At 45.8% G+C, this 283,347-nt stretch overlaps 8 protein-coding genes and 5 long non-coding RNA genes across 20 annotated transcripts; 8 read left to right on the top strand and 5 right to left on the bottom strand.

The window, feature by feature from the left end:
• The first annotated feature begins 21,240 nt into the window (after positions 1-21,240).
• LOC135383808 (uncharacterized) lies at positions 21,241-29,450 on the top strand. Of its 3 annotated transcripts, none has more exons than XR_010420080.1 (3): positions 21,246-24,071; positions 24,141-24,241; positions 29,378-29,450. It is a non-coding gene; the product is annotated as an uncharacterized LOC135383808 (long non-coding RNA). The 3 variants fall into 3 exon arrangements; XR_010420081.1 differs by lacking the exon at positions 29,378-29,450 and having other exon boundaries at positions 21,246-23,910; positions 23,975-24,071; positions 24,141-24,350; XR_010420079.1 differs by lacking the exon at positions 29,378-29,450 and having other exon boundaries at positions 21,241-24,071; positions 24,141-24,350.
• Positions 29,451-32,708: 3,258 nt separating this feature from the next.
• On the top strand, positions 32,709-48,734 carry LOC135385663 (BUD13 homolog). The gene is given in 9 exon segments (XM_064615117.1): positions 32,709-32,880; positions 33,781-33,947; positions 34,059-34,208; positions 34,274-34,378; positions 36,820-36,830; positions 36,832-37,188; positions 39,685-39,797; positions 42,161-42,339; positions 48,528-48,734. Coding segments are annotated over 9 exon segments (1,362 nt in total). The 5' UTR covers positions 32,709-32,776; the 3' UTR covers positions 48,704-48,734.
• Positions 48,735-49,410: 676 nt separating this feature from the next.
• On the top strand, positions 49,411-69,071 carry LOC135385662 (F-box/LRR-repeat protein 7-like). 2 transcript variants are annotated; one of them, XM_064615115.1, is made up of 4 exons: positions 49,411-49,583; positions 51,076-51,756; positions 54,365-54,657; positions 61,301-69,071. In XM_064615115.1, exons 2-4 carry the CDS (start codon positions 51,174-51,176, stop codon positions 61,769-61,771), a joined length of 1,347 nt encoding a protein of 448 aa, XP_064471185.1. In that variant the 5' UTR covers positions 49,411-49,583; positions 51,076-51,173; the 3' UTR covers positions 61,772-69,071. The 2 variants fall into 2 exon arrangements, with proteins under 2 accessions (XP_064471185.1, XP_064471186.1); XM_064615116.1 differs by lacking the exon at positions 49,411-49,583 and adding an exon at positions 49,666-49,957.
• An 8,774-nt stretch (positions 69,072-77,845) lies between these two features.
• LOC135384845 (uncharacterized) lies at positions 77,846-78,421 on the bottom strand. Its single transcript, XM_064614029.1, has one exon. It carries the CDS (start codon positions 78,419-78,421, stop codon positions 77,846-77,848), a length of 576 nt encoding a protein of 191 aa, XP_064470099.1.
• Positions 78,422-122,217: 43,796 nt separating this feature from the next.
• Positions 122,218-150,036, bottom strand: LOC135385659 (uncharacterized). The gene is made up of 4 exons (XM_064615114.1): positions 149,903-150,036; positions 138,692-139,017; positions 136,239-136,444; positions 122,218-123,398 (listed from the first exon to the last, which is right to left on the bottom strand). The coding sequence occupies exons 1-4, from the start codon at positions 149,972-149,974 to the stop codon at positions 122,680-122,682; spliced, it is 1,323 nt and encodes a 440-aa protein (XP_064471184.1). The 5' UTR covers positions 149,975-150,036; the 3' UTR covers positions 122,218-122,679.
• Positions 129,976-130,551, bottom strand: LOC135385661 (uncharacterized). The gene is made up of 2 exons (XR_010420465.1): positions 130,465-130,551; positions 129,976-130,043 (listed from the first exon to the last, which is right to left on the bottom strand). It is a non-coding gene; the product is annotated as an uncharacterized LOC135385661 (long non-coding RNA).
• On the top strand, positions 131,494-132,655 carry LOC135385660 (uncharacterized). The gene is made up of 3 exons (XR_010420464.1): positions 131,494-131,567; positions 131,869-131,984; positions 132,552-132,655. It is a non-coding gene; the product is annotated as an uncharacterized LOC135385660 (long non-coding RNA).
• Positions 150,037-168,347: 18,311 nt separating the features above from the next.
• Positions 168,348-169,543, top strand: LOC135383807 (uncharacterized). The gene is made up of 3 exons (XR_010420078.1): positions 168,348-168,434; positions 168,736-168,851; positions 169,419-169,543. It is a non-coding gene; the product is annotated as an uncharacterized LOC135383807 (long non-coding RNA).
• A 7,985-nt stretch (positions 169,544-177,528) lies between these two features.
• LOC135385658 (mediator of RNA polymerase II transcription subunit 16-like) lies at positions 177,529-214,121 on the top strand. 2 transcript variants are annotated; one of them, XM_064615113.1, is made up of 23 exons: positions 177,529-177,646; positions 177,746-177,843; positions 177,942-178,088; positions 178,232-178,337; positions 180,932-181,024; positions 181,201-181,335; positions 184,139-184,244; positions 184,355-184,438; positions 184,502-184,582; positions 187,843-187,914; positions 191,200-191,303; positions 191,375-191,517; positions 195,858-195,922; positions 197,947-198,075; positions 201,031-201,126; positions 201,388-201,499; positions 202,842-202,981; positions 203,064-203,254; positions 205,431-205,545; positions 207,268-207,354; positions 210,671-210,736; positions 213,513-213,702; positions 213,894-214,121. In XM_064615113.1, the coding sequence occupies exons 2-23, from the start codon at positions 177,782-177,784 to the stop codon at positions 214,006-214,008; spliced, it is 2,439 nt and encodes an 812-aa protein (XP_064471183.1). In that variant the 5' UTR covers positions 177,529-177,646; positions 177,746-177,781; the 3' UTR covers positions 214,009-214,121. The 2 variants fall into 2 exon arrangements, with proteins under 2 accessions (XP_064471183.1, XP_064471182.1); XM_064615112.1 differs by having other exon boundaries at positions 177,529-177,843.
• A 3,342-nt stretch (positions 214,122-217,463) lies between these two features.
• On the bottom strand, positions 217,464-218,528 carry LOC135385657 (mediator of RNA polymerase II transcription subunit 6-like). The gene has a single exon (XM_064615111.1). It carries the CDS (start codon positions 218,343-218,345, stop codon positions 217,632-217,634), a length of 714 nt encoding a protein of 237 aa, XP_064471181.1. The 5' UTR covers positions 218,346-218,528; the 3' UTR covers positions 217,464-217,631.
• A 291-nt stretch (positions 218,529-218,819) lies between these two features.
• On the top strand, positions 218,820-249,795 carry LOC135385656 (uncharacterized). 4 transcript variants are annotated; one of them, XM_064615108.1, is made up of 7 exons: positions 218,820-219,011; positions 224,122-224,307; positions 231,514-231,681; positions 236,205-236,280; positions 236,800-236,965; positions 243,862-245,710; positions 249,612-249,795. In XM_064615108.1, the coding sequence occupies exons 1-7, from the start codon at positions 218,997-218,999 to the stop codon at positions 249,639-249,641; spliced, it is 2,490 nt and encodes an 829-aa protein (XP_064471178.1). In that variant the 5' UTR covers positions 218,820-218,996; the 3' UTR covers positions 249,642-249,795. The 4 variants fall into 4 exon arrangements, with proteins under 4 accessions (XP_064471178.1, XP_064471179.1, XP_064471177.1 ...); XM_064615109.1 differs by having other exon boundaries at positions 218,821-218,990; positions 236,166-236,280; XM_064615107.1 differs by having other exon boundaries at positions 218,821-219,011; positions 236,166-236,280.
• A 4,993-nt stretch (positions 249,796-254,788) lies between these two features.
• Positions 254,789-255,464, top strand: LOC135385655 (uncharacterized). Its single transcript, XR_010420463.1, has 2 exons — positions 254,789-255,167; positions 255,227-255,464. It is a non-coding gene; the product is annotated as an uncharacterized LOC135385655 (long non-coding RNA).
• A 2,056-nt stretch (positions 255,465-257,520) lies between these two features.
• Positions 257,521-277,923, bottom strand: LOC135385654 (amyloid-beta-like protein). Its single transcript, XM_064615106.1, has 10 exons — positions 277,709-277,923; positions 273,792-273,971; positions 271,233-271,575; positions 270,659-270,909; positions 268,301-268,396; positions 268,073-268,231; positions 265,927-266,085; positions 264,244-264,418; positions 260,461-260,738; positions 257,521-259,493 (listed from the first exon to the last, which is right to left on the bottom strand). Exons 1-10 carry the CDS (start codon positions 277,781-277,783, stop codon positions 259,227-259,229), a joined length of 1,983 nt encoding a protein of 660 aa, XP_064471176.1. The 5' UTR covers positions 277,784-277,923; the 3' UTR covers positions 257,521-259,226.
• Between the last annotated feature and the right edge of the window lie 5,424 nt (positions 277,924-283,347).

Genomic DNA, 283,347 nt, shown 5'->3' with positions numbered 1-283,347 from the left:
AACTTGGTGGTCGGAAAATTAGATCCAGATCAACCCAGTCGCCCATTCCTGATAGCCTGCAAGCCACTGGAAAAGACGAACGGCGACACGGTGGCTTACTTTGTCAACGATGCAATGAAAGTGTTGTATCCATTAGGAATTAAGGATCAGAAAGTGTTGCTCCTATAGACTGACATTGCTGCAGCATACATGCATCGCGCCGCGACCTTGCTAAAAGTGTTCTACCCCAGGATGGTACACGTTACCTGTCTCGCGCACGCTTTGCATCGAGTTGCAGAAGAAATCAGCAACAATTTCGCAGAAGTAAACAAGCTCATCTCATCAGTGAAGAAGGTGTTTCTCAAAGCCCCTTCAAGAGTGAAGGTGTTCAAGGACAGGCTACCTGACGTCCCGCTTCCCCCCGAACCGATTTTGAGGCGATGGGGCACGTGGCTTAAACCTGTCCAGTACTTCCACGCCAACTTTGAGGGGCTTCAAGCCGTCATTCAGCAGTTCCCAAGGGAAGAAGCTGAGAGCGTGAAGTGTGCTCAAGATATCTTGCAGTTGACAGCGATCTCTGCTGAACTGACGCACATTTCTGCGAATTACACTTTCATCGCCGACAGCATCATGCGTCTGGAAACATCCGGCCAAGCTTTGTACGACGCGGTTGCTATAGTGTCAGCCCTAGGAGCGAGTCCACAACGTACCAGGAGGTCTCGTGAAGGACAGGGTTGTGCGAAAGCTTGAGTATGTCCTGCAGAGAAACCCGGGGTTCAAAATGATGGAGTCAGTGGCTGCGGCATTAGCTGGGACTGGCCCAGCTGTGCCAGAGGATATCCGGCATTCAGGCATTCCCACATTGAAATTCGCACCGCTGACTTCAGTAGATGTGGAGCGCACCTTTTCAGCCTACAAGCTCGTGCTTGGTGACAAGCGCCGGAGCTTTACGCCGGCAAATCTGGAAATGGTGATTGTTTCATATTGCTTCTACAACTACGGCTGATGAGTGCTTGTTTATGCTTTAGCTGTTCCGTGACTTTCCTACTTCAGCTAATCCGCTGTTTTCAAGTTCACTGCAGTATATTGAGATTCATGTTAAATAAAGTTGAATACAGACGAAAGAACCCGTAGCGGAAAAGGACCTAACGTTAACCTTCACTCAGCCGTTGCTACCATGGGCGCCGCGAAGGAGGTGAGGCAAAGGGGGCCGTTACCCTCCTGGCCGCGGAAATTATTTCATTTTGACGACATTTGAGGACAAAATCGATGCCTTGCCACACCCTGTACACGGCGTGCAGGATGCGGATTCGCCCCACTCAGAAACGTCCTGGCAGCGCCCCTGGTTGCTACCATGGGCGAAATGCTCAATTTTATTGAGCCTGCGCTTTTAGTCCCTAAATCGGCATGTTTTGTGCCTATTATAGGTGCCTAAAACCAGCTTTTTTAGTGCCTAAACATCCGAGATCTAGTTATAACCTACAACGCGAGATGCAAATCCTACAGCGACTTCGAAGCATTGTCTTTAAAAATTGTGCAATAGATGACGCTGATATATAGAGGCGCAGTTATTATAAATGAACATCTTCATCGAGCGACAAGACGGCGGACACAGAAAGAAAGCACGTAAGTGGCGCTGCAGATTCTTTTTCCTTTTCTTCGTTTGTGAGTGTAATTTATAAAGCAGGTAATCTCTCGATGCTTTGGCGCCGAGAGATGTCGGGGCGACGAGGTGGCCCGACGAGCAATCACTTTAACAAGGGATCGTAGCATTTACCTAATTGGAGCGAGAGCGGTCCTTGTTAGATACCGATTCCGGAAACGAAATCCCCAGTATTTTGCCAATTACAGAGGCTAACGCCGGCCTCGAGGATGCCCCGATAGCTGCCGACGACCGCTCGGTAATCCTCTCTGACAGGAGGATTACGCGGATGCTGCCGACCCTCTCATCTTTCGACGGCTGCCGCCAAGCAGATGCCACGCCCTCTGGCGGATGCCTCCCATCTATGAAATGCTCCATCCAATATAATTAATTTGTTTTCGGCTTTGTCGTCTTTCTAATGTATTACAGTATTTTGTTTAGAATATCGCTTCGAATGATTTCATGGTTCCTCTTTCATATTTAGATCACTACACCGGCAATGGCAGCGGCGCTAGGGTATAGCTCTCGGCTACGACGATTGCCGCAAGAAAACAAAACGTACCTCTGAATCGTAACTAGAAATCGGATTTCTACGAAGTGCCCGAAAAACACGCATTGGGAGGCTTTTCGCAAAATTTCTAACCATATTCTGAGCTGGGTAGTGCGTACAAGATTTTGCGTTACACTGCTTTTTGAAGAATTTTAACTGTTGCAGACTCAAAAGTGCGAATGGCATTTACCCCTGCAGGGTTAAAAAGCGGGGCTCTTCCTGCTGTGCAAGCTTGCGACAACTGCGTCAACTTTCTTTTTGTGGTTGACTCTTCTCTGTAGATGTGCATCTCAGGGGAGGTGTGCTGCCTCGCACTCTTAGAAAAAAGGGTGGAGTAGTTATACCTTTTAGGAGGTAATAGTTGTCGCATATGCTCTACCTGCTACCTCACTCTCAAAACAGAGCTTCACCGCATAGCATGTTGTCCGCAAACCATTGCCACGAATGAAAGGGTTACCGCTGCCGATTCGGTGAGAGAGAGGGGCGGGGTTTGTAGCAACTTGGATATATGACAATTGCTCTTGCCACCCTTTTACACCTTTTTAGACGCTATGTTGACCTAGGTGGTAACTATAGAAGTTACCACCTTTTCACACCATTTTTTCCTTCGAGTGTAGATTGACGAACTGTCATGCCGAGAATTGTCTTACGACACTCAGGTACATAGGTAAGGTTTGGGAAGAAAAATCGCTCCTGCAACCGAGGGGCCGGCTGCTCCATCCATATGTGTGAAAGTAAACTAGGTATGTGTACAGGGTATCTTTTACCCTTTACATTAAAAAAAAAGCTGTGAGAGCAGCACTGATGACATCCTGTAGGAAAGCGTATGCAACTACTACACCACTACTTACCTATAATACGCGGGGAGTCATGTGAGAACCATAAAACTGAGATCAAAATTCGCAACACCGCTCTATTGTCGTGTAAGTCGGCAATATCGTTAATCTTCATTTGAAGAGTTATCGAAAGGGCCGATGCGACGTAGAAACGCCGACGACGAAGAATGCACTATCGCCGGTCAATTCCAAAACTATAGTGCCGTTTTATTCCACGTTCATCACTGACAATAACGCCAAAAATCCGACGTGAATTGGTGGCGTCCTGTGCAGTTTGATATAACACTTGTCGAGAGCATATGACGCAGTGGAGTGGAGTGGAGTGGCGTATAGGAAGACGGGAGAGGTCTGCCTGTCAACACCGACGGCAAGTTTCTCCCGCTGGGAAAGGGGTGGGAGAGGAGGGAGGAAAAGAGAAAGAGAGAGGAGAGAAGGAATTAGTCAGGGGTGGTCGGGGTGGCAAGGGTCCAAGGTTGCTGGGGGGTCTTGGATGTCTGGGTGAGTCAGGGAGGCTCTCGGGGTCCTGGCTCTCCTGGGTCCAGGCAGGTCCTTGGGGGGTCCTACGCTGCCGTGGGTGACGTCAGACGGCGACGGCAGCTGGAGAGGTGGTCTGGATGGGTCACGGGTGGCCCTTGGTGTCCTGGCAGGTCCTGGGGTCCTATGCTGCCCGAAGCAGCGTCAGGCGGTGGACGTCCGGAGGGTGGCAGCTACAGGCGGGTGTCCAGGCCGGTAGAGCTCAGGAACTGCAGCAGCTCCCTCTAGATACGTCGGCGATGGTGTCGTGGGCCCATGGGGTAGACCAGGTTAACCAGGCTGTGGTCGGTGATGCCGGCGCTGGACAGGTTCTGAAAAAGAAGATCTCTCTGAGAAGCAGTATCTCTGCAGCGGGTGATTAGGTGAGCAACACTCTCCTGGACACCGCAGGTTCCGCAGCGTGGGTCGTCGATCAGACCGATCGTGAAGCCGTACGCCCGGGTGAAGGCACACGACGCACAGAGCCTGAGCAGCAGCGATGCCTCGTCCCTGGTTAGGCCGGCTGTGATGCAGGGTGGGGGTGCCGTCCCTTCCGCCGTGGGCTTGTCCGGGTGGAAGCTGCGCATGTGGAGGGCGATGCTCTTCTTAGCCTGGCTAGTGGTAGATGGTGCCTGGCGGACCAGGGTCTTGGTGGTGGCCTGCTTGCTCAGGGAGTCCGCCGTCTCGTTGCCGGGGATGCCTTTGTGGGATGGGATCCACTGCAGCGCGATGCGGTGACCGGATGCCAGGAGGAGCTGCAGCTTCTGGTGTGCAGCATATGACGCATATTGAGAGTATTCCGGAATTCCCTCTCTGGAAATGTCACCCGGTCAAGGCCAATCAGTGATCGCATTTTGGCAAGACCAATCAGGGAGCAGCTGGAGGGGCCCTGGTAGCCTTGGCATCCGACCGACCGACCGACATGCGCGCAGGCGAAGGCCTGCTGGTCGCTGAGCTGTGATCGGCTTGTGGAATGTTGTTTCTGGTTAGTGTCGGACGTGCTCGCACAGCTCACCCTCACCCTTCGTGTGCCTGGCTTACGTCATCATGGTGTTTGGTGCCGAGGGTGTGCGATTCTTTAAAACTCGTTTACTTAGAGACCATGAAATGCTTTTGCGAATTCCGAGTAGCCTGCCGGAAGCGGTTTTCATTATCCCTCACTATCGTACACACGTCGACTTTTAACCGTATTCAGTGCATCGAGCGCGCAGTTACCACGCAAAAATAGCGGGACGTGACCGCCGGATACACCCCTTCGAAATGGGCTTACGCCATCAACGTCGAGGCCTCCCAGCCAATAGACCTCTACCCGAGAAACGTACGCCGTCATGACGTTGGTAGACAGACTGAAACCGAAACAAATCGGAAGGGGAGGGCTGGGATCTACGAATAAGTACTTGTTCGCTGCCTCCTATTGAAAAAAAAAAGTAGGACCGAAGGTCGCGTCCCTTTCAGGGACCATCGTAATCACTTCAAGACCGTGGCTTTCGGGCGCGACCTTGTTCGCCCCTATATAGCTTCGAGCATTGTTCAACTCTACCAAATTGGTGGCGCTGCCGAACACTATGACGTCATTTGTTTACGAACAGGGAGAGGTCTATTGTAGACGACCGGTAGCACACACTCCACGGGACCACGTGGGTGCATGGTTTCGGTTTGGACAACAACGTCAGTGATGGAGAGAAAGATTGTGCGACGCGCACTGCGTCTAGGAATCGTTCCGTATTCAGCAGCTCCCAAAAGGCCATCGAGAGAGACATTTTCTCACGAAGAAGCAGCTGATTTTGATTATGTTGATAGTGAGAGAATAGACTGATGTTGAATTCCAATGGCAGATTCGGAGCGCGTCCGGAGCAAGTTTTGGTGCTCCGCCGGTAGCATGGACTTCCTACTTCCTCTTGTGAAGGAGGTCGGGAAAGATGTGAAAAGGATGCGCCACATTGGTGGTGGAGCATGCGACTTGATCGTGAAGTCCAGGTCTGGTGCTGAGAAGCTCAAGTGGCTGGTCTCGCTTACTGTGAAGGGCAATGTGATCTAGTTGGTCTCGCTGGAGTCCAACTTGGTCACAGTTTCAATCACCTCGGTGCCAGATGGCATCTCTGATGTGGCGTTGAACTCCGTTCTTACTGCATACGGTCCTTTCACCAAAGTAGCTCGCGAGACGTTCCCTCAGAAGGAGCTAGAGGGTATCGAAGACTGTAATCGGAACGGGCAACCGGCGCGCACTTATGGAAATGCGGACCCCAGTTCCGAACTTCATAAGCGTGCGTGGTAAGCGTTTGCCCGTAAACTATGACGGTATCAAATGAGTTCATATGCTGTGTGGCGCGGAGAGCCACTTCAAAAAAAGACTGCGCGGTCCCGGTGTGTGCTCGCTGTGGTTATTTTGGGCATGAAAAGTGCGATGCTTCGTGTAACCGCTGTGGTGGGGACCATTCTGTACCCGAATGTTCGGCTACGACATGGGCATCCCGTGTTTCTAGTGGCGCTGTGCTACCAACTGCTCCCATCAGGGCGCCAGTAGACGAGAGTGTCTGAGTGGTTGAGGTGGTATGTCCAGCCGGAGATGCTCGCGATACCGTTAGTGTGGCGGAAGAACATTCCGCAGTTAGTGGTGGCATGATAATATTAGTGGAGATGCTGTTATTGGTGACGGTGCGGATGCCGGTAACACCGTTATAGGTGTCGCTGCTGTTAGCGCCGTCATCAGTCCTGTTAGTGCTGCAGCTGTGGCAGTCAGTGGCGATGCTCTTAATGCAAGAGGTGCTGCTCCAGTTGCGCACGCGAGTCCTGTTGTTGGTGACAGTGTAGTAGGAGGGTGTAACTCCCAGATTACCGAAATTATCGGTGACAAGGACGACAGTGTTGCGCGCTCATGCTCCAAGCGCTTGGTGATTGATGAGGACCCTAAGATAGTGCATACGGGTGATAGGGATTTCCCCACTTCTGTAACAAAACGTATGCCCGTGTCTTCCGACGGCTCCCAGGTGCACGATCAGACTCAACCCAAACGGAACAAAACTTCCCGCGCTGTTCCTGGGGATATCCTTTCCCGGAGATTCGGATCTCCCTGGGAGGCAGACATTTTTCCGATGGACGTCCCGCACATCTCCGAGTGGCCACGGTATAAACTTCCCACAAATATCTGTCGTTTGTCCTCACAGGAAGTTACACGGAGATGCCCGGACGTTGTACGGACTTACTCGCTACGCGCTCATGGATTTCCTCATTGTTGTTGGCACTGTTTTATTGAGCTGCTGCATAAATGGACAGATTCTTACTAGGCTTGTAGGCGTTTTTCCTGCCATTTTGTTTCAGCTTCGGCCACTACATCGTTCTTTCTCTGTTCCTCCTCTTTGTCAGTGTCTCGTATTTTCGTTACGGACAACGAGCACAAGTTTCAGAAACCAAAAATAAAGGCATACATATATAACCTCTTAGAACCATGAAGATAACTTAGAAAGGCACTGACATACCTTTCCACAGAGAAAACTGATACTATCTATCGCTTGTTTCGGGAGCTTCCACAAATTCGAGAGTCCTGTTTGCCTGCGAGTCAAACTAAAGGGTGAGGTATCTAAGTTTAATGCGATTGCGTATACCATTAACACTGGAAGAACTGCTTGGCGTGTTAACTCACTATGACGATAACTCCAGTGTTTCTTACTGCTTTCGGTCTTAGGCATTCCGTTCGTTCATTGAAAGTCAAACTCACGCCGCGACACACTTTGCCATGTTTCTCTCTCTCCTGCGATAATGCTCCATGTACCATCCCGTCAGGGGCCCTATTCGGACAATTCTTCAAACGGTCGTCACCGTAAATCGTGCGGATGTGCAGCTAGGGACTTCCATCCATGTAGCTCCAAGAGATGTCCACTTGACATCCATTTAAGGACATGGACGTTGGGATCTATTTCGGACGTCCGCGAGAGATGGTGTTCTGCCTGAGAAATGGACGATGAGTCCTAGTGTTGAGTACGCTGTATCTCTCTTTTTTTTTTTTTTTTTTGTCAGTCTTGCTACCTTAAACGGGGGCTCATCGAGCACTGGCTGTGGATGGAAAGAAACAATTCGCGCTAGGTACTACGCCGCTCTGCCTCGTCAGGGCACGACGGCAAATCGTTTTGCGGCATCCAGCGAGGGTGCTGTCAGTCAGCATGAGCTACGCTGGTACGGCGGGCTCTGCGGGCTCGAGAGGTCCCCTTATATATACTAAAATAGGATGATTAGAGCTGTATAAGCACTCGAGCGTCATCGTCCTGTATTTTACCGTAAAATCGCTCTTGTACCCAACTCGCGCTCGATGTGCCCTCGGCCATTCGCCGGTAAAAGGACTTTCCCATTTTTCCGCCTTCGCATACTCCTGAAAATCGACGGCAAATCGTCCATCTACAGCCAGCGCTGGATGAGCCTTCGGCCATTCGCCGGTAATGGGACTTGCCATTTTTCCGTCTTCGTATACTCCTGAAAATCGACGGCAAATCGTTTCTTTCCGTCCACAGCCAGTGCTGGATGAGCCGTCGGCCATTCGCCGGTAACAGGTAACAATTCGTTTTCTCGCGCCCAGAGTGAGCACTAGTTGCCCCGCCGCTCCGCCTCCTCAGGTCCTGACGGCAAATCGTTTTCTGTATCCAGCGAGGGTACTGTCAGTCAGCATGAGCTACGCTGCTACGACTGGCTCTGCGGGCTCGAGAGGTCCTCTTACATATAGTAAAATAGGATGATTAGAGCTGTATAAGCACTCGAGCGTAATTGTACGGGATTTTACCATAAAATCGCTGTTGTACCCAGAACTCGCGCCGGATGAGCCCTGGGTCATTCGCCGGTAACGGGACTTTGCCATTTTGCCGTCTTCGTATACTCCTGAAAATCGACGGCAAATCGTTTCTTTCCGTCCACAGCCAGTGCTGGATGAGCCGTCGGCCATTCGCCGGTAACAGGTAACAATTCGTTTTCTCGCGCCCAGAGTGAGCGCTAGTTGCCCCGCCGCTCCGCCTCCTCAGGTCCTGACGGCAAATCGTTTTCTGTATCCAGCGAGGGTACTGTCAGTCAGCATGAGCTACGCTGCTACGACTGTCTCTGCGGGCTCGAGAGGTCCTCTTACATATAGTAAAATAGGATGATTAGAGCTGTATAAGCACTCGAGCGTAATCGTACGGGATTTTACCATAAAATCGCTGTTGTACCCAGAACTCGCGCCGGATGAGCCCTGGGTCATTCGCCGGTAACGGGACTTTGCCATTTTGCCGTCTTCGTATAATCCTGAAAATTGACGGCAAATCGTTTCTTTCCGTCCACAGCCAGTGCTGGATGAGCCGTCGGCCATTCGCCGGTAACAGGTAACAATTCGTTTCCTCGCGCCCAGAGTGAGCGCTAGTTGCCCCGCCGCTCCGCCTCCTCAGGTCCTGACGGCAAATCGTTTTCTGTATCCAGCGAGGGTACTGTCAGTCAGCATGAGCTACGCTGCTACGACTGGCTCTGCGGGCTCGAGAGGTCCTCTTACATATAGTAAAATAGGATGATTAGAGCTGTATAAGCACTCGAGCGTAATCGTACGGGATTTTACCATAAAATCGCTGTTGTACCCAGAACTCGCGCCGGATGAGCCCTGGGTCATTCGCCGGTAACGGGACTTTGCCATTTTGCCGTCTTCGTATAATCCTGAAAATTGACGGCAAATCGTTTCTTTCCGTCCACAGCCAGTGCTGGATGAGCCGTCGGCCATTCGCCGGTAACAGGTAACAATTCGTTTTCTCGCGCCCAGAGTGAGCGCTAGTTGCCCCGCCGCTCCGCCTCCTCAGGTCCTGACGGCAAATCGTTTTCTGTATCCAGCGAGGGTACTGTCAGTCAGCATGAGCTACGCTGCTACGACTGGCTCTGCGGGCTCGAGAGGTCCTCTTACATATAGTAAAATAGGATGATTAGAGCTGTATAAGCACTCGAGCGTAATCGTACGGAATTTTACCATAAAATCGCTGTTGTACCCAGAACTCGCGCCGGATGAGCCCTGGGTCATTCGCCGGTAACGGGACTTTTCCATTTTGCCGTCTTCGTATACTCCTGAAAATCGACGGCAAATCGTTTCTTTCCGTCCACAGCCAGTGCTGGTTGAGCCCTCCGCCATTCGCAGATAATAGGACTGTCCTATTTTTGCGCCTTCGCATACTCCTGAAAATCGACGGCTAACAATCCATCCACAGCCAGCACTGGATTAGCCTTCGGCCATTCGCCGGTTCCGGGACTTTGCCAAATCTTTCTGTCGCGCCCAAACCGAGCGCTAGATGCGCGGCCGCTCCGTCTCCTCGGGGTCCGACGGCAACTCGTTTTTCTGCATCCCGAGCGAGGGTGCTCTCAGTCAGCATGAGCTACGCTAGTACGGCGGGCTCTTCGGGATCGAGAGGTCCCCTTATATATAGTAAATAAGATTATTAGAGCTGTATAAGCACTCGAGCGTCATCGTACGGGATTTTACCGTAGAATCGCTCTTGTACCCAGAACTCGCGCTGGATGAGCCCTCAACCATTCGCTGGTAACGGGACTTTGCCATTTTATCCGCCTTCGTATACTCCTGAAAATTGACGGCAAATAGACGGACGCTTTCTCGTCTAGACGCAGATTTCGCGCGCGCTTCTCTGAGAAAATCAAGCAGGCAGGGCTAAAGCGTAATTTTTACTAATTTTTTCGACTATTTTTGTTGCGATACTGTGCATAGTTTTTGTTGGACCTGCGGTTATCCGTGGAGGACATTATATTTCTGCAAGAAAAGTGAGGTTCGCTTGGCAATTTTCAAAGTTCAATTGAAAAAGAAATTTCCCGCAATTAAAAATAGTCCAAACCCTTTCTCAATGGGGGCAAAAGTTTCCAGAAGGTAAATGCCGGAAGTCCGACAATCCTCCGTCGAGTATGTCGCCAGTTATAATTTTTTATCACCTTATGTGAAACACCCTGTATATAGTAAAAGAAGATCATTAGATTTGTATAAGCACTCGAGCGTCATCGTCCTGGATTTTACCGTAAAATCGCTCTTGTACCCGGAACCCGCGCCGGATGAGCTCTGGGCCATTCACTGGTAACGGGACTTCGCCATTTTTCCGCCTTTGTATATACTCCTGAAAATCAACAGCAAATCGTCCATCCACAGCCAGTGCTGGATGAGCCCTCGGCCATTCGCGGGTAACGGGACTTATAGCCAATTCGTTTTCTCGCGCCCAGAGCGACCGAAAATTACAGGAGCGCCGTTGTGAACAGCTGAGGAAGTGGATCACAGCCGATCAAGTGTTATCATTCGCCCACATTATTTGTTTAAATTGGGAGACAGGATTTTTTAAACTAACATTCATGTTAATGAACAGTCAAACCATTGAACAAGGAACATAAATGCGGTTGCACCTGTTGCACCGCTTGCATTGTGCGGATTGCATCTATTCTTTCTGTCCCTCTCTCTCTATTTTAGTTTGCTGAGTACAGACAACGGGGCAAAATTAGGAAGCGATTCTCCAACAATAAATAGATATTGACTATGACACGGGGTGATTCTCACTGGGTCCAAGACTGACTCCAAGGTCCTGCTACCTTCTACGTATTTCTGGCAGATATGTTGGGAAAATGGTAGCTGCGTTCTTTTATAAAAGGAAGAACTACAGAATACGGAGCAGAATGACACATTACCTTCTATGTTCATACCAATGGAATGAAATGCATATGTGCACTTTTCTGAGGCTCTGACTTCACGCTCGCTGAACGTGGATGTCGTCGGACGTAGTTCCCAACTCAACCGGGATACTAGTATTTTCCTATATAGTTTTTTGCTGTTGTTGGTCCCGTTAACGTGATAGCGGCTGTTTGGCTGTTGTTGCAGTTGTTCTCTAATACTTTCTATGTCGATGAACCGTATCTTCAGCAGAAGCGGAGTTATAAGCACAATGAAACAATTGAATAAGCTGGTGTACAGCTTTTGTTGCACATAAACATCGACACAGAAAAGATGCAGGGGACAACTGTAAAACCTATGTCTGACCAACAGTAGAGACATACTAGCATCCCATGAATGATATCGCTAGCGAACTAGTGCAGCGGATTATATCGATTTTATGTTGCTCATTGAATGGAATTTCAAATCAGGAGACCGAATGATAACACTTTGTCGGCTGTTATGTACTGCATCGGGTGTCTGCAACTTCGCCCCTACATTGTTGGCAGCGCAGGTGCTTGCGGGACCTTTTTTTTTTTTTTCGTCCAAACAACCAGGGACCATTTTTTCAGGGACCACTTTTTCCTGTACCCTGTGAATTTCGAGATCGGGGATTTCGCAACCGGGAATATCGAGGTCCTAACGAGAACTTCAGAAGTTCGGAACTGACTGAGGCGTGCACTTTTAGGGAAAAGAAAACGGCAAATTATTATTATGGGAGGCGACAGTAGAATTTCCAAGCATTGTTTCAGCATTATCGAACATTACAGGACAGTCCTGTTGAACGTTACTGGAATGGCTGTAAAGCCCGGCTTGCACTAACCGGAAATACGAGAGATTCTCGTTAGCCTTATGAGACAGTTCAAACAGTTGACTGAGTCCGCACAAACACGAACCGGCAAAATCAGGCAAACTGACGTTTCACGTGAAGCTAATAAACTCGTCTCACTTCTCTATACGCGCACCATGCGCGGAGAGAGAGACAGAGCGAGAGAGAAAAAAGAAGAGGGTTGTTGGTCTCACTGTGCTTTCTCTTTACATTACACGGCCCACTACTTTGCAGGCGCATAGGATAATCCCTTTACGAGCAGCTAAGCAACCTTTTGTACTGGCCTCCAAGGCCATGACCGAAGTCAGTGGGCCACGAAAGTAAAGAGGAGAGGGAGAGAAAGAGGATGCAGGAACCAGCATGATATTATCCGCACCCCCACACCGCCCATACGAGCCAGCACTACGCTGCGCATGTGCACCTCTTGCTCGGCGGATGGATGCGGTCAAAATGTTCCGCGCGTTTTTTCCCCTGCTACACCAGATGGCGACACAGAGTGACATGGTTGCCTGGGCTTTCAACCGGTGTGTATGTGTACTCATATTTCATTTCATGTTTTTTTTATGAGAACGAAAAGCGGTAGACATATAAATTTGGTGTCTATCGATTCCTGAAATATTTCAAGAAAAATTAAATGAGAAATTGTTGTCACAATGGCTTTAGAAGTTTAATAAAAACCTGTTCAAAAGGGACAAGAAAAATGTGTGTGTGTTTTTTATTTTTTATTTTTTTTTCACATTCGTGACGTCGCCGTAAAATACATACGACATGTTTCAGAACATCAGAACCTGTTCAGAACACAACGGCCCCTTTGCCTCCTCCCCATCGGTACGCCCATGACCAGGTGGCGCTTTCGAAAAGCTTTCTTTTCGGTGATCATCCCTCAAACAACGGCCAAGAACTGGGCGTGAGCGGCTTAACATGAGAGAACTGATGCTGATGTTCTGAGGCTGGAACAACGTGGAAGGGACAAATACACACAAAGCCTCAAATTGCCTAAGAAATTAACGATGAAAGATGAAAGTCACTGAAAAGGTTAGCTTAGCTCAATTGGTAGAGCCCTGGACCGGTAATCCAGAAGATGTGGGTTCGAGTCCTACAGCTGGCTAACGTTTTCAGTGACTTTCATCTTTCATCGTGAGCGGCTTATTTACATACGCTCATCAATAGACCTCAACCTGTTTGTAAACAAACGACGTCATAATGTTCGACAGAGCCACGAGTTTGGTAGAGTTGAACTACGTTCAAAGCTATTGGCGAAGGTCGCGTCCGAAAGCCACCGTCCTGAGGGGATTACGATGGTCTCTGAAAGGAACGCGACCTTCGGTCCTACTTTTCTTTCAGCGAACAATTGCCCATTCTTGGAACCCAGCTCTCCCCTTGCGATCTGTTTTGGTTTCGGTCTGTCTACCAGCGTCATGATGACGTTTGTCGGGTAGGGGTTTATTAAATAAAACCCCTAACTTTTAAATCTTATTTCGGACGCTTTCTGAACCTCTGTTTCACCGATCGTAACCTTCAAGCGAAAAATGTTCCAGAAAAAAAAAACCTATCGACTAGTGATTCTCTAGAGCAATTAATTGCTAACAGCGAAGACGACAAAAAAACATATCTATTTTTCCGTCGTCTTCGCTGTTGTCATGTGCCAACCGACCTTATTTGTCTCCTACTTAATTAATTGGTTTCGGTTTACATATTTCTTGAGCAGAGCGGCGTACCAATGCGCTCTTTCGCTTAGCTAAGGCCTGTTGCACGACGTTTGGGGGAGCTCTGAACCATGTCCTTCAGCGCCACATATGGCCGAAAGCGCACAACTCGGTCGCGCACCGGCGCAAACCGATCAGTTTCGGAATCATGCTGCGTCTGTACTGTCGGATCCTTGAAATAAAATCACTGAGTGAATTATTTAGGGACTCGAACTTGCTTAAGGGAGAGACGCTAATTAAGCATGTCTACGAATTAGAACAAATTGACGGCGACGTGACGCTAATCCAGGGGAAAGGTACCTCGTAAGCGTTAGACAGTGTCAGCTACAACGTGACTTTGAACGTAAGTAACATTACCTCAAATCATTTCCATCAAAGTGGGCGTGATCGGTAAACAAAACATTTAGTAAGTCGTATATCCGTATTACGTTAGAGCGCGGCGCTCTTCTCTACGTACTGCACGTTCATTCACGCGCACATGGCAAACGCCTCCGGCGCTTGTGATTTTCGACTCAGTCCACAGCATGGGCGTTCCCAGGATTTTTTCCAGGGGGGGAAGCGTGCGCCCCCTCTTTTCTTGGAAATGGGCGCTCCGGACTGTGCGGAATGAGTGCGGGTATGAAAATTCATACCCGCAACCGCACGGCAGCACGACCGGTATCCGCGTCTGCACCCGCAGCAATGTCATTGCTGTAACCCACATCCGCACCTGCACATCTCTACGCGTACCCGCATGCCCGCAGATGTACTCGCACCCAATGCGTGGCAGGTTTCAGTTATCCCACATGATCCTCCCAGCACGAAATGATTTATTGATGCGCCAGACGCTGTGGCGACTGCTGACTTGGTTGCTAGCATATACTAACGCGAAGTGTACCAGCCGTGTTGTCGAAAGATAGCTAAAATTAGCCCCATGCGGCAAACACTTGGAAAGTGTTTTGGGCCAAATGTTCGCAATGAATGGGGTCGTGCACCAAAAGCCGGCGGGCTGGTTTTGCGCCTGCGGGTATCACGGGTATACCCGCGTAATCCGCGGAGGCAATGCGGGTCTACCCGCAGCTTACCCGCAACCCGCGATGACACAGAAATGTGTACCCGCGAAGAACAATCTTGCGTGGGTACCCGCGGGTATACCCGCACCCGCTCTCATCTTTATTCAGGGGTTCATATTATATGACATCAGATAATAATCATGACGATACCTATGTCTAAAGAGCCACAGTTTTCACAAGTGACATTCCAGCTCCGGAGGAGGACACACCCCCTTGCCCCCCTGTCGGTACGCCCATGGTCCTTAGGGTCAAGCGTCACAGCTCAAGCTAAATTTAGCAAGTTCCTGCAACAGCATTCAGATAAGTGGCAGCGTGAGTGAATGAATCACACAACAACCTATAGGGTGGGTGCTCTAAAATGTCAGTCACATTTTCGCGTTTGACGCTATACATACTTCACAGACACACTTCTGCTGCCACACAGTGAATAATTGATGCAAGAGAAACCTACGAAAAAATCCTGGTTATCAGACACTGCGTAACAAAATAAATATACGACCACGCAAACTTTAGTCTTCATGTATTTCCTATCGATGGAAAGTTTGCGTGCGAAAGTTTGCGTGGTCGTATTTATTTTGTTACACAGTGCTTGGTAACCACAATTTATTCGTAGGTTTCGCTGGCATAAATTCTTTACTCTGAGGCAGAGATAATCTGTGCGTCAGGGAGGTATCGCGTCAAGGAGGTGTCACGTCTTGCACAAAAATGTGACTGACCTTTTAGAGCACCCACCCTATATATATATATATAAGTTGAAATAAACGAATGCGGTTGACCACGAAAAATAAAGGTATTCAATAAAGATCAGAAGTGGAGACGGTGCTTTTACAGGATAAGGAATAAAAGGGGGACTTTATTAAAAACTAAGAGGGGGTATTCGACGTTTCGACAGCAGCGCTGTCTTCAACAGGAATGGGATACTATGGTGACGCAAGACAATTGCAAAGAATGAGAGGGGAATATGTACAAGGAGAGAGGGCAGCACACGTGCTTTGTCAAACAAAGGTAAAGGGGTACAATGAATCATAGGCAGTCAAGTTCTTCGCCGGAGGGCAATGATTTCCTGGGGTGACCAACCGGGGAGTCTGAAAGAGATACAAAAGAGTGTATGTATTCTGAGAGAATTAGGAATTTAGGTTGCGAACTGTTGAGAGGACGCCGGGGTCCTCGTTGATCTGGCTTTTAAATTTGTAGATCAGGAACGATTCTCTTTGTTCTCTAAGGCGTTGGGATGGAAAACCCGATTGCAGAACGAAAATGGCTATGTCGTTAATTGAGTGGCCGGGTTTACTAAAATGTCGAGACACTGGCAGATTAGGTTTCTTTGATACGTCGGACCTGTGGTTGTTGAATCGAATTCGGAAGGATGTAGCTGTTTGACCGATATATTGGGCCTTGCACTCATTACATACATATATACATATATATACAGGGTGTCCCAGCTAAATGCGAACATTTTTTTTAAATATCACTTTTTCGAGATGAAGTCAGTTGCAATATAACATATGCTGAAGGGCACTCCTTAAGAGGGCACCAGCAAACTCCTAAGGCAATGTCCTAATTAACTTCCAATAACTAACTTTTAATTATAAAAGCTATGAAGTTGTCCCAATGAGAACATCTGGTCCCTTTGGTCACCTGATACCGTAGCCGTTTTCAGAAAAAAATCCGTTCGATAGATCGTCCGCAAAAAATTCGTGGGGGAACACATTTTTTTTCTTTATTTTGTTCACATCAGCTCACCACAGACGTGTCTGTGGTCCCCTCACAGCCCCTCGTACAGTGCGTTCCGCCAGTTGCAACTGTAAAGCTGGCACAACTGGAAAATGCAAGCGTGCTGCAGCTGTTTGCTGCTACGTGAATAAAACTGACGACAGTTCGTGCACCAACAAACCACAGCAACGGTAAAAATCAAATGGAAAAACCAAGCGGGATATGCTGCTCTCATCATCGCTTCTCGCTTGCCTTTCTCCTACGCTGTGCCTGGGAAACGGTAAAATTTTACTGCAGGGATCCGACCTCTCGTGTTCTTCGAGCTGTTAGAAGAGTTTACAATACAATGGTATTGCTACCCGGCTTTCTTATCTTTCGTAGGGATCATCGTGGTAGAGATGCCATCGCAGTACAGCGGAACTGTACAACAGGGCAGCTGTACAACAGGGGCCTAATCGGCGCTATGATGGTATTGGTGATGGTATTAGATTATGGCCGGTAATATGATGGTATTAGATTTATGCCGATTGGTGCCCTGGCTATATTTTGAGTAGATACGGGCTGCGTTCCAATACCTCGTGCCCGCGAAGCCGCCTGACTAGGCAGCTGAGTAGACCCCTTTGCTTGTCACTATTGGAACAGACTTGCCTAGCCGAGGCGCCTGTGGCGCCATCTCGTTGCTCACGCAAGAAATGCGTACGGCGCAAGCACGACCTACTAGATTATAACGACCATGTCAGGCGCACCCCTTCTATGCGCCGCATATTTGGAAGTAGAGGTGGCGCTTCTCATCGTCCCAGTTATTTGCTTCCTCAACTTCTACAATACTTTGTACTTCAGCTTACCTTAGTATTTCTGTACAAGCGGTGGACGTTCCACAGATGTTTCATTCTGAAGTTGATTATCATCATCATTCTACGCGTTTTCATAAGCGCTATCGCTGTCGTCTGCTACGGTAGTCGTACCACGGCCGCTCGATCCCGAGCGAGGATCGAGTGGCCGTGGTCGTACACACGCTTCTGCGTGTTCAGAATTCAAATTTCCATCGTCCAATCGTGTTTTGCCGATCAGTAGCGCCCCTGGCGGATCGTGCGGACAGGCTCCTCATAGGCTTTTCTGATTGTGACGTGGTCGTTATAATCTAGTAGGTCGTGGGCGCAAGCGCAGCAGGACTGTAATGCGCTAAGTTTGTAGGACATCGTGCATAAACTGTCACCCTCACAACTAAACATGTGTTGCAACTCTCTACGCAGTTTTAAAAAGATACCACTATGTGCAACTTTACATTTAAAGCCAGCAGAAACAGCGGGTACGCTGGTACCGTCAACGCGCGTCTCCATCCCGGCTGTGAGATGGTCAGGCGTATAACTAGACTGCATCGACGCGCACTACATAGAAGGTGCATTCTTTTCGCTTGTACCTCCTGCACCAGATCTGAACGGGGTTATTTGCGTGCTGCACTTTCCTTTTGAAAAGAAAGGCACTACTAATAAAGTTTGTTTCAGCTGGAAAGTGCAGCTCCCGAAAACCCGTCTTGCGTGGAGTCCAAAGTAGTGCAGTCCAGTGCAAGTGAAAAGAATGCGCTTAGAGTTAATATAGGAAGCACTAGGCGGTAGCCGACTGAATAGCGGACTTGGCGAGATTTGGAACGAGACTTAACATGGCGGCGCTTCCGGTTAGACCGCTAAAAGACATGGAGGAAGGAAACACAGGAGCGGCCCTTCCAACTTTTTGCCATTGAGACATTGAGACGGGCGTGCCAGCTTCGCACTGAATTCTGGGATGCTCCTGTCTACCATGTGACCGCTCACGTGACCCCAAGAGCATGCGCAGGCCAGCTGCCAAAGCAGACGACGGGAGTCGTGATTGTCTTGCGGTTCAGATATCTTCATTGTGATGAACGCCGCGCGTCCAGTTTTATTTGTGTGTGTTCGGAAGTTTGCTCGGTTTACCCTTCTACTGCAATACCGGTCACGGTCAGCAGGACAAGCACGTAGGACCAGAAACATCATTCGTGGCAGCGACCTTTGTGTGAAGATGGCCACGTTTAGTGTGTTTGTTGCTGAAGTGGTAAAGCATGCGAGTAATCAAACTGGTACAACAATGGAGGAAATCAAATGAATCTTAAGCTGTAGCACAGCGTCCGTTTGTAAGGGAACGATTCAAGATGACTCTCACAGACAAGAGTACGAAACAACCGATCCAGTACGTACTTACCAATGAAATGTTATTCCCGTGACAGAGCTGATTTCTGTTGAACGGCAGCCGCAACCGCGGTAAGAACACGTTAACAAAACGTTGTTTCCGCAATGGTGCTCACATTTTAAGAGTAAATGACTTTGGAAAGGCATAAAAGCACAGAAAGGAGCACGAGCAACAAAGCGTTGCTAAATCGAAACTTTAGAGAGGATCACGTGGTGGACAGGAAGTAATGGCGGTTTTGACAGGAGCGACCGCCAGAGGGGTCCCACGGAAATCTGTTCGAAACGGCCGCTCCTGCTCCTGTGTTTCCTTCCTCCATGCTAAAAGAGATAGCGCGCAGACTAGACTGCTAGGCAGCCGAGTAACCGGGGTATTGGAACCAATTGGAACGCAGCCTTGGACTCCACATCGCTGAAAGATGCAAGCGCCACCTGGCAAACTGGGAAAGGCGAACAAGGAGCGCCCTGCGCAATCGAATCGACCCCAGGTGCCCCAGGTACAGTGCCCTAGAAGATTGTAGTGGAAAATGCGACGCTCCCTCTGTGAGGCTCTTGAGGCGGATGCCGCTGTGGGGCGCTGGCGTAGTTACCCCGAGCAGAAACTGGCGCCGGCGTATTGGGTTATCGCACTTCCTATGATTGTTATTTGTGTGTGCGTGTCTCTCTGTGAATTATTCCTTGTTACCTCTTTCAAAAACTTTTACTACACGACACAGTTCTACCGGCATATGCCACATAAAACAGGAAGCACACGCAATGAGGGAGACAGGTTTAGGAGACAGCTTTCAGTTATGGAATGATCGCAGGCTATGACGATGTAAAGTTGGCTGATAAGTACAAGACACAAGATTATAACGACCACAGAGTACGAATATATAAAAAAACAATGAAACTGCAATTAAATGCAACATTGGATGCACATAATGTAAAGAACAAAATTAATTACTGGCAGGTAAAAATGACAAGTTTTGTGCAGCGACTGAGCTTCGGATATTTTGCACAGTCGCGTTTCTGTGCTTTGGCTCGATTCAGCGACTTAACAAAATGAAGCCTAGTGGTGACATAAAATACCATAACTTCAGCATTCAGTTGCTTGCTATGTTCAGTGCAACCAATGGCATCCTGTCGAGTTCTATGAAGAAGTGCAATGACGTCCATAATGCTTTCATGGTGAAGTTCCTGCGTACTGAAGCAGCTGATGGTAAACACGTTTTCCAAATTTTCCACGAACCTAAGCATAAAGCCTGATGGATACAACAGGCCCCCCTTATCTTGCAGCTGAGTCAGCTGAGCTGCCTGCAGGTACTGTACATCATTCTTGTCACTAAGCAACAACTTTCTACACATGTCACACTTTGATTTAGACAGGAATTTTCTGGCAACATAGCCAGAGCTCTATATAAAAAATTAGCCTCTGGTCGCTTCTTGAGGATACATATGCGACATGGTCTGTTGACTTTTCAATTACAAGTTCGGCGCTGCTGAGGTCACCATCTCCAATGAACTTGTCTATCAGAGTCTGCTTTGCGCATTTGTATTCCTCTATGCCGTTTGTACTGAGCAGAGCATCTAACACACCAGGCTCCGCATTTCCATTTGCAACAGATTTTGCCATACTATAAAAGCTAAGGCAAGAAACAGTTATCAAAAACTGTTGTGGTGTTGGATGGGACAGCCTGAGGATTGCCTCACGATGCCAAAAACGTTGTCAAGCGGACCTTGACTTCGTGATGTCACGATGAACTTATACCCGACGTGCCTTGTTATGTAGTCCATCAGGGATATCGTGCTGGCAATGGTGACCCTTAAGCCCACAGCTGTTTTAAGCTTGACAGAAAGCTACCCGGGTAGCCAGTCTTGCAACGGGGCGCGAAACAATGTGTCTCTAACTTATTTTTCTTCTTCTCCATCGAGGACTAGCACACTCAAATACCAGCAAAATTTACAGGAAGCTTCACTATTTTGATGCGTCACACATCGCCTTCTTTCGGAGTCACCAAAGCATCACGCAAAAATAGCAAAAACGCTGCAGCGGACATAGGCGCTTCACAGTTTCTCCTCGGGAATTCGACAGCAGCGCCAGGAGATCCAGCAGCGGCCGTCCGCTCGTCCTTCCTCAGCTATCGGGCTGAAACCGGTTCCGCTCTTAAGGGAACGATTCAAGATGACTCTCACAGACAAGAGTACGAAACAACCGATCCAGTACGTACTTACCAATGAAATGTTATTCCCGTGACAGAGCTGATTTCTGTTGAACGGCAGCCGCAACCGCGGTAAGAACACGTTAACAAAACGTTGTTTCCGCAATGGTGCTCACATTTTAAGAGTAAATGACTTTGGAAAGGCATAAAAGCACAGAAAGGAGCACGAGCAACAAAGCGTTGCTAAATCGAAACTTTAGAGAGGATCACGTGGTGGACAGGAAGTAATGGCGGTTTTGACAGGAGCGACCGCCAGAGGGGTCCCACGGAAATCTGTTCGAAACGGCCGCTCCTGCTCCTGTGTTTCCTTCCTCCATGCTAAAAGAGATAGCGCGCAGACTAGACTGCTAGGCAGCCGAGTAACCGGGGTATTGGAACCAATTGGAACGCAGCCTTGGACTCCACATCGCTGAAAGATGCAAGCGCCACCTGGCAAACTGGGAAAGGCGAACAAGGAGCGCCCTGCGCAATCGAATCGACCCCAGGTGCCCCAGGCAACAAGCGCAGCAAGCCTCCCCTTCGGATGGACGACCGGAAGCGGACCCTGACGGATCCCAAAACCCGGAGAGCCCCGAAATATCACAGAGGCAGCCCTGACTCCAGTCTGGACCGTTCCTGACGGCCCTGACCCAGCATGTGGTATCCTAAGATACCTGCCCTGACTCAAAAGGGAATAGGCAACCCTAAACCTAAACCTATCGAGACTTGAAAATCTGACCAATCTGACATACTTTACTTAGTTTTCGTGATATCGATAACACGATTGAAACATCGAGAGACAAAAACCACCGATAGTATCGCCAATTACCAAGTCGTGTGCGCACGCGTTTCTTTGCTTTGACACGGATCATACAGAAGTCTGTCATGGTAATAAAAAAATGGCCAGGAAGCAAGCGAGCTGGTGAAGATGTGAAAAAATGACTAGGAAGCAAGCGAGCTGGTGAAGATGTGAAAAAATGGCTTAGAAGCAAGCGAGCTGGTGAAGATGTGTTTGTGTTTGACTTCGTGTTTGTGTCTGTCCCTTCGTGTTCCTTAGTCTCGGGGGTTTTACATCATGTATCTATCATGGTGCCCACCTTGGTGCCCATTTCGCTTTGTGCCGTTTTGGCGTCATAGTGATGTAATGGCTCTGAGCAATAATCATGTAATTTAATTACAAAGCTTTCACGAGCGATCTATGAATCGCTAAATATAGACCAACTTTACATGTGTTAAAGAGCAACTGTACACTGCTGCATTAGAAAATTAGCGCAGAAAACTCTGGTTTCAGAAAAAAAGTTTTGCTTGATTTTCCTGATTTCCCCGAAGTACAGATTTTCAATTACATCATTATTGCAGAGAGCCATTCAACTAGAAATATGGCGGTGGACTAACGCGTATGCAATGTCGAACTTGCTCTATGTTTCGCCGTATAGCAATGCCCATTCACACTATGCTGCTGTGCCGTAGCTATAATGTTTGCCTTTTTTCCTGTTACTTCTTGTGTTTTATTGCCTTCAGTACGTGCGCAAATGAAAGAGCTCTTCCCCTGCATTTCAGAGGCGTCATGGACGTCACCGCTCAGTGCAAGCCAGTAGTCTACGCTGATGATTTTCATTTGTGCTTACTGCAACTGTACCTCCAATAGGAAACGTATGCCACGTGAAGAAACATGTACGAGTCGTCCATGCGTGGAATAGGCGCTGATGTGTTCGGATGGAGTGGTATACAGATAATCCCAACTGCTATGAGTGCAGGTTCATGGGTGTCCCCTTCCCTATTTTCACAGCTGTTCATTTTGAGGTGCACTATCCCGAGCCCCTGAAGGGTGTCACCAGGAACATAATACGGAGTCCTGCAGTTGGCTGCAGAATTGTCAGTCATTGCATCGGCTCACGAGTTTCTCCAATGTTGTGCTGGAAGCTCAACCAAACTCCAGTTGTCTTCAGTTTTCCTGAATTGGTTGGGCCCAAAGCAGAAGCCTGCATAGATGTTTTCAGATGCCATTAACCATAGATATAGCCATGGTTCAGATAGTAAACTATGTGTGTCAAGAAGGGAATGAGGCTCCATCATATTTTTATCTCTCAAATTTGAGTAAACAAATGACTGTGTCAGGTTTGGCTGTCAAAAGCTCCGCAAACGCAGCTGCTGTACTCTAGGCTGCTATGGAGTGTGTAAAAGTGACTCTAATACTTGTGAGGTATGCATATGTTACATCTACTATGAACTAGTAATGTTGTATCACTCCAGAGAAAGCAGCAGGTCATTCAGAAGCTTCCAGTAGCAACCTTTTCCTTTTTTTTTCAGTGTTTTGAGAAAAGATAGTAAGATTTGAACTGACCATTAAGGGGTGTGCATGGCCCTTTCAGCATGACCACCAGTGTGTCCAGATGGGCTCAAAATGTACTGTGATGTGTAATTGGAGCAGCTGATGCCTAATCTACAGGGGTGTGTCTTACCAGTCTTGCAACACTGCTGCAACAAAAGGGATGTGAACTTTAAGGGACATAACTGTTTTCGAGCTTAGCCTTATTAACCTGTAATAAATAATATGGGTTGCTTATTTTCGGATTTTATCATCTTCTGTGTGCCTTTCTTGGTAGTATATCAATCTTATCTAATGCTGTCGTATTACAGAGTGGGACACTTGATACGTGTGTGCCATTTATTCTATGTCTTGGTTCGTTGGTTGGTGTGATGAACATAGTATGTATGTCTATCTGGTTAAGTTGCTGCTGCTGTTTATGCTGAGCTTTGTGTGCACATACTTGTGAGATAGTAATATTATATTTATTGTAACAGTGAGCAATAAGAGTAGTAATGATGATGGAAGTGAGGGAAGTGGAAAGTCAGTGGTGAAGCCAGCAGACTTATGTACATTGCAGTTCAACATTTGGACCAGGGCCGGCGTTTACTGGGGGGCAAGGGGTGCAAAAAAGACACCTTTCAGGAAGCAAGAATGGGGGGGGGGTACAAATTTCCCACTTGTCCCCCTGGAGGCAAAAAGTAGATGCCGGTACTGTTTTGGACTAAAATCTTACCCACTGCTGGCTGGCAATAACTTGTAATTCCTGTTCCAGATCGACTCTTCAAGTGTGACTTCTGCAGCTACACCTCAAATCGAAGGCACAATTTGCGGAGGCATTCTATGAGACACACAAGGATAAGCCTGTTCCCGTATGTGTAGCTGAGGTCTGGTCTTTGAGAAGCATTCTTAGGGGGAAAAAAATGTTTCTGTTTTTCCAGATTCAACACCTGTGGCCAAGGTCCTGAGGTTCAGCCATCATCTATCAGTTTCGTGTAATGGTGGTAAAGAAGCACTGTATCAACGAGTCTTGCTACAGCAGGTCTGACATTTTCGTAACGTGCTCAGAGATTTGTTTTCTTTTTTCTGCTTTGCTGCTATTGTACGTGAACAACTTTGTATAGCTGGACATAAAGCAAAGATATCCACAAGTTGAATGTAATTCTCAATTGTTACAAGTGTCGAGACCAAGCTGACATCAAATTCCAGAGTTCATTGAAATTTGACCAGCAGTACCTTTTTTACTGCTGAAAGACACTTTAGTGAACTGCAATGATGGTTTTACTGTGACTGGATTATGCCGATCTAGCGACTATACCATCATGAAGTTGCCCATGAATTATTGCTGTTGAATGATTAAAATTGCAACACAGCATAATAAAACGCTATGTTAATGCTTGTGTAGCGCCATTCGAAAATGAAGTGGCTCCGTGGTAGTGCGAGTTCTCTGCACTGGCTGCTGTTGTTCCTCTTCCACAATGTATTCAGTTATTAGACGGCTGTCATTCGATCAGCTTGTGGGTCCTGTTCATTTCGCCCACACTTGTATTCCGTTGTCACAAACTGTAATGACATACATGCCCATGCGTGCATGGGAGCTCCAAATTTGTGGTCCAGGAAATAAAAGTGACACTTCTTATTTATTGTTCGGTGCACAGCCCACCACACCAACAAATGACTACTATGCCGTTATACTTCCTCCGAATACTAGCCGAACAGGGCTTCCTTTCTCTGAAATATGCACATACAAAGAAAAAGAGCAAAACCAGAAGGGCTTTATGTGAGGCAAAGTGGTCGCTGTCCCCACCCCGAAGAAGAAAAGCATTTTGATGGAACTAATGAACTTTTCCAACAATTGATGCACCTGTGGTTCAAGAACACAGGTGTGTGTGAATACATCGCATCAGTGAAATATGTGGGGAGAAGTGCAAGGGAAACATTGAGGCAGAAATTGCTGTGCAGATAAGCTCATCGCGGGCATCCTCCGACGATGGATAGTACAGTCCCGTAGAGATTGAAGTAGCTGCCGTGCTTGGCAACCACTAGCTTGCCTTATGCCCCTGACGAAGACACAATCTGCAACAGTTCCTGTACATGCTGTGAGAATTTTATTGTCACTGGCTAAATGTAAACCGTACGGCTTCCTTCATAAAGTCCATAAACAAGTTCTGGGGCTTCTTGATGTCCGTCTTGAAGTCTCCCATTAAAATCATGGGCACGTGCCTTCCTCCAAGCTTTATACGAAGGTGTTCTTGCAAAGTAATCAAAGAGCTAGAAGGAAACTCTTGATCTTGTCTTTAGAAGACCCCGGTGTAATGTATCCCAGCACGATGATGGTGGGGGCATCCTTATAGTCCACTTCTACGATGCATACATCACCAACTTCATCTGTAGTGGCTAGGGCATGTTTTACCTTGTTGATTTTGAGAGTGACTGTCTTGATCGCTAAGACAGTTTTGTCATTTCTCGAGTAGATTGTCACACCAGTACTTCGGTTGTCTTCTCTCTTGGCATAGGAAAGGCATCGGAAGCCTTCCATGTCTTGCGGTAGCACCAGCGTAGCAAGAATATTTCGGGAGGGGTTTTGCGCGGGCTTTACATGGGAGAGGAGGATTCCTCCTCATGTCCCTCTACCAAGTGCACTACCAAAGGTACCATTTCATGGGATGTTGAACACCCAGATCCCCCCTGCTACGTCAGTGCGCGGTAGGTTGGTCCACTTCTCCAAGAGGGCAAGGACATTGCTAGTAGCCTAGTACAGCTTGGGACAAAAGTTTACGGAACACCGCGGTATCAGATTTCTCTATTGGAGCGACACCCTAGCAGCAAGCAGTAGTGGACACACACACTGAGAGATGGATATAAGAGCCGGTCACAAGTTTCTTATTCGATCTGTAATTGTTAGTTAGCAAGGGGCCCTTCCGATAATGAAATACGCAAGTGCCGCGTTCCGTAAGCTTCTGTCCCAAGCTGTACCATGTCAGTCACTGTGTTGGTAACATGTGCATGGAGGCTCTGTACATTAGGGGCCCCTATGACCACATTGTCGTTCTCTTTATTTTTTATTTATTTTTTATTCCCCACACACAGTTGTCGCTGCACCTCGGCACGCTTACGCTTGAACTGGAGAAGTTCCTCCTCTAACAGCTGCTTGTGCCGGCGTGGCATGTTTGCGATCACGTCGGTTTTGTAGTCGCACTCGTACACGCGATCTCCCAACAGCCAATGAGTGCGGGGATTATGCTGCTACATACCCTGCCTCATAAAAACTCAAGAGAGTCTGCTCATAAATGCTATCACATTTAAAATGGAACTTGGATAAAACCTCACTTCGCTTCATTCAGAAGGCTGTAGCAACATTTCAAGGAACATTAGAGAAGTTTACGAAAGGAGATCACGAGCCTTGTTATTGAGATGCACAATTAAGAAAAGACCTGCAACACGGAAGTAGCATACAAATTGTTCTCTGTGCACCTGAAATGATGGAAAAAAATGTTTATCTCTGTTCCAGAAAACTGAATGCATCACGATGTGTGTGTTTTCTGTCTCTCTTTATTTCTCTCTCAGAGCTGATTGACGTAAGTCTGAAAGATCAGGATGTTATGGACGTATGCAAGATAAAAGGATGTGGAAACAATAAATATATCACAGACCGTTGGTGTAGCGAGAAATGGGGGGTTCCCCCCCCGACCCACCCACCCACCCCCTCAAATGGTACCTTTGGTAGTGCGTCTGGGAGAGGAAAATGAGGGAAATCCTTCTCTCTCATGTAAAATCTCCATAGCACCCCTTCCAAAATAATTTTCTGGCTACACCGCTGTCCCATTTATGTGCTGTATATTTTGCCCTGTGCCACGTTTGAAGGAATGAGTGAGAAAGGTATAAGAGAGAATGGGAAGAGAGCATGTATTGTTCACCGCCCCTTTGTAGTCGAGGCACTGCAACTCTGGGAGAGAGCCATGCTGGCATGGTGTAATTGGTAGCACCCCATTGTATCCCAACCAGCGTCCCATTGGTAGCATGCGTATAGCTATGGACAAGCTGTCTACGCAATTATCATGAAATATCAGTGGTGCATGGCGAGACTCAGTGGCAGATGCAATTTCAAATTACTTTCCCGAGACATCGAAGATATGCTTTCTGAAGCCTTTCAACAATGTCTGCAGGGACTCAAAAGAGTTTTTGACAGATATGAGCCACAGCTCCACCGTGTTTAAAATTAGGCAGCAGGAATGCAATGAGTCCCTACACTTCACAAGAGCAGATGGTCTGTAGATCATTGGTAAACCTTTTTAGCAAATGGTTAATAGTAGCCATCATCGTGAAGGCCATACTCTTCGTGACTACTAGTAAGGCTCTGGTGCTGCACCATCAGCAATACAGATAAACTTGTCCGTTTAGGGAACACCAAAGGGGAGGCTTGCTAAGAGATATTATTCTGGGTCTCTTTTCTTTGACTCCTGGAAAGCATACGGCACCTAATGGCAGGACTGAACCATATCGGGGCCCGGTTGCACAAATGTTGAGGAAATTTGAAACACAAATTGAGGAAGTACTGTATTCAGTAGCTTCGATAGTGCTTCAAGCATAGGCCACTGTGCTTTAAAGGAGTACTGAGGTGACCCCAAAATTTTTTTTCGTTTTCCGGTCCAGAGTGTTCTCCAACGAATAAAATGAGTTCCTGCGAAAGAACAATGAGCGTAGGTGCCCTACAGAGAGAGTGCGAGGGCTCTGTTCCGCACAACTTTGAAAAATTACTTTCCTCGTTAAAAGAGCGCATCGCAGAACGAGAGGACGTCATGACGTATGTGCTACTCCCCTCGCGTGACCAGTCACGTACAGCGGCACTGCTCAAACATGTATAAGTAGCGTGTGAGCTGGACGAAAAAAACAGAGAAACAAGGCACGGAGCCTTCACCACGTCACGAGAGCGTTGTGTCGGCCGTCTGCGGCTGCTTTCTCCGATCGCTTTTTGGAAATTCGATTGCACAGCTATAGCGAACGGCAGAGCGAAAATATTTTGCATGGTGACTCCAGGTGGACAGCTTGACAGACGAGGCAGGTTTCGAACGACGTTCTTTCTTCCAGAGGAATTGACTTCAGTGACCTTCGAGGGAGAGTGTAGATTTTCCTACTATGTAAAACAATAGCAATTTAACATCACCTCAAGCAGGGAGGTTCCATTGGCAGTGTGGATTGTTATGGTTAATCAGGGTGGCTCATGAAACTTGAACCTAGCTTTAAAAAAATGGTGTACTATTATATGAGGGTGAAGTAATGGTATTCTGTTATACTAGCCTGCTCAAGCACTGTTTAAACGGATTAAGATCATTTCTTCATTCTGCTTCTGAGCACGGTTATCAGCAATATGTTAGGTCTCTCAAGGCAGGATTTTCCTTCCCGTTGGGGTGTTGAAATTCAGGAGGGGGTATGTGACACACGCATCTGCTGGCTTTTCGGCCTTTTCTTGGGAGAGGGGGTGCAAGATCTTTGGGAGTGTAGGGGGCATAATGAGGAAACCCATGTCTCAAGGGCACGGTTCTTGAAAATGCAACCAGTACTGAGTCACATACCTGTTTGCTATTGGTACTACATAATGTGAAGCGGAAGTGCGGCACTACAGTTACAGGATGGGAGTGTCGCATCCGTTCCAGTCAATTTCGGAACTATAGTTTCATTTTATTCCTCATGGACCACTGACCACGGTATCGAAAATACCACACGAAACAGTGGCCTAGTTTGACTGTTATTTGATGGAATGCATGACAGTAACATACACTGGATGTTTAGAGTATGCCGGAGGTTCCTGTCCGGGAAAAAAGAGGAAACTTCACTTTTAAAGAACCAATGAGGGCGTGGCCTTAAGAAAAGGAATGCTGCGGCCGCGCGGGCACCTGAACGGCACCTTTCTCCTCTGCGCGCCGCCCTTTCATTTCTCCGGAGTCTCTGCATTTGCAGAAGCAGCTCTGACCTTTAAAATTCGTTTATTTAATAGCTAAGCACTTTTCGGACGAAAAAAGTAGCCAAATACACTGTCGGCCGTTTCCAAACACAGCGGTATCGGTCGGATGGGTTTCCGGATGCGACTGTAACTTACTCCAGTGTCGAGGTTGTCTCCGCTTGGTGGTTCAAAAATGCTACGACGCAGATGTCATGACTCCCATTCTAAAATTTGCAGGTTCAACCATAAGTGGGCATCCTCACAAGGGTGCAGATGAGGGCGAGGACGTCATAACCTCGCAGATGTTGAGGTGAGGAAATATTTCCAGAAAAAAATTTTGGGAGAGGAAAATTTCTACAGAAAAGGTTTTGACAAGGTGAGATGAATTCCCAGAAAAAAAGGTTGCGATAAAGTGACGGAAATTTGCGGAAAGAGAGATTGAGACAAGGAAATTTTTCATAAATTTCACAGGAAATTTCACAAAAAGTTTGAGGTAAGGAGAAATCTGTGGAGGTGGAGAATATAGATATGCCTATTAGTTAATGATAAATATTAACTTTTTAGTTAGAACAACAAAGCTTAGCAGGAAAAAAATTTAATAGACACAGGGTATTCAGAGTTACGGTTACAGGATATGGAGTAAGATTATCTTTGAAGGGACGGTCACATCCATTCAGTGGATTTCGAAACTGTGATGCCATGTCATTCCTCTTTGACCACTGACCACAGTATTGAAAATCCCACGCGAAATATTGTTGCAGTTTGACTGCTGTTCGATGGCATATGTGACAAGAGTAGACGCAGGATGCTGAGAGTATGCCGGAATTCCCTCTCTGGAAGAAGGCAAAAACGTCATTCCCTATACACCACCAATCACAGCACGTCCTTGAGAAAAGGGATGCTGAGGCAGTATGGCGGGCACGAGGGCATCTGGACGCCATCTTTCTCCTCTGAGCGAGGCGAGCGAAGCCCAAGGCACTTAGGTGAAAGTAAAACTGAAGTTCTGGTATACAACCAATATAACGTCCAATATAATAATATCGCCTCCTTGGCGAGGCCTTCTCACTCCCCCTGTTAAGAAGTGACGTCATGCTGATCTTGATGTACGGAGCCTTGACGGAGCCTCTGGAGCCTCCGCAGCTGCGGAAGCAGCGCTGATCTTTGAAATTCATTCTAATATGTAACCACTTTTCAGACGAAAAAAATAGCAAAGTAGATTGTCGACCAATGCCGAACATAGTGGTATCTGTTTCATAGTTTCATAGATGGGCTCCTGCAACTGTTCTTGTTTTTACAGGCTTTGCTTTGTTTCTGCAAGTGAGACCCAGTTTCTTTCTTTTGGTTGCAGAAGTTAATTCATGTATCTTTGTTGGTTAAGTAACGAGGAATTTGTAACGAGGAGCGCCCTATACACTCATCTTCAGCGCATGACACACTAGTGAGCCATATCCCGAACTAATTCACCCGGTTTGTTCAAAGCTGGAGACCTGCACCTTTTTGTGAAGCGCGACTCTGTTAGTTGTCACAAAAACGTGCGCCTTCAGCGCCTCAGAAGCTCCTTGTAAATGCTTGTGAAGTACAGACCCCATTTGCATGTTTTTGCTTGTAGGCGAAGAAAGCCACTAGGAAGAACATCGAGGTGAGGTGAAGAAATTTTTCATTAAAGAGATTGAGGTGTGGAAAATTTTCAGAGAGATATCAGGTGAGGAAATCCCTCTGCTGAAACATTTAAGGGTATTTGCTCCATTTGCCATGGCCACATGCATTTGCAAACCACTTGGTTCAACTGATGATCTTGTTGGCTGTGACAACGTGTGGTCACGGCGGTGTGCTCTGCGTGTCCCAGCCAGTTTAAAGTTCCTTATATGTGCTACTTGTACGTTTCTCTCCACCAGTATTCCAGCCTTCTTTTGGTTGTATTAATATATGCATATGTGCCAAAGCCCAGTGCCTCTTTTAAAGAAACTGTTTCTGCCTTTGGAGGGATACGTGGGCAATGCAACACAACGTGCTCGGTCGTCTCTATCGTTTCCTCACACATGGCGCATACCGCTTTCATCGTCTAAGGCAGGTGTTCGTCTCCTGTTTTATCCCGTATTTTCTTCCACGACTGCCTGGTCCTCAGCACTCCTGCCCGTGCCTTAAATAAAAGTGTGCTACCAACAGGTTGTCATAGCATCTTTCCAACGAGATCTCAGTTTTCCCTTCTGCATATGTCACTAGAGCTTTTCTCTTGTGCATATCGTTTTGCCATTTTCTTGTCTCCCATTCCCTGGTTAGGTCTCGAATTTCCTTTCTATTATATATTGTAGCATCGCCCAGTGTCTTATCCGTTACCCCAATTTCTCTCTTCTAGCTTGTCATCTTTCTTCTCCATCTGGTGTGTACGTCTTTGTATATCATGCTAAGGTACAATTTCTTCACTATCCACAATTCTGGTAGGGTTCTAATTCTCTGCTCATATGATATTTTTGCTTCACGAGCACTGAATTCCGACCAACCCATGTCCCCTTGTATAGCTGCACTTGTTGCCGTTCTGTGCCTTCAATGCCACTCTTCCTGCCTCTCTCTGTTTCCTATCAAGATGTTGCACTGTGGGTAATGTCATACACAGCACTGCGTTGCCATATGTAAGTGCTGGCACCACCACAGCCTTCTACAGCTGTTGTGTCACTTCGTAACGGTTAAAGGGCTACAGTGCTCTGAGCATTCCAACATACCTAGTAGCCTTGCTTCGTAATTGTTTCTCATGCTCAATCAAGTATTACTGGTCTGCTGACACCACCACTCCCAAATGCTTTGTTTGCCTCGTGTCCTCCACCGGTTTCTCTTCCATTTCATCATTTATGGGTGCCTGCCCATTTTTCCAGCTCCAGCTCATAACTTTGCTTTTCGTAGCACTAAATTTCAGCCTCATTTGTTGACCTTTGTCGCAGATATCCATAAGGTTCTGTAGTTCTTCTCTGGAGTTTGCAAGGAGGACAATATCGTTCGCGTAAATCGTGTCGGGTACATTTTGTTGTATTATCTGTCCTAATTTCTTGCACGATATATCAAATCCCAGTTGTAAATCCTCAAGGCTTGCTTCCAGACTTGAAATATATAGCATGAACAGGAGTGGGGAGAGAGGACACCCCTGGCGTAGCCCCTTGGTGACTCTAATTTCTTGGGTTTTTATCCCTTCCCAGAAGCCAATGGTCTTGTTTCCTGAGTAGATAGTTTGCAGAAGGTCCACTATGTAATTTTCTATCTTTAACTCTCTCAAAGTCTGCGACAGAACTTCCTGTACGACGTCATCATAGGCTTTTTCAATGTGAAAAAAAACATGTCCACATGTCCCTTCGCTCCCTCTCTGCCATTTCGATGCACTGAGTTAAATAGGTTATCTTCAATTTGCCGCAGTTGCTTCGCGGCGCTAACACGAAAAAAAAAAAAAACTTAAATTTCACGGCCACTTCTGAATCCGAATTGCAGGTCAGGTTCCTCCATTCTGCTCTTGATTATTGGCTCTGGCTCTGCTGGCTACGGCCATAGCCCAGCCATAGCCATAGCCCAGCCTACCTTGTTGTTGCTGTAGCAAGTGGTAGCAAGAGCCAAGAGCAAACTGTAGTGCTGTAGTGTTGAGGTTTTACAAACATGAGCGAAGGTAAAGGTGTGGATAAGCTAAAGTACTTAGAAAAATACTTGGCCCCGAAAGAAAAAAAGAAAGCGAAAAAGTCGAAACATTCTTCGGGACACAGGTAATTCGAATATCTTGATTAAATACGTCTGCGGCGCGGAACTACGAGACGAAGTTCATGCAATTTGACAGTAACGATAATGCGATACTTTGTCTTTTGCCAAGGTGAAAACATTTCTGATGAGCTAGGGTGTCCAAAGACGATGGCGTTAGGTAGCCTGTGGCATAGATGTTAGAGGGGCTTGGTGATTGACTATTCTATGACTATTCTTGAGCAGAAGCTTGTGGTGAGGTGAAGCCGACTTGCGGAATAGCGACGCCTTCAAAGGAATACCGGCAAGCGTCGTGTTATGTAATGGTTTGCGAACCACGATCTCCTACTTTGTTTTCGCGTTTTTAGTGACGGAAACATTATCGATGATCCGTTCTGCATCATCATTTGTGCCGCAGTATATCAGAACACAATACACATAAAGCTTCACCAAGTTGTACGCACTTAGGCTCACCTTTCCGCAATAAACGCATGTCCCCCCCTCTCCTTGTACGCACTTGCATGTTTGTTATGTATATATTTGTTCTGTAATAATTCGACGATTTCTTTAAATTTTCTTCTGTGATTATTTGACGCACAGGACATGTCACAAGCATTTTGTATCGTAAGGCATTTCTTGTATGTTTTTTATTGTATATTAATATGTTTGGGACTGTCTCACAGGCTAGTCCTTGCAGTCCAACTTAGAAACTGTGTGTCATGAGGAATAATAAACTAAACTAAACCATAACCTTCATCGCATTATGACGACCAAAATTCAATCATTCTAAATTTTAACTCCTAAGCAGTGTTGTTCATCACTGTTCTTATGTGCAAGTTCCCTTTAAGCATACTATTTGTTTTAATCAGTGTTTATGCAAGTCTCCTTTCTGTATATGTATGCAGTTGTTGAAACGTATCATGTTCCAGGTTGCGCATTCTGGATGATGATGTGGACCTTAAGCAACTGCCTTCTGTGCAGAAGAAGGCTGAGTCAGAGGACGAAGAAGCCCCTATTGTTGCTTCTATCGTAGATGATCGCCCTCTACATGTCAGAGTGGCGGAACAGTATACCCCTTCTCAGTGGAAAACCCTCGGTACTTCATTTTTTGAGCTTACGTGTTGCCTTCCTTGGGAATAGCACTTTCATCAGTGGCACACAGGCACGTTAGTATTTTGGAACATTGCCTTCTTTTGACCTTTCTAAGAACCAAAACAAGAAAACCAAGAAGAGTCCGTAAAATCATCGAAGCAGAGCCCATCTAAGCGGACAAAACCCTCCAAAACCAGGGAGTCAACACACAAGAGAAGACATGGATCTGACAGTGATTTGTCACCAGAAAGGCACACATCATTAGGTGAGACACATGAACATTCTCTCATCTTTCATCTTCTTTCTCAAACTCTTTGAAATACCATGCAGCACACAACAAAACCAGGAAAAGACATTCACACTCACCTGGAGCACCCCCATCAAAAAGGCACGACTCTGACAGTGACCTCTCACCCGATCGACAGCCATCTTCAGGTGCGTGGCTGAGATAGACAACGTGTTTATTGAATGTGGAACCACCCTGGGGCCAACTTCTGCCTGCCTCCTTTTATTTACTCACTTTACTACCCAATTTTATAAGCTTCTGGGACCCATGCCATCTGGCACCCCCCTTGAGGAGTGCGGCTGCCACTCTCACACCCCCTGGGAACGACTCTGATTTAAAGTATGCAGTGCAGAGATTTTAGATGTAATAAATATGGTTGATTCAGTGCAGAGAGGTAGTGAAGTTCAGGTTTAAGAGACTGTTGAATTTGTTTTGCATTCCACATTCATTCACATTTGTGTTCCACATTTTATTTTATTTTGTTGTCAGTTACGTCTTCTAATGCATGAAACTTCAATTTTCGTACGTCATTCTATCAGTTACGTGGAACATTTAACGTATTTTGATTATGCAAAGAAGTAGCTGCATTGCTGCTCACGCAACATTGACGCGGCGATGTTTTGCGGGGACTTATGAATTACAAATCTGCTTCATCATTCAGTCAAATGTGCTCGTAATTGCAATAGTTTTCACCTCTGCAAGATTGTGCTTACAGTGTTACTTTCCTTGAACTGTCAACCCTGTTCCTCTTAGATGTGTCAGTTAATTATGCGAGGCACAGATAAAACACAACAGTGAAGTCAAAGCTGAAACTCTCCTTGTGAAGCATGCCATTTCTGGCGTGTACCATAATTTCGCACCTATAAGCCACACCACAGATAACCCAAAGGGTCAGATTTTCGTCTGTTATGAAAAAATATCCGGCGCATAAACCGCACCGTCAGATAAGCTGCGGCTCTTCTATCAGATGTGCTCGTAAATGTGAACTGATCGATGTTGAAAGACCCACACAAAATTTTTCGTTCATATAATTTATTGCGCAGGCAACGATATTGAGAATTACACCATCAACTCAGCACCACTTCCTTCTGGAAACGACAGTTCCTCAATGTTGCTCTCGCAGACTGGATCACTCAAACACTTTCGGGAAGCAGCTTGAATCACATCAGTAGGAATCTTCTTCCTTGTCGATTCCACCCAATGGCAGACTTGAGCCTGTGGCCTATTGTAAGCGACCGGTGCATAGCAATGAGGTCATACCATGAAGAATGGCAAAGGCCCCGTATTATAACAACTTAGTCATCCTGGGGACCACCGACCCTTCCCAAGAAGCCATGTTGGGGAAAGGAGGCCAGTTGCCTAGACAAGCATGGGGATTACCATCAGTGGCTGCATTTCCGAGCAGCCACTGTCATGGATAATATTTAGTTAGATAAGCCGCACCCCACCTCTTGGAAGTTTTTTTTTTTCAACAGATAATCCGCGGCATATGAGTGTGAAATTACGGTACTTCTTGTCGGCAAGTTCTGCAGTGATGACAACAAAGAGAACACAATCTTCTGTTGCGCGCACATGGTCACAGCGCCTGTATTCACCTGATGTGACACTCATGGGCTGTTCACAGGGAAATTGTATTTCTTTTTAGATTGCTGAAAACTGTGCTTAATTCCCCAGGCAATCTGTCTAGAGCAGCAACACAAAATCTTTTAGGAGCATCACATGTTACCACAGCACCATTTAATTTCTGAGAGTGCTATAAATCCATGCCGCGGCAAAGGTGGTTCAAACTTGGAGGAGACAGGCCATCGTGATGGTGGAGTGGTAGTGCTCTCTCATTCGCTATGGCAAATACAACTGCTTTGGGCATTGCTTTGAATGTGCTTCCCGTCGCACTGATGCATGCACCGTGGGTGTCTGTGATGTGCCGTGCTTGTATATCTCGTATGAAAATGTCTTGGTAGTGTGCCCACCTACTCATCCCAGGATTGTGGGTTCGATGCCGACCAAGGATGCCAGCAATTTGGTGGCAGGGTACAATTTGCTCAGTCACATTGTCTTCCACGAGAGAAGTTAAATACTGTGTGCTATGTGCTGAGCTTTTGGCGCACGTTAAAGAACCCTCAGCTCTGCAAAACTAATCCGCAGACTGACCACTGTAGCGTTGCTCATGATTGTAGCTGTCTCTTGGTGTAAAGCCACAAATTATCATTGTCATTGCATGAAAATGTCGTGGAGTAGCCAACTAGTAACGGAGCCAGAAAAATATTGTGGGAGGGGCTCCACCACAATTGAACAGACATTCTATTTTTTTAGGTCTCGTAATTTTCCTTTAATGGAGCAATGAGGTAACACCCGTCTCATTCGAAAACCTGGCTCGAAGCACCCTCAAGACCTCACGGTCCTACTGCAGGTTACCTGCATGCGAAGTTGTTGTGCAGGAGCTCATTTTATTTGTTGTGTAACATGCCAAAACAAACAAATTTTAGTCATCTCAGTGCCAGGCACTTTTCGCGTGTGAAGTATGTATCAATAGCTTTGTGTGAAAGTAGAAAATCGGGAAAATTCCACTCAACTAAGGCACCTCATGCAGCACCAATTAAAACGGGGAAAACAGTCTGGGGCAGTATCACCAAGTGATGATGCATCACGGACGAAGAGGCACGACTCTGGCAGTGACTTGTCTCCACAAAGGAATAAAGGTTCAGACAGCGACCTGTCCCCACCAAGGAGAAGGGGCTCAGGCAGTGATGTCTCGCAGCCAAGAAGAAAGGGCTCCGACAGTGACCTTTCACCCGTGAGGAAAAAGGGTTCAGACAGCGACCTCTCTCCACCAAGAAAGACAAGTCGCAGAAGCATGCCTTCGCCTCAGCCTCAGAAGAGAGATTCGCACAAATCACGCAAGAAAGCAGATAGAACCTCATCCAAGGAAAAAGTGAAGGTGAAGAAAGAGAAGGAGGAGGTAATGTTTTACTCACTTCTCAAAAATTTTTCCAACTAGTTTTCAAGTTTTCCACTAAAGTAACTGGTGCAAGTGATGTGGGGTTGCGGGCCTCACACTAGTGAAGCCAAAATCTCAATTTTATTTTTTCTTAAAACCAAACCAAACCAAACCAAACCATCGCCCTTGACCGTGTGGCACCAAGACCGTTACATTCCAATTCCACTCCGCCTGCAAAAAAATGCCTAATTCCATTTCCATTCCATTCCATTCCCAGGACAGTTTCCGTCAGTTTCTCGGACATTCCGAGCTCTGATAAATCTGGAATGATTCTGGAATCATTCCAACCTCGGAGTGGCAACTCCGCAACCCTGATATGTACCCATTCTCGTTCTTTCCGGACGTCATGAGTGCAAGTGAATCAACCAAGAAATGTCGATACGCAAACGCGCAGGAGAAAGCAGTAGAGGTGTATGCAGTTGAATCTCTATATAACGAATTTGTAAACGCTGACTCTTAGTTTCGTTAAATAAAGATATTCGTTAAATAGAACACGCCAAGTGACACAAAGATGGCCGCCGCCACTACCTGCGCCGCGCGTACCGCAAAACGCCATTTGTCATAAAACAGGTATCAAGCTGAGAAGGGCATAAAATATCAAGCTTTATTCACCACATAACGCTAGGTATATTACCTAATTTGTGCACAATGTCGCTCTGAACGTTCATAACTCCGGATGACCTCCACTGCTTACTCCTGCGCGCTCGCGTATCGACGTCTGACGTCCGGAAAGAACGAGAGTACACCGCCGTTGAATACCGAAGAGAACGAGAAATGGGTCCATATCATGTAGACGTCTGCACCAATGAATGAAACTCTGAACGGCGGCGGCATCATGCCCATTTTACCATCGTCAGCGGCGCGAACAAAAACAAGAAAAGAAGCGGTAAAAACCACAACCTACTTTCATCGGCATCAACAAAAGCAAATTAGACTTCGCGAGAGGCCAGCAATGCGTGCTTTCTTGTCCGAAACCCGAAAACAGGTGCGAAGAAGCCCTCGCGCCGGTTTCGAAACGGCGTCGGCGCACCGAAAATTACCGGCGGCGGTAACGCACATGGCACATGTGTACACGCTCACGCTCGTGCCTACAGCACGTGACAACCGAAGTAACCAACGAAAACTCGCGTGAGGACAACGGAGAGGGGAAGGTTTCTCCGTTTCTCCTCCTGTTCTTCTTCTTGGTGAAGGAAAAAGACATGTGCGGAAGGCTTTTGTCGCCCAGAGGCTTTGTTAAATAGAGGTGACCAAACGAACGTATTTCGTTAAATCGAGCGCAAAAATACATTGGCGTCTATGGGGACGCGTACGTGCAACGGAAATTCTTCGTTAAACAGAGGATTTCGTTAAATCGACGTTCGTTATTGAGAAGTTCAACTGGTATTGTAAATTGTGCGAAGTCATCCTTTTTTATGTAGAAAAGAGATTAACTTCGGCTGGCACCTTCTAATTGACACTCGTTATTTATAAATAGAGCCTGAAGTTTTCAGGAAATATTTTTTCAAAAATTCGGGGGGTAAAAATCGGGTAAATAAACATGTGCACTAAATTCGTGTGAATTCAGGTACAAAAACTTCCAGAATGCTAAATTCGGGGAGAAATCGGGCTCAGTTACTCAAACTAACTGTACTGGTTTGGTGCAAACTGTGATATAACTGCGTTTGCTGCCAAACAAGTAAGTCAGTGCATTCCTACAGACATCCCAGTAAGGGCAATTTGCCGGGTAAAAATCGGGTTTCACCCTAAAGAGGCAACCTTCAATTCGGGGTGCAAATTCAGGGAAGAATCGGGTAAAACCCTAAAACTTCAGGCTCTATTTATTAATAGTAGCTGTACTACAGTAGAACCTCTCTCTGTAGTGAATCTGTATGTAGTGAAGATATATATAGATACAGTGAAGTAAATGTGCAGTTTCAGTGTGTTGAAACCCCAGTTTTTAACTACTGATGTAGTAAAGTTACTGATATAGTAAATTTTCTAGCGGTTTGTTTAACTTCACAATAGAGAGGTTCTATTACTATTTGACATTGTGAGACATAACACACACTTCCGTAATAAACGTCACTATCTGCCATCTCACTTGCTACCTAACAATATGCCTTCTAGAAGTAATTTTAAAGCATCGATATCCTGACAGCTCAGGAAAATGTGTTATGAACCAACTCAACTTGCTGAAGCAAACCTGGGAGCTGAAAATTTTACACACGCTTTTTACGCTCGATACATGGTGTACGAAAACTTTGGCATCTTTCGTCGTCGTGATATTTTTAATAGGGTGACGGAAAGTAGCTCCTGTGCAGAGGAGCTACTGCACTCTATCGTGGGGCAACCCTGTACTTGCAGTTGTGAAGGAGGACTGCATGGTGTCTTCCCGCCAGTGCTGGTGTATACTGATGTATGCTGCATACAGTGCATACTCTGTCAATGCTGTTATGTAATATTATTGCCATTTTTCAGGAAAAAGTTATGGAGGTAGTGAAACTGCGAGACGATTCAAAGGCACTTAAGGCTAAAGCTGATGCTGCCAAGGAAGAAGAAAAGAAGAAAATCTACAGCAGATGGGGGAAGGGGTAAGTTGTACGCAGCTTTTCCAAATCTAACAACAACAATAATTTGTCGGGCTTGTTGCACCTTCTTTCGGATTGCAACATTTTGGCAGATTTCAAGGTACAGTCCAACCTCGCCACAGCGAACATCGTTAGTGCGAATTATCGGTTATTGCAAGTTTTCTGTCTGATTTGGTTGGTCACGCTTTATTTCTATGGGGATCCTGCGTTTACAACGAAGTAGGCTTCCCCATTTCCTAGCCGCGTTCATTGGTTGCGTGCTTCTAGTGCTTCCACACGCGCTCCTCCTCTCCACCGCACTCTCATCCTCGCCACCGCCGAATTGACCGTGGATTGCATCGTTCCCGAAACTTCCCATCATCGAGTAGCTGGTATGCTGTGGAAACGTTATGCGCTGAGCATCGAAACGAAGGTGAATATTCTTCGTGACGGTGAGTGCGAGGTACGATAAGTGACGTGAGTTACGATGAGTGCGAAGATCCGGAAGACACGGACCGCTGTCTAACACACCTTGAGGCTTTCTCCATGGTACATGCACTGGAGGACTTCTTTCTGGAACACCCGACGGCGTCCGATGAAATCGTTCGTGATGCATTTCATTCGCTTGACAAGGTTGAAGTGAACAGCGCCGTTGCCACGAAGCAACAGAAGATTACAGATTTCTTCAAATAAAATGGTTGTGTTTGCCTTATTGTGTTTTGAGTTAATTTTGAAATATTGCGGACGCTACGCGTGTTCCGGCGGAAACTTGTCAGAATCATAAGTCACATTTAAATGCTGTACTTTTACAGCGAATATCGCGTATAACGAACCCAATTTGCGATTCCCATGCGACTTCGTTGTAACGAGGTTCGACTGTATTAAAGAGCACAGTCACCTTAAAGTTGTCTCAGCTTTATGCAGCAGCGCTGAGATATGACTACACCTGAAATAACAACCTCGAGGGGATGTTATATTTTATTTTATGTAGTTTGTTTTGTTAAAATATTTCGTACTTAATTCACGATGCATACAATACAGAAAGTAATAGCATTAGATCAGTATTACAGTGTGAAACTGATGGTATCATAAATCCTTTATTGCTAACATAGTCAAGTAGCAAGATGCATTATTCTTTGTGAGACAACTTCCCGGCATTGAAAGAGACAGGTTTTGTTTTAGCTTGCGCATTATTGGAACATACTGACGAAGGGTATTAATTGAAAAACCAGCCCCCGTGGCATAGTGGTTAGGGTGATCGCTGTCCACGCCGAGACTAGGAGTTGACACGGGTTCGAATCCTGTCACCGGCTGTGCTGTCCGAGGTTTTCCCTGGGTTTTCCGAAGACTTTCCAGACGAATGTCGGCACAGTTCCCCTGAAGTCGGCCCAGGACGCATACTAACCCCCTGTCCCCCACTCCCTCCTGCTGTCCTCTCTCCATCTGTCCACGTCTGTACGCCGCTCATAGCCACAGTTGCTCCGCGGCGCTAACGCGGAATTTAAAAAAAGAAGTATTAATTGAAACAAGTCTTACAACCAAGTTAGTTGAAAATTCTCGTTGATGAAAAACACTCCCACCGAAATGTCCATTGAGATGTTTGCACCGAAACCTCGCACACCGAGGTGCCCCATACCCAAGTATCTGTCGTACATAGTGGGCTGGTAACTTCATTCATCCCTTTTGCAATAATTCGATATGTAACATGTTCCCTTTGCCAGGCAACTTCCCTTTGTTTGTGCAGGACTACGCATTCGCTCAAATGTGACTTTTGGTTTTTTTTTTTTTTGCCTGATTCATTTGACATTTTTCAAAAGCAGGCACAAAAACAGTGACATTCGTATGAACGCGCACTCGTGTGCACTGCACTTTCAACCGTTTGTCAGCACGCATTTCGTTCAAAAACTGGTGAAGCACCGAGTGTCTCGAGGCCGACACACGGATGAGAGAAACCTCCATGCGAGCCTGGCCTAAAAGCAGCCGAGCAGCCGTCTTTGCAATCGTGCGGCAGGAGAAACAGAAGAAAGGATTTTTCTTGAACGTCGTTGAGATGGGAGCAGATGAGAGACGTTGATTATATCACGGCGCAGGAGGAAAGGAAAACAACGGAAAAAAGTGACGGTACCGCCATCCCTCACCGGAAGTGAACGCAACTAGATCACAGGAGTTCGCCTTAAGTACAAGGCATTATAGAAATTGCTTATGACCAGCACTGCCACTAGCATCCAGATTGGGATGCTGAGGAGTGGTGCAGATAACGTGGTTCATAATGATCATTTTAACGTGCAGTCACCTATCTGTCCGAGCTGTGAGCTATCATTGCTTTTCAGTGTTTACATTTTTTTTTTTTTTTTGTACCCATGTTACATGATATCTCCTTGGTCCAGGGTTGTGCAACAAGAACAACAAGAAAAACAATTGGAGGAGCACCTCTATGAAATGTCCAAGCCATTTAGTCGGTATGAAGGGGATGCTGACTTAGAAAAGCACCTCAAGGAACAAGACAGAGCAGGAGACCCAATGCTCAAGTATATTAAGAAAAAGAAGGCATCTGCTACAGAAAACAGTAAGTTCTATCCAGCTGTATAGTATAATTATAATCTACAGAATTCACTTGCGTTATGGTTTAATGTTGCCACACATACCAAATAAGTAGGATTCTACCTTTTTGCCACACTTTCTGAAAACTACAATGAAGTTCTGACAGGAACGTTAGCAGCTTTGGTTCTCTTGCAAAAAGCAAAGGACTTTCCTAGGCAGCAAGTAGTGTGTGTGTGTCATAATCATAACCTGCATAACCTGCATGTTGGACGTTACTAATTCATTGTTCTAGGTCAGCATAGTGACTTGCCAAAGGTTGCAGGTCATGTACTTATTTCAAATAATACAATGTTACAATAGGGGATGTGCGCTTCTCCAGGTGGCGCGTTGGACACTGTTGCTACAGCGTCAAGGTGGGAGAATTTTAACTCTCCGGTCACCCCCTGCATCGCCTTTTCATCACTACCGACTTCACTGCCACTAAGAAAAAACAGATAAGGGAAGTAAACGAAATGTGGACGATTCTTGCGAACAAAACATGGCTGCTGCACGTTTCTGAGCGTTCATTTGCGGAAGCTACACGACCGCTTAGGAACTTCTTTCTCCGCTCCGAAACTTTACGGTGCATGACTGCACGGTCCTTATGATTGTACAGTGCAATACCGTTACTCCGAACTTCCAGATAATTCGAACTGACAGTCGGGTCCTAGCAAAGCTAATATGTTTATGAGACAATTGATGTTCTGAGGCCTGAACACATATAGAAAGGACAAATACGTACAAAGCCTCAAATGCCTAAGAAATTAATGATGAAAGATGGAAGTTACTGAAAAGGTTAGCCAGCTGTAGGACTCGAACCCACATCTTCTGGATTACCGGACCGGTAATCCTGGACCGGTAATCCAGAAGATGTGGGTTTGAGTCCTACAGCTGGCTAACCTTTTCAGTGACTTCCATCTTTCATCATTAATTTCTTAGGCATTTGAGGCTTTGTATGTATTTGTCCTTTCTATATGCACATTTCTATTTGTATTGGCACAAAATTGGGCACAGTCGTAGAACAAGGATTTATCCCCAATTCTGCTACCAGTGTAGCTGACTTCAAATGAGGCCTGTTTATTGCTACTGCATTTGAGAATACAGGGTGCTTTGAAGGATGGGATTTTCGAGTCGGGGGGGAAAAACAGCGCTGGCATGGAAAATGTCAAAACTTTATCAGGACATGTATCGCTGTTAGAAAATCTTGTCTAGGACATTCACTATGCGGGTCTGAAAAGGACACGTATGGTGAATGTCCTAGACAAGAATTAGAGCCGCCTTGCAGGAGAACCGTGCACAGCTTCCAGGCTTTCAATGAGTTATTCTGAATTATGGAGTGATAAGGAGCCAACGAGATTCAAAGTACAGAGGCCACGTTGAAGAAAATTTGCTACAATTTTCTTGCCAAGAGCCAATTTCACTAACAACAATGCGAAGGGGAAGGTCAGGTTTATGATCCTTTAGGAGGAACTTCACAGAAAGAATGGAATGCTTGCAATCATCAACAACCTTCTTCAACTTGTGATCTGATTCAGAAAAAATGCTTAAAATAGAAGACTTGGCTTTTTTCAAAGAGCTTGTGTAGGGTTTGAACAACCCTGAGACAGCATTGTCAATTTTTTCTTTTACTCGTGGTGCAGGAAGAACACCAAACTTCCCAGATTTAGCACATTGCAATAAAGTTAACCCAGCGTTTCTGAGCTCAGCTTTCACAGAGCGGATCTTTTGCTCATGAGGAGAATGACTTTTAGCAATGGCACCGGGAGGGATACGGGAAACACAACGTTTAACAAAAGCAATCCTGTCTGAATTATCAACAATTCTGCTAGACACTTGATTCATAATAGATGCAACATCAAATTTGCTGGGCTTAACTGGCATATAGAACTTGGGGATGTTGGAAAGAATATCAAGAGCTTGAGAAGATAAGGGAACATTGCATGGGTTAACAACAGTGGAACACTCACCCAGAGGAATGTCTTGAGTTCATTTGAGTTCATTGAGTCCTTGAATTCATTTTAAAATCTGTCGCTGAACTTGCACCTGAGTTAACTTTCTTTCTCCTCAGAACAGCCTAGAGAGGGGGGTTTTAAAGTTTCTAGATCTAACACTTCTTCTGAATCCTGGATTATGCTAGTTTTATGGAAAGGATCGTCCAAAACCGGTGCTGCACGCTTCCAGTTCTCATTCTAAACTTGTTAAATTTGGTGTTGTATCATCTCTCCTCAAAGCAGCCACGAGAAAGAGCTGCATGCATTACGTTTCAGGGAGCATAAATTGTCAGTATGTTAGACTGCGTAACGCAGGGTATCATCACAATGCCATTTCTTCTCGTGCTTTAAAGGCTCTGTTACCAAGTCCAAAGAGTCATTTGCAACAGAATCTTGATAATCCCAGAAGGATTTCGGTCATCCCGTACTTTCACGGCATCTGGCACAGTATTTTTGCTGTAGCCAGGGGCTATGATATAAAGGTAGTCTTTTCAAACGCTCTCCGGTTAAGCAGATTAACACTCTTTTCTCATACTTTTGTCGACTGCCCAGTGAAGCACCGGAATCCTTTTGTGGATTGTAAGGCTAACGTTATCTATGCCATTCCCCTTTTGTGCGGATTTTCATATGTCGGTCAGAGTGGATGTTGCTTGAACGACCGTCTCCGAGAACACTCTTGTAATGTCAAAAAGAAGAATGTGTTTTCGGAGTTGGCCGTTCATCTCAAAGATTGCAGTTGGTGTGCCCTGTTGTTTCATGAGACCAGTGTACTTGCGGTTGAAAGGGAGAAAAGACGGAGGTTACTGCGAGAGTCTGTTGAGATGGCCACACGTGGCAATGTGATTAGTAGTCCGTCGTTTTGTCTTCTCCCTCTTCTACGTCGCCTCTTGGGTATATACTAGTTGGATCTCTGTAATAAACCTTTTGCTGAGTCTGAGAATTTGTCGTCCGTCCTTCTTGTTCCGTGTCTCTCGGTCCCCTACCATGAGTTTAGGCTAGCTTGCCTGCACCCTCTCCCTTCTTTCTATAATTAGTGCAGTTCTCAAATCCCCCAGCACAAACGTGTGTCAATCCAAATATATCAGCAAGAACCAGGGCTCGGAACCGTTATTTTTTGTGGTTCGGTTCAAGTTCCGGTTCGAGGTTATCGGTTCGGTTCGGGTTTGGGTTCAGAGCAACCAAAATAATGGTTTGAACCGATATTAATCGGTTCGAACCGGTTTACGTGTGCTGTGATAATCAGTGTACGACATGTGAGTGGTAATATCAGGTTCCGGCGATGGCTTGCTCCTCCTTCCATCCTCTTACTCCCTCACCTCTACACTTCATAGGTACGAAGAGCCATCATGCAGTTCACGACAGCAGATCATCCTTTACTGTACCGAAAAGTGCTGGGAAATGGCACACAGCGTACCACTAAACTCCATTGCAAAAGGCTATCACTAATTTCCAAAGGAAAACAGGGAAGAGAGCGGTCTCGTGGTAGATAGGAGTACCCCAGAGTCCCATGCGCAGGCCGGCACGTTGCTCCGCGTTGAAAAGAGGGAGAAAGGCCGCTCCTGTGTTTTCTTCCTCCATGCTCTGGGCCACACGCCAACCCCTTTCCCGTGGTCGCTAGAGATCTGCATTGCTTGTGGATATCACTGTGGACTATTAAAATTTACGTCGCCTTCACAATGCGACGCTGAATGAAAAGAAGCAGCCGAGGCAACAATGCAAAGTGTACTGTCGTGCAGCACATCTTTTTTTTTTTACACCTCGAATTGCAAAAATGTACAGGGATGTCGTGAAGCTTTAGGAGGTGAGGTTGTAGGAGGTGCATGGACTCACCACTTCTTAGTTTATCAATTTGTCCGCTCTAGAAATTCGGCAAGATTCCGAGCGATGCAGGGAGCTGGTGCGCGGCAGTCGACCGCAGGTATAGGCGTTTGTACCGTCTGGCGAACCGGTTACCGCATCATATTTTTTCGGTTCAGTTCCGGTTCGTTCAAGGGGAGACAAAAAATGTTTACGGTTCGGTTCGGGTTCGGTTCGGCGAAAACTAACGGTTTTTTGCGGTTTTCGGTTACGGTTCAGTTCCGGTTTCGACCCCTGGCAAGAACATGATTTAATTCAAATCCAAATCTTTGAGCAAAATCTGATTCAATCCAAGTCCAAATCTTCAAGCAAAACATGATTCGATCCAAATGCAAATCTTCAGGCAAAAACGTAATTCAGTCCAAAACCAAATCCTGCTCATAATGAAGCCGCCAATGATATCCATATCAAAGTTTCCAGCCTCTTGTGTCGATTTAAATGAAATGTGAGATTTGAAATCCCCAACACTGCTACGATATTTGTACAACATGATTTGTAGATATATAAGTGCGTTCGTTTTTGCCTTGACAGAAGGGGTGCGAGAGAGAAAGGAGAGGGTCGCCTGCTTGCATCAAAGCTTGCAGCCTCGCCAAGGCAGCTGCTTACTCTATTCCCTCTCTGTCTCGTTTGTGTGTGCAGAAAAAGTAGCCCCACATTTACGCACGTAACATGTTCCCTGCTTACTGTACGAACCTCCACTGGTGCACGATGTTGCATTTATGCGATGGGAATCAACAAAAAAATTGTGCTAACCAAACACTGTGTCACAAAAACGTTATCTACGCGAGCTTTGCTCTCTGTTGCATTTCAAATGAGACATGGCGGTGTCGGCACAGTTGCGTCGCATTGGGGTGCCACCTATGCAGAAACCAAAACAAAATCTGGCACCCCTTGGGGTACCTTCAAACAACAGTGCCGTGACGGCCATGTTGACATCTGTACAGCCAGTTCAGGATGGACGGGGAGCAAGGTTTGCGTGGCTAACCCTTTTGTTATGCAGAGTTTGGTTGCCATGATTTTTTTTTACCTTTTCTGCACACACCCTGTATATACAATATTTATATGCACAACATGTTTGTGGAGTCGCTGCTGAAAAAGTGAACACAAGCACATATAACAGAATACTTTCTGCTGCTGAGATGTTTTGATGCTTGCCTGTAAATGAATGTTCTGGAAAGAATGAGCCTCTTATATTTCAACCATTCTGCCGGAAACGTGCGGCAAGGCCTAGCTAGCCATGGTTAGAGCCCGAAGTTTTAGGGTTTTACCCGATTCCTCCCCGAATTTGCACCCCGAATTGAAGGTTGCCTCGTTAGGGTGAAACCCGATTTTTACCAGGCGAATTGCCCTCTCTGGGATGTCTGTAGGAATGCACCAACTTACTTGTTTGGCAGAAAAATGCAGTTACATCACCGTTTGTACCAAACCGCTACAGTTAGTTTGAATAACTGAGCCCGATTTCTCCCCAATTTTAGCGTAATGGAAGTTTTTTCACTCGAATTCGCATGAATTTAGTGCACATGTTTATTTACCCGATTTTTACCCCCCGAATTTAGAAAAAAATATTTCCCGAAAACTTCAGGCTCTAGGCCCATGGTGCATCTCCGACGTAGCTAGTATGCGCTGTCGACACATCAAGCCCTCATTCAGAGTGGCCCCCTTTGTTTAAACAAATCTTCTGTCCCTTCGAGTTCGCATTAACAGGTTTGCATGTACTATGTATGTAGGGCCTGGCTTTTTATTGTTATACCTGATTACGACCAATATGTAACCCCCACCCCTCTCCTCCAATTCCCGATTCAAATCAGTACAGGGTTTAACCTGATAGTTTCCTGAAAACTACTGAACTGAGGGTATCCAAAGTCATCACAGCTAACACAGAACTTTGAAAACTGTGTTGTAATTGTATAAATATGCTCATACAAAGTCTCAAAACAGAGACCCTGCTGCCTCTTAGATTCGTGGACTATTGATACTCTGTGTCTACTTGTGTTATATGTATTGTGCCAGGTAAATTGAAGATTTGCACCTGATTCACTCTGATTCAACAAGAATTGGGTTGAATCATGTTCAGTTCAACCTGATTACACCCGAAGCATTGTAGCAAAATATAACCCCATACCTCCTGATGTTGCTGAAAAATATAGCCCGAAAAAGTCAGGTCCTGTGTACATGTGCTGCCAAGAACACCATATCTAACTTGTTAAAAAAAATAGGAGAAAGTCTTTTTGTGTGTAAAGTTTAGAAATGTATGCAATGAAAACAAAATACTGTTTCTGTTACATTCTGTTAGAGCACACTACATTATTTTCACTTGGTTTTGCAGCCAGGCCACGGTATAATGGTCCAGAGCCTCCGCCTAACCGGTTTGGAATCTGGCCAGGCTATCGGTGGGATGGAGTAGACCGTTCCAATGGATTTGAGAAGAGGTTGGTGGAGCAGAAAAACAGTTCGAAAGCCAATGAAGAGGAAGCATACAAATGGAGTGTGGAAGACATGTGATTAATTGGAAATAAATGGAACTCTCGTTTCATGTTATGCCACTCTTAACATTCTTTAACATCTTGTTATGTACTGCTCAAATTGGTGCACATCTGTGCCTCTCCAACAGGTCTGCATGAAACTTATTTCATTCCCCACATCACCACAAGCGATAGGGTAGATAGGGCGATTAAACTCCCCATTCCTCATCTTCAAAATAAAGTAGTGGTTGTTTGTTCCGTTGCTCTGTATGCTGTCACTGTTCAACTACTTTTTTAAATCTTTCTTTTTTTTTCATATCAGAAGCTTTTGGGACAGCAGCTTGGAAGAACGGGTGCCGTGCACATGTGGACATAGTGCTCAAAAGAATACATCGAATAAATTTTTACTAAGTGTGGATTTTTTTTTTTTTTTTTTCTGCTGAAAAGGATTGGTTGATTGGCATTGGGGAAGGGGGCGTGAACCCCCCTCCCAGAGTTCCAACATCATCTATGAAAATTGTGCACTCTTTACTCATAGGTCGTCACGGTTTTTTCTCAAACATCTGTCTGTCTGTCAAACATCTCTGCAGTGGTCTGCAGCATTTGCATATAGTATATATGTCACGACTTCGTTTTCGCGGAAGCCTCCGGAGTGGTTGAAGAAGAGGGATAATGAAAGTGTTCCACTCCTTTTTCTTTGCTTCTTTTGTTTTGCAAAAAGTACGCGCGCATCATTAAACGGGTGGGCCACAGATGCCATACCGGCCATACCTTAGCAGGAGAGGAGTGGCGAGGAGGCAGCGGAGCAGCCTGCAGCGGCGCGGCGCCAGTTGAGTGGTCTGCACGTCAAAGTGTTTGTGTGTGAGGTCTTTAAACTTGCCCAACGTGACAAAGTGACTTAACCATCTGGCAGTCGAATGGTGAGTGACACTGAAAGCGCATTAGTCTTTATCGTACAGCTCCGCTATTTTAGCTGTCGTGTTTGCTAGGCGAGCAACCTACGTGTAACTTCAATGACGTTATCTAAGCCTAATAGTTTGTCATTTTTAAAACACCTCGACCGCATTGAACTCGAGCGGTGATGAGTAAGAAAGTTTTTGAGACGTGGTCGTTTGCTAACAGACTACATGCCGAACATCGCATACCGCGGTTGTTCTGGTCGAATAAAAGGGGCAACCTTCATACCTGTTTGAGGTGCGGCACTCATTTCCCGCATGCCACACCACCACTCGGATACGACATGTCCAGTTTACCTTGACACAGCGGCGTTCGTGATCTACTGTGAGCACCTTCGGTAGGGCACACCCAGTCTTTTATTAGCATAGAACACATTGACTGACATTACTGATTTCGTGAACACGTTGCATGCTACTTAAAGTAAACAGCGCTACGCAGAAGACGCAAGCGGCCACTGGTCGTAAACTCGGTTGTACGGGCAATCGGGCTTGTACTGCTTGACAGCCACGCGTGGAATGGAATCCGAGGTGTGTGGAACTGTGCAGTAGTGCAGTAGATTCACAATTTCTTGTAAAAAACTCAATCTAGTGCTTCATAGACCCGATCCGGTCGTGGTTACACTCGGAGACGTTTGCGCAACACGATTGACCTGGATGTGTCACTTGATATCATCCTGTGTTGGAACATGCAATAGTACACAGAGATTCGTAGTTTGGGTAGGTTATGTGCACCTGCTGTGGGCATTATATAATAATAATAATAATAATAACAACTTGTATGAAGAGAACTCTAAACCATGCAGCACATAGTCAGCAAGTAGGCATTTAAAACTGTCGAACTTGATACATCATGAATAAGTGTAAGACTTCTTGACTAGTATGCTTTTGCATACTAGGTTGTCATGACCAATGAGGTGATGTTACGAGATTGGAAGTATTTCGAAAAGCTCATACCTCGAAAACCATTAAAGAGTGCTGCTTAGATAGCTGTCATGAACTGCAAGAACTTTTGCAATCGCTACACTGGTCCCCCATATATTATTTTCTCCTCGAATTTGCACGATTTTTGTGGGTCTGTCCGTGGTAAGTACAGGGGGCTCGAGCCCCTCCGTGGCTACGCCACTGACAGGGCATTGATCTGGCACCAATCTAGGTGGGGGGGGGGGGGGGGTCCAGATGTCTTAACTCCCCACAATTTCTGTCATCACTATGTGCTTCCATTTATCCTAGGCCGTGTATGTAGCATGCTGTTCTAATCTGTGAATAACTCAAGGATAAGAACAGTTGTGTGTATGTGCAGTGTTTCTACCTCTATGTGCTACACATGATTATTGCATAATAATATGAAAGACACAAGGCCACATTTCCACGGATTCTTTTTAATTTTACTGGATAGGATATTGTTTGTCTTAATTACATATGTGTAAGCCCTTTAAATTTGCCATGCTTTTTGCAGTTCATCCAGTTTGCGCTACATAGAGGCTGTAGATGCAGACTCGGCCTCTTGCATCATATATCCGATCACGGCTATGTGACCTGAGCTGAGTACCCCCCATGGCCCTGTACCTAACAGAGCCAGGGGGAGCAACATCACCTGGAAACCCCAAGCGAGCTGGAAGGTCATCTCCTGGCAATGACCTTGGCTACCATACACTTCTTGGGCCCAGCTGGTCTGACGTTGAGACAACACGTGCTGTGACACCGCAGTCTCCTCCCCAGCTTCCTCCCCAGCTTCCTTTCGACCAGCTGCCTGACAGTGTTTTGCTTAGAGTCCTAGGATACCTGTCGACAAGTGAGCTGTGCAGTTGTGCACGTGTCTGCCGGCGCTGGTACTTCCTCGTCTGGGAGCCTCAGTTATGGACGTCTATTACGCTGTGCTCTGAGGAACTTCCAGTGGATCAGGGCTTGAGAACACTGTTTCGTCTCCTTGGAAGAGATGCTCCAGGTGTATGTGCTGCTGTGGAGCGAGTGGCGCTCAGTGGCTGTTCTCGTCTGACTGACCGAGGGCTGAGTGCGGTGGCGAGACGGTGTCCACAGCTGCAGGTGCTTGAGGCTAGAGGCTGTTCATTAGTAACAGATGCTGGAGTTGCAGAAGTGGTTTCCCGATGCCTCAATCTCGAGAAACTAGACCTCACAGGTGTGTGTCTTACAGCTGGTGTTTCTTCCTCTTGTACAGCATACTCTCGATAAATTCAAACTCCAGGGGACCGCAGAGTATTTCAGTTACCAGAAGTTCATCTAAATACGAGTTGCATGACAATATGGTGGCTTGTTATATGGCTCGTTGCTTTTTTTTTTTTTTTGCCTTTCCTCTACACCAGCCTGATCAGAAGTAGGGACACATAGTATAAACCATTGGTAAAAGGCCTGTTCCGAAGTTTATTAATTAAATAGTCTGCAAATGAAGAGAGATTTAAAAGAAACTCACCTATGGGTGTCTGCTTAGTCAGTACGCAAGTCCTCAAAACAAAATTTTCAATGCCAGCCTAAACAAGCAGTTCCTTACGAGACCTTTCTTTCGCAAACAGACAGATTCAGAGGTGAGAAATATGTTCAGATGTGGGTGCCTCAAGAGAAGGTGTCAAGAATATGCAGGAGCGGCTTTCTGCTGGTATTAAGCAGCATCTTGCGAGGGAACAAAGAGTATGAATTAGGCAAAAGTGATGTTTGTGTTAAGCAGCTATTCAATATATATTGTAAACATAGCCGCCTGAACAAAAAATTTTAATTCTATATACTGTATTTTAGACATAATGCTGGCCACCTTTTGGCAGCCAACGCATGAGGGTGTAAAAGGTGGTACAAATACAAGAGCAAATACAATGCAGAAAGCCAATACCAACTGTGCAGATAGTAATATTACAACATACTCTGTGCATACAAAAGGAAAGAAAAGGCGAGAGAGAAAAATCAGTGTACAGACAAATTATATTCACTCTGAGGAACCTGTTGAAATATGTACTGTCCGCGATACGGTCGCTTGTGGCGGAGTGATCCCCTGTCGGTGGTGTCGCGCTCGACGGAACTATACCAATACCGACTCCGAGGTGAGACCATGCTCAACTGCGTGTTCTGTACCACCACCTGTCGGGAGAGATAACGGAGGTAACCGTAGGATAGTCAGGCGTCGTCTGTTAGCAGAAGCAGCAGGCTTCCCTTCGTGTGCGAGCCAGCCGATAGCGGATCGCTCCACCATGGGTTGGAGATTTCAAACAACCGTGTCGCAGACAGTACAATATTAGAATACACTGCTTGAAACTTTCCAGTCCAAGATTATTACAATACACATTACATTATATTTTAAACTTTTAACTTTAATTTTTTAAACTTTCCAGTCCAAGATTATTACAATACACATTACATCACATTACATTACACAAGATATTACAATACACATTTGTATGCCTCCATTTCTGAGGCAAAATTATTGGTATCACCCAGTGCTTCCCAAACTCTTCTGCCCTGTGACCCATATTACAAATACAAAATATAGTGAGTTATATAATAGGCAAAATATACTGAGTTCCTTGGCTGTGTTTGTCTCCTAAATATTTCCCCAAACTCGGGGATATGTTGTCTCCATACATACACCAGCTGGCTGGCCTTTTGTTCCTTTCTTCAGCAAAGTATAGCGTCGCATGAACCAGAAAGTCTTGTATGTTGCTCTGAATTAATGCATCTATAGCGTTTTGTATTTTGTTTTATGTTACAACAAGTGAATTCTATTTGCTGCAATATGATGTGGTTTTAAACACTGTCTTCTTTTCACGATGACGGTCTGTCCTGTTACAAAACGCTTAAAGGTACTGTAAAGCAGTAGACAAGCATGATGTGCCGGTGATGTGACTAGAGACTTTGTTGCTTCTAAATACCATATGCGGAACCATACGACCGACAACGTGCTATAAATATTTTTAATTTGCCATGAAAGATGCGGCGTAGTGAAGCGGTGCGACGCCTAGTGTCAAACAACCCCCTGTACAGCGGGCAACACTGAAAATTGGTATTACACACTATGACATCGGAAATTCGTTATTTTAGTAACCATATTATTAGTTTTCCTGTTTACCTATGTATTCTGAAACCCCTGTTTTTAACCTATTAACCCCTGTTTTTGCGAAGTAACCCAGTGCTGGCCGCTGTTCGATGGGGGCTCTCCCTACTTCTCTGCTGCGCCTGCGCGCTCCTTTTGTTCGCGGCCTCTTTCGACTGAACAAACTCTCTCTGTGAACCTCTGTGAACAAACAAGTCCCGACGCTGTCCGGCTTCTTGAACGTCTGACACATTTTTTTCCAACGGCTCAGCATTTCAGTTCCGTTTATCCTCAGATGTGGATTGTTGTGTGGATTGCAGGGGCGGATTTTATGGTGGATTGTGGTGGATTGTTATGTCGGGCCCAGTGTTATACGCATGCAATGTGGTTGCCGCCGTATGTGTCAGAACTACGGATTCATTTCGAATACCTAGTACAGTGTTGCCCGTAATCTTTAATTGTAATTTTCTAATTAACTGCACCGAAGATTGGAATGAAACTTGCACAGTTTTTGTCCTGGTGGCTTGAACTACCGAATAGCCACACTAAATGACATTTGATCGGTGCTGCTTTACAGTACCTTTAAGACAGCTTCAGCTTCGTTAGGGCTTGGACAGCACATTGGTAAACTGGCACACATTAAAGAGCACCTACTTAAACAAAAAACACTTTCGGGGAACCCTTAATCACATGTAGCGCCTCGATCTTGCAGGGTGCTACCAAGTTACCCACATTCAGCAACACCTCATCGCATCTGACTCACTGTCCGGACGGAGCAGTGAGGGAAGCAGCAGCAGTCGCAGCCACCATTTGAATCTACAATATGTAGATTTGACAGACTGTCAAGGCATAGAAGATAGCAGTATCAAGACACTCGTACGACATTGCCCGCAACTCACCCATCTGTTTCTGCGACGATGCTTGCGCATTACAGATGCTGCGATCAAGTATATTGCTAGCTACTGTGTCATCCTTAAGGAACTTAGCATCAGCGACTGCTTACAGGTGAATCTCATTTTTCTTCTTCCATCCAATTTCAGAGTGTCTAATGCCACAAAATGTTGCCTGGAGGCTTCCAAGTACTTGACTGCCAGCTTGGCTGGCACTTGTTTTCATCTCCCAGTGCAGCTAAGAGGATGTGCTTTTGGTATATATCATAATATCATAGGACAATGTCCTGTATAGCACGAAGCTGCCATTTTCACCAATATACCCATTAGTTTTTAGTGGACAATAATCATGTGGACACGAGATCAGGCCCTTGCATTCTGTTGCATGCTGCAAAACACCAAGTGAGCTTTTGAGAAACATTTAATTAACCTTTTGATGAGTCGTGGGGGGAGTAAGACGAAAGGTGTTTAGAGTGGAGACTATCACAGGAGTTGGGGAAATATTGACTGTTATCTCAAGTACTGCTGGATTATGACGTACCTTCAACGTCAGTGAGATGTTGCGTCTCCAAGGGAAACACTCACGCCGTCCGAAGGAGGATCGACACAGGAGTGAAGTTTGTGAGAGGCAGCTCGGTGCTTCCGGCTGCGTTCTCTGGCAGCAGGAGCACAAATGGGAAGCACTTTATCAGAATGGTATGATGAAGGAAGTTGTTAAATTGAAGATCAGTAATGTGATGTCAGCCATTTCAAACAAATAAGGCGATTGGCTTATCATGTTTCCGGATCTGCTACATACCATGAACGCTACGAATCAGTAATATAGTGCACTCCCCGTTAATTTGAACTGGAAGGAGACCGAAGATTTGTTCGAATAAAGGGGAGTTCGAACTAAAGGGAGCCGCTCCAAATGAGGGCTTGATGCGTTGGTAGCGTGTGCTATCTACGTCGGAGACGTGTCACGGCGAACTAGTCCTGGCACACGTTCGCGGTCACGCGATGGCGGAAATATAAGAGGCTGTTTCTTTGCAGCATATTTATTTACAGACAAGCATTAAAACAGCTCAGGATAGAAAATAATCTTATATGCACTTGCGTTAGTTTTTTCAGCCACAACTCTATAAACATTGTTTAAGATGCTAAGCCCAACCAAATCGCGCACCACGCAAACGCGATTATCGTCAACCCAGTTTGAGAAAATATAAAATTGCTCCCTTTTTCTTGGCCATGTAGCCGTCAAAACAGCTAGGCTTGCTTGCTTTGCCGACTACATGTAAGCGGTGCCGTTCCGCGGCGGTCACGTTTGCGCACACCGTTACAGTGATTCATTGTTCCTTTCCTCTGGCAGAAGTATCGCTTTTACGAGAAACTGACTTATAAGTGACAAGTAAACTTAGCATTTAGTAAGTAAAAGTGTCCTTGACACGCCAGCGCGAGGCCGGTATTTCCGTGCCGACACGTAGTCTGGAGTTGGGCATGGCCCTGCAAATTGTTCGAATAAACCGGTGTGCACGTTCATATCTTCAAATTACCAGGCATTTTCCCCCATTGAGATACACACGGCTTTCTCAGGATCCGGGCGTCAGATTGAATTATCCGAAAGTTTGAATTAAGAGTCTCCGAATTAACAGGATTGCACTGTATTGAATTCGGACGTTAGTGTCAAAAATGACCAGTATGCTGGTTCACCTGTCACAGTACACTAGTAATTGTAATGGAAATGTGGGAGTGCCGTGCTCGACTTGTTGAGCAAGACATGGCTAAGGAGCTTAAGATTGTATTGGACCACAACAAGACTGTGTTCACTGCTGAAGCAGTGTGTCTTCATAAGACATCTGAAGGTTTATCTACTACTAGGGCAAGAATGGAACTCCCAAAGTTGTCTTGGTTCGTGTAGAGTTGGCGCTTGCTCGAGGCAGGCATTATACTCATTCCAGCAAGCAATGTGAAGGACTGCAATGCTCCCAAGGGAAGCATCAGATATGGTAAAAACCAGCTCCCGTGGATCGCTTTCCACGCCGAGACTGAGAGGTGACACGGGTTCGAATCCTGTCACCCGCTGTGCAGTCTGAGGTTTTCCCTGGGTTTTCCGAAGACTTTCCAGATGAATGTCGGCACAGTTCCCCTTGAAGTCTGCCCAGGACGCACACTAACTCTCCTGTCCCCCACTCCATCCTGCTGTCCTCTCTCCATCTGTCCACGTCTGTACGCCGCTCATAGCCACAGTTGCTTTGTGGTGCTAACACAGAATTAAAAAAAAAAAAAAGATATGGTAAAAGATAATGTAAAAAGTTGTCATGTAGCTCTTGTGAGCAAGTGGAAAGCAACCAGGAGTCTTGTGCAGCTGGAAAGGAACCACTTGCAGCACCACCAGAAGCACTTGTTGAGCAAATCTTTTGAAGAGTACATAGAACTTTTCTCACTAGTGGGCCACCCCACACTGGACTCCCTTCTAGATAACTTTGCTTGTTGCATGAAAGTAGAGCCCCTAGCGAATCATGGTACTGACCCCCTGACATGTTCGAATTAGAGTTAAAAGGTATCCCAATCTCAGACGTGTTGTACTGAGCATACTTTGAATGCAAACTGGAGGCTGCAACACTGAGTTGTCATTCAGTAATCTGAGGTTTTTGCTAGGGGTGTGCGAATCCGAATATTTTAAGTCGAATCGAATATCGAACCGAATGAGGGAAAAAATTTCGAATACCGAATCGAATATTGAATATTCATGCAAAATTTACAATATGTGACTTTTGCACTAAAAGTTTCCATTTTGTAGCCCATGGCTTTAGTGTAATTTTTCTGGCAATAACTGTCACAAGAGAGACATGCAGTTCTTCTGTTTAAAGCCCCTACTCTTTAATTTTACATGAGAGTGCTTCCTGCTTTTCAGGTAAGCCTACACTTACTGGAGTACTGGAGTAGTTACCTTCATTTCAAAATTTTATGTCAGGCAGTACCATGTTATATGGATGAGGCTGTAATTGTTTCAGACAACCACAGGCCATTTGTGACACAAACGAATTGGCATCCTGCCTCAGCTTTGCCATGAACACCCTTTAGTTTCTTTGCACTCGCCCTATTGCACTACTGAAATTTTAGACGTAAAGGACATCTTTAAGACACCCTTCTTGTTCGTGGGCTGTAGTCATTATTCAAGAGTCCTAACTTTTTAAAGGCAATCTCACAGACGTCAAATCAAAGTCCCTCGTCGGCACTGCTAAACTTCATGTTGGAGGGGCGCCACCCCTTCCACAGATGATGTCTACAAAACGAACTTTGGATAACGTTATCTTAAACGAAACACCGTGTGAAACACTGTGTTGGTCCTGCAGCAAGAGCAATTTCGTAAAGCAGGCTTCACCTCATGCACAGAAGCATCAGGTGAAGCCCACTTTCGGGTTGTGTCGTTCATATGGAACAGCCGAATATTCGAAAACTCGAATATTGGATATTCGGTTCGCGAATCGAATAGTTCGAGCGTTTGATATTTGATTCTCATTCGAGAATTCGAATATTCGCACACTCCTAGTTTTTGCATAACCTGCACACGTCCAGCATGAGTGACAAACTGCCGCATTGATATCTGCGAGATATATACGATTGCTGCAGCACAAAGATCGTGCATATTATCATTTTGAGCAAAAGCCCAACTTCTCCCCAAATTCAATGTGCTGAAATTTTTTTCAAAAATGAATTTAGGGCATGTATTTATTCTCCAAATTCTGAAGGAAAAATCATTTCCCAAAGCTTAAGGTGTTCCACTACGAATGTTTGAATAATATCTGTATTGGGCAACATATCTGGGCATGGATGACAACAGGTGTGGAGTGAAGCCTAGGAAGCATGTCAAAACGGTTTTCTTTTTATCCTTGCCCCTTCACCACTATGTCATGAAGCAACCAGATTGAACTAGCTAGGGTCAGCATCATTACCCCCACCTCAAGTTCTCAGCCACTGGTTCTCAATTTACACTATTTGATGGGATCCATGATCTTATCAGCACACCTTCAAGGAACCTACTCCCAGCCTAATACAACTTGACACACGCACTTTTGCAGAAATTTGTGTGGTGATCTGAGCAAAATCAAGTTTACGGAACTGCAGAATAGCATTTGCAGGACCTCTGCTGGGCACCACTGTTGTAAATATCAAGAGGTGTCATTTGCTGTATATTCTTAGGTGTGCACATAGTGTTCACGTCTGCTGGCACCTAAGTCTCCGGGTGGTTGAGCATGATAGTTTAGTTGCAGATGATGGTACGGAAATATATTGGACATGTAGACATATTATCTCATCACCGATGCAGTACGGGTGTGACCATTCCTATTACAAAAATAGACTGTCTTATATTGTACTACTGATGTACATATCTCCCTGTACACTTGTGCTGTAGTGTATTAATGTGAGTTTTTAGCGATGTTGTCACTCGTATAAAATCGCTTCTAACTGGCGCTGCTCCGCAGAGGAGAAAAACACGACTGCTCTCTTAGGAAGATGGACGAACACTACTTTATTGTACAACAGACGGAAATAGAAGAGCGTACATTGGGAGATATCACCAAGTCCAATTCGGTTAAAGTAACGTTCCAGGCCCCAACCTGACGCGTATTCGGTTACATACGCGGTCTTCTGTTTATGTCTGGCCCTTGGTCGTCTAACAAGTGTCCGTTCGATTCGTTCGTTGTTTCGTTTTTGTATCATGTACTACAGTAGGCTCTCACTAATTCAGATTCAGATATTTCCTACTTTCAAATCTATCAAACAGGTTTTAAATTCTTGTTTAGTGTTGGTAGTTTTCAGCTTATTGAAATGGTGCTTAATACGAACAGTGCTTTCACCTAATTCATACGTTTCGTTCCCTAGTAAATTGTTCCTACGGGAAGAAAACGGTTCCCGCTCGTTGGAGTCACACTTGCCTTTGAACACATTGCTCACCTCTGGATATATCTGGATGCTAAAGAAGAGTCTCAGAAGGGAATGCTTGCTCTGGCTGGCTTTGAAAATGTTCTTTTGTGGACTCGTGTATTAACGAAGCACTCAACCATAGATAGTTTCTTTTAAGTACCCCTCCATTTGTAGACTAGCTGTTGAATTAATAAACTTGGTAACAGGACTTTCATCAATGTTTAAGGTGTTTCCCCACTTACAATCAGGCTTGTCTAGCGGAAAGGCTAAAAAATTGTAGCTACCAATATAACAACCCATATTACTGTCTTGCAACATACATACAGGGTGTCCCAGAAGACGTGTTATTGAAAACTACGCCACGTAGAATCATGCGGTCAACAACATTTGTTCTTATTAGGTTTTTGCCACCTCCTGATGTGAATGTCATGTATCGTGTGTCATGTTATGTAAATATTTGCGAACTGAACTTTGGAAATTTGCCAAGTAAAGGTCACACTTTTACCCCACCAATATGAAGAGCATGCCGAATGTAGTCAATTCATGATAATTGACATTGGCATTCACGAGTTATCCCATCAGGAAAAATAGTCGAATGTCATGGTTTTCGGAGCACCGGACCATAACGCGCGATGACTTTGTGAGCGCAATCGCTCTCAGTTTGATGAAAGGAGGTTCCAAACCCAACCCACAGAGTGATTAGTAGAAAAAGTAACAGTTCCTGAAATTGGGAGAGGGAAAGTGTTCCCAGCAAAAGTCGGACGTGATAAGCCATGCCTATATTGTCTCTTTCTACGATGCTGGTGTGGGCTGGGTTTCCAACCTCCTTTCGTCGGACTGGCAAAGATTGCGCTGAAAAATTCATCGTGCGCTATTCTATTCTGTGCGACCTCCGTAGAGCATGATGTTCGGCTATTTTTTCCGATGGGATAGCTCCTGAATATCTCTGTCAATTATCATTAATCTGACTAAATTAGACAAGCTCTTCACATTGGTGGGGTAAAAAAGTGACCTTTACTAGGCAAATTTCCGACTTAACCTCGCAAAAATTTACATAATTAAACTTACGTTACACGACATTCACATGAGGAAGTGGCAAAAACCCAGTAAGAACAAATGCCATTGACCGCATGACTCTAGGTGGTGTAGTTTTTTTATTATAATTCAATGACACGTTTTCTGGGACACCCTGTATACAGAGTGTTCCAGAAAACGTGTCATTGAATTATAATATAAAAACTGCGCCACCTAGAATCGTGCGGTCCACCGCATTTGTCCTTACTAGGTTTTTGCCACCTCCTAATGTGAATATCATGTAACGCAAGTTTAATTATGTAAACTTTGGCGAACTGTGTTTCCAACCTTCTTTTGTTGGACTGACAACGATTGCGCTGAAAAATTTGTTGCGCGCTATCCTGTGGGAGCTCTGTAGAGCATGATGTTCGGCTATTTTTTCCGATGGGATAGCTCCTGAATATTCCTGTCAATTATCATTAATTTTAGTAAATTAGACATGCTCTTCACATTGTTGGGGTAAAAAAGTGACCTTTACTTGGCAAATTTCGGACTTCAGTTCGCAAAAATTTACATAATTAAACTTACCTTACACAACATTCACATCAGGAGGTGGCAAAAACCTAGCAAGAACAAGTGCCGTTGACCGCATGACTCTAGGTGGGGTAGTTTTTTTATTATAATTCAATGACACGTTTTCTGGGACACCCTGTATATTCAGACAAATTTCCGATATCTCAAAGAAAAATCTGTGGTACCGCAGAGTTTGAATTAATGAGAGTCTACACTGATTATGAATCTATATTTAATTGACAAAGCTTCCTTCTTCTCACCAGGTAACAGATTTTGGGCTGTATGAGCTTGCGAAGTTGGGCCCACACCTGCGCTACCTAAGCGTGGCAAAATGCGACCAGGTGTCCGATGCTGGAGTGAAGCAGGTGTGCCGGCATTGTTACAAGCTGCGCTACCTCAATGCTCGTGGTTGTGAAGCTGTTTCGGACGCCAGCCTCGAGGTACTGGCTCGGTCGTGCCCACGTCTACGTGCACTCGATGTGGGCAAGTGTGAAGTTGGTGACCGTGGCCTAGCCACGCTGGCACGACACTGCCCCAACCTGCGTAAACTGAGCCTCAAATCGTGTGACAGAGTGACAGATCGTGGTCTACAGGCCGTGGCTTCATTTTGTCGTGGATTGCAGAGGCTCAATGTGCAAGACTGCTCTAGTATAACAGTGGAGGGCTACAGGGCCGTGCGTCACCTCTGTCGAAGATGCATCATAGAGCACACAAATCCAGGCTTTCAAGGGTGACTTTTGTGAGTGGTTTGCTTCTATGAGATGATCAGCGTCCGAAGAGCAATCTTCATTTTTCAAAATTCATTTTCGTGGGGTCTTTTATATGTCCCAAGTTCCCAGAAATGTGAGCAAAAATTAACATGTACATGAAGTATACCTAGGGCCTTGTGTTTTAGGGTTAGACCCACTTTTACCTGCAAACCCCCGCAAGGCTAACTTGGCACAGTGCCAGTTCAGCCACCAATACTGGCACTGGAAAACGCTAGATACTGCAGATTCAGCATGCCCGTTGTGCGTCTTTTGTTCCTCTAAACTGCGAGAAGTGCTGCTGCTGCTTTCTCTCTCTCTCTCTCTCTTTTTCTTTTTTTCCTCCCGAAAATTTGCCTGTTTCACCCGAAACTACTATGTTTATGGCTTCTGAAATAAAACACGATTTTTGCTCCCTTTCCCCGATTTTCAAAACACGCAAAACCCGAAAACACAAGGTCCTAGGTATACCTGATAAATTGCCTTGCACTAACATAAAAGGAAATCCAGGCAACATTAACACCTGTCTGCTTCCTGGAGGAGGGTGACATTCCTTAGGACAAGGGTTCAGGGTCCCCAGATTTTTTGAATTAATCCAAAAAACATACAATGATAAAATTTAAAGCAACCCAGGTATTACAGAAAAACTCCACTTCGGAGGCTTCCAGTAACTAAGAACTCTGCAAGAACAGCCATGCCCTGATGGCTGGTCAGTGGAGCTTGCTTGCTTTTGTGTCATGATTGCCTCACGTCACTGGTTATCAGCCCCCTGCAATAGGGAAGGGTGGGTCTGTTGACCCAAATTTATGGTGAATTCGAGTGGTCATTTCGTGCAAACCTTTTTTGCCAGATCCCAAGCATTCGTGCTCGCTTGGTCAAAGCGCAGCAATCTCACATGTTCGTGTGGCGCATTCCGAGTGACAGGAATTTGCCAGCTTGCTTTTTTTTTCACTCGGCCTCGATTCAACCGGTTAGCGGGTTCCCCAACTATATCTGTTTTCGTCACATCCGCACTGTGAGTGTGGCGAGAGCCCGCGTTGGCCCACATGAGGAGTTCACGTGGGTTGACAGACGACGAAACCGGTGACGACGAGCGACCGCGATGCCCCTAGCGTGATCCAAGTGAGTAAAACAGCTAGATTCCTGGCACTCATGTTTGGGTGGCAACGGTCACGTGATCAGGCATGGCCGCCAGACTAGCAATTTCCGAGCGCTAGGCCATGTTGCCATGAAATGACTACCCGGATTTGCCAGTAGTGTGCTACAGCATGTGTGCTTAGCAATGCATAAAACATCTGTGCAATGTGGGTGTACATCTTCCTTGCCAAGATGCACCTCGACATTGGAGACACTGGGCAGGGTACCCTATTTAGTGACTCTACTTGACATTAGTGCACTCTGTGCTCATTTTGGCCATTTCTCAGGGAAAGCATCCAGGGTCGGGGGTTTGCCATTGCCTTTTCCTGTGGAACGTGTTTTCCTTCCTGTGAAAATGTGCAAGGGAGCACAGATGGCACATAAATTGTCTTCTTGAGAGGGAAGGTACTTGCTGCAACGCAGACAGGTACAAAGTTTGGGTACAAATGAAAGCTGCCTGGTGACCATGTCAAGGAATATCCAGGTTTCAAGATGTTCACGTGACCAGGTGATCGTGATGCGGATGTCATTATGTGCAAGTGCTTCAGCATAACAGTAAGCGTTTTTGCAGGACGACTTTTCATTCTTTTTGTGCGTATGTCTTCTCACAGCCACTGCTTTTTCTCAGAATTTTGCATACTAACTCGTTGTAAAAGATAGACTTGGGAAAACCCTGAACCCTACACATGACTTGGATTTGGAAAGCGCCTTCTTGTAAGTTCAGACCTGACAACTTCCTAAATGCAGCTGATGCATGCACGCAGGTTGCTTGGAAAAGGGTCTGTAGCAATCAAGCTTTGTTATCAACTATATTCTGAACTGTAACAACCTGGAGTGATGTTGCATACATTGAGCTCTGTTAGCACTGCCATACGGTGGCGTAGTCAAGATGCACTGCCACTTCCGAAGCCATGAATTGTCACACTAACACTGATAACCTTTTCCTTTTTTTTCAACGAATTGTGCCAATACAGCAGAGCTTCTTACTCTTTTTCTAGAGCTTTCGCTACATTTTAACTTACTGTGATAACTCACACATTACCAGTTTGCAGCAATTGGTTCTAGGATATCGTAAGGTACACCTGTGGATGCATACATTCGAACATAGTATACATTGTACTCCATTTCTGCCTTTTTCTTGCCTGACCGCATTCCACGTTGACTTGCTCAGGTAATCTGCTATCTAGTTTCTCTGTGAAGGTGTATCACGGCAGAACGAGCAACGCACATTGGTGGAGCCTGAATCTTTCGGGAAATTTTTTTTTTCCAAATTTGGGGCGTAAAAATCGGGTAAATAAACTTGTGCTCTAAATTCATGCGAATTCGGGTGAAAAAAAAATCCAGTATGCTAAATTCGGGGAGAAATCGGGCTCTCTTACTCAAATTAACTGTACGGTTTGGTACAAACAGTGATGTAACTGCCTGACAGACAAGTCAGTGTGCATTCCTACAGACATCTCAGTGAGGGCAATTTGCGGGGTAAAAATCGAGTTTCACCCTAAAGAGGCAACCTTCAATTTCGGGTGCAAATTCGTGGTAGAATTGGGTTAAAATCTAAAACTTAAGGCTCCAAGTATAGTATAGTGTTTCAACCTCAAACGTCATGTGAAGTGTGCCACAAGATCATTGTCAATATGCCAGAACAGCATGATGGAGTTTGCCAACAAGTGCAATATGATTCCTACGTACCAGATGACATAAGGTCACCTTGCACAGCGGTTAGAAGGAAAAGGCTGAGGTGTGAAATCACAGGTATTTTAGGTGCAGATTGTTCTTTCACTGAACAGAGCATAACAGCCTTTGTTTAAAGTACCGGCAGCTCCTGACCCCAATCTTTTCTGTCTACATTTTTAGAGGAATGTGTTCATGATATACAATCTTACCATGAAAGCCTGTACAGCAGGCATAGAAATCATGAGGGGAGAGGCAAAGGGAAAAGCAGGAAGAGGAGAGAAATGAGGGAAAGTAAAAGATTTGTAAGGAGGTGATGCCCTTTTGCCATGTCAAAGTGTGAGAGCTGCCATAATAGGCTGTTTGTGACACGTTAACACTACCATATCTATCATTGCAGCTCAGTTGTTGAGATGTCCCTATATGTTACCTTTGTCTCTAAGCGCTATGAGCGCTCTGTGATCGGCGGCCGTGTTTGTACGTCATGGAGACTTGCAAAGGATTAACAAAGCAGAAAATCTTCCAGGTAATTACACTGTTCCTGCTCTGGTGCTATCCGTCACTCAAAATTTTCTGCTATAAAACCATATTGAGCGACGTCAAACTAGCAAACTACCTCACATATGTGCCTTACGTACATGTGATGCTTTCATTAGTGTGTCTTCCAAAGAAGGAAAATTTGCAATATCACTTCCTGCACTGAAACAAATTTAAGTGGTACATACGTAAATGTCTTGCAATGTCATGTTACTATATTTCCATTGCAGCATTAGTGCTTAACCTTTTTGTCTCTTTTTTTATGCATTTCTTGTTGCAGCTATTTTGCTTTACTATCTATACTTTGCATATTTTATGCAGTTTACCTTTCTGTGGTCTTTGTTGCCATTCAAGGCTGTTAGGGTCTTAACAAGTTGTGATATGCTAATTGAACTGCGTGCCTCAAACTGTATTTTGCCTCTCAGCAGCAGGTAGCATAGGACTGTGCATAGAAGGAACAGTTTACATACTGTGAGATGGAGTGACATGAGTTTGCCATGTATTGTGCCTTAGGGTTCAGTGTTGCACTACTTGGAGGGATTTCACATTTTACTGATTTTTCAGTCACTCACAACGTTTTTCATCTGTGTGTACACAATGTAAAATGCTTACTGTAATGCATTTAAAGGTGAACCTTTGGTGGAGCATCACCATTTGTATGTGCTATGGCAGTGACATGTGTAAGTGTGATGGTACTAGGAATGCATACTTGAGAGATTGGAGCCTTATATTATAAAATAATTTATTTTTAATCTATGTAGAAACAAATCTGTATTGATGTGCCTTAAATGAGTCTCACAAGGTCTGTGTAGCTTGCAATTTCTCACATGCTGTCACAATGCTGCCGGCTCAAAGCAAAGTGAAGCAACCAGAGATTTTACCAGCACCGCTCGCATACACACACACAACCCTAACCCCCTACTCCCCCCCAAGAAAAAGCTCAAAAAAGGACAGCAGATACGGGCATCGTCCACACAACCCTATGGAATGGACCTATTTTTTCACATACGCGTAGTGTCTCAGCGGTTCTCCAGCGAACCACACTCAGCGCGCGCCAAAACAAACCCATGTGGGTAGCACGAAGGACCAAACCGGCCCAGAGTGGGACCGACAAGCTAGCGCCGTTCGTGCGGTCTCTCCACTGGTCCCCACTTCCGTCGGCCCCATACTGCGTCATCAAGTGAAGACGGAGATAATCCTGTCCGGCGCCTCAAGGTCATGCGCATTCGTATAGGCCGCTGTGAAAAAGGCCCTTTCCAACACCTTCATGAGATGAAAATCCTGTGGAAAGCAACAGCTGGGAGTGGGTGGTTAACCTAGGGTGCTGAAGCAGCATGACCAACAGGCCGAGTGAACTTTAACGCTGAACTTTGAGCACTTAGGGGCTTTTGCCCAGCGTTGCGAATTTTGTGGATAGTCCGCCAGATGTAGCGGATCTCATTAAGCATCTGAGGGTGCACATTTATGTTTGGCAGTTCTGGATGTTCTCTGAAGAAGCAACAACATGCGGAACCCATGGGCTGTGAATGTGGCCATGGGACGATGTGCTGGAGTAACGCTAACTGAACTTAGTCTATTTTTCGTTACACGTTTCAGTCTGTTTCTTTTCTTTCTTTTTTCATCAACTTACTAGCAAACACTGTCATTGAAACCAGTCAATCGATAGAGTCCTCCTCAAGAAAGCCAAGCATTGCATAGTAGTTAGCACACTCGATCAGCAACCGAGTGGTGCGTGGTTCGATTCCTGCCGCTGTCTCGGTTTTTCAGTGAACCATTTCTAAGCCCGGACTACGCTGCAGAATAGCAAGAGATGGTACTGAAATGACCCAATGCCGGCATTGCCGGTGTGTGTTTGGTTCCAGATATTCGGACCTGAAGTGACATAAACAGCACAAAGCACAAGAAGGCAGCAGCACAGCGCTTCGCACCCCGACCCGAACATCGGATTTCTATTGCTGAACGCATTTCAGTTCTCACGGTTTGTGGGAAACCGTTCCCACACTGGGGGCGAAGCCCGTTCGTTCCGTCGTCAAGGGAAACAAAAAGACCTACTGTGTGTTCCCCGCAACCAGATGGACGAGCCGTGGCCCCACGTTGGGCGCCAATTCCAATGGCTCGTCCGTCTGATTGTGGGGAACACGCAGCCGGACGCTTTTTTTTTTTTTTTTTTGCTTGGTAACAATACGATCCCCTTGGTACTCTAGTTGACAGGTTGGTTCGCAGTGTTTGATGATCGTAAACTGATTCCCATTGTCGCGACGTGAAGAAAAGAGTCGAAGACAGGCAGCAGGAGGAATAGCCAGTTTACTGGGCAAGAGCGCGACTAGAATGAACGCGGGTGAAGATGATGCGTGCCGACGAGCTTGGCTGGTCACGAGGGCGTGGCCTAGCATCGTCGTCAGCTACAGGTACCCCCTCCCTGGACCGTATGCCGGCGAGGTATGAGACGGACAGAAGGTAGGCCGGGTGCCCAATGTACCGAACGTGACGGATGCACCGGTGAGGGCGGGCAGGGGGACGAGGCACGAGAAGGCTCGGGCACCGGGGTGATGGCAGGCAAAAAGGCAGGCTTGACCACTGATCTCTATGTATAAAGGCTGGATCGCGTATGGGAGAGGGGCTCGTGGGAGAGAGGCACGCATTCGGGCCGCCATGTTGGTGGGCCCTAAAACGCTGCGTGTGCCCATTGGAAACAATGGGAGGCAACAGAGATTGTGAGTATTTATTGCGCTACAGGCGTTGATCATTGTTTGTCGTCACGCGATTTTGTAAGGTGCCAGTATACTGATGTATCCTAACAGTGTTTCGCAGGTGCCCTGCATTTCGATTCTTAATAACGTTATGTTTTGCATTCCGAAACTAGACCGTCACTGCAGTGCAGCGCTGGGAATTGTACTACAGCACGTTTCCCAGCCAATATTTCAATAAGAAACGATGTGAGGTTAACAACAACCATGTATATAATATCCCGTGCTGCGTTCTGGACAAAAATTGTTCCACAAAGAACGGTCCCAGAAGGGATACCCGCATGGTAGAAAGAAATCGCCCCGTAGAATCACAGCCGTTGTTTCAAACAGGCGTATGCGTTTAATTTGATTGATATCAAGCAAGAAAGGGTCTTTTAGTGAACGACAGTGGTGTCTTCGATGTAATGCGTCGCAAATATGAACACACCGAAGCATCCCAAACAATTACTGCACGCAATTAGATTACGCTTAGGCCAGTTAATCTAGGTGTTGATGTAAACTTAAGAAAGTTATTTAGTAAGTGGTAACACCTCCTTGAGACACAAAACTTATATCCTTTTGAAGTACAGCACTTCTTTTTTCTTCTTCCTTCATTTTTTCTGATTATTTGCAGGTGAAATTGAATGTCCTTCTCGCGTACTCACATGCTTTTGCTGAATAGAACTGCAGCGTGAACAAAGCTGCGTAAGGATGGGGGCCTGCCATCCACTGCTGACTTTGTCATGCTAGTTATGTGGAGCACGTTGCAAAAAATGCAGCTGCACATCTGAAACTCCAATCATTATCATCGTCATCTAAAAGGGAATGTGGTAGCACTGCTGTGAAACCAGGCACGATTTCTGAAAACCCTCTATGGCACTTTCCGCAGTTTGCACACTTTTCTTCAGCGTCAGTCTCTCTCATAGGAGTCACTTTGCATTAACAGTGACTCCCATCTTACATTTTCATGTGCGAGGGCTCTCTTGCACTACACATGTACGGTTTCCCAACTGCAACATGACGATTTGGAGCTTGAAACTGGAGCCCTGGTGTTCCCTGTGTATGAAATGATACCAACTGAATCTTGTCAAACGTGATGTTTAGTGGAAGATGGCTTTCTTGGTTGTGCATTCTGAGTGACAAAGATTAACACGATATGCTTTTGTAAAGATAAGTGATGTTATGCTCTATGAATAAAGAAAATATACATTTTTCAAGTTCAACATTTATTCTGGCATATACGCATTTCAAGATACAATGAATGCGCAGGGAAGTGACAAAACAATACATTTATTGTTTTGTGACCTCCCTGCAATGACAATATATATCACAGAAATGACAACGTACAGGTACACTATGTAAATTTGTTGCACCCAATTTTCATACATGCTGAATTTTAAATTTTTGTTTTGCTGCCTATGTGTTCAGTGTATTACAAATTGCGTAATGCAAACAACACTTTGTTAATTTCAAGCTTTTTGCTCCCATCCAAGATATTCCTGTCCTGAAGGAACCGCCCCTTCGACACCATAAATATTCAGTAGGTTTCACTCTGGCAGGCCCTGCCACTGCAAATTTCCTGAATTGAAACCCTTCAATCTGTGTCATAACCTTAAATACATCAATATTTTTGCAAGTAGTTTACATGCTGGAGGACACTCCTCCTGCAGCTAAGGCAACTACGGAGAGTTCCAAGAGCCCGAAGGTAAACCTACAGCTGCATGAGTTTGATCAACAGTAGTGCATTCTCAAGAAATAATTTTCTTCTTATAGCATATATGTGCATGCCCAGTAACTGAAACAATGACCACAGTTCCGCAACGAGTTTTAATTCCTGAGGGTGTACACTGTAGAGGTGGGTTAGATCTACAACAGTTAATACAAGGTATTATATACTATGAATCAGTGATGGCGACTAAGTACTTCTACTATAACTACTAACTACTTTGCAATGGAGTAGTTTAACTAGTAGTTCAACTACTTTTCAGGCAGGGTAGTTAAAACTAGTTCTTTAACTACTGCAGTGTAGTTTAACTACATCTATAACTACTTAATGTTGTCCATCAACACCAATCCCATTCTATAACGTTCTAAGACCCCTAAATATGAATCACAAGCAGTGATAAAAGTGAAAATTTAGTACACATGCACGGCACAATTGCTCTGCACCTCCGTTCTCATCAAACAAGTAGCTCAAGGTAAAAATCGGAAGCACAGCCATGCCGTAAAGCTTGCGGCAAAATCGGAAGTAGTTGGCGCCTGCAGTAACCTAACTACTGTAGCCAACTACTCGAAATAGTAGTTTAACTAGTAGTTGCACACTACATTTCTGCAAGTAGTTGATAACTACTTTTAACTACAATCAGGTAGTTTAACTACATGTAGTTAACTACTGGCCATCACTGCTATGAATACCTTTAAAAATCTCATGTGACACATATGCTTTTACTTTTTGGAGGTGCTGCGGTGATCGAAGTTTGTGGGCACTGCTCAGGTTTTGCACTGCTCAGGTTTTCCACCCATTTCTTGCGTATGTCGAGGCAGCTGTGAAGGAGAGAACATTTGTTAGGTCGCAACTAGTTAAAAATAAATATGTTGTTTAGTAAAAGCATCGCATAAATGTTTAAAACATCAGTTTAAAACAGGGTTTACAATCTTGATATCTTTTAAAAATTTCAACGTTTAAACGCTGTTGTAAAAGAAATTATAGCTTCATCACTAAGACACAATGCTGGGTGAAGGGGCCTAAGGTGTATATAAAGCTCTTTGAAGTGATGTGTTCCATGATGTGAACATGTAAAGAGAATGTACAAAATTGAGAGAGGATCACCACAGTGCGTGCACTGGGGTGGTTCCTCCTCGTACAGTAGGAACCCGTGAATGAGGAACATGATACTTATCTGTAAGCTCGATCGCATCAGACGATGACAAAGGTGATGCTCGATGACACAGACGATCCTCCGGGTAGCCCCCGTGAGGAAACCTGTATTGAGGGACCACACTGCTGCAAATAACACGACAAGATACAAATTATTATTATCGCAACAAGCTGACAACATAGCTCAGACACAAAGGCGGTATCCAAGTCACACCACACCACCGTTACGTAGGATTCTTTGTCACAAATCAAACCAAGGCACAAAATAATACCAATACAAGAAAAAGGGTGACTATCTTGGTCTTATTATGACGTAATTGTCGCGGTTAGGAATGCTCTATCGGGAACTAGTCTGCCCAGAACCCTACTGGCTCCACACGACACAGGCGGGAAATCCTAAGCATCCACAGCCGGAAGGGGAGCCGAAGCTCCACACAACACAGGCGGGAAAAACTTAGCCTCCACAGCCGGAAGGGGAGTTTACCTCTTTCGCGACTTCCACAGCCGAGGGAAGATACAAGTCCTCACACAAGGCGGGAAGCGGTGCTAGAGAGGCAGAGTGACAAGAGGCCGAGACAGTTTCCAGAGATCCAACAAACGACCCCCGGCAGTGGCCCAGGACGCTGCTTATATAGGTCCAGAGCATGGTCCGGTACCACTGCGGAGGCTACACTTTATTCAACTAAATATATACAAAACAAACACTTGGGGAGTGAGTGCGCGCCGGAAGGTGGTTTCGCGTTACAGTTACGAAAGGAGGAGAAAGTCGTTGGCGGGAAAGGCGAAAGTTGAACAAAGAGTTAGGCAATAATATTGGCAAACAGTTATATAGTAAGTCATGATAGTGGAATTGTCTGAATATGTGGTTATTGGAATTGTACTTTTAAAAAGGTGCTCAAAAATACCACACAAGTATAAGTATAAATTTAGTATGGCGCGACATCTTCCCCGTACAAAGAAAGAGTGTCCCCACTCTTAGGCAGCTTGAGTACAAATCAATATTCTACACAGTAAGCATTCTGCACAGGTAATAATAACAATAAAACTACAGGTACACTTCAAACACGACAATATAACTCATGTCCAATACTCAATAATATAAAAAGTCTGGGCGCTCGGTGCGTCGCGCGTGACGTCGAGGTCGGCAATCTGAGTTCCCCATTGGGCGCGCTTGCGGAAGGCTAGTCGCATGTCGGGAATCCGCTTCGTCGTCCGACGGGTCGTTAGCGCTGAAGAACTCGTCATCCCCCGATTCATCCTCACTGCCGCTTACATTGCCGTGGTTGGAACCTTCGTTTCCCTCCGGAGCTTCATTGCCTTCTGATTCTTCCCGTAATTCCCACGTCGGGTAATACGGCTTCAGACGAGAAACATTAACAATGTCAGTTCTCCTACCGGTTCTGTTCTCAATTTCCCAGTCGTTCTCGGCTGTTTGCCGGACGAGGCGGAATGGACCATGATAGCAATGAAGGAGCTTCGTTGTCTGTTTCTTTGACCTCGGCGGTGACCAAACATAGACGAAGTCTCCAGGCTGGAAGTTGTGGCCCCGTCTACGTTGGTCGTAGCGCTCCTTGTTCTTCTCTTGTGCGTTTCTCTCTCTTTCAGCGACGATTTCCCGTGCAAGCTGGAGCCGCTGTTGTATGATTTCCGGATCTTGAGAGGAAGGCTCATTGTAACGGTTCTGCAGGGCCACGTCAATAGGAAATGCAGGCTCGTATCCGTGCAGGAGGAAGAATGGCGTGTGCCCTGTCGTCTCCTGCTGTGACGAGTTATAGGCGAACAACACATAGGGAAGAAACTCATCCCAGTCCTGATGGTTGGACGACACATACATGCTTATCATATCGACAAGCGTCTTGTTGAATCTTTCACAGAGTCCATTTGTTTGCGGATGGTAGGCCGTCGTGGTCGCGTGATTTGTCTTCAGCAGCGCGAGTATTCCTTTCATCATCGTAGCCACGAAGTGCTGTCCGCGGTCCGTGATTAATTTATCCGGGGCGCCATGTCTCAGCACGATGTTCTCGATGAACCCTTTTGCCGCCTCAGATGCAGTGGCTGCCGGCGTAGCAACGGCTTCCGCAAACTTAGAGTGGTAATCCGTCATCACAAGGATGTAACGGTTACCGTTCCTAGACTTCGTAAAGGGGCCCAGGAAATCCATTCCAACCTGCTGAAAGGGGCGTGAAACAGGAGGAATGGGTTGTAAGAACCCCGCTGGCTTGAGAGGAGGAGCCTTCCGTGTCTGGCAGTCCTTGCATCCCATGACGTACTTTGTAACGTCGGAAAACATCTTCGGCCAGAAAAATCTGCTTCGTACCTTTTCCCAGGTGCGCTTGATACCCAAATGCGCTGCCGTTATATCATCATGGCAAGCTCGAAGTATTTCGGGACGTAGGCACCCTGGAACAACGAGCACGAACCTTGTTTCTTCTTCATTCTTTGCTCTACGGTATAGTACACCGTCGACCATCCGGAATGCTCTGGCTGTTCTTTTTACCCTCCGATCAACCGGGTCATCGGGGTTTTCCAAATGTCGAATTATTCTGGCCAAGAATGGATCTCCTCTCTGCTGCTCCGCAATGTTCCCTTGATCCGTGACCAGAAGCGGTAGGACAGATTCATCACTTTCCGGTGCTGGATCATAAGGAAGGCGGGATAAGGCATCGGCGTTGTTATTCTTTCGACCTGCTCGATGGCGTAGCGTGATATTGAATTCTTGAAGTAGCAGGGACCAACGGATGAGTCGTCCGTTGGAATTTTTCACATTCATCAGCCAGATGAGGCTGGACTGGTCGGTCACAACTGTAAACGAACTGCCGGATATGTATGGTCGAAATTGGCGGCAGGCATACACAACAGCAAGGCACTCCTTTTCCGTAGTGCTGTAGTTGCTCTCAGCTCGATTAAGGTGACGGCTGGCGTAGGCTATCACACGTTCTTCGGTACCGTCCCTCTGCACGAGGACAGCGCCAATACCATAGTCGCAGGCGTCCGTGTGAATTTCCGTCGGCTTTGTTGGGTCGAAGTGGCAGAGCACAGGTTGAGAGACAAGGCGTTGCTTAAGGGTTGCCATAGCTGTTTCGCACTCGGCTGTCCACGCAAATGGCACACCCTTCCTCGTGAGGTTTGTCAGGGGTCGGGCTATACGTGCAAAGTCTTTGATGAAGCGCCGATAGTAGTTGCCGATCCCTAGGAAGCTTTGGACCTGTTTCTTGTTTTTTTGCGATGGTATCTCCTGGATAGCTGCAATCTTGGTCGGATCCGGTCTAATATGTTCCCCGTCGAGTACGTGTCTGAGGTATTTGATCTCCTTCTCCGCGAATTTGCACTTGTCTAATTTTAGGCGCAGGTTAGCATTATCCAGGGCCCGGAACACCTGTTCGAGATCCGTCAAATGGGCTTCCATCGTCTTGGAGAAGATGACAATGTCGTCCAGGTACGCCAAGCACACTCTCCAAAGGAGACCACCAAGTGCCTTGTTAATCATCCTCTGAAAAGTGGCCGGAGCGTTGCACAGTCCGAATGGGACCGCATTAAATTCGAAAAGTCCTGCATTACAAGCGAAAGCTGTCTTTTCCTTGTCTTCTTCTCGGATACCGACCTGCCAATAGCCGGACGTCAAGTCTAGGGTTGTAAAGTACTTGGCGCCTTGTAGAACGTCGAGGATGTCATCTATACGCGGCAACGGGTGTACGTCCCTCTTCGTAACGGCATTGACTTTCCGGAAGTCGACGCAGAAACGCCACGTCCCGTTTGGTTTTCGCACTAGGACCACCGGAGAAGCCCACGGGCTGTTCGATTCCCGAATGACACCGTCCGCCAGCATTTCATCCACCTGAGCCCTGATTACTTCTCGTTCGTAGGGAGAGCAACGATAGGGATGCTGCTTTATGGGCGCCGCATTACCGGTGTCTATCGCGTGCTCCGCCAAATGCGTCCGACGAATAGGGTTGTCCTTTCTTGTGAACAGGTGGGAGAATTTGGAAAGCAGGCTGTGTAGCGCGGCTTGATCCTGGGCTGATACGTGGGGTCCAAACCGAATGTCTCCGTCGTCTTTTGGCGTTCCTTCTTGGGGTGCCACTACGCATAGCTGGGTATTCAATATGGAGGTGGCCAATCCAATTTTGCTATGGGCGTGAATGATGATGGGCGAGGAGGTTGAATTTGCAACGCGAACGAATCCCTTCTGCTGTTGCACGTTCGTGATAGTACGTGCTACTGATAAACCGTTGGACAGTTTAGGGTACGACTCGACAAGTTGTAGCCCATCATTTTGAACCTTTACTTGCAGAACCACTTCCGTTCCCGATTCGATACGCACTTGGGAAACATTATATACGGGCGTCACTTTATTTACACAATTTGCATTACGCTCACTAAGGTTAATAGAAAAGGTTTCTTGGTTAATGTGCAGCTCGTGATTATAAAAGTCAATAACAACGTTAGCGTCCCTACAAAACGGTATTCCCCCCAGAACGTCATATTGGAAGTCCTTCAAAACGATAAAAGACATGGGAAGAATTAAACTGTTCGAAAATTCCACATTCAAAACACATTGTCCTGCTGGTTGTGCCAAATCGCCACTGACTGTCTTGATGAACACGTGCGGTGCTGGCTGTACAGTCACAGAAGATAACGATGATAAAAAATTGGAAGATATAATGTTCACTGCTGACCCTGTGTCCACTATAAAGTTTGCAACGTGTCCTTGTACATTCACAGGTAACTTCAAGAGTTCATTTTTCGAAAGCGTTGCGGTAGGGCGGCCAGACGTGCCCCTTACATCTGGCCGTTCCCGTTTCCCGCCGCGGGCAAGTTTCGTGGGGGTAGGTCTCGCTGAGCCGAGCTCAGTTGTTCGTCTCGCATTCTTTTATGGCATTGTCGGTAAATGTGACCCCGTCTGTGACAATAGTCACACACGGGCCTGCCATCGTCGCTTCGCCCTCTTCCTGCCGGAGGCCACCGCGCTTGGGTGCGACGAAGATGGACCTCCATGGCAGCCAGTCGCTTTTCGAGGGAGCGCAGGGATGCCCCAAGGTCATCTTGTGGTTGCGGGCGTTGATGGTTTGAGCCGCTTGGTGCGGATTCCACGAAGGCGCTGTGGAGCAGTGTGGGATGGGGAACGGTGGCTGGTGGTGGCGACGACCCTGCGTTGACTGTCGCTTGAGCGAGGCCGAGCTGCTGCAACCCCTGTGGAAAATGCGTCGCTGAGAGAGACATGATGTTTGCTTGGCTGATGCGTTGCAAAGTGTGCAGAAAATCGGCGCACGTCGATGGATTGACGAGGAGCATTTTCTGCATATCTTCTGGGCGCAGTCCTTTCATGAGGTGCCGCAGTTTGCACGCCTCAGTCATTTGTGGGTCCACCCGAGCACAGAGCTGAAGCACGTCGTAGAAATACTGCTCCGGTGTCTCCAGTGGACGGTGTGTGCGGCCGCACAGGTGTAAGTGGAATAATTCCGTCGTTTGCCGCCCACCGAAGTTCTGCGTGAGTTCGTGTTTCCACTGTTCCCAGGTGAGCTGTGCTCCCGTTAGCATCTTGGTGGTATACCACTTCCGTGCGTCGCCGTCGAGTGCGAGGTATAGGCACTTAACTTTTGCTTCGTGATCCCACCCGTTGATCCCCGCAACGTGTTCGTACCAGGTCAGCCACTCGGATACGCTCTCATCGGGACCTCCTTTAAAGGTGGGTGCTCCCACGGCCGGTCGTGCTGATGGGGTTGCCATTATATTGGGCGCTTGTTTACTTTTCTTGCTGGGCATGAGTTTTGATTAGTTCTTCTGCGAGTTCGAATAGGCGGTTGAAATGATGATCTATTTTGTTCCGGCGTTCTTCTTCGGATGTTTTGGACGGGAGACGAATCGGTTGTGCGGGTTTTGGACGTGTTGTTTGCAAAAGGCGGCGACGGCGGTTACGTTTTTGACTCGCCGTTAAAGCGTGAACACTGATCGCGTTTTGGGGAGTCGCTCTCATGGTAGATTAGGGATAATTGCCCCGGCACCTCCACCACTTTTGTCGCGGTTAGGAATGCTCTATCGGGAACTAGTCTGCCCAGAACCCTACTGGCTCCACACGACACAGGCGGGAAATCCTAAGCATCCACAGCCGGAAGGGGAGCCGAAGCTCCACACAACACAGGCGGGAAAAACTTAGCCTCCACAGCCGGAAGGGGAGTTTACCTCTTTCGCGACTTCCACAGCCGAGGGAAGATACAAGTCCTCACACAAGGCGGGAAGCGGTGCTAGAGAGGCAGAGTGACAAGAGGCCGAGACAGTTTCCAGAGATCCAACAAACGACCCCCGGCAGTGGCCCAGGACGCTGCTTATATAGGTCCAGAGCATGGTCCGGTACCACTGCGGAGGCTACACTTTATTCAACTAAATATATACAAAACAAACACTTGGGGAGTGAGTGCGCGCCGGAAGGTGGTTTCGCGTTACAGTTACGAAAGGAGGAGAAAGTCGTTGGCGGGAAAGGCGAAAGTTGAACAAAGAGTTAGGCAATAATATTGGCAAACAGTTATATAGTAAGTCATGATAGTGGAATTGTCTGAATATGTGGTTATTGGAATTGTACTTTTAAAAAGGTGCTCAAAAATACCACACAAGTATAAGTATAAATTTAGTATGGCGCGACATAATACTGAACTTATACGCGAAGGTGGTTCAAAGAAATGACTGTGCACTTGCTTCCGTAGAGAACACTTGTACCGTGCTAGCAATGCATGCAGAAAAGCGCTCGAGTGCTCGCACATATTGATGACACCACTATCAGTGTAGTGTAACATGTTATCTCCAGCATGTTATGCACTCAAACTGTATTTGCCGGCGGGTAAAATGCAAGTGGGTTCGATTGAACCTCGGAAGAGCGATCAAACAACTTGCACCCAGTGCTGGTTTTGGACAAAAAAACACTTCATAATTGTCAAATAAATGTACAGAATGGACGCCTATTTATACCTTGATAAAGAATGACTCACCTGTAGAAATTTCGGCCCGGTATCATTGCCGGTACGGTTGGTACGACCGTAATTGCAAGAAGTTGCCATGATCGCTGCGGCGACTGTTTTGGGTACAGTAAGATGGCGGCCGGTTGCCGCACGATCGCGCTCCCTATCCGCGATCCAGCCTTTTACAATCGAGATCAGTGGGCTTGACACGATCCACCGAGACCACCTCGAGTCGGTTAGGAAGCCTAATGGTGATGGTCTTCGCTTGACGAGAGTGGACGGGAAAAGGGCCGTCGTACGGGGGTTGGAGCGGTCTACGAACCGCGCCGTGCCGCAGAAACACATGGGTTGCGGAATGAAGAGCCGGGTGAATGAAGACGGGACGGGACGAAGAGGACCGTGTGGGCAGTGGTCGCAAGTCAGCACAGTACGACTGCAGGCGAGTGGCGTAGTGAAGAAGGTCAGGAGCTGGTTGGGCGAGAGTTGCATGGTCGAAGAATTCTCCTGGTAGTCTTAACGGCGCGCCATGCACGAGCTCAGCAGGTGAGACAGGTGCGTCTGTCTTGATGGCAGCCCTGACGCCAAGGAGAATTAGTGGTAGGCGTTCCACCCAGTGGCTGGGGTCGTCATGTGAGCGCAGCGCGGTCTTCAGAGTGCGGTGGAGCCGTTCTACGAGGCCGTTGGCGCAAGGGTGATAAGCTGTCGTCTGTCGATGTTGGGAGCCGAGAAAACGGCACATCTCTGCGAACAGACGGGAGGTGAACTGGCGGCCTCTGTCGGTGGTAATCGTAGATACGACAACTGCGAAGACCTAATTGTCGCCAGTTTAAATCTACAGGGAGGCACGAAAATGAAATGGGAGGAGCTCCAAAGAAACGGGATAGAGGAGAACATCCATGTATATGCGCTCACAGAAACTCACCTTCAGAACCAAGAACAGCCACTCCTGAATACAGGCTGGCAATGGATTGGTACAAATCGAAAAACCGGAATAAAAAAAGGAGGCGGTGTTGGATTCGTGTATCAATCCCAGTATGTAAATGCAAAATTGGTAAAAGAATGCGAAGAGCATATGTGGTCAGTATTCGAAACACAAAAAGGAACGGAAGTGGCGGTATGTGTTGCGTACATGGCAACAGGCACCAGCAGCGACACTAGACACTGGAACAACACGATCTACGACTGCATACAGCAGGATCTAAACGAACCCAACAACCAGAAACTCCGCACAATCATAACCGGCGACTTCAACTGCCACTGCATGGAATTAGATGGGCGCGAGACAGCAGACAAACTACGCACTCTTGCAGAAAACAACAGGCTAAGAATATTAAATCTGGAACCGACTTGCGAGGGGAAAACTACATGGACCAGAGGAACGCAAAAATCAGCTATCGACTATTTCCTGGTAAACGAGACCTTCAGCAAGACCAATGATAACTTGAAGCTCGTTATAGACGAAGGAGGAAGGCTTAACTGCGACAGCGACCACAATCTCCTCAAATTATCAGTCACGGTAACTCACCCGGCCTCTCGAAGACAAACCAGATCACGCCAGCGGCATCGCGACAAAAAGAATAGACAGCGTTGGAAAACACAGGACGTGAACAAACTGCAAGACTTTGCCGAGACCCTCGAGAACAACCTGTCTAACACACCATCTGTTGACTATGATCAGCTCATCCGACAAATAGAAAATGCAGCGATGAAGTCGGTCGGGAAAACATCAAAGAAAAGGTCGACTAGAAGAAGGAATCAGCCTTGGTTCGACGATGAGCTGAGAGCCGCAGTAGACCACCGAAAACAGCTAAATAGAGCAAGAAGGAAAGCCATAAAGTTAAAGGAGGATTACTCAGAACAAGATCGACTGTACCAAGAACAGAAAGCAATAGTAAGTGTTATGGTAACCGACAAAATTCGGGTCTTCCACGAAAAAATCACTAGTGACATCAAGGAAAAAGGCAAGAGAGGCGGGGCAGCTCTCTGGAGATACATCAGGAACCTTCAGCAACACGAAAACACCTCACCAGTGTACGCCTTCTATAACGAGAACCAACAACTGCTTTCTTCAGCCACAGATATAGAACGATTCTTAACTACGTACTTCACTAACCAGCAAGGGGAACTTCAAAGAAGAAGGGTCATCCCAAAGCCAACCGAAAGCGCGCCAAACTCTAACAGAGCAGACACCATGGAATACTTTACTGTAGCAGAAGTGGAAAGGGGGATCCGTGGGCTCACATCGGGAAAGGCAGCGGGCCCGGACAACCTGCCCAACGAATTTATCAAAGCAATGAAACCGCAGGCACTCCAGGCATTAACACATTGCTTCAATGATATACTATATACTAAAGTAATACCCGATGACTGGAAACGAGCAGACATTCAACTGTTGCACAAGGGCAAAGGCAAACCAAAGGAAGAGATCAGCTCGTACCGCCCAATAGCCCTGCAAAGTAATATATATAAGCTTTTCGCCGCACTACTCGCAAAGAGATTACAATTTGAATGCGATACAAAGCTATCTGATCTGCAAAATGGTTTCCGTAAGAATAGAAGATCTAGCGACAACATCTTCATCATCACCCAGCTCATAGAACTGTCAGAAGCCGAAAACAAAGACCTCTACTTGGGCTTTTTAGACCTGGAGAAAGCCTACGACGCCGTCCCACACCACGCCCTAATAACAAAAATGCACTGCATGGAAATCTCGACGAACACAACAGAAATGATCCAGGCAATCTATACAGGATGTACCAGCAAATACTATATCGGAGACTTCAAGTCGGGAGAAGTTAGACTAGAGGTCGGCCTATGACAAGGCTGCCCCCTGTCCCCAACATTATTTAATATTTTCATTAACGACCTCCTCTTCGAGTTGGACTCTACCAAGAAAGGGATGTACCTACACTCCCAAAAAACAGACGGAAGCAGAGAGAGCACGTGCGTAACGACCCTAGCCTTCGCGGACGACATCATCCTGATTACGAACACCGCAGAAGATATGCAGGACCTTCTAAGCCTGTGCTCGAATATGGGAAACGCCGAAGGCATTCGCTTTAGCCAAGAGAAATCAAAAATAATGAAATTCGCTGCATCACCTACCGTGCCAATATTTCACCTCCAAAATTTCGAGCTGGAGTCCACCGATTCGTACACCTACCTAGGTGTAACGATAGAAAACAGAAGGGACTACTTACACCAACACGAGCTAAACATCATCCGCAAAATCAACCAAAAGAAAGGCCAAATTTGGCATCTATCGCGTCACTCCTACCAACCATACGAGGTCGGCAAACTACTATGGAAGACCATTGCCGTGCCGGCGGCCACGTATGCCAACGATGTCGTCTGCTTCACCTACGATACAATGAAACAACTGGAACGACAACAACGAGAGATTGGGAGGTGGATTCTCCATGGCTCCTTTGCTACACCAAATCCGGCCATCCAGGGAGAGTTAGGCTGGTCAACGTATTTGTTCCGGGAAGCACGATCGAAGAGCCGATACCTAGGTAGGCTAGTCCACAGGCCCAATGACACACTTATAACAAGAATATTTCGCTACCTCCGGTACACGAACGTCCGCACTAATTGGATAAAAAGAATCAATCACATTGACCGCATCTACAGCAAAGACACCAACAGGCATCTGACCAAAAACGAATACGAATGGAACAAAAAAATAAAAAGGGAAATGAACCTCATAGAAGAAGACATATGGCACTCAACTGTAACAAAAAAGAAGAGTATGAGCAAGTACGCGGCAAACAAGCTGGCACCAGCCCCAGAGAAATTCTACAAAGGAGACAGAGCCAGTGGACTACTATTTCAGGCCCGAACGGGTTCACTACTAACGAGGAAGAGGCTTTCCGAACTTTTTGGAAAGAATCCCCCGATATGCATCCTATGCGATACAGGAGAAGAAGAGGATATCGAACATATCTTGCTAAGATGCCCGGCACTCCATACGACCACCTCTTCGAAACCGACCGCGCCCCTCCTCGGCTTCCACCCAACCAGCGAGGAGATCATCCTGAAAACGAAACGCCTTCTACTGACTTGGGAGAAAGCCACACAACAGAAAACGAGAAACAGTAACCCTACATCAACCAACTCGAAGAACGTTACCGCATCAACTAGTACAGCGCCCACATCAGATCCAGATTCCGAAACCGAAACCATGACGAAAGCGAAAGCATGAAGACCTGAAGCCCATGCCTTCGCCGGCAGCCAAGTCAAGCACATCAGAATCAACCAACGAACAAAGGAAACCCGAAAACCAGCGACATCTCCCGAACGACCCCGTCGTTCAACCCCCCCCCCCCCTTCTAGACATTTTTTTGTCTAGTCTCTCGCTTGTGGTGCCCTATATATTAGGATACCTGCCCTGCTACAAAAGGGATGAAGCGAGCCTGAACCTGAACCTGAACCTGAACCGGGCGCGCCGAAGCGGGCCACCCAAGTGTCGAGGAAAACATGCACCACCGTGTCAGCAGTTATGTCGGCGATGGGAATGGCTTCCGGCCAGCGGGTGAAGCGGTCAATGCAGGTGAAAAGGCAGGCTTTGCCGGCAGATGTCGGAAGGGGACCCACCAGGTCCAGATGAACATGACGGAAACGAGCATCGGGTGTAGGAAATGGTGATGGAGGCGAAAGTGTGTGGCGCTGGACTCTTGAGCGCTGACAGGCCAAACATAGGCGGGCCCAATCGCGGACGTCTCGGTTCAGCGAGGGCCAGACAAAGCGAGCCGCAATGAGCTTTTGAGTGGCCTTGATTCCTGGGTGGTGCAGGGAGTGAAAAACGTCGAATATGTGTCGTCGAAAATCTTGCGGAATGAGGGGGCGTGGGCTGCCGGTGGAAACGTCGCACAGCAAATGGTAAGGCGTTCCAGGGAAGGGAATTTTGTGGATGGACAGAGATTGTGGACAAGCAATGTGGTCTTGGATGGCAGCATCGTGGACCTGAGCTTGCGCAATTGAAGCGTAGTCGACAGTGGTCGGGAACGTGAGGGCGGAAATCCGTGCCCGTGAGAGAGCGTCCGCTGCGACGTTGCTGGTGCCAGGGAGGTGTCGAATATCTGTGGTGAACTCGGAGATGTACGCGAGATGGCGCAACTCCCGAGGCGAATGAGATGAGGAACCGGATGAGATGGCCAGTGTTGCCAATTTAGCGGATTTCCCGCCAGATCTGGCGGATTCGACTTGCATCTAGCGGGGGAAAAAATTGTTTAGCGGCTAGCGGAATTTCTGACGGGGCCCTGGCTGAATTTAGGGGATTCTAGCGGATTCAGACTTTCGCCGCATTTTGGCTGAAAAGTACGAAAAATCTCTAGATTCCCTAGAGTATGCTAATTACCGAACCGAAACCAGTCACTTGAAATTTTGCTATCTGACGGCAGTTTGCGTTCAAGAAGCTCACTTTCGATTCGTCGCTCTCTTCTCTTCTCTGCAAGAACCTCTTTGACCTTTTTGGAGAACACACACCACTAATGCCCCGGTCAGAGAACAATGTTTAAGGCCTGACACTTTAGTAGTTAGGGCCGTGATCTCGCGCCATACGGAAAGAAGGGACTTTGCTCTGTCCTTAGGGCACGAAATTAGGGCCAGCTACTAAGGCCTTACATGCTGCGGTCACCCAGCACAGCATTGTTTGCAATTGGATATGATGACATATGAGCAGAAATTTTGCACCAGAACACGAATTAAAGTAATGCGTAAGGACATCTTGCTCCCTCTTGTAGTAGCCCACAAAGTCTACCCATTGGGAGGTGGAGTTGCGTCCATGGCTTCCTTTCTCGCTTTCACTAGCGACTGTTGCAGTGTGAACTCTTCTATTCTACTAAAATGCCGAAAATGAGTTACAAGCAAAAATTTCGCAAGGAATGGCTCCGGGACTACGGTGCACGGCTACGGTGCAGAACGGCGGCAGATTGGACAGAAACGGTGGAGTGCCGATTCTGTGGCTGTGTGCTCAGTACTCAAACATGAAGGTACATGGAGAGAGCGCAAAGCACAGGAAAGCATCCGGACATTTCACGTCCGGTCAACAGACAGTTCGCATCGCCCCGAAAAGAGTCGATCCAGCACATGAGACTGAAGGTAGGACAGTGCTTTTTATTGCTGAACCCAGTTCAGTGCTGACCGCCGATCATCTCGGGGAACATTACAAGAAGTCTTTCTCGGACAGTACTGTAGCAAAGGAATATAAGATGCATCTGTCCAACTGTTCAGCTATGGGAGAACATGCTTTTTCCGCACTTCAATGAGGATCTTCATCGCAATGGGGCAGTGTACCGCCATAACGGCGGAGAATGACCCACCACATCATCATCCCATATGTGTGTGTGTGTGTGTTCATCGCACCTTCAGCTAGCTGAACTTGGTAAAGAACAAGTTGCGCAATAAAATGAAGCCGGACATGGTCGAAGCCGCTGGCAATCCGCTCAGGCTTGAGACGGCACTGGAAGAGCTGTTTCGAGTACCACCTCGACCACCTCCCCTCCTGAAGTTCTCAGGAACATCGGAAAGAAGAAATGAACGAGAATGCGAAGCAAGCTCATGAACACCATGAATACAGGTGCAATATACCATCAATCTCAACATATTCAATCACTTTTCAGCGTTTAGCGTATTTTAGCGGGTTCTTCGCGAAAGTTAGCGGATTCTGGCGGAATCGGTTGGCTATTTTGGCGGATCGCTCGTCTGGAATGTTGGCAACACTGGAGATGGCATACGTAAGGGACTTGTGGTTGGTGTAGACTGTGAAATTGCGTCCTTCGAGAAAGTGGTGGAAGTGCTTGATGGCGAGATATGTGGCAAGCAATTCACGGCCAAACGTACTATACCGGGCCTCCGCCGGCTTCAAAGGCTTTGAAAAGAAGGAGAGTGGCTGAAGCTGTTCGTCGGGGGTGACTTGATGGAGGGCACCACCAACAGCTTCAGAAGACGCGTCGACGGTAAGGATGATAGGGGCGTCAGGAATCGGGTGAGCGATGAGCGTAGCCTCGGCCAGGGCACGCTTGATGCTGTGGAAGGCTGTTTCGGCGGCAGCAGTCCACGCGAGCGGTTTGGAAGGTCCACCGGGCCCAGAAAGGAGGGAGCAGAGCGGGTGGATCAGCTGGGCACAATGGGGGATGAAACGGCGGTAAAAATTTATGAGTCCTAAAAATTCTCGGAGCTTGCGTCTGGTGGCAGGACGCGGAAAATTGTCGATGGCTTCTACTTTGCGGCGGAGTGGGGTGATTCCTGCGGCGTCTATGTGATGGCCAAGAAACTCGATGGTAGAGACGCCCAGTTCACATTTTGCAGGGTTGACGACGACGCCATACTCTCGTAAACGCTGGAAAAGCTGCCGGAGGTGACCTTCGTGCTCGGCGGGGCTGGAGCTGGCCACCAGGATGTCGTCGAGATAGCAGAAGCAAAAGTGGAGGCCGCGCGTGACTTCGTCAATAAATCTTTGAAAAGTCTGCGCCGCATTTCGCAAGCCGAAAGGCATCCGGATGTACTCGAACAATCCGAAAGGGGTCGTGATGGCAGTTTTTGGGATGTCGGCGGGCTCCACAGGAATTTGATGGTATGCCTTTATGAGATCAATTTTGGAGAAGGTAGTGGCTCCATGAAGGCGGGCGGCGAAGTCATGAATATGTGGCAATGGGTATCGGTCGGGAATGGTCACAGCGTTGAGAGCGCGATAGTCCCCGCATGGGCGCCAGTCCCCTGGGTCTTTTTTGGGAACCATATGAAGCGCAGACGCCCAGGGGCTGCTAGAGGGACGTATGTAGCCAAGCGCGAGAAGATGGTCAAATTCGCGTCTGGCGATGGCGAGACGCTCAGGTGGAAGGCGTCTCGGCTTGGCATGCACAGGGGGGCCCTTGGAAAGAATGTGGTGCGTGGTGGAGTGACGAGGTGGAGTGTCCGTTTGAGGCAACCGGATGACATCGGGGTACTCGTCAAGAAGGGCGCGAAATTGCTCCGGAGCCGACGGGCGGACAATGACAGGGCTGATCGGTGCATGTAAGGAGGGTCCGCGGACGTCCGTGGACAAACAGACCGGTACTGTTGTCGTGGAGCTTCCTTCTTTTGATGTCGACCAGCAAATCAAAATGGCGTAGAAAGTCGGCGCCCAAGATGGCATCGGAAACGTCTGCGATGATGAAAACCCATTGGAAGCTGCGTCGTAATCCAAGGTTCAATGTAAGTGAACGTTCGCCGAAACACTTGATGGGGGATGAGTTGACGGCGCGCAGGGAATGAGGGGAGGAACGATGTCGATCGGAGGGGAGTGGTGGGATGATGCTCACTTCAGCGCCAGTGTCGACGAGGAAGCGAAGATGATTGATGGAGTCGATGACGTAAAAGAGGCGGTTGCCGTTGCCTCCATCAGCATCTGCCGCCATCAGGTGCTGAGGGAAACGTTACCCGCAAACGAGCATGGTGGTTTGCACTGGCGGGCGTGCGCACCAAAGGTGCCGTGATACCAGCAGAAGGGCGATGGCGGACTTTGTGCTGGGGACGGCGAGCGGTATCGACGTGGCGAAGCGGGATTGACGGCCACGAAAGCGAAAGGGAGATGGTGAGCGGTGGCGTGTCGTGGTTGCGTTTACCACAAGGGTAGTCAGGCCGGTCACTAACTCAGTCAGACGATTTACGCTGCACTGCAGGCTGTTGACAGTCGCCGTGAGGTCTGTGGCGATAGGCTGATAGGTCGTGTCTTCATGGGTAACGGCCGTGGCCGAAGTGCCAGGCGAAGTGTTGGTGCCAGATGGAAGGGTAGGCATGCCTGGGTCGTGTGGATGCGCGGAAGGTTGTTGCATATAGTCTTCGGGTCACCAGCTGTCGCGACGTGAAGAAAAGAGTCGAAGACAGGCAGCAGGAGGAATAGCCAGTTTACTGGGCAAGAGCGCGACTAGAATGAACGCGGGTGAAGATGATGCGTGCCGACGAGCTTGGCTGGTCACGAGGGCGTGGCCTAGCATCGTCGTCAGCTACACCATGTACAAAGCAAGACATGTACAAAGCGAGAACATACGGCTCTAGGCATGATGATCCAGTACTTGGCTGGCTGGAGGTAATCTTCATGCAGGTCCCCGAACTTATCGTGGCAAATTGCCCCGCTCGAACTCCCTCAAAATTGCATACAAGTGCTCATAGGGTTTATTCACATGACGTCATCCGTAGGAGGCCGCCACTGTCGCTAGCAGGCAGATGTGCTGCCATCGGCCGCCATATTGTAGGTCCCATCGAAGCCGGCACCCATATCGCACTCACCGCGTTTATTTGGTGTTTCAAGGTTATTGTGCTGTGTGGTTTGTAGCATATCCAAGTAATTTCCATGTTTTCGACGTTAATAGTCATCCAAAAAGCATATAAGCGAACGAATGCGGGAACGTAACGTCAAGGGACCTACAGTATGGCGGCGGGGTGACGTCAGTGAATAAACCCTATATAGGTCAAAAGTGACCACTGCCCACAACTGGCTAATTTAGTTAGGTGATCTTAATCTAGTAGTCCCGTCCACCATCTTGAACATGTCGTAGTGTCCACAGTGATTCGGGCTGAAGAGATTACCTCAATTGACCATAAAAGCGCGGACGCCAAACGGGTCACCATCGCTAAGACCCACACGTGACGACCACGTGTCCCCGACTCAATATGGGTGCGTTAAGTTGGCGCCCTGGAGCGCGAATGTTTCAAACTCCACTGATTTCACGCGACACAAGCGGCACTCGCGGAGCCGGGAGTGTAAGGGCGCGTTGAGTAACGGCTCTACGGAGCCTTGTACTCCGGCGCCTCTACTAAACGGTCTTTCAGAGCCACGAGCGCGATACGCTTACCCTGCGAAGTTTCCAAGACGTCTCATTGGTTTTCCGGCGTCCCCTTCCTTCATACGTCAGGGAGCCACGGCAGCACTTACGCGCTCCAACCTGCAAGCTGGAGCTTTTAGAGTGCATCAAGAGCTCCACGCTTCGGAAGAGGGGTGATACCGTTTAGTAAAAAGGAGCGCGCTCCCTGAGCTCTGGAGCCGCTACTTAACGCGCCCTGATACTCCGAGCCTCCTTTCGCGCTCTTGTTTCATTTGGGTGCATGGAAGCAGACGACAAGCGCCCGGGTGCTTGAGATTTTCCGTGTCGTACATCCTGTTGAGCATGTAACTACGGTTCGATTGGGTCGGTACGGAGATCGGGATCGACCAGACTTGACCCGACGATGAAGACGAAAGCGCCATCTCCCTATAGCACGCGTTATACGAGCTGGAGCTTCCAAGCGTACCCAATTCTAGTTGGCTATTCGGCTCTCACCGAATAATGACGTTTATCTGAGCTCTGCCTAGCTTCATTGAGCCACAGATTCTCCCAGTGGGGTCCGTCCAGAAGGGCGATCTGGATGACTCGAGGAAGTATTCAGACCATCCTCCTCGTGGACCTTCGGACCTCCTCGCCGTGAGCGCCTTAAAGGATCTCTAGCAAAACTATTGTGAACGACTGCGGAACAGAAATCACACTGTGAAAGCCAACTAAACCGCGAGCTCTACCCAGCAAACCATATACATCCCAGGTACATCCTGGCAATATCGCAAATTGGATGTTTGAATATCCATGCGAGCTCCACAGAGTTTACGTAGAAAGTACATCCATGCGACTGCAAGATTCCTACTGTTTTTACATCCCAGAACCGTCGCATAGACATCTAATTTGGATGTTCTGGGGATATTTTAAAATTAATGGCATTTTTGTTTTGAATCAATTTGTACTTGATAATAGTTTGATAGCTATAGCAAATGAATGCTGCACGCGCTAATCAAACAAAAGGCATCTACTTTTGTCAGCACATCCCACTTGACGACGGGTGCCCAGCGACCTTTCGGCCATAATCCAAGACCAATGCAGACCGCGAGTTATTAAATGTGCTTTCGCCTTTCACACCATATGAGATGCAGGCTCCCTTGTTCTCCCCTTCACCGCGTACACATGTTTCACGAGAGATCACAGCGAACATATACTGAAATACAAATTGTTGAAGGACGTTCATCAAGTGTAGCGTTGCGTATCACGTTTGCAACGGTGACGACATCTTTGCAGTTAACTTGTGAGTCTGCAAACGACGTCAGCGTATACCTGCGAACGTTCCTGACACACCATCTTGGCAAATATCGTGTTTTTAACTCAAGCTACCGCCTATAATGTGATTACTTGGTAAATAAAGTAGTAAACCCAAACATTTCCCCGTTTGCTTACGTCATACCACTAAGGGTCACGAGTCTTAGCTATCTCCGAAAAATAACGCGCGCTTGCTCCTTTCTTTTTACGTCTACCAGATGTCCCAGGGATATAGAAAGTAATACACTTTTCGAAGTCACATTGTGGACGTACAGGTAACGTCGCATAGACGTGGCGGACATATGCGACGTGTGCGACCTTTGTGGAACGTACCTGGGATATTTCTGGTTTACTGGATAGTGTCCTAGTGGTCAAAGTGGCTGCTACGTGCGCTGCCTGCGAGGACGCGTCTGATAATCGGTTTTCCTCAGACTCTTTCAGACATATGTCGGCAAAGTTCCGTTAGAAGTCGGCTCAAGACGGACATTCGCCCAGGGCGTCAGTCGTGACGTTGCCCACCTCTGTGAGGCCGACAACGGCGAGCCCTTTCACCAGCACCACCGCCACGACTGAACTGGAGGAGTTCCTCAGCCGACAACCGCTTACGCCGGCGTGACGTCGTTGCGTCCACGGTGCCACGCCCTCTCCCACCGTGGTGGATCTTGCCGTAGTCGGCCACGCTCAGGCGGGGAAGGTCACGACTATCGTAGGGGGATCGTGCGTCCTGGGCCGACTTCACAGGGAACTGTGCCGACATTTGTCTTGAAGCATCTGAGCAAAACACAGGAAAAACTTGAGAAATTGATATTCTAAGGCTGGAACACATAGAAAGGATAAATACATACAAGCCTCAAAGTGCCTAAGAAATTAATGATGATAGATGGAAGTCACTGAAAGGCCATCGTCGTGGCCACTGTGGTGTCTTGGACCTTTGGAACGTCAGGATACTGCAACCACGTCGTTTGTTTTCCGAAAAAGGAAATTTCGAAGCTGCAGGCACCAGTACTGGCAGCCACCCTGCTCCAAGACTTTATTAATGCGTTAGCGCATTAGAAGCCCCATTTTGAAGAAAAGCCTGTGTCGTAGCGGGGTGAGTGTGGTGTTCGTGTATAGCGCGGCACGTGAAGAAGAGCAAATCAGTCTGCGCTCCGGAAGCTGATTCGCTCTTCTCCGTCACGTAGAAACGCGGAGCTCGTCAGCTGGAGCTGGTGCCGTCGTCTGTTGCGCCTTATCTCTGGACTTGTTCAGACGTGCCTAGTGCGTTCTGCGAGAGCTCCACGAGCGGCTGAGTGTGTTTCATGTCGTGTGGCAGTTTAAACTGCAACGTTCTCCAATGGATCCTGAACCTTCTGTAGTCAAAATACTATTCAAACTAGTAGTCAGAGTATATAAAAATACGAGAAGCAGAAACGATGCATAGGAGAAGCAATTAGATGTAAGATGTACGTCCAATGCTAACGCATTGTCATAGCATTAATTACATTAATCGCCCCCAAATTTTTTTGGTTGACTGATTCATTATTCATTTCATGCGCTCGATCCCTACTACTTCTTTCCGCTTCTCCTCATCGCCGACTTCCTTCTTATCACTTAACAACACTACATTTTCCCCTTCACTTTGCTTAGTTCAGTACGAAGACCTCAAGTCTTCCCGGCAGCGTGCCACGATTTTCCCGTGCTGAGTATCTCCTTGCGCTTGCGGATTCCGCCTATGTCGTATATTGGGCGACGGTTGTGCCGTCATTCAATTCGTGTTAGGTCCTCCAATCGGCACATGTGGGTCGTTCGGTGCGCACACCATATCAGTCATGGGTAAGTTACTACAAAAAAGTAACTAAGTTACAGTTACAGTTAGCCTACAAAAATAGTAACTGAGTTACAGTTAGTCGTTTGAAATGTAACTAGATACAGCAACAGTTACCAGGTTAACAGTTACTTAGTTACTTTACAGTTATCTTCTAAGGGAAAAAAAAAGTTGAATAAATGTAACACTCGAAAACGTTGTTTTTGCATTTGTGCTGTCTTAACATAGTTATACCGTATTATAAACAGAGGATTTCCCATTGGCCCTAACAGCATGCACGGTGGGAGTGAGTGTAAGGCCCTCCTGGCTGTGTATAAGATGACAAAATTCCTGGAACTCCTGGTTGGGAGAAACGGCAGCGTATACTTCAAGCCTCGACAAAAAGACGCTATAGGGAACTGACGGGTGGAAAATATTGCTATACCTGAGTAACTTAGTTACAGTTACATTTTGCAGTTACTTTAACCAAAAACTATAACTAGTTATAGTTAGAAGTTACTTTTCTAGAAAAGTAATTAGTTACAGTTACAAGTTACTTGTAACTTAGTTGCTATACCCAGGATATCACGAGGCCCTCGGTCACGTCCCAGTCCTCGAACTCTTATGAAAGGCACGATGAAACGCGATTGAAGAACGGAGCATTCTTCCAATTCTTCTGTCATCACGCTCCGCGGTGATTGCGGTGCCCTGGACCTTCGTTACCTTGTACGGCCGTGGCTCGTGCGGAGACTCGTGGGACAAGGGTCACGGTCGCCTAGAAGTACAATGTCACCTGGTCGAAGACTGTGGGGTACTGTCTTACCTTTTTCGTTAGCATAGTATTGCGCTGTAGTGTTGCAACTTGTATATCAGTACTCTGTTGAAACGCTCAACCTGACCGTTGGCTTGTGGATAGTAGACAGATACTGTTGTGTGCTGAATACGTCGTTCTCGCAGGAAGGCTTCAAACTGTGTCGAAGCAAATTGTGGGACGTTATCGGTAACTATCTCGTCGGGATAGCCTTCGCGACCGAATACGTGCATAAGAAATGCTTTCACTGTAGACTTTGTAACAGTGGGCGCAAATGAAATTTCTGGCGACTTGCTATGGAAATCCATAAGCGTTATGGCGTAACGGCACGAAGGAGGAGGGTCCTCGAACGGTCCAGCGATGTCCATTCCCAGTTTTGACCATGGTGTAGCTGGAAATACTACTGGATGTAAAGGTGCAGATGCGACCTTGGCAGATTTGATAGCAGACTGACAGACACAGCAGTCACGTACTATCCTTTACACTTGGGCATCCATCCCGGGCCACCAGTACAAATCTCTGAGCGGCTGCTTTGTACGCACAATTCCAGGGTGCGCCTTCTGCAGCCGTCGACCTACCGACGGACTCAACTTCCCCTCTGGAGTGTCATTCTGATATCTGGGAGAGCTTCACTCGGATCTTCCTGCCGAATACTAGTTCGCGGAGTGTGGTGTTGCTCTGTAGTTTAGAAGATACTCGTTCAGCTCTTCCGTCCAATCATTCCCTGTGATACACACAACTTTGACGGTCTTCTTTACGTTCCGTATGAATCTCTCCACTTCACCGTTTGCTTGCAGCCACAAGGGTGTTGTGCGGTGATGTCGGTGATGTCGTATGCCATTGAAGCGCATAAATTCTGCAAACTCCTTCCCAAGGAAGGGGGGCCGTTGTTAGTCTTCAAATCATAAGACATTTGATGCACGGCGAGTATGTCGCTGAGTCTCGTCGTGACCGCTTTCGCGTTTAGAGATGAGAGGGTGGAAACTACTGGAAACCGCGAGTATTCGTCCACGAGAAGAGGCATGTATAGTTCTGACCTGGCAGAGGCCCTGCAAAGTCCACTGCAAGTGACTGCCAGGGTCCGTCGGGGAGCGGTGTCATCACAAGCGGCTTCTCCTCCACTGTTCTTTTGCACGCTTTCTCTGATTGCTTCCCTACTTTCTTATCGGTTCCTGGGAACCAATTATTTTCTCTGGTCAGCTGTTTTGTCTTCACGATGCCGGGTGCCTCTGGAGCACTAAGTGGATAGCCTGGACTTGTACACACTCTAAAAACTGAACTTCACCGCATAGCACGCTCTGCGCCAACCATTGTCACGAATGATAGTGCCGCCACAGGGAAGTGTGGCAGAGCCCATCAGTAACAGCTTCCCAGAACCCATAGTTTGAGATAGTTCACACAGCACTGGGTGCAATGCAAATGAAATTGGCTGTAGCAGTAAAAATGCGACGTTATGCGTTCCAGCCAGCCATCGGGCTACCCTTTTCCGCTGCCTCGAACGTTTCGGGCACAACCAGCTCACGCTGGCCGCACTTCTTGGCCCTGTGCCTCAGCACCAACAGTGGGCCGTCACAACTGCTTTACTGCACTTTCCGAAGTGCACTGGCCTGGCCTCTAAGCTCTGAGCTGCGCGCTCCAGGAGCCTCACCTTCGTTTACTTTCTTCTTTTTTTCTCTCTCTTTCTTCTTTCTTCGTTGCCTATTTTTTTTTCCTTTTCCCTTCTTTCTTTTCGTTTTTGTTTTTCCTCCTTTTTACGGAGACTCACCTTTTCCTATTCGTCCTTTCCTTTCTATTTATTCTTCGTTTTCTTTTGATTTTTTTAAATGGAATAGCATGCCGACCTTGGTCTGGCAGACCTTTCCATTCAATAAATATATATTCCCCCCCCCCCCCAGCCAAAGAGGGGCCGTCCTGCTTGTCTTGCCTTTTCCTGGCTACCATCGAATTCTACTGGTTTTCCGCCTGACGCCCAGTTATTTGTAGTTAGAAATAACTAAAGCAACTTTTGGTCCATTATCGACCATTTCGACTAGTCGGAGACTATTTCTTTAGAAAAACTATAGGTTGCAAAAAGCAGTATCTGGTTCGAGCAACCTTGGTAGATATGCACACCTAGTGAACATGTCTCACTGAGTAAAAGAGACCTTTTTCAAATACCGCAAAATTCATGTGTACCTGACAAAGACGTGTGGTACGCGGCCATGGTCGCATTTTGCGAAACACCGCGTTATCCTCCTCCAATTCCGAAGCTGAGGTGACTCAGGTCTTTTGCAACATCATTGCCGCTCCTTCGAAGGCTGCAAGTACAACGTGGTTTTCTTCCCATGCGACTACTTTAGTCGAGCGGATTCAAGCTGCGCCCACAGTGAATAACCCAGACATGAATATGGATTTCTCGCTGGTCGAGTTCAGAAGTGCGCTGGTGCTGTCTCGGGTTCGGCCCCCTCCTGGTGCGGATAACGTCATCTATAGGGCTCTCCGCTACCTCGACCAGAAATGTGTGAAGTATCTGCTGGAGGTATTTAATAAGTTGTGGAGGACAGGGAAAGTACCTGAAAGTTGGAAGCGCGCACGTGTTATTCCGCTGTTGAAGCCAAGTAAATCGCCATCGGAGCTCTCCTCCTTTAGACCAGTGAACAACAACAACTAAATGAATGACGATGGGATGAGGTGACCAGTGAGCCTGACTAGCTGCCTTGGAAAGTTAATGGAGCGCATGGTACTCGCCAGATTGGAGTGTTGGCTCGAACATCGCTGCATTTTCCCGCAAGAAATGTCAGGCTTTCGTCGGCGCACAGCAGCAATAGATTCGTTTCTGGATTTAATCACGTCTGTGGAAGAGCCAATAGTGCACAAGAAGGCAGTGCTGGCAGCCTTCCTCCATGTTAACTGAGCTTACGACACTGTAAGCCACGCTTCTGCCCTGGCCTTGTTGATGCCGCCCTACCTTCCAGAGCACTCTCATGACTGACTGATTTTCTCCATGGACGCGAACTGCTCGTCCGCTCAAGCCAGGGTGATACAGATCTTGTTTCGTTGACCCATGGTGTGCCCCAGGGGAGCGTCCATCTTATTGTTATGGCTGGTTTTCGGGGTTGCTGAAGGAAAGTGGCTATTTCCATGTATGCTGATGACATTTGTCTCTGGACCAGCGGCAAATCCTGTCCTGCCCTCTAGCGACGCCTGCCATTCGCTCTCGACGCTATCCAGCAGTACCTGTTACTGGCGGGCTTGGACATATCTTGACGGAAAAGACAGTAATACTCCCTTTTACGATGCGGAACATGCGGCCCTTCGAGCTTTCGGTTGCAGGCATATCATTGAATCACGTGTCTCACCATAGGTTCCTCGGTTTACTGTGAATGCTGGGCTCTCTTGGCGGAAGCATATTGCAAGCTTGAAGGTAAAGACCCACCGTTGGATTGCGGTGATCCGTCAATGACAGGCATGACATAGGGCAGTGACACGAGCTCTCTGTTGGCCGTTCACAGGGCTTTGGTACGAGGGTTGCTCGCGTATAGTTTGCCGGTGGTTAATGGTCTCCCGACATCTCGATATCATAGGTTGCAGTGCCTCCTGGCGCGAAACCTTCGTGTGCCTTGGAGTCCCCTGAGCAGCAGAGACCCGAGCAGTCATTGCTGAAGCGAAGGAGACCCCTCTGGACGTTCTTCGCTACGGTGATACCTACCGACTTTTCCTCCGCCTTTTATCCCATCATCCGCGGCACCCGCTCGTATCAAAGATTTTGAGACTCAAGCACTGCAAGGTTCGCCCAGTGATTGTTCAGCTGAAGCCTAGCGTTCCGCGTTTTGTGGTGAAGACAGTGGCTCCCAGTGCCCCTCCATGGTCTCTGTCAAGCCCAGTCATCTGTCTAACTGTTCCTGGCCTGCATGGAAGGAAAAGGAATACAGCCACGTGTGTCGCAAAGCAGCTTACCCTGTGCATGATGAATGACAGGTACACGACGTCAACGTCAGTTTTCGCTGACGGGTCATCTACTCGGGATGGCTCGTCCTCGGCATTTGTCATTCCATCTCAGTCAGTCTCCTGTTGTTACCATCTTTCGCACAGAACATCATCTACGTGTGAGTGTGCCTTCGTTATTTCATCGGTCCAGGTGTCTCACGGGTACCGCCTGGCACACTGCACTTCCTCTACGTCCGCAGAGCTTTACGGCATCTTGTCGTTCCTGCGGTATGCTCTGCACGAGGCTGCGCGAATGTGGGTTGTATACACGGACTCCAGGGCAGCCCTGCAGTGCATAGAGAGCATGGGTGCACGAGGTACATTAGCTCCAATTGTCACGGACATCCTCGGCGACTCTCAGCGTTTCTGCGAAGTCGGTCACTCCATTACTTTTCAGTGGATCCCAGGTTACTGTGGACTAAGCGGAAATGAAGAGGCTGACAGAGTGGCTGCTGCTGCCAGACAATGCCAGGCGGTGATACCGAATATGTTGACCCATGGTGACAGGAGGGCATTCTTGTCGGCGATGATCCAACCAATGGCGCCTCAACAATATCGTCGGGACATTACAGACAGGTCCTTGTTGCACACCGTCGATCGAACTTTGTCGTTTTCCCTCCCAGGCCGTTCGCCCCGCCGTCTCGCTTCCATTTTGCATCGACTTCGCCTCAATGTGGCCTTCACCCCGCGGTTCAGACACAGACTAGGGTATGCTTCAACCAGCTCGTGTTCCAACTGCGGCATGGTGGCAAGCATTCAACACGTCCTCATCGACTGCCCTCTATACAGCTCGGAGACAGCAATGCTCCAGTCCCAGCTGACCCGTATCAACAACAAGCCGTTCAGCCTTGCAGCAATCTTGGGTCCTTGTCTAACCCTGTGCAGCACCGTCAGTGCCTCCACTCATTCTATCTGTTCTTGACGTCTACTAGCCTGCTTGAACTCCTCTTACATTTGACACACACACACAAATAGAGATACGATGATGAGATGGGGCTGATGCCGGCCAGCAGGCTGGGCGCTGCCCCAGTGCCACTTGTACGTGATGAGAGATGATGATGAATATGATAAGGGGTCCGGTAATCAAAGCAGGGTGGAGAGGCCTGTTGATGAGGAGAAGTCCCAGAGGTGACGCAGACCTTGGCGTGTATGAGCTGGACTGGACCATGGGCCCAGCACCTTGCCTATGGTAAAGGGGCGATGATCGATCGCATGCAGTTCGTGCTGCAAGATCGCACGCTCCCGCTGGTAGTCCGGGCAGTCCGTAAGTAGGTGGTGCAGGTCTGCACGCACACTGCACGCTGCACAAAGGTCCGAGGGCGCACGGCCAAGACGCTGCCTCATAACTGGTGTAAATGCAACATTCAGCCGCATGCGGTGAAGCAGGGATGCATAGTGTCGCGGAAGGCGATGAGGAAGCGACAGTGAAAGAGAAGGATCCACAGCGTGGAGCAGAGAGTAGGGTGTAATGTCACGCAGCCACTGTGATCTTGTCTTGTCTGCAGAGAGAGCACGGACGAGGGCCTGACGATCACCTTTGGGCAAGATGATAGAGTGGGCTGAAGCTATATGATGACCCCGCAGGGCCACCCGGTCGGCCTCTTCATTGCCGGGTACGCCGACATGACCAGGTACCCACTGTAATACTATGCAGTGGCCCAGGTCTAGCAGCTCCTTGCAAGTTTCAAGCACGTCAGCAACAATGGACACGAGGGGACCTCGAATGCCCATTGTTGCGAGGCATTGGATAGCAGCTTTCGAGTCTGTGTAGAAGACCCATGGCCGAGCTGAACACTGCAGGATCTTGCGCATGGCAAAGAGCAAAGCGTGTAGCTCAGCACATGTTGACGACGTCAGATGCGAGAGACGGAAGATACCAGTTATGTCTTCGGACGGAATAATATAGGCGCATGCAGAGCTGGATTTTGTGGACGAGCCATCCGTAAAAACAGGAGTAAAGCCTGCATACAGTTCGCTCATCATATCCAGTGTGAGCGCCTTGGACACACCTGCAGCGACATCATCCTTTCTCTGCAGCCCGGGAACGGATAGTGAAGCAGATGGCAGAGGGAGGGTCCAAGGTGGAGTTGAACGCGCCTGGGGTTCAACTTGAAAACGAGCTTTAAAACATCTGAGCTTTTGCAATGAATGCGGAAATGTTATCTTCACAGCATTACATCGCCGGTGGCCGACCGGATGAACTACTATCCCCATCAGTTAGACGCACCTGCGTGTGTGGTATCTCATTTGCGTGTGTCATGTGTATGTGCAAGTCTGTATGCCTCATCTTTTTCATCGTCATCCCACTCATATAGTAACCCACATGCACTGAGGTATGATGCCGCAATTGTTGCGGTGAATCACCTCATCCCATCCTCATTCATGTAGTAGTAATTGTTGTTGTTGTGTGCCGAGCTCTACCCAATTCTCTTTCCTATGCAAAAAAATATCAGCCAGTTCAGCTCAGTCCTGGGTCGTCTTTACAGACTCAAGACTAGCGCTCCAGTGTGTGGCCAACTTGGGGATATGCGAGTCCCTCAGTCCTGTTGTCTTTGACATTCTGCAAGTTTATAAGAAGGCGGCTGTTGCAGGGCACATTCAGTGGATCCTCGGACAGATCGGCGTCAGCGGTAATGAAGAAGCAGACAGAGCCGCCTTGAGGGCCCATCAGCACGCAGCTTTTTCCCCGATAATGATGTCTCCAGGCGACCAAAAACATCTCCTTTCGACATTCACCGGCCCCAAGATGTAGGCACAATGGAAACACAACACAGCCCACTCACTTCTCTCGGATGTAGACACCACGCTTTCTCTCGAAATTCCTCCACGACTACCGCGCCCCTTTACTGCACTCTTCCACCACGTCCACGTCATCCTGCTTGTGGGCAATAGACCTCTCCCTGTTTGTAAACAAAACGTCATAGTACGTACTCGACTGCGCCACCCATTTGGTAGAGTTGAGCTACGCTCAAAGCTAGGGGCGAACAAGGTTGCGGCCGAAAGCCACTCTCTTGAGGGGATTACGATGGTCTCTGAAAGGGGCACGACCTTCGGTCCTACTTTTCTTTCAGTAGGAGGCAGCGAACAAGTGCCCATTCGTGGAACCCTCCCCCCCCCCTTCCAATTTGCTTCGGTTTCAGTCTGTCTACCAACGTCGTGATGACGTTTCTCGGGTAAAGATCTATATCACCACGAGCGAGCACTGATGGAGTTTCTATGCAACATATTGTATTACTTGGCCCTGTCCGACACTCCCGTCAGTGGTGCGTCACTCGAGCTTTCCTCGACTTTCTCCACACGACAGACCTCATGAACAAATTATGAGTTGGCCTTTCATGTCATCTACACATCACGCCACCCTCACCATCTTATATTTGTTTTTACTTCATCTTTGTGATATATTTTGATTTAGGAATAGCAAGCCGACCTTCGGTCAGGCTGACCTTTCCAAAATAAACGTATATCCCCCCCCCTTGACAAACGGCCGTTCAACCTCGCGAAGATCCTCGGACCGTGGTCGAACGCTGCCCACCAGATGCAAGTCCTTCGTCTTCTTGCGGAGTACTTGCGCTCCACCGGTCTGGTGACAGATCTCTGAAAGTACTCCCCTCCGTTCCCAACGTGCAATAGGGCAGTGTACCACTTCAGTGGCGGTGAATCGCCCACCTGGTCATCATGCAATGTATGTATGTATGTATGTATGTATGTATGTGTGTATGTGTGTATGTGTGTGTGTGTGTGTGTGTGTGTGTGTGTGTGTGTGTGTGTGTGTGTGTGTGTGTGTGTGTGTGTGTGTGTGTGTGAACGTGCATCCTCATTGTTGACATTCCTGAGTGTGCTTCCACACAACAATTTACGAATTCTTTTTGCACTTTTTTTTTGTTATTGTTGTTGGCTGTGGCGGACCATACGGTAGATATCATACGTTTCTTACACATATTCTCCAGAAGACGCTCTCACTCTTTCCGAAAACGCCGTCCGAGAACGTATGAGGTGACGTCACTCTGTGACGCGCATGGCAGTGTAATCGGGCGGCTTGTGACATGACGTCAACCAGCTCGGCGGAAGCGGCTACAGAGTACGTGTTCTGCGCCGCTCCAAATCCGTAATAGACAAATTTTCCAGTGGCAAATGAGAATTTATCTTCCTTCCACGTCGTGGCAACAGGATAGGGCTGTGTCTCCGAGGTTGCGGTTTGAACAAATACGACCACCGCTGCTACAACGCTTGGTTTATCTTTCAAAAGTTGCAGCGTTCGGTAAAAGCAGCAACCTCTGTCATTAGCGAGTTGCGAAAATACTCCAAAAGCCGGGAGATGACATAACGAAAGAAAGAGAGGACTCCGACTTAACGTAACAAATAACAACTTTAAGCAGACGTTTCGCCTGTCATACGACGGGCATCATCAGTGCAAGACTGAGCGGGAGAGCCAACAACCAGTCGCTACTTAAGGAGATGAGCGGATAGCGATAGCGGATAGCGATAGCGAGGATAGCGAGTTTTAGTGCATCTACGCTATCGCCTTTGCGTACGTAAGGGATAGCGTTGTGGTTCTGCGCACTGCACGAAGCTCTCTTTATGGTTTGCGCGTGCGCAAAACCACCAACGTTATCTCTTACGTACGCAAAGGCGATAGCGTACGGTACACTAGAACTCTCTATTAATTTCTGTTATCTGAGCCTATATTTGCGTTGTTGTTGTTTTTTTCCTTCACGCTCCGTATGTGAACTGTATATTTAGATTAGCTTAGAGAGAAAGAAAACCGTGCAGTTCTTATCTCCTCATCGGGTGTGCTTGTGTTACTTCCTTTAGCCGCAAGCAGTGTTTCTCATGTGTACTGCGAAAAGTGAGAACGGCGTGCGGAATTTATTTCTCGGGCCACAGTGAAGTTACCATACTTGCTGCAGTCAATCGCAGCATGTGGGCCCCAGACTAGGGTTCGGAGCCCGGGACCCCGAAATTCCGGGATTTCAGCATAATTTCATGTCACAAAATCACGGGATTTCGGCTTTTCTTACAACAAATATTCGGTGGTACGAGTGAAAGGGAAAGTCCAACCGACTTTTTGTTTCAAGCGTTCCTTCCCCGAAAAATATGATTTGCAATCCTAAACCGAACCAACCTTATCGTCCACGACACATTATATACAACGACGTTAGCTGCTGACTCATGTGAACTACGCAAGCCATAGCGGAGAACAGCCCTCAAATAGCATAAAACTCCCATGAAATCAGAAGGAGTCTTCCAAAACTACAACAAGAAATATTGCAGAATCTCTCTCTCTCTCTCTGCAGGAACTCTCTTTTTGTTCTTTTGATCCGCACGAATACGTATATATATATATATATATATATATCTTGAGAAGTTGGAGTTGGATCGGACGGCTACGTAATTATAGTTGAAATAAATGGGAGACAGAAGACGAAAGTAGGGGAAGTAACAAAAAAGGGGTTTATTAAAACTTAAAAATCATAAAAGTTAGGGAGGATGTCTACGTTACGGCGGAAGCTCCGCCTTCTTCGGGACAAAAGAGCTAAATGTGGCCACGAGGCTGATAAGGGGCTTGAGAATGACGTGGTCGGTTGGGGGAAATTCCCGCCACCTGGCGGTTGTCAATTGGGGAAATTCCAGAGCGTTTTTGTGTCAGGTCCAGGAGTGGGGTCATCGTCCTTGTGGGTCAGTGGGGATTTTGATCTGCCTGAAACGAGAAAAGGCAACAGGGTCTTATCTAGGTTGTTAGACTTCTTATTGTTGACAGCATGCCAGGGTCCTCGTTAATGGCCGATCGGAATTTGTAAATTAGGTAAGATTCCCGTTGTTCCCGGGAGCGGTCGGAGGTAAAGTTCGACTGGAGAATAAAAACTGAGGCTTCGTTGATTGAATGTTCTGGTTGTTTGAAATGGCGTGAGACTGGCGCAACCAATACGTCACCTCAAAATGTTGTTAATTTGTCGTCCCACCCCCTCAGCGATTCTGAACTATCACTTCTTAGCCGTGGGCTTTCATTCTGCCCAAATAATAACAAGGTAGACGAATACCGACTCCATCTCGATTTAGATAATTTTGCCCGACGTATGCGTCTGAAAGAGTATTTTCATGAGAAGCCTGATACAACACCCAAACCTTTCAAGCCACCGTGTGAATTTACGCCAGAGCCCAATCGCGAAAAAGCTCTTGATATATATATAAAAGCAGTTCAAAAAGATATAATTACTTCATATAATCCCTCTTCCCGCAAAACCAAACCAAATTTGAGTCAAGCCGAGCAAAGCAGTCTGTCGCATCTTAAAAAATCGAAAAACCTAATAATCAAAAGGGCAGATAAAGGTGGTGCAATTGTCGTAATGAATATGCAGGATTATATCGATGAGGGACTGCGACAATTGGCTTGTGCCACGTTTTACAAAACTTTAGACGCTGATCCCACGGAACAGATTGTTTCAGATATCACAAAACATCTAAAGGCATTAAAGGCCGCAAAGAAGATCGATTCGGCGGTATATGAATACCTTCTTCCCCGTAACTCAAAGCCAGGTAGATTCTACATGCTCCCAAAGATTCATAAACCGGGGAACCCCGGACGTCCAATCGTCTCCTGCAATGGGACAGCCACTGAAAAACTCTCTAGTTTCGTAGATCATCTTCTTAAGGACATACCCCCGCGACTACCATCGTACATCAAGGACACCAATCACTTCCTGCAAATACTAAATCAATGTCAGCCACCCCCATGTAGTCTCCTAGTTACGTTAGATGTTTCTTCCCTGTATACCAATATTCCCCACGATGATGGCATAGCTGCAGCCGAGGCGGCTTTTTCAAAGTACTCTGATTCTTCTTGTGATCCATCTGTCGTATCTACTCTACTAGAACTGATCCTAAAGAACAACAACTTTGAATTTAACGATGGCCACTATTTACAAGTCAACGGCACCGCTATGGGCACTAAAATGGCACCAAACTATGCAAATCTATTCATGGGTTCACTAGAAGAGGCATTCTTGAACACGCGTGAGGACAAACCCACTTTATACAAGCGCTACCTTGATGACATATTTATGATCTGGCCACATTCGGAAGACAGCCTATTGGAATTTATACGCGATTTCAATGAGTTCCATACTTCTATTAACTTCACTCACACCTATTCTGCCGTCACTGTTAGCTTTCTTGATGTTCAAATTAAGCTAACCAATGGAGTTTTAACGTCTGATCTGTTCCGTAAACCCACAGACTCTCAGCAGTATTTGTCATTCCATAGTTGTCATCCTCGCCACACGAAACTGGCCATTCCCTATAGTCAAGCCCTTCGGTATAGGAGAATCTGCTCGAATGACGACGATCTGGACAGAAATTTAGAACAGCTGCAACAAACCTTTGTCGGTCGTCAGTATCCACCCGATCTAGTTCAAGATGCTCTCAACAGAGCTCGCAAGGCAAACCGTCTAAGCTTACTGGAGAAAAGACAAAACAAATCAGAAAGTAATGCCGTGAACTTAACTGTAACATTCGCCGGAAATATCCCAAACATTAACAACATACTTAGCCGCCACCACAGTATCCTTCTCCAGTCAGAACGCACGAAAAACATATTTCCTAATCCACCACGTGTCGCTTACAGACGTACACGTAACTTACAAGATAGCTTGGTCCGCTCTAAAGTAGGCGAACCCACTAGCCATCCGGCGGGCTGTCATCCATGTAATGGCAGGAGATGCCAGATTTGCAAGTTAATGCAGACCGCACAAACGGTCAGAAGTACGAATTCCAACTTTACCGTCAAGATCAACGCAGACGTAGACTGTAACTCATGCAACGTTATCTATCTAATCCAATGCAACACATGCCGGGCCCAATACGTGGGTCAGACAAAAACTTCTTTCCGAATTAGATTCAACAATCACCGATCGGATGTTACCAAGAAACCTAATCTTCCAGTCTCACGCCATTTCAAACAACCAGAACATTCAATCAACGAAGCCTCAGTTTTTATTCTCCAGTCGAACTTTACCTCCGACCGCTCCCGGGAACAACGGGAATCTTACCTAATTTACAAATTCCGATCGGCCATTAACGAGGACCCTGGCATGCTGTCAACAATAAGAAGTCTAACAACCTAGATAAGACCCTGTTGCCTTTTCTCGTTTCAGGCAGATCAAAATCCCCACTGACCCACAAGGACGATGACCCCACTCCTGGACCTGACACAAAAACGCTCTGGAATTTCCCCAATTGACAACCGCCAGGTGGCGGGAATTTCCCCCAACCAACCACGTCATTCTCAAGCCCCTTATCAGCCTCGTGGCCACATTTAGCGCTTTTGTCCCGAAGAAGGCGGAGCTTCCGCCGTAACGTAGACATCCTCCCTAACTTTTATGATTTTTAAGTTTTAATAAACCCCTTTTTTGTTACTTCCCCTACTTTCGTCTTCTGTCTCCCATTTATTTCAACTATATATATATATATATAAAAGGGGGAAAAGCCATTAAAAAATAAGTAAATGATGCTAGACGTGTTTGAAATTCAAACTTACAGATTAAAATGGCTTCTATGGCTGCACGTAGAGAAACAGATACTCATTGAACGATGCGACAGCACCAGAGGACACGTGTTTCGCCGTGTTTGCGGCTCGTCGGCCCTGGGTAGCTGTGCATCGTTCGGGATTGGCAAACCAGGGGTCACTCAGCGAGCGATATACACCTGGGAGGGTGACTGAGCACTCCTCAATGCCACAGTGCAAGCCAGTGAATTACAAAAAAGGGGGAAAAGCCATTAAAAAAATAAGTAAATGATGCTAGACGTGTTTGAAATTCAAACTTACAGATTGAAATGGCTTCTATGGCTGCACGTAGAGAAACAGATACTCATTGAACGATGCGACAGCACCAGAGGACACGTGTTTCGCCGTGTTTGCGGCTCGTCGGCCCTGGGTAGCTGCGCATCGTTCGGGATTGGCAAACCAGGGGTCACTCAGCGAGCGATATACACCTGGGAGGGTGACTGAGCACTCCTCAATGCCACAGTGCAAGCCAGTGAATTACAAAAAAGGGGGAAAAGCCATTAAAAAAAAAGTAAATGATGCTAGACGTGTTTGAAATTCAAACTTACAGATTAAAATGGCTTCTATGGCTGCACGTAGAGAAACAGATACTCATTGAACGATGCGACAGCACCAGAGGACACGTGTTTCGCCGTGTTTGCGGCTCGTCGGCCCTGGGTAGCTGCGCATCGTTCGGGATTGGCAAACCAGGGGTCACTCAGCGAGCAAGTGACCCCTGAGTGACCCTTAGAGAACAAAGAGAATCGTTCCTGATCTACAAATTTAAAAGCCAGATCAACGAGGACCCCGGCGTCCTCTCAACAGTTCGCAACCTAAATTCCTAATTCTCTCAGAATACATACACTCTTTTGTATCTCTTTCAGACTCCCCGGTTGGTCACCCCAGGAAATCATTGCCCTCCGGCGAAGAACTTGACTGCCTATGATTCATTGTACCCCTTTACCTTTGTTTGACAAAGCACGTGTGCTGCCCTCTCTCCTTGTACATATTCCCCTCTCATTCTTTGCAATTGTCTTGCGTCACCATAGTATCCCATTCCTGTTGAAGACAGCGCTGCTGTCGAAACGTCGAATACCCCCTCTTAGTTTTTAATAAAGTCCCCCTTTTATTCCTTATCCTGTAGAAGCACCGTCTCCACTTCTGATCTTTATTGAATACCTATATATATATATATTGTCAATATTATTATATTATATATTATTATATTGTCAATATATATATATTGACAGGCGTAGGGAGTTTCAGTGTAACCCACGGGCACACGCCTTCAACCGCCAGCTGGTCCAGCTATGCAGGAGGTCCCGGGACCTTTTCTACCTCGACCATGGCTTCTACCGACGACGTCCAACCCAGGTGCTTGCGGCTGATGGCCTTCACCCAAACTTCGAAGGAGTGCGGATGATGAGCCGCCACCTCCAGGACCTGATCCCACACCTGCTTCGACAACTTCCACCACGCAGAGCTGGCGCCCCGGTCATCCCGGATCCAGTGTGGCCCACCCCACAAGAGGCAGCCATGCTGCGACGAAGACACTCCGAACGGACATCGAGGGCACGTAAACAAGACTGACTAACCGCCGGTGAGCGTACCTTTTCTAATCCAAATGAGCCATGCCCGAGTACAAAAGCATTTTTCAAAATCCGACAATTAAACGACAAATATATACGCTACAATTCCCACCGTACCGCACTGCAAGTCTATAGCGATCATAACAAAATTCCTAAAGGACTCGCGATTAAGCTCCAGCCAACCTTTCCTCTGAACCACACCCTTCAAAAGAAATGGAATGAAACCCTTAGCAACGCCTCTACTGCATTACTGGAAGTTCTAATAGCCCACGGTGAGGAAACAACTGCAGAAATATCTCAGCAAGCTAAAACTATCTGCGATACTGTGACCCTTACGGACGCGCATGAGTCAGAATTGGCACAGTTCACTAGGAACTTGGAAGAAACTGTGAATAACACCAAACGTAAAAAAAATGACAAGGGACCAGATAGATCCTGACCTTATGTCTAAATATAACGCGAATCTCGCAGGTAGTAGTAACTTAATTACTCCCTCGTTAGATTCCCAAGGTGAAACCGAACACTGTGACAATCAAAATCCTAACGCTCATGACAACACAACCAATACGTCACCTCAAAATGTTGTTAATTTGTCGTCCCACCCCCTCAGCGATTCCGAACTATCACTTCTTAGCCGTGGGCTTTCATTCTGCCCAAATAATAACAAGGTAGACGAATACCAACTCCATCTCGATTTAGATAATTTTGCCCGACGTATGCGTCTGAAAGAGTATTTTCATGAGAAGCCTGATACAACACCCAAACCTTTCAAGCCACCGTGTGAATTTACGCCAGAGCCCAATCGCGAAAAAGCTCTTGATATATATATAAAAGCAGTTCAAAAAGATATAATTACTTCATATAATCCCTCTTCCCGAACCAAACCAAATTTGAGTCAAGCCGAGCAAAGTAGTCTGTCGCATCTTAAAAAATCGAAAAACCTAATAATCAAAAGGGCAGATAAGGGTGGTGCAATTGTCGTAATGAATATGCAGGATTATATCGATGAGGGACTGCGACAATTGGCTTGTGCCACGTTTTACAAAACTTTAGACACTGATCCCACGGAACAGATTGTTTCAGATATCACAAAACATCTAAACTGAATGACATACTAGTAGCGCACCAAAAAGCAGTGATCGCTGGCCATGACGTGATTTTCCGGTGGATACCTGGCCACTGTGGGATCACCGGACATGATGCGGCCGATCACAACGCCGGGAAAGCACATGGAAATAGTACATTCCGCAGTGTTTACTTCACGAAGGTGGACGCCAAGAGTGCCTTAAAGTCTCTGAGCCATAAGCTGTCAAAAGATCAATGGTTTTGTGGCGAGGCTGGATCTTCCCTTCTGCACCGGGTTGACCCCGAACTAGCTCTGGTCCTCCCAACATCCATGCCACGGCAGATTACGTCATTGTTTCACAGGCTCCGGCTCAATGTACCATACAGTGCAAGGCTCCTGTACAGGCTTGGGAAGGCGGACTCTCCTAATTGTCCAGTCTGTGGCTCAATCGAAGACGTCGAACATATTATAGTTACGTGCCCAAGATACTCTGAGTGTCGTGACAGACTTGTAGCCGCGTTAGGCCGGGTTGACAATCGACCCTTCGGAGTGCAGAAGGTGCTGGGCCCATGGCCAATGAGCACTCAACTGCCAGCTTTGCGAGCCGTTACACAGTTTTTAAGGGACACAAAGCTGTTAGATGGGCTATGACTTGTCTGTGGCGTTCGTCGCCGCTTCGCGACATCTCCAGTGGGTGATGGTGGACGTGTCTGGAATTCCTTTCCTTAGGTGATCTGGGGTAGCCGGCCCTCGTGATGAGGGCTACAATCCCCATTTTTTTCTTTCTTGCAATCAATCCATCAAACAAAACATCTAAAGGCATTAAATGCCGCAAAGAAGATCGATTCGGCGGTATATGAATACCTTCTTCCCCGTAACTCAAAGCCAGGTAGATTCTACATGCTCCCAAAGATTCATAAACCGGGGAACCCCGGACGTCCAATCGTCTCCTGCAATGGGACAGCCACTGAAAAACTCTCTAGTTTCGTAGATCATCTTCTTAAGGACATACCCCCGCGACTACCATCGTACATCAAGGACACCAATCACTTCCTGCAAATACTAAATCAATGTCAGCCACCCCCATGTAGTCTCCTAGTTACGTTAGATGTTTCTTCCCTGTATACCAATATTCCCCACGATGATGGCATAGCTGCAGCCGAGGCGGCTTTTTCAAAGTACTCTGATTCTTCTTGTGATCCATCTGTCGTATCTACTCTACTAGAACTGATCCTAAAGAACAACAACTTTGAATTTAACGATGGCCACTATTTACAAGTCAACGGCACCGCTATGGGCACTGAAATGGCACCAAACTATGCAAATCTATTCATGGGTTCACTAGAAGAAGCATTCTTGAGCACGCGTGAGGACAAACCCACTTTATACAAGCGCTACCTTGATGACATATTTATGATCTGGCCACATTCGGAAGACAGCCTATTGGAATTTATACGCGATTTCAATGAGTTCCATACTTCTATTAACTTCACTCACACCTATTCTGCCGTCACTGGTAGCTTTCTTGATGTTCAAATTAAGCTAACCAATGGAGTTTTAACGTCTGATCTGTTCCGTAAACCCACAGACTCTCGGCAGTACTTGTCATTCCATAGTTGTCATCCTCGCCACACGAAACTGGCCATTCCCTATAGTCAAGCCCTTCGGTATAGGAGAATCTGCTCGAATGACGACGATCTGGACAGAAATTTAGAACAGCTGCAACAAACCTTTGTCGGTCGTCAGTATCCACCCGATCTAGTTCAAGATGCTCTCAACAGAGCTCGCAAGGCAAACCGTCTAAGCTTACTGGAGAAAAGACAAAACAAATCAGAAAGTAATGCCGTGAACTTAACTGTAACATTCGCCGGAAATATCCCAAACATTAACAACATACTTAGCCGCCACCACAGTATCCTTCTCCAGTCAGAACGCACGAAAAACATATTTCCTAATCCACCACGTGTCGCTTACAGACGTACACGTAACTTACAAGATAGCTTGGTCCGCTCTAAAGTATGCGAACCCACTAGCCATCCGGCGGGCTGTCATCCATGTAATGGCAGGAGATGCCAGATTTGCAAGTTAATGCAGACCGCACAAACGGTCAGAAGTACGAATTCCAACTTTACCGTCAAGATCAACGCAGACTGTAACTCATGCAACGTTATCTATCTAATCCAATGCAACACATGCCGGGCCCAATACGTGGGTCAGACAAAAACTTCTTTCCGAATTAGATTCAACAATCACCGATCGGATGTTACCAAGAAACCTAATCTTCCAGTCTCACGCCATTTCAAACAACCAGAACATTCAATCAACGAAGCCTCAGTTTTTATTCTCCAGTCGAACTTTACCTCCGACCGCTCCCGGGAACAACGGGAATCTTACCTAATTTACAAATTCCGATCGGCCATTAACGAGGACCCTGGCATGCTGTCAACAATAAGAAGTCTAACAACCTAGATAAGACCCTGTTGCCTTTTCTCGTTTCAGCCAGATCAAAATCCCCACTGACCCACAAGGACGATGACCCCACTCCTGGACCTGACACAAAAACGCTCTGGAATTTCCCCAATGGGCCATTTCCATATTCGCGTCGCCCCTGGCGACGGAATGTCGAACGTCGTGTCTTTCCCCCCAATAATGGTGACGCGCTTTTCGGACTGGCACATTGCGTGGGAAAGTAACAAGAGAAGATTGGAAGAAGAATGCGGAAAGAGTGAGAGCGCATTGTACTCGTTACCAGACCTCAAACGTCCGCGTAACCTTAAAACCGATAATCTCCCCACATTGAACATGACAGTCTCCCGCAGGTGGGTCCACATAGAGATGTTTTCCACTCAAAGATGGCTGACTCAAGGGCTGGGCATGCGCATACGCGTTGTCGGAAATGGTCCATTGACAACCGCCAGGTGGCGGGAATTTCCCCCAACCGACCACGTCATTCTCAAGCCCCTTATCAGCCTCGTGGCCACATTTAGCTCTTTTGTCCCGAAGAAGGCGGAGCTTCCGCCGTAACGTAGACATCCTCCCTAACTTTTATGATTTTTAAGTTTTAATAAACCCCTTTTTTGTTACTTCCCCTACTTTCGTCTTCTGTCTCCGATTTATTTCAACTATAATTACGTAGCCGTCCGATCCAACTCCAACTTTTCAAGATATATATATATTTTTATTTGATTTTTTTATATTTGATTTCATTTTATTTCCGAAGGAAATGAGGGCCAGGTACAAAAGGGATTAGGATCCCTGACGAGGAACCTGGTCCTCTACAAGCAGTCACAGCGATTTTGACAACACAAGAATAACATATAACACAAGAATAACATACATTTTGGTCAGTTTTAACATCACCAGTCATTAATATCAACAACCTTAAACATCAACCTTAAACATCCACAGGACAATTTTACTAATACTGGTTCCAGTCATTCTTTTAATGAATTTAATAAATTAATCTACAGATGTTAATATATCTACATTCAGCAATGCTTCCATCAGTGTTCTTTTGTACACAGGAAATGTTTGAAAAGAAGTAAACAGGTGGCTCATATTGTTACAAAAATTTGGTAATAAATAGTCAGTCGCCTGCATGCCATAGTTCGTACGACTATAGGGGTAGACAGATAAATTAAGCTTCCGTAGTGGGTAGCGCTCAGTTGTGGTGTTTAGCTGAATTGTACCTGAATAGAAGCTATTGTATGCGTGTAACCCAAGCTTTAAAGTGTATAGATGACGTATTGGCATTATTTTTAATTCCCGAAAAGTCTCTGAAGACGCTGCCGTAGAATTTGTAATGAAACGTACGGCTCTTTTTTGTAGTGCATAAATTCTCGTGTAATTTGTCGAGCTAGTTAATCCCCATACTAACAAACAGTAATAAAGTGTAGGATAAATTAGCGCGTAATAAAGTGTCCTTCTTAGCCATTGGGGCAACAGATGTTTAATTCGATAGAGGGCGCCAATTTTCCTTGCAATTTCTGCTGACACATTGTTTATGTGTGTGTTCCATAACAAATTTTCCTGAAACCATACCCCTAAGAACTTAATTTCTCTTACCTGTTGTAGTGTATCATTGCCGATGCGTAAATCTATAGCGCTGTTCTTGATCGGCTTATTTTTCGCTACAAATATTATATATTTGGTTTTCTTGACATTTAGTTTTAACCTATTTATATCCAACCATATAGATAATTCACTAAGATAATTATTTACTATAATATTTAGGTGATCTAAGGATTGATGTCCAAAAAATACGTTTGTGTCATCCGCGTACATGACGATGTCACTTGTGTGCGGGATATTGATGATGTCGTTAATGTAGAGAAGAAACAAAACGGGGCCAAGAATCGAACCTTGAGGGACGCCGTATCTTATCACCTGTTTTATAGAATTGTAGCCATGTACAGATACATACTGATATCTCGAGCCAAGATAACTATGAAAAAGATTATAAGCCACCCCGCGAATGCCGTACGCATTCAATTTTCGCAAAAGAATGTCGTGCTGAATGGAGTCGAAGGCTTTTTTGAAGTCTAGAAATAAGCCAATAGTATACAATCGGTTCTCGATATTATGAATAATTTTATCCTTTATTCCAAGTAAAGCAGCTTCCGTTGATTTTCCTTTCTGAAATCCGAATTGAGATTCCGTAATTATGTTATGATGCTCCAAGAAAGATAGCAGTCTCTTATTGATGATCTTCTCGACTACTTTAGATAATATGGGGAGAATAGAGATCGGTCGATAATTATTTATGTCATTTTTGTCTCCGCCTTTGCTTAGTATAATTACTTTTGCTGTTTTTAGTTCATCAGGAAAGATACCAGTCGATAGTACAGAGTTAATAAGATAACACAGTGGTTTGCTTAGCACAGGTGCTACATGTTTAATTGGTTGAACCCTAAAACCATCGTCGCCTGAGGATCTCGAATTTTTCAATGCCAAAATCGTCTGTTGAACCTCAGTAGGGGTTGTTGGAAATAGAAAAAATGATCCGCTTTGCGATAAATTTAAATATTCTTCAAACGCCTTCGCTGGTGGGAGTTGGGACGGTGTGTCAAACATACCAACCTCTATGAGATGATTATTAACCATATCAGCAAGCACTTGTCCAGAGTAAGTATTACCATTTATCGTTAGTTCACTAGGTATTTCAGAAGGAATATGTGCAAAAGCTAATTGCCTTACTGTGCTCCATACTTTTGATGAGTTTCTCTGTCCCTGGTTAAACAGGTGAGCATAATATTGAGATTTCGCATCTTTTAGTTTCTTGGTTACTTCGTTACGATATTGTTTAAATTGCCGAAGATCTTCAGCCTTGCGTGATGTAAGAAATTTGCAGAAAAGCTTTTTTTTCTTTCCAATATCCCTGAGTAGAGATTGGGTCACCCAGGGCTTGCGAATTTTCTTACTTCGTTTTCGTGGAGCTAGCAACGGAAAAGACTTATCGTAGCATTCGAAAACCCTGTCGTACAATAACCGATATAAAATATTCGGATCCTCCTCACTGTAATAGTCAGCCCAGTCAACAGCTGATACTTTGTCATAGAATTCATTTAATGCTTCGTCATTTATAAGTCTTATGTTATGATGCGGGAGACAGTTGCCTATGTTATTAGCAGCTGTTGACGAGAAAATGCAGAAGACAGGCAGATGATCACTGATTAGTGTTGAAAAGACACCGGAATATAATACACGTGTACAGTTTGTGATGCAAGGGTCGAGCAACGAGTTGGATTCTGGTCGTGTTGGAAGAGTCACGAGGTTTTCATGTCCGTACGATTCATAAAGGTTCGTGATGCTGTGGCGTCAGTTGATAAAAAGTTTATATTTAAATCGCCTAAAATAACGAGTGACATTTTCATGTTATCAGCCGTTTTCAGGAGCAGTTCCATGTACTCCAGAAACCTTTTTTGGTTCCCAGATATATATATATATATATATATATACAAAGGAAAAATAGCCGAAGCTCTGTAGCTGCACGTTGAGCACATGTTTACAATTTGATCGTGCCCTCCCAGCCAAGGACAGCTGTTTCGGTCTACTTGGACTTCATCAGCTTGGCGCAGGGAAGTGACACGATCTTGGATCGGCGCAACAGTGCGTCTCGGCGAGACGTCAATGTTCCACGGTGACAGCGTCACCTGTGGAGGCCGCAGTGCAAGCCAGCAAGTACATATACAAAGGAAAAATAGCCGAAGCTCTGTAGCTGCACGTTGAGCACATGTTTACAATTTGATCGTGCCCTCCCAGCCACTGCCCTCCCGCACTGTTGCGCCGATCCAAGATCGTGTCACTTCCCTGCGCCAAGCTGATGAGGTCCAAGTAGACCGAAACAGCTGTCCTTGGCCGGGAGGGCACGATCAAATTGTAAACATGTGCTCAACGTGCAGCTACAGAGCTTCGGCTATTTTTCCTTTGTATATGTACTTGCTGGCTTGCACTGCGGCCTCCACAGGTGACGCTGCCACCGTGGAACATTGACGTCTCACCGAGACGCACTGTTGCGCCGATCCAAGATCGTGTCACTTCCCTGCGCCAAGCTGATGAGGTCCAAGTAGACCGAAACAGCTGTCCTTGGCTGGGAGGGCACGATCAAATTGTAAACATGTGCTCAACGTGCAGCTACAGAGCTTCGGCTATTTTTCCTTTGTATATGTACTTGCTGGCTTGCACTGCGGCCTCCACAGGTGACGCTGCCACCGTGGAACATTGACGTCTCGCCGAGACGCACTGTTGCGCCGATCCAAGATCGTGTCACTTCCCTGCGCCAAGCTGATGAGGTCCAAGTAGACCGAAACAGCTGTCCTTGGCTGGGAGGGCACGATCAAATTGTAAACATGTGCTCAACGTGCAGCTACAGAGCTTCGGCTATTTTTCCTTTGTATATGTACTTGCTGGCTTGCACTGCGGCCTCCACAGGTGACGCTGTCACCGTGGAACATTGACGTCTCGCCGAGACGCACTGTTGCGCCGATCCAAGATCGTGTCACTTCCCTGCGCCAAGCTGATGAGGTCCAAGTAGACCGAAACAGCTGTCCTTGGCCGGGAGGGCACGATCAAATTGTAAACATGTGCTCAACGTGCAGCTACAGAGCTTCGGCTATTTTTCCTTTGTATATGTACTTGCTGGCTTGCACTGCGGCCTCCACAGGTGACGCTGCCACCGTGGAACATTGACGTCTCGCCGAGACGCACTGTTGCGCCGATCCAAGATCGTGTCACTTCCCTGCGCCAAGCTGATGAGGTCCAAGTAGACCGAAACAGCTGTCCTTGGCCGGGAGGGCACGATCAAATTGTAAACATGTGCTCAACGTGCAGCTACAGAGCTTCGGCTATTTTTCCTTTGTATATGTACTTGCTGGCTTGCACTGCGGCCTCCACAGGTGACGCTGTCACCGTGGAACATTGACGTCTCGCCGAGACGCACTGTTGCGCCGATCCAAGATCGTGTCACTTCCCTGCGCCAAGCTGATGAGGTCCAAGTAGACCGAAACAGCTGTCCTTGGCTGGGAGGGCACGATCAAATTGTAAACATGTGCTCAACGTGCAGCTACAGAGCTTCGGCTATTTTTCCTTTGTATATGTACTTGCTGGCTTGCACTGCGGCCTCCACAGGTGACGCTGTCACCGTGGAACATTGACGTCTCGCCGAGACGCACTGTTGCGCCGATCCAAGATCGTGTCACTTCCCTGCGCCAAGCTGATGAGGTCCAAGTAGACCGAAACAGCTGTCCTTGGCTGGGAGGGCACGATCAAATTGTAAACATGTGCTCAACGTGCAGCTACAGAGCTTCGGCTATTTTTCCTTTGTATATGTACTTGCTGGCTTGCACTGCGGCCTCCACAGGTGACGCTGTCACCGTGGAACATTGACGTCTCGCCGAGACGCACTGTTGCGCCGATCCAAGATCGCGTTACTTCCCTGCGCCAAGCTGATGAGGTCCAAGTAGACCGAAACAGCTGTCCTTGGCTGGGAGGGCACGATCAAATTGTAAACATGTGCTCAACGTGCAGCTACAGAGCTTCGGCTATTTTTCCTTTGTATATGTACTTGCTGGCTTGCACTGCGGCCTCCACAGGTGACGCTGTCACCGTGGAACATTGACGTCTCGCCGAGACGCACTGTTGCGCCGATCCAAGATCGTGTCACTTCCCTGCGCCAAGCTGATGAGGTCCAAGTAGACCGAAACAGCTGTCCTTGGCCGGGAGGGCACGATCAAATTGTAAACATGTGCTCAACGTGCAGCTACAGAGCTTCGGCTATTTTTCCTTTGTATATGTACTTGCTGGCTTGCACTGCGGCCTCCACAGGTGACGCTGCCACCGTGGAACATTGACGTCTCGCCGAGACGCACTGTTGCGCCGATCCAAGATCGTGTCACTTCCCTGCGCCAAGCTGATGAGGTCCAAGTAGACCGAAACAGCTGTCCTTGGCCGGGAGGGCACGATCAAATTGTAAACATGTGCTCAACGTGCAGCTACAGAGCTTCGGCTATTTTTCCTTTGTATATGTACTTGCTGGCTTGCACTGCGGCCTCCACAGGTGACGCTGCCACCGTGGAACATTGACGTCTCGCCGAGACGCACTGTTGCGCCGATCCAAGATCGTGTCACTTCCCTGCGCCAAGCTGATGAGGTCCAAGTAGACCGAAACAGCTGTCCTTGGCCGGGAGGGCACGATCAAATTGTAAACATGTGCTCAACGTGCAGCTACAGAGCTTCGGCTATTTTTCCTTTGTATATGTACTTGCTGGCTTGCACTGCGGCCTCCACAGGTGACGCTGCCACCGTGGAACATTGACGTCTCGCCGAGACGCACTGTTGCGCCGATCCAAGATCGTGTCACTTCCCTGCGCCAAGCTGATGAGGTCCAAGTAGACCGAAACAGCTGTCCTTGGCCGGGAGGGCACGATCAAATTGTAAACATGTGCTCAACGTGCAGCTACAGAGCTTCGGCTATTTTTCCTTTGTATATGTACTTGCTGGCTTGCACTGCGGCCTCCACAGGTGACGCTGCCACCGTGGAACATTGACGTCTCACCGAGACGCACTGTTGCGCCGATCCAAGATCGTGTCACTTCCCTGCGCCAAGCTGATGAGGTCCAAGTAGACCGAAACAGCTGTCCTTGGCCGGGAGGGCACGATCAAATTGTAAACATGTGCTCAACGTGCAGCTACAGAGCTTCGGCTATTTTTCCTTTGTATATGTACTTGCTGGCTTGCACTGCGGCCTCCACAGGTGACGCTGTCACCGTGGAACATTGACGTCTCGCCGAGACGCACTGTTGCGCCGATCCAAGATCGTGTCACTTCCCTGCGCCAAGCTGATGAGGTCCAAGTAGACCGAAACAGCTGTCCTTGGCCGGGAGGGCACGATCAAATTGTAAACATGTGCTCAACGTGCAGCTACAGAGCTTCGGCTATTTTTCCTTTGTATATGTACTTGCTGGCTTGCACTGCGGCCTCCACAGGTGACGCTGCCACCGTGGAACATTGACGTCTCGCCGAGACGCACTGTTGCGCCGATCCAAGATCGTGTCACTTCCCTGCGCCAAGCTGATGAGGTCCAAGTAGACCGAAACAGCTGTCCTTGGCTGGGAGGCCACGATCAAATTGTACATATATATATATATATATATATATATATATATATATATATATATACAGATACTCATGGAACGATGCGACAGCACCCGAGGACACGTGTTTCGCCGTGTTTGCGGCTCGTCGGCCCTGGTAGCTGGTAGCGTCGGCATGGGTAGCTGCGCATCGTTCGGGATTGGCAAACCAGGGGTCACTCAGCGAGCGATATACACCTGGGAGGGTGAGTGAGCACTCCTCAATGCCACAGTGCAAGCCAGTGAATTATTAAGAGAGGAAAAAAGCCATAAAAAATATTTTTTAATGGCTTTTTTCCTCTCTTTAGAATTCACTGGCTTATAAGAGAAGAAAAAAGCCATAAAAATTATTTTTAATGGCTTTTTTCCTCTCTTTATAATTCACTGGCTTGCACCCTCCCAGGTGTATATCGCTCGCTGAGTGACCCCTGGTTTGCCAATCCCGAACGATGCGCAGCTACCCAGGGCCGACGAGCCGCAAACACGGCGAAACACGTGTCCTCTGGTGCTGTCGCATCGTTCCATGAGTATCAGTTTTTCTACGTGCAGCCATAGAAGCCATCTTAATCTGTAAGTTTGAATTTCAAACACATCTAGCGTCATTTTTCTTATGTTTTAGTGGCTTTTTTCCTCTCTTTATATATATATATATATATATATATATATATATATATGTGTGTGTGTATTATATGTTTACAGTTTGATCGTGCACTCCCAGGCGGGTACAGCTGTTTCGCCCAACTTGGAACTCGTCAGCCCGACGCAGGGAAGTGACACGATCTTGGGTCGGCGCTAACAGTGCGTCTCGGCGAGACGTCAATGTTCCACGGTGACGGCGCCACCTGTGGAGGCCGCAGTGCAAGCCAGCAAGTACATATACAAAGGGAAAATAGCCAAAGCTCTGTGGCTGCACGTTGAGCATATGTTTACAATTTGATCGTGCACTCCCAGCCGAGTACAGCTGTTTCGTCCTACTTGGGACTCGTCAGCCCGGCGCAGGGAAGTGACACGATCTTGGGTCGGCGCTAACAGTGCGTCTCGGCGAGACGTCAATGTTCCACGGTGACGGCGCCACCTGTGGAGGCCGCAGTGCAAGCCAGCAAGTACATATACAAAGGGAAAATAGCCAAAGCTCTGTGGCTGCACGTTGAGCATGTGTTTACAATTTGATCGTGCACTCCCAGCCGAGTACAGCTGTTTCGTCCTACTTGGGACTCGTCAGCCCGGCGCAGGGAAGTGACACGATCTTGGGTCGGCGCTAACAGTGCGTCTCGGCGAGACGTCAATGTTCCACGGTGACGGCGCCACCTGTGGAGGCCGCAGTGCAAGCCAGCAAGTACATATACAAAGGGAAAATAGCCAAAGCTCTGTGGCTGCACGTTGAGCATATGTTTACAATTTGATCGTGCACTCCCAGCCGAGTACAGCTGTTTCGTCCTACTTGGAACTCGTCAGCAAAACGCAGGGAAGTGACACGATCTTGGGTCGGCGCTAACAGTGCGTCTCGGCGAGACGTCAATGTTCCACGGTGACGGCGCCACCTGTGGAGGCCGCAGTGCAAGCCAGCAAGTACATATACAAAGGGAAAATAGCCAAAGCTCTGTGGCTGCACGTTGAGCATATGTTTACAATTTGATCGTGCACTCCCAGCCGAGTACAGCTGTTTCGTCCTACTTGGGACTCGTCAGCCCGGCGCAGGGAAGTGACACGATCTTGGGTCGGCGCTAACGGTGCGTCTCGGCGAGACGTCAATGTTCCACGGTGACGGCGCCACCTGTGGAGGCCGCAGTGCAAGCCAGCAAGTACATATACAAAGGGAAAATAGCCAAAGCTCTGTGGCTGCACGTTGAGCATATGTTTACAATTTGATCGTGCACTCCCAGCCGAGTACAGCTGTTTCGTCCTACTTGGGACTCGTCAGCCCGGCGCAGGGAAGTGACACGATCTTGGGTCGGCGCTAACAGTGCGTCTCGGCGAGACGTCAATGTTCCACGGTGACGGCGCCACCTGTGGAGGCCGCAGTGCAAGCCAGCAAGTACATATACAAAGGGAAAATAGCCAAAGCTCTGTGGCTGCACGTTGAGCATATGTTTACAATTTGATCGTGCACTCCCAGCCGAGTACAGCTGTTTCGTCCTACTTGGGACTCGTCAGCCCGGCGCAGGGAAGTGACACGATCTTGGGTCGGCGCTAACAGTGCGTCTCGGCGAGACGTCAATGTTCCACGGTGACGGCGCCACCTGTGGAGGCCGCAGTGCAAGCCAGCAAGTACATATACAAAGGGAAAATAGCCAAAGCTCTGTGGCTGCACGTTGAGCATATGTTTACAATTTGATCGTGCACTCCCAGCCGAGTACAGCTGTTTCGTCCTACTTGGAACTCGTCAGCAAAACGCAGGGAAGTGACACGATCTTGGGTCGGCGCTAACAGTGCGTCTCGGCGAGACGTCAATGTTCCACGGTGACGGCGCCACCTGTGGAGGCCGCAGTGCAAGCCAGCAAGTACATATACAAAGGGAAAATAGCCAAAGCTCTGTGGCTGCACGTTGAGCATATGTTTACAATTTGATCGTGCACTCCCAGCCGAGTACAGCTGTTTCGTCCTACTTGGGACTCGTCAGCCCGGCGCAGGGAAGTGACACGATCTTGGGTCGGCGCTAACAGTGCGTCTCGGCGAGACGTCAATGTTCCACGGTGACGGCGCCACCTGTGGAGGCCGCAGTGCAAGCCAGCAAGTACATATACAAAGGGAAAATAGCCAAAGCTCTGTGGCTGCACGTTGAGCATATGTTTACAATTTGATCGTGCACTCCCAGCCGAGTACAGCTGTTTCGTCCTACTTGGGACTCGTCAGCCCGGCGCAGGGAAGTGACACGATCTTGGGTCGGCGCTAACAGCGCGTCTCGGCGACACGTCAATGTTCCACGGTGACGGCGCCACCTGTGGAGGCCGCAGTGCAAGCCAGCAAGTACATATACAAAGGGAAAATAGCCAAAGCTCTGTGGCTGCACGTTGAGCATATGTTTACAATTTGATCGTGCACTCCCAGCCGAGTACAGCTGTTTCGTCCTACTTGGGACTCGTCAGCCCGGCGCAGGGAAGTGACACGATCTTGGGTCGGCGCTAACAGTGCGTCTCGGCGAGACGTCAATGTTCCACGGTGACGACGTTAGATATAGTTATCTATGTAAGATACGTTATCTATGTAATCCAATGCAATACATGCCGGGCCCAGTACGTGGGTCAGACAAAAACTTCTTTCCTAATTAGATTCAACAATCACCGATCGGATGTTGTCAAGAAACCTAATCTTCCGGTCTCACGCCATTTCAAACTGCCCAAACATTCAATCAACGAAGCCTCAGTTTTTATTCTCCAGTCGAACTTTATCTCCAATCGCTCCCGGGAACAACGGGAATCCTACCTAATTTACAAATTCCAATGGGCCATGAACGAGGACCCTGGCTTGCTGTCAACAATGAGAAGTTTAACTACCTAGATAAGATCCTGTTGCCTTTTCTTGTTTCAGCCGGATCAAAAACCCCACTGACCCACAAGTACGATGACCTCACTCCTGGACCTGACACAAAAGCGTTCTGGAATTCTCCCCATTGACAACCGCCAGGTGGCAGGAATTTTCCCCAACCGATCATGACGTCATTGTCAAGCCCCTTATCAGCCTTGTGGCCGTTCAGCTTCCTGCGTAACGTAGACATCGCCCCTAACTTTTATAACCTTTAAGTTTTAATAAACCCTTTTTTGTTACTTCCCCTACTTTCGTCTTCTGTCTCCCATTTATCTGAACGTCCACTATAATTACGTAGCCGTCCGACCCAAGTTAAACTTTTCAAGATATATATATATATATATATATATATTTGAAAGTAAAAAGAGAAAATGGAGACAGCCTTTTCAGAAAGCTATAGATTCGATTGTATCTCATTACGGCCGATGTCTCAATACGGCCGATAATCCTTTAATCCCCAAGTGTCTCATTACGGCCAAAGTCTCAATACGGCCGAAGGAAGTCTCATTACGGCCGAAGATGCCGAAGATGTCTCATAACGGCCAAATGTGAAAATGTGTATTGTAACCTGCATTGATATGCTTATATGCAATGTCGCAGCCAGGTATGGATATATATTCAGCAGGGTATAAGCCATGCACTGTGCCCGTAGGGCCCTTATCATATTTATATACACATATTGCGAGACAAACGGTATGTTATCATACTACAGCACAATGCAACATATTGTGCGGCTAGCAGAATAGAACACAAGAGTGACTGTGGGTGAATAATAGGCATGAAGAGCAAAACGCACCATGCCATGTATTCCCACAAGCGACATTCCCCAGAATACTCCAGCGGATGCTGCGAAATACGTCATTGATTTTAGCGGCTGCGTAAGTAGAATTGCTGTACGTCATAAGTATGTAAATTTTCGTGCACTGCTAACTGCGCGAAATATACTGAGGCACAGCCAGAAGATATTCCATAGCAGACGACAAGAAGAGACATCCATTTCATTGCAAAGTCGACATTCCGGCACGGTGCGAATGCTCAATGTAATACGCTGGTTTTGCCCCGTGAGCAGTTTTTTTGCGCTTTTTTTCTCACTAGAATGTTCCGTTGGGATGACAGAAGACGCGAACGATATAGGAATGATAGCATGGTTGCGCAAGTGGATACAGACCTATACGACATCCTGGGTATAGTTGCGAAAAAATCCCGATCCCGTCCCGGGATCTCGGGATCCACATTTCGAAATCCCGAAATCCGGGAATTGTAAAAACGGCTCGGGATTCCGAACCCTACCCCAGGCGTTCGTTGATTGGGTGTAACAGGTTCGGTGCTTCGAAGGCCCACGTTGTCAACGGTCTACGAAACGCTCTGTCAGCCGCGCGCTAGGGCTATACCATATCTACAGATATCTTAGGACGTCTATGCCCGTATCTGTCAAGGCGGCTCATCTGGTAGGAGGTCTATTTTCGCTATTTTGTTAGATGTGTCTGTGCGAGAAGCGGTGGGGCGCCTCATGGGCTTCCTTGACGCTCATGACGGATCTCATGGGCTGATATTTGGGTTGTTTGCCAAAGGTCACATATTCACAATGGCACATATGTCAATGGCTTCCAACGAGCCTAACGCTGCGACGGCGTGAGAGAACAGTAATGTAGCACCATGCAGCGCGAACTGGGCTGCGGGCCAAAATGAAGGTGGCTTGATAGCGATAGTTGATCGAATGGGATCTCCTGTACCGAGTCCGGCCATGCGTTGGACAGAGGGGCTGGATGCAGATGTAGTGAAACTGAGACGGGTGGTCCTGCAAAGTATGCTGTAAAGGGTTAAGACATCTCTCACCGGTTGAACGTATATGTTATTATTATATGGCATACGAGAGGAAATGGAAGGACCAATTGACCCATGGAACACGAAGCGCATTATAATGTAAGTGTACCGACACTATACACTCGAAAAACAGAGCTTCACCGCATAGCACGCTGTGCGCCAAAGCATTGACACGAATGATAGGGTTACCGCTTCTGATTCGAGGAGAGAGAGGGGCGTACGCCTTTTTGTGACAATTTGACTATATGGTAATTTCCACAAAAAGGCGTATGCCTCTCTCTCTCCTCGAATCCAAAGTGATAGCCCTATCATTTGCGGCAATGGTTGGCGCACAGCGTGCAATGCGGTGAAGTTATGTCTTTACAGTGTATATGATCGCGAAGGCACCCAGCACACTCTTAAAAATAAACTTCACCGCATAGCACGCTCCTAGCCAACCATAATCTCGAACGATATCGTTATCTGCCGTGACTTGTTGAAAACGGGATGCGTACGCCTTTTTTGTTACACTTATGCTGTCTGTCACAAAAAAAGGCGTACGCCTTCAGTTTTCAAAAAATCAGGGCAGATAACATCGATAAACGATATAGATAAACGATATCATTCGATATTATGGTTGGCTAGGAGCGTGCTATGCGGCGAAGTTCATTTTTAGTAGTAACAAGACTTTAACATGACTTTAAACTAGTAACAACAATCTGAAGTGATACCTCAAAAAGACAAATCTTTATCTGCAATTTTTTTTTTCATAAATAATGACATATGCTCAAAACGGGCAGAAAACTGTACAAAATTGTGCTCTGCATAGCTCTCAACGCTGATCTGCACTTTTCTGGTTATTATAACGGATAATCAATCTGAATAGAACACTTGAAATCAAAAGTGGACCTCATGTCACGATGACGATATTCCTTGTACATGTGCATTTACGACAGTTCAACGCAACAGCACTGTACATGCCACCAGGCCACGTAGCGTGCAAAGTACAGTGGACAAACCGTGTTCTCCAATAAGGCGACGGATCCAGGAGAGTTCGTCTTGGAAAAGTCCGCAATCCATTGCTAGATGCTAGAGTTCGCGCACATGTGACACCACCAGCCAATGTAAAACAGTTCCCATAAAACATACACGTCATTTGCACCGAAATGTCCAGACATTCACCGCCTTCACTTCGTGAGGTTAAGCATTCTGATCTTCTCCAGGTCCCTCGCAATGTCTTGCGTATCTGGTAATATCCTGATCACTTTACAGAAATCAAAGTAGATTCCATACTTATTTGCATTATCTTCACGGATGTGTTGTAGCACAACCAAGTCTGTCTTTTCCGGCTTGCAGCACGAATAAAGCGCGATGAAAAGTACGCCGACAGCCGTGCATCCGAGCAACACTGCCGATATGACCACCTTATGGTTCTCTTGGGTGGATTGGCTTCCCCATAGATGCCACGCTCCGAAACAAAGCAGGTTCTCTACGAGGAACGTGAAGACAAACACAAAAACGCGTCTTCTCACTTTGAAATCGAACATTATTGGCCAGAAGACAAGCGAAGGCAGGCCAAACAGCGTGAAAATAAGAGTGATGATTACGCAGGGACTGGGCAGGGGCTCCGTGTCCGAAGTACGGCGTACGCTTTCGAGACGACGGTGGGCCTCACGGACGAAGCTGGTGATCCACGCCGTCATGGCAGCGGCATGTAAGAGACAGGCGACCACGATCCACCCATGGATGACGGAGGTGAGAAGCGAAAGGGCCAGGCCTCGGGAGGTGGTGACGGCTATCCAGCCCACGTATGAAAGGGTACGAGTCAGGATGCCGTCGTCTCTGCGTTGTACAGCTTTAATGAGCGAGTAGAGGCACAAAACGGAGCCGACCAGTTGGCCCAGCACTGCAAATGAAGAAGAGAATAATGTTGACGGCACCACAGTGTGCGATTAGCGGAATCATGCGGAATTATGCGGGGATGTTATACAATACTGTATTAGCTATATCATTCATGGTGCTTTTCTGCTTGTATTGCACTGCGGCCTCCACAGATGATGCTAACACCGCAGAACATTCCCTAGAGACCAGTTTCCGCGGGTGACGTCACAAGGCCGGTGTGGGCAAAACAAATTAACAGAGAGTCCGGGACAATGAGAATAATGTGACACAGTTTGCCAGAAATTACCATTCGACAACACTTGAATCAATCCGAAATTACATACGGCAATCAGGAGTCGCGTTCGTGTGGTTGCAAACACAACAATGGCGTCTTTTGTTTGTAAACGGAAAGAGGCCTAGGAACTTGAAGCATGTCGCTTCCCTACAAAAAGGGGTTCACACTTTGCATCATGTACGCATTATACTCCACGCTCGGGTACTCAGGTAAAAGAATTATTTTTCCTGAGTGTCATAACTGGCGAGATACAGACCCTTGAAGACATGCCTGCGTCAAGCTCTGACGACAGAGGAGCAATCGCTACAATCATTCCCATTGGTTCTCTCCTCTCTGTGACCTCCGTGACCTCTCCCGCGCTGCCTCACTGGCGGAGACGCTTTGTGTGATGTCAGAGCAGGATGAGTTTCGGTATCGGCGTTGCCGATATTTTACGCGTCTCATCCGCTTTTGCTGTAAAACTTGGAACGCCAGATCTGTATTAATAACCGCCTTTCCCGTTTATGCGGTTTAACATGGGGCGAACTGTCACAACCCATATGGTGCTGAAGAGCCCCACTGAGCCCGGCCGTCCGCATGCTGGGACGATGGCATGCACGTTACTGAGAATACTGCTAGAATTTATATCGGCCAAGACTGTGAATTAAAAAAATTGAATTATTTTCCCAGGGCGCCTTGTATGTATACAGGGTGTCCCAGAAAACGTGTCATTGAATTATAATAAAAAAACTACGCCACCTAGAGTCATGCGGTCAACGGCATTTGTTCTTATTAGGTTTTTGCCACCTCCTGATGTGCATGTCACGTATCGTAACTTTAATTATGTAAATATTGTCTAACTGAACTCGGAAATTTGCCAAGTAAAGGTCACTTTTTTACCCCACCAATATGAAGAGCGTGTCGTATTCACTCAAATTCGTGATAATTGACCGTGATATTCAGGAGCTATCCCATCGGGAAAAAATAGTCGAATATCAAGCTTTTCGGAGCACCGGACCACAACGCGCGATGACTTTTTGAGCGCAATCGCTCTCAGTTCGACGAAAGGAGGTTCCAAAGCCAGCCCACAGAGTGATAGTAGAAAAAGTAACAGTTTCTAAAATTGGGAGACAAACAAACAACTTTATTTTGGATTTGGAGAGTGGGGAGGTTCATCGCCAGAGGCGATGCTCTATACCCCATTGCTGGTGGGAATGTGGGGAATAAAATAACGAGCCCCGTCACAATAACGACCGAAGTCCGATGGTGTCCAGAAAGGCCAGAAGAGCTTCGAGCGCAGGGCGTTGCTGGGCTGGATTAGGCCAGGGACCAAGCAATTTCGATAGGGAGAAGGGGCGAGAGTCCAGCTGACGAAGAGACTCGGAGAGTGTGGTTCAGGAAGGTTGGTAGTGGGAGCAATGAAGAAGAATATGCTCCAGATACTCAAGCACAGTGGCAGCAGGTGGGAGAGTCAACTTGTCTCAAGCAGTAACGCCACTGAGCTGTAAAGGCCACACCGAGGCGCATTCGGTGAATTAATGCAGCATCTTGACGAGAGGTGTTTCATGGCATGCGGAAAGCGAGGAGAGGGAAAGCACTATCCCAGCGAAAGTCGGACGCGATAAGCCATGCCTGTGTTATCTCTTTCTGCGATGCCGGGGTGGGCCGGGTTTCCAACCTCCTTTCGTCGGACTGACAAAGATTGCGCGAAAAATTCATCGTGCGCTATCCTGTGGGAGCTCCGTAGAGCATGATGTTCGGCTATTTTTTTCCGGTGGGATAGAGTGGAAAACCTCCCCACTTCATCATCAGAATATATCTGTTGTTGTTGTTGGGGTAAAAAAGTGACGTTTACTTGGCAAATTTCCGAGTTCAGTTCGCAAATATTTACATAATTAAACTTACGATACATGACATTCACATCAGGAGGTGGCAAAAACCTAACAAGAACAAATGCCGTTGACCACATGATTCTAGGTGGCGTAGTTTTCTTATCATAATTCAATGACACGTGTTCTGGGACACCCTGTATAGGGTAAGGTGGGGCAAGATGAAACACGGGACAAGGTGCGACATTTTTTGCTCAACGCCGCCTGTTTGTTTGCTTGTTTGGGGAAAAAAGAGGAGAGAGGTGGCTCTGCATGTCCGCTTCATTGCACGTGAGAATTGTCAGGATTGGTGGTTGCGTTGAAGAGAGAGAGAGAAAAAAAAAATCGGTTACTCGTGCCTGGAATGAAAAGACCCGCAAAAAAGACGCGGTTTTCTGTAGTCCTTTTTTTTGTCAGCTGTGCAGCAGCGTGTCACAGGCTTATTCTGTCAATGTAAGTCCACATCTTATTTCTTTATTCATTCGTCTACATACATACAAAATATTGGCACTCTTGGTTATTCGGCGTTTAACTGAAAAATTTATGCATCCGATTATATGCGCGGGGCAAGACGCGACAACTTAATGCAATTTAAATTTAATGTAAGTTAGAAACTGATAAGTCAACTATTAGGTGGCTTTATATGCTTGTTCCTCAGAGATTCCTTTTTTGCATATTGCCGAGGATTTTCCAGCAAATTTTCCTGTTTCCTAGGATACTTCCAGCAAAGCAGAAGCGCACTCAAAAGCGAGCGACCAGCGACACACCAAACTGGCGGTGCCTTGTTTGCAAAGGACGGTGGCGGGAAATATCACCGAGTTCTGTGTGGTCTTATAGCACATCATGTGGATGGCGGGTTCGAGGGGGCTGTGTAGGTGCTTGGATTGCAAAAACTAATTTGTATAGTTAATTACAACGGCGTGTCTCATCTTGCCCCGAGGGTTGGGGCAAGATGAGACAATCTGCATTTTTGAATTTCTTGTTCTGTGTTTATTTTAAAACCGGCTGTCCGTTCTGATTTACAGGTCAGAAGGTCTAGACCTCTGAGAATGTGCCTATGGCTAGTTTTTTTTTTTTTTTTAAGCACGAAAAATAAAAATTCTATATTTAATTGCAAATTTCTGTCTCATCTTGCCCCACCTTCCCCTATAGGGTTACCCACGATAAACCACGACATTCCTTTCCCCTTACCTCAGCCGTCGAAAACACCGCAAGAACAGCAGACGCCGAGACTTTTGTCAACGATCTATCCGGGACCGCTTAAAAAATCGTATCATCAATAATTTTCAGCTTCTAGATTTAAGTGTACGAAACATCGAAAGCTTCTCTTTCCTACACATTGTGACCTTATCCTGCGTATGTTGTCAATACCCTATCCGTCATTCTTTTGAGCTTTCGGGGCATATTGATGATGCTTTGAGATTATTATTATTATTTATTTATTTTACTTCATTTATCTATTTATTTATTTATTTATTTATTATTTTTGTAAGAGGGGGCGGAAGAACCCTTGGACGCCTCGACGAACCAGTTTTATGTGAACGGTCCGCGCTTTCCTTGAATGTGCCTGCGCCTTATTTGCACCCCTGTTCGATTCGCATGCTAAATCCTAGACATAAGTCCCTTCCTCTCTCCACTTCTAGAGGTGGTAAATTGGCCAATATTTCGCCAGAGAGCATAAAAATATATGGGATCAGCCTCCATGTTATGACGTCACATTCCTCCCCCCCCTGCGGAGCCCGACGCATCCCCAGGGAAGAAATTCTGGGAAAACAACTGGTAAGCCCAATGTAACTGGTAAGCCCAATTCTGGAGTTAATGACTACCTTTTCTGGACGTGCAGACCAGGTGTGAGAAACTTTACATTGCATTTTTTCCCCGGGCCTATTCTATGGACCACTCAAGTTAAGTAAGGAGTGCCCCGTAGGCTTTCTAATGTCCTCAGTATGTTGTCGTTTCTTTGCGTTCTGACTTGCTTTTGCACAAACCTACTGAACTTGGTCCCGTCCTAGCCGATTCTATGGTAGCCACAGCTTCGCTCAGTCCCTGCGAAGCGCAATGTAATTTCGTAAACAATATAAAAAAGGGGTATCCGATGAACATAAAGACTTCCCATAGGAGATCATCACTAGCCGGCATCCGTCCAGCTGTACCTCCACCTACTTTCCTTCATATGCGCCTATACATTTAATTCCGTCTCGCTGCATTCTCTTCGATGAAGCCCGCGATGTTTTTTCTCGTTTCGCAACGGGGACCGTCCTTGGCGTTACGCGCGTAATACACGATGGTGGCGTGTGCAGACGGGATGCGATGCAGAAGAGGGACGCAGAAAGCAGTGGACCCGACGACCGCGGAGATTCCTGGCGAAGCGCATTTCGCCCGAGGTGCATGGATGACCGTGAGACGATGGGCGTGCAACCCATTGCATGCTATTAGTCCCGCCGAACCCCGTGCTCTTTCGGCGTGAAGATGTAATGAACGCGACCTTCCTTTGGGTCATGCTTGCTTTACGCGGCGCAGGGTCGCGAGCTATCGGTTTTCTGAAAAGGTTTATCACCCAGGTACAAGGGAACTTGTCTGCACAAGGAACAATGAAAAATGGCCCTCATGTGTCCTTGTCTATAAAGAGCTGTCCTCGGAGGCTCGGTCGGTAGCGTGTCCGCCTGCTGATCCCAAGATCGCGGGTTCAAACCCGGCCGAGGACGGTGCCAACTTGATCTTGGTGGAAGGGTACAAGCTGCTCAGACACGCCGTCTTCCGCGAGGGACGTTAAATGTGGTGCGCCGTGTGTCGAGATTTGGGCGCAGGTTAAAGAACCCTCAGGTGGGCAAAATTAATCTACAGACAAATGAAAAGACCAGACTAGAGTCACTAAATAAGCTATAGACAAGACCACTGTGGCGTCGCTCATGAACACACATGTCTCGCCACGTAAAGCCCCGAAATATTATTGTCTATAGAGACACGCAAACGCGTGAACATGAAACTATTCTGAGGCTGAAACATACAGACGAACCCAACACATGCCGTTTCACTCTTCGAACAGTTATATCATGTTCATCAGATGGCACTGCCTCGTCTTTGTGTTCAGAGCCGCTTGTGTTCTATATCTGCGTGTGTATAGAGAAAACATGTGGGAGAGAATGTGAATGGAGTGAGCGCGTGTACCGTTAGTCGAATGATGCCCCTTGGTAACCGTGGGAAAGCAGATGTCAGCGTAGCGTAGTGCACCAGTAACGCGCAACTTACACGTACTTCCTTACGCACTTACGCATCTTACACGCACTAGTAACAAAACGTAGCGCACTCGACCGGCTTTCGAGAGCCGCGTGGTTCGGTTCCCAACCGCTGTCCGACTTTTTCGACGACTGCCGTATTTCAATTGTTCAAAAACGTGTGGCTCTTTAAAATGCCTCCACGGACGAAGTCTTGCCCTCAGAATCCTACTGAAGTTATGTCATCGCAATATTGCTTCTCTATGCCACGCGGAAGTGAACTAAAATTAATTGTTAGTTCTGAGAACGATGACGTCTTGTGATGCCCAAATTGCCAGAGCGTCTGGCGACATTGCTCCTCGAATATCAGTCCCCCGTCCCCTCACCATAGCTGCTGGCAGTCTTCCAACGGGAGACCGGTGGCCACAGGACGGGGAGCACAAAGAGTACAGCGCGTACTGTTGTGTTCCCGGTGACGTCCTCTTCGAGAAGTAGAAATGATAAAGTTTTGCTTCTTTCGGAAATTTGTGGAAGCGCGTAATGTTCACCGACGGCATTTTTTTTTCTTTTTTGTATTTTGCGTACTGAGCAGAGACTGAAACCGAAACCAATATCGGTTCAGTTACGGTTACGGTTCACCTCTCGAACCCTGCAAAAGGTTCGGTTCCGGTTACGGGCTTTCTTCACCTTATCGGTTACGGTTATCGGTAACCGAAATAAAGAAACCGGTTTATTTTCGGTTCCTGCCGCGAACGATTGTATCTCATTACGGCCGAAGTCTCATTACGGCTGATGTCTCAATACGGCCGAAAGTCTCAATACGGCCGATAATCCTTTAATCCCCAAGTGTCTCATTACGGCCAAAGTCTCAATACGGCCGAAGGCAGTCTCATTACGGCCGAAGATGTCTCATAACGGCCAAATGTCAACATGAGTATTGTAACCTGCATTGATATGCAATGTCGCAGCCAGGTATGGATATATATTCAGCAGGGTATAAGCCATGCACTGTGCCCTTAGGGCCCTTATCATATTTATATACACATATTGCGAGACAAACGGTATGTTGTTATACCACAGCACAATGCAACATATTGTGTAATGTGTACTCCCACAAGGTAGTGTAGGCTGTGAAGTAGGCTACTATGTGGAGTTAGCTACTTGTAGAGAGCTAGATGAATATTGGCTTTGTTGTGACGCTTTTGGAGCCATCCTACAGTCATTGGCCATGACAGAGCACCTATCTCAGTCGATGTCAGTTTATTTCCATTCGCCTTACAATGATACAATTCTTGCTTCTGGAATGAGTAAACCTGCAAGAAGCGATGAGCAACCATGAATAGGCTAGAATATTAAAAAAAAAACAACAAGCATTTGTCTCTACATGGCTCGTTTTAATGTGCACAAGCTGCACACGTGTTGATACGTGTCTGCTATTTCATACAAGGTTAACATAAATATTCATTTAGACAAAAGAATGACAAGCCTTAAAAATGTGACTTCCAGGTAAACACAGAGCATGACCATGATATGAATATAGGTTGAGTAGTTCATTCCCTTAATGGAAACATGTGAATATCAAATAGTAATACATTACAATTCATGAAATGATGCATGCATGACTTTCCATTTCTGGTTTCTTTTTTATAAAAGTAGTGCACGAATGTTAATTCGTGCACTACTACAAAATTTCTCACTTCACAACAGAACCTTATGATGATCTTAACAGCTCACCTCTTCGCCAGGACTCCCTGGGCAGCAACATCCTATTAGCCATGTTGTTTTTCTTTTTCGGAATCCTTCGTGCAGCCACATACCATGCCTGGAATGGAAAACCAGCTATAAATAACAATGTATTTGAATGACTTCCTCTTGAAGTATTTATTCTAATCAGATATGCTTTGTGCCTACTATGGTGCGCGAAGGCACATAAGTACAACATTTGCAGACGTTCGACGTAAGCAGTTCTTGGAGATCAATTCAAGTACGCCGACTTGCGCTTTTATTTTTGAAGAAATACGACGACAAATTTTAACAAATGAAATATGGCTCACAATGATACGAGTAAATGCTGCTGTACGGTGATGCATTATCGGTATCTTATCGTCTTCGAATAAATTTGTTGTTCCTAAACGCGCAACCAACTAGAAACAACGCAAACCTACGAACAGATACCGAGTTACATCTATTACAGGCACTTCGGCTGTTTTGATTCATTTAAATTACTCGTATGAGAATCCAACTATGTGTGGACAGCACACTACTAATCCAGACAACCTACGAAAGCATTACTCACCAGAATTCCTGCTGGACTTGGTCAACACTGCGCGATATACGTTGGGGCTGTGGCGATTCATTCAACTCGATTTTTACCGGAACAACAGGCGCTGCTCGAAAGACAACGACGGAAAATAGAGAGCCGCTATAAAGTCCGCTAATTTGCACATTACAGCACTACAAAGCGATATATGAACACATCGTAAACAGCAACCACTCGCTCACACACACACAAAAAACGAGGTACCCAACGTTGCTAGACACCATCCGAACACCGAAGTGAGAGTAGCAAAACAACAAGATATCAAAACACGAAAGGAAGAGTATTGATCCCCCCTCCTTCTATAGCATGCAAAACTTGATTTGCGCTGAGATGAACATATATGTTCATGACGCGAGTAATTTTCACTTTTCACTGATCCAAAGGAGGTCACGTGGGATTGCTCGACGCTTGCGAAATCAACAATGAAAATGGCGAAATGAAACTTGTGAATCGTGCATTTGCTCTTCATGGTAGCTGCCAAAAAATCGAATCAAACTTATGGGACACTGGATTACAGGTATGTTGGCATCTTTTTCATTCCTGCATATCATTACACTATACGTGAATACATGGTGTCATGTCATGGGTGTCATGTCTCACGATGCTGGGGAAGTAGTTGCATGGGGAAGTGTGCATGGTTCTAGACTTTTAATTTTTGATCGCGTAATCGAAATATCGGCACCTCTCGCATTGTGGCTTGCATGTGACCAACCAAGTGCTGTTCCCTTACTAGCGCTTCCTAGAAACGACAAAACGAAACATGTGGGAATGTATATTTTTGATTACTCATATGTAACAAGAAAATGTATCGTTTTCAGGTTGCTGCCACTACTCCATGTGCCCGCAATTGTCTTGCGTGTATGATTACACTAACGGCGTCGCCCACCACGGCGGAAGTGTTTTGCGTACACTCGTTTCAGCATGAAGCCTGCAGGTAACATCTGATGTTTACCCTTCGGATATTCTGAATTTACATATTGTAGCTTAGAGGAATTCCGAATCCGCAGAGTGACACACACTTTTAACATTGTGACATCAGTGCAGTGGCATATAAGCTCTAATGTAGTGCCCCACGAAAATGAACAAGGGGTAGTGGTTTATCCAGAATCCCAAGCACGAGAAGGGTGTTGGAAAAAATTGTTGGAATAGTTACGTCATTACAGCTTAACATATCACTACAGACGTATCTGAAGCTGAAATCGCAAGGGCACCCCCTTTAGGGGGTGCACAGGCAAAAAAGTTAGGGGGGGTCTGGATAAAGCACTGACGAGGGGGACTCCTCCACCCCATGTCAAGCCTCATAAAACACCTCCTGAAATAGTTTCCTGGCTATGCAGCTGCATTATTATGACGTAATTGTCATTGTTGTCCATAATTCTTGAGTATGTTTCGAATATATGAAAAAGAAAGTCTGCTTGACAGCATATGTCTTATAGTCATCATCAAACAAGAGCATATGTCATTTTGTTCAGTGGCTTATGTACTTTTTTGTAAATTTCAGGTGGATGTAAATTGTAGAAGGCAGCTAGTAGGGGAGAAGATCATGGTCATAGGTCATGTGACTCCTGGAGCTCCCAGTGGGCTCCCTTGTGGAGTACTTTTCAGAACACACACACACACAGTTAGCTCAAAGAACCAACGAGTAGGATGTTGCTTGAATACTGAGAGAAAATGGCGTAACACATACAAATATCGTGTGACACATATGACAATAAAAACATTTTTCACGAGGGATGCATGAAACACTGTCGCAATATTGTGTGCATGAACCATTGTGTGTGACACAAGCTGTGGGGGCACACCGCCTCGGACACATTTTGGGAAGCATAAAACACAGTATACAGAGCTACTATGGTGGATGCTTCTTTTTTTCTTTTTGGCCGTTATGAGACATCTTCGGCTGTAATGAGACTACCTTCGGCCGTATTGAGACTTTGGTCGTAACGAGACACTTGGGGATTAAAGGATTTTCGGCCGTAATGAGATGTTACCCCGCGAACATGTGTCCGCGGCCTATTCACGACCACGTGACGTATATACAAGACTATGACGTGCATGTCGCGAGGAACAACATCAACAATTTTATTCTGACGATGAAGTGGAGAGGTTTTCCACTCTAGGAGTGGAAATAAGTTATTTTGTAGGTTATTTTGGGAGTAACACACAGCAGAGGTGTACTGCAGCCAGGGTGTCGAACCGAAGCCGAACCGAAAACCGTACCCGAACCGTTATATTTGTCGGAACTGAACCCCAACCCGAACGGCAATTTTCATGACACTGTTGAACCCGAACCGGAGCAGAACCGAAAAAAATAATTGCGGTAAACGGTTCGCAACAAAACGGTTCCGACATAACGGAAGTCAGCATAAGAATTCAAGTGCCTCTCAATCCCTGAACCGAGTACACGTCGGTCTCCACAGTGGTTTATCCAGAATCCCAAGCACGGAGGGGTGTTAGAAAAAAATGGAGGGGGGGTCATTATTATAGTCAAATCATTACTGCTTAACATATCATTACCGACATGTGCCTAAAGCTGAAATCGCAAGGGCACCCCCTGTAGGGGGTACACAGCTGAAAAAGTTAGGGGGTGTCACTGAACATTTGGGGGTTGTTGGAGGTGTAGGGGGTTCTGGATAAATCACTGGGTCTCAATATCATGGATTTCGCAAATTTTCACCCAGCGGTCAAACGAGGACGTATAGTAGGTATGCTCTCGGAGTCCTTTTTGACGTTGGGGGACGTTGAAGCGCAGTCCTTGTGAGCGCCCCACGCACGCGCTGCGGCGTCTGCTCTTCAGAGAGGAGGCGCCACGCGGACGAATGATGCAAGAATAGAGCAGGTCAGTTGTGTAGCTCTATAGGACGCATATGTGATTAAGGAAGCGCCCAACATTTCCCTTTACACGTGAGCAGCAAAAATTAAACAAGTCAGAAACATGAGAAATGGAGAAGGAGCGTACGCAGAACGATGCCTGTTTGACTGGTCGTGGTTTGAAAAGTAAATGTAGTTCTGCTTACTGGTAGTGCAATACGTCGTGACACATTGCCTTTGTGTCGTGGATTAACTGGTACACTGCTGTGAGCTCGGACAGAGCAAGGCTGGCAGACCTATTTTCAACATGCTTCAGTACGGTTTCAGATCGATTCACGCTGCGAATGCACTGTGCAGGAAAGTACTGTCGTCTTTGTAAAATGCTGTCCATCTAATTAAGCTTCATTTAAATGTATGTTGCCGGCACTGTGCGTGGAAAAAAAAGATAAAGAGATTTGGGGAACAGAAAGTAGCAGGACGACACCGCTTCATCAGCATGGACGCTATTTGCAAGTGTTCATCCATTTCTCGTTTCTCTCGCTAAAGGGAGTACCTGACCACTAAAAACGTCAGCAGACAACAGCAGTAAGCTATTATAGCCACGCATTTCCTCATAAAAGCAGTTTTAAGGAAGCCTTGAACCGGTTCGGCGCTGCGAACCGGAATTGAACCGGAATGGAATCCAAGCAACGCGAACCCGAACCCGTATTTTTTGCGGTTCGACAACCTGACAGCAACTATGCACTTCTAGGGCACAGAGGCTCTGACTTAGGGAGACGGATTCCTCGCCTTCCTCAATGTAAATTTTGGGGGAGCTACCTGAAAAAAATGGGTGATCCCTTCTTCAATCAAACACTAGCTCCCAAGATGTAATAGGCCACAGAGGTCACCGTAAGCGCCTCCATGGTTCCCTCTGCGTCATACGATATACCTACTACTGATAAATTCAGGGATTTGTCCCAGCATTTCTGCTCTTTAAAGTGAGACGATTGCGCAGGGATACAGCTCCTCAACATGAATATAAATTTTCGCTAAAAATGGAATAATATAGTATTTTTTATGTTTTATTTTTTATACGCTTAGGAGATGCCAGATCTGTGCGTCTTATTCGGCGCGTCATTGGAAGATTGGTTGGGAAAATTTCCTTCCGTCTTACGCCAGGCCTCTCATCATTAAAACTTAAGCAAGCTTGACCACGCTGACGAAGGCCGAGTAACACAGAATGTGTCTAGCATATCAAGCTTTGTCAATAGCATGATACGTCGTTAAATCGCCTTTGCCGCAGTTGAAAAAAAAAATGCGGCCTCACAACCTGAGTGCCCACGGTTCGAAGCCCAGCGGGTGCGGAATTTTTCTTCCACCGCTTTTTCGTGTCATGGTCGAACGGTGACGCCCGACCGTTACGTGACGAAAACTAGTGTTTAAACACATTCTGTGTTAAAATCCTGGATCACCCCCTGACAGATGTGTCTCTGTGAGCCCAAAGCCGCATCAACCTGGTAGTACGGAACTCATCGCACATGGCCGGCATTCACTGTAACATTGGGGAACGCTTATTGTGTATGAGTTTGACAAAGACCATGTTGACGAAAAACAAAGCGGGCAGCGGCGGCGAGCGGCCATGCTCAAGTTTAGGCTACTGACAACGAGGTGAAATGAAGCGTACATAACCTACGGTTTTCTACAACATCTCAGTATCGCATACATGATAGTCTGTCGATGTCAGCCTGTGCGAACCCCTAACATTGAAGTTGCAGGCGTATTACTTTCGCTTGCCAGCATGGTTCTACACGTGAGCCGTATGTTAGGAACAAGTAACCGGAATTTTATCGTTCGATTCCGGTTGTGGTTTCGATTCATGGGTGGCCAAAATTTCCGGTTATGTACCGGTTGCGGTTCACGAAAAAATTTCGGTTCCAAGTGGTCTTCGGTTATCGGTTCGGTTCCGGTTTCAGTCCCTTATGGTACTGAGTCGTTGAGCGAGGTTAATTTATAACACGAAATAAAATAAATACGTAGTGTGCATTGCCTTTTCTATTTTTTTTCTTTGTAGTCCGTAGTGGCAGATCGTTATTTTCCGCGAGATGAATTATTCAATATTTTATGAACCACGCTTTCCGTAACCGTACACACTATGCTAAACACACCTAAGAAACGAAAGCGGTTAGAAAGCGTAAAAAAAAAAAAAAAACTCATATTGCAGCGGGGGAAAAAAAAATAGATTGGTTTACGTCACAGACATATTCGTATATATGGAATGTCCCTGTGTTTCGCCGTCAATTACTTTTTTTTTTTCCTCCAAACATCGCCGCACTCCCATTGTTGGATAATTTGCGAGGTTGACCTCCATTTCTGCTAGCATTCGCGAACAACTTACGAGCATTCGAGGGCTGCGAGGAATTCAGGAAGAGCACGATGAGGTAGACTTGCAGAAGAATTTGTACGAATCCGGCATAAAAGTCCTCGAAGAATTCCAGTACGAATGTCTCCCTCTCCAAGGTCCGGATGCGAGAGTGCTCCACTTTGCTGGGAGGTCCACAGCGGCAAACCCGTTGGGCCGCGTAGTGCAGAACCTCCACGTGCCTACGGTGACAATACGAAAGAAAGTTACGCCAGTGTACGTTGCTTCCCTAAGGCCAACATGATTCTGAAGCGTAGTCTGAAACTTCGTTGTTTAATGCACCTTCCGTGAGATGGCTTACGATTTTCACGGGTGACGAACTGTGTGGCCACCGCACTGTTAAACACTGCCCGTGGTCTAGCGTCAATCATAGTGCTATAGTTCTCCCCCTCGGCTTGTTGAAAAGAGGAGGTTACGCCTCATTTGGACACATTATGCAAAATGCAGAGTTTAAAAAAGTATTTAAAAAACACAGTCAGATCCACCACATTTTCAGCAAATCATGAGAGAGAACGATGTTACTAGGAATGGTGATTGGCTCCGAGCGGTGTTATGTAGTGAAGTTTTCTATTTTCTCTCTCTTTTTTTTTTTTTTTTTTGCTATAGTCGTGACGATGCCCACTTGAATGCGGCCAACTACGGCAAGCTACTTCGACCCCACCCCCTCTCTCTCTTTTAACGGTGAACAACGATTGGGTACAGCTGCTTGCCCTCTTTGCACTGGGTAAAAATAGTCGTTCTAACTTACTATACAGGGTCTTGGGTATTCAGTTTCAGGGTCTTTTTCTTATACGATACCGACGAAAAAATGTATAACTGTGAAAGCAGCAACAGACGTTGTTTACCCAGGTTGTGATACAGGCAGGCTGACATGAAGGGTATAGATGACTAATTGCCTAGAATTAATTAATTAATTTTTAGTTAGATGACGGGGGAATGTGAGGTAGCAGAATTAGTGCAGGTCATTATTAAAGCCACCCGCTTTTTCAAAAATCCTGAAACGCGTGCACACACTTTAGGTATCCATCGAACAATGTGTTATATGCAAATGAGCCGGAACCGAAACCAAGCGCATCAGAAGCGCAGGGATGACAGCGTTTATTCCACATCAGAGGGCCACGTGCTTTGGAGTGATGGGGATGATCGGTGTAGGTAACTGATCTGATGAGCCGATCAACCACTTTGCGGCCCACATAAGACGACGACGAAGGTCATGAGCCCCTGAGACGACGCACGGTTTCGTTTCGGCTCATTTGCGCAGCAATATTCGGTGATGGACATTTCAACGCACGTGCCCGTTTCAGTATTCAAAAAAGAAAAAAAAAGAAATGCATTAAACGGCGACTGTCTCCCCTTCTGCTTTTGCCCGAGAGCTCCCTAAATCAAGGTTCTTTATATATATATATATAAATTTTAAGTAGTTAGTCACCTAATAGCGACGTACTCTCTTTGAGAGGATGGCATGGTCTATCTTCTGATAGCTCTTTCTGTTTAAAAATCCGCAGAATAAAAAAATATCACTGAATACTCTCTGCGATATATGTCCGCCTGGGCGTATAACTCGACTGAAAAAACAGCATTCTATGCTGCTCTCATAGCTTTTATCAAACTCTGTATCGAACTTGAAAAGAAAACAAAAACTATATATATAGCTACAGTTTAAACCGGAATACGTATAGGTCGATTTTTATAGTGCACCTGAAAAAAGTCTATCCTCATTTCACATATATACTGGTCAACGGCAGAAAATGCCATTCTCGTGCTAATGGATAGCAGACGCCAGCACCTGTTTTTTTGTTTTTTTCTTTGTGCTTTGTCCGGTGTGCTTGCACGTTGTTTTGAAGCCCCCTTTTCCGCGTATGCGATCTAATACATCAACGAGGTAAGGTTACCTCTAGGTATAACCTTACCTATAGTAGGAGGGTACGACTAGTACCTAGTACCTTAGTAGTACGAAGGTACGACTAGGTACGTAAAAACATTTTTGCGAATCGTAAGTTGGAGGTCCGATTTTTCTTGTTTTGCTCGTTTAATTTCTTCCTTCTGTATTTATTTTAAGAGAATCGCGGTTATCATCACCAGCATCACTCTTAAAAATGAACTTCACCGCATAGCACGCTCCTAGCCAACCACTATCTCGAATGATATCGTTATCTACCCTGATTTTTTTTAGAACGGGAGGCGTACGCCTTTTTTGTGACACTCATGCTGTTCATAATTGTCACAAAAAAGGCGTTTTCTCCCGTTTTCAACAAATCAGGGCAGATAACGATATCATTCGAGATAGTGGTTGGCTAGGAGCGTGCTATGCGGTGAAGTTCATTTTTAAGAGTGCACATTTGACGGAAGTGACTACTTGCGTTTATGAAGAGCAGTTCACAGGTGAAAGCTCAGGACGACAGATGGGAACGTGAGCAACGGCGACTCACCCTTTGATCTGCCAAGGCACGAGAAGCATGCCATTAATGACCTTGGTGCATATATCGGAGAGCGGAGTGCTTTTGTCCAAGATACTGTCAGCAATGAGGTAGACGGTGTACACCAGAGAAGGAATGAAGAGGCAGAGAGCAGACACGATGCAGTAGTAAACGTGCTTCTCTTGGTAGTACGTGGACACCGTGTAGCCGTCTTCGGATAACTTGTGGATGTAGATGCCAAGGTGGATGAGTGCCTGGATTAGCAGATAAGGAAAGCTGCACCCCCGACACACCGGCTTTGTCTCCACTTCTAAGTTCTCGGGGTCCACAACATCTGTCTGCACACACACAAAAAAAAAAAAAAAAAAACTTAGAATCTACGTTATAACTCATAACACTACAGGTTGATATCACTTCTGTCATATTTTTAGAAGGTTTTCGAAAAGTTCATTGATAATCCTTATTCCTCGTTTGTCACACCCCTGTAGCAATGCCCAGCATGGGTTTACTGCGGGCAGATCCGTTGGATCAAATATCGTTACGTAGGACAAAGGATAGCACGACGCTCACAGGTTGATTCAATCTCTCTGGATTTTCCAAGGGCCTTCGGTTCTGTCAATCGTCACTTACTTTTGTGAAAACTGTCGCATTATGATGTCTCTGATACCCTCTGTCGATAGTATCTTTCTCAGAAATTGAATTACGTGGGTATGAGTGGTTTCTATTTCAGTCTAGGGTAGATCACCCCTGGCGATGAAACTCCCCATTCATCGTCTTAAAATAAACTTGTTGTTGTTTGCTGTTGCTGTAGTCCATATACGTAATGTGCTTTCGGGCGTTCGACAGGGATAAAAAAAATCATCTTTTTGATATTTTTTGAACGACTTCTCCATTTGTGTTAAGAATTCCCGCGTTCCTCAATATGCAAATACATTGAAATTGTAGCGACGTTTCCCCAACACACACACACACACACACACATACACACACATAAAGAAACGATGATGAGATGGTGCTGATGCCGGCCAGCAGGCTGGGCGCTGCCCCAGTGCCATTTGTAGATAGTGAGAGATGCTGATGGAGATGAGGATTCAGCTGATCAACATATCCCAAGAAGTGACTGCTACGTCCTTGTAGATGGGAGCGCGCTCCTTTTTCTAAAGGGTGTCATTCCTTTTCCGGAGCGTGGCGCTCTTGATGAATTCTCACGCTCCAGCTTGCAGGCCGGAGCCCGTAAGTGCTGCTCTTAATCTGTGACGTACGAAGCAAGGAGAGGTCTTATAACCAATGAGCCTCCTTGGAAGCTTCGACTGAGCGCGTATCGCGCTAGTAGAGGCGCTATAGTATAGAGGCACCATTTGGTACCGAACATTTGCCTATCCACACTCTAAAAACGGAACTTCGGAACTTCACCGCATAACAAGGTGTGAGCTAACTATTGCCACGCTCTTAAAAATGAGTTTCACCACATAGCACGCTCCTAACCAACCATAATCCCGAATGGCAACGTTCTCGCCTCTGATGTGTTGAAAACGGGAGGCGGAGCCTAATTTGTACGATTATGCACGTGATGGTTGGCTAGGTGCATGCTGGTGAAACTAATTTTTAAGAGTGCACGACTGATATAGGGGCATCGCTTCTGATTCTTAGAGAGAGGGGGCGTAAACCTTTTTGTGTCAGTTTGGATTTTTTATGACAACTGCCACGAAAAAGGGTACACCCCTTCTCTCTTCGAATCGGAAGCGATACCCCTATCATTCGTGCTGTGCGGTGAAGTTCTGTTTTTGGAATGACCCCAAGCTGGCAGGCAAATCGCTCGGAAATAGCACGCTACCACCACCACCACCACCACCACCATCTGTTTTTAGAGTGTACGCCATTAGTATTACAACGAAGACAAAGAAGACGAAACCATAAAACACAAAACGTTGCTAAGCTTTGGGAGAAGTCAGCTTTCGCACATTTCCTCCCTTTCTGTTTTCAATGAACATACCCCCCCCCCCCTTCGTCTTTCGCTTCAGTGCTCTAGAAAGCAGCGCAGCCTGACCTTCACTTCAATCTTGGCTGGCGACTCAACAACAACAACAACAAGTACATGAAGTGACGATTACAGGGTGCAGAAACAGGTCGTGTTCGCGGCAACATGCACATTGTACACCCTAAAAACAGGGCTTCACCACATAGCACGCTCCTAGCCAACTATCATCCAGAGTGACAACGTTCTCTTGATTTGATGAAAACGGGGGGGGGGGGGGGGGGTACGCCATTTTTGCGGCAATTAGGAACAGTATAATGCCGCAAAAATGACGTACGGCCCCCGTTTTTAGCAGATCAGGGGAAAGAACGAGGTGACTCGGGATGATATAGTTGGCTAGGAGCGTGCTATGTAGTGAAGATCATTTTTAAGGATGCTACAGTCTGCCCCTGCGCTGACTTGCAATCTCTTCCAGTTGTTTTTATAACATTAATTTAACAATGAATGACAGTGTCATGGGTGAAGGATCATTGCATAGCTGAGTTTCGCTACCAAAATGTAATGCCGGAAAGAACACAGTGGATGCATGCCGTCTCCCATTCATGGAAGTAGGCGAAGCGGTTTCGTCACTGTCGTCCCACGCTTTCTGTGCAGCAACGACCTTGACGGCGGCTGAGTACATAGAGGTCTTTGTGCGAGAGGGCGGCTCCTCAGCACACAACGGGTGTCGGATGTGGAGAAGAAAACAAAATCCCTTCTGTTTCAAAACGGGGATGTATCAAATACTGTAACACCCTTAGCATACACATCCACGGGGAGGTTGTTGTGCAGAAGGAGATAATGATGTCGAAATCAGTTTTTTTTTTTATTTACGGTGATGCCTTTTCGCAAACACAACTTCGACGGACATCGAAAATTCATGAAGCTGTGCGGTTAATTAGTGATGTCGACTTTTTGAACACGGCATATCATCTTACGAAGCAATCGAGCATTTCCTTTGTTTTGAGACCGTGAACATCGAGATCGGTAATTTCGCAACCGGGAATATCGAGGATGCTATTTGGGTTATATACGGTCGTAAGCCGTACACTATCATCAATATCACCGGTGATAATCACGAAGCTCAGCAACATTACAGGAGACACAGGCCACGTACTTGCATCGCGATCGTTTATGATTGCGAATCAGAAAGTGGGTGGCAATTCTGCAGAAACACATTTGGGAAGTAAAGTACAGGTCCTAAAAAGTGCACGTGGAGGACTTCGCAATGCGTAGCCATTCAAAAATCTTGAATCGACCAGAGAATCCAAAAAGTGACCCACAAATAAAATCCAGCTCGTGCGAATAGGCACATAATTTAAACGAGGTCGTTACGCAAGCAAGGCGGGGAAAGTGTGCTACCCGTTGGCCTATAACACGACACCCAGGTGCTAAACGGTGGGGTTTCACATCACGAAGGAGTTTAATTGTCCGTACCATTAAAGCAGCAATACTGTCATCCTCCCCAACGGAAAAGGACATCTAAAGCTAACGACTCGTGTGATGGCGATGGTCCACCATGTACTGTTACGGATGATCTAATGCAAGATTATGTTCTTCCGACGTAGGGCGACCCAGTGGACACGCGACAAAAGGTACAGAAATGGTCACATATGAAAAGGCGCAAATCTTTCAAATAGCTTCCTGCTTTAGCCCTCTGTACGTCATATAGCTTGTGCATCAGTGAACGCCCGTGGCGACGCTCTGTTGCGGCTTAAGTCTTGCGTGCCTCATACCAACCTACACCGCAGCTTCATTCACGAATTCGATGTGGATTCTTCTGACGGAACTGGGCATCAAGTGCTTTCAAACAACGGCATCGCATGCCATGTAGCCAAACAATGACGCGCCCGGAAGCTCGGCACAATACACGGAATGCAAAGGACGAAGGACGCAGCTAACAATTTGTGCTTGCATCCCGTAGATAAATTGCACGTGCTGCAGCTTGTTCACTTTCATCGTCATTTTCAGAAATAGTAGTTAGTTTGAGATATAGGTATGTGTGATGGGGGATTTCGAGGAACAACATGCTTAAAACAAGGAACATCATGCTGCTTGCTGTGGGTCGCTTTAAAACGAAAATAATGAGAACAACGCCAAGGTTTGAAATCTGTACAGCGCGTTGCTACTGAGCGCTTGAGGAGAGGAAATGGAGGAGTCGTGAGAGGAACAAAAATAGAGCATTTCAAGAGAACGAACAGGCTGTATGGTTTCAGGTAGACACGACTTGTAACTCAGGAACGCTATTCGGTTAAATTGTACTTGAAATACGGTACTCTCAAGCCCCCCAAAACCAAGGAGTTGTCTCCTTGGAGCAAGGAGGAGTTGCTCAAAAGGAAGAAATTCGAGTTTAAAAAACACTCCACGGGGTTGCAAGGGCCAGTATTCTGAGCCTTTCGCTGAATCCATCTTGTAGCTCCTCACGATTTAGCCAATAAACACCGTCGGGAAGTGCGGGCTTCGGCACCAGAATGTAATACGACAACTGGTCTCTGTAGATATACTCAGTGGTACTCAGTGTAATAGTCGTGGATCGGATGGAAGAAGACGCGCGCGATTATCAGATGCAAGCTGAGTTGTGCGTCGTCGTCGTTTCCAATATCCGTGGTGGTATGGTAAACCATACTGATGGTATAGTGCTGAAAGAGCTCACCGTTGTCGACCTCACAGAGGTGGGCGACGTCACGACTAACGTTGTGGGAGGAATGTGCGTCCTGGGAACAACAGTGTGTCTCCGCGAGACATCAATGTCTGTCACCGTGTCGCCAGGCTGTCACCGTGGAACATTCATGTCTTGCCGAGACACACAGTTATAGTGCCGACCCAAGATCGTGTCACTTCCCTGCGCCGCACCGATGAGTCCCAAGTAGGACGAAACGGCCGTCCGCGGCTGGGAGTGCACGATCAACTAGTAAACTTTCTATAAATGGTGTATTCCACACACACACAAAAAAAAGCACAATTGCAAAGGGCACGTTCTACAGAAAACACAATCTCATGGCACTCTATTCCGTTTAAAACGCCTGTTTCCGATAGTCATTTCTAAATGGCCCTTTTCAACACTGTTATTACACCTTTCAGTTGAGCCGGAATAGAAAAAAAAAAAGGTGTTTATTTACAAAAGCACCCTTTTCACACGCTGAAAGGTGTAAAAAAATTACCCTACAATAAAGAGGAAAAGAAGAGGACAGGAAGGCTATATACATTCCAGCGTCTCACCGTGCAGCATCTTCACCCTGCAACATTCTTGACGCGTGTATTGCCATCGCATCGGAAAGGTTAAGGCCCCGGAACGGTGAGGGAAAAAAATGTGACCCGTAAGACAGGCGCCCTTGAAACGCGCTAAAGCGGTCCTAATGAATATCAATGTCCACCAATTAAGCACCATCTCTGTTGCCCTGCGTATGGCCGGTTGTCCAGGCCGGTTCTTTCTTTCTTTCTCTTTTGATTTAGATCGCCGTAGCAGAACGTAAAGTTCAATCGCATCATCTCGTTGCTTTTCGTATGCATGCTCAGTTAATCCGTAATCCCATACAATTCAACCCCAACTCCAGTAGAACTGCAAGGGTTGGTTCGAAAATGGATACAACGCTAATAGAACGTGAAAACAACGTGATCTTTCAAGCGGCCCAAAATTTCCAGCGCCCGCCAGCTGTGGAATTTTTTTCTTACAGAACACAATAGAAAAATAGCACCCCTGTTTCACCGAGATTCTGCTATTTTACAGAACACGTGACATTTAATTTGCGCAAGGGACCCAATGTCTCGAACCCAGCTTTAACGCTTGGCGGTACTGGCGTCTCTGCAAGCGACGTGCTCGCGCGTTACGGTGAAGTGTGGTACACCATTGTTGCCTTCCTTTGGTACAGGGATACAGGCTATATAGAGGCGTCGTTTAAAATCCTTTACACCTTTACAGAAGTTTTATAGAAAAGCTATGAGAGCTACCTGGATGCGGTTTTCACAGGTGGGTTAGGCAGCACTGAGGCGGACATCCTGTGCAAAAGGGGCACGTAACTACTGGACGACCAATTACCTAAAATTTATTAGTCAACTTATTAATTAGATGTGTTCGGGAAAATGTGAGATAGCAAAACTGGCGCCAGTTATTATTTAAATGCACCCTCTTTGTGAAATATCCAGAGAGCACGTACTTTGAGATATAAATAGCCAAACTTTAGAATGCAAATGAGAAAACTGAAACGACGCTCTTCTCGAGCGCAAAGGAAAGGGTGTTCATGTCGGAGGGCCACGTGTTTTGTAGCGATCGAGTTGATTGGAATAAACGCTGATCTGTTGGCCAGATAGACCGCTTCCCGGCCGTCACCACCGCCGCTTCCCGGCCCAAATATACTGGGTGTCCCAGAAAACGTGTCATTGAATTATAATAAAAAAAACTACACCACCTAGAGTCATGCGATCAACGGCAGTTGTTCTTACTAGGTTTTTGCCACCTCCTGATGTGAATGTCGTGTAACGTAAGTTTAATTATGTAAATTTTTGCGAACTTGACTCGGAAATTTGCCAAGTGAATGTCACTTTTTTACCCCACCAATATGAAAACCGTGTCTAATTTACCCAAATTAATGATAATTGACAAGGATATTCAGGAGCTATCCGATCAGAAAAAATAGCAGAACATCATGCTCTACACTCTTAAAAATGAACTTCACCGCATAGCACGCTCCTAGACAACCATTATCTCGAATGATATCGTTATCTGCCCTGATTTGTTGAAAACACGGGGCGTACGCCTTTTCTGTGACAATTATGAACAGCATAAGTGTCACAGAAATGGCGTACGCCCCCCGTTTTCCACAAATCAGGGCAGATAACGATATCATTCGAGATAATGGTTGGCTAGGAGCGTGCTATGAGGCGAAGTTCAGTTTTAAGAGTGTACGAAGCTCCCACAGGATAGCGCGCGATGAATTTTTCAGTGCAATCTTTGTCAGTCCGACGAAAGGAGGTTGGAAACCCAGCCCACCCCGGCATCGCAGAAAGAGATAACATAAGCATGGCTTATCGCGTCCGACTTTGGCTGGAATCGCACTTTCCCTCTCCCAATTTCAGGAACTGTCACTTTTTGTACTATCACTCTGTGGACTGGGTTTGGAACCTCATTTATAGTCGGACTGAGAGCGATTGCGCTCAAAAAGTCTTCGCGCGTTATGGTCCGGTGCTCCGAAAAGCATGATGTTCGGCTATTTTTCCGATGGGATAGCTCGTGAATATCACTGTCAATTATCATGAATTTGAGTGAATTCGGCCCGCTCTTCATATTGGTGGGGTAAAAAAGTGACCTTTACTTGGCAAATTTCCGAGCTAAGTTCGCAAAAATTTACATAATTAAACTTACGTTACACGACATTCACATCAGGAGGTGGCAAAAACCTAGTAAGAACAACTGTCGTTGACCGCATGACTCTAGGTGGTGTAGTTTTTTTATTATAATTCAATGACACGTTTTCTGGGACACCCTGTATACAGGGTTGTCCACCAACCATGATAGAAATTCATAGTAAAAAATGTAGGCTCCGGAGAGACATGCGGTCAAGGGATTTTTTTCTGCCAATAACTATTGCCACATATTGGTAACATTTTTATTTCATTTCAATTGACGGAAATTTAATTTCTTAAATTGAACCCCGAAATTTCCCAAGGCAACCTAACGTTTTCTTTGCGGAAACGGGTTCCCGGTGGTCATTTTACTCATTATAGCACATAATCCCACAGGTAATGCAACGGCGATTGCCGAAATAAATTCGCCGAAAATCCGAGGACATGAGCCCTTGGCTCCGCCTCTTTTTTGACGGCTCGTAGTTTGAGCTCAAAGCTGCGAAGAAAGGAGGTTACATTGACACGCCACACGAGGGAGGAAAGGGTTACAAGCCTTACCCACGGGACAAACACGCGCGATGAGTGGGGGGATCAGAGTTATCTTATCAAAAATGAGATCACCCGATGGCTTGTAACCCTTCCCCCATCGTGTGGCGTGTCAATGTACGTTTCTTCGCAGCTTTGCGCTCAAACTACGAGCCGTCAAAAAAGAGGCGGTGCCAAGGGCTCATTTCCACGGATTTTCGGCGAATTTATTTCGCCATTGCATTGCATTACGAGTGGGATTATGTGCTATACTGAGTAAAATGACCACGGGGAACCCATTTCCGCAAAGAACAACAACAACCACAAATATATCATGACTATGGCCTAGGGTGGTTCACCGCTGGAGAACAGAACACTACCCCATTACACGCGAAACATGAGATGTGAGATATATGAAAATGAAGTTATGTGCAAGTACAACGCTTGAGCTTTCCTCCACTGGCTGCGCAGCGCTACGTCACACGAAAGAAACACATGAAAGAAGCGCCAATGATCCTTGAGATGCAGGGGAGGACCCTACATCAGCGTCTGGACCAAACCGGTAGCCAAGATGAACTCCAAGAACATCAGATGACCTCGACGGTGTTGCGCATGGCTCTGACATGGGGCAAGAATTGCAGCCAGGTTGAACGTCTGTCGGCTAGCACCACTCAGCTGAGCACAGAGTTGCCGCCTCTCCGTTTCGTAGAGCTTACATTCTATTAGGACGTGCTCAATGTTCGCTACCACGCCACATTTGGAGCATAGGCTGCTGTCACAGTGTTCGATCCGGTATTTGAATTGGGGAGTGAAGGCTACATTGAGACGAAGCCTGTGCAGGAAGGACGTAAAATAGCTTGGTAAACGGTCTGGAACTGAGAAGGACATAGTTGGATCCACCGAGTACAAGAGAAACCTGTCAGTGATGTCCCGAATCCACTGCTGGCGAGCTATTGGCTGAATGAGCTCATTCAGAAGTGATCTCCTGTCTCCTCTTGATAACACTGTTGATACAACCGTCCGAGACTGTTGGGCAGCCATTGCCGCTCTGTCGGCCTCTTCGTTTCCGCTCAAACCACAGTGACCCGGGACCCACTGCAGGGATATATGATGACCGTGATCGCTTAGACGCTGAATGTGATGGAGTATATCGGTGACAACTGGGGCGAGCGGTCCACGTATCCCCATGTTGGGCTATACATTGAAGAGCAGCCTTTGAATCCGCAAAGAAAACGTTAGATTGCATTGGGAAATTTCAAAGTTTAATTCAAGAAATTAACTTTCCGTCAATTGAAATGAAATAAAAATGTTAACAATATGTGGCAAAAGTTATTGGCAGAAAAAAAAATCCCTTGACCACATGTCTTTCCAGGGCCTACGTTTTTTACTATGAATTTCTATCATGGTTGGTGGACCACCCTGTATAAGCCGAAGCGATGTCGTTTCTACGCTCGAGAAGTGCGTAGTTCTGGTTTCGCCTCACGTGCATATACCAAAGCTTGGCGACTTATATATCAAAGTACGTGCCCGATTTTTAAAAATGAGGGTGGGTTCAAATAATGATTGCCTCCAATTGTGCTGTTTCGCATTTTTCCGAAAACATCGAACTAAAAATTAAGGCATGAATATTAGGTAATCTGTCGTCCATCAGATGCGCTTTCCCACAAAATATCCGCCTGGCCGCGTAACCTGCACGCAAAAATGACATCAGCGCTGCTATCACAGCATTTTTTTTTTATAAAGAATAAAAAAAATAAAGAACGCCCTTATATCAACGGCGCACAAATCTCGGCAGAATCGCGCGAACGGGGTGCTGCCATAAGTGGTAGAGGTAATCGTCAGTTATTCTGCATATCGCTGCAATGATCAGAAGATGCGAGTGTTTTTACCTAAAATCGAAAGTGAGCGAAAAGCGTGGTCTGAATCACGGGCAATCGGTGTTACTTGCAAGTATACTGCGTGTAAAACGTACTCGTTCCGCACATGCAGGTCTGAAGAAACGCAACCGCGTTAACAACCGAATTCTCCACTTTCGTTGCCTTACACACCTACACATTCTGAGGCAGCTGATAGTAATTAGCTGTGCAGATCACAACTTCTGACTCAAGGTTTGCAGATCAAATTTTGTAACTTTAGGAACATCGAATCTCCGCACGATGTCTCGAGAGTTCGTCATAGTCAGTACATGACTTGACATAGATCTTACCGGGAAAGTTCCCGGTGGGCTGCGACAGTTCGACAGGCGTAAGGCCGCATATAGACCCCACCGCCACCCCCGCACCGGCCGATCCGAGATTTTTCCCCATGAAGATCGTCCCGCAGTCCACCCCTGTACAGGACGTTCATATTGTAATGTTTCTAGAAATTAACCGAGCCTCGCAAACGATGACCTATACAGCAAACTTGCTAAGCATGCAGAACGAACTTGGAACAATCAACACACTGCTGTCTCTCGAAAAACTGATTTGGGATTGCACACTACTGCTCATGCACAGCGCATGTTTCTTAGGGAAGCGTTAAATTATTCGTACGTGCCGTGCACTTTCTCTCTGCACTGCGATGAAACGGTACGTAGATCCAGAAGAGCGAAACAAGCGAGGAGGGGGAAGAAAGAAAGAACGAAAAAATTGATCGAGTACCACACTGCGTGAAGTCACGGTTATGACTAATGAGCGGTGTAACTGTAGACGATCTGAACACATCAACTGATCTTTGCGTGGCTTGTTGCGTCTACATAGGGTGAAATATCATACATACAGGAGCGCATGTAGGCAACAAGTTATGTGACATAGCAAAATCCCCCGGCTTTCCCACAGGTCTGATGCGATAGTCGTCCATATACGCTGCGGTTGACCCTGACTGTGTTCTGCGCGGTATAGTTCCGCCTTTATGACTGTCACCCACGCGACATGGAAGTGAACATACTGCCACTCGGAGTGGTGAAGTTGTTACATTCTAGCTTCTAATTCGATACACAAATGGTTTACCAAATATGCCACCTCCTCGCGCGTCACCCCCATCACCATCGGCCACGCCTTCTATAGCCTAAGCGTACGAAATAAACACAACATCACGAGGCATATTGCGCCATTCATTTTACCCAGCGGGGATATATCCGCGTTTATGAATCCTCGAGCAATCAAAAAACGTGAAAAATGGGATTCCAAACGTATTCAAGCGCCGCAAAAACGTTACCATGCATACAACCCACGCGCATAGCCTCGCCAAACACCTTCGATGCCCGACCACCTGTTGGCGATTATTACGTTTTTAGTCGTATGACACGCCACTTATGCGTGTCTACATAATTCCACGGTGCTTTCTATGCGTAATAGTGAGCTCACCTGTTCATCTTCGCCATTCGGAATCGCATGTGGGGGATTGTTGTTTGTGGTCTCCGACATGGTGGAAGACATGAAGCGGACGGACGGGCGTCCTCAGCTGTGCCTGCAACAGCGGCGCCGTCGTCTGCTTCCGTCTCTTCCCCTTCCCCGGCGTAGGCGAGCGCCCAACCAGTTCCAAGGCTCTATAGGTCTCGCGTAAAGCGGCGTCCCACCCAAACCGGGGCGGTGGTGGATGCTTGCCGGTCGTGCCTCTGAATCGTGTCGCCCTCCTATATGTACCCCCTGTGCGGAGCCCCTGGTTTCGGGGATCCTTTTGGAGCCATTTTATATACACTGGCATATTACGTAGAAAGGTCAGACGATGGAGCGGTCACTGTTGGTGGTTGTGGCGGTTAAGGCAACGTTCCGGATGAGTTTGTCCCCCAATAGATGACGGAAAGGTGTTTTTCAACCACGTCGACTAACAACAAGATCGTGAGTGTCTGAATTAAAGACGCACTAATGGAACCGCTGACTTAACGGCTAAGATAATCGCCTTCCGCACAGGGACCGGGAGGAGAGGCCGGCATCGGCTCTGAGGGCTGGGAGTTTCCCTGCGTCTTCTTTTTCTTTTTTTCTGACACTGTAAGGCAAGCATCGGTAAAGTTCCCCATAAAGTCAGCCCAGGATGCAGAATCTGCTGATTATCGGCTGGCAATTGTCGGGCAAACATTGGGCATGTCGGAAGAAATTTTAATGCAAAATATACGGGGTGTTGCAGTTAAATCCCCAGGCTAAATAATACACACCGTTTTCACCTCTTCCGGTTTGGTGCCAAAACGACATCCGGTTTCACAGCAAACACGTACGCTCTGCGCTAACCACTGTGCCGATTGATACAGTTATCGCTTCTGATTTGAGGAGTGAGAGGGCCGTATACGCCTTTTTGTGGCAATTCAAATTGCCACAAAAAAGGCGTATGCCTCCCGTTTTCAACAAATCAATAAAGCGAAATATATAATATTGCATGGTGACTGGTTCCGACCGTCCTTAGTCGCGGAAGTACCGGAAGTCTTCGTGGCACCGGAAGCTGTGGGGTAGGCTCGTTTATGTTTACCCGAGAATGTCATGCATAGGTGAACGGGTGCGTCAATCGGAGAACTTTCTTTTTGACAAGTATCTGTCCGATACCACCTACAAGCTGTGCACCGTGTGAATGAGTGGGAGGCGCTGATTATAAGTGGGAGGTCCTGACGAAGACAGTGATACTGTCGAAACGTCGATCCTTTTTCAGTTAACTTTTAATTTCTACCTATTAAATAAACTAGTGTTCCTAACTTCCCTAAAATCTGTTGTCTGCATCTTTTTCCTTCCACAACTATGTATATATATATGCTTGTAATTTGATCGTGCACTCCCAGCCGAGGACAGCTGTTTCGCTCTAGAGCGAAACGGCAAGCCCTTTCACCACCACCACCACCACCACCACCACCACCATTTTTAAGAGTGTACTTGGAGCTCTTCAGCCCGGTGCAGGGAAGTGACACGATCTTGGGTCGGCGCTAGCAGTGTGCCTCGGCGAGGCATCAGTGTTCCACGGTGACGGCGCCACAAGCCAAAATCTATACGCTGCAGCCGCTCACCGAACACGGCTTATAGAATATATGGTTTTCATAACGCAGTGTGCGTTTGCGTCACTAGAGAGGTTTAGCAAACCGTTGATAACGTGGTTTGCGTCGAACCGCATCAACCGGAACCAGTTAGTAGATAAGATTCTGAGCCACGTGCGACTGCGGTTGGTTCCGATAGGCGCGATAACCTTACGAACGGTTTGCTAAAACTGCCTACTACCTAGCAGCTTCCATATTGCTCCGCTATGGCTAACAGCCATAGCGGAGTTACAGATCGAGTTACAAAAGAAACGAAACCAATAAATAACAAAGAGCCTCGTAAAAGTAGTTGTAGCTGGTATCGCGAAAAAAAGAACTATTTTTTTTACACTGTCTTCGACCGCTTCCATACAAGCTCACACCGATTCTTGCCGGCCGCGAAAGCGACGCGATCCAGCTCGGAGGCCCCCACGTGATTTTCGAAAAATGAGCGCGCTCCCAAACGTAGAGCGCGGTTTGGGTTATGGCAGTGGCGACAGCGTTATTTCTTTGTGATCCTGCATGTACTGTTACGTAGCAGTCCCGCAACGGTCTCTTAGTAACACTGCTGCTTTTACAAATAGAGAATATAGTACACACAATTTGTACCTAAAAAACGACAGTCATCGCAATGAGGATGAGATGACTCGTGGCATCTTCGACTGGCAGCCACAGATCGCTCTCGAGCACTCTGGAACGCGCGCTCTATCTTCGGCTGGTCAAAACGGAGCGCTCCTCAGTCCTACCCTGCAGGACGTGCAACATGTCGCCACACTGCGCAGACAAACCTTACGGGTAACATCACGGTACTAGTACCATTTATTGACAACAGGTTCGGCAGCGCTCTGGCTTCATTGGTACCGCCAGTCGGAGATATCATTAGCGAAAAGATACAGTACCGCTATACTGGTCTATAGGCCCGTATGCCCGTACACTGAATTTTTATGACAAAAAGTCGAACCTGGGACACGCGAATAAAGACATAACAGTTCCACTCGTGTTTTAAATAGCTCTTATTTCACATTCTAGCAATGTATGCTGTTGAGGGCTTCCTCACGCAATCTTCCCAGCTGCCACCTTGAAGGTCGACATTTTGTTCCCAGGATTATTTTTCCTGCCAAGGGGGTGAACATTTTTTAACGGGATTCATACCCTTGCCAACAGCGCAATGAAACGTTTCTTGGAACATCTTGCTGTTCCATAAGGCTACGTTGAAAGCGTCGCCTGTTTCTTCGGCCATATTCGAACTGTTGCCATCTTGGGGTGCATTACAGTACCCGAGAGTGTGGTAGACGAAAAACAAGTGATGGGAACTGTACGATTCTAGTGCAGCGAAACGCTTGTCCACTGGTTTCTCCGTCAGGTACGCTTCCAGCGCAATTTGTAGAGCTACTGCTCTCTCCATCAGAGTTAGAGGGTCAACGTCATTGACGCCGTACTCGCCGAAACAGACTTCTGCGCTCCTTAGGAAGGGAAAATTCGTGCTGGTCGAGCTCAGGTCAGCCCTTATTGGCATCGTGTATAGTATCATGCGAAGCAAACATCCCGCCACCTTTGACCCAGCGTGCGCAAGTTGGAAGCTCTCATCCCGTTCCAAATTGAGCAGCGAGAAGTTAAACATCAACGCGGGCAAGTAGACAGTATTCCCATTTGCACGGCAATCTGTATCGAATGCTGTACCCAACCAGATGTCTTTGGGATCTTGACCAAGGCTCTGCGTAAAGCTATGACCACGAAGTGTGTAGAAGGAGCGCAGACCTTGCCCCTGAATCACCTCCGGAAGGTCCTTCGCCCATGACAGTAACTTCGCGTTATCGTTCACCCAAGCTGGCCGAAAAATGGAAATCTCAATTGTACTCAGCAGCTTTAACGCCTCTGTCTTCGTGTGTTCATCCAATATCGTGGGTGTACCTATGAAGCTTACCAGCTGCGCTATAATAGCCTTGACGTGACGTCCGACGGAATCGATGAATTCATTTTCATGGGAGTCCCTCATCGCATGCAGAAAAAGAAACGGTGCAGCCTTTTCTGCCACCCGGATGCATAACTTCCAACGGGGCAGCGATGGTATCGGCCTGCCGTACAGGTGACGCACAAGTGCATGAACTAGCTCTTTTCCTCGTGGATCAGTGCTTGGGGCGAAGGCAGCCATCTCAACCATTAGTCGGACCCCGAAGTAATTCAGCACGAGATAGGAATCAGTACTGTTAATGAGGCTCACAAGTTCTTTGTAGTAATACGGACATTCGACCAAGACGTTGGCGTCAGGACTAGTGTATTTTGAAGCGTTCGCATTGATGAAGGCCTCTGAAATAACGTCATAGAGCTGGGAGTTCATCTCCAGCGTGTCCAGTTGATAGGGTCCACGGAAGAGGGTAATGTTCGAGGCTAATAATTCCACCTTCGTTGCGAAGTTTGCCACCTCGAGAGATACCACGGACATGCTGCGCTGTTTCTTCAGAGCTTTCATGGCAGACTCAGCAGACCTCCTATAGAAATGCGTCGTCACATCAGCGTCATTCGGATTAGGAGACAGCAGCGCAGGTGTGCCCACTGCAATGATTGTGCTCTTCGTTTTACTCGGATGAAGGCGGGTACGTACGCTTAGGAAAGTCTCAATGCCTGAAATTCGTAGTAACCTGCCAGCTAACTTCCACACGGAAACATTCATTGGTGAGGCATTGAATGGAAAGCCTTCCAAATTCGACAGCCAGACGAGTTCTTGCATACTGTCCCAGCCGTCAGCGTCTGTCTGCTCAGAGAGCATGCACTCTTCGAAAACTCCTCTTAGCTGCACCAGAGACTCTGGCACGTTGGCGCTTGTTAAAAGGCTCTTCGCTCTGCTCTCAAGCGACTCCACCAGGTCACTGTATGCGACGACTGCACCATTCCGCGATGTAACACCAGAGGTAGAGCTCTTCCAGCGGCTACAGACAAAACGGTAAAAATCATCACAGGGGTCCAAATTCCACGAAAGAAGATCGTTCAGATATGTGCCATCTTTTCGGCAGGACAACGTTTCGCACAACTCTACGTCATTGCTGCTTCTACTAACACTATCTACACCGTCCACGCGATATCTAGAGTCATTGTATGTAGCAGTGATGAGGAATTCCGGAACTTTCTCTGGAAGGAACATCACCATGATTCCAAATACCATCGCTATGGAAACTAGTGCTACTGAGGGGTAGGCTATCATCCTGCGATCCAATGCGTGTCGTTTTGCGTACGACCTTCCTCGTACAGGTGCCGCAATGGAGTAGCCCGCGTACCCTGACTGATCATTACTGCTTGAGACGTCAACTGCTTTGCCTTCCTGCGGATGGTCGGCATCCTTGAAATGTGCTAGGTTGAAACATTTGGCACTAGACGACTTTGGATGGCAACGAGTCGTTGATTTTTGTAGGATTGCAGTTGTTGACTCCACAGAAACATCGTCCTCGACGTTGAATCCCACGTCCGAATGCATTTTGGAAGCACCTAGACTGAAAGACTTTCTCGGTAACTGGTTCCACTTTGCGGGACTCCTTCTATTCTCTTGAGACCGTGCTTTCTTTCTGGACCCGGTTTTGACCTGGTATCCATGATACACGTACGTTTGCACGGTACTCAACCGCATTTGATTGAACTCCCAGTCATCGTAGCCCCCAGGTGAAGGTGTGTTACGTGGTATGCTGTATGCACGTTTTCCACGTTTAGCGTGGGCGGGCGGCATGTCACCGAAAGCCCGGCTAGGAGACTCTTGAGCCTTTGACGTCGATCTTGGTCTTTTAGCCGATATTCGTATACGAAAACTTGGTTCATCTAACGGCAGACATACGGAAGAACCCTTGGAAAGGTCCATCACCCTGCTGCTTCTGGGCGTTGTTCCTCTGGGCAGAGGGCTGACTGCACCCATTCTTTCTACTTTTCTACCCTTTCTTTGCTTCGCAGGTGGAGATCTTGAAAGCTCTCTCTTCTTGTTCATACCCTCACGTGTCCGTGATTCCCAGACTGTCATACCAGACATTTGCCTGTTCCTGAGTGAGTATGTATCCTCGGGATCTTGACGGTGAGTATATGGCCCTGTGTCCATGCTATCTGTATACAGAACATCCTGGTCGCCATTCTGTAACCATCGTGAAGGTTCTACACTGCTCGAGTGCCTTCTACAACGTGCTCTTGTTGCCCAAGAAGGCCCACCTTGTTGCCGGTAACTACGATCTAAGCTTTCGCCTGTATCCTGCCACTGTTCCTCCATAAGGTCCCTTCCCACGTATCTTCTTGGGGAAGGATTAATGTATCCTTGGTTATTAGAGGTGTCCCATACAGCATCCGTTGGTATGCTTGGGTACGTGCTGAAGGACTCTAAGTATTGTACCGACTCTAGAACAGAGCGTTCACGACTGTGTCGCGGACATGGCCTCTTCCTATAACGTTGTTCAGAATAATCTGTCATAGTGGACTGAGGTAGTACAGGGGACTCAGACCCTCTACGAAGTCTTGGACTGACTGGCAGACTGCGAGAAGTAGATCTTACGTCGTCGTACCTCAAAATTCTATCTTCCACGTCATCTTCGCCGTATGGGAATTCAGTTAACCGCGAAGGCCTTGGCGATTGGAATATTCCGTCTCTATGAAGCGGTTCATTTTCATACCACGCAATACTTGGGTCTACTCGTTCAGAAGATTCATAATCAGTGGGAACGGCCAAAACCCTCTGGCGACGCACACTAGGTGCATCGTATTTGCCAGCTGTCTTATGGCGCTGCTTGGGCACTTCAGTATCCAATAACATCAGAGTGCCCCCATTCTCACCGTCCTCTGTCTTGGCGAGTTGATCGTCTCTAGCTATCAGAATCTCCCTCTTTTGTTTCACGTTTCCGTATTCTTTAACGGATATAGTCGTGCTTTCGTGTGGTTCCTCTGTTGTGCCCTCTTCTGTATGACCGTGCTGTTCCTGTGACTCCGGCTCAGTGCTTACTTCATCATGCACCTCATCCACAGCTTTTGCATTTTCTTTCGGGCTATTCACTTTATTGGCCGAAGGATCAGCTGCATCTACCACATCAGCGTCTCTTTTCCGTGGCAGCTTCACGATAGTTTTCTTCGTGGTTGCGGTGTCTTCGGAAACTGTGCCCTCATTGCTCTGCCATCCTTCGAACTTCACTTTTTTCCCTTTAGCCTTTTTAGTCGACGTTTGCTTCAGTACTATCTTGCTTTCGGTCCCGCTGTCGTCAGACGCGGAAGTTACTTGAATGGAGCTGTCATCATCTATGGTTATATATATCGAAGGGGAAGATTTATCTTTAGACCCTTTAGGTTTCTTCTTCGATCCAGTGATCCGGATTTGCAAGCCTTCCGGGGAGTTATCTTCGTTACTAGGGTCGTCGTCCTTTGCGTCGTCCTTGTTATCTCGCGACTTTCCGCGTGATTTTCTCGATGAGGATGGCTGTGCGAAGACTCTCACGCCTTGATACCCACGAGTAGCGATGGCAGAACGTCGCGGTTTCATCATGTCCACCTTGCTTGTTTCAAATGGATGGTCGCCGGCTTGATGATTAAAGGTTGAGTTGGAACTGCTCTGGCTCGGAGAAGGTTTGCTCGATCCCGCTACGTCACCGAAACTGCTACGGGGCTGTGACGTGTCGTTGGTATCCGTCACTGAGTCGTCCTGAAACCCCGAACACGTAGGATCGCTTGCGTCCATATTTTCCTTGCGGCCGCCTTTCCGTAGAAGCATCTGCTGTAACCGTTCACGAGCGTGAGGGGTGGAGCTTCTTCGTCGTCGTCAAACGTAGCCGTGCAGACTGAATTAGTTTTACACAAATGTTTTTACAGAATACGTTTTACAAAATTGGTATGTTCAGCGTATTACAAGCACAAACGAAGCAACTATAAGCATCTTTTATTTCTAAATATACGCAAAAAAAGAGAAAGAGGGATATATTTATAAAGAAAAAAGAAAGGAAAAAGGTGTTACCGTTGCCGCAACAGTGTGCCCCTGACCAGCCTGTGAACTTTGTCGTGCAATCTCATTCTTCTGTGCCCCACTCTCACCCTCAACGCATTAACCTCATGCTTTCCTTTTAAAGTCATCTTCTGTGATCCATGTCATCATTCTTTCACCGTTTGTTAGTCATCTTTTTTTCGTCATCTTTGTCTTTAATTTACCTCATCCTTCTTTCATCCTTTGTTAATTTATCCTTTATTACCTAATTCCTTTCTTTATTTATTATTACTTAATTTTATTTATTTATTGATTTCAGGAATAGCATACCGATGTCCCGTTTGGCTGACCTTTCCCCCGTTTTTTTTCCCTTTTCGTCTAATAAATATATCCCCCCCTCCCACACCTGACCAGCTATTGTCAACTATGAAGTCTCTGTTGAGGTACTGTCGGAGTGTGGAAAAACCAACGGTGCAGTGAAGGTAGACTGAAGGAGGTTATCGGGAGCCGCCGATAATCCCCATCATTAGTGTCGTATAAAAAATGATTACCTGTTCCGACTACCAAAAAGATCCCTCAGTCATCGGATGCCTTAAAAATAATAAAAGGCCAAATCCTTTTGCTCCTCTTTTATTATTTTGTGTTTGACCAGCGAGAATTTCTAATGCCATCTAGATCAGTGGTCGGGGTTCCGCGATATTGTCGATCTGACGCGAGTGAAACTTGTGTGCGCACAATGGCTTGCTTTCAGTCAGCCTTCGCATCGGGACTGGCATCGAGGTCCTGGAGCAGGTTACCGCGGCTAACGCTCGTTTTAAAGAGCACAGCTATCGTCATCACAAGTTGTCTCAACCGACAGTCCAATCTCACCTGAGCCACTTGTACGCAGTTGCGTCTCCAATAGTGTAATAAAACATTCCTCTAAGCTATGCTGAGCGATAACGGGTTCCCTTGAATAGCGCATGTTCAGAGAACCACTGTAACATACAGGGAAAAGTTCGAAAGAGAAAAATCTACTGGATGAAGCATTTCTAGAGTTCCTCGTGACGTATTAAAGTCAAACGGGTGGATGTAGTGAACGGGTGTACGTAAACCGCGGTGTACGTAAAGCTGTTCACTTCGCAACAGTCATCATTGACACGTCATACATAAAACACTTCTCATTAGCAAAAAATCTATGATGCCCAGATGCCCAGGTGCAGTTCGTTCGTTATGGTGGACATTGCAACATTGGCTATGTAGAGACGTGTCTCGTGCCAAAAGTAAGAGATTTCTCAGTTCCTTCTCCTGTAAAGGACCTCGAGTTTCGCGTTCTTTTACCGTACACAATTTACTGTAGGTGTATGCCAGCAGTCATCAAGAGATGACAAGGCGTGACAGCGTTTGGCATCCAGTAATAGAAAGGCGCTCGGCTACGCTTGAAAGAATTTTCATAAACGTGCCCTCAAAGTAAATATCCGCGAGAGAAGGAACAGTCATTCATCAGGAATACAACTTCTAAATTTCGTACAGACAATCCACTCGCGGATACTGGCAAGCAAGAAGCCATCCCCGGGGGAATGGAAGACTGCGCGACACTCGTTGTCAACTCCACAGAAGAACCGCGCGTGCACCGTGAGGAGAGAAAGTCGGACTGGTTCCTTCTGCTCCTTTTGATATTATGTTCGATCCATTTCTCCCTGCGCATGGAAGACATTTTGCAGGGTTCAAGACTCCGGCACTGGCTCTGCTGCACGAGGTTTCCTTTTGAAGACGGAACATTCCTTTGACATCTATGCTTAGATGAGCTAACCCAACGCTAGCTTTTCAGACGCGTATAATATGTGTGCGTGCCTCGTGCAATCCCAACGTAAGGGGGCACAGGAACACGCGTCTTGTTGAAGAGAAGCATGCCTTAACTCCAAGGGTTGATCTTACCCTCTGGGACAGACGTCTCTCAACCCATGAAAAGCAACCAACCAAGCAAGCGACCAGCAGTCAAGAAGCGAGAGGTATAGGTGGAACACGGAGGAGAGATCCGGAGGTCATTACAACCCCGCGAAGAAACTATTTCTGGTGTAGGGGTTTCTCGACAGGAAGAATCGTTTTCAGCAAACATATATATTGGAGTGTTCGGGTTCAAATTTTTGCGATCAATCATCACGTGTGATAAAACCTAGATGCATCATTTCGCCCCAGAGACCAAAAGAGTCAGCATGGAATGGAGACATAAGGCTTCCCCGCTGCCAAAGAAAAGCAAGATGCAGCCGTCTGCTGGGAAGTCCATGGGAACTGCTTCTGGGACATGCGGTGTGTCATCGATGTGGATTTCTTGAAGCAGGGTGGCACGATTAATGGCCAGTACTACTCTACATTGATGAAGAGTGCCGTGCGAAACGCTATTCGCGAGAAAAGGCCTGGGATGTTGTCCGGAAGCGTCATTCTTCATGGCAATGCCCGACCTCACAGGGCGAATTTGACGGTACCAACCCTGACCGAAGTGCGCTGGGAGGTTCTGCCCCAAGCCCTTACCATTTTCCACACAAATGAAGCCCTCCAGAAAGATGTCTTGCAGTGTCTGCGACAGCAGCCCACTTCTTTCTATACGCCAAAGGCATCAAAGAGTTTGCCACAGCGATGGCAGCGGTGTCTATAGATTCGCACGGTGAATACTTTGAAACCGATGTAGCTTGGTTGGTTTGGTGCTTCCCGAATTTTCCACTGTATTTAAAGAAATCGGTGTATGAAAGTATCGGTGAAGCTGAACGGACAATATGTCCAATATGTACTCTGCGTCTCTGCTGCCGGCTAAGTTGAAAAAGTAATGCACATATGAACGGGAAACCGTTACATGTTGCTCTCTTCGAAATGTTGAAATTGATGCTGCACCCAGCACGGGTGGGTATGCATTATAATACAACGTATATATTATAATAGTATTACTGGAATACTTCTTTGTATTAGTATTACGCATTATAATGCGAGCTTGACAAAAATTATTTTTTGCTATTATAATACCCAAAATTGTGTATTACCGGTATTAGTGTATTGTTCGTACGGCAGGTATACTTCTTGGCCTTCACACTACATGACTATTGCCACTGTATGGCTCATCTCTGGTATGCATTCATGCAGTCTGGGCCTTCAAACCTGACCCATATGTCATTACACATTTGTACTGTTCCATATTTCTCGCTGGCTTTGTCACCAGTACACCTTGTGACTAATAATTAACAAAGCATATAATTAAGGCACTGTGCATTGCGCCTCTAGCGCCGCTGTGCGCTCACAATCGGAGTCAAGCGGTGACAGACGCCTCCCTCTCGCGCACTGCTTGGTATACCGGGTGTTTCAGTTAAATCCCCGGGCTAAATAATTCGCGAACGGGTGCACCAATCCACGAACTTTCTTTTTTACAAGTATCTGTCCGATACCACCTATAAGCTGCACACCCTGTGAATGAGTGGGAGGCGCTCATTATTAAAATAAAAATGCAAATGAGTTTCGTAAAAAAGCGTAACTTCTGAAGCAGGGCGCTGTCGGCATTAGAATGGGTGCTATCCCTTTTGAGACCTTCAATGGACACCTTTTAGAGAAAAATCTGCCACCGAAGCGGGTCATTTGTTGCAGTAATTAATTGGTTTCGGTTTACGTATTTTTGTCGCGGCTGGTCGCGGCGCAGCGCAAAAGGACGCTCTTTTACTCCCTTATCCATCAATAAATTACGTCCTTACATTAATGAATTACGCCAATGAATTACACCAATGAAATACGCCCTTTTGAGCTTCGCCGCGACCAGCCGCGACAAAAATACGTAAACCGAAACCAATTAATTACTGCAACAAATCACCCGCTTCGGTGGCAGATTTTTCTCTAAAAGGTGTCCACTGAAGGTCCCAAAAGGGGTAGTACCCATTTTAATGCCGACAGCGCCCTGCTTTAGAAGATACGCTTTTTGACGAAACTCATTTGCATTTTTATTTTAATAATGAGCGCCTCCCACTCATTCACACGGTGTGCAGCTTGTAGGTGGTATCGGACAGATACTTGTAAAAAAGAAAGTTCGTGGATTGGTGCACCCGTTCGCGAATTATTTAGCCCGGGGATTTAACTGAAACACCCGGTATAATGTGGAATGTGAAATGTAGCGTCGCCTTTTTTGTCCATACTAATAATAACTAACCGGGTAGTTATGTGTTTAGGTATGTATGCGTAGGTAGGGTAGTGTTTTCATAGTTTTCAATGAGACACGTACCAATACGATTTCACATAGAAAATTCTGGTTGGCTTTTTTCATTTGTGTGAAATGACACACCACCAGTAATTTTCGCAGTATTTTCGTCTCCGGCTGTGACGGGATTTCGTAGGGGATGTGTGACACCCGTATTTACAAGTATATTCTTTATGGGGAGGTTTCAATCTTGGGGGTGTTAGGGAGTGAAAGGGGGGTCTGGATAAATCACTGGTGTGGGGAGATGGGTGCTGGGAATATCCCTGGCATAAATGCTTGCCAAACGAAGCGGAATCTTGCAAACCCATTAGAAATGCCCCGTTTCACAGTGCCCAGTTCTCAGGGGCACAGGTCCGGGTATATGGTCAGATGTTCCCACAGGATTCATGACAAGCGTTGCTCACAGTTTATTACGGTATTTTCAATTTTGAGTACTATAGTGTCGGTTCGTAGCTTTGACGACATCAGACTGAACATCGTTGTACCGTGCGTACAAACCTACTATGCCATTTTAAATGATATTATTAACTGGGTCGTTTAGGAAACACCAGGTTCCCATCAAGCACAGAATAACCGATATTAGTGGGGGCGGTGAATATTATAATACCTTAACGCAGTATAGTATTCGTAATATAATATAGTTAATATAGTTGCATCTGACGTTAATCAAATACAGATGGACGAACACAGAAGGAAGTCCCACAACGAAGAGGTATTGGTGGCGCTGTTTCATTAAAGGGACTATGAAACGATTTTTTTCTTCGTTTCGTTCGAAAGAAGTCATTTTTCTGAGTCTAGAACCGAAATTTTACTTTCGTCGCGCAAGCGGATTTCTCGGGAGCGAATTTAAACGGAGCGGCGAAGGGAGGACAGCTGGCGCCGCGCCGAGCTGCCGAGCGGAGACACAACGGGTAACTTGACGCGACCACGGCCGGCTCAGCAACACGTCATCGTGACGTGTTGCCGAGCCGAGGAATCCCGCCAGGAGCATGCGCCGTAGGATCCCGCGTATGCGTTCATCGGGAGTGGAAATCTCCATGACAGCAGCTTTCGCGAGATCGGCAGATTTCGGCAGTGGCGGCAGCCACAGCGCGAGCTAGCGGCATTACTTGCCATTGTGCAACACCGGTGACGTAACGGGGAACCGAAGCGCTGTCCGTACAGTTACACCATTGGCAGGGAAATATGCGCGGGAGAGGAGGAACGCGGAAGAGACATTTCCAGCGCGCGCTCCTCGCAGAATGGAGCGATTTCGTCCGGAAAAATTTGTGGCATATTAGTTTCTCTGCGGGAAGAACGGTTTCCATCGAAAAAAAAGTATGGGGGTTCGGGAAATTTCATCGTCCCTTTAATGATGATTTTTAATCATGATAACACTTTTTAAAAGTAGTAGTGCGTATCGAGTGCCGAGATTTCAGCACATATAAGAGAAACATCGAGCGAGCAGGCAAACTTATTCCTCGTGCCGAACACTCCGGTAGTTACTCATGATGATCATAGAGTTACGTAATGCACTGAATTTTCACAAAATACGCGTGTCAGTGTTTAAATAACGCCCTCACTTTCCTCATAGGCTACAGGTGAAAAATAAATGTGCAATACACGTGGCTTAGAAACGCGCGGATAATCATAGGTGGGCATTTTGGTGAAACCTCACTCGCCCTCACGGCCCGCACGGGCACATGCCCTCACTCGCCCTCACCCTCAACGCCCTCACGAGCACATGCCCTCACTCGCCCTCGCCCTCACGGCCCTCACAAACGCAAGCCCTAAGGGTCTTGCCCTCATAATGTCTCCTGTGAGTGCACTCATGAGGTTGTGTCCCCCATGAGACCTCCTGTGAGTGCACTCATGAGGTCTGAGGGGCGCCAGGTCTCTGTGAGTGAAGTCACTGGTGAGGCCTGAGGCCTGAGGTATGTGAGGTCAGTGAGGGCATTCAGAAATGAGGTCAAATGACGCATGATGTGGTTCCAGCGACACAACCACTGGCTGTGTACACTTTAAAGGGCTGGTGTGCACGTGTTTAGCAATTTGCGCTGGGAACACAGCAAAGCGTCCTGAGCTGACTGATTACTTTGCGATATGGTTCCAGCGACCTAACTACAGGCGGGGTGCACTTTAAAGGGCTGGTGTGCACGTTCTTACAAATTTAGTCTATGTCGCGCTGGGAACACAGCAAAGCGTCCTGAGCTGACGGATTACTTGGCGATATGGTTCCAGCGACCCAACTACAGGCAGGGTGCACTTTAAAGGGCTGGTGTGCACGTTTTTACAAATTTAGTCTATGTCGCGCTGGGAACACAGCAAAGCGTCCTGAGCTGACTGATTACTTGGCGATATGGTTCCAGCGACCCAACTACAGGCAGGGTGCACTTTAAAGGGCTGGTGTGCACGTTTTTACCAAATTTCGTCTATGTTGCGCTGGGAACACAACAAAGCGTCCTGAGCTGACTGATTACTTGGCGATTCCAGCGACCCAACTACCGGGAGGGTGCACTTTAAAGGGCTGATGTGCCCGTTTTTACCAATTTCGTCTATGTTATGCTAGGAACACAGCAAACCGTCCTGAGCTGACTGCTTTTACTTGGCGATATGGTTCCAGCGACCCAACTACAGGCAGAGTGCACTTTAAAGGGCTGGTGTGCCCGTTTTTACAAATTTAGTCTATGTCGCGCTGGGAACACAGCAAAACGTCCTGAGCTGACTGATTACTTGGCGATTCCAGCGACCCAACTACCGGGAGGGTGCACTTTAAAGGGCTGATGTGCCCGTTTTTACCAATTTCGTCTATGTTATGCTGGGAACACAGCAAACCGTCCTGAGCTGACTGCTTTTACTTGGCGATATGGTTCCAGCGACCCAACTACAGGCAGAGTGCACTTTAAAGGGCTGGTGTGCACGTTTTTACCAATTTCGTCTATGTTGCGCTGGGAACACAGCAAAGCGTCCTGAGCTGACTGATTACTTGGTGATATGGTTCCAGTGACCGAACTACCGGCAGGGTGCACTTTAAAGGGCTGGTGTGCCCGTTTTTAGCAATTTCGTCTGCGTCGCGCTGGGAACACAGTGAAGCGTCCTGAGCTGACTGATGACTTGGCGATATGGTTCCAGCAACCCAACTACAGGCAGGGTGCACTTTAAAGGGCTGGTGTGCACGTTTTTACCAAATTTCGCCTATGTTGCGCTGGGAACACAGCAAAGCGTCCTGAGCTGACTGATTACTTGGTGATATGGTTCCAGTGACCGAACTATACCGGCAGGGTGCACTTTAAAGGGCTGGTGTGCCCGTTTTTAGCAATTTCGTCTACGTCGCGCTGGGAACACAGCAAATCGTCCTGAGCTGACTGATTAGTTGGCGATATGGTTCCATCGACCCATATACGGGCAGGGTGCACTTTAAAGGGCTGGTGTGCTCGTTTTGAGCAATTTCGTCTACGTCGCGCTGGGAACACAGCAAAACCTCCTGAGCTGACTGATTACTTCGTGATATGGGTCCAGCGACCCAACTACCGAGAGCGTACGCTTTAAAGGGCAGGTGCGTCGGTTTTTAGCAATTTCGTCTATGTCGCGCTGGGAACACAACAAAGCCCAGCACACTTGGCTGTGTTCCCAGCGTGAGGTAGACGAAATTGCTAAAAACGTGTACATCAGCCCTTTAAAGTGCACCCTGCAGGTAGTTTGATCGCTGGAACCATGTCACCAAGTAATCAGTCAGCCAAGACGCTTTGCTCTTTCTCAGCGCGACATATACGAAACTGCTAAAAACGGGCACACCAGCCCTTTAAAGTGCACACTGCGTGTAGGTGGGTCCATGGAACCATATCACCAAGTAATCAATCAGCTCAGGAGGCTTTGCTTTGTTCCCAGCGCGATATAGACGAAATTGGTAAAAACGTGCACACCAGCCCTTTAAAGTGCACCCTGCCTGTAGTCGAGTCGCTGGAACCATATCACCAAGTAATTAGTCAGCTCAGGACGCGTGGCTGTGTTCACAGAGCGACGTAGACGAAATTGCTAAAAACGGGCACACCAGCCCTTTAAAGTGCACCTTGCCGGTAGGTGGGTCGCTGGAACCATATCATGAAGTAATCAGTCAGCTCAGGAGGCTTTGTTGTGTTCCAAGCGCGACGTAGACGAAATTGCTAAAAACGTGCACTCGGGCCCTTTAAAGTGCACCATGCCGGTAGTTCGGTCGATTGTATCTCATTACGGCCGAAGTCTCATTACGGCCGATGTCTCAATACGGCCGAAAGTCTCAATACGGCCGATAATCCTTTAATCCCCAAGTGTCTCATTACGGCCAAAGTCTCAATACGGCCGAAGGCAGTCTCATTACGGCCGAAGATGTCTCATAACGGCCAAATGTCAACATGTGTAATGTAACCTACATTGATATGCAATGTCGCAGCCAGGTATGGATATATATTCAGCAGGGTATAAGCCATGCACTGTGCCCTTATCATATTTATATACACATATTGTGAGACAAACGGTATGTTGTTATACCACAGCACAATGCAACATATTGTGTAATGTGTACTCCCACAAGGTAGTGTAGGCTGTGAAGTAGGCTACTATGTGGAGTTAGCTACTTGTAGAGAGCTAGATGAATATTGGCTTTGTTGTGACGCTTTTGGAGCCATCCTACAGTCATTGGCCATGACAGAGCACCTATCTCAGTCGATGTCAGTTTATTTCCATTCACCTTACAATGATACAATTCTTGCTTCTGGAATGAGTAAACCTGCAAGAAGCGATGAGCAACCATGAATAGGCTAGAATATTAAAAAAAAAAACAACAAGCATTTGTCTCTACATGGCTCGTTTTAATGTGCACAAGCTGCACACGTGTTGATACGTGTCTGCTATTTCATACAAGGTTAACATAAATATTCATTTAGACAAAAGAATGACAAGCCTTAAAAATGTGACTTCCAGGTAAACACAGAGCATGACCATGATATGAATATAGGTTCAGTAGTTCATTCCCTTAATGGAAACATGTGAATATCAAATAGTAATACATTACAATTCATGAAATGATGCATGCATGACTTTCCATTTCTGGTTTCTTTTTTATAAAAGTAGTGCACGAATGTTAATTCGTGCACTACTACAAAATTTCTCACTTCACAACAGAACCTTATGATGATCTTAACAGCTCACGTCTTCGCCAGAACTCCCTGGGCAGCAACATCCTATTAGCCATGTTGTTTTTCTTTTCCGGAATCCTTCGTGCAGCCACATACCATGCCTGGAATGGAAAACCAGCTATAAATAACAATGTATTTGAATGACTTCCTCTTGAAGTATTTATTCTAATCAGATATGCTTTGTGCCTACTATGGTGCGCGAAGGCACATAAGTACAACATTTGCAGACGTTCGACGTAAGCAGTTCTTGGAGATCAATTCAAGTACGCCGACTTGCGCTTTTATTTTTGAAGAAATACGACGACAAATTTTAACAAATGAAATATGGCTCACAATGATACGAGTAAATGCTGCTGTACGGTGATGCATTATCGGTATCTTATCGTCTTCGAATAAATTTGTTGTTCCTAAACGCGCAACCAACTAGAAACAACGCAAACCTACGAACAGATACCGAGTTACATCTATTACAGGCACTTCGGCTGTTTTGATTCATTTAAATTACTCGTATGAGAATCCAACTATGTGTGGACAGCACACTACTAATCCAGACAACCTACGAAAGCATTACTCACCAGAATTCCTGCTGGACTTGGTCAACACTGCGCGATATACGTTGGGGCTGTGGCGATTCATTCAACTCGATTTTTACCGGAACAACAGGCGCTGCTCGAAAGACAACGACGGAAAATAGAGAGCCGCTATAAAGTCCGCTAATTTGCACATTACAGCACTACAAAGCGATATATGAACACATCGTAAACAGCAACCACTCGCTCACACACACAAGAAACGAGGTACCCAACGTTGCTAGACACCATCCGAACCAGGTCCCCCAAACTCACCTCGGAAAAGCGTGCAACGAAGAAGGCCGCCACTAGATACCCCACTGTTGCCGTTCCGGATCACTTCAGCGCACTAAGTTTAGCGGCAAAATGTTTTTGTTGTTTCTGCGAATGAATCTAGTCTTTATATGTCCAAATTAAACGCGTATAACAACTTTCTGTGTCGTGTTTCACTTTTTGGTCCCGTTTTTAAACGTGTTGAGCGATCGGAAGGATCTAGTGCACGGCTGCGTGCATCACATAGCGTACCTGTCGTACCAGGCGCCGCCAGTGGGCGCCGCAGGCGCAGTCGTCAGTTTCTCATTCGGTGACTTGGCCTGGCTTGAATTGTGCTTCAACTGGATCTTTAGCGCGCTACAATCAAAAGCAAGCCAACGTCTGGTAACAATGGGGTATCTAAGGGCGGCCTCCGGCATTGCACGCATCGGGATAGGAACAAGTACATGGGAAAATGGCGACCTTGGGGGACCTGATCCGAACACCGAAGTGAGAGTAGCAAAACAACAAGATATCAAAACACGAAAGGAAGAGTATTGATCCCCCCTCCTTCTATAGCATGCAAAACGTGATTTGCGCTGAGATGAACATATATGTTCATGACGCGAGTAATTTTCACTTTTCACTGATCCAAAGGAGGTCACGTGGGATTGCTCGACGTTTGCGAAATCAAAAATGAAAATGGCGAAACGAAACTTGTGAATCGTGCATTTGCTCTTCATGGTAGCTGCCAAAAAATCGAATCAAACTTATGGGACACTGGATTACAGGTATGTTGGCATCTTTTTCATTCCTGCATATCATTATACTATACGTGAATACATGGTGTCATGTCATGGGTGTCATGTCTCACGATGCTGGGGAAGTAGTTGCATGGGGAAGTGTGCATGGTTCTAGACTTTTAATTTTTGATCGCGTAATCGAAATATCGGCACCTCTCGCATTGTAGCTTGCATGTGACCAACCAAGTGCTGTTCCCTTACTAGCGCTTCCTACAAACGACAAAACGAAACATGTGGGAATGTATATTTTTGATTACTCATATGTAACAAGAAAATGTATCGTTTTCAGGTTGCTGCCACTACTCCATGTGCCCGCAATTGTCTTGCGTGTATGATTACACTAACGGCGTCGCCCACCACGGCGGAAGTGTTTTGCGTACACTCGTTTCAGCATGAAGCCTGCAGGTAACATCTGATGTTTACCCTTCGGATATTCTGAATTTACATATTGTAGCTTAGAGGAATTCCGAATCCGCAGAGTGACACACACTTTTAACATTGTGACATCAGTGCAGTGGCATAAGCTCTAATGTAGTGCCCCACGAAAATGAACAAGGGGTAGTGGTTTATCCAGAATCCCAAGCACGAGAAGGGTGTTGGAAAAAATTGTTGGAATAGTTACGTCATTACAGCTTAACATATCATTACAGACGTATCTGAAGCTGAAATCGCAAGGGCACCCCCTGTAGGGGGTGCACAGGCAAAAAAGTTAGGGGGGGTCTGGATAAAGCACTGACGAGGGGGACTCCTCCACCCCATGTCAAGCCTCATAAAACACCTCCTGAAATAGTTTCCTGGCTATGCAGCTGCATTATTATGACGTAATTGTTATTGTTGTCCATAATTCTTGAGTATGTTTCGAATATATGAAAAAAAAAAAGTCTGCTTGACAGCATATGTCTTATAGTCATCATCAAACAAGAGCATATGTCATTTTGTTCAGTGGCTTATGTACTTTTTTGTAAATTTCAGGTGGATGTAAATTGTAGAAGGCAGCTAGTAGGGGAGAAGATCATGGTCATAGGTCATGTGACTCCTGGAGCTCCCAGTGGGCTCCCTTGTGGAGTACTTTTCAGAACACACACACACACAGTTTGCTCACAGAACCAACGAGTAGGATATTGCTTGAATACTGAGAGAAAATGGCGTAACACATACAAATATCGTGTGACACATATGACAATAAAAACATTTTTCACGAGGGATGCATGAAACACTGTCGCAATATTGTGTGCATGAACCATTGTGTGTGACACAAGCTGTGGGGGCACACCGCCTCGGACACATTTTGGGAAGCATAAAACACAGTATACAGAGCTACTATGGTGGATGCTTCTTTTTTTCTTTTTGGCCGTTATGAGACATCTTCGGCCGTATTGAGACTTTGGCCGTAACGAGACACTTGGCGATTAAAGGATTTTCGGCCGTAATGAGACTTTCGGCCGTAATGAGACTTCGGCCGTAATGAGACTCGGGCCGTAATGAGATGTTACCGTTCGGTCGCTGGAACCATATCGCCAAGTAATCAGTCAGCTCATGACGCTTTGCTGTGTTCCCAGCGCGACGTAGACGAAATTGGTAAAAACGGGCACACCAGCCCTTCAAAGTGCACCCTGCCGGTAGGTGGGTCGATGGAACCATATCACCAACTAATCCGTCAGTTCAGGGCGCTTGGCTGTGTTCCCAGCGCGACGTAGACGAGATTGCTAAAAACAGGAACACCAGCCCCTTAAAGTGGACTCTGCCGGTAGCTGGATCGCTGGAACCATATCACTAGTGCCTTCATAATTTGCCCACGGCTCGTAAGCGTCATTTAACCACATTTCTGAATGCACTCATACTGACCTCACACCCCTCAGGCCTCACCAGTGACTTCACTCACACAAACCTGGCGCCCCTCAGACCTCATGAGTGCACTCACAGGAGGTCTCATGAGGGGCAAAACCTCATGAGTGCACTCACAGGAGGTCTCATGAGGGGCTGTGACGGTCCGAGTTTCTTGATAAAATCGGTTTCACAGACGTTTTCCAATTATCTCAGCATCAAAGGGACAGCGCGCCCTGTTACTTCCAAACGGTTGCGAGAGCTCGTGTTCCTCCTCAGTTGAAAACCATAAAACTTTAGTTAGCATGTGCTCAGTGTCTCTCCGTGGCTAGGGTGACATCTGCTCCCCCTTAGACAGTGTTGTTTTCCCCTAGAGGCGGCTTTGTGTAGAAGGCAGCATAACTGTATGCTAACGGAAGCAGTAGCAATTACAGCGTTCTTCGAATGCAGTCTCGGACGCTCGGGCTGTGTCATGGCGCGGGAAGGTTATATAAACCATGGGTGACTTCGAGAGAGAGAGAGAGTGGGACAGTCGCCGAAACAGACAATCGTAGTTTACGTCGAGGGTCGGAACCAGCGAACAGTCATCAAGACGTGATCCAGAGCGGGAGCCCGGACGGATGCCCGGAGGGAGATGGACGACGGCGGCGCCTTGATGCCTGGAACCCACCTTCGACCTGAGGGTTCGTCCCCGAAGTCTCCTTCCACCTGCGCTGACGTCCGGGCAACCGAAGTTACGACCAAGAGGCCCAGCTGGCGGTGACTGACCGGAAAGAGGTGCACCCGACGACGATGTGGCGAGCGAAGAGACGGATCGACGAGGGCGGTAGCCGAGCTCCTGGGACCGAGCCTCCAAGAGCCGACTTGGCGGTAGGCCTGCCGCCAAGTCGCCGTCTTCGCTATTGTTTGACCCGGCAGTGGACCAAGAATGGAGACCAGAGCGGATGAAGATCGACGGAAGCAGCAACCGAAAGCCGCAGCATGGAAAGCCGGCCGCGTAGGTCACTGCCGAAGTCGTCCTCAGAGCTCGTCTGCCACGCCATCATCTGGTGAAGGTGCGGTGTCGTCGGGGTGCGCAAAATCAGGGTCAGTCACTCTTGCCGCTTGTTCTGTCTGCCTCGTTTGTACATGATTCGCGTATTCATTTCCCGCGCGTTTTTGTATAATTGTTCATTTGAAGTATATCATGCGATATATCTCTTACCAGCATCTCATGCAAAGTTCTTGAGCATGTCATATATTCCCACTTGGTACAGTTCCTCGAATCCAACTCTTTCTTTCATCATAGTCAACATGGATTTCGGAAATCATTTTCCTGCGAAACTCAACTGGTGTCATTCGTGCACGACTTAAGCTTTGTTCTTGACCAAGGGTCCCAGACCGACTGCATATTCCTTGACTTCTCCAAGGCATTTGATAAAGTATCGCACCGTCTCCTACTTCATAAACTCGGTGCACTCAACATTGATACTAACGTACTGTCCTGGCCACTGATCTCTATGTATAAAGGCTGGATAGCGGATGGGTGAGGGTATCGCGGGAAAGGGTACGACCACCGGCCGCCATATTGCGGTGCTCAAAAGAGCGATTACAGCCCATAGGAATGCATGTAAGCTGTGACAAGTTTTGCTGTTTGTGAGCGCTTCCCTTGCTGCTTCGCTAAAATTTTGCCACGGATCGCTGCAGAAATCCCTCGTGATTGAGTTCCTTACGTTTTTTGTGTGAAATCCCGTCACATACATGTTATTTCCTGTCTATTTTGTACTCGTGTGAGCGCGTGTCGTTCCAATCTTGTACTTTGAACTACGATTATGTGATTTGCTGGTTTTGTGTGGTGTTGTATTTGTTGTGTTACGTTTCCTTTGTCGTCCGTCAGCGTGTTGCTTCCCGTGTTTCTCCCATTTCCTTTCTGCTCGGGGGTGCGGAATGCCAGGGAATGTTTGGCACGTTCTGACGAAGCATTTGTTTTTAAAATGTTTGCTGCAGACCAGTGATGTCGTCGACGGCGTCCAGTCCTTTCGCCTGACATTTACCGCACACTTTGTTTAAATGTTCTGGGCGGCCGTGAGGGAACCTGCATTGAACAATTTATGCCATCAATTACGGAAGGGATGACAAGGCTAATCCAAGCAAGCAATCGTCGATACCGTGACAAACAAACTGAGCCGTAGATATCACAGCTGACAAGCGCACTTCAACGCTTGCTGAGTGCCGAGACTATACCCGTGAACTGCAGGAAGGCTATGCTATCACAATGACTCTATGTAGATAACGTACGGCTTAAAGTTTAACGCTTAGATCTTGAGATACGATTCACAAAGTGCCGCGCACATGCATCAACAGCAACGTTTTGTCACTCTGCTCGTGGACTAATAAATCACATTTATTTGTAAAACCATGTCACTTACTTGTGAAATGTCGTCCCCGGTGCCTTGCCAGTACGGTCAGCACACCCATAACCACAGCAGGCGGGCATGACACCACAAAAGTGCTACGCAAAGGCGCATGCACATAATGCAGCTGAGTGGCGGACGGCAATGTTTTGAGCTTCCCAAGATGGCGACCGTACGGTTGCACCCTCAATCCGCTATCCAGCCTATTACTATAGAGATCAGTGGTCCTGGCTGCATTGCTTCCTTTCTGATAGGAACCAATACGTAACCATTAACGACGCTGATTCTTGTCTAGCTCCCGTACTATCTGGTGTGCCCCAGGGTTCCGTGCTTGGTCCTCTCCTTTTCCTAATCTACATTAACGACCTGCCGCAGTGTATTTCGTCATCGTCTATTTGTCTATTCGCCGATGATTGTGTTCTATACAAAGAAATTTTACAGGAGTCTGATGCCCTGCTCCTTCAGTCTGATCTTAATAACATATTAACATGGTGCCACACTTGGAGCATGGAACTCAATATTAACAAATGTAAACACATGAGAATAACACGAGTCCGTGGACACTGCCAGTCGTACACTCTTGATAACTTTACATTAGATTTGGTTCTTTCCTACAAATACCTGGGCGTCTTCATCTCATCTGATTTGTCTTGGAAAGCACATGTCGAGTATGTTGTAAGCAACGCTAACCGTACTTTGGGTTATCTTAGGCGCACCTTTCATCAGGCACCTCAGCATCTGAAGTTATCCTTGTACACATCCATTGTCCGTCCGAAGCTTGAATATGCTGTTTCGGTCTGGGATCCAGGTTCATCAGTCCTTGTTCAGGCCATTGAAACCATTCAGAACAGGGCTGCCCGCTTCATATTTGGCAACTACCAACGCACAGCCAGCGTAACCTCCATGAAACGTAACCTGCAGCTTACTAACCTAGCTTCCAGACGAAAAATTTCCCGTCTGTGCCTGTTCCATAAAATTTACTACCATAACGATAGCTTGCGATCTCGCTTTATTTTTCCGCCCGCGTACATATCAAACCGCACTGACCATCGTCAAAAGGTCCACATTCCATCTTGTTCAACCAAGACTCACGCTGACTCATTTTTCTACCGTACTGCCGTCGACTGGAACAACCTCCCCGGTTCACTAACGTCAATATCGCCCATTGCTCAGTTCAAAAGTGTCATTAGTGATTTTATTGCATTGTAATCATCTTCGTTGTTTTGACATCATTGTTATATTTTGTACTCAGTTTTGTTTGTTCGATTGTTTTTGCTTCTGTAACCCATTTATTCTAACTACCACTCCCCTCTGTAACGCGCAAGCCCTGAGGGTATTTAAATAAATAAATAAATAAATATAGTTAAGTCGGGTGCGCTTTATCTCTTGTGTATCATTGTCGCGATTCCTGTAATATTTCATGCAAAGTGAATAACACCGTTGCAGTTGAGCTTTCATTAAATCACGTTTTGTTGTTGTTAACGAAGTGTGTGATTGTCATTCCTTCTCGCCTTTGTGCTCCGTCCCCCTTACGGCTACGATCGCTCCTGTGAGTCCGCAGAGGAAACCGTTCGAGATCCCTTTTTGCCCTCGAGCGGGGAGGAGGAATGCCATCCTTTAGATCTGTACTGTAGCGTGCCCGCTGTAATGTTATTTGTGCAGAAGAAATTATACAGGTTGCAGGCTGCACCGTTGAGCGTCGTAGAGTACCCGTGGTGACATGGTTCGCACGGATGGAATGTTAGAAGCTGTTTAGCTGCATTTTTGAGCGTCGTAGAGTACCTGTTGCGACGTGGTTCGCGCGGATGGAACGTTAGAGGTTGATTAGCTGCATTGTTGCGTGTCGTAGAGTACCCGTGGCGACGTTATTCGCACGGATGGATTTGAAGTTGTGAGATGCATCGTTGAGCATCTTAGAGTACCCGTGGCGACGTGGTTCGCACGGATGAAATGTTAAAATTTGTTTAGCCGCATTGCAGGGTACCCGTCGCGACGTTATTCGCACGGAAGGAAGGTACAGTTTACGGAACTGTAGTGTTGCAGTAGAGCGCCCGTCACGGCGTTATTCGGGCAGAAGAAATGTAGAGAACACGTCTCATATGTATCCGCGAAGATATGTTGCAGTAGCGTAGAGAATAGCCTGGCTGCAAGTAGGCAGACCGGATGACCATGTGAAGTTCGGTAGCCGCACATCCGACTTATTGTGGATGCAGCCAGGTGATTTGACTGAACTATGACGCATTTGTTCGAATGTGGCTCATTGTGGGAAGTTGTCCACAAGTAATTTGATGATGTTGTGAATAGTTGTTGCTCGTTGTGTGATAGTTAAGTGTGTATATTGCGCGTCATATCAGTCGGAGACAGTACGTATTTGAAGTGTGGTTTGCGTGTAATCTGTGAATGGTGAATGTATTGTTTCGTTCTGTGGTTATTGAGGCGTTTGCGCCTGCTCTTAATTGTTTCATCTGTTGCGCGACCGTGCAGGTTCATTGTATTATTCAGTTTTCAGTTCAGTTTTGTTGTTGGACCTAGCACAGGACAATGGACATTTTCGTGAGTGTGTGAATTTTATTTCGTGATTCGGCTGTGCATTGTGCGTGTTTTGTGAAGAATGTAGCCGAACTTTTGTGGTGGTCGACGCAACGATTTGAACTGTTTGGTGCGTATTCTCCGGATTTTCACTTTATGAAAATCCTTTCTTTCAACGGTGAGCGAGTGTGACGGTCCGAGTTTCTTGATAAAATCGGTTTCACAGACTTTTTCCAATGATCTAGCATCAAAGGGACAGCGCGCCCTGTTACTTCCAAACGGTTGCGAGAGCTCGTGTTCCCGCTCAGTTGAAAACCATAAAACTTTAGTTAGCATGTGCGCAGTGTCTCTCCGTGGCTAGGGTGACATCTGCTCCCCCTTAGACAGTGTTGTTTTCCCCTAGGGGCGGCTTTGTGTAGAAGGCAGCATAACTGTATGCTAACGGAAGCAGTGGCAATTACAGCGTTCTTCGAATGCAGTCTCGGACGCACATGTGTTTTTGGTTTGGCGTACGTGACTGACCCGGGCTGTGTCATGGCGCGTGAAGGTTATATAAACCATGGGTGACTTCGAGAGAGAGAGAGAGTGGGACAGTCGCCGAAACAGACAATCGTAGTTTACGTCGAGGGTCGGAACCAGCGAACAGTCATCAAGACGTGATCCAGAGCGGGAGCCCGGACGGATGCCCGGAGGGAGATGGACGACGGCGGCGCCTTGATGCCTGGAACCCACCTTCGACCTAAGGGTTCGTCCCCGAGGTCTCCTTCCACCTGCGCTGACGTCCGGGCAACCGAAGTTACGACCAAGAGGCCCAGCTGGCGGTGACTGACCGGAAAGAGGTGCACCCGACGACGATGTGGCGAGCGAAGAGACGGATCGACGAGGGCGGTAGCCGAGCTCCTGGGACCGAGCCTCCAAGTGGGACGGTAGGCCTGCCGCCAAGTCGCCGTCTTCGCTATTGTTTGACCCGGCCGTGGACCAAGAATGGAGACCAGAGCGGATGAAGATCGACGGAAGCAGCAACCGAAAGCCGCAGCATGGAAAGCCGGCCGCGTAGGTCACTGCCGAAGTCGTCTTCAGAGCTCGTCTGCCACGCCATCGTCCATGGTCTGGTGAAGGTGTGGTGTCGTCGGGGTGCGCAAAATCAGGGTCAGTCACTCTTGCCGCTTGTTCTGCCTGCCTCGTTTGTACATGATTCGCGTATTCATTTCCCGCGCGTTTTTGTATAATTGTTCATTTGAAGTATATCATGCGACATAGTTAAGTTGGGTCCGCTTTATCTCTTGTGTATCATTGTCGCGATTCCTGTAATATTTCATGCAAAGTGAATAACACCGTTGCAGTTGAGCTTTCATTAAATCACGTTTTGTTGTTGTTAACGAAGTGTGTGATTGTCATTCCTTCTCGCCTCTGCGGGTGCCCACGTTGAGTGTATCCCCTTTTCTTCGGTAATTTTGTGCTCCGTCCCCCTTACGGCTACGGCGAGGGACGTCACAGGGCAAAACCTCATGAGTGCACTCACAGGAGACCTCATGAGGGTAAGAACCTCATGAGTGCACTCACGGATGGCCTGATCGCGGGCTTGCCCTCACTCACCCTCACCTCAAAGGCGTGAGGTGAGGGGCACTCATGAGGGCCCTCATGAGTGAGTTCGCCCAGCTATGGATACATGGAACACCTTTGCACATAGCGACTCAACCCCATCATCCCCAATGTTAGTTCTTTGTCGATTACTTCCCTGTTCTTGTCGTCCGTAGAGATGTGAACGGCGATAATGTTGCAATATTGTTGCGGACTCAGGAAGATTTTGATGGCGACATTGCAAGCAGGCGTATCCACATTTGCCTGCAGCACGCACATACCTGTCGTGGTTACGACGACCGATGAAGAGGGCGCACCCCGAAGCTATATTGTGATAGGATTTCGTGCGAGAAAAGGTTGAGCCCGTGTCCGGAACCCCTCCCTGGCTAAAGGCTCGCAGACGTCGCCCCCCCCCCCCCTCCCCCAAAGTACTTCGCTGGGACCGCCCCCGTATAACAGAGACAGTCAGAGCCCGAATCTTCTAGGGCACTGTAGCCGGAACACGTGTTGCGTCAGTGTTGCGCAAGCATGCACATCGCTCATGCAGAAAGGCTGAGTTTCATGGCAAATTATGAAAAACCAGCAAAAGTGCAACAATCCAAATCAGGTTCAATCAATTCCAAACCAAATCTGTCAGTCTCTTTTGCGGATTGAAATCCGCAACACTGAAATGCACAGCCCATTTGGCATGATTTTGCGGTTTATAGGATTCTAGCGGTGTCGCTAAGCCGCTCTATCGGATTGTTATAAAACATTGGCAACACTGCGGCAGCTCTTCCGAAAAATGGCGAGACTTCGTCACTTCGTTGCGAGCATGGTTTGAGTTGTTTGAGTGAAGGGAGTTGAACAGTTGTAGTAAACAGGCAAAGCGTGGTCCGTTTGTTTCTTTTGCTATGCCGTTGGAAATTATAAGAGCTCGTTGTCCACTTAATTGGAAAATATATTCTATACTCACCTTCATTATTTCTTAAGGAGCAGAACGAATAAATACTCTTGACGTGGAGCGCAATGGATCATATATGTTCGGTTTTGAAAAGATTTCCCGGGTCTATACCGACGAACTCAGACTGGTACATTTCTCATTTGCTTCTTTCTGTGTTGTCGCCTCACTGTTATTGTCGTGAATTTTTTGAGGACTAATACTCGGTTTCGTTTCCTTTTAATCTAGGCTCACCGAGAGCAAGACCGTATGTTCAGTGTCGAGTCACAACACACTAGCTTTCACAGCGTCGACTGATGTTTTTGAACCGGTCGGGAAAATCACCTCATTTCATGTGTACGTTGTTGATCTGAACATCCCTTGGGATGCGCACAAGTAAGCGTTGTTCTGTTGCTGTTCACATGCTGACTTTTTAGATTACTTGTGCAACCTTTTTGATTTATCAGTTACTGAATTGCTTGGAAGGATCAAGCGCTTAGATGTCTTATCAGCTACATAGCAAGGTCAATTTATTTCAGGGTTATGGCACACACGGAAGAAATCACTTACCTGGAATGGGATGTAGGTGCATCGAAACTGTTTATAACTGATGCAGCTGGACAAATACAAATATGGTCCATGAAGGTACATACACACTACCTAGCTTTTTATATTATTGCTGAACGCTGTCAGTATGTAATTCCCATGTTTTCAACAAAGTTATATCCCGTGCCCCTGTAGGTAATGGCTGGCATCTGCCGCCAGGGAGCTGAGCTAAAATATATCATTGTGTGACTTGTGTGGCATTGTCCATTTAAGTAGTAAGGGAAGTAGTAAGTTACTTTGCATGAGGAAACTGTACCATCACTACCCTGCTGACACAAAACACATTCCAAACCTAAAGGTGTTAATTTCTGTTATTCACATAGAGGAAGGCCAGCCATTTTCTAACCAGTAAAGTGCCATACATGCAAGCTTTTAAAACATATTTGGAGTAATTCTGCACTTGCGGAATTAGTAGAATCTGTAGCATGTGCTATTCTGTGGTGCCCCTTTCAACATGGAAGTTATGCTTTCCAGTCATTTATGTGGCTGATACTTACCCCATTGCTGCACATTTTCGGGCATGCTGGTATGAAACGAGAATAATCCGCATGCTGAAGAAACCCATATTTTCCGGCATGCTGCGAAATGCGACAATTGATATCACAGTGTTCCTAGAGATTTAGGCTGCAAGGGATTATCCTCGACTCAGCCACATCCACGTGTACCACAGCTGAAATGGTGTTGTCTGCCCCTTATGTGTTGGGAGTCCATTTTGGGAGTTTGGTAATCGGTTCGGGAGTTCCAAAGAGAAGAAACGTGCCATCTGTCGAAGAAACTGCAAAGCAGGGTGTAAAGTGTAAAGGCCAAGAAAAATAAGCATGAAGCAGAGCTCAGAAAGATGTGCCTAGCAAATACATATTTGATAATTGGACAGACATCAACGTATTGCACAGACGGTTGGCCGACTATCCAATGTTGGGGCCTGCAAGGCTCTAAGTTAGGGGTGTGAGAATATTCGAGTTCTCGAATTCGAATCGAATATCAATCACTCGAAGTATTTGACTCGCGAATCAAATACCCAGTGTTTTATTTTCCAAATATTAGTCTATTTACCGAATATGAATGATACCTCCCGAGAGTGGGCTTCACCTGATGCTCCTCTGCATGAGGTGAAGCCAGCTTTACAAAACTGAAGCTTGCTTTACGAAACTGCCAGTGCTGCAGGACCAACACAGACGGATTGTAGTTTAGCTTAAGATAACAATAGCCCAAGTTTATTGTGCACACTTGAGGAAGGTGTAGCATCCCACCCGTGTGCAGTTTAGGGGTGCCGTTGGGGGGTTTCTTTAAAAGGTCAAGACTCTTAAATAATGCCCACAGCCCAGGAACAAAAAGGGTGTCTTAAAGATGTCCTTTACGTTCAAAATTTCAGCAACGTAACCTCCCCAGGCAAGACATACACACTCCAGCAAAGATGCTAAAAGACGTTCACGACAAGGCTGAGGCAGGACACCAATATGTTTGTTTCAAAAGTGACCTATGGGTGTTCAGAAACAATTGCAGCCTCATTTGTGTAACATGCCACTGCATGACATCAAATTTTGAAATCAAGGTAATTATCCCAGTATGTACTCACCTGAAAAGCAGGAAACACTATCATGTAACATTATGTTACATGATAGTGTTAATGTTAATAACTCTTTACTATGTTAAATAATAATAATGTTAATAAATAATAAATAATAATACATAAATAATAATAATAATGTTACTAACATTAAAGAGTGGGGGCTTCCCACAGAAGAATTACATGCATCTCTTGTGACAGTTAATGCCAGAAAAATTACACTATAGCCGTGGCCTAGAAATTGCAAACTTTTAGTGCAAAAAGCATGTACTGTAAGCTTTGCATGACAATTTAATATTTGATTTGGTATTCAACATTTTTTTCCTCCATTAGATTCGATATTCCATTCGACTTAAGATATTCGGATTCGCACACCCCTACTCTAAGTCATCGAAAATCCGACAGCTATTGCAGATGACGAAAGTTGTGGCTGTTCCGACTACAAGATGTACTAGAATGTGAATTTATAGACATTATAAGGTCGTGTCCCACGATAAATGTTTGCTATCAGAAAGTCGGCGAGCTCACTTTATCTGGCATGCTAGGGTAGACCAAGAGGTGCTTTCTAAATGCTGGTCTACCTCACAAAATACGGCGTGACGAGAAATGCGGGATAACACAATGAGAAATTTCGTGTAACATTTTGGCATTACCGTTTGGTGTAGGTATAACTTAATTAATGCAGTCATTTTAGTTATTAGTATAATTAACATCAGTTATTAACATAATTAAAAGCCACCAAACTAAATTCTCCGCCCCAGTTTCCCCTTTCGCAGCATGGCTTTAGACTCCAGATGTCACTCTTCGAAGCATAATGCTGAGTTCTTAATTTCCTTTTAGTTTCCGTTCTTTGAGCTAGTTTTGTAACACAGTTGCTGATCACATCAGGAGATGAAACCATGCAGATCTGCCTACAGAAGATACACTGTAATTCTTTAATATCCAGTTTGTTAAAAAAAAATTAGCATGTAGAAGGTACTGTGATGCTCTTGCTACTAGAGACGTTATAGTACCATGTCAAACTTGTTTGATGTCATAGCTTTTAAATCTTTTTTTTCTCCTACAGAACTACCTGTTAAATGATTGGGCCATGGTTGCTTCTGCTTCATTTCCTGGAGAGTACATCCTAACAGGAGCATGGTTTCATAATGGGAAAAAGGTGCAGCAACAGCACATCATCCACAACCTACGTAGTCTCTATGTAACCTCATTGTAGTGGACACATACATTGTCAGCTGTTGTGTATTGATGTTATTCCTACCTGTGTGTGGTTTGGTGGTGTGCTTGTTTGGTGGTACCACCGATAATAATAATAATAGTCTTTGTATGGTACAGATTGGCCTAAACATGGAGAAGAAGGATTGTATTTCTTACCTGGAAAAATATGTTCACATACGATTTGGCCCATCTGTACGTCAAGTTGGTGGAAAGCCAAGTGAGGGGTGCATTGCCGTTACAAGTTCAGGACTGGTATGTTAAAAGACATGCTTTGCGTTTATTTTGCTACTAGTGGCCTGCTCAAAGGTGGTGTCCGCGAGGGATCTGGAATTCTAAAGTTAAGGTGATATCCACTTGGAGGTGCCTTCCAAGAAGAAAACAGCAAAAAAAAATTTCACAAAATTCGTTTGTGTTTTTGCATAAAACATCAAATTCGAAACCAACTTTCAGCTTCCGGTTGAGATGGCCCTTCCCTGCTTCACCTGTTCCCATGACGTAATTGGCATTGGAGAGATTCTCAATCGCTTAGCTGACGGTGTTGCCAGGCTGGTTGCAATCCGACACCACCGAAAGCATGAACGTGTATGTTTCTAGCGACTTTTGGGAACGATTACGATTCGGAAGACTTCATTTTGTGACAGACAGCCTGCCTTCATGACCTACTCCAGTGACTGCGCACTGTTGCCTGAATTGAGCAGGGAGTGCGCAGCCAGTTGCAAAATCTGATTAAATTAATTTTCTAATGCTTCCAACTGTTTCAAAACGAAATATTCCGGTTACATGCATTTCAGGCACCCACTATTCCGATCGCACCTTCAGTTCAACTACGTTTTTTGTCCGGACACCACCTTTAACATTTCAGTGGTTATCCACTACACCAATACATGCCAGTTGATTGACTTCAGCAAAAGCAGAAGTGTGAATATGACCAGTTGAAAAGATAAGACCACCTGATTGAAGGGAACATTTAAGGGCAGTCTTTAAAAAAATCGGTTATCAAGAAGCAGTTGTTTGAAACATTCGCAAGTACCATGAGATGTCCACACTTTCCCCAATCATGTTCTTATAGCATATTATGTATATAACGTTAGTTTAAAATACTAAGCAAACCTTCTTTCTAGCATAACAGCACTTACTGGTTGTGGAGCAGGCACCATAAAACTAAGATGTGTTTCCCGCACCCGGATTTCCTGCTTCCATTTATTGTAGCGAATTTCAGTGTAGAGAGGATAATGCTAAATCTCTGGAGGCACCGAAAAATTTCATTTTCACTAACAAGCTTAGATGTACTCGCACGATTGGCCCTATTGACTTCAGTTTACCTGTGTCGGGCGCCGGAACAGGGGGAGCGACGGCTCCCCCTCATTTATGAATGCGGGAGCACGGCTCCCCTAGTGTCAGCCCAGCGTCGTAATCTTCTACAGTCTAATGGAATGGCCCGTGCGCGAATGTATTCTTTCGGCGGCCATAAATTTAGACAACAATAAACAGAGATCCTACCACTGTCACTGTGTGCGGAGACCGTTTGAGAAGAGCTACATACCAATGGTGTCAGGTTCACAGGGTTCAGGAGGGGGGGGACAGAGGCGGAAACGGGAATCGCAAAAGGCACGCCAGACACCAGACATCTGGGGGAAATAAGGATACGAAGAAACCGCCCGGTTGAAGACAGAGGGTTGTTATAATGGCGGTTTCCGAGGCGCAGCCACAGATTTCAGTTGGTTGTGGACAGGGTGCCCACTTCGAGCTGGCGTGTAAGACCTGTAGTACGACAAGTGCGATGAACTGAGACGAAACGTCGCACCGGTGTTGTGTTCATGTGTCGGCAGTGGCAATGTCGAGGGAGCGCCACCAAGTCCTCGACTGCAGCAGCGTTACAGGAGTATTAAATGCCATAGACATCGGAAAAGGCAACTCCTCTGGAAAGAGATATGTATCGCAGCTTGTTTGTTGTATTTTTGTGTATATCTTCACCCGTCATAGTAGAATATTCTAACTGTTAACCTGATTGGTGGCTCCTCGCTTTCCATCGTACCAATGTCCAAAATTCACCCGCTGTTTTCATTTATCCGGCTTTTCTTATTGAGTCGCCCAGGAGTTATAACGCCAGCGTGACACCCAGTGAAAAGGCTGGGTGTCAAAGGGACACATTCTTGCTGAGCTCCAGACCGGCCCAGGAAAGTCTGGTTGATTTGCAGAAGGCTTGCTGATTAGACGATATTCGTTTCCAGTCCCGGCACACGTACATGCCGCGACGGCGATTCCCGGGGACAAGTCCCCGAAGTTCCCTACACATTACTTGCCATAGAGATCTAGGCACTGCGCAGAAGTAAAAAAAGCCGGACGCACTGAACTCATACGAACTAACCCACCACCAAGCGCTATTTAATTACAGTACTTCTGCAATGTTACTTTAGATCTACTGTACAAATATGCACATGTCATTTGCTAGGTGCACGTTTACAGTTCGTGCAGCAACCATGTATAACGCCAACATGAGCCCTCAAGGAAAATAAGTGATGATGATGATGATGTTTAAGGTAGCACTTTTTTTCGCTCCCCCTGTGGAAAAATAGTTCCGACGCCCCTGACCTGTGTGTGTTGGGGGGGGACCTGTACATTTGTTTGCATGGGGAGGAACTCCACCCCCACAAACTGCAAAGTGCCCACAGGAAGGGGGGGGGGGGAATTACTTTAAAAAAGAAGGGAATGGACCCACTGGGGATAATGTGCTAAAAACTACTTCATGAAACGTTGAACAAGGTGTGTGGCTCTGCCCACATTCGTACAACTACTTGTTAAAACCTCACTGCAAACAACACGCTGCAACTCCTTTTCATGAAGCATGAACCAGTTATGCACACTCCATAAGTGCGGATGATTCGCTATGGGACCGCTCACGAGCCATTATGGAACGCCTGGGTTCTGTGGAAAACGTCTGGCTGAGTGTAGTGGGATAATGTTGTCTCCTGGCATATCTGTCGCTGCCATCAGGGAAGCATTTATGTGTCAACATTGGAATGCCACACATACAGTTATGTTTCTCTCGTCTTAGGTGTGTGTGGTTATTCTACAGTCAGATGAAAGCATCATAACTGGTACGGAGATCCTATGTCAGTACAGAAGTCGACTCAAAGTTGCAGATCTCTGTTATGGAAAAAGTTTGTATAGGTTTATCTACTGATACCATATAGTTTCTGTATTACACATGTGGACATCCCACCGGAATGTAGGTTCCATTTTTTGACGCAAGCTTTTCGCTTAATTTCAGATGGCGACTTTCTCGTTGTCACAAATGATGGCTTGGTACAGTCAGCCATTCATTGTTACCGAATTGCACTGAAGCTCAATCAAGGTAGGAGCTGCTTGTGATTTGCATGTTATTTTATGAGAACCTTGGCCTCTCAATTCTTTTCAGATAAATGTATAGTAAGTTGCCAGCCATTTTCCAGTTTCTACTTGAACTGCCACATATCAATGTCACCACGCGATAAACCAGGTTAGTGACACAGGATCTTACATTCTTCACTATTTTAAAAAATAATTTATTTAGTAATACTGTGATATCTGTTGGGCTATAACAGGAGATAATTATACATATGTACAATACACATACATACACAGAGTATAAGTATCATTTTTCACACAAGTTCACATAGCAACCTTAGCGCTTTTGTAAAAGAGGGAATGTCACATTTATAATCAAATCAGCAGGTAGGCCATTCCATTCCTCTAGTGTTCTTAAAAAAATGAAAAGATGGAATGGATGGAATTTCATGAGATTGTTACGAGAGGGAACTGTGTTAGTGTCCCATCACTCTCTCCCCTAACAGAGATTAGGAAATTGTTGGGGACTTCGGTCTCTCCTTGTTGTTAATTTGTCATTCATAGGGCTATCGAATGATGTAGAATTTGTTGCTCTACTCTGTAAGGAACGTAAGCGATACCTCTTTTAGTAGCACCATACCGCCGAAAAATGATGAATTTCGGAAGCCATTATCTAAAAAACCCCGCCAAAAACTTGCCTCGAAAATTTTATATGTTGTAGGTAGTTCTTTGGACTATGCGCAGAAGCAAAATCAAGATTCGGACTTGATCGGTAGGAGCACTGTGAATTTTTTGCCAGCCGTATACGCGGAGCGCATTCAAGTGGAGGCACTGTGTCGCGCGTGTTGCAAAATCGAATTTTCCAAAGGGACTTTCAACTTCTGTCTTCATATAAAAAGTAATTGCTCTCATTTGAAACCATTCTGAGGTTTCAAGGTTTCCTTTTCAAGGTTCTGAGCGTTTGCATTCATAACAATGGTGTAATCGCTGAATCTAGATTGCGGAGCAACCAGATGTACTCGCATTTTTTGCGAGATGTCACACATGCATCGCAAGTGCTGGGAGCCCGGGAAGAACAGAATGATTTTACATCTTTGTAAGAGTCATATCTGTTCAGGGTTATTCTAAACAAGCATATTTACTGTACGCATTATGGCAGCAGGGACGCAGTGACTTCTAGTATTCTTTGAAACATTTCCTTTCCTACGGCCCCATGACCTCGGACGGGGCAAACTGCACTGAACAAAATGTTGTTGTGTAGTGGCCATACGCGCACACTCAAGGCTAACTCATGGTGCCTTTTGTGAACCTTGCCGAAACAGCCCGACTGGCGCCGCTGTCCAATATGTTATTCGGTTCGACATGCTGCGACCATGGGAAGGTCCTGATCGCATTTACTCCTTGAAGACACCTTGCGCAAAGTTTCGCCTACACACAGAAGACGCTTCACTCACTTCTCGACTACAGAAGTGCATGGAGTGCCCTTATACAGAGTGTGCGACGACATCTGCATTACTGTAGTGTGTCGTCCTGCTTTCACACCTACCTCAATGGCCTTTTCGTTGTACAGTGCTGATCATGTGGATTTCGCTGACTACCGCCTCATACACAAGAAAAAAGTGCTATAGACAAAGGATTTTCGCTTTGCTTCGGAGATCGGCGTAGCTGCCATAAAGACTGTGGTTCCAGCAGATCAAGCCGAAGGCATAACAAAAATGGGCCAGCTATGCAGAAGCTGCTTCACAACAAAGGTGGCTGAATCAACACGCAGCAATGTTGCCCACATTTGAAAGAAAATCTGACAAGAACCTGCCATCAAAAGTAACATTAAGGAAAGTGGCTTTCACAACGGCCTAAAGCAGTTCATGACACGAGCACTCTCATCCACCCGGAATGCTCTGCATAACTTACGTTACCCCTTCTTAGCTTCGTCACCTTGTCTTCTTCGCTGTCAAGTTCTTGTTATTCTGTGTACTGTAAATATGCTTCGATATGATCACCGTGGACAAATATACCTCTTATATAGATACGCGAAAGTATTCTAAAGCATTCTGTTCTTCACGGGCTCCCAGCACTTGCAATGCATGTGTGTCATCCCGCAAAAAATGTGAGCACATGTGGTTGCTCCACAATCTACATTCAGCGATTACAACACTATTATGAACGCAAGCGCTCAGAACGGTTTCAAATGATAACAATTACTTTTTATGTGAAGACAGAAGTTGAAAGTCCCTTTGGAAAATTCGATTTTGCAACACGCGCGACACAGTGCCTCCGCTTGAATGCGCTCCGCGTATACGGCTGGCAAAAAATTCACAGTGCGCCTACCGATCAAGTCCGAATTTTGATTTTGCTTCTGCGCATAGTCCAAAGAACTACCTACAACATATAAAATTTTCGAGGCAAGTTTTTGGTGGGGTTTTTTAGATAATGGCTTCCGAAATTCGTCATTTTTCGGCGGTATGGTGCTACTAAAAGAGGTATCGCTTACGTTCCTTACAGAGTAGAGCAACCAATTATAGATCATTTGATAGCCACATGAATGACAAATTAAACGGCATAAAGCTCAATCTTATCCGTTTTGTACATCGTCTGCAAAGTTGCAGTGAATATGGTGCTTTTCGGCACTTTGAGTCAACTTTGATATTTTTTCGTAGACAAATAAAAACGGGCACAGCACTGCCAACGCAGGATCCTATTGTGCCCTAAGTGGCCTAAAGCCAGATTAAGAAATTTCTATAATGCGACAAGAAATAGCCTTGTAGCGAACGCTCAAACCCGCGCGCGACGACACCATCTTATGAGAGGCAGTTTTTTCCTCCTCTCCTACTTCCCGAACCGCGCAGCGCAGAAAATTCGGAAAGCGTTTATTTCTCCTAACTCACCGATGGCTTCAACATAAATTTTTTTCCCGTTCATTCGAGACATCAAGTGTACCGGATTGTTCGATTTGAGATGGAACTAGCCTGCTGTCAGTGCATACTTAAAAAAACATAGGACATGGCAGACGCCACCACACACAGCACCGAACTTCCAGAAAATGGTTTATTGGCAGTTACACATCCTACTAAATCCCAAACATCATGAAACACTCCCATCAAAAACCGGTTATTGATCTTCTGCAGTGATTCTAATGTGGCTAATTCTGCTTCCAATATTAATTCAGTTACCGATGCTTGCTTATTGTACACATAAGATATGAATGTTAGATCTTTCAATGTTACTAGCATGGACATTTTTTGAGAAGATCCCAAACATTACTTGCATATTTCAGGAATGGCCTTATTATAGATCTGTAAGCAAACAGTTTGACATTAACTTACCTAACATCTTATCATAACTTTACCTGATGAGCCCAGGTATCTCATTACTGCTCACTCTACCTTGTGCATGCAGAAGTGCATGACACTGAGCTACATCTGTGGTTTTCAGCTCCAACTCGTGTCACCCACCTTAATTTTATTCTGCGGGAGGCAGCAGACGCAGTAGCAGTTTCAGTTTCAGGTATGTCTTTGAGTGTGTTTTTATCTGCCTGTGTTGTTAGTAACACCATATTTAGTAAGTACTAGTAATTCCTTCCAGCAATGTTAATTGAGGTTCTAAAATGTGAGTTTCAGTGAAGTCACCAGTGTTACTGCTCATAAGAGCGGCACTGACAATGTCCATTGCTCATGTCACACAAGACAGGTAGTCCACTGAAAGGGAAAATATGGAAAGGGTGAACAGAAACACACACACAAGCTTTAGAACGTAGCACACCTGTAGTTTCAGCCTTCTGATCCTGAGATCGCGGGTTCGAACCCAGCCGAGGACGCCAGCAACTTGGTGGCAGGGTACAAGTTTCTTAGACACGCCGTCTTCCGCGAGGGACATTAAATACGGGTTGCCGTGTGGTGAGCTTTCATCACACGTTAAAGAACCCTCAGGTGGGCAAAAGCAATCCACAGACCAACCGCTGTGGCGTCGCTCATGATCTCAGTTGTCTCGCGATGTAAACATCCAATTATTAATTATTATTCTAGTTTCAGCTACTGGGAAAGTGTAATTGGGGTAGAGTTGAACCAACGATAAAACAAAATTTATGGGGATTATGATTTCACTAAAACATCCCTTTGGGCTTGTTGGTAAGAGACTTCCATAACGTAAAAGCGCTAAAAACAGGACGAACACAAGACACACAACATCGAGCGCCCACTTTCAACAACTTTACTCAAATGCCACATGGAAGGTGCTTATAATCATTGCAACAGGAACTCTCTTTCCCTTTCAGATAATAGAATACTTTCCGAGCTAACACACATGTTGCCGGCTTTCTTGATCAGACAGGCCTCCCAGATCTCTCGATCTCTCTGCTTTTTATACTTCCCTCTTATCTCCGTTTTATCGAAAGAAAGTGAAAAAAGTAAGAAAGTGGGCGCTCGATGTTGTGTGTCTTGTGTTCGTCCTGTTTTTAGCGCTTTTCCGTTATGAAAGATTATGATTTCATTTGTTGTATTGAACATTTCATTTTACTGAAATTGATGAACAAAAGATATGCCCTGAATTGAGAAGAGGAAAGTAACATAAATCTGCATACACAGTAGTGTCTACATGATACGATCGCAACATATTTAAAAACTCCGAGCCGGAACACCTTATGCATAACATGTTACACTTCTAGATACATGGTACGAACACTTTTTCACGTCGCTGTTTGTTATATGAACTAGAGCACTGCAAGGCTTACCTGAAAGCCAGAGCCTGGCATAGCCCATGGGTCAGGCCAGGCCGGGTAAAGCCTTCTTTTTGGGTCCTGGGTTACTGGGCCTAGGTCAGTCTCAAGCCTGTGTTACGCCACTATTAGTTAGCCACGATCAACTTTTACAGTCGGTTACACTGGGTCGGGGTGGGCCTGGGTTTAAAAATAAATTTCTCAGGCTCTGGCTGGGCCTGGGTCAAGTGTGGAGCTGTTGGGCTGGGCGGGTAAATCTAACGGAGGCTGGGCTTGGGCCAACCCAGGGCCTAAGAATGTGGCACGTGCAGTGTCTAACATGAACAGGCAAGCCTGCTACCCTTGTGCGTCAGTCGTACCTGCACGGGAAACGGCACTCCACCACTCGGCTGCAACACAGCTCTCTGGGTACACAGTGTGGGCAACGCAAGCCCCGTCAGTTGCAATCACTGCAGAGGTCCTATGCTCTCATTGTCATTTGATTAGGAGATGGACCATAAACAACAAAATCAATGAAATCCCGAATGGTGATGCCATGGTGCGATGGACCAACTATGCATTTTACGAATGTATAGAGTCCCTTTCAGTGCCATATGAGACAGTTCTCAGAAGGCAATTACTCTAAGCCCCAACCAATTTGACGTGTGCATACATAGAGGTTAGGGGGAAATAGGAATACTATGCTGGGATACTATAATAATCATACTTGTGTCAGAAAATAAAAACGGGACAGGTTACCATGTTGGACTAGCTCGATGTATATTTGAGTATTGGCTTTTGGTAATGCCGCATTGAATGCTGCGTTTAAACCCTTGTGGTGGGCGATATTAATACTCCACTACTCTCACTTATACTCTACTACATACATACTTATAATAATATAGCTGCACGACATTTCGACCAGAGGAGGTCTCTTCTGTACAAAAATTCAGTAAATGGTACGCAACACGTCCAGCAGTCACTGTCTGAGTTCTCCTCGTGCTTCGACACTTTGTTGCAACCAGAACCACAATGAACGAAGATGATGAAGAGAAGATGATGAAGGAGAAGCGCAGCATCTAGGATCATGTGGCTGTCGCTGCATCACCAGTGGCACGCACCCGCTTTTCCCACTTTTTTTTCCCACTGCATTTTTCTTTGACCTGTGTTAAGGATGGAGTAAATGAAATGCTGTTTGAAGAATTTGGGGTTGCCACCCTCAAACTCTTTCGTTCTAGTGGGAGTTGAGGCCATGACCTACTAGACTATAGCGACCATGTCATTTGCGCCCATTCCCAGCTCCGCATTTGGAAGCTAGCTGTAGCACTGCTCATCGGCCCAGTTATTGCTTCCTCTATTTCTACAATACTTTGTACTTCAACTTGCCTTAGTATTTTTGTACAAGCGGTGGATGTCCCACGGAAGATGCTTCTCTCTAAAGTTGATTATCATCATCATTCTACGTGTTTTCATAGGAGCTGTTGCCGTCTTCTGCTACGGTAGTCGTATGTCTGCTTTTGCGTGTCACAAATTCAAATTTCCATTGTCCCATAACGATTTAGATCTTGCAGGTCGTGCGGACAGGCTCCTCATAGGTGTTGTCGATTATGACATGGTCGATATAATCTATTAGGCTGTGGTTAAGAGGCATTGGTTCCTATGGCAGCCTGACGGGGGATGTCGGTTATTTCGTTGAATCACACATTTGCTGTACCACACTTCTACTGTACCACATTTCTCTGTAATGAGGTTTCACTGTATTTCGATTTGGCACAGTGCTTGCTAAAGTCAGGACTAGTGTCAAAACATGTACCACTGCTTGCGACAAACTTGTCTTAAATCATCAATCAGTGGTTCAACAGCTCATTTTGAATTTGCAACATCTGGAGATTTTCACATTGTATAGAGCACAAGCTGTCAATTCCAAACAAGTATGTCGCAAGGAGTAGTTTTTTCTTTTTTGCTAGTACATGCCTCTGCATTATTGTAAGTAGAGAAGTGTCTCGCATTGCTTCACCTCCTATCAGATCTGCAGGAAAGTACTGCAAAGCAAAATATCTGCAAATCGTTTTTCTTCAGCATGAATATTGTGATAACAGGATCTGGCGGAAGCATAGTGGAACTGTGGGAACTTCGTGAAAAGCCTGTGCGACTTCACAAGATGCTTCATACGCCTTCCGTTGAAACCGCAACCAAGACTGTCGTAAGTGAAACATTCTTTTGAATCTTTCAGTAAAATGTAAAACAAAATTGTCAGTTTGTCCTTTGATGCAGGGCTGGCAGCACCATGCCTCGACATCCTACAGTTCACCAGTGATGGCTGTTTGCACTCCACGTCTTTCGATTTATGATACTAGTCCCCCTCCATCTTACATTATTGTTGCCTACAAAGACAATGTCATCAAGTGTTTCTCAAGGTCAGTGTTCTGCAAAACAATGCAATGTTTTACTACTGCAAAGGGTGTTACAAACATGTTGGTATCCCATGAGCAATGCTCATGCTTAAAGTCGCTGTCCTCCTGCCTTGGTAAAATGTGTGTTTCATGACGTAGGATGAGTTACACTGTTATCTGTAGCATATTATATTTCATGAGGAAGTGTGAGAATTATATACCTGGAGCAAATACGAAGTGAATACTTACACAGTTGAGCCCACTTATGAAAATCTTCAATATAACGATAAATAATTAGTGATATAATCTCGTGAAGTGAAGTGAAGAATCTCGATGATACGATCACGGATGATACGAATTCTTTTCCGGTCCCGGCCGGAATGCCTATTCTTCCCATGTATTAGAGTTCGGATGATACGAACGCGTTCTCTTGCCTTTGCGGATGATACGAATGAGCCGAGGACGCGACAGAGGTCGTTCCCCTGTGACGCGAGAGCACGCGAGTCATGCTGCGCCTTCTTTCGAAAAGGGAGGGCTATCCTCACCACGAACTCCCTTACATCATGTAGCGCAATGCAAGCAATGACTTTCCTTTTGGTGGTGGAGGAGGAGGAAAGATCAAAGGGATTGCACAGCCCGGAACCTTATCACCTTATCTCTGTTTTGACCTTTTTACACCCCTCGCAACAATAAACCGCGAAGCTGTGTGACATCGCTCTGGCGGAAAACAGCGACCAGAACCCCAGAACACGTGGAGGGAACGTATCAGGACAACTAGCAACATTACGCGTCACCATTCCGCAAGTCGGCTTCACCTAACGCCTGCTTGCTTTAGGAGAAGCTCGCTTTAGACCACTGTCGCGCGACTCGTGGGTGAAAAGCACGTGTTACGTCTTTTGAATCATCTCACGTATTTGGGCAGCATTGGCCAAAAACGGAGACACAAAAGCGTTACAACCGACCTCTTTCATTGACAGTAACGGAAAATGAACAGTCACTGTCAATTTTATTGCCTCAATTTTTATTTTGGTTTAATTCGTTTGATACGAATTTTTTCCGCGACCCCGTGAGATTCGTATCATCGAGATTCGTATAATCGAGATTCTACTGTATAATAATTCAATAGTGATAATATAATAATTCAATTCAACATAATTCAATATCATCTTCATATAACTCCAATATTATTATCAAACTGCTGGTCTCCACCAGCTCGTCCATTGAAACATGTGTAAATGAGAGTTCGATGTAACAATCATCATTAAAGTACTTGCTCAAGTATAGCAATTAGAACTCTCCTGGTGGCTGGTAGAACTCGTTAAAATCAAGAAGCAATATTTCATTTGTTTATTGACAAGAAAGGGGAAGGGGACTTTCAAGAGCCATAGCCTCGAAGAGTATTGAAGTACTGGACTTCTTTGACAAGCTGAACAGCATTCATCCTAACATCCAGTTCACGTGCGAGGAGGAGAAAGAGAAAAAGATCGCCTTTTTGGATGTCCTCGTGCAAAGAGACCCGTGCGGAAACTTGAAGACCTCGGTTTACAGAAAACCGTGCGACACAGGTCAGGTCCTGCATTATGGTTCGGGGCACCCTCTTGAACACAAGCGATCGGTTGTTCGTTCCCTGCTTTCACGTGCCATGAAGATCCCTTCAGATCATCAGACAAGACATGAAGAAATAACAAAGGCCAAAGCGGATCTACGAAGAAGGGCATACCCCGAGCAATTTATCTGTGATACATACCACCGAATGATGAATACACGCCCGGAACAGGCGGAAAGTAGTCAAGAAAGACCCATGTACGTTACCATCCCCTACCTGAAGGGTGTGTCAGAACCAATTAGACGGGTGCTCTCCCAGGTGAACATTAAAACTGCATTTAAGCCCACGACAACACTGAGGAACGTACTAAGCCACCCCAAGGACAGAACACCACCGGAAGAAGAACGAGGCGTTGTATACAAGGTATCTTGTCAAGATTGCCCTGCCGTGTACATCGGAGAAACAGGAAGGAAGACACGAACAAGAATGAAGGAACACAAGAAAGATATCGAGAAATCAGCAACAAACCCAACAGAACTGTGTGAACACGCGCGCAAAACAGGACACGTGTTAGACCTTGACAACCCATGCATTCTGGCGAAAAAGAACAAATGGGGGGTGAGGAGACAGCTGGAGTGATGGCACATAAAGAAAACAAAAGAAGCTATCAATCGACAACCAGGCCCCCTCCCAGAATGCTACGCTCCTCTTCTACGTAAATATCCGGTGACGACCAGGACAGCGTCATTCTGATGATGGGACCCGAATGGGACCCGAAACGTTAACTGTATTTTGTTATGTTTGTTGAAAGCCGGTGCGGTTCAAACTAGTAAAGATAAAAATGGGTGCACAGCATATGTACATGTACATACTATACAGATCTTGATGCATATGAAGCAGCACTCATTTTATTTTATATCCGCTCTTGTGTTTTTTTACTTTACGAGTGCAGCTTCGAAAGTATTAGAATATAATTCAGTTTGGAAGAGACATCGCTTCGTTTTAAAATTTGAGTGAGCAATTTGGCATTCTGTTTGAAATTCACATTGAATGGGCGAAGTATTCACTTCCATGTTTGAAAAATCTAAATGTCTGCACAGCCCTAGAAATAAAATACAGTAGAATCTCGATGATACGAATCTCACGGGATCGCGGAAAAAATTTGTATCATCCGAAATTCGTATAAAACGAATTAGACCAAAATAAAAATTGAGGCAAGAAAATAGAGTGACTGTTCATCTTCCGTTACTGTCAGTGAAAGAGATCGGTCGTAACGATTTTGCGTCTCCGTTTTTGGCCAATGCTGCCCAAATACGTGAGATGATTCAAAAGACGTAGCACGTGCTTTCCACCCGCAAGTCGCGCGACAGTGGTCTAAAGCGAGCTTCTCCTAAAGCACGCAGGCGTTAGGCGAAGCCGACTTGCGGAATGGTGACGCGTAATGTTGCCACAAGTTGTCCCGATATGTTCCTTCCACGTGTTCTGGTCGCTGTTTTCCGCCAGAGCGATGTCACACAGCTTCGCGGTTTATTGTTGCGAGGGGTGTAAAAAGGTCAAAACAGAGATAAGGTGATAAGGTTCCGGGCTGTGCAATCCCTTTGATCTTTCCTCCTCCTCCACCACTACCAAAAGGAAAGTCATTGCTTGCATTGCGCTACATGATGTAAGGGAGTTCGTGGTGAGGATAGCCCTCCCTTTTCGAAAGAAGGCGCAGCATGACTCGCTCTGCTCTCGCGTCACGGGGGAACGACCTCTGTCGCATCCTGGGCTCATTCGTATCACCCCAAGCAGCACAATGTACTGAAAGTCGAGTGCAATAGGGGTGGACGGCATGTGTCTTCTCAATGTTCTTTAGTTTCACGAGTCTGTTCAAGGCCTTCCACCTACCCGTCCACCCCTCTTGCACTTGACTTTCAGTACATTTTGCTGCTTGGGACCCGTAAAGGCAAGATAACGCGTTCGTATCATCCGGGTTCGAATACATGGGAAGAGTAGGCATTCTGGCCAGAATTTGTATCATCCCGAAATTCGTATCATCCGTGATCGTATCATCGAGATTCTACTACTACTAATAATAATTGGGTGTTTACGTCGCGAGACAACTGAGATCATGAGCGACGCCACAGCGGTCGGTCTGTGGATTGCTTTTGCCCACCTGAGGGTTCTTTAACGTGCGATGAAAGCTCACCACACGGCACCTCGTATTTAACGTCCCTCGCGGAAGACGGCGTGTCTAAGCAACTTGTACCCTGCCACCAAGTTGCTGGCGTCTTCGGCCGGGTTTGAACCCGCGATCTCGAGATCAGAAGGCGAACACGCTACCGACTGAGCCACCGAGGCCGGTCGAGATTCTACTGTAATGGTATATCTCCGCGTAGAACTGAGCTACATTATGCACAGTATATTTGTAGCTCTGTGGAATACTAATTGAAAAAGGTATCTTGCTATGTAATTTATCGTAATTGAGCAATGGCTGTCTGAGACCAAAGTAGTGATAATAGTGTAGGTATAGCACAAGTATTTCCGTCATTGGTGTACTTACTCTGCATAAATCAACTTGCTATGCAAGAACAAATATTTCTCAGACAATGCGGCTGCAGCTTGCAGGTCCAAACCATGTACGATGGTGGAGGATTCACATGTTATGCAATGCATAGGTCACTGAAAATATGGCTGTTGCACATTGCATGATTCTCTTTAGTAGTTTTAGTATGGATGTTGTAGGCCCTATTCCTCCCTGTTGTCACAGAAGAGACTGGGGCTTCAGCCTATGCTCACCTGTGCAATGTAGTAATTCATGCAATTCTTCTATCTTCAGAGATTGTCTACACTATGCTTGCAGCATAAACATCAGTGCAGGATCACACCGACGAGACGATCATGGTGAGTTGATCTTGCCAGTGAAAAAAAAAAAGTATTATTGATTATGTCCAAATGTCTCAGATTCTGTTGGTGCTTTTTGTTGTTCAGTGAGACGTGGTTTTGAAGACCTAGCATGTTGTAGCTTGGTAGTATTGGAACCACGTCTGGCAACTTTGTATGCTGTACTCGTAATCAGTTGTGCACTTGCTGTTATCTTGAACAATCATTATTTTGTGTCTCAGCACTGGCTTGTTGATCTGTTATGGCAACTGAATTGTGGTGTTAGGAGTATCAGAAATATGCCAAAAGCGTTTGTCCTTCTGTGTTAAAGTGGCAGCTCCATAGGACAAACCATAGTGTAGGTCCGTATGTGGTTTTATAGTACCACGTGAGCCGTCACATGCCACCACCACATGATCATCAGACTGTGTTTGCTGTATGCCAAAATTGTGTACCCCACGACAGTAGTAATTTTAAGAAATAAACAGTTTTGCAACCTTGAAAAGAGCTTCTGATAAAAGTTTTATGGCATTTCATGACGGATTTTGCCAAAAGCTTACCACCAACAGTTGCCCTGTAGAGCTAAAGCATTTAAACGTGACACAATGACCAAAGGTGCAGCCAAATTTTTTATAACATAATTTTTAAAAATATCACGAAGGTTTTTCTGTATGTGTTCACACTGATATTGACTTTGAGTTCAGCTGACATTGGTGTGCTGATGACTTCAAGTACCTAGTAGTAAGTAATGTTGCATTATCATCCAGTATAGTACTATCCAAAGTGGTCCGACTCATACCTCATTGTAATGCTAATGAATTTGCATTTAAAATGGTGTGGTAAATGTAAAAAATAGGACAGGGTACAGTAATTTGTGTGCACTAGTGAAGCTGAACACATTTATAAACTGTCTAAGAAACAGAGTACCAAATGAAGTACACATTTCACAAAATTCCCTTATGTGCATATGCTGTAATTTATCTTGGCAAAATAGGTTTGCGAACACGTGTCATATTAAAGCTGCTGCAAAAGTGTTTCACTGTTTAGATACAAGACAGTGCTAAGGAAATGAAATGCAACGAAAAAGGTCTTCACTTTTCTCGTCATTCATTTTCAGTTAAAAAGATGAATATTCACACTGCCCTACTTTTTATAGCTTCATCGATTTTGTTAGATTATAATTATATGTTTTTTGCTTGTGGATCTGTGTCTGCTTCCATAATGGTGGTGGTAACAGTAAGCATTACAAGATCAAGTACACTATAATTTAAGGAATTTTACTGACTCACTGCTTCTTTTTGTCCTCACACGTTAAGCCAGACCAAAATAGTTACAATAGTTACCAAGCTGTTAATTACAAATTAGTCAATTAGTGTATAGAGCCTGAAGTTTTCGGGAAGTATTTTTTCGTACAATCGGGGGGGTAAAAATCGGGTAAATAAACATGTGCACTAAATTCATGCAAGTTCGGGTGAAAAAACTTCCAGTACGCTAAATTCGGGGAGAAATCGGGCTCAGTTATATATTCAAACTAACTGTAGTGGTTTGGTGCAAACAGTGATGAAACAGCATTTTTCTTGCATGACGAACTAGCACTAGGAACGGGACAGAGAGAGGAGACGACAGGACAGGTGCTAGTTCTCTCCTCTTCTCCTCTCTCTGTCCCGTTCCCAGTGCTAGTTCGTCATGCAAGATCAACACCAACACGCCTGGTTTTTCACCTTGATGGCATTTTTCTGCCAAACAAGTAACTTACTGCATTCCTACAGACATCCCAGTGAGGGCAGTTTGCCGGGTAAAAATCGGGTTTCACCCTAAAGAGGCAACCTTCAATTCAGGGTGCAAATTCGGGGAAGAATCGGATAAAACCCTAAAACTTCAGGCTCTATTAGTGTATTTGACTAGAGAAGAATTTATCTCTGTGAAGAAATCATGAAATTCCAAAATAGTAGCATACCTAGAATGGTGTACAGTACAGTACAGTACAGTACTACCAAATGACAGTAAAGGACGTCTTTGTTTGTTTGTGGTCTTGTTTTCCTTAGGTATTAAGTACCATCACCTCAGTGCAACAGTGTCACACATGCAGCTCAGCTGGACTGCTAGCCTCCTTGTTGCAGTGGATTCCTTGTCCCAGGTTTTCCTTTTCAAGCTCTCCCCTGTGAATGAAGCCGGTATGTACGGTAGGCTTCCGTTAATTCGACTTCAGATAATTTTGTTGTTCACTTCACTTGATCGTGCTCAAAAGTCTGAGCACACATGCATTACTGCAGAAAAATTTGGAGGGGAGGGGCTCTCCGTTGGAGAGGTCTGCAGTGTTTCTGGCGTAGAACTTACTTTGGTGACTTTTAATGTAATTTTATTTATTAAGTAATTATTACATTAATTTAATTTAACTAGACTGTGATGGCAACATGCTACATGAAATTCCTGAAGTGCCAGACATATAAACTATCGGAACAATGTAAATTCCATGTAAAAAGAGGTTGATTCAGCCTGCATTCGCAAATTTTAGCGGGCAAATGCTTATGTATGCTGCAAAGTAGTGGAGCAGTTCTACCGGAGTCCTATGCGGAAACAAAAGAATAAAATTGCATAAGAAATAGCTGTTGTGCATGTCTGTGTTGCATTCCTTGCATCAGGCCAGCCAAGTGCCAGTCTTGCCGGTTGAGGAGGGATCATCACATGCTCTCTCTCTCTCTCTGCATTTTTGTAATCTTTTTTAATTTGGGAGCGGCACCCTCCACACTCTAAAAACTGAACTTCACCGCATAGCACGCTGTGCGCCAACCGTTGCCACGAATGATAGGATTATCTCTTCTGATTCGAGGAGAGAGGGAGGCGTACACCTTTTTGTGTCAATTTGGATATATGATAATTGACACCAAAAGGCGTACGCCTCCCTCTCTCCTCAAATCCGAAGTGATAACCCAATCATTCGTGGCAATGGTTGGCACACAACGTGCTATGCGGTGAAGTTCAGTTTTTAGAGTGCAAGTCTCGTGCATCGGCTAGCGTTGTGCTGTAGTTTTGATACAGAGATGATGTCAAAAGGACATCAAATTTGAGGGAATTTGATTATGTACGTATTCAGTTTTCTTTGACAGGAGCTGATCTCTGAATATGTAGGCAAATAAAAATTAATTCGAGTTAGAGCATCTTCCCAACATCTCGTTGACCGGACCATTTCCTAATTAAACATAATTTTGTTGTCCCATCATAGTTTAACTAATTAGGAAGGCCTACTGTGTTACACAGTGCACATTACATTATGGTGGTAGTGACCTGCAAGTAACTGCCATAATTTCCAGCCGATAAAACACAACCACTAAGAGCTTTCCTTTGAATAAATATATATCCCCCCCCCCCCCACTAAGAAGTGGATTTTTAAAACAAAAGTATCGTGTATAGGGGTCACTCAAGGTTGACTGAAACTTTTGCTCGAGAAAAATCTGAGAGTAAATGCAATTGAACAAAACTTTTGAAGGACGAAGTACAATCTTTCTCGGGTCAGCCGCACGGGCAGCAGTGGCAGCTATCATGGTGGCAAGTAGTGTGTCCGTAGCTGTGGAACAGGAATGCATAATCAAGTTCCTTGTGAAGAAGGACGTCAAAGGGGAAGAGTGTACAAATGATGACAGACAATTTGGCGAAGGACAGCATATTGTGGCAAATGAACCACATAGACACATTTGTCTGACTGCAGTCACACCAGCAAACATCGCATGTGTTCAGCAAGCTATCCCTGAGTACCGTCGAGTACCAGCTCAGGACATTACAGCCCAGAGTAATACTAGCGTCGTAGGTGTGGAAACAATCATTCATGAACACTTACTGTTCCGCAAAGTCTGTGCAAGTTGGGTTCCCCGACACCTCACTTGTGACCAGAATGGAGCGTGCATGGCAGTCACTGAGCAGCTGCTGAACCAATTTCAATCTGAGGGAGATGAATTTTTGAAAGCAATCATCACATGTGATGAAACCTTGATGCGTCATCTCAGCCCAGAGACAAAAAGCAACAGCGTGGAATGGCGACATAAGGCTTCCCCTGCCGCCAAAGAAAAACAAGATGCAGCCGTCTGCTGGGAAGTCTATGGGAACTGTCTTCTGGGTCATGTGGGGTGTCATCCATGTGGACTTCTTGGAGCAAGGGGTCACGATTAATGCCCAGTACTACTACACGTTGATAAAGAGTGCCGTGCGAAACGCAGTTAGCAAGAAAAGGCCTGGGATGTTGTCCGTGAGGGTCATTCTTCTTCATGAAAATACCCGACCTTACATGGTGAATTTGATGGTAGCAACCCTGGCCAGAATGTGCTGGAAGGTTTTGCCCCATGCCCCTTCCAGCCCAGATGAAGCCCCAAGCAATTGCCATTTATTTGGCCCCTTAAAGAGCATCTTGGAGAAATAACATTCCACACAGATTAAGCCCTCCAGGAAGATGTCTTTCAGTGGCTACGGCAGCAGCCCACTTCTTTCTGCGCCAAAGGATTCAGAGAGTTGCCACAGCGATGGCAGCAGTGTCTAGATGCGCACAGTTAATACTTTGAAGAACTGTCATGGCCCAAATTTTCGATTGTATTTCAAGAAATAAAAGTCTCAGTCAACCTTAAACAACCCTTGTATAGTGCTCACCGAAATATCATGCAGACAGGCTCAGGTAGTCAATGCTTATGTTCGGAAATCACGTTGAGATACATTATCGCATGATAATAATTTCTTGGCTTCACGTCGCGAGAGAATTGGGAATTGACGTCACAGTGGCATCAGACAGCGATGGTACAGTAACTTTGCCCGCGTGACGATTCTTCAACATGCACCGAAGTCTCAGCACACTGTACACCATATTTAACATCACTTGCAAAGCACTGCGTACGCCATTCCGCTAGGTGGCTGGTGTTTTTGAACAAGCAACCTATGAACCAAGGCTTGATGCTCGGACAAGTACCATGCGTAACACGCACCACAGTATAGCGTGCAGAAAGGGCCCGGATGCCAAATTCAGCCATATAACGTGTGGTATAGGTTTGAAGTTACGGTACTAACTGGTGCTCCGCCCTGCTCTAGGAGTCTTTCTGTGCTCATTTATAGCACTGTATCTTTACACTTTTGTCCTGGAATCTTCATAGGGAATTCTATGAGCTCTTCTTATGCCATGATGCTTCTGGAACACTGTCTCATGACTGGAACGGATTGGTGGGATGTGATTCTGAGTCTGCGACCAGGTAATGGCAGAAATTCCAAAATGCATTCTTGTGAATGCTTTGACGATGATCGAACTTTTAATTTAATATTGATACGACGTGAGAGAGAGGGTAGATACAATAGATTGTTGGAATGAAGTTAATTTTTGTCCTGTAACAAAGAATTGATACTACTTCATATCAGTTAATTTGCAATGTACTCCCTACAAGTGGAGCTCTTATAACAGGAATCGATTATTGCAGATAGATGTGAGGAACATTGAATGTTTGTATAATTTCTAGGCATGATCGAAAGCCTTTGTGACAAACTGACAGAGGTCTTCAACAAACAGCCCCCAGGAATTCAGCAGTACTTGCTCAGCAGGTTTTCGTCGCTCAAAGGCTCGCTTTACAGGTAAGGTCTTACAGTACATTACTACAGTACAGGTACAGTAAGCAGACATTGAAGTAGCTGGTGCACATAAACATACTGCAGTGGGGGGGAGCAAAGGAGAAAAGAAGAAAATAATAAATGAAACATTTCTATGCATAGCCCTATGTTCGTGAGTGAAAGCAACATTTTTGTTGTATGCTATATTCAACTTATACTAATTCATTCATCATCTAATCATTCATTCATGTGTTTGTCCCCGCACTGAGGGTTTTATCGATTTTAATTACTAATTCATTCATATTTGTAATTCTCTATTACCAGTGTTTAAAATTTTGTGGTGCAGAGGCCTAGATAGTTGCCGACTATCCTTGTTTCTTGTTTCACTGCACAGAGTTTCACCAAAGTTTGAGTGTACAGTCATGCTTTGTTTTTGTCTTTGAACAAAGCTCTTGTATCACTGAACCTCACCCGTTTATTTTATCCTGGGTATTCTGAGTACTTGTAATTCAATTCCAAATATTCCATTGCAGTCCTCATTATCAGATTTCCCTCTAAACTACAACTCCACATTGCACATGTGTTATACAGGGTTCGCCAAGATAAACTTTGGGGTTTGTAACGCAGATAAAACAAATAAGAACAGTGTAGGGAAGCTATAGTAGATGTTGGAGGACGCATTATGCCCCAAAATTTTATGTCGATACTGTCATTTGGTCTGTTTCTCTGCGGATAAATCGTGAAAATTAGAAAACCGCCGATGCCTAATCGGCTATACCTGTGTTTCAGCTCCTTTCCGTCAGATGGTGAAACGGTCGAACGCGGCGTTGCAGACAACATCGAAACCAAGTGAACAAGTGGAACTGGATGCAGAGTCGTACTCTGCAACGCTGCGTTCGACCGTTTCGCCATCTGACGGAAAGGAGCTGAAACACAGGTATAGCCGATTAGGCAGCGGTGTTTTTTTTTCTAATTTTCACGATTTATCCGCAGAGAAACAGACCAAATGACAGTATCGACATAAAATTTTGGGGCATAATACGTCCTCCAACATCTACTTTAACTTCCCTACACTGTTCTTATTTGTTTTATCTTCGTTACAAACCCCGAGGTTTATCTTGGCAAACCCTGTATATAGAAGACACGTTATCGTTGGTGTCTCATGATGGATTCAAGTTAACTTGACCACCATTTCTTTCTTTCCCCATGTTTACTAAAGGGGCATTGTTGGTAATCAGTGACATCAGACTCGTGATGGCTTCCACTGTGCACTCATTAAGGCCATAAAGGATTTGATAATGTGTTGCATGCGGCCAATGTTTGCTGGTAGCCATAGTGTGATGTAATGATTACTGACATTATGAAGGTGCCTAAGCAATGGATTGCCAAAGGCTGGAGATTGCCACGCATATGTGATGTTGAATGCTGTGTCAGCTGTCATGAAAGGACTTCTGAGGCCACGTGATCTATCAAGCCATGAGAAGGGACCAGCGGAGACTCTAACAGGTAGGTTGTTTGAAGTTGGTTGTACTACTGCACATACTTTTTTTTTTGCTGTGTAACCGCAGAAATTAAAATTATATTGCAGCCAACATGAGCAGCCGGGAGGTAGTGAGCAATATTGACAAGGTTCTGCTTCACTTGGAAACAAAAGAGTTTTCTGTGGAACCACTGATCCTACAGTCCCTTCAGCATCTTACTCAGTGGGTGGCTGATCTGGCATTGCACCTTATGGCCTCTCTGCCACAGCAAGTGTACAATCACATGCGCTTTCCTGGGGTAAGTATATTTTCCAGTGATGGCCACTAACTACTTCTACAGTAGTTTAACTATAACTACTAACTACTTTGCAATTGAGTAGTTTAACTAGTAGCTCAACTACTTTTCAGGGGAGGTAGTTAAAACTACTTCTTTAACTACTGCGATGTAGCTTAACTACATCTCTAACTACTTAACGTTGTCCATCAGCACCAATCCCATTCTATAGCATTCTTGGACACCTAAATATGAATCACAAGCAGTGATAACAGTGGAGATTTAATACACATGTACGGCACAATTGCTCCGCACATCCGTTCTCATCAAACGAGTAGCTTGAGGTGAAAATTGGAAGCACAATCCGGTCGTAAAGCTTGCGGTAAAATCGGAAGTAGTTGGCGCCTGCAGTAACCTAACTACTGTAGTTAACTACTCGAAATAGTAGTTTAACTAGTAGTTGCAGACCACATTTCTCCAAGTAGTTGATAACTACTTTTTAACTACAATCAGGTAGCTTAACTAGTAGTTTAACTACATGTAGTTAACTACTGGCCATCACTGATATTTTCATAGGTCTTGCAGTAAACGTGGACTAATGACACCGAAACAGAACCAACTACGTTGCATAAAACTGAAACAACGTCCCAAAACACTTGTGTCAACTAAAGGATTCCAAAAATGCTTCATTTTCTATGACAAATCTTGATTCTACAAATTACAACGCAATTCCAAAATCACTCCTACCATGGTAACGTGTCTAGGCATGATATTAGACAGTGTTGTAGTTGATTTCATCTCTTTTTGCTAAGCCTGCGCCTTGCTGACACACACAGAAATGTGGATACTCATAAAATGTGGACAGCATGATCTCATTACTGTCACATAATGCCTTAACACCACGTTGTAAATTCTGAAGGGCTCCGTACCCTTAACCCTGTAAAAAATCCCTCTCCCTACCTGTATATTCAGGCATGAATTGTGTTAGATTATTGATGTACGTTTTTAAATAAGTGAAAGTAAATACAGCACTGGAACACTGCTTGAATCCAAGCTAGTCAGTATGTAGGTCACTATGGTAGCTGATCTCTATGCTGTTAGGTGGCAACCAAGAATGACACCAGAATAGCCGATTCAAGAAAAGGTCTCTGGTCAAGAGCAGTGGACATTTTCAACAGAGACTGTTCTACTGTAGAACAACAGCCTAGTAGAACAGTCTCAATTCGAAATGTCAGTGGTTCCCAACCTGAGGCTTTTGCTGGAGTCTACCTTCACTGGATCGCTGCACTAGCCTCAGGGTCCGAGGTTTGCAAAACACATCTGCTAGCTATTGCTGACTAATGAAAAGTTACATTTCAATGAACACTAGGCGGTATACCGGGTGTTCCAGTTAAATCCACGGGCTAAATAATTCACGAACGGGTGCACGAATCGACAAGCCTTCTTTTTTTGCAACTATCTCTGCGATACCACCTACAAGCTGCCCACCGTGTGAATGAGTGGCAGGCGCTCATTATTTGAATAAAAATTTTAATGAGTTTCGTAAAAAACATAACTTCAAAAGCAGGGCGCTGTCGACATTAAAATGGGTGCTACCCCTTTTGGAACCTTCAGTGGACACCTTTTAGAGAAAAATCTGCCACCGAAGCCGGTCATTTGTTGCTGTAATTAATTGGTTTCGGTTTACACATTTTGTCGGTGCTGGTAGCGGTGAAGCGCAAAAGGACGTAATTCATTGGTGTAAGGACATAATTCATTGGTCGATAAGGGAATGGAAGAGCGTCCTTTTGCGCTTCACTGCGACCAGCTGCGACAAAAATATGTAAACCAAAATCAATTAATTACTGCAACAAATGACCCGCTTCGGTGGCAGATTTTTCTCTAAAAGGTGTCCACTGAAGGTCCCAAAAGGGATAGTACCCAGTTTAATGCCGATAGCGCCCTGCTTTAGAAGTGATGTTTTTTTACAAAACTCATTTGAATTTGTATTTAAATAATGAGCGCCTCCCACTCATTCACACGGTGCGCAGCTTGTAGGTGGTATTGGACAGATACTTGTAAAAAAGAAAGTTCGTCGATTAGTGCACCTGTTCGCGAATTATTTAGCCTGGTGATTTAACTGAAACACCCGGTATAAATGCAGGGATGGAAATGTCTTCACAGTATCTGTATGTATCCTCATTTCTCACTTTTGTTGCAGGGTGGCCTGATATCAGATGCTAAAGCATTGAATATGCTGAGAGAATTGCTTGTGATCTTTAGGATGTGGGGATTTATTAGTGAGTCTTGCCTTCCATCGTACACAAAGATGACAGGTATGTTGCTGGATGCTATGAATGCTGATTGTGATTTCCAAACATTTGAAGCTATGCTACTACATTCACTACTGCAACAAGCTCTATGCAGTTAGGGCCCTCGGTTTTCGGGTAAAACCCGATAAAGCCCGTTTTTACCCCCCGATTTACATCAAAATAGTTCGGGTTTAACCCGTAAACCGGGCTTGCGAAAGTGCAAATCAAGGACTTGATCCGCACACGCGCGAACTACGGCAATCACGCGACCGCTCCCGACTTGCTCCCGACCGCGCCGCGTCTTGCTGGTGAAGTAAACAAAACACGTCGGGTTTGGGTTTGTGGACGCTTGCATGCAGGTCCGATTTCTAGCGTGAAAAATGTTCCTTTGGTAGGCGTCACTATTTGAAAGTTGGCTTCACCTAACACTTCCGTGTATTGCGGTCAAGCCCACTTCAGCGAATGCTTAGTGCTGCTGTACGTTTGTAGATTTAGCGGAACTTTTCGATTCATTTATTTGTGTTACGGGAAAGCCAACTTTAACCCATGACATCATACACTTTGTTTAGTGATATATTAGGTTAGATTAGTGCGGCTGTGGCAGCTTGCCTCGCACTCCCAACTTCATTATTGAGGCGGCCATGGTCCTATTAATCTAACCTAACTTCACTAAACTAACCTAAGACATCAACTTGGTTAGTTTAGTGATAAGTTAGATTAATGGGGCCATGACAGCGTCCCTTGTCCCTCAAAATCAGTTTCAATAATGAGGTGAAGCCGCCTTGCAGAATGGCAACGCCAACCAAAGTAATACCCTGGTTTCGTACCAAAAATGCCGTATGTTTTTCACACCCGAAGAAATGTAGTCTGCTACATGAAAGCTTGTGTCAATAAGTAAGTTGAAAACTTCAGTGTTGGATTCTGTACTGTTAGTGCTTTCCGTGGACGTCGGCGAGACCCTTTCTTGTGCTGTTACCATAAACAAAATACAGAAACCGACACTGAAGACCTTCGGTGTCGGTTTCTGTATTTTGTTTGTGATCTACAGGACTTGACTCCCCTCTTCGTATACGATTGTGCTGTTACCAAAAATAGCAAAGGAATCAAGAAAAATCACGCTAAACAGCGAAGAAAAAAGAGTTAAGGAACGCTCGGCGTTCCTTGAAGTGGGTTTGCCCGCAATACACGGAAGTGTTAGGTGAAGGCAACTTTCAAGTCTTGTAGGGAGTATCTTGTATCAGCAAAGTATGCGGAGTAGAAAAGAGGATGCAGCAACAGCCAACAATATCCGAGGCATACCAACGCGAGCGCGAGCATGCTCTCAACACTCATCGATGGATGATGCTTTACTGAACATGCAACTTATTCTTTCTATAAACAGGGGCCAGTGCAAGCCTTAGTGGTTATACAGTGAATTATCTACCAGTCTCTTAATAAATATTCTTTCACTTAATTTCAACACTCCACAGACCAACCGCTGTGGAGTCACTCATGATATCAGTTGTCTCGCGATGTAAACCCCCAATTATTAATTAATTAATTTCAACACATAAAAGTATCTTTTTCTTTTTTCACCCGAAAATACATCACTTCTCAGTATATCACCCGATTTTACCCTGTTTGGCAGGTCCTGATTTTCAACCCGATATTTACCCCCCGATTTTCACAAAAAATAAAACCCGAAAACTGAGGGCCCTATATGCAGTCAGATATTAAAGGAAGTGTCCACCTGCATGATTTTTACAGACAACCTCGATGTTCTGTCACTGCTGTTCAAACTACTAACGAAAACGCTGTTGAACCATGGTTCAGAACCTGATGAGACACTTCTTGGTGAGTTCTGGTGTCCAGCACAATTGTTTTAGTTTGTCTCCACATTGCACAGAATGTTTGAGAATGATAAGAACAGGTTGTGAAAAGAAAACCTGAATTTATGAGCTGTGAGTCTTCTTTCTCCTTCTTCGTAGTATTTTCTAGCAAAGCTCAAATCTAGCAAAGCTCAACTAATGTGAAAAGGACAGCTCCATTCTGACACTCTAATGAAGATAGTTTAGGACTCTCTAAACCTAGAGAAATAAAAACCTAGGAGCACAGAGTGGTGTTTCCTCACTTAGTTTCAGTATCTTCCTTTTTGGAAATTTTGTCAGAAGAGCATCGTGACAAATTTCCAGGGTTATTAGTAAGGCCCCGGTTTTCCGCGATATATCGCGGAATCCTTTTCGTTTGGCACGGAATTTCACGGAATCCCTTATTTTGAGGGGTGTGCGGATATTCGAGTTATCGAATTCGAATCAAATATTAGTCACTCGAAGTATTTCATTCGCGGATCGAATACCCAATATTCAGATATCCGAATATTCGACTATTCGCAGAATACGAACGACACCTCCCGAAAGTGGGCTTCACCTGAAGGTTCCCTGCATGAGGTGAAGCCTGCTTTACGAAACTGCCCATGCTGCAAGGCCAGCACAGACAGATTGTATTTCATTCATTTCATTTCATCCATTTCAAGCATCCGTTGACTGCTTGCCACGGAAAATCGCGGGATTTACAAGTCGGTGCCACAGAATTTTGAATTTGCTGCAGCAGAAAACCAGGGGCCTTAGTTATTTGACAGAGGGGTGGTTCTCACAAACTGTTCTTATCTTATTTCAAACATCATGTGTAGCTGTGATTGCACAGAATATATCTGTTAACAACCCCTCCGTCCATGATTGAATTTAAGTGGCTGTTACGGGAGGAATTCTTGACCCCGGATTATGTAATGCATATGCATGAGGAACTTACGGCCCGAACGCAACACACGTAGGAGAGCCTGTTAGAATATACCTGGGCAATCCAGGATGCAAATGGAAAAGTAAGATAAGACATACGATGTAGATATGAATGTGCAGGTGTAAGTCAAACTAGTGTTGTGTCCAGGTAAAAGCCTGCTGCTGTTCTTTTGAACCTTTTTCTAGCCTAGCTACATGAACTGTGACATGTGGCTTTTGACGTGAGCACACAGTGACTCACAATGGTAACCCCTTATTGTAGCCTGTAAAGGAAAGTGAAGCTCATTATGTTTACACTGCAAAGTTGCCTCAACCTAATTAAAGCACATCCAAGTGGACAATCACTGCTCTGGTCATCCACAATCACAAATGTATGGTTAGTCAGGCTTGTAGACAGGCACAAAAAAAAAAAAAAAAAAGATGTGACAACTACACATCTGCAAGACCACAGTAGTGTTCTGTGTCTGTTGCTGCACTGGTGGTTGCTCCTTTGTGACAACACTAGATGTGGTACCTACCCATAGCCATCATTGTGCAGGTCAATTAGATGTCATCACACACACATCACTGCACACTATCTGACCTATCTTATACATCTACCTACTATTCTATCTTTTAACCAAATGTAACGTAACGGGTCTACAACACAGTGTCCGACCCTGGCTGTCGAAAGTGATGTGCCTTTCTGGTACCGTTCCATGGAACATTGATCCAGTCTTTACGAAGTAGACTTGATCTGATTCCGTTCATAACTGACAGTGGAAAGACTCGTTTTTTATTTATTTGCAACTTACTACTTGCACTTTGCTACAGCCAAGGGGATTTAAGCCTTGTTTCGGCCACATGCCAAACGAATGCTGTTTATTGACAAGGCTGGGGGAGTGCTGGTGCCAGATTTACTAGTACGTTCCTTTACTTATTATCGAACACACTGTTTCCAAGACAGCCCTTAGGCCTTTGACAGCCTTTGAAATAAGTGCAGGGCTTTGCTTGACCACAATGTGGGCTGGCTGGCATAAATCTTTAGAAATGAGGGGGTGCTCTCTCCAGGTGTCACTGTTGAGAAAGAAGTCACATCTCTTCAAAGAAGTTTGTTGTTTACAAACCTATGATGCGACCTTCCATGTTGCATATTGAGGTACAGGGGGCCCCGAAGACGGCAGTCTCTTGAGCTGTGATTTCCAGAGCTCTTTGCATAGCCCTCCTTTCTTCACTCTTGTGTAATTTGTCCCTTTATTTTGTTGCCTGGTACACACGCCCATGCTCTGATCACGTCTGTGAGTGGATCTTCTGGATAATCACATCTTCTGAAGAAAGTGCCATGTTCAGACACCGTGCCTTGTTTCAAAAGTAGATGCTGCTGTAGAGTTTTGTTATGAATTCTACAGATCAGTCAGTGTCATGTCATGCTATCCAACTACAATGTTATTAGTGCTGATGATATCCCAGGAGCTGTCATAGCTTGTACTGGCTGTGTTAGTTCTGCGGTGACTGCGCATGTAAAGCTTGCTGCTGGCATAACCATGCCAAGGTTACAGTGACTCGTGATTGCACTCAACGTTGTAACATGATGGTAGCTATTTACGTACTTGGTGAGGCCCAGCATAGTTCTGGTGACTTCTGGTTACAGGGTTCTGCCAACCATTTGATGATTCTATCGAGATCCAGCGGTGTAGCATGGGTTCCCAGCGTCTAGGGCGAAACGAGTAGCATGCCCCCAAACAAAATACATAACATTGATGCATCAGGATCGCACCCCCAAACAGGAATGGATTAGGTATTATAGCTCCCCCATCCAGTAGAAAGCACTTCATGGACTTTGTGCCTCGGTTGCTTCTCTTTGAGTATATGTGCTGCTGTCTCAACGCACACAGCCTACTGACGAAGCACACAGGATGCAATTTGTTTCACTCTGTTTCACACTGCGGCACTGTCAAAATTCACTTCTAATGGAAGTTTTGGTGACAGTAAATATCTGAAAGTCTCAAATGTTGACTCACTGCATCAGGTTAGAACTAGTACTTGCTTCTTTTTTGAACTTGAAGTCAAGTTGACCTCGAAACAGAACAACAACCATTCTACCCACGTATGCAGATCGCTTCATGGCATCCTGCAAATTGCAAAATGCATACTGGAACTATGTCTTGGGCATCTAGCGATGATGTTGTAGGATATTTTGTTTAATCATTATCATTAAGCCTACAGCATCCAGTGATATTTGAGCATAGCCACTGGCAACTGTCAACTGTGCCCACTGTATCCTGTCAGCATGCAACACTGCAGAGCATATGTCCCCTTATGTTATCAGCTGTAAAAAAGTCAAAAGGCCATCATGTGTACACTCCAGGTATAACAGATGTTTTCTTTCCCCACAGATGAATGCTGCTTGCTTCCAAGTCAGATCTTAATTCCATCACTTGATCTTGGCAGTCATTCAGAGGGTAAGCACCTACGCTACTTGTACAGTGCTGGGCAAAAAATTTCTGGAACACACGAGAACCATTATTGGGAGTGTGAAGTAGGCGCTCTGGAGTGCGAGTGTTTGAGACTCCACATGCCTAATGTGACACTTGTGCCATCGGTGCACTCTGGAGTGTCAGACACGTGCACATTTTTCACGCTTCCATCTCATCTGAGTGCACGAGAGCAGACAACAAGCTGTTTAGTGGCCACCTTGAGTGTCTCATGCCTAGATGTGAGCACATCTGTTGGTATACCCGGGGCCACCAAGAGGTACCCGTGCAGTTTAGCAATTTACTGGTAGAAATCGGGTTGTGTTGTGGGTAAAATGTGCCCATGAGCAGTGTAGGTAAACCTGCATTACCTGCACCAAGTGTGCTGGTATTTTTCCACGCTCTTGCTTACCTACCTATTAATTCTGCTATTCTCCCTAGTTGCCCCCACTTGACTGAGGACAACAGTTCCAATCTAAAAGTGTTATGCTATACGAAGTGCCCAACGTTCAATTAAAATCACAGTTGACAAAGTAAAGGGCATAGAGGAGAATAGCAAGCCGATGTATTACATCAATAATGCTAACCTCAATTTGAGTACATGCAGGAGACACAATTTTTACTCGTCATGGTGCTGTTAAAATACGGCAGCTCAGGGCTATTGTTTTAGATGTGGTAAATATAGCCGTGTGCTGGTACATGCCCGCACAGTTTCGCTATTTGCGAGTAGAAATTCAGTGTTGCTGCAAGTTGCAGGTAAAGGGCAGATGTACCTGCACTGCATAGTTCGGGTAGTGCACATGTGTACCGGCATCACAACGTCGCTGCGGGTAAGAATTTCCTTACCCACGCTCACCTCTACTCATGCTCCCCCATTTGAATGCGCCAAAATGCTACTAAAAACAACCATTCCCTCTCTGGACAACATCCTGGCAGTATATGGATGTGGGCACCCGTTCAGAGGAGTGGACCGGTGAAAGCCTCTGGAGGCTTTAGTGATGGCCTTAAAGGGACACTTCGGAACGATCGGTGAAAAAATTTGTGCACATTGTAGTTGGTGCATAACATCCACTGTATACCTGCCATCAACTTTGTTTCCTTCTCAAGTGACAAATTATGCCTCAAATAAGCGAGCAATAAAACCGAAACAGGAACGCGGAGAGGAGTTTCAGAAACCTTCCCCTCCGAAGGCAAACGCATTACGTCACCCTGCATGGAGCGGACAAGTAGTATACCACGACGGTCGTAGCCGTTGTGTTAGTTTCCCGAAACAAAACAAAGGACGAAGATTCGGGATCAGATTACTCAGACACAAATGGAAAGAAACAGAGGTCACCTGCTTTCCTGAGACTCAGAAAACAGTGCAGGAATGAGATGACTAATGCACAGTGACGTTGGCCGACCAGAGAAAGAAAGAAGTACTCAACTCTCTGTGGGAGCATAGGCGCCGACTGCGGGGGAGCGCGGGGGCCCTTGCCCCCCCGGAACATGAACTGGGGGGGGGGGGGGCGCCGCCTCCCCCGGGAAGTCCCGTTAAGAGACTGACACCAACCTTTGGGGCTCGGCGCGCCCGTGTCAAAAGAGCGAAGAGGCACCAACCCCAAAATGCATCTTGCAATTTGTAAAATATGTATCCGCCCACCATACTCATTATCACAGTAGAAGGTGAGGCGAAGAAACACAGAGGATGACACAACGCATAGCCTGAATTTCGCCCAAAGCAATCAGATCAATGAAACGAATCAGTCTAAAAGGTACCAGCAGCTGCCAGTGAGGTGTAACGGTAGGATCTTCGGAACGCATATTCGTTGGGAGCGGGTTCAACTCCCGCTGCTCTATTTCATTGACCATATTCATTATATTGCGCGCATTTCGAGTCAAACACCGGGAATTCAATACATTTTGTTCTCTTTGCACTCAGTTTTCAAAGTCGTAATGCCCTCAGTTGTGCACATGTCTCTCTGTTCTCTCATTCTTTTGTTCTGTTTTTTCTGTTCTTCCTTCCTCTTATTTCTATACCAGTTCTGCATATATCATAGGATCCCGCCAGAGTGTGTGATTCTTCAGATTTAGTTTTGTGTTCATTTTTCTCTTCCTTTTCTTTCCTTCTTTTTGTTTTCTTATTTTCTTTGCCTTTCACTTTTTTTTTTTAATAACGAGCCGACATCCATCTGGCTTACCTTTACTTTCTTATTTTTTTAAAATTAACATCCCCCCCCCCCCCCCCCCCCCCCCCGCCAGAATACTTACTTCGCGGTGCGCCCTTGCCCCCTCCGGGAAAATGAAAACTCTCCGCCTCTGTGTGGGAGCCAGACTTTTTCAAATTTCAAGTCATTTTTATGATTCCACCTTCATTTTCAAGTGAGATATTTCACAACTGTGTTCAGTTCGTGTAAATGATTGTGGGAATCCCGCAAGCTTGAAATCCATTTGGTTGTGAAATCTCCCTTTAGTGGGATGGGAGTTACCCAGGGACTTTGAACTCTGTTGCTCTGTGTTCTGTAAAATTTTGTCTAGCGCAGTACATATCTTTACCTTATCTAGCGCAATATCTTATGTTGCCGCTACCCATGGATTTCTTTATTTGGTCTTCTTAAAAAAAGTGTGTAAGTTATATTATTTTAGAAGGGCGTGCACTTTTGCTGCACAAATCATGTTTGAATCAAATATAGAAAGATACTGAATGCGATACAAAGGATGTCAGATTGAGTACAAATATACCTGTGTACAAAGAATGGTCAAGAAGTTATCTTTCTGCTTGCAGGCATTGCTAACCCAGCACTGTTTCTCAGCTCCCTTCCTCTGCAGTTTGAATATGGCATATACCCAGACTTTTTACGTTTCTCACCAAAGTTACACACAGTGGAAGGCTCTGTCACTGTGCCCAGCAAAATTGACATTGTTCGCCACATTGGTCTGGGTACGAACCCTTCTCCAGCAAGGCATTGCACAAGGTGAGTCAGAGGTGTTGATGACCCGAGTTGACGTGATCGTCACAAATTGGGTACTATTCCTATCAAATCTGTTCAAACCTGCAGTTAAAACCAGATTGATTTTCTGTGACGTACACATTCTACATTTATGTAGTGGTTGTTGTTATCTGTTTCACTCTGCCTGCAAGTTGCCCCTCCTCCTCTTATTGCAGGTGCTTCTGTATGTCCATGGTGAGACCCGGACTCAAACCCGGAACCCTAAGGGCATGGGAGCAGCGATGGGCACGGTTCTGCCCTTGTGGTGGCCAATGGAGGCTAGTGCAGTAGCACTGCCTCCGAAATGCTCCCATTTGTATTCTTGTGCTGAATCTTCATTGTCACTGACTTCATCCTCCTCGTAGGTTGTACATATTTTCCGAGAATACATTGATCATAATGTTGCAAGCTGTCACTTTGCATTATACTGAAAGCACATCAGTAGGACAAAAAGATTTCGCATTATGTCAGAAGAGCGCTCCCAGAGGGTTTTTGAAACCAGTTGCAATCCGAGGTTTGGGTTTTTATTGTATGGAATGGCATTCCCCTTAGAAAATGTGAAATATAAACAAGTTGCGTTTGCGCTGTCTGAGCCATTGTTTAACTTTTTCTTGTGTGCGAGTGATGTGTTACAGGCTTAGATGTAGCAGTAGTAAAACAACCACCTGCAACAATCGTAATGAAAATGAGATTATGGCAGACTTGTACGTAACTTCAGTACTCTACTCATGTTTGAAATACTTTGGGGAGTAACATGGTATCTTAAAAATACTTTTAAATGGCAGTATTTATTATTTTAACTTAAATACTTCTTGGCAGTAACTTGTGCTCGTGGGCTAATGTATTGGCCTGAATGACATGTTGGTGAATTCTCGGGGGAGAGGGGCCTGTCGAAGCCAGGGAAGAGGAACGGTGTTTCATGGAGTAATCATGAGCAAGGACAGCTATATATGTTAATATTTGAGTTGCAATGAACAGTCAATCAAAAAACAGTGCAGTTTAAGGTGGCTTGCTTGCATTTGTTTGTGTGACTCTTCCTTATCTAAGTGTGGCAACGGGATATCCGCGCGAGCAACATTGTCAGGCGAGACGTCTGCGGAGGAGAGCATGCACCAAGAAATTTCATAACTTTTACCTTGGTAGTAGTATCTTGAAAGTAAGCAGTTGTTATTTTTGTGAGTGTTTAGTGCTGTACTTAATTACATTTTGCCTGGTACTCAGTAACTTATCTTGAATACCTTCTCGAGTATCTTGTACAAGCCTGGATTCAGATACCCAAAGTTTTTAGTTTACAGATATAGTGCCATTGGATCTGGCTACGCCAGGTAAAACCATGATTCCACACAAAATGATCTTAACTATATTGGCCAGATGGCACTGTGAGAAAATTGGACCATGAGACCACTTTTGATCTTCTCTTGACTTTACAACCCACTACACACTTTTTCGTAACATTGTCCTTGTGTAGTGCATATACAGGGTGTCCCAGAAAACGTGTCATTGAATTATAATAAGAAAACTACACCACCTAGAGTCATGCGGTCAACAGCATTTGTTCTTAAAAGGTTTTTGCCACCTCCTGATGTGAATGTCGTGTAACGTAAGCTTAATTATGTAAATTTTTGCGAACTGAAGTCGGAAATTTGCCAAGTAAAGGTCACTTTTTTACCCCACCAATGTGAAGAGCGTGTCTAATTTACTCAAATTAATGATAATGGACAGGTATATTCAGCGGCTACCCCATCAGAAAAAATAGCCGAACATTATGCTCTACGGAGCTAGCGCGCGACAAATTTTTCAGCGCAATCCTTGTCAGTCCGACGAAAGGAGGTTGGAAACCCAGCCCACACCTGCAACGCAGAAAGAGATAACACAGGTATGGCTTATCGCGTCCGACTTTTGCTGGAATCGCACTTTCCCTCTCCCAATTTCAGGAACTGTCACTTTTTCTACTCTGTGGGCTGGGTTTGGAACCTCCTTTAGTCGGACTGAGAGCGATTGCGCTCAAAAAGTCGTCGCGCGTTATGGTTCGGTGCTACGAAAAGCATGATGTTCGGCTATTTTTTCCGATGGGATAGCTCTTGAATACCACTGTCAATTATCATGAACTTGGTTGAATTCGGCACGCTCTTCATATTGGTGGGGTAACAAAGTGACATTTACTTGGCAAATTTCCTAGTTCAGTTCGCAAATATTTACATAATTAAACTTACGATACATGACATTCACACCAGTAGTTGGCAAAAACCTAGTAAGACCAAATGCCGTTGACTGCATGATTCTAGGTGGTGTAGTTTTTTTATTACAATTTAATGGCATGTTTTCTGGGACACCCTGTATAGGGAGTGACTTTTTCGGGTTAAACTTGATTCTGCATGGTTATTCTACCCTGAACTGACCTCCAACCAATTGGGGTTAAACCCAATTTCTCCCCGAATACCATTCACTATGATTCCTCAAATGACGTTTCCACTGAAGATGGAAACAAAGGTCGTCATGTGTAACACATGTGAGAATGGGTCACTTACGTTCCCAGAAATACACCCATGTGTGTCTGTACTGTCTATGCCTTCGTGGATTAGTGCTGGTAGGTCACCCGCAAAAAAATAAAAAGAAAAAGGTAGGAAAGGACTTAATAGACAAGAGGGAGAAACAAAAACATTCAATAACACCCGAAAGGCACAATTATTGCCCGATTCTTCCCCAAATTACAGATTTAAAAATGGTGCCCAATCCCCCCCCCCCCCCCCCCTTATCTGAGAAAAGCCACTCCCTCTCTCTCCATAGAAGAGTTCAGAAAATCCCAGTGCTCTTTGCGCACGCATTGCACATTAGGCGCTTGCTGACCGAGAGAACGGAGAATAATCCTTCACATTACGCTTTCGCTGACCTTGACACGTCGTGGCCGATGGACCGGTAGGGCAGAAATCAGAACAGTTTGGAGGTCACCCGTTTCTTTCGTATTAGTAAACTCCCACAGTTCAAAGCGACACTAAGCACTGGGATTTGCTGAACTTGTCTGTTTACGCTGTTGCTATACAACACTACGGATTGTACAAAATACAATTGCACTTTTCCATATATGCATGTTGTATGTGTGGCCCAATGTGGTGTTGATCAATAATTAGCCTTGTAATGCAAGAGTGCATTACATAGTTCACCTCAGATGACAGACTACAAGAATAGCAGGCAGCTTTTGCACCTGGCCTCATAAACGGAAAGGTTTTAGCCTGGAAAGGTCAGACCATGCCTACAGAAGCACTACAAAGATGTTCTATGAACCTGCTCTTAAGAGAGCATGGAAGGGCTCGGGAACAAATGTGTGTCAGGAGGAGTAGAAATTAGGACTAGAAGCCCTGGGATGTACATTCGCACAAAAAAGTGTGACAGCAGCACACAATCCTGGTGTGCAAGAGACCTCTCAACCTTGCGGTCAGAAATGTTCCTCTTTCCCTTGGCTGCCAGTCAGCACGTCAACAGCGAAACGTGCGCCTTTTTCTTTGTGCAGCTGCATTTCGCATCGCCCATCCCTGATCTTGACATGTTGTTTTCGCTTGCAGACGATTCTCGGCAGCCAATAACAACTGCTGACTGGCTTAATGTTATCACACGCCGGGAGTAGTACGGGCGAAATCTCCGCTGTTGTGCGCATTCTTGTAAACTAATTTTCTGAGGAAATTCGCTCCTCCCAAACAAAATATTGTGCATGGCAGCTCCTGAATGTAGTAAGTTCATATCACACTGTAAAGAGATACAAGATGTTTATGTCCCAAGAACCTTGTGTGCTCCTTTAGGCATTGATGTTACAATTTTCTGAGTCGTAAGGTCTTCCATAACATTATGTTAAGTGGATTTTCAAATTTACGGGATTAAAACAACGTATACTGTTGGGTGCAGAGTCAAGCACACAATTTTCACTGAGCAATCCTTGGCCGCTTTTCAGGAATCGGCTTAGTCGTCCGTTGTGGCTCTGGTTTCTCTGTTTTAACTTCTTGCTTGACATCAGGTTTGGGAGTTTCTTCGGGCGCTTGCTTCTCGAGCGTAGGCGGCGCTGGTATCTTGGGAGGAAATGCTTTTGTCAGTTCATTGAGCAACATGTCAACTCTTCTTCTCTGAAAGATGCTGCTAGGCTCTTCTTTAGTTTTGTCTTGGTTTTTCTGCTTCTCGGAGGAATCTTGGTCTTTAAACTCCCACCAGTAGCCTTTGAACGGGTGATAACGTGAAAACGAGAGGGCTTCGTCAAAAGCTGACTGAAGATAGTGAACTGTCGTTAACATTCTCGAATTGAAGACCGAATTGAGGTCGGGTGCCTGATAAACAACGCCGGCAAGAATGTAGTAGTCGGCCAGCGGTGTTACCTGAGTAGGTGAGTGCCTGTGCTGCTTACGAATGACATATAAAATGGGCTCCTGGGCGTGCAGAAGAATATACTCTAAACCCGTCATATTGTTCAGCTGATCAGGGCTTAGCCTTTGCATTTTCACTATTTCATTGTTGCAAGTGCGGTCGTAGAAAGGATTGCTTCTCTCAGAGAAATAGTCCATCACATTGCAAGGGTCGAGAGCTTGAATCCAAGCGGTATCATGCCAGGAAATTCCTAGTGGGTTCTCTTTCACTTCAGGCGTCATTTTAAACGCTATCACCACGCTTCGGCTGAGCAACCGACGAGTAATCAGCAATTGCGATCAGCAGTTTCAGAGTCTTTCAATGGTCGAATAAATGATCAAAACAGTAGATCACCACGATAGATCACAACCTGTTATTTAGCGAGTAACGTGCAACGTCTCCGGTTCTGACTTTGGTTTGGATTGGATTGCTTTTGCTTTTGCTACGCACGTTGTTGCTTGCTGCGAGCGCGCATTAGCGCAGGAAATACGGAAATACTTACCTTACTCCATTTACTCATTTACTCGGTTTGGCTGACTTAGCTTTAGCCCTTTAGCCTTCAAGTCAGGGGTACGTACTAATCACTGATATACTCAGAGAAATGCGGTTATTCGTCTTCAGATTCTCACTTTGTGAGTTTTAGTTTAGTTTACGCTAGTTTCGTTTGCTGCTGTTGTTGCTCCTGTCGCAATTTCATCGTACTTACTAGTTAACTGTGTCAGCAACATTGTGTGCATTAATTTGGCGTGAGGTTTCGTTATAGTCGGTATTGTTTCTGTACAGTATAATAATGTTTTGTTCATCTGCAGTCATTGCAAGTTCACACTGGCCATGAAAGTAGAAAAGTTAAGCAATCATCGTCCGATGCAAGCCGCTTGTCTGAAGAAGTAAGAATGTCAGACACTACTGTAAGTTTCATGGAATAGTGAATGTGGGCGGTCTACACGCGATTTGGGCCAACATTTCTTGTACACACACATATAATTAACAGTATTCAAGCACACATTATTTCAGTTTGTAACGTACCGCTGAACAAGATCCGTTATGGTCGAACGTGTTTGAAATTGCGTTCCCGCGTTCGGTGCTTGCGAAGCGTTTTAAACATCACCATAGCTATTTCCTTCACCATGTATGGTTTGTGGCCCATGCTCCAGCTTCAAGTTTCCGTATAAATGGTTATGGAATCGTATTGTGAGTACGGAAGTTGTGGGAAAATACAAATTTAACAACATTCGGTTACATGCGACCTAGCGTCTGTCACGGTCTGTCACCGTGTTCCTTCTCTGTAAAATGTAGTACAAAAATTACTTGCATTCATTTCCCTTATTTTATCGAGCTTTTATATCGAGCTTTATGTCGTATACAAGCTGTAACAAATTCTGGAGCCAGCATATCTGCTTGAATCGAGAGATGCGTTGCTCAAATCCCGTTGCTGTCTGACTTCGATGACTGCCATATTTCAAATATATGCGCATTTGTGTATCTGTATAGTGTGTTGTGGCGGGATGTATTGCGGCAATGAAGACGCGTGCGACTCCGTCTACGATGAAACTCCGTCTAGTCCCGCTCTAGAAGTGCTTTATTCGTTTACACTCTTGTGTAATCAGATACATAAGATACATGCAGCGCCATCTCATAGATTGCTTACAACACATCTCCCCCTTCTTCTTTTTTTGACACACCTCTTAACTCGTGACATTAGTGTTTCATCAAAGGTCCAGACGATGTACTCGTTTCACAACTCTTCCACTCCGTGTCTTTGTGTGTTCCACTTGAGGAGTCAGTTGGTTACTTGGATGTTTGTTGTGGTCTGGCTCCAAATCTCCTCCTGTGGTGGTTGTCTCGAAGGTGTTCCTGGCACGTCGGCAGGCAGAATGTCAGGGAAGTCCGTACACTCAAGAGCCTGAGCAGCTGTAGTGATAGCTTTCTCCATCGGTATAAGATGGTACCGATTGCGCCTCACAACACCTTTGTTGGTTTCAACCCAGTATGAACGTGGGCTGCTATCTTTCTCCTTTACAACCCCACTTATTCTTTGGTCTGTGAGCCACACCTTTGTTCCTACACTGAGTTCTGTTAGAGCTCGTGCTCTGTGTCGTCTGTCATAATTTTTGCTTTTGGAGGTTGCACTTTTTTTCTTCCTGGTCGAGGAGTATGCTATCTCCGGGTACCTTGAAAAGTAGTCAGTTACCAGTAAGTACCGCTAACCCTCAAGGTAGAAAAAGTCCATAGCAACCTTCTGCCACGGCCTCTGTGGGAAAGCAGAGGGCATTAGTGGCTTGTGTCGGTCGGCAGCTTCTTGGATGCACTGATTACACGACTTCACAAGCTCTTCAATTTGCTTTGACAGTCCCGGCCACCAGACAGATTCTTTTGCCGTTGCTCTGCATTTAACTATTCCCTGATGACCTTGGTGGATCTTCTGCATTATTTCTTGTCTCATGGCACTAGGAATGATTATCCTTGAGCCTTTTAGAAGGAGACCATCCTCTACTGTAATGTCAGCACGACTTGTCCTGTAATCTCGGCACCGTTCGTTGAGACTGCCTTTTGTTGGCCATCCTTGCTCGCAATATCTGGTCAGTAACTGACAAGTAGGGTCATTTTGTTGCTCTTCTTTGATTTTTGCCAATCGTCCTTCTGACGTTGGTAGTCCTGCAACAATTACTCGCACAAATGCTGCAACTTCTTGCTCAAAATCGTCACTGCCTTGCTGCGCCAGTGGTTGTCTTGAAAGCGCATCTGCCGCTACGAGCAGTTTGCCAGGGGTATACTGAATGTTGTAGGTATACCTTATCATTCTCATCTTGAAGTGCTGCAACCGTGGTGTAAGGTCGTCCAGGCATTTTGACATAAAAATTGGAATAAGAGGCTTGTGGTCAGTCTCGATTCCAATCTTGATACCCGTGATGAGGTCCTTGAAACGGTCACATGCCCAAACGATTGCTAGTTCCTCCTTTTCTATTTGGGAGTACCGTTTCGCAGCCTCTGTAAGAGTTCGTGAGGCATATGCAATTGGTCTGTAGACTCCCTCCTCTTGCTCCTGGCGTAGAACGTCTCCGAGCCCGAAAGATGAGGCATCAGAGGAGAGCATGGTGGGTTTCCTGGGGTCAAACAAAGCTAACACTGGACTGGACATCAAAATTGTCTTCAGTTGTTCAAACGCTCTGCTTTGCTCATGTCCCCATAACCATTCACTTTTTGAACTTAACAGCATGTTCAAAGGATGAGCTACGTCTGCGAGATGAGGCACAAATTTGCCCAAGTAGTTCACCATGCCAAGGAACATCCTCAGTTCATGTACAGATGTAGGGCACTTGAACTCTTTAATAGCGAGTACCTTGCTTTCATCGGGTCTTATCCCTTGCTCATCTAACACGTGACCCAGAAACTTGACCGTGCGTACTCCAAACTTGCACTTTTCGTTGTTGAGTGTGAGGCCGTGCTTCTGGAGTCTCTCTAACACTTCCCGTAAATGCCCATTGTGTTCGTCGTGAGTAGAGCCAAAGACCAGAATGTCATCCATGTTACACACGACACCATCTAGGTCGCCCAGTAGCTGACACATTTTTCACTGTAAAAATTCTGGCACAGACGTAATTCCAAAAGGAAGACGCTTAAACTTGTACCTTCCAAATGGTGTGATGAATGTTGTCAATGTTTGAGACTCTTCTGCCAGCTCAAACTGCCAAAAACCCGAGTTGGCATCCAATTTGCTGAACACTTTCACTCCTGATATCTGTGCGAAGACATGTTCCTTGATCGGGAGTGGGTGGACTTCTCTCTTGACGTATTTGTTCAGCTCGGTTAAGTCCACACATATGCGTATGTCTCCATTTGTTTTTGGAACTACGACCATTCCCAAACACCAGTCTGTAGGTTCCTCCACTCGTTCGATGACCCCATCATTGGACATAGCTTGGAGCTCTGCCTTCACCTTAGGGAGTAGTGCCACTGGCACTCTTCTAGCTGTAGTCAATGCTAACGGGACGACGTCTGGGTGCAAGGTGACCGTATACGTCTTCTTGACATGTCCCAATCCTCTGAACAACGCTGGGAATTACATTTTTGGATCAGTGTCCCTAGTTTCTCGGGTTCCTGGTGTGTTGGTAGTCGCTGTGAACAGCCGTTTGACCAGGCCCAAATCCTCACTGAGCTCCCTGGAGAGCAGTGACCGTTCCAGACCTTTCACAACATACAGCTCTGCATTCACTTTACTCCCTTGGAATGTCAGTTCTTCATGCAAGTACCCCGAGTACCCCTAGTTCTTGTTGGTTTGGGCCTTTGAGCACACATCGAGACTTGTTCAGCTCTGGCTGTTGCAGAACATCACGATACACAGTGTTGGGGATGACTGAGACGTCTGCTCTTGTGTCCACAATGAAGTTTACGTGTTTTCCCACTTGCACTGCTATGGTCCATCCGTGTCCCCTTCCGAAGGCTATTGAGCCCAAGAAGAATTCTTTGTCTTCTCGACTGTCTGTGGTCACTTCACACACTCGCGATGACCTACACACTCTGGCATAGTGTCTCTTTTTCTTGCATTTGTTGCTCAACGCATTCTGGGCTGGACACTTTTCCTTTGTCTCATGATTTTTCCTGCACCTCAAGCATGAGCCTGGCAACTTGGCACTTGACGATGCTTTGTCTTTTGCTTGCTGGCTCCCGGCATAGGCAGGTTTCTCACCCTTCTTTGAAGTTGACGTTTTGATAGACATAACACGGTCCACTTTAGCCTCTTCAGCACGTAGCGTTAGCTGCTGCTGCTTTACTGATTCGCTCTGGCGGGCCAGTAAAGTGGCTTTTTCAAGAGTCAGTTTGGAGTCTAATTGCATTTTCTCCGAAAGGCTGCGGTCCTTGACTCCAACTACGATGCGATCCCGAATCATTTCATCATGTAGAACCCCGAAGTTGCAATATTTTGCCAGCGCATGAAGCTCTAATGAACTGTTCGACCGTTTCTTTTTCCCGCTGGTTGCGCGAATGGAATTTGGCTCTGTCGTAGATCACGTTACGGCGAACAACGAAGTGCTTCTCAAAGGATCGAATGACAACGTCGTACTTCTTTACCTCCTCTGCGGTCAACTTCAAGGACAACAATATATGTTCTGCCTTGTCTCCCATTAGGTAAATGAGGCAATCTATCGGGTGTTCGTCCGACTTTGAGCAACAGTCCACTCGCTGTGCGGTACCTTTCGAATCGCCAATGCCACTGTGGCCATTGTTCGGGATTTGTGAAGTCGAACTCACTTGGCGGCAGGCAGATTGGCGGTAGATTAATCGATGTCTGTGTAGTGGTCACATCCAGCTTCCAGTTAGTGAACACGGTTAGTAGATCTCGAGCACTTTACACTGGCAAGTGATTGCCGCTATCCCACTTCTGACGCCATGTGTTGTGGCAGGCTCGCCTATAGTTTTGGATTGCGGCAATGAAGATGCGTGCAACTCCGCCTCGTCCCGCTCTAGAAGTGCTTTATTCGTTCACACTCTTGTGTAATCAGATACGTAAGATACATGCAGCGCAATCTCATAGAGTGCTTACAACACATATAGCAAGAATTCGCATACCTGACAAGACCACAAAAGGAGATCGTGGGTAGCGATTTGACAGGCGTGGGGATATAGGTGCACGGCTACATAATGCATCGCTCCCGCACGAGTGAAGGAAGAGAACCGAGCGGTAACCATTTCTTGAGAGGAGTTGCAACATGCCTCTGCAAACAGCTGAGTTTTGTGGGGCTACTCTCTTTATTTCCTCTGTATGTCAGGGCAATCCTTGTACTGTCAGCAATAACTGCAAATTTCAGGATGTTGATTTCATAGCAAGAATTGCTTTTCTTGTTTTTCTCTCGAAAATCATACACCTTGCTAATGTTCTACCCCCTTCAGCAACCTGTCGTCTCTGATGGTGAATCTGAGTGGAATGGTCATGGGCCAATCCAGCATCCGAAATAAGAAAACACCAGTTTTTGTTTACATAGTCTACTTTTCTTTGTAATCAAATGTTACCACTTTCAGGACAATGTGGATGATATTGTAGAAGAACGTGACAAAACGCTTGAGTCCGCTTTGAGCCAAATAAAGATGCAGAAGGGCAGCAGCGACGAAGAAGCACGGAAAAGCCCTAGCTGTCTGGACTGGTCCACATCTGAATTCTTACCAAGCAGTGCTGGGTCATCATCTACTGCCATTGGAGAAAGAACAGTGAGCGCAAAACGTTGAGGATTGTCCTTATCTCTGCAAGCATAAAATTGGCACCTTACCATATATGAAGCTCAAAAATGCTAAACTAACTTTTAACCTTGTGTGTGTACCAGCCTCAGAACACAATTGTATCATGTTTTAATCTTGCGACTGCCTTCGTGGATGATAGTATAGTATGTTAGGTGGAGGTGCTACATTTCTTGCTTGGATGCAGTGCGTAAGATAATTTGGGCCTTTGTGTCAGAAATCTTGGACAGATCATGGGGACTTTACATGGGTGAGGGAGTTTTCCTCCCTTGTTTCCTTCTCCCAAATGCACTACCAAACGTACGATTTTGGGGGGGTTGGACCCCTCAAACACGCCTGGCTATGCCTCTGAGTCGTAGTGACCCAAGAAGTTAATCTCATCCTTGGATAGGCTAACAGAAGGATGGATAACACAATTTCAGTCTGTCTGCTGGATGTTGAAGTCCTCCATAATCTCCCTGGCGTGTGGCTCGTTGTTCCTCCCTAGTACAGTAGTGTCGTTGAACTGCACATCGCACCTGCACTTCAGATGATGCTGGACAGAACTGTTAAGTGGCCTAAGGTGTTCACGAAGATGAATGTTCAGACAGCGACCTGATTGTCCAGTATGAGCCGCATCCCAGGTTGTTGAATTTGGTGTACCACATTCTTCTTGGCACATTCAGCACATTGTTGCCAGTGTTTGATGTCACACGAGGGAGGTGGTTCACGTCAGTTTATTTGTTTGGTTTTTAGTGTTGCTAAGCACGACATCAATTACCAAATGGAGCAACACTTTCTTCAGCCTGTGGCTGAAGCCATGTACAGTGATGCCATTCCTGCGCCATTTTGTGCCAAGCGGTGTTTCTTGCACCAATCTGAGAAAAATCGAGAATTTTGCGCCAAAGTGCTCCTAACGGAGCATCGACTTTCTTCTACTGTCTCTGCGCTTCGCCCAGTGTTGCCACACGCAAAAAAAAATTATCTGTAGATCCGAGTCCGAAAAATCTGTAGATCGAGCTAAAAATCTGTAGCCACTCAAAACTCAGTTTCTTGAACGCTTTGCCGTCAAATCTGGAACGTCTGCCTGCGTCTCTAAATTAGTGGAAAAGCAAGGGCTTATTTCGTTTCACTGCTGAAGACCACAGCCGGAATTTCTTGCTGCGGCGCACTGCCGTTGGAACTTTCGGTTTCGGTTTGCGATGTCGCGTCTCTTGTGATTGCAGCGGACTTAAGTGTCTGCTACAATCACAAAAAAAGTGTCACTGCACGTATATTTTAATACTTTGACATCTGTATTCACATCAGCTGTGGCGCTCCAATGCAAGAATAACCTATCGCGTGTAGTAGGAACATTTATCTCGCTCGTTCCACCATCACAGTGATGAGCGAGGATCACAGTGGACCACAAAAACAATGAAGCTCGATATATTATTTCCACAGACACGTGAATTATAAACGTTTGGTTTCACTTCAAAGCCAGCCAAGTCAAGTCTGTGAGGCAAACTGGTAACGCGCACATACTCAAGAGGTGGTGGTGCTGGTGAAAGAGCTCGCCAAATATTCAAGAAAACTGATTTAGCGTTGAGGCTCGCCAATGGTTCGTTCGCTGAAGACGTCCTTCTCCTCCGGCGAGCCCCGCCAGTTTCGTGATCGACGAATCAAATCCTTGTCAATGGCGAAGGCAAAGCAGCTTGACCCAACAGCATGCGTTTTGTGTGCAGGAGGCCAGTTGTGGTGGTCGTTGAGAGGCTGTTCCTTTGATTCGCTTTCATCGAATTAACTGCAGAAAATATTCTAAAAAATAGTCGGTCAAACACTCATTCCCGCGTTCTGTTGACGTTTTTCATCGTTGTCGTTTTGTGCACCGATGCGAAACACGTACTGCGTCGAGTGATCCATTCATCGGACCAAAAATCATGAGATTTCCATAAATCTCTGTAGATCTGTAGATTTTTCAAAAAGTAGGTAGATCTCATGATAAATCTGTAGGTGTGGCAACACTGGCTTCGCCTACTCCCGGTCCCGTGTGGCCCGCTCGTGGCTGCCAGTGGATCACCAAAGAGAGGGTGAGATTTCCTCCTTTCTTCACCACGTGCGTTGCTGACACCAAACGGAAAGGCAGCGCCGCTGGACCTCTTCCGTTGCAAGGAGAAAAAGCATGGCACGATACGGCGAAAACAAAACATCCCCTGCGCCAGAAAGGTTCTACCGGGGGGATAGAGCCAGTGGACTGTTATTTCAAGCACGGACAGGCTCCCTCCCAACAAGAAAGAGGATCAGCGAACTGTTCAGCTTGGACAATCCAGTACGCACACTCTGCGACACAGGTGAAGAGGAGGACCTGGAACATATCCTGCGATCCTGTCCAGCTCTCGAAAAGACAAGGAACCCAAACCACTACCCGACTGAGGTCCTTTTAGGCTTCCAAACAGGGGCGAATGAGGAGGACGAACCACAAATCGCGACCACTAAACGGCATCTTCTCGCGTGGGAAAAGGCAACACGTCTGCGAAAGGCCAATACAGACCGAATATGGCAGGGCAACACAGACCTTCCAACTTCTCAAGACAGTGAAGACGCTGAAAGCGAAAAACAGGATGCGGACGACGCACAACCAACTTCGAGCCACCAGAGGGCCAACAACGTAGACGACGATGATCCAAAACCGGAGCCACCACCAGCCAGCAGGCCAACCGGCGCAGGCGCTGAAAAAGTGAAACGCCTGCAACTCTCCGACTTGAAAGAGCTGCAAGAACTTTCAACTTTCCGACTAGTGCAGGGCGCTACCGCCAAGCCGCCAAGATATTGCCTGTGGCACCCTTGTGGTGCCTGCCCTGATACAAAAGGGATTAGGCGAACCTGAACCCTGAACCTGTTGCTTGCATGTCGCTGCACGCGCGCGCGTTCCTGTTGTTATTGCCGAGTCAGGCGTTTTGGCAACTTGAAACAAGTGTCAATGGATAGGTCCACGGCTTGAAATTCTTCGAGCTGGAGCAGTGTACGTGTGGACGCGATGAAAAAAGGTATTTCCCTTGTTTATAATGCGCATCCGAACGTAGTGTTGTGTGTCAATCAGGCTGAAGTACAGGGTGTCCCAAGATAAGGTACCTTATTTTCCATTCATTGCCACTGCACAATGGGTAGTTTATCCTGGGACACCCTGTACATACTTAGCGAGAAAAATGCGATTACTCTGTGATAATTATGAGCATCTTCGAAGGCTCCCGTATAGTTTCGGATTACCAGCTGGTAGGGACGTTACCCGCGTACTGCTCGTTCGTTTTACCTTTTACTAGTTTTCGGAAGCCCTGCTTCCGTTGGCTCTGCACGAGTGGGTCGAGCTGAGTGTCGATTAGATTTGAACTCGACCCAATTGCCGTGCTCGACCCTTACAAAGTGAACTCGGTGTATGTCGATCGCGGGAGTGACGCGTTTAGTTGAATCGTACCAGTGGTGCTGTTGCTGATTAGTTTTCCCGATCTCGGCCGCAAACGCGGTAGCTCAAACTACATCATTATGAAAATCGATACCGATAGAGCATCTTCGAGGGCGGCCGACAGTTTACTGTCCATCTGCCACTGAAATAGCCCACATAGCCACGTCGTGACCGCGTAAATTATGTACCCGTGTATGCCACATGAGGCGGTAACACAACCCAAGTTAGCGCTCACAAATGTATTTCTATAGCATTTTTGAATGATTGACGTTGGACCCTTTGTAGACTCGTGTATGTACCATGAACTTAACAAAGACTCGGTGTGCTGTTTCTTTTCAGCCCGACGGACTTCTTTCAACCCGTCAGTGCTTGATGAAACGGACAGCAATGGTGATGTCATCAAAGTTTGGTGCGTGGCTAGTGGTGACCTCAAAAGTACGGAGGCGAAATGCATTTTCTGCAATGTGGTCATATGCTGTGCGCAGCATGGGGCACCTGCCATCAAGAGGCATGCCTCGACAAAAATGCACCTGAAGACCACAGAAAGGCATCGTAATGTGGAAGGAAGCTGATGAGGCCGAAGGAACTTCAACCAACGCTCAGTTTCAGTGGAGGAGCTAACATTTTGCGACTAGACGACAGTGTTACCAGAGCGGAAGCACTGTTCGCTCTTTCACTAGCAGTGAAGCCAGTGCCTTCCACGTATGTGGACACTGCATCAAGTACGTTTGCTGCAATGTTTCTCGACTCAAAAATTGCATAGAAGTTCTCCTGTGAAAGAACAAAAGTCTCCTACGTAATTTCAGATGGCTTGGGACCTTATTTCGAAAAGAAAGTGACAGAGGAGGCAAGTTGGCCAGACGTGTATTATTCTATCCAGATTGATGAAACACCGAAACCTGAGCAACATGTTCAGCAGTTGAACGTTCTCTTGCGGTACTTTTCAAAGTCACAACAGAGGGTTGTCGTGGAGCACTTGGAGTCTTTTAACCTAGGTCGTGCAACGTCTGCTATCATAGTTAACTGCATCGAAACAAGTCTTGTCGAACTCCCAAAGAACAAGCTGCTTTGCTTCTTCAGTGATGGACCCAATACAATGAAAAGTGTGAAAAAAAATTGAAGGAGTCTGTCAACTCGAACCTTTTGGACATTTGGGAATGCAACCTCCACAAAGTGCACAACGCCTTCGGTTCAGGCCTGACTGCCTTTGGCAGTGATGTTGAGCAACTAGTCATTGACATTTATTACTTTTTCAAGTACGCTGTTCGATCATCCCATCTGCAGGAGCAGCAGAAGATTCTTGGTATCCCAGAGCATGTCTTTCTTCGGCACGTTAGTAACAGGTGGCATACCTTTCAAGACAGCCTCGAGCGAGTGCTAGAGCAGTACACTGCCCTGAAAGCTTACTTTCATACCGACGTGGATGCCCGACCAACAAGCTCTGCTCTTCAAAAGCGGTTGGCAACTGCACTTGCAGACAAGAAGATGCTAGCCAAGATGCTCTTCCTTAGGAACACAGCTGAACTGTTTGCTGGGTTCCAGGCACTCTTCCAGAAACAAGAACCACTCATCCACATTGTGCACTCAGAATCGCTTTGCCTAACCAAGAAGCTGCTGAGCTGCTTCATGAGGCATGAGGTGTACGCTACAATGACTGGTGCAGAACTTAAACAGCTTGATGTTGGAGCAGAGGAGGGCCTGAAGCAAGTTCCCGAAGTGGGGATGGACACAGAAGAGGAAATGCGCAACTGGTCCCCTCAAGAGAAAAAAGCTTTTAGGGTTGCTGTTAAAGCATTCTATGTTACAACTACGAAGCACCTGCTAAAACAGTTGCCACTTGATAACAAGTTGCTACAACACCTGCAGTTCCTGGATCCACATCCCTCTGTCACAATTGAAGAGACTGTTCACTCACTTAAGTATGTTGCTGCAAGGGTGCCGAGATAGTGAGTGGCGATCAGGTGGCATCCTTGATAGATGAATGGTATTCATTGCAGTGCCAGCCTCCGGTTGAGGACAGTTCTTCTAAACCTATCGACATGTATCGGGCAGGCATTCTTGGATGTGCTGGTCAGACCCAGAAGTGCCCACTGCTGTCTGTGTTGATCCGGGCCTTACTCTCTCTGCCACATGGGAATGCCGATCGTGAACAAGGCTTTAGTGAAAACAAGCGTGTAATGGACAACCGAACAAACTTGTGCATTGCAAAGATCAATGGGATCCGGCAAGTGAAGACCTTTGCAAGACGGTGTGGGAGTGACCCTTCCAGTGTACCGCTTACGAGAGACCTAATCAACTCAGTGAAACACTCACACAGGGTGTACTCTGAGCGTCTGCACAGGGAGGCTCAAGAGAGGGACAAAGAGAAGAGGAAAAGCACGGCTGCAGCGAATCCTGCTGTGGAAAAGAAGATGAAGCTCAGTGAAGAAAAAGAATGCCTTGAGTGGAGTTTACAGTCTTCCAAGGCTATGCTTCAACGTGCTCGTGAGCTCATCAAAACGGGGCTTGCCACTAAAAACATGGAGGAAATCGAGAGTGGCCATGTTCTGCTTTCGGAAGCTAACACAAGCCTGGTTGAAAATATGAGTAGGCTAACAGAGCTGAACGAAAGCCTTCAAAAACTTTGAGGCAAAGTCTGTGTATTTGAAACAATAAATTATTTCAATGTTGCCATGTTTTTATTGTTCTTCAAGTATTTATGCTACAGTGTTTTCGTAGTGATCCTGCGCAGTGTTTACTCCGTTCTTCTTTGCTTTGATTGTTTTCCCTGTGGAGGCCAGCATTAGTGAGCATACCTTTAGGCTTGATAGAATATAATGTGATTTGTGCACTCTGTTTAAATTTTGTGCACTAAAATTTGGTACCTAAAATGTTAAAGTTGTATGTGCTTTAGAGCACCCCTCGAAAATGCTCCAAGATAGTCAAACTCCTTTATAGCGAACACCTTTTTAACGAAAATACCACTACAGCAAATTTTTTTGCGGTCCCGCTGGAGCCCTATAGGTCCAATAATGGACATCCTTTTTAGTTGTTGTCCCCTGAGTTTCGTTGTAAAGGAGTTTGACTGTATATTTACATGCTCCAAACTGCTCCGAAGTAGTGTATTTGCACGCTCCAAAGTGCTCGAAAATCAAAATTTTCTTGCTCCAAAGTGCTCCGAAATCAGAATTTTCTTGCTCCAAAGTGCTCCGAAATCAGAAATTTTCTTGCTCCAAAAATTGCTCAAAATTATTATTGGAGGGTGGCATCACTGCATGTACATAAGGCACAACCACTGGCCTACTCTTTGCACTGTCATGTGAAGCTCTGTGGCGGAGGCGCTTTAGAACTCAACGGCCTTTTTTTAATTTTACACAACACACACGACAATTTTAAATCTGTTCTAAACACTATGAGATAGTGACTGCAGGGCGAGAGATAGTGTAAGCATCAGTCCACATCCCTGTATCCACATTTTATCTCGTTGAGTGTGGATGGATTATTTTGTGTCATACTTTCAGGAACAGTTTGCTAATGTACCAGTCCCGAGAGTGTGTTTTAATTAAAGTTTGCTACTACATATAACTTGCATTTTGCCTTGTGAAGGCTGGTCGCATGTAACATTTCCAAGATTCTGTAAAGAGCCATGTCTTGCTGCTGCCAATGGTATAGGGTCATGAGTTGCCTTTAGACTGTTCTGTATTACCTCCTCGCCTTGTCTCTTTTGCACGAGCATAACTAAGTGTTTCGCTATTTACAAGCTTGTCACTTGCAATTTGCAGACTCCCGATGACAAGTTGGAAGCATTGAGGAAGAAGGAACGTTTACGCAACATGCAAGAACACCAAGAAATTCAGTGCCTTCAATCTCAACAGGAACGAAAGCAAGGTTTTGATGAGCGCGCTAAGTCTAAAGCACGCTCTGTTTCACGACGACGGAAGTCCCCTGAAGTAAGTCACGTGCAAGAAGAGTCTTGGAGGACCCAATATTTTTATGGCTATTACGAAATAGGAGCAATCTCTGCTTGCACTAATATTGCCTATGGTGTTAATTCAGAGTGCAATTAACTACAAAAATGGCATCTGTAATATTTTGTTGGTCACATCTCCACATTAAAGAGGCTGCGCCACTTCGCCACAAGCTATACTGGGTGAATGCGAAAGACAGTTATCATGTGTACAGTTATTTACGTTGATGTGAAACTGCACTCAAAATTTTACAGCAAAGTGGATAATAGACCGCGGATACCAAAATACATCCAACAGTGACATCCCAGTATGGGGGTCCCCACAAGAGGTCACATGCTTACGAGAATCAATGGGAATGGCCGGAGGCTCTCTCTCCTCTGATGTTGGGGCTCTGCGTGGAAGTGTGTTGTGTTTGTATCTCGCCGACTATGACGCCCACCAAAATATTCTTTTCCCTCAATAGGGACTGTGCGACAAACTGGTGGCGCCGCGATGCGGCCTCCGGAAAAAGTACCTTGCGTGATAGCCGCCGGGTAGCCTGCTTTGTTTACATGTGAAGTGCGAGTATCTTTTTTTGCCACAGCATCGCTAACTATGCCAGCACCTAAAAGAACTCTTGATTAGGGACCAGATGCTTCATTTCTCGTGATTTCTACGCTTCCAATACCACCGAGGTCACTAGACTCGCAGCGAATAGCGTTTGTGACGCGCGTTCGGCCATTGCATGAGGTGTGCACAACATGAGCGAATATATTCTGTTTCTTTTGTTCTAGTTTCAGTGAAACTGAATGAGGACCTGCAAAATGATCAATGATTTACATTTGCCACTTTCATGATGGTGAAACGCCGCTGGATACTTTATCACCGTCAAATGCACCGACCAAACGGCAACCTATTTCGAGATAATGATTGAGGTGTTTCATCGCCAGTGCCCAGAGCCAATATTGCTCTCAGTATGACGAGTCTCACAGTGAGAACAGAAGTTCTACGTTGTCCAAAAGGTTTAGTATTTACTCACCGCCCATTTCACAGCTGTCGTCCCGCAAGCTTACGGCGGTAGCCGAGGTAAAAACTCATATACTTTCTTCTTTGAGGATCTCTTTAGAGTTATTGTATCTGAAGATACTGGAAAAACTGCAGTACAAGTTCAGGCAATAAGTTGTGACCCCACGTGTTTATTTGTGTAGATAAAACGGACGCACGTTGTAAATTTCAGTGATGAAGCTATGTGTGTGCAAAGACGACGAAAGGAATACAAGACTCAGTCAAAAACATGATATTACAAATGGCTGGAGTCAGAGGAATACACGTATATAACCTTCGCTAGCAAGCCATTTTGTGAGGAGTCAAATAACCATCCTCCCGACGTATCACTTACAGGTGTTTTGACCGGGCAGAAGCGAGTGGCTGTTCTCCTTCCGTACTGTTAGATGCATTATAAATATGGTGGTTGCTTCTGTGCAGTTTGTCTCCATTCTCTTCGTTCGCGCCCCAGAACGGTTCCACATTATTTGCACTTCGAAAATTAGCCCTTTTAATTACGGAGGTCGTCATGCAAGCTACGGTTCCACTTGAGAATGCATAGAACGGGCGGCGTGGTATCACGTCGGATACGTCCAAGACCGCCACTGGCGGCGCTGTCGCGACGGAGAAGCGCGCCCCCTGTAGGTGTCGCATGGTCCCTATGCTGTAGTGTGGTGGGCAATGCATGCATTATGCAATCAACCACATCTACCAGAGTGTTGCAGCCCCTTTTATGTAACACAGATTATCAGCGTGCAGTTGGCCCTTAAAGCGGGACTCTGCAACAGAATCACCACAAAGGTTGTGGTATATCTGTAATCTTTGGGATGTCAGGAACATAAACGGAATATCTCGGTCCAAAACTGTGCAGATTTTACTCAAACAAACTATTACAAAGCGAGCGCTTTGCCTCTGTGAAGTGAGAGGGTGTTAAAGCAATACACTGCTGGCATCATCCAGCATCCGTCGGGAGAAAGAATGCAGGCTTGGAAGCAGACGACAATGCTGGGTGACATCACGGAATCCTCCTCCGGATGAACTGCCATAGTATGGAGCGCTTTTTTCTGCTCATCACATTTCGGTTTGCGATTGTCATCATTTACGAATTACTTACTCGTGCAAAACGAACGAGAATGTTGTATTTGTTATCGAGGGGGTTGTTCATGTTTGGTATGACGCTCACCTAATTTTTTTCGAATCCTTGCGAAGTCTCCCTTTAAAGGCGCGTGAAAAGGATACTTTGGATGGTTGTAAACTGCTCTTATTTTGTCGGGCAGTGTATAAATGGGACCTGCCTTTTTCGTGTAATACTAAAAAATGCCTGATATTTACCCCTCCCGCCCCCTATCCAAATTAGTCATTTTCGGGTTTAGCCAGATTTCTCCCTGAAAGTCATATATGCTGGCTGTTCTCAGCATCGCTGTTGATGCTACCGACTGACAATAGTAATTGGTTGTTGACATTATCGCACTGTGACCGATCTCGCTTCCTGCTTGTTTCACTTAGATAATGCTCGACTTATGCCACACATGTGATGCATCTCGCACTTGGGTGTAAGCTTTGTCTGAGCAATTGCTTCTGCATAATGTGTATGTAACTGGCTAAATGGTTACGTGTGTCTTCAAGCCTGTACAGTTACTTTCGATTTGGTGCAGTGGTCACTGCAATCAGTTACTGACGAGCGCTATGCTGGCCTTTTTCATCAGAATTCGACTGACAGCTCGTGCATGCAGTGTGGGAGCAAAGCGAAAGTCACGAAGGCAAAAACAAAGTGAACTGTGTCTCACCCAAGAAACAGCCTGTCTGTTTTTGAAGATCTGCTAAGCCTCCACAAGTTACGATGATGCAGCGAGCGAGTGACGTAATCATAAGCCCACAAACTGCAATGATGTCATGTTCTGGAGAGGGCATTCGTCTCCTAGCAGCGACACCAGCGTCCGGGGAGGGTCACGTGGTGGAGAAGTCATGTGAGGCTGATCGAAAGAGGGGGAAATGGGAGAGATGTCTTCTCCCTCCTTTGTGTTTTCTCCAAGTTGATGTCACAGTTCTCAAAAATAAAAATTAAATTTCTCTAGGTTTCGTGTCACGTAGAGCCAAAATATTTTGCAAGAATGTAAAGTGAGGCAGGAAAATTTCAGTAACATATATTTGTGGGATTCTGAAGACACGAGATTTAGTCCGTAGTGGCACTTTAACAAGCAAGTCTTGGCTAGACTCAGTTGGGGCTCTGTTGGGGACACTTTCCAGTGCGTGAGTGAGTGCTCATAAAATGTGTGCTTTGTCATGTCATTGGCCGTAAGCATAATTATATCACACTGACAAATTTTCTGTTGAGGCAGGAGTAATTTGCTAGAATAAGCAGTCCTCCTATCCTGTCATCCAGCTGAGCACCTGATATAGAGCCGTTATTAAGCTGTACACATGGCCTTGGCCTTACTCCAGTAGCGTTTAGCCTTTGTATTTCAACCACTACATTTTTTGTGGGGGGGAAGTCTGGACATGGCTCCTGGCAGTTTGAACCGCGGCCATGATTCCGCGAATGGTTTCAGCAGCTGCAGACCTTGGGATGGTATCACTGATGACATTGGGCCAAGTTATTTAACCTCTACTTGAGCGCTTCACTAATAAGCAAGGAAGAAGCTCGTCGTGTGGCACTACTCCATCATCTATGCATAGCACGCACTGAGGATGTATGTAAAGTGGCGAACAATTTTCTTGTATATTCGAAGAGTGGACCTTCATATTACAAGTATCAACAACAATAACTTTATTTTTTGATTGATTGGACAAGATATTTATAGATATATTGATAGGTACAAGAGAGATATATTGATATTGTGATTGATTGGATGGGGTAGCAATACTATATCGATGTTTAAATCGATTTTATCGATAGTTTTTTTTTTTTTTTAAGATATTGGTGATTATTGATTTTCAAAGTTCCAGAGGTTTTGCACCACTTCCTCAAGGCCACTCCCCCACTACTGTGATGTCAGACATACAATTCACTGTGAAAATTTTGTCTGCTTTGGACAGGATAACATATTCTTTGTTCACTGCAGTCAATTCTATCAGTATGAAACAGAAAATGAAAACATTTTAAAAATTGTGTTACGTTCACCAATGTCATGTTAACGTGGTTCTTTTATTAGCTTTGCTTGCGTCTCCAAGTGGGGAGTAGCCGTGGTGCCTCACATAAAGCAGTGTTGAAGTTCGTTGTTTGTGAACCATCAAGAGTGGTGCGTCTTTTGTTTTCATTTGTTTCACTTGAGGTACAGCCTGTCTAAAGTACAGTGTCTGTACAAGTGCATTGCATTAGCTGAGTATACCATCAAGGAGGCCTGCTGTGACCTTCCTTCCTCAATCTGTTGACTGCCGACATGTTATGGATGTACTTTTTTTTTTTTTTCATTTCATAAGCATAAGGGTGTTCTGCATTGTAGAGACAAACAAAGCGTACTGAAGCACGTTCCTCACCGCAGTCTAAGGAAACAAAGGACAGCCTGGACTCAAAGAAATCCAACTTTCCTCCACTACCTCCGCGTCGGCCTGACAAAAGTTAGTTCATTCTGTTAACAATTTCTTTTGTTGCATTGTGTGTTCATCTAAGCTCCCAAGGTGACAATCAAGTTTTTTTTTTATCTGTCACTCACTAACTTGTTGGACTACAGGATAACAAAGCTTGTCAGAATAAGAAAATTGAGAGGGAATTCTCACACGAGGATTCACCCAATTGAAGTTGAAACTTGGTATAGAATACAAGAAGATACGAGCATTTACTTTAGTGATACTTTATTGATTTGTTTGTTAAACTAGAATTTGAAGAGCCTAACATTTGCACACTTCGAATGCAAACCAGCTCCTTGTTGCTCAGCTAGTTTACTATTGGGACTGTTTCTGTAGCAAAGTCTTTTTTTTTTTTTTTTCTATTTTGCACAGTGCTGTTGTCACCCCTCTTACTAATCAGTTGCAAAAATTCCTCTGCAAATGATCCATGCTTACTTCATTTGGTGATATTTGCATTCTTCGCTGCTCTTTATGTATTTGAAGGGTGCTACAGGGTAACTTGTTCCACAGTTGTAATTACTGGCAACTTATCTGACCCTCCACTGGTGAACACCTGGGAAGAGCGGAAGCGAAAGCAGAGTGCTCTGTGTGAGTTGACTCCGGCCAGTACAGAAGATGAGCTGAACATGGTCGTGAAGGCTTTAGAAATCAGCAAACTGGATACTGGACCAATTGAGTGAGTGAAGTGCATCATTGATTATGCATACACATGCCTATGTCTAAGGCCCCTGCTTTTCTGCTGCGGCAAATTCAAAATCCTGTGGCACCGACTTGTAAATTCCGCGATTTTCCATGGCAAGCAGTCATTGGCAGCATGAAATGGGAAACACTTTATTTTCTTGCATAATGAGGGGACAAAAATATTTTATAAAATTACAGATTGAAAGCACTGTTGTGGCTCAGCATTACGTACGTGATATCTTGATTTCTCCTCTAACAAAGACTAGGGTCTGTCACCTGCAATCATTTTATACCTGCTGAAAGATCTTTAAGCATCTACATAGTTTATAGGAACTTTGTAGGAAGGTTATAGGATGGAGCTTACAATACATGCCCTGTGGAAGTTACAGGACACCCTTTTTGTTTCTGGGCTGTAGGCATTATTTAAGAGTCTTTAAAGGCAAACTCCCAGATATCAAATCAAAATCCCTCACTGCCACCGCTAAACTGCACACGGGAGGGATGCTCCCCCCCCTCCCCCCACCTCAGGCGAAGTATGCACAATGAACTTGGGCTAACATTATCTTAAGCTAAACTACAATCTGTCTGTGCTTGCCCTGCGGCATGGGCAGCTTTGTAAAGCAGGCTTCACCTCATGCAGGGAAGCTTCAGGTGAAGCCCACTTTCTGGAAGTGTCGTTCGTATTCGGCGGATGGTCGGATATTCGGAAATTGGAATATTTGGTATTCGATTCACGAATGAAATACTTTGAGTGACTAATATTTGATTTGCATTCGATAACTAACACACCCCTAAAAATAAGGGGTTCCATGAAATTCCGTGCCAAACGAAGGATGCCGCAATGAATTCCGCGATATTTCGTGGAATCGCGGGAAATCTTGGGGCCTTAGCTATGCCTGCTGAACATTAACATGGAGTGTCTAGCACTAGGTGGTTTACCTATACGTAAGAGAAGTTGCATTTCTCCCTCAACTAATTCTTTTTATGCAAACCTTTCACAAATATGTTTGATTGTCTTAAAATCATTTTGAGACATGGATGTGGGTAAACACCTTCAACGATCTGAAGTAATTCTAGAGGAGTATAACCTAGATCCTGCGGACTAAGCAAGAACAATAGTTTCGCACCATAGCAATTAAGTTTTGTGGAAACCCGTGTCTCCACAACTTCGGGGCGTCAGCCCGTCCGCCGTACCCGCTGGGAGAACACAGCAACCACAATGTGAAAAAGCAAGAAACAAGTTTATCTACCCAGCAGTAGGCAAGCCTCCCGCAATCAACAGCAGCAACGCTCCCGCTACAACAATACAATGCGTACAGCTCCTGCCCTTGCCCAAGGCCACACTCCCCACTTCCCGCAGCTTTCGCCCTTCTCAATCTTTGTCTCAGATACGCCCCCTCTTTTCGATAACGTAACTTCCGTTACACCGGTTGGTGCCCCAGCGCCATCTATCAGTAGGCGACGCTACTACCATGGTCCCCACAGTTTTGAACTGCGGAAATGCCTTGTCGTGTCAAGCTACTCTATTCGCTCACTGGATTAACGCGATAAATTAATGTGACCCATCTCGGGTGCATACATTTCGGCACTTTTTTATTTGCTCATAGCTAGCAGACCCTTGTTGTAGCAGCATGCCCTGCCCACGCCACATGGTGCCAGCCACTGGAGCGCACACACATGCATCTTGTAGAGGAGACCAACCAATAAGATGAAAACATTGAATATCAGGAGAAGAAAAGATCAGTGAAGAAGTGTATCTGGTTTATTGCAGTTTTGATGCATATGTGTGGCTTCCTTTGTTCTTCACACTTCTGTCTTCCTGGTAGAAGGTTAAACTTTTTATAGGCATTTCAGAGCAACATTCTGAGAGCCAGTCGTGGAGCGCCATTCCCGCATGGCAATAATGCAGGGAGGTCTGATGTCAATACATGATGTAGCCGCTGGATATTTCTTCCCTTCAAGAAGAACATTGATGTACTGAATGGACAGAGTCCGCTAAACAAGATCTAAGCAAAACTGGGGAAGCGACATGGCTGCCACTACTGGCTATCTGCCAGCTGGTCATTCTGGCTGTGTAGTATGTGATATCTCCTGATATACAGAGTGTTTCACCTAACATGATAAAAAAATCTGTGTTAAGAAATCTACTTGTCGGAACATTATGGCATCAGTGCCATCTCGGGGGCGATTTTGGCATTAATTCTGAACGCTTTTATCAAATTTAATCAACGAGAAATTGTATTTTCCAATTGATATCCGAAATTTGCAAAGTTAACTTCATGTTTTTTTTTTTTTACAGAAACTGAAAATGCACGTCAGATCTCCGTTATATCAAAAGGTCTCCGCAAAATACGTTCCCTACCATAGTGGTATTATAGCTGAGTAAAAAATTGCGAAAATCATTTTTTTGAGGCGTGTAAATTGTTGACCGAGCTGAGTTCTCTGTCAAGTTAATGCAAGATGCGGTGGAAGAAAAACAGTCACCTGCCCCTTCCTGTTTTCTTCTTGGTCTTTCAGATGACTTTGCATTGCAATCATAGTGTCATTATCAGCAGAAGCTTGGAATAGGAAAAGGCAGCACGCTCTTTTCGGAGGTATGAGAGCGGCCAGCAATTTGCTTGCCCGCAAACGACTGTTTTCACAATTTTTTTCGGGACTATTATCATTGTAGTAGGGTCATTCCACGCCAAATGATCCAAAGGTCCTGCTCGACTCCCCGCACTTCTGGACCAAAAAATTATCATGGATACACTGTGGTATTAATAGACATATCCCAAAGTTTTACTGGGGAATATTGGGCCCCTGTCATTTTACGTGGGGTCAAAGTTTTCGGTAAGCACCAAAACCATAGTGTGCTTGAAATAATCGGACTGGTGCATCGCTCACGTTACATGCATAATTATGGTGCTGAAACAGACGACTGGGTTCGGAAAATGCGCTGACGGAGGAATTTTGGGGAAATTTCAACTTTTAGTGCCCAAAAACGCACCGGCTATCAGCGCTTTTTCTTGTGACTGCGTTTTTTTTAATATACGTTCCATAATAGCTGGAATTCTTGAAAACCTTGTGGCCGTTCACGAGGACCCATTCTACAAGCTTGCTGGTTTTCAAAGCCGTCAATCCAGTAGTTTTTGCCATAGTACACCTTAAACCTGGCGATTTTTGCAAAGTTTAACGTGTTTATGGCCAATTGTGAAAAGGAAGCGGTCATCATAGAAGAGTCATTTGGCATAAATTAGGTAAAGGAAACCCTCGGCTAAAACATATAAAAAATTCTGAAGAGGTACTTTTTGATAAGCGCGAGAAAATATTTTTTTCGCTGAACATACCACGCGGAGGCGCACGCACTCTCCGGTGGACGGAGAGCGTTGGTGAGCATCCCGGGCCAAGCGCGTTACAACGCGACAGCTCAGATACGCCGCTGCTTGTCGCACGATGCCAAAAACGATAATTTGGACTTGTGGGCACGGTCTAGTGCATGCACAAGCTACTGTCAATGTCGCAACAGGTAAGGAAACTGCCTCCACCAGTATAGCAACGCTAGATGGATACTTTACATTACAAACCCGACCGAAGCTTATAGCTGCGTGAAAGCATTTTTGCTTACACCTTTATCTTATCATTTTCATACGAGTTGTACAAAAGCAAAACGTCTGCAACGCAAATAATTGGCCCTGCTCAGTACCCCAGTACACGCAAGGAACCCAATATGACGTCACATAGTTGCGTGCACCAGATACATAGTGTACAAGGTTGAAAATTTATAAGTGGAAAAGGGTTGTTTTCCTGGTCTTCCATTGACAGTTGCCTGCTTTTGGAGACAGTAGCCTGCGGTACAGGGGGCAGCAGGCTCTACACGTTGCAAAGATATGGTAAGATTTGGAGATAGCGGCTCTAGGTGATATACAAATATCTCTGGAATGCAAATCCCAGCGACACGTGAGCATATGTGTCCTACGTTTTATTGCTCTGTGGCGGACAGAAAAGACCCTTGGGGCGGCTTGGTCCATCACTTGCCGTATAAATTGGAATCACTGAAATACCACCACTGTGAGGCAAACCAACAATCAGAGTTCCTTTGGAATCTAAAAAATTCGCTCCCTACTGAAGGTGTCATCCTAATGGATTTTGCCGAAAACTACAGCTTTGTCGTACAGGACACTCTCCAATCTTTCTATTGGGATCAAGGACAGGCCACCATTCATTCGATGGTATTTTACAACCGCTTCCCTGGTTATATGAACTTGCGTCACCATACATTCGTTGTGATATCAGGTTGCTTACGGCACGATAATGCCGTGGTCTATACCTTTCAGACAGAGCTGACACGCAGAAGAAGAGCAGACCATCCCCATGTAAATAAACTTCGCTACTTCAAGGACAGCGCAGGTTCGCATTGACAAAAAAGAAAAAAATGTTTTGTCAACCTGTCAACACTACTCATATTTCAGCATAAGTGCATCATGGCACTTTTATGCGACCACACATGGGAAAGGGTCGTGAGATGGAGCTGGGACTTTGAAGAGGCTTGCTGCTAAAGCCAGCATTCAGTGGCCCTAGAAGATCACATACTGAGACCCGTGGATCTGTACAGCTGTGCAGATGCAAATCTCGATGCCATTACATCGATCTGGGTGCTGGGGGAACAGGTAGTGCGGCAGCAAGGGGCGCTGAAGAATCGCTCCGACAGCGCAAGGGCCGTGCCTGAAAGAGGGAGGTATCACGGCTTCGAACCCGTTAGCCACACTGAAATCACCGTGAAGACAACATCCATTTCCAACAACATCGGGTATTCCGGGTGTTCAAACAACATGCCGGAAACGCGGAGCTGCCATCTACTGCATCATCTATACTGGACATAAACTTGAGCGCCTTCACCGTGCTAGTGTGCTGAGCAGGGCCATTTATTTGCGTTGCAGACGTTTTGCTTTTGTACAACTCGTATGAAAATGATAAGATAAAGGTGTAAGCAAAAATGCTTTCACGCGGCTATATGCTTCGGTCGGGTTTGTAATGTAAAGTATCCATCTCACGTTGCTATACTGGTGGAGGCAGTTTCCTTACCTGTTGCGACATTGACAGTAGCTTGTGCATGCACTAGACCGTGCCCACAAGTCCAAATTATCGTTTTTGGCATTGTGCGACAAGCAGCGGCGTATCTGAGCTGTCGCGTTGTAACGCGCCTGGCCCGGGATGCTCACCAACGCTCTCCGTCCACCGGAGAGTGCGTGCGCCTCCGCGTGGTATGTTCAGCGAAAAAAATATTTTCTCGCGCTTATCAAAAAGTACCTCTTCAGAATTTTTTATGTTTTGGCCGAGGTTTCCTTTACCTAATTTATACCAAATGACTGTTCTATGACGACCGCTTCCTTTTCACAATTGGCCATAAACACGTTAAACTTTGCAAAAATCGCCAGGTTTAAGGTGTACTATGGCAAAAACTATTGGATTGACGGCTTTGAAAACCAGCAGGCTTGTAGAATGGGTCCTCGTGAACGGCCACAAGGTTTTCAAGAAGTCGCAAAAAAAGCGCTGATAGCCCGGGCGTTTTAGGGCACTAAAAGTTGAAATTTCCCCAAAATTCCTCCTTCAGCGCATTTTCTGAACCCAGTCGTCTGTTTCAGCACCATAACTATGCGTGTAACACGAGCGATGCACCCGTCCGATTATTTCAAGCATACTATGGTTTTGGTGCTTCCCGAAAACTTTGACCCCACGTAAAATGACAGGGGCCCAATATTCCCCAGTAAAACTTTGGGATATGTCTATTAATACCATGGTGTATCCACAATAATTTTTTGGTCCAGAAGTGTGGGGGGTCAAGCAGGACCTTTGAATCATTTGGCGTGGAATGACCCAGTAGTGAATGCATTTTGCAGTAGAATGGGGTAAATCCTGCATGCACTCTCTGTTTCTGTAAAAAAAAAAAAAATGGAAGGTTGACCTGGCAAATTTTGGTGTTCAGTTGGGAAAATTCAGTTTCTTGCAAATAAAAAAAAATTCATAAAAGTGCTCAGAAGTCATGGCAAAATCTCCCCTGAGATAAATAACGTTGACTCCGTAATGTTTATACAAGTAGATTTTTTAATAATTTTTCTTATCTTGCTAGGTGAAACACCTTGTATAATTGTGAAATGCCTTACGATAACCGGAATTCCTTCAGTGCTTAACAGAGCTGAAGCTGAATTTGTTTGGGAAGATTGTGATTCAAATGACAAGAATGTGCCTATTGAGGCTTGGAGCTCTGATACTTGAGAGGAGAACAATAGGGGCCCCGATGCTGAACGTACTGTTCATTATCGTTATTCTTTTAACTTTGCGTGCTTCAAACGTCATGTTGTGGCACGTGAAAAGCGTTCCGATTCGCTGCGATTTCGAATGAACGTCACGATTGGCTATCACGCAGGAGCTCGTGACAAATCACAGGAAGTGATGCATTTATCCTACGGTATGGAATCACGAAAAGTTGAACATTGTTCCCCAGTTCAGTGTGTACCTTAAGACCTCAGAACCAAGTTTTTCCTCTCATAATTAAAGGTAGATCGAAAGGAGATGCAGGTAATGTGGTTTTACCTGCACTATCTGCGGACGCATTGCGAGTACACCCGCATTTTACCTGCAACCTGCAGCGACATTGAATTTCCGCCCGAAAATCGCTAAACTGCACAGGTAACTGTGGGTATACCTGCAACAGCGCGTACCTCTAGTCATTATGACATTTCATGACTAGACTACTCTTGGTTCAAACAGTGTCATAGGGTGTTTTACAACTACTACTCATCATTATGGCCAGTAGTTGTTGGAATTTTACATGGTATTGAACATTTCATGACTATTGGTTGGAATTCGCAGGTAGGAGATTTTCTATATCATTTCATTTTCATCTTTCAGGAAGCTACAAAACTGTTGTAATGTGGATGAAGAAGCTGCTCTGAAAGAGGCTATTGAGAGATCAAAGAAGGATTTTGGGCCCAACAGCCTTGGCTTCCACAATAAATCTTCAGACAACCCCTCAAATGGCTCAGGACACAGTGCAATATTCGAGCAATCTCATTTTGGCAACAGGCAGCCAGAACAACACTTTCGTGGCATGAGGCGAAGCGGCTCTCGCAGGAGTGGCAGGAATAGGGGCTACCGCGGTGGGAGAGGAGGAGACAGGTGCACTAGTCCGAGCATTGAAACATCCAGTATGAGAAACCCCATGGACTTTCGTGCGACCTCAAGGGGTCAGTGGCAGCATGGAGATAACAGGGGACACAGAGTTCCTCTCAGCTCTTCCCGGGGGAACCACGCAACAAATTATGAGAGGGCTACATCCGATACTAGTGAGGATTGGGAAAAGGAAATGAGAGAGAGCCAGAAGCATGAGGTTTCCCCTGGGTCTTCTAACTACAGGCGAAGAAATGATCCCAGTGGTAGACCTGCTGGCAAGGGAAGTGCATCTCCCCATAGCGAGGCTGAAGAATGCTGGAGGGAGAAAATGGAGCGGAGTTGCATGTCTGAGAGGGGATCTCGGAAGGAAGACATAGAAGAGCGACATGCTCCTTCCTTCCCAGGGAACAGAGCGCGGCCTACTGAGTTCCGGTCTCACAAATTCTCTTCTGGTAACCCAACGTTACTGCAACGTGAACATGACAGGGGTGGAAGTGTTAGTGAAAGCGCAATTACGACACATGGGAAGGGTGAAATGGGTGACATTCAAAATAGTGCTGCTTCATCACGGTATGCAAGGTCATCTCCCTCTCCACTTCATGAGCAGGAACCACAGTGTGATAAGGATGGCAGTGACAAAAAGGTGAACGATGTTCCATTTGATGTCTGGTTACAGATGTGTGACAAATATTTACCCCTCCTGACAAAAGGGATGGCACATTTTCAAAAGTCACTCAGCACTTACCACAACCTGGGAGGAGCTGTAAATGGCAGCGTAAGCAGCCCTACTGAAAGTCCACACATGGTGCCCATGCTCCAGCCACACAGTGTATCTGGGCCTATGGACATGAATCAGTTCCCACCTTATATGGTATCGCATGTTGGCAAGGACCACCCGTACGTCACTGGTCGCCCTCCGGACAAGGGCTACGCACCAGTTGCCATGCCTGGCATGCCAAGCCAGGTGGAAGGGTATCCCATTATGCAACCTTTGCATCACCCTGTGCAAATGTACATGTCTCAGTACCCAATGCAGCCAGTGGAACCAGTACCACATTACATGACACCAGGAGTGACAACCATGATGGTAAACCATACGATGGCGAAAGCGCAGCAGCAGGTTGGTGCGCCACAGTTACATCCCGGGCACTACGCAGGGTCCCAGGTGTCTAGCGCACCCATGCTTTCATCACCATCCATGTTGGCAGCTGCTACAAAGCCCTCTGTGTACGGTCCTCCTCCCCAGCATTATTTTCCTGCTCCAAATAGCCAGCCAGTGGAGAATACCTCCATTTCATCAGCTGCTTCGCCTTCCCAAGTGGCCTCTGTGACATCAAGTAGTAAGTTGAATCCACAAGCCCAGTCATTTGACTTTCCAAGTGCCTCTGCAAGTGGACTATCAAGTGCTCCTCCATTTCCAAGAGGAAGTTTTCGACCACCAAGCAATTATCGTGTGAGGAACTGTAATTCACGGCAAGATAATGGCCTGGGGTTTTCATCTCAGGTGTATGCCGGAAAGCCTCGGCACGGTAGTCCACCATCTGTGCGATTTCCAAGTCCAAGGAGGGGATCTGGTCACTTTCTTCAGGTAAGAAACTTTCTTCAGTGTTGTTTTTTGAATGTTTGTTAAGAAACAGAAGCTTAGCATTACTTCTTTTGCATGGCAGTGGCATTGTTTTCGTGCTGCCATGGTGTTCGTTCATTTAAAATTGCTGCGATAAGGTCTCAAGTTCAGCATAAAAAAGATATGGATGCAGCAGATAGTTTGTTGTACAGAATGCAAGGAAGTTTATTTACAAAGATTATGTAAAAGACTAAGGAAGAGTGGAGAGAGAAAAGGAAGGAATTTTCCCTGACAGGATGGACGCAAGTTTTAAAAAAAAAGTATCTTGGAGTATCGTGTGTTGTGTGCTACTTGGGTGATAACTTGATTTCTTGTTTAATTTAGAGGGTAGTTTGTTATTCTCTATCCTTTCTGAAACATCCTCTGCCAGGGGAGAAGCTCGTACAATTGGCTTTTTTTAGAAGGGTCTCAAGGAAGGATCTGTGCAGGCTTTCTGGTGGTTTCTTCTCCATGAAGAAGCAGCATTTTGAGTGCTTTCAATTTGCAGTGTTGCCTTTTGTGCACATTGATAACTTGGTCTTCCACGAATAAAGGAGAACCTTGTTGTCGAATAGCATGAGATTTTCAACTTTGGTTGCATCATTCTGACAAGGGAAGGGACATTTGTTAACTTAAGCTGAAGTAAATAGCCCATTCATAAGCCTTCTGAAAAATAATCTGCTACTTTTTGAGAATGCAGATACTGTTTTGAAAGATAACTATAGATCATGAATGCTCAGGCAACAGTGGCTTTAGTAGAGGGGTCGGCTGCCTGTCAGAATTTGGGTATGGAGGTGTCAGGGCACTGCTGTCTCAGTACCTCTGCGTCGTATGCTAGGGAGTTAAAGTTCATGGTATGTCCAGGGTCTTGCCATGTGGACTGAAGTTTCTCATAGCTTAGACGTTACTGCACTACCATTCTTTGTGAATTTTTAAAGCTGCAAACGACCTACCCACCAAAGAGTGCCACCTACCCAATCAAATTTTCTGTGAACATTTTGATTTATCTCAAAAGTTTTTTTTTTTTTTTTTGTGTGTGTGTGTGTATGTTGAAGATGTACCCCTAGAGCTTCTGCTTCCTTGACAGCACGCTTGATGGTTGAAGCATCGTCTGTATAAACTGCACGCCCCGACAAGAAATATTACAGTGCTTAAATTGAGCAGGAAGCAACCAGCTATCATGTTGGACCCAAGTTTAATGTACAGCCCTTGTTGCTGCACACATTAAGATATTATTGATCTTCACGTAGTGACATAAAGCTGTCTGGCGAACTGTATACCAGCAGTCTGAAAGGTTATCAAAAGGCTGACTGCCAAAACGTGCAAGATGACATGCATGTCGAGCCCTGATATTCAAATGAAATGTTCAAGTTGAATGCACCAAGGACGTTTATAATATAGTACACCTTCGTGTCCATTCTTGTTACGAATCAAAGTCCAGTGGTGGGCAAACGATTTATTATTAACAACTAGAAATACATGTTCCAGGCAAATGAGTCGAAGAAAGACTGCATTAAGTGTTGGTGCCTCAAACTGCAGCACTCCTCCCCCCCCCCCCCCCCCCCCCACACACACACACACACACAAAAAGGAAAAAAAAAGTGGTCCCAGCTTTATCTTGTCCAGTGTCTATGGTATAGTGTCTATGTGTCCGAGTGGGTTCTGACGACCGTTGGCTTCTATGGGCCCCAATGCATGACCTGCAAGTGCCTTGGCAATATTTGAACCGATGGGTGAGTTGTTGAAGGTGTGTCATTAATAGATGACCTGAGCCCCTACGTCATCGATTATGTAACACCACCACGCAGGGCCTGCTGGTGGTCACCTATCAGGCATATCAGCCGATGCATTCTTCCCGCTTCTTGCCCACTGCAGCAAAATATAACCCCAAACAGGTCTTCTTGTGACATTGCGTGTCTGTAAACAGGAGGTTGTCTAGTGGTGCTTTTAGCTCGGTATCTGTAGCATAACGAATCTGTGTGTGGTTAAGATGACGAGTGACAGGATCGGTAGCCTGTTCTCTAGCCTATTCGGCTCCCCAGAGAATCGCTAACAACACTGGGTGTTCATCCTGGTCGATTGTATTGTTTGCGTGCATATGCAAGTTTCCCATGCACCATGTGGCAGTCCACATCTCACGTGCTGTCGTTGTGTTTGAAAACATCAGCCTTGGTTACGTAACAGAAAGTGGACCAACAACTCTGCGGGAGCTTGTCCCCCATGTGCGGCAGAGGGCATCCTCCTGTACTGATGTAAACAATGTTGAAGCTAGGTTTCTAGACTGTCTTCTTTCAGCATTTTGAGAGCTTCCTTTATGCTGCAAACTGCTTAATTGGCTTATCCATTCAACTGCGAGTGGTAGGAATCACTACACACATGTCGGATTCCATTTCCCTGGACAAACTCACGGAAAAGTGCGCCGTTGAATATGCTTCCGTTGTCAGTTTACACTGCACGTTGGTAGCCCAAAACGAGCATACAAGTCTCAAAGGTGAAAAGTCATCACAGCTGCTGTTGTGGACTGAACTCGAATAGCTTCAACCCAACCAGAATCAAACTAATCCACAACGACTTCCAATTCAGTACGTTCAGTTGACCCTGCGTAGCTCATCTGTGTGAGAGTTCAAGGTTCGTTAGACAATGGCCATGCTAGCGGTTCCCGAGACGGAGACAGAGATGCCTCTTGCTGGCTGGTTCCGCTCCTTGGTCTACCCCTGGGCACCGAACATGAAAGTTGAGTGAGAGTCTGAAACTCTTCCCGCATGAGCAGCGAGCGCTTGCTCAATGCACAGCAAAGGCTGTTGAGATTGAGTGTGAAACTCTTACTGAACTATTATGTAAACAGGCCCAGGCCACTAAAACAAGGTCCTGATCTAGGCTTTTGTCAAACTAATTCCCAGGTGTGTCGCGTGGATTTCTGGGAGCACGGGTTTCTTGCTTGTTGTGGTATGAGACTACGTGATGACGTGTTACAGGTTTCATGGGTATTATAGGTCAACAGCATGTGTGAATAGGAAAAAGTCCCACTGGGCTTTAGAACTGAGGTGAACAACTGGCGTCCCTGATGCTCTCAAGGACACAGGTTATTCACCTAACTCAGATTAGATCCTATTTTGTATATATGGCAAAGTATAGTAACTGCAGTAAAAGTACTATTCTGGATTTTCTGGTGACAGCTGCTAAAGAGGTTTGTTGTTTCATCACTACTCTGTCTGTGCTTTTAGTATGTCGTGAGTTGGTGCAACATCATATAATATCGGGTGTAGATTTAATGTGATTTAACCTTATATTAGCATGGAGATATGAGATGAATGTCATTACCTTTACTTAACTATTTAACTAGCCGTGCTATGCCACTTGCACTTGCCTTTCTGATTGGCCTGTTTAATAGTAATTTTAAAACCAAAGTGAATGAAACATGAATAATTATAAAGCTGGGTCAACTTTAACTTTCAAATTTAACTTCCTGTTATGTCCTCACTTCTGGCATTTTTGGACTTACGAGTGCAGCACCAGAACTATTTGAATAAAGTTTGGAGGAGGCATTGCTTCAATTATAAAGGCCCATATTTGATTTTGAATTCAAATCGGATATACAGTTATTTGCTTCAGTGTTGAATAGTCTGAATTTGAACCTGAAGTTGTCAAGCAACCTGAAGAGGAAATAGTAGGAATAAGTCACACAGTTTTACTTTTTGGTAAGGTCTAACCAATCGCCCTTATTTTTGAACTGAACGCTGATTGCAGTGGACCGAAGTACATTGCACAAAGTATATTTTCATTCTTCATACTAATGCATCGTGCTCATAGTGCTTCACATTTACAGTGTTGTGCACCAGTATTGCTGTGACAGTGCATGTTTTAATTGCTTCTTTCACCTTTTCAGGAGGGGTCGAACCGTTCTGCTCCGCAGTGACATGAGGTGAAAAACTGACGTGTGTGCGTGCTGAAACTTGTGGTTTGCCTGTGAAATTTATTGGGGTGTATTGTACATTGCATTTTTTAGTGGTTTTGTATGTCGTCATAGTTGCTTAAATTATGCAGAGAACATAATAAAAAGCTGAAGCAGCCAGGTTCTCCATTTCCATTGGGGTTTCCTAAATAATTTGTGTTTCCATTTTATAGTACAGTCAAACTCCTTTATAGCGAACACCTTTTTAACGAAAATACCACTACAGCGAAATTTTTTTGCGGTCCCGCTGGAGCCTATAGGTCCAATAATGGACATCCTTTTTAACGAAAATACCTTTACTGCGAACTTTTTTTGCTGTCCCCTGAGCTTCGTTGTAAAGGAGTTTGACTGTACTTCATTGTAAATTTCACTATTTCAAACCCTGATATTTCCTACTTTCGCTTAATTCAAATATATTTAAAATTTGTATGTGGCCTGCTATATTTTCAATGTAATGATAAGCTCCTTAATTGGAACGTCAGCTTTGCGTTTCTGTTCCCTCGTAAAGCGTGTCTTCCTGTAGGAAGCGGTGAAACACAGCCCGTGAAGTGTGAAGCGGCTCCTGTTTTTCATTGGTTATGCCATTTCATGGGGTACCGTGAACCATGCACCAAATGTGCGAGTGCAAAATACATCCACAAAACAAAACTTCATCCACTTGGGTTGCCCATACGCAGACGCTTCCTGTGTGTGGGTTGGCAATTGGCACCGTCAGATGCCCCATAGAACAGAAGTATTCGAATTCCAATAATTCGGACCGTACTCATCTTCTTGCTTCAAACCTGCATTGTTCTTGGGACACCTTCTGAGCGTCCGATATTTCATACTGCATTAAAACGAAGGTCATTCCTGACATGACGCATGCGGTTGTGGGTAGGCAGAGCTTATTTTTACGAGACTGAAACCAGACCAAACACTCCACTTCATACTCGTCGCAAGAGCTATTCTTTCAATGCATACTACATGTCTTCGACTATATTTGAGTATCGGAAATACTGAAATGTCGTCCTCAACTTTAAGTGATGATGTCGATGATACCGCGATAGAAGTGTCTGATAGAGGAAACTTTGAAAAATGTGCTTTATACATATGTGCAGATCAGAGGTGAACAAATCTCCTCACTATTTTTTTCTCTCGCCTCAATTTCTGCCCTAAATCTTCCTCCTTGCCTCATCTCGCCTCAAAATTTTCTGAAAATATTTTCAGCATCTTACCTCATCTCCTCTTCAGGTAAATTTTCCTAACCTCACCTCAACATTTCTTTATATAATTTTTCCTCGCCTCACCTGATTCTGTTTTGAAAACATTTTCCTCACCTCACCCTTTTCTGTAAATGTTTTTCCTTACCTCACCTTACCAACTTTTCCTTCAGATGTTCTTGTCACGTCACACACCTCCACCTTTTTCTAAAAAAATTTCACCTCAATTTCTCAACTCTGAAAGATTTCCTCACCTTGACTTCAGGGAATTTCTTTCACCTCATCCTTCTGCTTTTCACGTCTGCCTTCTATAAATGTTCCATCGCCTCACCTGACATGTACCGTTTCTCTTGAAGGGTTCCCACCTAAGAACATATGTTTGCTTTTTTTTTTTTGAGGAAGAGGGAAGTACTGTCCTAATAGACTTGTCTGTCTCAGTATTTCCACCTTCAGAGTCGTGGCAGAAGAACCTCTGTTAGTGCAATGAAAGGAAACTTGTAATTCAAAGAGGTGACAGAAACTGCGCAGCCCCAGCTGAAAAAAAAAGCAGGAACAGCTTTCATAAAGTACATATCAAGAAACAACAACGGGAGGGTATTATTTCTTGAGTCGTAATTTGATTCATTTGTACAAGTGCATTTCTGCCTACTGTATCCTTGGCTTAATAATAATATTGAACCACTGAACCAACTATCCAGATGTATACTGAAATTCAGAGTTGTGGAAAACTCCCCCATAGGATGAAGCACTAAATACTTTCTCTTCCTTTTCTTCTCAATCACAATTTGTTAAAGATCTGAGTGTAAACAAATTTATTGTTGAAGTAGAACACCATCAAAAGATCTGATGTCTTGCTGCTTGAACAATGGATTTTTCACCTTAGTATTTTGGGAAATCATTCCTCACCTCAGTGCACATGAGGTCAGGGTACATAAGGAACGACAATTTTGTCATGCTACATATATGAAAGCAAAATACCTGCATTGCTAAATCAAACAAATATGTGGTCTTTCATGGTTTGAATTAACGAGAGTCTACTGTTATACAGAACAGCATTTCATCTATAGCCTCGGGTAGCTTTGTCAGCATGGACCGAAACCGAAACTAATATTGGTTCGGCTACGGTTTACTGTCAGAACTCTGAAAGCGATTTCAGTTACGGGATCTGCCGTTTTAATATTTGTGGTTACCAGTAACCAAACAGTTGAACCAGTATTTTTTTTGGTTTTCGTTAGGATGTATATGCAGGCTGCATGGATGTCTTACAGTGAGCTACACAGTGCAGACGGGTAAAAATTAACATCTTTACCTGCTGCGCTCCGTAAGGGTGGTACAGTGCCATCTGCCAGGTCGAAGAAAGAGTGAACTCTTTTTGACGCATTTTTGCCGTTTGCGACATGCCCCGTAAAATAATTAGTTGTGGTCTCTATTATCTCGTGCACATTCACTTCGCTCATGCTTAGAGCCTGAAGTTTTCAGGAAATATTTTTTTCTAAATTTGGTGGGTAAAAATCGGGTAAATAAACATGTGCACTAAATTCATGTGAATTCAGGTGAAAAAACTTCCAGTATGCTAAATTCGGGGAGAAATCAGGCGCAGTTACTCAAGCCAACTGTAGTGGTTTGGTACAAACGGTGATGTAACTGCATTTGCTGCCAAACAAGTAAGTTAGTGCATTCCTGCAGACATTCCAGTGAGGGGAATTTGCCGGGTAAAAATCGGGTTTCACCCTAAAGAGAGAACCTTCAATTCGGGGTGCAAGTTCGGGGAAGAATCAGGTAAAACCCTAAAACTTCAGGCTCTACTCATGCTCTAACAAGCTACAAAGGAAGAAAAACTGTGTGCGTTCAGCGGTTAAGCAAACAGATGTGGAAACAATGTGCAATGCTTGTTATCTTAAATGATCACAGTAAATACAGTTCGTAACTCATAAGGGATGTACGCAACATGTCATCCAATTATGGACCCAACTGCATAAGATGGTATGTTGTGTACACAACTTCTGAATGAGAAACACATCACTGAGGGACTTACTTTAACAGAAGCACGTACTACACCACTAATCAGAGTTGTAAAGCGATACAAATACCGCATCCAAAGTTGTTCATGTTCACACTTGAACTGATTCATATGAACCAGCTAGTGACCGAAATCACATTTTTTGGTTCAGGTTTTGGTTATTTGCCGATGGCGAATTGCGGTTACGGTCCAGTTACGGTTCCAAGTGGTTTTTCGTTCCGTTCCGTTTTAGGTCCTTGTTTGTCATTTGCATATCAGTTTATCCTAAAACAAACCTACACTGACTATCGATACACACAGTTCAAGTGAAATCCACAGTTCACTTATTATACAACCAAAACCGGATTTCAGTTTTCGAACTTTTTTCCCAAAAATTTCAGTAGATTGCAGGAGTTATCCAGTTATCTTTGAGAAGCAAACTAGCATATTAGTACCAATTATTCTCGCAGAAATGTGTTTAAGCAACCCTTGAAAAAAATTTTTAGGGGTGTACGAATCGGAATATTTGAAGTGTATTCGAATATGGAATCCAATGCAGGAGAAAATGTCGAATACTGAATAGTCGTGCAAAGTTTACAATACATGCTTTTTGCATTAAGAGCTTGCGATTTGTAGCCCATGACTTCAGTGCAATTTCTCGCATTAACTATCACAAGAGATGCATGTAATTCTTCTGTGGGAAGCCCTTACTCTTCCATGATAGTGTTTCCTGCTTTTCAGGTGAGTACAGACTGGGGTAATTATCTTGATTTCAATATTTGATGTTAGGCAGTGGCATGTTACACAGATATGAGGCTGCAACTGTTTCTAAACATCCATAGGTCACTTGTGAAACAAACATTGGCGTCCTGCCTCAGCGTTGTCGTGAACGTCTTTTAGCTTCTTTGCTGAAGTGTGTATGTCTTGCCTGGGAAGGTTACATTGGTGAAATTTTGAACATCGGGGACATCTTTAAGATCCCCTTTTTTATGCTCGGGCTGTGGGCATTATCTAAGAGACTTAACTTTTTAAAGAAATCCTCCACTGGCGCCACTGTAATGCACACGGGTTGAAGCTACATTTTCCTCAGGTGAAGTATGCGCAATAAACTTGGGCTAACGTAAGCTAAACTACAACCTGTCTGCGTTGGTCCTGCTGCACTGGCGATTTTGTATACCAGGCTTCGCCTCATTCAGGGAAGCATCAGGTGAAGCCCACTTTCAGGAGGTGTCATTCATATTCGGAAAATCGGATATCGGGTATTCGATTCGCGAATCTTGTACTTCGAGTGGTTGATATTCGATTCGAATTCGAGAACCCGATTACTCGCACACCCCTACAATTCTTAGATGAAACATGACAAACTGGACACCATGTGAAAGGCAGTGCTCCAATGATTGGAGATGGGCCACCAAACTATAAAGACTCAGTACAATCGAGTTTTAAAATTAGTTGCAGTTTTGTTCAATTGCAATTATTAATAATCCCACCTACAATGTTAAAGTGGTACTTTTCTTATAATTCTATATGCCCATGATCTTTGCAAGATTGTGTACACAAGGTGTGAACAGATATTTTTAATGTACAGTCACACAGCTTTCTAGACCAATGCTGCCATAGCAGGAGGGCAGGAGAGCTAGGACCATTGTTATTGAAAGGGGAGGAGGGATTCTCTGTAAAAACCGCAATTTGATCCTAGTCCGGTATGTGCTTCACTGTGAAATCCGCCAACAACGTGCTTGTTTCATCTCAAGGGCACTGATAACATTGAATGCCTTGTACTACTTGGAGCTGATGCTTACAAGGTGTGTGTTAGTGATAATCTGATAGGTGCTAAGCTCTCAACAGACAGTAATCACTTCAGTTATACCACTCGTTCTTGATACACCCAGTAACTGTCTGCAAGGGTTCTTCATGGAAAGCGTACTTCCAACCATTGCTCCATTTTTACCTGGTTGGTTGCAGCACTGCATTGTGCTTTACGAGGAGCATCCCATAAGGTCTCTGCCTGACACAGGTGTACGCACACAGACATGAAACTGCATACAGGGAAGCAAAATGAAGCGGTGACTATTGAAGTAGCAGTCTGTCTTGTGCAAGTCGAAATAATGAAGACAGATGAGAAAGCAGTGATTTTCACAGACATCCAAGTAGGACTGGAAACTTTGTTAACACAGGCACTCTCCAACACTGCTGCCACCAGAAATGGTGTGTGTGCACTGCACAGTCTTCCTGCTGCAGCAACTGGCTGGTGGCGATCTGCGCAGTTGAGCTACAGTGGAGAAAATGAAGGCACGTATGATCATTGAATATTTGTTTCGGAAGAGCTTAACTCCAGCAGGCATCCACAGGACGTGGTGAAGATGCTGAGGGAGGATGCCATCCTATAGCATGGTGAAGAAGTGGGCCATGGAATTCATGTGAAGATGAGATAATACCCAAAGTGCCCCACAGGACCCAACATGTGCATAATGCAAGGGGCCTGAGGAAATATACAGTTTCGCTAGCTATGCCAGGATTGCTGCATGTCCCTCCTGGTCCACATTCCAGCTGTCTGTGAGCAGCAAGTGATAAAGGCAGAAACAAGTATTTTGTAATCTTCTCACATCGGTGTGCTCCATCAAGAATATTAGAAGTCAATCCAGACACATTCCTGCAGTATTCCTTATCTTTGGCTAAAAGCAGGTAAAAAGAAGGCTCAGCAGCACGTTTAGCTGGTTTATATAACATGCTTTGGACAAGAAAACATAGCAACAGTGACGTTGATGCACCCACGCTCAGTAGATAGCAAGGTTTTTTGCAAAGAATGAATTGGAACATGCAGAGAGAAAGATGGGCACGTAATGTGATACAGTGCAATCCCGTTAATTCGAACCTCCAGATAATTCAAACTGACGCTCAGGTCCTGGCAATACGTACCATGTGTATTTCTATGGGGGGAAAGCGCTCTGTAATCCCAACATATGGACGTACACAACGGTTTATTCGAACGAGATTGCCCTGCTGTGTCCGGCTCCAGACTACACATCAGAAGTGCCCAGTTGGACGCTAGCTGGTGTGCTCCTAGCATGTCAGGGACACCTTTCCTTAGTGAGGGACTTTTGCTTATTAACACTTTATTAAGCGTTAAATTTACCTATTATGTACAAGTCTGTTTCTCACAGAAGCGATACTTCTGCCAGAGGGGAAATGAGCAAGGAACGAATCACTATAATGATTGGCCTGCTGGAAAAAAATGTAGAATACTATAAATAGAGCGTTAGGTACATAGTTACAATTTTACAAAAAAGGTATTTCTTTCCTCCTTTCTGGCACTCCAAAATAACATCTGATAGGTCAACAGATTCTGTTATTTGTTTTTCGAACGAGAGCACTGCAAGGTGTAATGGACAGCGCATTGAACTCGTCCATTGGGCGCACTATATCTTCCACTTTAGTCAGTGATGTTCGCCTGAGGCCCCTCAAAGCACCGCACCCGCTGCACATGCCTAGAGCCGGCCCTAGGTGTGTGGAAATGAGACTGGCACGGTACGATGCTGCTTACTTGTTCTTCGCAAACCAAGCAAACCTCACTGTTTTATTGATCTGATCTTCCTAATTTGCATGCATTATGGTCACAGGCATCCTCCACAATATTTCATTGCCAGTACCAGGACTGTAGTTCATGTGGCACAGTCTCTGCAGACAGCCAGGGAGCAGCTGAAATAAAGGAAATGGTGGACAGCCATATTTACAGCACCATGTGCATGTGTGCCCAAAGGAGGCATCTGTGATTAAGCACCAAATATAAAAGAAACAACATTTAAGATGCTTGCAGTGAGCGTAACTGATTCTGGAGAAAAACGTATGCTGCATGCAGAGTTGTTAACGTTACTTTTACAAAGTAAGTTACAGCTACAGATGCACCATGGAAAAAAATACACTGATAGGGTTACAGGTTCCCCCTAAAAATACTCTGTCCTTTTAGCTTTACTTTTTCCATCATCAAGGGTTAACTCACTCATAAAGTGCATCCTTTCTGATATTCTGATCAAACAATGCATTTCTTGCATGTAAATTTGATTCCACATGCAATTAAAAAAAAAGCCGGCAAATTTTAAAATATTGTTATTCACAGTGTATAGACTAGATGGTATATCCCCTCATGTAGCCATGAACAGGCACTCTGTTCCCCTGTCCCAGTTGTAAATACAAGTTGTGTCCAAGTTGAAAAATACAAGTTACTGAAAAAGATAAGCGGATTACAGCTACAAATACACATATGAAAATGTATCTAATATTTTCCTCAAGATAGACAAAAAGTACTTACTTTTATTCAGTTACCTAACGACCCTGGTTGTATGCCATTGTTGGAGCCATGCACGCCAATGCGTGCAACCCAAGGCTGCTAAATTTCTCTCTAGCTTCCATCTGAATTTTCTTATTAAGCTATCTTCTCCAGGTCTTCGAAAGCACATTCTTTGTTATGAGTTGCTATGTTCTAGCTTGCTGTGCTTCAATGCACTCATGGATTTTAAAAGCAGTACAAACTGCAATCCTGATCCACTAAAAGAAATGTTCCCTCTACTACTTCTGACCTGCAAAGATAGGAGGTGCAAGAACACTGACTGTGTTGCAATGCTTAGAAAACAGTAATAGGACCAGATAAATTGTAGACCTGGTTGCAAATTTATTTCAATTTGTCCATCCAAGAACATGTACATGCATACTTGGTTACATTATGTGACCTGCTGTTCCAAGAAACTCACGAGTCTATGCAAATTGAATAACGGCTATCCAGCAAGTATGGAAAGCACCAACTAAAAGAAGAGACATACGAAACGTAATAGTAATAAAAAGAAATGCTGACCAATCGAGACGTGTGATATGTTCACAGAGACAATGACAAATGTGATCACAAACCACAGTTATTTTTCAGAAGCTGTAGCTATGCTTTAAGGGTCTGACATTGAAGTTAAACTGGCATTCTAGGAAGCACACACAAATAGCATTATATGCTACACCCAACAGGCACATCTTGTATTAAAAGTAACACAATTAACGAGTAAAAGTAACGAGCCTAGGATATTATCAGTAAGAGTACCCCTTATGCACACCTGTTTAATTTCAAAATGCAGTAAGCAGAGTTATGCCTACATGTAATCTCTGTAACATTATGCGACTCAAAAAATGGCACAAATGGAAAAACAAGGCCTACGCCATATTTGTGTGTGTTTCCTCATGTGGACACTGCACACTAACTAAACCTTTCACGGAGAACATCGGGTTAAGTAGGTGGTGGTCAACATGACGTATTCACAAGAAACAGATGCAATGGCACATGCAAATGTAGGCACTACATAATAACTGTACAAAAACACACCTTCAGAAAGAAATGGAGGTTAAAACTATGCGTGCACAACGCATTTTTGCTCTCCAGTATCGTATATCAATATATACATACCATAAAAAACTTTGTGACACATTTCTGTTGCAGTGCTTTTCTAAAACCTACAAAAACAATTATCGGCTCTAGTATTGTCACCAAGAGGAAAATTACCGAGCTTGTGTGCCAATAACGGACATTGAATATATGAGAAGGAAATGTTGTGGTGGGGTTACGACAGTAATGTACACGCTCAGACCTCAAGTACACGCCAGCCAAGCTCAGCTGCGCAAATGTGGTAAATATTCTGACTATATTAATACGTAGTTGTAATGGTGCCTCAACTGCTGGCTTCTCCTCGTTTGCCGTTTTTCTTGAAATCCTTGGTCTCTTGCCACGTTTCAAATTGATGCTCCGTACTACCTTTGCTAAAGACTTTTTCTCTCTCTCTTTTTACATTGCTGTAAAACAAGTTCTCAACTATTCTTGAGAAGGACAAGTGCAGTGCAGGTAGCAAGAAGTCAGAGCAGTGGAATGGAGGTCGTTATTGAAAGAAGACTGTGACGCCGTCCCTTAAACTCAAAAAGGAACACATAAAATAAATGCAGAATGTTAGCTGCAGCAACAAAATGGGCATAAATAATGGCTTGGCCTAGCCTTCATTGTAGAGATGAAGCTTTAACCTAAAGTACTCTACAGACCTCTACTTGGAGTGCATCCCCTCGAAACAAATGCGCTACAATTTGGTAAACGCCATCGTACGAGCGAAGCGCACGCAACAGCGGGGATCAGTTCACGTCACATACTTGATTTGTTCTCAACTACTTGCCTAGTCTTGGTTTGGGAATGGGAAATCAACTGAAAGTGTGACAGTGAAAAAAAGAAGCCCGGCACTGAGCTGGTAGTTGAGAAGCATTGTGTCGTTTAGAATAAGGCTCTTGCAGTGTTGCAGCAAGAAAGAACCGTCAACAAAAGTGTGATGGGGCTCAGTTGGTGTGGCTCTCAAAATATTTGTAAGTAGGGTTTTCATAGCCATTGATCTGCATGTTAGCCACATGTCTCTCTTCTGGGCTGGCTGTCTGGTCCACCTCAACAAAGCCCTGGCTCTGTGGGGAGCGTTGGGCGTGACGACGCAGAAGGACCACTCCAACTATCATCGCTGTGAGCAGGGCCACTCCAGCAAATGCCAGGGTTATGTACACACTGCCATTCCACTTGAACTTCTGCATGCCCTCTTTGTGGATTGAATAGCCCTGCAGAATAGGTAGAGTTGCATTATTGGGGTATAGAGGAAAAGGAAGCAGCTCCTTATTGTTAGAGTGCTGTGCTGCTCGGAATTGCCTGATCCGTGACCCATGTTCTGTTACAAAATGAAACCCGCAACCTGCATATTTTTTTTTAAAATCCCATCTGCGCCCTAGCAGTGACCAGAGGAATCACAGGCGTGAGCTGTGAGTACTCCCCAAGGCTGTCCCTGATAGGTTATGGGTTAGGTAGGGCCAGACTTTTTAACGTTATACTCGATTACACACAACATTGCCCCCTCCCCTTCCATTCAAATAAACAAAAACACGGTTTGGTCTATTTCCCCGAAAACTGCTGGGTCAAGGGGATCCGAAGTCATTATAACTAACACAGAAAAATGTGTTGTAAATGTATAAATATGCTCATACAAACTGTCAAAACAGAGACCCTGCTGCCTTTTAGGTGCATGGACTAAATATTGATACTCTGTCTACTGCTGTCATGTGTATTATGCCGTATAAACTGAACATTTACACCTGATTCAATCCGATTCAACCAGAATTGGGTTGGGTCAGGTTCAGTTCAACCCTTCATCCAAACTATAGAAGCAAAATATAACCCAGTATTTACCCACCGACGGTGCTGAAAAATATAACCCGAAAATGTCTTGCCCTAGTTATGTGCTGTTGTACACACTGACCACGTTATTAGTATGTGTAACAAAGCAAGGGTGCAGCTTTTCCTCTTTTTGGAACATGTCTTCTTTCCTACGTCCACCTGCACCCGCAGGAAGGTTATGCAGGACTCTACTACTGTTGCTTGGGAACATAGCATTAAACAAATCTAACCAGAACTTTTATAAAAACTGACTCTCTTCTTTCCACAGGTGTGAAGTCTGCGCATGTCACTGGCCCTTAGTCAGTTCAAGCACTGTTCGATAAAGGAAAATGTGGAGCAATAAAGCGACGCACTTACAGCTTCGTTTTGGTGGAAAAGATGATTCTGCACGTGGGCCACCTTTGGAGTTGGGAGCTGTTCATGGCTAATTGCATTGCTCAGAGGTCCACCAAAGGCCTTGCTAGTGGTAGAAGGAGCTGTGGACTTGGGCATCACGCTTTCATCCTCCATGGACTCTGAGTCAAACTCCCGTTCCAAATGACCACCGTGGTTTGCCTCTACACGTTTCTTTTCCTCTTGCATCTCCTTCAGCTGCTGACGCCGCTCAGCTTCAGCCTTGTGTTGGCGATCACGTTCTAGAAAGGTAATACAGTTGACTGTCATTAATTCAAACAAGACTGCCTGGTAGTGCCTGACCACGCACCAGCCCAGAGGTGCGCGGCTGCTGCAGACGTGTCAGGGACGTGTTTGCCTATTAGTGAAGTTTCCTTATTACTTGTAAGGCATTCCTTACAGAGATAATAATTGTGCCAGAGGAAAGACGAGCAAGGAACGAATCTCCGTAATGGCGCGTAGAAACAGTACAGAACGACTCTACTTGAAGGAGCATGGAAATGATTGGAATAAAATATGACGGGAGAAGTAGAAATTACGATACTGAGCCCTGTGATACATATTCGCACAAAAAGTTTGAGCATAGCGCGCAATCCTGGAGCGCGAGGGAGCCTTGAATCTCGCGGCAGAAATGCCCCCTCACTCTGCTGCCAGCCGCTGACGTCATATGGCCGCACCGTCTCTTTCTTTCTTTTTTGTGATTTCTCCGGCATCGCGGCGCCGGCAAGCCGACCGAACAGGAAGCGTTGTTCTTCATCGGACGTCGTGGAAAGGACAGGTGATGAACTGAACACTCTTCAGGCGACACGTCTGCTCTTCTTGACGAAACGTTTTATGGAGTTGGAGCCTAAGCTCCGCCAGCTTCGATTTCGCCACACGAATGTACCGGAGGCTGGTAAGTGATGCTGCTAAGTGTGAACGAACATTCGAATTGAAATATAGTGCTTCTTCTTGGTTACAAATGCATAGTCATGAAGACGCGGCGCAGTGACCAGTGTTTTCACTTGAAGAGGTCGTGGACCATCAACATCATGACTTCTCCGTGTTGTGGTCAACACTATGGGCTCTGGACCGCATGGACACTGGCATCTCTGAGGCGAAAGAGCGGACCGACGAATGCATAGCTGTGTAACATTGCGTTTACCATATCTTACTGATACCAGGAGCACAACGTCTCCACAAGCACAACATGGATACCAAAATAAAGTCGGTAGAGTTCATCTGCTCGTGATCTGTGGGAAACCCCAAAACACATGGCCAAATAAGCATTTTCTTTTTTGAATGGTCATACATAGCATACAACAATGGCACATGGAGTAAATCTCCAACTGACAGGAATGTATTTAGTCGTATCATATATATATGCTGCACACACAGGCACAATACTGTTCACTAATTAACGACACCTCAGCACAATCGGAACAGAAACCGCAACCGCGTACGATCCACCTCAACCCGGGACGTCATGGCAACACAGAGGCCTAGCCACACCTTTTATACTGCCCGCAGTCTTGTTTTATGCAAAACGTACGAGACAAATCATGTAAAAACGCAAGTGAATGTCAAACGCAAATAAATAGCAACAGCGTCTCAGTCTGTAAGTCGGCACGATTCCGGAGCTAGCAGACGATTCTGGCGGGGAGCGGACGCTTCGGGCAGCCAATGAAGTGCTCGGTCGCCTTACGTCACCACACGCCAGACTCAACTTTGGGGAGACTGTCGCCGCGGAGCGCATTCTTGCAAACTAATTTTCTCAGGAAATTCGCGCTTTTCGAAGGAAATATTTTGTGTGACAGTTTATGAAGGCAGTATGTTCATATCAAGCGGTGAAAAAATATATGTTCCAAATTATTTCCATGCTCCTGTAAGCTACGTTCCCACTTCCAGTCGGCTGCTCTTGGAGTGGGGAATGGTGAACGGAACAAAAGATTGGTTTTGGGTACAACAAACTGCGACAATTCGCTGATCCATCTTCCTTGCAAGTAGATTTTCTGTGTTGTTCCGTTTGCTTTTGGTTTCTGGGAGCCTAGTAGCCCCAACCGGGTAGGTACCTGGACCGCACTCTGTCTCCGTCTCTACTGTCACTTGTAAGTTGTAATAAAGTTTGATAAAACCCTGTTACTGATGCCTGTGTGTCCTGCGTACATGATTCATCAAAGAACTGCTCCTGCAGGACCACATTGAACAGACCACATTAGGTCGCATAAAAATAGACCACATTTGGACCACAATGAAATATCATCCTGTGTGACCTCAACCAATGGGAACATAGAGGACCACCTGAATGAGATCTAATAAGGCTGGACTGAATGAGAACCACCGTTATAATCACATATGGGGTGATCCTTGTGGATCCCGTTCTTTCACTTTTTTAATAAGGATACAAACAAATAAAATCGCTAAAACAGTGCTAAGAAGAATAAGGACGACACAGGACGCACGCACTACACTTTCAACAAAGGCGGCGTCCTTATTGTTTTTAGCTCTGTTTTAGCAATTTTATTATGTGTGACCAACAGGCTCAAATTGGTACTTTATCACAAACAATGTTGTCAGAGTCACGTCTGACGAAACGAATGCAGGTGAGCATAATGGATTATTTTCTGCCCAGAGATGTTTTCGTGCTAGCCTGTATGCAGAATGTGGGCGAGCCTCCCATATTCGTGGCATCGCGTGCACCACGACCCTGCTGCAAGGCCTGGCGAGCCATGACGTGCCTCCGATGCAGATAATACGCGCCTAGCCCTTCGTTCAGTAAGACTCCCTTTAGTTCGAAGTCCCCTCTATTCTAACAAATCCTCAGTCCCGTTCAAGTTCATATTTATGGTATTGCACTATACTTTGGTGACACAAGTAGAAATGACACACTTTGTTTTGCTTTTCTCAATAGATGTTCGCTGACGGAATGCCATTCAAAAGAAACAAAGAAACATTGGCAATGTTGCAGTAGTGCAGGATGCGGAGGTGAAGAGTGTGTCAGTAATGATGAGATCAAACTGGATGGTATGCATCACATTAGTGGAGGCATCGCAATTTATTACAGAGGCACTCCTGTACACTGAGCAGAGCGGGCCTGCTAAATACGTACAGTCAACCCTCGATTTATGAACACCCTCGGTTCCCCGAAAAATCGTTCATAAATCGAGGGAATTCATAAATCGAAGGTTCATAAATCGAGGGTTGACTGTATATACTTTCATGGCTTCACCTGGGAACATCTTTTTTGAAATTCCGCGTTTGCATAAATTCCGTGTTTGAGCTGCTAAGTGGTGTACAGATGTGGACAGATGGAGTGATGGAAAGCAGGAAGACAGATGTACAGAGATGGACAGATGGAAAGCAGGAAGGAGTGGGGGGACAGAGGGAACATGGGAACATCGCGTCTTCCTTTAGTAATGGTGCGCATGATTAGAGCCTCATATTTTAGGGTTAAATTTGGTAAAACCTGTTTTTAATTTAGCAATAGACTAACGTCCCACAATTTTCATGTGCTTCCCTGGCTTCCAGAAGGATTCCAATCACTGTAAGCGAGCAAGCGCTCTCACAACAATTCTTGTATTGAGGGCACATGTATATGCATTTTAATGGGCAAGCTCGTGGGAACCAGCAATTTCATCATAACATCAGAGTCCTCATTATGCTGAAGATCGTAATAAACAAGCTTGGCTGTACGTGCAGTAAGCACATACAGCACGTACTACTGTATCACATGAGTAAGCTTGACTGCATAATCTGCAATTATTTTACCTTTCTGCCTTTTATCAATTTCCTCCTGGTAACGATCCAAGATGGCTTCGTCTGAGAGCGCAGCCGAGTCTGATGTGAGCCCTCGCAGACTGTGCCACAGGGTCAACATGCGATCTCTGATTTTATCTGCCACTGATGGGACCTTGTCAAGCATAGCGATGCTCTGATTGGCCACCTGCAAATATCGCGTGTAAGACATAACCACATTTTTTGTCAATCTTAATGGCTGAATGTTTCAGTTATAAATCCAGTATGTGTCTCACAACCATCTTTGATTTGAGACTGGAAGTCGAAGCAGTCAATCAAAAGATATTTCCATAACTGGCAATACATCGTGCTTAAACTTGTGCATGAATCCATGGTGTTGTATATTCATTAATTGAGCAGTAGCTGGGAACACACAGATTAATTTGAACTATCCATAAGGCCCCGGGTTTTCCGCGATTCCGCGAAATATTTCGGAATCTCGAATTCATCGCGGAATCCTTCGTTTCACACGGAATTTCATGAAATTCCTTATTTTTAGGGGTGTGCGGATATTCCAGTTCTCGAATTCAAACCAAATATCAATCATTCAAAGTATTTCATTTGCGAATCGAATAGCTAATATTATTCGGATTTCCGAACATCGGACTATTCGAACGACACCTCTCGAAAGTGGGCCTCACCTGAAGCTTCCATGCATGAGGTGAAGCCTGCTTTACGAAACCGCCCATGCTGCAGGACCAGAACAGACATACTGTAGTTTAGTTTAAGATAACGTTAGCCCAAGTTTATTGTGTATACTTCGCCTGAGGAAGTGGCGGCGTCCCTCCCGTGTGCAGTTTAGCGGTGGTAGTGGGGGACCTTGATTTAATGTCTGGGAGTTTGCCTTTAAAGACTCTTAAATAATGCCTACAGCCGAGAAACAAAAAGGGTGTCCTGTAGCTTCCACGGGGCATGTATTGTAAGCGCCTTCCTATAAAGTTCTTACAATGTAATGCTGAGCCACAACAGTGCTTTGAATCTGTAATTTTATGAAATATTTTTGTTCCCACACTATGCAAGAAAATAACGTGTTTCCCATTTCAAGCAGCCGTTGACTGCTTGCCGCAGAGAATTGCGGAATTTACAAGTCTGTGCCGCAGAATTTTGAATTTTCCGCAGCAGAAAACCAGGGGCCTTAGCTATCCCCAAGAATGACTACAATTTTGCACAGTTGTTGCTGGAAGGTGGGGCTTGTATGTAGCAGAAAGGAAACGCCAGAGCAGACATCTCTCTGACCTTCTATCGCGAATGGGGACACATAAGGTTGATGTTGAAAAAACAAAAACAAAAAGAAACCCAAGAACGTAGCTCCCATGTTCTTTTTTACTTGCATTTTGCCCTTTGCAAAGGTGCTGAAGATGATAGCTTCCGATTGTGATGACGTAGATATTTTCAACAAACAAACAAGATCCAAAAGACAGATACAACAGAGGACCCAGAGCTTGATCGCGGTTGTGTGAGCAGCAACATCGTAAAGGGAAGAGATAACAAAAAGGGGGAGGCAAGAGAATGACTTGAAATGTGTAAGTAGATTTTACGTACAAATGAAAGTTAATATGTATAAGTGAATGAATGAGTGAAATGAAATGAAGTTGATCAATGCGAATTTCATTTACAAATTTCTCCATACTACAAAGCAAGACTGATGGCACAAACCTGCTGCAAATTGTTCAGGTGCTCTAAGAGGGATCCCTTTTCTTGTACTGCTTGCTTGCCATTGGAGCTGAGAAGGTGACGATAGTGGTGCAGGGTGTGAGTACGGTCCTTCTCCAGGGCGCGCAGCAATTTCTCCAGACATTTTTCGATTTTCTTGGTCTGAAGACCAGTGAAAGCAGTGAATAGCAGTTAGCAATCCAGTCAACAGTTAACTTATGGCAGGTATCGAAGGCAGAAGTTTGTTCCCAAAGAAGCTATCTTGTGCAAGAAATGCACTGCGTTCTTGTGCATTCCCACTCATCCTTATAACAGTGGGAATGGGAACAGTGGGATTGTGTATTGCACACAACATGAAAGCAAAGCCAAGACTTCGTGTGAGCATTGGTGGAGCTCACTTGTTGTGTACTGCGTGTGAACTTTGCAGCCAGATGTGCCACGTTTTTCTTTTCTTCCTTCTTCCACGTTCTGTTCCTTCCCCTGAACACTACTGTATGCTGATCGCTCGATGCAATTATCATTAGGGGCTCCATGTGTTCTTGTTACAGGGTGCTAATCACGTATTGGAAAACGTAGAAGCTGAAGACACTTATGTGGAAGGCTCATCTACAGGATGCACATGACCTTTTAGTGAATGCATGAGAACATTACACAAACTAAGCATTTAACTGGCTTCATGAAGTGAAGCCAAGAAGATGTAACATAGCATCAACAACCAGGAGCCATATGAACAGGTTTTTCTCCAAGAATGCTTGAAGAATGCAAATAACGATCCTCTCATCTGTATTTCAACAAGATTTTTGTTTCAAAATGGAACTTCAATGAGTCACAGCACCAGAAGCTTCTCATTAGCTGATACTGAGAATGTTGGAGATAGAGGAAGACATCAATTTCTTTCTTTAAAGGAAGGGAAGGGAGGGATGGTTCATAACAGTCTCTTATTTGTCAAGCTGTCCATCAGGAATAACAAAAAATATTTTTGCTGTGTATGTCACTCCGCAATCAAATTTACAAAGAAAAAAAGTCAGAGAAAGCTACCGCCGATGGCTGACACGATCCGCACATGATGGTGCAAGTCCTGTGTCTTTTTTCTTTCTTTCTTCTCAGCTCAAACAAATTGCTCATACCTGCTTGAGTTGCACCAGCCTATGTCACAAGTCGCATACCGTGGGAGTAAGCTACGAGTCACGACGTACCCTTCTCCTTCCCTCATTCTCTGATACGCTCTTTCCGAGAGTGGAGGATTTTTCAGTAGTGTGCATAACAGATGGCCTCGCATGTGTTACAGGTTACCTGTGCTTGTCATTCTTTTGCCACAGGAGCTTGTTATACTCATTTCAGAATATGCAGCAGCCAAAAAAAAAAAGGAAGATATTGGAGGTCACCTCAGTTCCCCTTTAAGCAACAGCCCCAGCTTCAGAAAAACTGAATTCTTGAGAGAATTGCACCCTGATATAATACCAGATCGCATATATTGCACCATCGCATAATTTGTGCACCCCTAGTTTGGCATGAAGAACTCCAAGAAAATAAACTGTGTAATTTGGGCACCACACCTTCGCAACGACGTGGTTTTCTACAACCACATGGTTTTTGCAACACTGTTAGTGGTATTGAAGTTACTGTGGTGCTTTTGTTTGATTTGCGCCCATGTTTGGATGATGGTCCACTGACGTGATGGACTGTTACTCTAACTGCAAAACAAACGCGGATAGAAACGCTGGACAAACACGCTATGAACTTACAACACAACATGACAAAGTTGGCAAACATAGTGTGCTTTTGGTTATCAGTGTGCGACTAGTGGCGCCTTCCAGTAGCGTCGCTGTGTCTTACTGTACTTCACCGGTACGATGAGCGGTAGAGGGCCCTGCATTTTGCCTCTCGACCGTCACTGGTTCTGGGGTAGGTGAGTAGTTCTCTTGCACTTGCGCAATGCAGTGTCGATATTGGCAATGCGGCGTCAATATCGGCTCTACCAGGAGCCTATATGATCGGCATACTCAATATTTTGTAATTTTGCATCGTTTGAATATCTTTACGAACGTTCCCGCGCAATTTGCGCCCCCAACTTTTCAGACTTTTTGGACAAAAAAAGTGCACAAATTATGCACGTATATACGGTAATTCACACGCAGTGTTGGTGTACCTTGGGTGGTGCCTGTTCCAGAGCTTTTGTGTAACAGTCCATAGCAGACTTTTTCCTCATGTTGATAATGGTAAGGACCCTCTGCTGATGCATGGCAGAAAGTTGGCGCTTCTCAGCTGCTCCTTCTTCCTCTAATGCCTCTACGGTCTTCTGAAACCTCTGGAAAGCAAGGACACTTTCAGTTTTGTGCTTCAACTACGGGTGCTCGTAAATCACCCTGCCACTCACCGCACTCATTTTCTTTCTGAACTCCTCAGCTCCCTTAGGGTCCTTCTGTTTCATCTGTTGATAATGTTCTTCCAGTTCACTCCACTCTTTCATAACCTGTACCGGGACAACTTCTATTGAATTACTTCTTTCATGGCCGTACTAATGCTCTTCCTAATACTACCCACAAGCAGAGATGGTGTGAGATATGGGTAAATGTTTGCCATAATAACAAAAACACATCAAAAGTCAAAACTACGCTATGACCAAACAAAAAACTAGGGGTGTGCGAATATTTGAGTTTGAATCGAATATCAATCACTTGAAGTATTCGATGTGCGAACTGAATACCCAATACTCGGTTTTCCAAATACAGCCAACCCTCGATTTATGAACACCCTTCGTTCCTCGAAAATTCGTTCATAAATCAAGGGATTCATAACTCGAGGTGCAAGGTACGCGGAAGAGAAACGGGCTGAAACACGACAGGAAATGCACGAGATTACGTTTATTTATTTATTTGAAATACTCTGTAATCATGCTCTGCACCATACATTCTGCTGTGTTTATCCTGTTCAGAAGAGACGATAGAAATCTGGCACTTGACTCGTCCACCCGGTCCTTGAAGTACCGTATCGCACTGTGGATGTGATTCCACGCTGAGCGAGCAGTCCTCCTTGTTATCTTCACTATCACTATGATCACTCTCGGCACCATCATTTGACAACTGCACTAGAGCACCATCATCAAGCGGCTCACATATGTGTTCACCGTCAGCACTGTCGCTTCTGGTAATTATTGTGGCTATGGGACGCTACACAGGTGCTTGACGTTCATTCTTTGTTCATCTTTATTGACGTGATCCCAGTATGTCCCCGTACATAAATCGAGGTCAGAACACATGTGTTCTGCGGTTCGTTCCCCGAAAATCCGTTCACATCATATCGGAGGTTCATAAACCAAGGGAGAAATACATATGAAAAATTTGGTTCCTTGTCACACTGTTCATAAACTGAGGGAATTCGTAAATTGAGGGTTCATAAAACGAGGGTTGACTGTATTAGACTATTCGCCGAATATAAACCACACCTCTCCGAAAGTGGGCTTCACCTAATGCCTCCCTGCATGAGGTGAAGCCTGCTCTACAAAATTGCTAGTGCTGCAGGAACAACAGAGGCAGACTGTTGTTTACCTTAAGATAACGTTAGTCGAAGTTTATTGTGCCTACTTCGCCTGAGAAAGGCGTGGCGTCCCTCCCACATGCACTTTAGCGGTGCCGGCGGGGAATTTTGATACGATGTCTGGGACGTTGCCTCTAAAAGTTAAGACCCCTTAAGTAATGCCTACAGCCTAGGAACAAAAAGGGTGTCTTAACGATGTCCCTTATGTTCAAAATTTCAGCAACGCAGCTTACTCAGTAAAGAAGCTAAAGGACGTTCACGGCAAAGCTGAGGCAGGACGTCAATTTGTTTATTTCACAAGTGACCTATGAATGTTCAGAAACAATTACAGTCTCATCTGTGTAACACGACGCTGCCCGACATCAAATTTTGAAATCAAGATAATTACCCAGTAAGTACTCACCTGAAAAGCAGGAAACACTATCATGTAACATTAAAGAATAGGTGCTCCCCACAAAAGAATTACATGTGTCTCTTGTAACAGTTAATGCCAGAAAAATTACACTAAAGACATGGGCTAGAAATTGCAAACTTTTAGTGTGAAAGGCACATATTGTAAAGGTTGCACGACTATTTGATATTCGATTCAGTATCCGGCATTCCACCACCATCACCACCCCAATTCGATTCGACTTCAAATATTTGGATTCGCACACCACCTACAAAAAACACATTAAGCACTGCTGTTCTGCATCTTGTGTTCATCTCAAGTGTGAGAAGCACTCCAAGCTCAGCTTCTCCATTCGTGGGTATGGCCCACCAGCTTTCTTGCATTTATGCCATTTTTTCAGTAATATACCAGAGTCAAAATCCTGTCCCAAATCATGTTTTACTTGACTGCAACCTATAACCTGTTATTCAAAAATGTGTATGTACTTTTGGCTTCGTGGAGCCTATTATTATAATTTAACAAATTTTTGTATGTATTGGTTTAAGTATGAGCAGCATGTAAAGATTATCCCCTCCTTTTCATTCTTAAACACCCAATGATCCATTCATCCCAATCTATGCCAGAGCTAAGCAGCCTTTCAACAAAATATGAGACAAGCCAAAACGCAAGCATTCCTAGCCTTCTGATGAGTTGCTTGGGTTGCAACAAGATTTTGCAAGTTTTCAACCAATCCTGCAGTAAGCCTCCACACAAGATGTTGTAGTCCAAATTACATTTCATATTCAAGAGGGACAGAGGGCTTCTTACCTTGGTGACTTTTTCCCTGTGACCCTCTTCAAGTGTACGCTGAGCTTCTTTAAAAGATTCATGCTCATGCTTGCTGTCAAAATGACTGAAGTAGAATTCCACAGGGCGCTCAGTTGTAGTGGTTGTTGGAAGTGCTGTAGTAGTTTCTTCCGCATCTTCATCGCTGTAGTCATCATCATAATAATAGTCTGCGTCTTCACTAGAGGCATCACTGCTCTTGTCTTCATCCTTTGATGTCCGACTAGGCTTATCTGAAATCACAAGTATGCCTGAATGATTAACTTGTGTAATGCTATCCAGGAAACAGATTATGATTGCCACGTTCACTCTACACAAAATTGTAGTGCTCCGTTTTTGTGTGCGAAAGCAGCTGCATGAGTACCTTAGCAAACAGTACGATTTTTGGAGCTTTGTTTTACTGTTACAGATTCTGTCTTCCACCTGCAGTCCCATTCACGAATTTGAATTGTAAAGTATTTTAGAAGAACGTGTTATGCCATCTCTTTACTTCATAATGTAGCTATTACAAAATTTTATACATTACGGCTTTATATGAAAACTAATAATGACGCACCTTCTTTTGGACAGCAGACAAACTCTACACCCGAGAATATGTCCACACCACAGGGCAGGAGCATAGCGAAGCTGCGCAGCCGCATGCTCCGTGCCTGGCAACTGTGGGCTGCAGTTCGGTTCCACTGGTCAAAGCTCTGGCAGACACTCTGGTTGTGAATGTGGTCGAAGAGGCAGTGCTCAGGAACAAGCAGAGCGTCACTCTGGAATGGCCCTTCCAGACAGCGGAATGGTTTCACCCAGTGCGTGCCCTTGCAACGCTTTTGTCCCACCTTACACCAGCCACTGATCTTGAAATAATGCATGTTCTCTACGATGTTGCGGATGTCACGCTTGGGGTACACCTGCAGGTGCGACAACAACCTTGTTGTCACCATGGCAACTCACTTCTCAACTCAACATCCATGTAGGCTTATCCCTTTCACAGCTTCAGCTTTCATCACACACACAAAAAAAAAAAAAAAAATAAAAAAGAGAGAGAAAACAAACAAACAAAAAAGAAACAGAGAAGTCAACAGCCTCTGCAGAACAAAAGCTGCAGGCTGCATGACAGTAGAAAGACAAAATAGTGAAACCTCCCTATGTGAGACACTCAGGTGCAAACAATACATGAATTAGGGAGCTGTGCGAGACACAGAAACTGAGTGTGAAACATTTTTAAGCTACGCTCCGACTATGTCAAGGAATACCCTGACTTCGAGATGTTCGCATCGTCGGGTGATCGCAATAGTGATGTCGTCTGCAAGTACAGTCACATAAGAGTAAGCACCGCAAACAGAAAAGGTGCATCTAAGAATTACTGAACACCTCAACTCTCAACGCCACATCCAAATGAAGAATCCACGGGTAGACACAGGTAAGTAATTCATTGTACAACACACATTATTTTAATTTTGTATGTAATGTAAGATTTGTACTTTGTATCATCAGTCATAACGCATAATACTAACAGCAAAGGTGTGTTGCAGGTCATTCCCACCAGAAGGGCTCTCTGGCGGACTGCATCACTCGTGATCGCAAACAAAAGGATGATGCTGATGACATCGCACACCGGTTCTGCCACGCTCTTTAGTGTACCACTCATTCCATAAATCGCAATGTTTTTCCCAAATTTTGGATACTAACTGAACCCTACAAAATAAACTCAGAAAAACTCAAATTTAACGGAAAATAATAAACTCCGAAAAACAACCTCCAAATTTGCCCCAAAATAAGCTCGGAAAACGCGGAACCCTACTTGTTACCCTTATGCTATCACCAAAGGCTGCAGTCTCATACCCATCGTGCTGCAATAGATTCTCCGCAGGCTCCTCCAGACAGCCCAAAGCTGCTCTCTTTTTCTCAAGCATCAATTCCACAAGCTTTCGCTATGGCGTTTCAGTACAGGCTATGGGACACTTCCTCAAGGGCTTTGGTGGGGTAGCGCAAACGCTACACGCAAATGAACGGTAGAGCAAATGCTACAAACGAAATTGAACACAAGTGGTAACGCCAAAGCAGGGTAACGACGTAGACTGACAAGGGAGTACAGTAACCACCCGAAAAAGGTCTGCAGATTATCTCGGGGAGAGAAAAATACGAAGGCATGAAAAAGTTTGTCTTGTCTCGGGCCTTTCCACCACGAAGGCGGGCAGGCTAGGACTGAGGAAACCAAGACCACATTTTTGTACGGCGTAGCCCTGTCCCACTTCCAAGACAGGGAGGTGCTCAACATAGGAAATTCACTCCCCATATATTTTCAACAGTTCATGTTCTCCGACCTAGGAAGTTGGTCGAATTGGGAGGCTTTACTGCACAAATCTAGATTCATCGTCTACAAATAATTTACAATCTTTACGATACAAATTCTGATTATCTTTCTGCGGCACCGCCCTATTCTGAACGTACACGCCATCCCCATACATTGTTTGTTCCCCTATCACGGACGGAGTATCATAAAAACTCGCCCCTGTTGTCAGGTGTACGGGATTGGAACATGCTTCCGTCAGACGTTTTCCAAGGCGGCGGACAAGCACGATTTGTTAACATGTGCGAGGAGCTGTATCTCTTTTAATGTATTTACGCATGTGCGTACAAATAATTAAGTATGCTGTGTTGTTTCTCGAAATAGGTTGTAAGAATGAAAGAATGTTCGTTTTTTGTTCTCTTAGTGACCTTTGTTACTGTGCAATTGCCCTCTTTTGGTGTAACCCTCCCCCCTTATTTAATGCCTTACGGCCCTTAAGGTAATAAAACGAAACGAAACGAAATATACGATGAATATCCCAATGCTATAGACACAGCTTTTGTCACAGCAGCAAGTTTCGTCACTTCAAGTAGGATTTTCTACGCTAAGTGATGCATGCAAGTTAGTCAAAGTCCAAGAACGTGTTGCATGTGTCGGCATGACATAGGCATTGCCAATTCAGGCTCACATAAGAAAATCGTGCTACTTGCACGAGAAAAACTTGCAATACCCATTTGCAATCATATTCAAAATAGTGGTGTGGTGTACATGCAGTTTACATACCCACGCACCACACACATGCATTCTGGTGATCTGAAGCATAGTGATACGTACCTTCCGACAGTACTCCAAGATCTCGAGCCTCTCCTTGGTGCACACAGCCTTGGGGTCAGGGTCTGACACCCATCGTTGGCCTTCAGTCAGGTACTGGTTGTGTACCTTGCCATGGTCACACAGCAAAGCCACCATGGGCTGAAAGTGACCCAGGTCGGGGTCCACACTTCCAGCCACTGACTGCAAGTCAGAAACATCACTATAGCATCATTCTGTGTACCAAAAAGATGTAATACAATGCACTGTGCATAATGATTGTGTGCATGTTACACATTTCTTCAAGATCTAGGGCCCATTCTTCTCCACTGCCCACACTATCAACATTCCCGAATCGTACTCACCGGATCCCTTAACGAGCTGGACTCTCGCCCCCCCCCCCCCCTCTCTCTCACAAAATTGCTTGGTCCCTGGCCACATCCAACCCACCAATGCTCTCTTTACCTTTCCAGATACCATAGGACATCCATATTGTGAAGGGTTCATGATTTCACTCCTCGCATCACCACCAGCAATGGGGTAGAGTATCGCCCCTGGTGATGAAACTCCCCATTCATCATCTCAAGATAAAGTTTGTTGTTGTTGTTAGACATTTCTTGTGCAAAAGTTCCCAAGCTACATAGAGCAACAGCATGTTTCAACACGTTTCAGATATGTACTCCGAATCCGAGGCAGAGATAGCGGATCAGGGATGTTATTGGACTGAAACCTCCAAAAGCCCGGGACAATATGTGGGTTCTGCAGGACTCCTGCTCAGAGGTGAGGAGGTAGGATTATGTGACTGAAACATTGCTGTAACTATGACCCTGCTTTAGGGAGGCTTCAAAGGTGGGAGGTGCAATTATTATTTCTTATGCACACAGAAGAAGTGGATGTTGTATTGAGATACCATGTTTCCTGGTGCATAACTCATGCATTATACATAGTAAAAAGTGTCTAAGAGCTGTGCGCCATGTGCAGTGGTCATGCTCAGGAAATATATAAAAAAGCAAGCCGAGGTAGTGAAGTGGGAACGGTGAGCTAATGGTAGGCCCAAGAAGTAAGAGACGTCCTTGTGGTCTCGGTGATTCTGAATTCATTTCAGATGGCTACCACTACTGAGAAGGAGACAGAGAGAAGGGCAAGGAGATCGAGATCTACTATTACAATGACATTGTCATATCAGACCTCAATGTCTCGGGACGCTGTGATGGATGTAATCACATACGCGATGCAAGGACTTTAATTAGTGTGGAGACTAACAGTGACAGAGTTTACGGTTTGTGTGCACTGTTTGCGCTGCTACCTTCACCTCCGTGGTGTATTTCACTAATTTTTGAAAGGGGGGGGGGGGGGTATATGCAGGACATTATGGTATATCTTTGGGTAACCTTGACCATATAAAAAAAAGCTTCAACAGAAGAAATTAATCAAAAGAATAACAAGCAAGACAAGATGCTGATGTAAATACATTAGCATGTTGTGTTCAGCACCTGCTTGGGGATTTTGGCTGAGAGACACATATGCCTCTCCATGTTGAAAACAAGCACATGAGACGAGGATGGTCTTGCATTGTCATCATCTTTATCTTCAACACTTATATTTGGCTCAGACCACTGAAACAGCATTATGTTCAGTTAGTCAGTTAATCCACTGCATACAAAACAATACATTCCTACATTCCTGACAGGGGTGCATCTGAAACCTTGCTTTAGGGGTGGGTCCTTGTCGGAATGCGTAGCGGGGGAGGGGGAAACCTAATGATTTGGAGGGTGCGGGGGTAGCCCCCTGGATCCGCCACTGCTTCCTGATAATCTTGCTTGCTTAACTCCGAATGACAAACATAAATGAAGCAAGCAAGTACTTTTCAGCTGTGCTCCAAAAACGTACAAGGTGTGGGAATCTTGTGCACAATAAATCAGTCCATACATGTGAAATGTCCAAACAGTGGCATAGTCAGGAGGGGGGGTGTCAAACCCCCCTCAAATTGTACCACTGGTAGTGCATTTGGTAGAGTGAAACGAGGGTGAAATCCCTGCCCCCACGTAAAGTGCCCACAGAACCCCTCCACAATATTTTTCTGGCTGCACCACTGTGCCCAAAGGCTTGTTGGCCAAACTATTCTTATTTTCTCTGCAGTTTGTGAAGCATGCCTCAGTGTGACCTGAACCTCTGCGACAGTACGGCTTCAGTTGTGGTGCTTGTGTGTAACACATACTAAGTTTAGCCTTGTGGAAGGTTACAAAAAGGGAGAACCAGGCGAGCCTAAACCTTCCAGTCTTGGTGTAATCAAACTCAGTCATGTCAAAAAGGGATCTTGATAGGCTACAAAGCAAAACGGTAGTCAATAAAAACTAGGTCAAAATCACTTCCGCATACTAAGCATTGCCACTGATATCATTTCAGTGGGTATGTCTGCTCCTTATGAGGAGGAAGATGCAGTAATGAAAGTGGATTGTTAAAGGGTGTAAGAATCTGCCACCTTTTACTTTTACTCAATATTTTACATACATAGTACATTCTTCATATTATCTGGGTTTCCTATATTTTGTACAAAAGTTAAATATAAAGAATATGTCAGAAACAGCCTGCAGACTCCATGGTTGCCGGATTATGGTACCTACTCTGGTATATGTTGTATCATTTGTTGTGTTTCAAATCCCTTGCATCACTGTCACGTTTCCATACTTCAAACGAATGACTTCCTGAATGCAATACTTTTTTCTAGAGACGAACAATGCAGCATTGATTGCAGATTTTTTTTTATCAAAGTGAGGCAATCTTTTTCTGAGGCAAAGGATATACTGCATTTCAACAAGCACAAGGAGAGAGAGAGAGGTGTATGTTGTATTGCATCATGTATATTACCATTTATGCTATGCCGGAGTGCCATACACTGCGGTGATTTTACACTCAATATGCCATGCAAACTTGACCAATTGTGATGTGATGCATAAAATACGAGGTACACACTTACAAAAGGGGAACAAACGAGTTTTACATCCCCCTTGCGTGCCTCATCAAGGAAAGTATGGCCTTCGTGTGTCATTTAGGGCAGGTGTTTTCTTTCTGGTGCATGTGTATGAGAATGCTTTTCATTCATAGGGCTAAAGGGTGTCTCATCTATAGTGCTTTCGAGGTGCTTCCTGGCTTTATTGTATCCACTGCACCACGCGACTTTTGTGAAACACAGGAAATGCGACATGGGATATCCCTATCGCGAATACAGACATAACTAAAGGGATCGTATTGCAACACTCGGGTGATCGTATGCTCTTCTGTAATTTACATGCCGAAGCAGTATCCGAGTTATCGATCAATGTGAAGCACAAGAACGTACGCAGCAAATGCCATGCCACATGAATGCCGAACCAACACTGACATTCTAGTTTATAAAATGATGTGCACGTAGTGAATGTATAAAAGACATTTCAGCTTATTCGGACACTTCTGAACAATCTGTACAATTTGTCCCAGATTGCAAAGTGTAAAAGCTACATACGAGCGAGCAGGTGCGGCACATTTTATATGTGTCACTTTTTTTTCTCTCCTTTCATGTCTTATTTGTGCAAGAAGTGCGACAGTCGTCTGCACTTTACGCTTTCTTCTTTTACTGGTCCAACAAAGCAACGCCATGGTTATAAATATTTTATTTGGCGCGAGAATACTCTAACAAAAGGCATACTGCTCATTGCACCTCCTATTTTATGGCTGACCGATCCTTTGGCCTAACTTCTATCCTTAACAGCACTACATTACGGCTGTCGCTTGGGTGTTGTGAAGTCATTGTCGCAACGATAAATTGAGCCCAATCACTTTCAGTGAGATAACTTCCACGAACCGAACAGGTCGCCCAGCTATCAAATAGGAACCCATGGGATACCGCAGTGTATTGACGGCCGCCCACCCTAAAAATGGACGATATAAATATTACCACATACCTCAACGTAGGCTGCGGCTCCACACAAACACAGGTAAAGAGATAAACACGTAATTGTCGTCGTGAAATGTCCCATATTTGCGAGCAGAAAACTGCAGAAATCAATTATTTCTGAGTCACTGCTAATTCCACCGCAACCGCTGCAATGCGAGGACGCCTTCGCGACGCGAGTGCAAGGTCCGCTCTGATTGGTTACGACTCGCAAATCGCACACCCAAAAGGCTTATTGCAAGTTGTGTCGACGGGAGCCAGTCTCCCACGCGCCTGCGCAATACCTCCACGTAAGGAATGAACGTGCAGACGTAAATCTGTGCGTGCGCTAAATTGGTGACCTTGCGGGTTCGCCGCTTGCAGTTCAATGAAAATTCTCAAGTGTGATTGTGGTGATTTCATTTGCAACTGACACAAGTGGTAGCGGTCGGAACAATATGCAGCACGAGTACAATTTGCCCTACTGCAGAGAGAGACATGTCATTAATATTTGACAGTTCTGTGTTTGAAGAAGCGTGTAGGTTACAGTTTTTTGCAGGCTTTGATGCGAGAACGCGACCCTATGTTTTGCGACACAACGCAGCACGTTGGAAGTTTAATTTGCCTTTTTTGTGTGTGCTGCCGTGCGCGCGCGAGAACCGTCTGCTAGAGCTTTTGGCGCTTGGTGCTGCGCTGAACTTTGACGCCGGCGCCGCCATCTTAAAAGAGGCCGATATCCCCGTGGATATCCCCGAAGGACGTCCGCAGAAGCTGGGTGAAGAATGTTCACATACTTTTAACACGACCACTTGCGCAAGTGGCCATGCTTTTACGCTGCAACGCTCTCACGGAGATACTAAGCACTCACATTTTCATGACACTGTAATAGCATTTTGTAAAATGTGTCGTACGATAACATCCCAGCCGAAAGATTCCTCTCAGCAAATCACACAAAACGAATACAAAGAAACTGTGTGCAATAGATAAAAATGCCATCAACAACCGCAAAACTAAGTAAACATGTAAACTAAATAAACATGTACCGAAGACGAATCATGTGCCAGTACGCCACATTTTCCCCGCCATTTCAGAATCGACTTACCAGGCGAAGAACCAGACGGGTTAAAATGCGATCACTTTTGTGCCAAACTGGCTTAAAGGAGCATGAAAGGCACAGCGAATATACAGGGTAGCTAGCTATAAAAGTTCACCCAACTCCCAACATGGTTTCTATCTTGATTGTTTTCCCATAGGGATTTGGAGGTGTTTGGTTGTAACCTTGTATTGCGAGGTTGAGTCCGTCTGAAATTAACAACGATTAAACGTGCCAATTAGTGTTCCACACGGACACAGGAATTTTCCACCTGCATCGAGTAATTGGTGAGTACAACACGCCGGCATGCGTAAACTTTCATGGGCAGCTACCCTGTATATATATTTCTACCGCTTGACATGAACAAAATATCTTCAGGAGCTGTCACGCAAAAGATTTCCTTTGCGAAGCGCGCGTTTGCCGAAAAAATTGGTTTACAAAAGTGCGCGCAGCGACAACGATTTCTCCAACTTCTTCCGGCGTATTGTGACGTCAGATCGTCCGAGCACTCTTATTGGTTGCCGCGAATCGTCTGCTACGGCGCGGGAGCATGGCGAACGGTCGACAACTCTGCGTAGGCGCGGGACGGGAGGCGCCAAATACGATCGCAGAAAAGAAGAAAGAAGGCGGCGCGCCTCGTTATTGGAGGGATTACGTGACGTCACAGACTTGAATCCGAGGGAAGGAGTTTTTCTGACCCGCGAGATCGAACGCTCTCTTGCGCACCAGGACTGCGCGCTGCGCTGTACCTTTCGTGCAAATAGGTGTCCCAGGACCTGTAATCCTAATTTGTACTCCTCACATACTTTTTGTTAGTTCTTCCATATGTAGTACGAGCGTCAATGAAAGGAGAGAAATTGTGTTGGCGAGTTGATATTGCATACATTATAACCGGCCCCATGACCACCAGTGGTTTAAAACAAAAACGACAAGACTAGTCTGACCTAAAATAGAACTTCTTGAAGGCAATGACAAGTCCAAACAGATCAGTGGCGGATCCAGGGGGGCGGGGGGGCGGTTGGCCGATCGCCCCCCAAAACATCAGGTTATACATTGGTTTCCCCCTCTACCCTCCCCGGTTACGCGCGTCGACAAAGAACCCCCGCCCGCGAAGTGAGGGTCTGGATCCGTACGCAACCAGCAACCCTGAACATGCGAAGCCATTCGTGGATCCAAATATCGTAAATTGGCGTCACGGAAGGGTATATTCTTGTCACACACGTACACAATCGGGTTTCATAAAGTAAACGCAATCCTCCACAGTAAGTTTCTAGTGCGTAAAGCAGATCCCATTGGCGTTACGTGCAACTGAAAGACACATCAAGAGGGTGTTGAAATTCCATGGGGGGACCCGCGTATCTGCTGTTCTTTTTGGCCATTTTTTTGTGTCGTCTATTTTGGAGTGATTTTGGGCTGTTTCGTGGGTATTTTGGGAGCGTTGTATTTTTGGGGATGTATGGAGTGTGGGGATGTTGGAGAAATTCCTGCTAAACTGCTTGCCGTAGTCGGCCACGCTCAGGGGTGCAACATCACGTCTATCGCAGGGATCGCGCGTCCTGGGCCGACTTCACGGGGAACTGTGCCGACATCTGTCTAAGAGCGTCTGAAGAAAACCCAGGAAAACACCCCGGACAGCACAGCTGGCGCCCGGTTTTGAATCCGGGTGCTAAACCCGCGCGGTGGGGGGAGTAATGTCGAAATAGGGTTGCCGTTGTTGACAACAGGCGAGTGGGCATCGTCAGTTCGTCACGACTGTAGCCAAAGAAAAAAAAAGCCAGTGAAGGGGTAGTACGATTCCTTCCCCGTGTCTCTCGGTCTACTGAGAGTTTGGTCCGTTGTGGTGTTCGGTGATCAGGGCTGGTTCCCAAAGGTGACGTCCGACAGGCAAAGTACTCAACAACAACAGGAATTATTCACACTATTTACAACAAGAGCAAACTGACTTATGACTGGCTGGTGACCACAAACCCGGCAGGGAGGAAGAGTAACGACCAGGTCCCAGACCTTCTGGTAGTTTAAGCCCCCGCTCGAGCTGCTTAAAATCAGCGTGCGCCAACTTAAATAGCCCAAAATTTTCACGTCCCAATGGGAACGTTTACAAGAAAACAGAACTATCCACTTAGTTGGCAAAATGAAATAGGTTAGTCACGTGATTATGACGTCGAGAACTCCACCCCCACTCAATGTTAATCTAATAATCCCGTCCGCCATCTTGAACACGACGTAGTTTCCACAGTGCTTGGTGATGAAGGGATTGACCACGAAGAAGAAGTCGCCATGAGGGTCACCACGTCGGCACTCGAGGTCGGCCAGACGGAGCGTAAGCCATACACACAACATCTAGTACCCGTGTGTCCTTGTGCAGCAAGCCTGCTCCTCTTCTGCGTCGTTAATATGCACACCTCTTACATGGGTGAAGGTGAGGTATGTACAGGATGAATACAACCAGGTGAAACTGTGAACCGTGGTAAAACTAATGAAACAGAAGTACACCGTGGATGGGAGGTACGCCAGAGGGGTCATTGCCCAAGGTCCGTTTCCTGACGAGGTTACGGGTTTTGTAGATCGTTCTGCACAATAACCTCCGGGTTATAGGACGTTCGCCAATGTGCCAGTCCTGGAGTGTGCGAGCTAGGTTTCCCGCATAGTGTTGTATTCGCGACATTCCTTCAGTATATGTTCGATGGTTTCTGGTTGATGACATTGACCGCAGCTGACACCATCCCTAGACCCGATCTTGCATAGTTGCAAGTTGGGGAACGCAGACCCTGTGCAAAAGCTATGGAGCCTGGGGGCTTAATCACTTGCACGCGTTAGGAGCTAACGAGGGGCGGCGCACTCGTCGAGAAGGGCACGTGATAAAACACCTGCACGGCGCTCTTCGCGCGATACGTGAAGGGCGTAGTATACGTCACGCGCAATGTGTCACGTGCCCATCTTTTTGAATTTCCCGCACGCCTTTTTGAATTTCCCGCCGCTCGTTAGCTCATAACGACCGTAACGACGATGAAGCGATTAAGCTTTGACTCGGGGGAGGCCTTTCATGGGAAGAAAGGGTCGGTGATTTTGCATGATGTCTCGTATCACAGAGTGACGCACTTCAACTATAACAGCAGGCGTCGTCAAGAACTGGTAGGGAAGGGGTGCAGCTGTGATGTGCTGAGGACGCTAACTGGATAATTTTATGCTGGGCACATGATCTTCTGACACAACCGACTAAGGTGCTGCCGCACATAGGGTTCATCACGCTGCATAGGGCACTTCTCGAGTTCGTAAGTAAAACCGCCTTAACTATTCCTCTCACTTGGACCGCAGCAGCTGCGTGTAAAAGCCAGAAATTCGGCAGTCGTAGAGGATATCGGGTATCGTACTGATGTCCCTTGCCAGGCCAAGTTCATTGATGGGATGTTGTATGCACTAGTAGTGCTTCTGGCAAGGGCGTCAATGGGGCCATCGGTGAACACCAAAGTATGCGACTGGTAGGTGTCAGATATCAGGTTTTCTGTCGCCATCCTGGCTACCAGGGGCTGAATTCTCTCCTTTCCCGTAAACCTGGAACGTGAAGTGGCAACGGGTACGAGCTACCATTGCGGCCTATGTAGACTAGCAGTGTGCCGATGTGTGCTCCCACTCGGGGATTTTCCCAGCAACCCCTTACGCCCCCTAAAAGTCATGCAACATCCCCAAAATATCGACCAGAAAGGCCAAAAAATGCGCCACAAAAGCAGCAGTCATGGGCGTCACCCCCCCCCCTCTCCCCGAGGGCCCCCCGCCCCGAGATGAAAATCCTGGGAATAGCTCTGCCCCTACTGTAGGCCAGAGAGCTGGGGGCGCGAGCAGACCAGTCAGGCGGCATAGGGATGTGTGTATCCCTGGTTGGAGGTCGGTGAAAAGGGAACTCTTGCTTCTGGACGTTTGCCACGTTATCAAAGAGCCCTCAGAGCTCCGAGCGGATACTGACGGGATTTTCCCTAGCTTCCAGATAGGTTTGGGTGATACTACCCAAGCAGCACACCATCACTTGTCCAATATAGGTCCAACACTGGCAGCCAATATAAATTACATTGGTCCAATATTGGCCGTGCAACTCGGTCCGATATTGTGCCAATGGAATTGCCAATATTGGTGGTGGTGGTGGTGGTGGTGATGTTGAAAGGGCTTGCCGTTGTCGGCCTCACGTATGTGGGCAACGTCACGACTGACGCCCTGGGGAAATGTGCGTCCTGGGCCGACTTCAAGGGGAACTGTGCCGACATATGTCTGAAAGCGTCTGAGGAAAACCCATTGCCAATATTGGTCCAATGTTGCAAGCCTGTGGTGAGCCAATGAAAAATATGAATGATCTGTAGCCATAGTAACTGCCACGCCATGCAGTGCAGTCTAGTAACCGCTAACTAAAACTAGACTGCAGTCTAGCTTTAATTGGTTTTAATATAGCACAACAACAGGAACGCATCACATTACAAATAATTATTTTTTCTTTAGTTTCTTTTGTTATATTTCTTATGTAGATACTCAAACTTTGCCATCGGTGCCACGCGGTGGTGATGTAGTAAGATAGTAGTAAGATTCAGGTC

Source organism: Ornithodoros turicata, chromosome 2 (assembly GCF_037126465.1).
Source record: "Ornithodoros turicata isolate Travis chromosome 2, ASM3712646v1, whole genome shotgun sequence".
In the NCBI taxonomy this organism is placed as follows: domain Eukaryota; kingdom Metazoa; phylum Arthropoda; class Arachnida; order Ixodida; family Argasidae; genus Ornithodoros; species Ornithodoros turicata.
Note: the sequence above shows the minus strand (reverse complement) of the source record. Positions and strands in the feature narration are given on the sequence as shown.

Bases quoted from the DNA above. Each gene is read 5' to 3' on its own strand.
- LOC135385662 (XM_064615115.1), top strand. From the start codon at position 51,174: ATGGCCCTGTACCTAACAGAGCCAGGGGGAGCAACATCACCTGGAAAC. The intron at 51,757-54,364 runs GTGTGTGTCTTA...TCGATCTTGCAG, and splicing joins CGAGAAACTAGACCTCACAG to GGTGCTACCAAGTTACCCAC. The intron at 54,658-61,300 runs GTGAATCTCATT...TCTTCTCACCAG, and splicing joins GCATCAGCGACTGCTTACAG to GTAACAGATTTTGGGCTGTA.
- LOC135384845 (XM_064614029.1), bottom strand. From the start codon at position 78,421: ATGTGCCGTTTTCTCGGCTCCCAACATCGACAGACGACAGCTTATCAC.
- LOC135385659 (XM_064615114.1), bottom strand. From the start codon at position 149,974: ATGTCTTCCACCATGTCGGAGACCACAAACAACAATCCCCCACATGCG. The intron at 139,018-149,902 runs GTGAGCTCACTA...GTGTGTGTGCAG, and splicing joins CGAATGGCGAAGATGAACAG to ACAGATGTTGTGGACCCCGA. The intron at 123,399-136,238 runs GTAAGTTGTTCG...CTTCATTTGCAG, and splicing joins CTCGCAGCCCTCGAATGCTC to TGCTGGGCCAACTGGTCGGC.
- LOC135385658 (XM_064615113.1), top strand. From the start codon at position 177,782: ATGGATCATATATGTTCGGTTTTGAAAAGATTTCCCGGGTCTATACCG. The intron at 205,546-207,267 runs GTATGTTGCTGG...TGATTTTTACAG, and splicing joins ATCGTACACAAAGATGACAG to ACAACCTCGATGTTCTGTCA. The intron at 207,355-210,670 runs GTGAGTTCTGGT...CTTTCCCCACAG, and splicing joins ACCTGATGAGACACTTCTTG to ATGAATGCTGCTTGCTTCCA.
- LOC135385657 (XM_064615111.1), bottom strand. From the start codon at position 218,345: ATGACGCCTGAAGTGAAAGAGAACCCACTAGGAATTTCCTGGCATGAT.
- LOC135385656 (XM_064615107.1), top strand. The intron at 224,308-231,513 runs GTGAGCGCAAAA...TGCAATTTGCAG, and splicing joins CTGCCATTGGAGAAAGAACA to ACTCCCGATGACAAGTTGGA. The intron at 236,966-243,861 runs GTGAGTGAAGTG...TTCATCTTTCAG, and splicing joins CTGGATACTGGACCAATTGA to GAAGCTACAAAACTGTTGTA.
- LOC135385654 (XM_064615106.1), bottom strand. From the start codon at position 277,783: ATGGGACATTTCACGACGACAATTACGTGTTTATCTCTTTACCTGTGT. The intron at 270,910-271,232 runs GTGCGTCATTAT...TTGTGATTTCAG, and splicing joins TGTCTGCTGTCCAAAAGAAG to ATAAGCCTAGTCGGACATCA. The intron at 268,232-268,300 runs GTGAGTGGCAGG...CTTGCTTTCCAG, and splicing joins TCAGAAAGAAAATGAGTGCG to AGGTTTCAGAAGACCGTAGA.